The 288,358-nt window shown below is 39.7% G+C and overlaps 1 protein-coding gene across 1 annotated transcript; it reads left to right on the top strand.

Moving 5' to 3' along the window:
- Nucleotides 1-89,877: 89,877 nt before the first annotated feature.
- Nucleotides 89,878-262,224, top strand: LOC134539896 (photoreceptor-specific nuclear receptor-like). Its single transcript, XM_063382245.1, has 9 exons — nucleotides 89,878-89,984; nucleotides 90,777-91,006; nucleotides 95,253-95,529; nucleotides 118,462-118,565; nucleotides 203,564-203,678; nucleotides 210,936-211,033; nucleotides 244,675-244,886; nucleotides 253,614-253,857; nucleotides 261,986-262,224. The coding sequence occupies exons 1-9, from the start codon at nucleotides 89,878-89,880 to the stop codon at nucleotides 262,222-262,224; spliced, it is 1,626 nt and encodes a 541-aa protein (XP_063238315.1).
- The last annotated feature ends 26,134 nt before the right edge of the window (nucleotides 262,225-288,358 follow it).

Below are 288,358 nucleotides of genomic sequence, written 5' to 3'. Positions count from 1 at the left end.
CACATTCGCTCTTCTCGTGTCGTCGAACATTGCTGTTGTTTGAAAAAATTTTGTCGCAGTAACAGCACCGATGTTAGTTAATTGTTGTCAAATCAGCAACAATTGAAGTCTCCATCGAGGACAAAACATCGTTCGTCGAGGTTTCCTGTACAGCCAACACTACAGAAATTAAAGTCTCTTCTGCTGGTGGTATCTCGACTGTTGAAGTCTCCTCCAGTGTTGACATAGTCGTTGCCAACGGAATCTGCTCCACCATCGTCATCGCTGACGTCATAGTTCCCGTAGTCGATGGTACAACGTCCATCAAGTTCGTCGTTAAAGTCGGTAAAGATGCCATCGAGTTCGTACGAACAAGTAATTACGCGACTTATGTGCCAGATGAAACAAACGAGGTGATCCTTACACCGTCGACGACAGTAACAAACTGAGCGACCTGCTGTCTAGGACTCGCTTAAATACATGCACCGGATGGAATAATACGCTAGTCAAATCAAGAACAATTTACTATAATAGTAGAGTCAAAACAACATTAAAAATAGAAGCACTATCAACAAAAAGGAAGTACCGTCAACGAAAAGGCAGCACATTTGGAAGCACCGACAACGAAAAGGCAGCACATTTGGAAGCACCGAAAACGAAAAGGCAGCACATTTGGAAGCACCGTCAACGAAAAGGCAGCACATTTGGAAGCACCGACAACGAAAAGGCAGCACCATCATCGAAAAGGCAGCTCATTTGGAAGCACCGCCAACGAAAAGGTAGCACATTTGGAAGCACCGACAACGAAAAGGCAGTACCATCATCGAAAAGGCAGCACATTTTTCATTGGCTCCAATATTCATTGGTTCCATAGGTCTATTGATAATCAGGTGCACTCGGAGAAAACCATCAAAATATTAACAAGAATAATCGGGAGCACACGGAGAAAACCACCATAATATTGACCAGGTTAATCAGAAGCACTCGGAGAAAACCGCCACACGTTTCCATTGATATCATAAAATAAAATAAAAAATTATAAATAAAAATAAATTAATAAAAAATTTAAAACAAAAAAAATTACAAAAAATACATAAATAGATTCTGGCTTGTACTAGAACTCTATCTTTGCTAAACAATGAGAAGTTCACAAGCCAGAATCTATTTATGTATTTTTTGTAATTTTTTGTTTTAAATTTTTTATTAATTTTTTTTATGTTTAACTTTTTTTTAAATTTTATGATATCAAAGAAAATGTGTGGCGGTGTTCTCCGAGTCCTTCTGATTAACCTGGTTAATATTATGGTGGTTTACTCCGTGTGCTCCCGATTATTCTTGTTAATATTTTGATGGTTTTTTCCGTGTGCTTGCGATCATTCCTGTGGTTTCGTTTAAAAGTCAAGGTCACACCCATCCAAGATGACCGCCGTGATGTCACAATCCAAGATGGCGAACCGTGATAAATATGAGAAGCACTAACAGGAAAGACGAACTTCCTTCTCCTTGGAGACTAGCGAAGTCAACCTTCTTTTGCGATCGATAGTGAGAATCCCGCATCCGGCATAAAATAAATAAATATTATTTACCTGCAAGCAACACGTGGCGTCATTTGTTGTTGAAAAGCGGAACTACTTGCATGAGATAAATTAACTCCCACCACTCAAAGGTGCTATTTTAGTCAGTTAGAGACATGAAGTTTCGTAGCCTCGCGGCCAATTATTCAAGCAGTCTCGTAACCATGCGTTCTGTAAGCTTCATAGACCTATAGCCTCGCAATCACGTAACCTTGAAGATTTGCAATCGCATAGTCTCGTAGTCTCGTAGTCATGATGCATTGGAGCCTCGTAGACTTGAAGCTACGTAAGAAAGTAGCCTTGTAATCTTATAACATAAAGCTGATGGTGCAGTTGGAGCAAAAGAGAAAATTCTGTCGAAGAAAGATACGGTAATTGGAGTCTTGTAGACGAGTAGCTTCGTAGTCAAGAACTCATGCAGACTTGAAGTCCTGTATCCTCGCAGTCACGTAAACTTGTGTACTAGAAGCTTCGTAGCTCTGTAGCCTTGCAGTATCGTAAACTTGAAGATTCGTAGTCGTGTAGTCTCGTAACCTCATGGCTCGTAGTCGCGTAGTCATGATGTCTTGGGACCTTGTAGAATTGTAGCTTTGTAACCAAGTAGCCTCGTAGACTTGTAGCTACGTAAACAAGTAGTCATGCACTATAATAACATAATGCTGCTGGAGTAGTTGGAGCTGAGTAGACTTGTATTCTTGTAGCTTCAAAGCCAAGTAGTTTCGTAGCCACGTGGTCTTTTAGCCATGCAGTCTCGTAGCCATGTATAACTCGTAACCAGCTCGATCCTTTAAGACTCGTAGCCTTGTTACCTCAAAGTCTCTTAGACTCGTAGAATTCTAGCCAAATATATTTGGAGTTGATGAGACAAAAGACAGTTGGAGCCAATGACTGTAGGAGCCAATGACTGATGGAGTCACTAGACTGATGGAATCAATAGACCGATGGAACCAATGAATGTTAGAGCCAATGAATATTGGAGCCAATTATATTGGAGCCAATGAATATTGGAGCCAATGAATATTGGAGCTAATGAATATTGGAGCCAATTAATATTGGAGCCAATGAATATTGGAGCCAATGAATATTGAAGCCAATGAATATTGGAGCCAATGAAAAATGTGCTGCCTTTTCGTTGATGGTGCTGCCATTTCGTTGTCGGTGTTTCCAAATGTGCTGCCTTTTCGTTGGCGGTGCTTCCAAATGAGCTGCCTCTTCGATGATGGTGCTGCCATTTCGTTGACGGTGCTTCCCAATGTGCTGCCTTTTCGTTGACGGTGCTTCCAAATGTGCTGCCTTTTCGTTTTCGGTGCTTCCAAATGTGCTGCCTTTTCGTTGTCGGTGCTTCGAAATGTGCTGCCTTTTCTTTGACGGTACTTCCTTTTTGTTGATAGTGCTTCTATTTTTAATGTTGTTTTGACTCTAGTATTATAGTAAATTGTTCTTGATTTGACTAGCCTATTTTTCCATCCGGTGCATGTATATAAGCGAGTCCTAGAATGCAGGTCGCTCAGTTTGTTACTGTCGTCGACGGTGTAAGGATCACCTCGTTTGTTTCATCTAGCGCATAAGTCGCGTAATTACTTGTTCGTACGAACTCGATGGCATCTTTACCGACTTTAACGACGAACTTGATGGACGTTGTACCATCGACTACGGGAACCATGACGTCAGCGATGACGATGGTGGAGCAGATTCCGTTGGCAACGACGATGTCAACACTGGAGGAGACTTCAACAGTCACGATACCACCAGCAGAAGAGACTTTAATTTCTGTAGTGTTGGCTGTACACGAAACCTCGACGAACGATGTTTTGTCCTCGATGGAGACTTCAATTGTTGCTGATTTGACAACAATTAACGAACATCGGTGCTGTTACTGCGTCAAAATTTTTTCAAACAACAGCAATGTTCGACGACACGAGAAGAGCGAATGTGCCAATAACCTATATCGTAAAATGTTTGTTTGTGAGAAATGTCATAAGCAGTTTGCCAGAAAAGATAATATGAAAACGCACATGAAGACATGCAAAGGACCAGCTGTGCGACAGAAAGTAAAGGTTTCGGTTCATCAACGAATGATTAATGTGCAAAATAGTATGCCTGGAAATGGTAGAATTGCAGTAACATCGACATCTGGTTCGGGTCTGGAAGGTTCGTCTACATCAGCACGGTATCCTTGCAGCTACTGTGATATGTCGTTCACATTTTCCCATGATGCACGAAGACATGAGCGGAGCAAATGCAAGAAGAATCCTTCTCGTATAAAGTTTCGCTGCGATGAGTGTCATGAATGGTTTACTCGAATTGATAGTTTGCGATGACATGCGAAAAATTGCAACGGTAAAGTCCGTGCGCAGACTGCTGAACTACCTGCAGAAATTTCGACTCCTCGGTTTAGGTTGAAGGCTCGTGAGCGTACAGGTAAAAAACGGACGAGCAGCAACCGATTGGTATGGCGTCTGGACATGGAACTAAACCTAAGACTGTTATCGGTGCTCTACAGGTGAATGATAATGGCTTCTACTTGGCACAGTCTGCATTTCGTGGAACATTGAAGGACTACTAATATCTAAATACATTAAGTGAGTCGAAAGACATTTGTAATTTTCTTGACGATATTAGACAGAACATAATCAATCAGCTTACTGATGACGTAGCAACAAACGGACCTTTGAAATATAACTTGTGGTTGGACTGTATATATGGAAAGCCATATCCGTTAGATGACAAAGAGAAGAAGTGTGCATTCAAGACTTCGGCTGCAGTAATTTACAGTTCTGACGATGTGAAGCAAACTGTTAAACACAGTATCCAGAAACTCTGCCAAGAAGAGGAGGACTATGTCAGTAAGGGTTCTGGTTGGTCACTGTCTAGTATAAACCGATTGGAGCTAAGAATTAGTAATTTCACACCGATGCGGAACTAATGATTATAAGATTGCTGGCTTTCGCAACTGATCCTGTAGTAGAATAGAATTTATGTAATAAATATTATGTTTGAGAAAGAACTTACAGTGTTTTATTATCGAACCTGTTATTTTTGAGGTATTTTTACATATATTTTTTTGTATCGCCCAGGGGTCAAACCAAATATCGATTCAATATGTAAAGTAATGTGTGATTTTTTCAATGAATTTTGGAATTTTCCTGTATTTCTAGCTAAATAATTACACGATTCCAAGATGGCGGCCGTAATGGCCTATAGGATGATGGTTGATTTGGAAACTTTGCTTCTTTTAGGACTTTGATCATTATTTACTAAAATTATTATTTTTTACATAAAACTAAATGTTTTTCATCGTCTAGGGATCGAGCGAAGGACAGGAATAGATCGAATCGATCAGTATATTTATTGCCAATTTATTTAATGAATTTTGAACTTTTTCCCGCATCTCTAGCATTAAAATTACAGATTTTTAGGATGGCGTCGAAATGACAAGATGGTGGTTGTCACAGCAATAATAATAAATGATTACTGCACTCTAGCAGGTACGAATTAAACAAACATTTTGTCAGCGCACTCTAGCAGACGACAACATGATGATGGCTTCCAGCAATGAAGACAAGATGGTGGACATGACGTCATGCTAACTGGCGATATATATGCTATTAACAAAGTGGTGGGGGTCAGTCTACCTGCAGCCACCACGGGGGGAAGTATCGTTCGCCATTTTTATTTTTTCGCCCTCGCCGGTTTCGAACCGAGGACTTCGAGCTTCGTATCGTAAATGTTTGTTTTTTAAATATTATTATTAATATTTTATTGATTGAATTTTTTTTATAATTTTGAATTTTTTTTTCATTAAAATCGGATAATAAATAAAGATTTTAAAGATGGCGGGCGTAACGATAATTGCAACGATGACGTTATAATCCAAGATGGCTGGCATGGCATCCTAATTTTCAAGGTCATGACCTCGGTGGCTTAAAGCGGTTATCTCTTAGGACTTTTAAGTCGCTTTTAGGAATTTTCGTGGTTTCTAAGGTAAAACTACTTTTGGGGATTTTCGAAATCCTAATTTTTGAATTGCGGAATTTTTTGAGATTTTTTGGCGGAATTTTTTTCTAAAAAAATTGATATTTTGGCGGATTTTGAGGAATTATGGGCAAATTTTGCCCAAATTTTGGACGATTTTGGCACATTTTGAGGATCAAATTCAAGGTCAAGGGTCAAGGTCACGAGCATCCAAGATGGCCGCCGTGACCTCACAATCCAAGATGGCGGTCGCACCTCAGGAACCTCACCCTTAACCCTGTCCCCGGAGCCCCTATTACATACTACTAATGAGTCTGATTCTCAATGAAATCAGCGCTCATCTGCTGATTTCTAGTCGGATTGCTGATATTTGTAGCAGTTCTAACCGCGCAATGTTGCCGAGGTATGTGAGGTGCCTGCACCGTCACACGGCGAGGCTTACAAGTGCGTCCTGTCAGCGTTCAGCTTGGTGAAGGCCCTGTCAGTCTGTCCAGCTTTTCTCTCCGACCACATACAGGGTTTTCGTGAATTGCAAGGAGTGGCAAACCACACTGTTCAAGGGACATATGTCAGGCAAGTTACAGGCAGCCTGGTGACGGCGGGCTTCAGGAATCCACTCCGCTGCTCAGCGCCGTTTCCTTCTAATGATCCACTTGATTCGGTGTATCATACCACCTGTTGAATTATTTGCCTAGCAGTTTGTGAACATCCAATACATCTGGTGCTTACTGTCGGCCGAAATATGCTCTCCAACTCCTAAAATGTTTTGAAACCATTCATACTACGAAATTTGTTATGGGAGTGAACTAGCTCAATATTATCAAAACTAATCTTATTTTAAATTAATAAATTTTTTTAACTTGTTATGATTTGTTGTGGATTATTAACACTTAAAGTATCTGTACAAAAATTAAAATAAACTTTAATACTGGCTTCATTATAAAATGATCTCTTAACGATATTTAAAATTCATGTGCACATCATTTGCTTTTAAAATATATTTTTTTTACATGAAACATTATTACTAACATTATTTTAGTTATTTTACCTTATGGTTTAGCCTCATTAACAGCCCATGTGTTCTTCGATGTTTTAAAAATTCACTGATGTGGAAACTATTTTCGTATTCGTTTGTCACGATTCTCATTTTCTAACTCCGTCAAACATCCAACATACAAAATACTTGATGGAAACTGAAGCATAAACTTGTCAAACAAAACAATGAACGTTTGGTCGTAATCACTTGCCAACATAATTGGACTAACTTTATTGGTGTTGGAAATGAATGTTAGTATGGCGGTGTCTTAAGGCATGTCTCACTCGTGATGAAGCAGAGGTCGATGGTATGATTTAAACTTACAGCATGAATCACATTCATTTATGACCACTGAATCTGTATTCACGTGTTTTAAAAATCCACTGTTATCTCGCGTTACTGAGTAACACAATACCCTTATTTCAACTTAATTTTTAGTGAGATTTGAAGTCACGGGACCTAATGCTTTTTACCAAAATTTCACAGAAGAATAGGCTATAAAAAGATCACAGCAGTAGTCTAGGTTTCTCATGTGTTTGGACAGTATGCTACTCTGTGGTCTGCAGCAGTCTGAAACACCCGGTACTGGTTAATATGAAACGTTAGCTCCACTTGCAGAACACGTGGGCATTACTATTTATTAAATTTTTTTTCTTCTAACTGACAAATCAGGAACGCTTTGGAGACTTAAAAAATCGTTATTCATAGCCTAGTAGCTTTAATTATGTAATTCATATGCAATTACCCGCGTGCATTGACTGGTTGTTTTCGCCTAGAAATTACAAAATCGCAACTGTTACTGAACGTCAAACTAAAACAACGATAAAAAAAATAACGCAAATCTTTTGGAAATCCCTACTAACATTATAAATGCGAAAAGCGTTTGCCTGGTCCTTCTTTCACGCAGCAACAGATAAAAATGTTTTTTTTTTTTCACATAGATAGTTTATGGGACGAAGAGTGACATAGGCTACATTTAATTATGAAATTTAATTTCTAATGGAGTTAAAAAGGGGTTAATGCAGTTTTATAAAAAAAAATCATAGGAGGTAGGTCATAGACACCCAAACAGTGAGTCTTATGTCCGCACACAGTCATGTGGTATGATCTGGCAACTTCCAATCCTTCTCCTTGTCGAAACCCTTTTAAGTACGTATCATAACAGTTTAGTTCAAAACTTCATCAATAGAGACCGGAAAAATTCGCGAATTCATTTCGCGATAGGCTAAAATACAAATAGTTATACCTCAGTGCTGCCTCCGCTATTGGCTCACAACTCACCTGGATGACTCTGGACCAATGAGAAACACCCAACCAAAGCTTTGACGAATCAGTTACGTTGGGAAATCTCACAAGACAGCAGCCAATGAGTGGGTGACATTTGACCGAGTGTATGTAGAACTATGGAGTTCATCCTACAGGTCATCGAACCCGCGAATTTTTCCGTTCTCTATTCATCAATAGATGGCGTTGCCTTGAAATTGTAAAACGTCCGTCACGTATTGCCTAGGGGTTACTTTCCTTCCCAAAAAATGAAGCTGAAGATTGACGTCCCGGTTTTGCTGATGCGTAGCCTTGATGCACTGACATTGTGCAATCGGTGTGCATTTAAAATCTAAACGTTCGGTTTCCCAAGACTATGTCCTACCGACTTGAAACTCGGTACTGATGTTCCTTATAATTATTATAATGTGTTTAGCCCAACCAACGCCATGTACTTCAGCCAGTACCATTTATACAAAATTGGTTGTTTGTAAAGTCGGATTACGGACGATAGTTTAACGTGACGTCATAACAAAACATTGATGAAATGATTGCATACTTTTATGAATAAAATTGAATCATTTTTATTTTAATAATAAAATAATAAATACTTGAAATTATACTAGTAATCAGATTTTTCAAATACAATAATAATTAACCTTTATTGCCGAAATTGTTGTTGTAATAAGCAATGAAAACCACATTAACTTTTGACTTCACTTTATAAAGAGTCGACGAAACAGTTCATGTGTAGATGTAAGTTGTGTGCTGCCGCTGTTTTTATTCTCCTCGGACGCATAGGCCAATCGAGTGGAAGAGAGATAGATGCGGCGCAAGCGTACAATGAGCGTAACGGGACACAGCGTAACGGAACAATGTGCGTAACGGGAAACTTTTTTCGTGCGTGCAGCCGGCGTTCATAGATTTTTAAACGTTGTCACGTCAAAATATAAATTATAGCAAAAAGTTTATAAATCCGAGGTTTTGACGATCAGACATTTTATAGGAATGGAAATTTGATGTTAACATAATTTTTGACCTTTTAAAAATTTACATCTCTTTTCCCTCAATTAAATGAGCCGTTATGAAGTTTAAGTTCCAGGTAAGTGTCAGGTAAGTGTCAGGTAACTGTCAGGAAAATGTCAGGTAAGAGTCGGAAAGAGGAAGTTTTATTGGTCCACCGGCTTCGCTGCAAACATAAACTGCTTGGCCGAAGTGTATTTGACACTGTTCTTCATGCATTAGACTAAAATGCTCTGTACTTATTTCAATAAACTGTGATTCTTGAAGCCAAGCAAGTAACTTAAGAACTCACTAACGTGTCTAACTTTATAAAACTGATTTAATTCGTCAGACGTTTTAACCTAAATTGTATCGTCGAGGTTGGCTCCCGGTAAGAGTAAACAAACCCAAAAAAGGGGGTTGTCTGTAAATTCGGTTTACGGACGATAATTTTACGAAATAACGTCATAAGAAAACATTGATGAAAAATTGCATACTTCTTAATTTTCAAATATTATTTACAGTTTTTGCAAATTTAATTTAAATAATTTGTTTAGATAAATTCACAAACAATAAGTTAAAAAGCCCGCCTTAACATGTTTGATATTACAGAAGATTTTCTCTCACGGTGGTTGGCCGGTTCTTGCACACTCGGCTCAGGTGGAACAAAACAACTTTTCGTGTGTGCAGCCGGCGTTCATCGATTTATAAGACGTTATCACGTCGAAAAAAAAAGCAACAGAAAAAAAACTCGTACGGGAGAAAGTGGCATGTAGAATAAGATTGACGAAGGGTAACCGCTACGAAGTAACCTTCCGACGTGAAACGCGAGGCGCCATGCTCATTCCCGGGGACTTTCGAATAAAACAAACCCCGCGTCGAAATCCGTTAAGTGGCCGGGATGTTACCGTCGATCTGCAGGAGGGGAGGTGTGAGGGAGACCCTCCCTGGAGGGGTGGAGGGGTGGAGGGGTGACGAATAGCGGCGGTGACAACTCCCGCCCCTCCAGGACCCCGGGCTGCCTGTAGTCATAACGTAATGCTGCGGTAATTGAATTGGAGCGCGCGCAGAAAGGAAGACGTCTGCTGCTGCGTCAAAGGAATGCCTCTTAGGCGCTGCCGTGCCCGCCTCCAGGGCGAGTGGAGGGGATAGGGGTAGGGGGGGCACGTGTCTCCACCCCCTCCCCGCGGCCAGGCGGGATTAATCAATTGAGGTTGTCCGGGCAGAGAGCAGGTTGCCCGCTGCGCACTCGCCCGCCCTCACACGTCACTCATCACTAGGGAACTGGCCTTCAGGATGGACTGCACATTACCCTGTACACTTGGGCAAATAACGCAAGTTCATTGGCTGCCGACTTGCGAGTCGTCTCAGCTGATTTGTCTGTGGTTCGATCCTTCTTTGGTTGAAAGTTTATAATTGGTTCATATCCGTCCAAATGAACAGTAAGCCAATAGCCAAATCATTTTAAAGTTATATGTCTTTGAATTCTAGCCTATCGCCGAATGAATTCGCGAATTTTTCCGGTCTCTACTCATCACGAGTACACACCGGACAAACTAGCGAGTTCACTTCGTGAATCTCTGAAACACAAACAATAATATCTATTTTGCTAAAATTTGCTATTGCTTCGCTCTTAATCCCGAGAGCTGTGGATCAATCGGAGACCCTCAACCAAAGAAGTCACTCAGGTGATGTGACTAGAGGCGTGTTTATTTCGCGAAAAGATTCCGAGACTAGTTGAGAGTTAACACACTGTAGCATCGTCTGTATTTCGTGACTGGGTGAGTTCATTTCAGTTCCACGTCGATAGTTACAACACCAATCACAGTAATTCAGTGCGGATTGGCCAGGTCAAACAAGGCAACGACTTCTTTCGCAGACGCAGACGGCCGACAATCACAAGAAAGAAACCGCTGCAGCGGTTTCTTCCTTGTGATTGCGCTGGTGCGGATATACCTTGTTGCAGTCTAATAGGCGTTCAGATTTATTCGCGAAAAAAATTGCCTGCCCCTAATTATACGTTATGATTAGAGACCTAAAGAATTCGCGGATTCAATGACCTCTAGGATAGCCTCCATTATCCTCTGCATTTCTCAAGCAAACACGCGTGTTCATTGGGTGCTAACTTGTGAGACGTCTCCACTGGGTAGCTTGTGATTCGATGATTCTTGTTCGATGGTCTCTCACTGGCCCACAGAGATCCAGTTAAACTGCGACCCAATAGAAGAACCAGCAGAACTGTACACATATTTGAATTTCAGCCTATCACGAAATGAATCCGCGAATTTTTCAGGTCTCTAGTTATGATGAATACCGACTGGAAATACTTGCACGGATGACATCTCTCTGTGTCTCTCTCCCCAGCTGGCTGTGCGACTCAGGTGAGCACAGGAATGTGGACAGACAGTCTCAACACAGCCTGGTCCGCCTGAATGCTGCGCAGGACGACACAGAAGCAGCTGATGCGGCGAACAGTCAAGCATCGGCCTAGCGCCCCAGAGAGCTCAGCCTCCCACTTCTGTGCTGTCTGCTGTACGCATGGCCCCCATATTCGATTACAGGCCATGGACCCAGGATCGGTGACCACCCCCCCCCCCCTTATTTTACAGTCATGTGCTACATTTACAGTCCAGAACAATTTGCGAATTCATTTCGCGATAGGCTAAAATACAAATAGTTATACCCCAGTGCTGCCTCTGCTATTGGCTCACAACTCACCTGGATGATTCTGGGCCATTGAGAAACACCCAACAAAAGCTTTATCGAATCTCAGGCTGCTACGTTGGGACGTATCACAAGACAGCAGCCAATGAGTGGGTGGCATTTGACCGAGCTTACGTAGAACTATGGAGTTCATCCTGCAGGTCTTTTACACGCGAATTTTTCCGGTCCCTACTTATCACTAATGGTTAGGGACCGGAAAAATTCGCGTTTTCAATGACGTCTAGGATAGACTCCATGATCCTCTATATAGGCCTACTTGTGCAGATTACACCTGCTGATTGGCTACTAACTCGTGACACGTGTTAACTAGGAAGCTTGTGATTCGATACTTCTTCGGTCGAACGTTTTCCATTGGTACAGAGTCCTTCAGATAAACTGTGGTCCAATCACTGAAGCAGCAAGAAAGACAAATGTATTTGGATTCTATCCTATCGCGAAATGAACCCGCGAATTTTTCAGGTCTCTACTAATGGTCAGGGCCATGCATATATCTCGCGAAAAGATTCCTAGACCAGCTGAGAGTTAACATACTGTAACATCGTCTGTGTTTCGTGGTTGGGTGAGTTTATTTCAGTTCCACGTCGATTGTCACAACACCAATCACAGTAATTCAGTGCGGAAGCAAATTCGTCCTGAATGGCCCGGTCAAACATGGTAACTACTTCTCTCGCAGACGGCCGCCAATCACAATGAAGATATAACTGTTGCAGTCTAATGGGTGTTCAGATTTATTTGCGAAAATTGCCTGCCCCTACTTAGGGCCCATCAAACTGCAGTAAGGTATGTCCGCAATAGCTAGTGTTCCCTTGTGATTGGCGGCCGTCTTGCAAGAGAAGCCACTGCCTTGGTTGGCCGGGCCATTCAGGGCGCACTGGATGGCCGTATTGGGCTCAGGGCACAGCCAACTGTCTGGTCAGCTGAGCGAGGTACGGGGCTGAGGCGGTGACTATGCTGGGTTGGTGGTCCCAGCCGCTGGTCATTGCCGAAGCTCTAACACCCTCCCGATCAACAACAGGGAGCGATCCCTAGCAGTTCTGTTTTTAAAAGCTCTAGAATGTTTTAAAAAAGAACTGGAAGATACTCCCACACTACCGTTCAAGGGCGTATATTGGGAGGGGAATGTTGAGAAATACCGACCGCAAGGTCGGAATACATCTGCCGATAATCCGGACCCAGCCAACCGCGAAACACACAGACAGTGCTGCGAAGCACCGACACACAGATCTTCTGGAAACATACCTGGGCCTACTAACTCTAGGGTCGTTCCTTGGAGCAGTTGCGAGAGAACTGTTGTATTCTTTGTAACAGCGTAACGCTGAAGAACTGGCGTGCGCGGCAGAGCGACGCAAATCGCTCCCCGCCTCTTGTCTCCCCCTGTCCGCGCGGCGCTGAGCAGATGAGACAGTGACGAGCTCATGCTGGTTGCTGTTGAGTGAGTATTGTAGAGGGGGGGGGGAGGGTCGCACGCCGAATCAAATTACCAGCGGAGCGCCGCGCCGCGCGGAATTAGCGTGTGCCGCCCCCCCCCCCCTCTCTACTCCTCCCAACAGGCAGAGCAATCCCCGCCACTAATGCGATCCCGGAGCTGGCACTGTATTAACATCTCCGACCCCCTACCCCTCTCACACTTCACCCTGCTGATGGCGGAGGGCACAGAACACCTGGAGCTACAGAGCCACGAGCATCTCCTCAACTTGCCCTTTCATAGACACATCGGTAGAGAGCGGAAAAATGCGCGAATTCATTTCGCGATAGGCTAAAATACAAATAGTAATACCTCAGTGCTGCCTCTACTATTGGCTAACAACTCACCTGGATGACTCAGGGCCAATGAGAAACACCCAACCAAAGCTTTATCGAATCACAGGCTGCTACGTTGGGACGTCTCACAAGACAGCAGCCAATGAGTGGGTGACATTTGACCAAGTGTACGTAGAACTATGGAGTTCATCCTGCAGGCCATTTAACCCACGAATTTTTCCGATCCCTACACATGGGTAGGGACCAGAAAAATTCGAGGTTTCGAAGGCCTTCAGGATAGACTGCACATTCTCCTGTACACTTGGGCAAATAACGCAAGTTCATTGGCTGCAGACTTGTGAGTCGTCTCAGCTGGTTTGTCTGTGATTCGATCCTTTTTCGGTTGAAGGTTTATAATTGGTTCATATTCGTCCAAATAAACAGTTAGCCAATAGCCAAATCATCTAAAAGTTATATGTATTTGAATTCTAGCCTATCTCCAAATGAAATCGCGAATTTTGACGTTCTCTACACATGGGGGGAAAATTCGCGGATTCATTCCGAGATGGGCTAGAATCCAAACTCGTTTACCTACATGCTGACTTGATAATTGGACCACTGTTTTCCTCAAGGACTCTGGACCGATGGTAAACCCTCGACAACATGGTAAACAGGTGTCACGAGTCGGTAGCCAATGAGCAGGTGTAATTTGACCAAGAGGAGTCTATCCTACCCGAACATAAGCAAGTCTATTCGGTCGTTCCTTTTAATGGGCTGCTAGTTTTTGGATAGCTTCTTCTTCTTCATATGTTTAGGGCCAGGCATCTTTCGCGAATAAATCTGAACGCCTATTAGACTGCAACGACGTATACTCGCAACAGCGGTTTCTTCCTTGTGATTGGCGGCCGTCTGCGAGAAGTAGTTACCTTATTTGACCGAACCACTCAGGACGCATTTGCTTCCGCAATGAATTACTGTGATTGGCTCGACATGTACCTGAAATAAACTCGCCCAATCACGAAACACAGACAATGCTACAGTGTTTTAACTTTCAGGTAGTCTCTGAATCTTTTCGCGAAATATGCATGGCTTTACGGATTCATTTCGCAACACGGTAGACTTCAAACTAGTTTACCTTAATGCTGCTTCGGTAGTTGGACCACAATTTACCTGAAGGACTCTGGGCCAATGGGAAACCCCCGACAACATGGTTAACAGGTGTTTCACTAGTCGGTAGCCAATGAGCAGGTGTAATTTGACCGTGTGTCACAGTAACAGTAAAGTTGTAACAGTAACAGTATCAGTAAACATGAACAGTAAAGTTTGGCCGAGTATGCACAGTATGGTGAAGTTTATCCTAGAGGACACTGGAACCTAGAATTTCTCCAATCCCTTCCCAAACTAAGCATGTCTATTTGGTCGCTCCTTTTAATGGGCTGCTCGTTGTTTGTTGCCACTTCGATACTCGATGAAACTCGCCAAATTATCTTGGCTCATCGCTAGAGACAGGAAAAATTCCCGAATTCATTCGGCGATAGGCTAGAATTCAAATACATATAACTTTAACATGATTTGGCTATTGGCTTACTGTTCATTTGGACGAATATGAACCAACTATAAACCTTCAACCAAAGAATGATCGAATCACAGACAAATCAGCTGAGACGACTCACAAGTCGGCAGCCAATGAACTTGCGTTATTTGCCCAAGTGTACAGGGTAATGTGCAGTATATCCTGAAGGCCATCGAAACCGCTAATTTTTCTGGTCCCTACTCATCGCATCTACAAAGACGTGCAATATTCAAGTTATTTTCTCACACCGGCCTGGAGCATGAGCCATACAATGCCATGTGTCCATTGGCTGTCACCAAGTTTCACTTTACTTACAGGTCGCACCTGATTCCATTTCATTATTGTACGGCTGTTGTTATTGACTTCTAGTCCATTTCTTGTCACCGTATGATTAAAAAATGGTTGCTCTTAGTGACTTCTATTTAGTATTCTGGATTATTAGCATCATATTAAAAATATTACAATTGGCAAAGCCCAGTGTGAAATAGCACTGATCACTAGAACCACGATAATTGTGAAAATTCCTTGCACTCCAGGGTGGACTGAACCAACTCTCCTGTGCATAATCATGCCACTTGGAGGTCAAAGGCGCTGGTGCCTCGGTCAGAGATAGCCTCGGTGGCACATGATTTGCTCAACACTTATTATCCTTGTTTATTACTGCCTCAAGCTCTTTCCAGGGATGTCGTACCAAAATCATGGACCAATCATCAAAACAAAAAAAGTAGTTAATGCGCTACAAGTTTATTATGCTATCGAATTAATCCGCTAAAAACTCTCCACTCTCTCTTGATCACCAAACACAACTGATAACAGTTGTCATGATTATTTCGTGGATTCATTGGATAGTAAAGCATACTTAAAGTGATGTTCGCAGACTTTCGCGGCCATTGTCTGAATTAGCTTGGCTTCTGGTTTGTAGCCGTGTCCTTGGCGATGAATTCACCAACCTTTTTGTCGACATTGCAGTCGCCATCATCAGGGAGCAGTTACCTACTAATGGCCACTGCAATGTCGACCGAAACGTTGGTGAATTATTCGCCAAAGACACAGCTACAGCCCAGAAGCAGAGCCACTTCATACTTAAAGTGCTTGAAACGTCCTGAATCACTTTAATCCAGTTGTAAACAAGGAGAAGAAGTGGATACCAAATCAAGTGTAACTTGTGACCTGTTTTAAAGGATATAACTTTTGTTATCGACCAATGAGCACTTTTAAAAAACTGTATTTTGTATAGGCAAATCAAGTCTAGCCTGGAGTGAAATGAATCCGTCTACTAGATTGAGCTCTAGTGAAACAACCTGTGCAGAGCATGTGGAAGTGCAGCAAACAGGCTAACTCAGCCGTGGACTGCAGGCGCCGTGTGCAGCTCCTGCTGGTCGTGAATGATGATGGCCCCCCTCCCTCCAGCACCCTCAGGGCCCGAGCGGCGGTCAAATCAGCCTGATGGAGTTCCCGTGTCGCGACCCTCCCGCCGACTAACTGCGCGCGCCACTGCGGCGGCGTCCCACTGGAGGAGGCAGCCCCGAGCACTTCCCGGGCCCGTGTGCCTCGTGCACAGGAACCTCTCCCCCATTTCGGGTAGTCTCATCCGGGGGTGGGCATACCTGCCAGCCTCAGTCAGTCAACACGGGGATCAAAACCTTGTAGTATGCAAGGAAATAAGCTTTTTGACGTGATAACGTCTTACACATCGATGAACGCCGGCTGCACGCACGAAAAATTTGTCACGTTCCACCCGAGCCGAGCGTGCAAGAACCGGCCAACCACCGTACGAGAAAATCTTCCATAATATCAAACAAGTTAAGGCGGGCTTTTTAACTAATTGTTCGTTATTATATTTAAACATATAATTTAAAATAAATTTGCAAAAATAATGTAATTAATATTTGAAAATTAAAAAAGTATGCAATTTTTCATCAATGTTTTCTTATGACGTTATCACATAAAATTATCGTCCGTAAACCGACTTTACAGACAACCCCCCTTTTTAACATGCATTAATGCCTATATCCTGCAACCAGTGCCAATTACTAGCTAATATGTTCGTGTCAAATATTTAGTATCTTACTTTTAGTCAAAATACAATTTATATCCACGCGCTTGAAAATTTTATTTTTATGGCCATGCAGAGATGCATTTCTTGTCGATATTTGTTTTGTTACATAGGCTAGGCACTTTCTGAAGTCTTTCGTTTTTGAAAATGTTTTTGTTTATTACTCACATCTGGCAACATTTCTGGCCCATTTTATATTTTCGAAAAGAATTCAATTAGAATTACCAAAGTTATCTAGATCCAAAACCACGAAAGTTTACATGTGCGAAGACTATAAATATCTTCCTCAAAACAAAATCAAGTTTAACAGTGTGACCACCCTTTTAAAGAGTTTTATATACGATGTCCACATCACCTCATCATCATCAACAAGTAATTACAGCCTGTGGCCGGGTCGTCCAAGTAAACTGACTTCATTTTCCTCTGCAACTCCACCATTCCCCATTCTTCACTCCTTACAATTAGTCTTTTCTGTCCTAAACTGCTTTAACTATGTGCTCTTCCCATCTCCTCCTTGGTCTTTCTTGTGGTCTTCTTCCTGTGTACTTCAACTTCATCAGTTTCTTAAGCAAACTCTCTTTTTCCATTCTCTGGATATGGCTATACCATCTCAGTATTGGTTTTTCAATGATCTCATTGAAGTGCTGTACATCAGCTCTTGATTGTAATCATTTCTGATCCTGTCTCGTCTCGTAACTGCTAAAATACTCCTCATAAACGTCTTTCTTATTGCTCAAAACCTGCCAGTATATGTCTTGTCTACAGTCCAAGTCTTTGCTCCATAGAAGACGATGGGAACAAAGTGGTTATAGTTCAGCAATTGTTTGCATTTTAATGGTACCTCCCTGTTCCCTACCACATCTCACACACACACCTGCAGAATGCATCTATTTATTGTTCTCTTCTTACAATTTTCTCCTTGTTTTTGTCCCCTCCTTCCTATACACTTCCTATATATCGAAGGTTTCTACCTCTTTTAACTCAACACCATCTAATTCAATGCATCTTCTTACTACATTTTTGTTCCTCGTCATGATCATCACTTCACTCATTTTAGTGCTGAACCTCATACCACATTTATTCACTTCCAAACTTCACCTCCCCTTTCTTTTCTCGCCACACAATCAAATTTTCAGTGAGTAGCATGGCCTTCGTCTTTCCTTCTCCGATATTTTCTTCCACTCTCTATATAATTCACTCTAACACTATGATAAATAGAAATTGGGATAATGCGCTACCCTGCTTCACTCCGTTGGCTTGTATGAATCACTTCGTCTTCCCTCTTCCATTTATCACAATGCTTCTGTTTCCCTAATGCATTGGCTTATTAACTCTTCTTTAATCTCAGCTCATTCCACAACTTGCTAAACACACAATCTAGTCACACTGTCAAACGTCTATATCTGTACCAAATTCTTATTTTCTCTTCACCAGTAGTCGGGTGGCAAATATCAGGTCTATGTCCATAAAAATGCTCATAATTTTGATAAACAAAAATTCATATTACATATTAAATACTTAAAGATAAAAAAGATTTTTAAATTGAGAAAAAATAATTTTTTACTAATATGCAAAGCATATACCTTGTTTACATGTCAGTGGTATGTGTATGACTTGGATAAATATGAACAAGAACATAAAAGTTGGGGAGTTTTCTAAATTTTTTTAAGTTACAAAAATATAACAATGCAAGGTGACCAGATGACCAAAACACTTTTATTAACACCAATAATCAATCCCAAGTAGGAAAAAATCGTTGCATAAATATTCTTTATGGATCTGCTCTGTGAACCTGAAACCATCAATAACCTCCACTGCGGATATCAGGTCGACATATTGGTACACCACAATTTTCACACAAAGACGAATTATCGACTTCATTAAAAGGACAGTGATATATTTCGTGTCGTTGTGCACTTTGAATATTTGCCAATGTTTTGTTACAAAATATACAGCATGATTCCGATGAATGTACAGCCAGTCTATCACAATTCTTGAGGTGCCCTTTTAATCTTCCATATTGTACAAACTTGCTTAAACACCTGTTGCACTGATATTTAATGCGTTCAGAGTTATTACTAAAATTGTGTATTACATAATCCCATAATTTCAAGTTTTTGATCTTCTCACAGTACGTGCAGTCGGGTGATGGAACACCGCTGGTTGCTCCTTCCTTCATCAATGCCACTGGAACTGTTGACAACCATTGTAACACTGCTGACATGTTAACTTCTGAAGCCGTTGAGGTCTGCTCTGCGGCAGAAGTTGCACACGTCGAAATCTCCTGCTGTGCTGAGAGAGCAGGTGTAGCTGTAGACGTCGTTGTCATCGTGCTCTGCACTGATGATGGTAGACCTTCGATCCAGGTTGGTGTAGATAGTGGTAATGATGCCATGAGTTCTCAAGAATAGCTAGATACAGGTCTCTTATGTTATACAAGTCTAACTATCCGATCCGTTCATCACCGCAGCCAGAGACGGACTGAAGTCCATATCACCAGGGTCTCACTTATATAGACTCATCAGCCGGTACAACACAAGAGTCAAAACAATAACCATGTTCATTATACTCGCAATTAACTTTCTCAGAGTATTTTTATAATGAAGATGTAAGCTATCAAGACGTAAAATTAGTTTTTTGCACTTATTGCACTGAAATTGTATTCTTTTAACATTATTAGAACAATTGCTTCTTTCATGTCTGCGAGCATTTGAGGTGATAGTAAATGATGCGTCACAGTATTTGCACTGACGCAATGTACGCTCTTCATTAGTGGAAGTATCCATTGCTGATGATGAAACTTCGGATGATGGTGGTATCACCACTGTTGAAATCTCCTCCAATGTTGACGTCGTTATCGTTGCCAACGGGATCTGCACCTTCTCCGTCGTAGCTGTCGTAAAGGTTCCCGTAGACGATGGTACAACCTCCGAGTTCGACGTTAAAGTCGGTAAAGATGCCATCGAGTTCGCAAGAACAGGTAATTACGCGATTTATGCACCAGATTAAACAAACAGGGTGATCCTTACACCGCCGACGTCAGTAACAAACTGAGCGTTCTGCTGTCTAGGACTCGCTTATATACATGCACCGTATGGAATAATACGCTAGTCAAATCAAGAACCATCTACAATAATACTAGAGTCAAAAAAACATTAAAAATAGAAGGACCATCAACGAAAAGGCAGCACATTTGGAAGCACCGTCAACGAAAAGGCAGCACATTTGGAAGCACCGTCAACGAAAAGGCAGCACATTTGGAAGCACCGTCAACGAAAAGGCAGCACATTTGGAAGCACCGTCAACGAAAAGGCAGCACATTTGGAAGCACCGTCAACGAAAAGGCAGCACATTTGGAAGCACCGACAACGAAAAGGCAGCACATTTGGAAGCACCGACAACGAAAAGGCAGCACATTTGGAAGCACCGTCAACGAAAAGGCAGCACATTTGGAAGCAACGACAACGAAAAGGCAGCACATTTGGAAGCACCGTCAACGAAAAGGCAGCACATTTGGAAGCACCGAAAACGAAAAGGCAGCACATTTGGAAGCACCGTAGAATAAGGAAGCTCCATCAACAAAAAAAAAGGCAAAAAGGAAGCACAAGTCACTAGATCTAAGTCTTCGTTAGAAATCAGAATACAAGAAATAAAAACATTAAATTCTTATAATTTAAATTATTTATTTTATTTCTTTACATTATACAAATGCAAATAAAACAAGCCATTATTGTATGTAGCCAGCTTTCCTCAGTTCCTTGAGTATGAAGGATATTTCTTTGATGCACGAATAGTTTCCTGCACAAACCGAACCATGTAGAAGTCTTAGCCGGTCAACCAATATGTTTCGATCTTTCCATGATGTGTAATCATTCTCTTCTACCACCATCTTCCTTGCACGATTATAATAAATATTATGATCTCTGGTGTCTTCCGTTTTACCACCAACCTCAGGGTAACTTTCATTTTTGAGACGGTGATCATCACAAGCTTGATCAGATTTATTTAATATATCACGTCGTTTCCATCGTTTCGGTCTAAGGACAACGCAACATTCTTCGATCTTGTCAGCTTTAGGTGCTTCATTATAGTCTATGTCTTTGTCAACAGTCTCAGAGTCACTGTAACAATCACCGTAGAAGGAATCGTCTTCACCCAATTTACCGTAATAATTCGATGTTGATGATGTTGAAGTGTCTTCATCGTCTTCATGATTCCTTTTTAGGAGTCCATCATTTTTACAAAGTAGGAAAGATCTACTTGAATTCGGCTGGAATATATTCTCACTTTTCACGTTAAGGATTCTTCCATTGTCTTCAGTCTTCCGTAAATCATCAACCTCCTTCAATTTAAGTTCTTTGTCGAGATCGGAAGAGCCAAGAAAATTATTGTCGTAATGCAGATCACTCTTCCTTAGTCTAGTAGATTCATCGTTGTCCTCTAGCTTGCACGCAGGCTTGGCGTTACATATTCTGCCATGTCTTTTTAGGCTCTCTCTCCGCGTAAACGACTTGCTACATCGAACACAACTTATCATATTGCGCTATGGATTTTTAACACAGTCATTCTTCTCGTGTTGTCTTTTATTCTTTCTCAAGATAAAATCTTTGCTGCAAAACTTACACCTATGTTCTTTCGATACAGCGCCAGATCCCAAATCGGAATTCATATTAGTTACTGAGACTAATGCAAGATACCAATTGACTGTTTTAAATTAGATCCATTACTTAAATATAATTTTTTTTTCATATTTCTTCAGCGAGAATTAATATATCTCATGCAAAAGTACTTTATGCATGTAGTTCTGCTTTTCAACAACATATGTAGCCACATGTTGCTTGCAGGTAAATAATATTTAGTTCTTTTATGCGGGATGCAGGATGCTCACTAACGATCGCAAAAGAAGGATGGCTTCGCTAGACTCCAAGGAGAAGGAAGTTCGTCCTTCCTGTTAGTGCTTCTTAGATTTATCAGAGATTATTATTATTCGACTGAGTAATGATTTTTTTTTAAATTTCCACCTGATAAAAATATTACAAGTGTTGATTAAGTAGCAGAAATTCACTAATTAAATATAGACTTAAATAAATTAACATGACTCATTAAATAAAAAAATCCTTCATGAAGAGATCAATTGCTCATCTGTAACCAGAAGCACTTGCAGAAAACCATCAAAATATTGTCAAGTATAATCAGGAGCACACGAGAAAACAATCAAAATTTTGACAAGAATATTCAGGAGCACACGGAGAAAACCACCATAATATTGTCAAGAATAATCAGGAGCACACGGAGAAAGCCACCATATTTATGACAAGAATAATCGGAAGCACACGGAGAAAACCGCCACAAGTTTTCTTTGTTATCATAAAATTACAGAAAAAAAATTAATAGATTAAAAAAATTAAAAAAACACAACAAATTCAAAAACTGATTCTAGCTTGTGAACTTCTCATTGTTAAGCAAAGATAGAGTTCTAGTCCAAGACACCAGAGATCATAATATTTATTATAACCGTGCAAGGAAGATGGTGGTAGAAGAGAATGATTACACATCATGGAAAGATCCAAACATATTGGTTGACCGGCTAAGACTTCTACATGGTTCGCTTTGTGCAGGAAACTATTTGTGCATCAAAGAAATATCCTTCATACTCAAGGATCTGAGGAAAGCTGGCTACATACAATAATGGCTTGTTTTACTTGCATTTGTATAATGTAAAGAAATAAAATAAATAATTTAAATTATAAGAATTTAATGTTTTTATTTCTTGTATTCTGATTTCTAACGAAGACTTAGATCTAGTGACTTGTGCTTCCTTTTTGCCAATTTTTTTTGTTGATAGATGCTTCCTTATTCTACGGTGGTCCTAAATGTGCTGCCTTTTCGTTGTCGGTACTTCCAAATGTGCTGCCTTTTCGTTGTCGGTTCTTCCAAATGTGCTGCCTTTTCGTTGTCGGTGCTTCCAAATGTGCTGCCTTTTCGTTGTCGGTGCTTCCAAATGTGCTGCCTTTTCGTTGACGGTGCTTCCAAATGTGCTGCCTTTTCGTTGACAGTGCTTCCAAATGTGCTGCCTTTTCGTTGACGGTGCTTCCAAATGTGCTGCCTTTTCGTTGATGGTCCTTCTATTTTTAATGTTGTTTTGACTCTAGTATTATTGTAGATGGTTCTTGATTTGACTAGCGTATTATTCCATACGGTGCATTTAAATAAGCTAGTCCTAGACAGCAGGATGCTCAGTTTGTTACTGACGTCGGCAGTGTAAGAATCACCTAGTTTGTTTAATCTGGTGCATAAATCGCGTAATTACCTGTTCTTGCGAACTCGATGGCATCTTTACCGACTTTAACGTCGAACTCGGAGGTTGTACCATCGTCTACGGGAACCTTTACGACAGCTACGACGGAGAAGGTGCAGATCCCGTTGGCAACGATAACGACGTCAACATTGGAGGAGATTTCAACAGATGTGATACCACCATCATCCGAAGTTTCATCATCAGCAATGGATACTTCCACTAATGAAGAGCGTACATTGCGTCAATGCAAATACTGTGACGCGTCATTTACTATCACCTCAAATGCTCGCAGACACGAAAGAAGCAATTGTTCTAATAATGTTAAAAGAATACAATTTAAGTGCAATAAGTGCAAAAAAACTAATTTTACGTCTTGATAGCTTACATCTTCATTATAAAAATACTCTGAGAAAGTTAATTGCGAGTATAATGAACATGGTTATTGTTTTGACTCTTGTGTTGTACCGGCTGATGAGTCTATATAAGTGAGACCCTGGTGATATGGACTTCAGTCCGTCTCTGGCTACGGTGATGAACGTTTCGGATAGTTAGACTTGTATAACATAATAGACCTGTATCTAGCTATTCTTGAGAACTCATGGCATCATTACCACTATCTACACCAACCTGGATCGAACGTCTACCATCATCAGTGCCGAGCACGATGACAACGACGTCTACAGCTACACCTGCTCTCTCAGCACAGCAGGAGATTTCGACGCGTGCAACATCTTCCGTTGAGCAGACCTCAAAGGCTTCAGAAGTTAACATGTCAGCAGTGTTACAATGGTTGTCAACAGTTCCAGTGGCATTGATGAAGGAAGGAGCAACCAGCGGTGTTCCATCACCCGACTGCACGTACTGTGAGAAGATAAAAAACTTGAAATTACGGGATTATGTAATACATAATTGTAGTAATAACTCTAAACGCATTAAATATCAGTGCAACAGGTGTTTAAGCAAGTTTGTACAATATGGAAGATTAAAAGGGCACCTCAGGAATTGTGATAGACTGGCTGTACATTCATCGGAATCATGCTGTATATTTTGTAACAAAACATTGGCAAATATTCAAAGTGCACAACGACACGAAATATATCACTGTCCTTTTAATGAAGTCGATAATACGTCTTTGTGTGAAAATTGTGGTGTACCAATATGTTGACCTGATAAAATGAATAGTCATTTACGAACATGTATAAGACTTAGTCCGTATAGTAAGAAGACTGTTTGATTCAAGGAATCCACGAAACTTTGGTAATTTCACTGTGTATTTTTTTTGTACTGGTAGTAGTGTAGTACTTATGTAATAATAGTTTTTTTAAAAGAACTTGCGGTGTTTTTTTATTTTATCAAACCTGCCACTTTAGTGGTACTTTTATAAATATTAAGGTTTTTTTGTATCGGCCAGGGATCCAACCAAGGACCTAAGTCGATCTAATCAATCAGTATATAGATTACAAATTTATTTAATGAATTTTTAACTTTTTCCCGAATTTTTTGCATTAAAAATACGTATTTCCAATATGGTGGTCTTGATGTCTGATAGGATGATGGTCGTAGAGGATTTAGATTCTCTTTACGAATGTTGAACATGGTTTATTGAAATTATTATTTTTTACATAAAATTAAACATTATTGCATCGATCGGGTATCGAACCGAGGACAGGAATCCATCGAATCAATATGTAAATTAATGAGTGATTTATTTAATTAATTTTGGATATTTTCCCGCATTTCTAGCTAAATAATTACAGATTTTTAAGATGGCGGCCAAATGTCAAGATGGCGGGTGTCACAGCAATAATAAATGATTACTGCACTCTAGCGGATACGAATTAAACTATCATGGCGTCAGCGCACTCTCGCCGACGGTACAATGATGATGGCTTTCAGCATCGAAGACAAGATGGCGGTCATGACATCATACTAGGTGATGTTATATATGCTTTGAAAAAAGTGGTGGGAGTCAGTATGCCAGCAGCCACCACGGGGGAAGGATCGGTCGCTATTTTTATTTTTTTTTACCCTCACCGGGTTAGAACCGCGGACTCCGAACTCCGTGTCGTAAATCTATGTTTTTTAAAATAATTTATTAAAAATTTTATTAATTAATTTTTTTTTAATTTTAAATTTTTTTATTAAAATCGGATAATAAATAAAAAAGTTAAAGATGGCGACCGTAACGGAAACTGCAACGGTACGTCATCATCCAATATGGCGGAAAACACAACGTCGGAATGTCCGACAACACAAAATGACATCATCCAAAATGGCGTATACAAAATGGCCGCCGTGATCTACTTGTCCCGTTACATTATGTCCCGTTACGCTGTGTCCCGTTACGCTCGTCCAAGATGGCCGCCGTGACGTCAGATATGGACGTTACGTCAGAGATGTGGCTCGGCTCTCGGCTCCACACCCTGAACCCTGTTTCCAGAGGAACATTTACATACTACTCCGAAGAATGCCTGCCAACACTGAACGTGAAGCAGAGTACAGTAGGTCTCAGTACAGTACGTCCTCAGCTGGTAAGCCGAAGAATGCCTGCCAACACTGAATGTGAAGCAGAGTACAGTAGGTACACTAGTCCTCTGGTGGTAAGCGGAAGAATGCCTGCCAATATTGTACGTGAAGCAGATAACTGTAGGTCCACTCGTCCTCAGGTGGTAATCTGAAGAATGCCTGCCCCCACTTTACGTGAAGAAAAGTACAGTAGGTAAACTCTTCCACAGGTGGTAAACTGAATAATGCCTGCCTTTATTCTACGTGAAGCAGAGTACTGTAAGTATACTCGTCTTCAAATGGTAAGCAGAAGAATGCCTGGCATTATTGTACGTGAAGCATAGTACAGTAGGTCCACTCGTCCTCAGCTGGTGAGCTGAAAATGCCTGCCCCCACTTTACATGAAGCAGAGTAGGTCCACTCAGCCTCAGGTGGTAAGCGGAAGAATGCCTACCCCCACTGTACGTGAAGAAAAGTACAGTAGGTAAACTCGTCCACAGGTGGTAAACTAAAGAATGCCTGCCTTTATTGTACGTGAAGCAGAGTACAGTAGGTCCACACGTCCTCAGTTGTTAAGCTGAAGAATGCCTGCATTTATTGTAAGTGAAGAAGAGTAGAGTAGGTCCACTCGTCCTCAGGTGGTAAGCGGAAGAATGCCTACCCCCACTGTACGTGAAGAAAAGTACAGTAGGTAAACTCGTCCACAGGTGGTAAACTAAAGAATGCCTGCCTTTATTGTACGTGAAGCAGAGTACAGTAGGTCCACACGTCCTCAGGTGGTAAGCGGAAGTATACCTGCCCCAAATGTACGTGAAGATAAGCACAGTAGGTAAACACGTCCTCAGGTGGTAAGCGTAAGTATACCTGCCCCCAATGTACGTGAAGATAAGCACAGTAGGTAAACACGTCCTCAGCTGGTTAACTCTAGAATGCCTGCCCCCACTTTACGTGAAGCAGAGTACAGTAGGTACACTCGTCCTCTGGTGGTAAGCGGAAGAATGCCTGCCAATATTGTACGTGAGGCAGATAACAGTAGGTCCACTCGTCCTCAGGTGGTAAGCTGAAGAATGCCTGCCCCCACTGAACGTGAAGCAGAGTACAGTAGGTCTCAGTACATTACGTCCTCAGCTGGTAAACTGAAGAATGCCTACCTTTATTGTACGTGAAAGAGAGAACAGTAGGTCCACACGTCCTCAGGTAGTAAGCTGAAGAATGCCTTCTTTATTATACGAAATATAGAGTTCAGTAGGTCCACTCGTCCCCAGTTGTTAAGCTGAAGAATGTCTGCATTTATTGTAAGTGAAACAGAGTACAGTAGGTCCACTCGGCCTCAGGTGGTAAACGAAAGAATGCCTGCCCCCACTGTACGTGAAGAAAAGTACAGTAGGTAAACTCGTCCACAGGTGGTAAACTAAAGAATGCCTGCCTTTATTGTACGTGAAACAGAGTACAGTAGGTCCACTCGTCCCCAGTTGTTAAGCTGAAGAATGCCTGCATTTATTGTAAGTGAAGAAGAGTAGAGTAGGTCCACTCGTCCTCAGCTGGTGAGCTGAAGAATACCTGCCCCCACTGAACGTGAAGCAGTGTACAGGTTGTAAGCGTGTCTCTTGCGGCGACGCGTTCAGTCCGCTGGTTGGTTATTGATCGATTCTAGGGTCGCGTCGCGTCACTGTCAGGTTTTGTTAGGGCGGAGAGTTATCCATCAATGGCCTGTCCCTGCCCCGGGCAGGGGGGTGGGGGCGTGAGGAGTGTGTTCCCACACGTCACACCCGCGATGGATCCTGTGGCCCGGTTCACATCAGTTCCGTGTAGGTCTCTCCCTTCACGACCAGTCCCTCCTGGTGTGTGCTGCCGTGGCTACGTCATGCTCCGCCGCGACTCTGACACGCGTGGTCGTGGTCACTGTGTGGGTTCAATAAATACGGTGTACAAAGTTAAAATTGAACATAAAATTTTAAATCCATCACTTGGGAACTGGAAAAATTCGCGGGTTCACTGACCTGCAGGATGAACTCCACAGTTCTACGTACACTCGGTCAAATGTCACCCATTCATTGGCTGCTGTCTTGTGAGACATCCCAGCGTATCAGCCTGTGATTCGATAAATCTTTGGTTGGGTGTTTCTCATTGGCCCAGATTCATCCAGGTGAGTTGTGAGCCAATGGTAGAGGCAGGACTGAGGTATAACTAGGCTATTTGTATTTAAGCCTATCGTGAAATGAATTCGCGAATTTTTTCGGTCTCAAGCCATCACTTTACTAACGACGTGCACATGTCCTGGTTTTGACTCCATGATTGGAAGTATTCCCGTAAGGGCTTTCAGTTGTTTTGCGATGTCCTCTTATTTTCGGGAATGCTGTCAATCTTACTGTTAACGCTTTGTTTAAATGTTCGAGTAATAATGCAATGCTTCTCCCTATCTCACTGTATTCGTGATTGGACGGCTTTTATTTGGACACGCCCCTCCATATCCGTGATCCAACGATGACCAGCTAAGAGTAAAGTAAGGAAGTAAGGATATCAATTACTGCCAATCAATGAAAAAATGTTATCGCTTGAAAATAAACTATTGGTAGAGACCGGAAAAATTCGCGGGTTCAATAACCTGCAGAATGAACTCCACAATTCTACGTATACTCAGTCAAATGTCACCCACTCATTGGCTGATGTCTTGTGAGACGTCCCAACGTAGCAGCCTGTGATTCGATAAACCTTTGGTCGGGTGTTTCTCATTGGCCCAGAGTCATCCAGTTGAGTTGTGAGCCAATAGAAGAGGCAGGACTGAGGTATAACTACATATTTGTATTTTAGCCTATCGCGAAATGAATTCGCGAATTTTTCCGGTCTCTACAAATTAGGCTTGAGGTTGGGACTAGAAAAAATTCGCGGTTTAAATGTCCTCTAGGATAGACTCCACAATACTGTATGTACGTGGTCAAATTATACCTGCTCGTTGTCTACGGACTCGTAATTCGATGCTTCTTTGTTTAAGGTTTACCGTTGACTCAGAAACCTTCACATGGTCTAATGACTGAAGTAGCACTAAAATAAAGGAGTTTGGACTCTAGCCTATCTTGGAATGAATCCACGAATTTTCCCGGTCTCTAGGTGTAGGGCTTATTATTTGAAGTAGCCTATATCTAGCGTCAGAAGTTACTTATATAAAATTTATTCTCTGTACTATTTAATAAATCTTAGTACGCTGCTACTGGAGATGAAGTGAAATTGAAAAATGTTTTCGCCCGGGACTATGACTCTGAATCACGAAATTAACTTAGCTTCAAGCCGAGACAGCAAGTTACATTTTGACAGCTTTGCATTTATTGATTTTTTTTGACGTGATAACGTCTTATAAATCGATGAACGCCGGCTGCACGCACGAAAAAGCATGACTCTTTGTCACTTTCCGCCTGAGCCGAGTATGCAAGAACCGGCCAACCACCGTGCGAGAAAATCTTTTATCATATCAAAGAAGTTAAGGCGGACTTTTTAACTAATTGTTCGTGATTATAATTAAACAAATTATTTAAATTAAATTTGCAAAAACTGAAATTAATATTTTAAAATTGTATGAATGCAATGTTTTCTTATGACGTTATCACGTAAAATTATTGTCCGTAAACCGGCTTTACAGACAACTCCCTTTTTTTTTATAAATTATGTAGCTGTGCTTACAACAGATTTAGGGGATTTTTTTTAGTTATGCCATACGTATTGTTGTTTCTAAGCACTGGATTTTGTATGTTACTACTACTTTGTGTATTTATGTGTTGTAACCGTCTTAAATTATGACAGCATCTTGGACTGGGCGAATGTTTTCAAAAATGAGCAATGACTGTAATACGCGTGATTTTAAAATATACGCGCGACTCTTTCGAAGCATTGATATTAGTTTTTCATATGTACCTATGTCTTAATAGCCTACGTTCAAATATATATATAAGTAGTATACGAATGGCGGAGCTGGGACAGGCGCCAGGCGCTGGTGCTTGGTGCCGATCCACATCTCTGACGTCACGTCCATCTCTGACGTCACGACGGCCATCTTGGATGGTTGTGACCTTGACCTTTGACCTTGACCTTGAATTTGATCCTCAAAAATCGCCAAAATCCGCCAAAATTGGGCAAAATTTGCCCAAAATTCCTCAAAAATCGCCAAAATTTCCATTTCTGTGGAAAAAAGTTCCGCCAAAAAATCTCAAAAAATTCCACAAATTAAAAATTTCTCATTTCGAGGGAAAAATTTCCCGTTTCGAGGGAAAAATTCCCGTTTTTAGTCCTTAAAAATCCCAGCGGCTGAAAATTCCTAAAACTGGCTTAAGCATCCTTAACTCAAGCCTCAGTTAAGCCATTTCTAGGAATAAGGATACCATGACCGCCATCTTGAATTATGACGTCATCGTTGCAATTTCCGTTACGGCCGCCATCTTTAAATTTATTATCCGATTTTAATGAAAAAAAATTTAAAATTCATAAAACAAATTAAATAATAAAATTTTTAATAAAATATTTAAAAAACAAACATTTACGACACGGAGCTCGGAGTCCTCGGTTCGAACCCGACGAGTGCAAAAAAAATAAAAATGGCGACCGATCCTTCCCCCGAGGTGGCTGCAGGCATACTGACTCCCACCACTTTTTATCATCATCTAGTATGACGTCATGGCCGCCATATTGTCTTCGATGCTGGAAGCCATCATCATTGTATCGTCGGCTAGAGTGCGCCGATGACATGTTAGTTTAATTCGTATCCGCAAGAGTGCAGTAATCATTTATTACTGTGACATCTGCAATCTTGTCATTTGGCCGCCATCTTGAAAATCCGTAATTATTTAGCTAGAAATTCGGGAAAAGTTCCAAAATTCATTAAATAAATCACTCATTAATTTACATATTGATTCGATCGATTCCCGTCTTTGGTTCGATACCCGATCGTTGCAATAATGTTTAATCTTATGTAAAAAAAATAATTTAAATAAACCATGTTCAACATTCTTAAAGAGACTTTAAATCCTCTACTACCACCATCCTATCAGACATCAAGACCACCATATTGGAAATGTGTAATTTTAATGCTAGAGATCCGGGAAAAAGTTCAGAAATCATTAAATAAATTTCCGATCAATATACTGATTAATTAGATCGACTAAGATCCTTGGTACGATCTAGGATGATGCAAAAAAAATTAAATATATCATCAATTTAACATAATAGTAACAGGTTCGAGGAATTAAACACCGCAAGTTCTTTTACAAACATAATATTTATTACATAATTTCTATTCTACTACAGGATCACTTACGAAAGCCAACAATCTTATAATCATTTAGTTCCGCAGCGGTGTGAAATGACTAATTCTTAGCTCCAATCGGTTTATACTAGACAGAGTCCAGCCAGAACCTTTACAGACATAGTCCACCTCTTCTTGACAGAGTTTCTGGATACCGTTTTTAACAGTTTGCTTCACATCGTTAGAACTGTAAATTACTGCAGCAGATGTCTTGAATGCACACTTCTTCACTTCGTCATCGAACGGATATGGCTTTCCATATATACAGTCCAACCACAAGTTATATTTCAAAGGTCCGTTTGTTGCTACATCATCAGTAAGCTGATTGATTATCTTCTGTCTGATATCGTCAAGAAAATTACAAATGTCCTTCGACTCACCGAACGTATTTAGATAATAGTAGTCTTTCAACGTTCCACGAAATGCAGACTGCGCCAAGTAGAAGCCATTATCGTTCACTTGTAATGCTACGAACACAGTCTTAGGTTTAGTTCCATGTTCAGACATCATAACAATCGGTTGCTGGGCATCTGTTTTTTTGGTTGTACGCTTTCGTGTCTCCAATCTAAAGCGAGGAGTCGAAAAGTCGGCAGGTAGTTCAGCAGTAGGAGCACAGACTCCACCTTTACATTTTTTCGCATGATGTCGCAAACTGTCAATTCGAGTAAACCATTTAAGGCACTCATCACATCGAAACTTCATGCGAGAAGGATTCTTCGCGCATTTGCTCCGCTCATGTCTTCGTGCATCATGGTAAAATGCGAACGACGTATCACAGTAGCTGCAAGGATACCGTGGTGATGAAGACGATCCTTTCAGACCCGATCCAGATACAGGCGTTGCAACAGTAGTACCATTTCCAGGCATTCTCTTATGCACATCGATGCATCGTTGTTGCGCCGAAACCTTTACTTTCTGCCGCACAGCAGGACCTTTGCATGCCTTCATGTGCGTTTTCATATTATCTTTTCTGGCAAACTGCTTATGACATTTCTCACAAACAAACATTTTACGATATAGGTTCTTGGCACATTCGCTCCTCTCGTGTCGCCGAGCATTGCTGTTGTTTGAGAAAATCTTGTCACAGTAACAGCACCGATGTTCGCTAGTTGTCAAATCAGCATCCATTGAAGTCTCCATCGAGGTCGTATCGTCGATCGTCGTGGTTTCCTGCACATCCAGCTCAGTAGTCATTAAGCTATCTTCTGCTGGTGGTATCACATCTGTTGAAATCTCCTCCAATGTTGACATCGTCGTCGTTGCCAACGGGATCTGCTCCACCATTGTCGTCGCTGTCGTCAAGGTTCCCGTAGACGATGATACAACGTCCATCGAGTACGACGTTAAAGTCGGTAAATATGCCATCGAGTTCTCAAGAACAGGTAATTACGCGACTTATTCACCAGATGAAATAATCTAGGTGATCCTTACACCGTCGACGACAGTAACAAACTGAGCGACCTGCTGTCTAGGACTCGCTTATATACATGCACCGGATGGAATAATACGCAAGTCAAATCAAGAACCACTTACTATAATACCAGAGTCAAAACAACATTAAAAATAGAAGGACCATCAACGAAAAGGCAGCACATTTGGAAGCACCGACAACGAAAAGGCAGCACCGACAACGAAAAGGCAGCACCGACAACGAAAAGAGTAGGTATATATAGTTCATATGGGGGCACCGGTGGGTGGTGGGGGATCGGGGATCCGATCCAGCCACCTTAACGCTTCGCTTCATCAGCCATGTTGGATTATGTCACTTCCTTCGACCATACACACACGAAAAAGTGTCCCGTTATGTTCATCAGCCATGTACGCACGAAAAAGTGTCCCGTTACGTTCATCAGCCATGCACGCACGAAAAAGTATCCCGTTACGTTCATCACCCATGTTGGATTACGTCACTTCCGCCGGCCATACACGCACGAAAAAGTGTCCCGTTATGTTCATCAGCCATGTACGCACGAAAAAATGTCCCGTTACGTAACGAACGAACGGAGGAGGACGGACAGACCAGCTCGCCAGGACGTCTCGCTCTGAAAAGTATTAGGCGGAAATAAACAGCCAGGAGGTAACGAATATAAGCCTACTTCTACACGTGTTATGAACGCCGGATACATACGGCCAGGCAACCATGTGTTTTGGCGCGCTCTACTTCCACGACGCGCAACGGCACCGGCAAGTTTTTATTACTACCTCCTCTCAAGTTCTGATCTCCTAATACTTCACAGCAGAGAAGCGCTGTTGGTCGGAGCCTGTAGGTACTTCCTTCGCACACCTAACCTAACCTAACCTAACCTAACCTAACCTAAACTAACCTCACCTAACCTAATCCATATGCTAATCTATGCTAACCTAACCTAACCTAACCTAACCTAAACTAAACTAAACTAACCTCACCTAACCTAATCCATATGCTAATCTATGCTAACCTAGCCTAACCTAACCTAACCTAACCTAAACTAACCTAACCTAACCTAATCCATATGCTAATCTATGCTATGCTAACCTAACCTAACCTAACCTAACCTAACCTAACCTAAACTAAACTAAACCTAACCTAACCTAACCTAACCTAATCCATATGCTAATCTATGCTAACCTAACCTAACCTAACCTAACCTAATCCATATGCTAATCTATGCTAACCTAACCTAACCTAAACTAAACTAAACTAAACTAAACTAACCTAACCTAATCCATATGCTAATCTATGCTAACCTAACCTAAACTAAACTAAACTAAACTAAACTAAACCTAACCTAACCTAACCTACCCAAACCTAACCTAACCTAACCTAACCTAATCCATATGCTAATCTATGCTAACCTAACCTAACCTAACCTAACCTAATCCATATGCTAATCTATGCTAACCTAACCTAACCTAACCTAACCTAATCCATATGCTAATCTATGCTAACCTAACCTAATCCATGCCAATCTATGCTAATCCATGTCAATCTATGCCAATCCGTATGCCAATCTATGCTAATTCGTATACCAATCTATGCTAACCTGTATGCCAATCTATGCTAATCCGTATGCCAATCTATGCTAATTTATATGTTAATCCATGCTAATCCATTTGCCATTTTGTATTTCTAGTAATTTCCACCAACTTCGAATCGTGACGTCACCGTTGCACTTTTCGTCACGGCCGCCATCTTGGATTCGAATTTTTTTTTCGAACTTCAACTTTTCGAAATTTGATGTAAACATCAGCCGCCATCTTTTGCCTTCCTTAATACATACCTAAGACGTCACATTTGAAATTAAAATTATTATACAGCCACCATCTTTAATTCCAGCACAGACTACCAGATGGCGCTAAATTCAAAAATTAGTTGCCATAGGCGAAGCCATCTTGGTCCTCAAGTTGGTTGGTAGATGTCGCTAGTATCGCGCGCAAAATTCAAAAATTAGTTGCCAGAGGCGCCGCCATCTTTAATTCTTAAAGTTACTGCCGGAGCGCGCCACCGTCGCCATCTTTAATTCTTAAATTTACTGCCGGATGTCGCCAAGTCGGTAGCCTGTATTCACCAAGTTCTCTTTTGCCGCCATCTTTAATTCATAAAGTCGCTACCAGATGGCGCCACTGTCGGCCATCTTTAGTTCAAGGCATTGTCGCCGGATGATGACAAGTTTGAATTTAAAAAACCTACAAGTGTTATGCAATGTGTAACCAGTCGAGACAAGTCGAGATAAGTTTGGAACATGAAGCCATATTCTAAACTACGTTTAATATATATATGTATGCATTTATATGTTTAGGTTTGATGATAGAGTAATGCAAGGGAATGGCTTTTCATTTATATTTGCGACAAACAAACCATCCATCCGATTACATTATTCCAAGTAACCATATTGGATGATGACATCACCGTTGCAATTTCCGTTACGGCCGACATCTTTAAATATATTATCCGAGTTTAATGAAAATTTTTTTTTAAATTTATAAAAAAAAAAAACTTTTACGACACTGAGCTCGGAGTCCTCGGTTCGAATCTGGTGAGGGCAAAAAAAATGGCGACCGATCCTTCCCTCGTGGTGGCTGCAGGCAGACTGACTCCCACCACTTTTTTTTTCAAAGTATATATAATGTCATCTAGTATGATGCCATGTCCGCCATCTTGTCTTCGATGCTGGAAGCCATCATCATTGTATCGTCAGCGAGAGTACGCTGGCGCCATGTTAGTTTAGTTCTTATCCACTAGAGTGCAGTAATCATTTATTACTGTGACACCAGACATCTTGAAATTTGGCCGCCATCTAGAAAAACCGTAATTATTTAGTTAGGAATTCAGGAAAAAATCCAAAATTCATCAAAATAATCACTCATTAACTTACATATTGATTCGATCCGCTCCAGTCCTTGGTTCGATACTATATCGATGCAATAAAGTTTAATTTTATGAAAAAAAAAATAATAATTTCAAGAAACCATGTTCAACATTCTTAAAGAGAAATAAATCCTCTACTACCATCATCCTATCAGACATCAAGACCAACATCTTTGGAATATTCGTAATAATTAACCTAGAAATTCAGGAAAAAGTTAAAAATTCATTAAATAAATTTGCAAACAATATACTGATTAATTAGGTCGACTAAGGTCCTTGGCACGATCCTGGACGAAGCTAAAATATAATTTAATTTAAATACCAGAAAAGTGTAAGGTTCGAGAAATAAAACACCACAAAGTCTTTTACAAACATAATATTTATTACACAATTTCTATCCTACTACAGGATTACTTGCGAAAGCCAGCAATCTTATAAACATTTAGCCCTGCATAGACGTGCAACGACTACTTCTTAGCTCCAACAGCTCCAAATGCTCCAACAGCTCCAACAGCTCCAAATGATCCAACTGCCTTTTCTTTCAACAGCTCCAATGATATTGGGCTACAATGGTACGAGTCTAAGAGACTACGATGCTACAAGGCTACGAGTTTAAAAGGATCTAGCTGGTTCCGAGTTAAACATGACTGTGAGACTGCATGACTAAAAGACCGCATTGCTACGAAACTACATGTCTATGAAGCTACATGGATACAAGTCTACTCGGCTCCAACACGCAATCTACACACAGTACACACAGGAAACTGAACGTACACACAGTACACACAGGAAACGGAACGTACACACAGTACACACAGGAAACGGAACGTACACAAAGTACACACAGGAAACAAAACGTACACACAGTACACTCAGGAAACGGAACGTACACAAAGTACACACAGGAAACAGAACGTACACACAGGAAACTGAACGTACACACAGTACAAACAGGAAACGGAACGTACACACAGTACACACAGGAAATGGAACGTATACACAGTACACACAGGAAACGGAACGTACACACAGTACACACAGGAAACGGAACGTACACACAGGAAACGGAACGTACACACAGTACACACAGGAATCGGAACGTACACACAGTACACATAGGAAACGGAACGTACACACAGTACACACAGGAAACGGAACGTACACAAAGTACACACAGGAAACAAAACGTACACACAGTACACACAGGAAACGGAACGTACACAAAGTACACACAGGAAACAGAACGTACACACAGTACACACAGGAAACTGAACGTACACACAGTACAAACAGGAAACGGAACGTACACACAGTACACACAGGAAATGGAACGTATACACAGTACACACAGGAAACAGAACGTACACACAGTACACACAGGAAACGGAACGTACACACAGTACACACAGGAATCGGAACATACACACAGTACACATAGGAAACGGAACGTACACACAGTACACACAGGAAACGGAACGTACATACATTATACACAGGAAACGGAACGTACACACAGTACACACAGGAAACGGAACGTACACACAGTACACACAGGAAACGGAACGTACACACAGTACACACAGGAAACGGAATGATCATACATACAGTAGCGGAAACACACAGGCTTAGTTGGAAATCGGAATACAAGAAATAAAAATATTAAATTTTTACTTTCAATATTTAATTACTTCTCAACATTACCCAAATACAAGTAAAAGAAGCCATTATTGTATGTAGCCAGCTCTCCTCAGTTCTTTGATTATGAAGGATATTTCTTTGATGCACGAATAGTTTCCTGCACAAAGCGAGCCATGTAGAAGTCTTAGCCGGTCAACCAATATGTTTGGATCTATCCATGACGTGTAATCAATCTCTTCTACCACCATCTTACTTGCTTGTTTATTATAAATTATTTTATAATCACAATCGTCCCAGTGATCATAATAAGCATTATCAGATTTATTTATTATAACACGACGTTTCCATCGTTTCGGTCTCAGGACATCGCCACATTCTTCGATCTTGTCAGCTCTAGGTGCTTCATCACAGTCTATGCCTTTGTCAACAGCATCAGAGTCACTGTAACAATCACTGTAGAAGACATCCTCTTCACCCAGATTACCGTATGAATTCGCTATCGATGATGTCGAAGTGTCTTCATCGTCTTCATGCTTCCTTTCTAGGAGTCCATCATTTTTACAAAGAATGGAGGATCTACTGAATATAGGCTTGAATGTATTCTCACTTTTCACGGTGTTGATACTTACATTAGTTTCAGTCTTCCCGAAGCCATTAGCATCCTTCAATTTATGTTCTTCCTCACGATCGGGTGAGCTAATACCATCACGCTCAGGACAAGGAAAATTATTGTCGTAATGCAGATCACTCTTCTTTAGTCTAGTGGATTCATCGGTGTCCTCTATGCCGTAAGTAGTCTTGACTTTACATGTTCTACCATGTCTTTTTAAGCTGTCAATTCGTGTTAACAACCTGCTACAACGATTACAGCTTAACATGTTGCGTAGTGGGTTTCTAGCACAATCATTCTTCTCATGACGTCTAGCATTCCTTCTCATGACAAAATCCTTGCCACAGTATCTACAGTGGCTTCCTTCCGATTCAGCTGCAGATAACAAACCATGATCCATGGTAGCTTCTGTGACTAATGTTAGATACAAACTGTCAGTTTTCTCCAATTGGAACCATTTCTTAAATAGAATTTTTTAAATATTTCATCAGCGAGAGTTAAGTTATCTAATGCAAAGCAAATTGATGCAAGTAGTTCTGGCTGTCATCAAAAGATGTCGCCACGTGTTGCTTGCAGGTAAATAATATCTATTTCATTAATGCGGGATGCGGAATGCTCACTATCGATCGCAAAGGAAGGTTAGTTTCGCTAGACTCCAAGGAGAAGGAAGTTCGACCTTCCTGTTAGTGCTTCTTAGATTTCTCATAGATTATTATTATTCGACTGAGAAATGATTTTTTTAAATATCCACCTGATAAAAATATTACAAGTGATGATTCAGTGGCAGAAGTTCACTAATTAAATGCAACCTTGAATAAAAATTACATGCCTCATTAAGTAAAAAAATCCTTCATGCAGAGATCAATTCCTCATCAGTAACCAGAAGCACTCGGAGAAAACCATCAGATGTCTAGTCAGGAATAATCAAAAGCACCCCGAGAAAACCATCAAAATATTGTCAAGTATAATCAGGAGCACACGGAGAAAACCACAATAATATTGTCAAGAATAATCGGAAGCACACGGAGAAAACTATCAAAATATTGACAATAATAATCAGGAGCACACGAAGAAAACCACCATAATATTGACAAGAACGAACAGGAGCACCCGGAGAAAACTACCATAATATTGACAAGAATAATAAGGAGCACACGGAGAAATCCACCATAATATTGTCAAGAATAAACGGGAGCACACTGAGAAAACCACCATAATATTGACAAGGATAATCGGAAGCACACGGAGAAAACCGCCACAAGTTTTGTTTGATATCATAAAATTACAACGAAAAAAATATTAAAAAATTAAAAATATAAACGAATAAAATTCCAAATCTGATTCTGCTAGCTTGTGAACTTCTCTTTGATGTGCAAAGTTAGAGTTCTAGTACAAGCCAGAATCATATTTTGAATTTTATTCGTTTATATTTTTAATTTTTTAATATTTTTTTCGTTGTAATTTTATGATATCAAACAAAACTTGTGGCGGTTTTCTCCGTGTGCTTCCGATTATCCTTGTCAATATTATGGTGGTTTTCTCAGTGTGCTCCCGTTTATTCTTGACAATATTATGGTGGATTTCTCCGTGTGCTCCTTATTATTCTTGTCAATATTATGGTAGTTTTCTCCGGGTGCTCCTGTTCGTTCTTGTCAATATTATGGTGGTTTTCTTCGTGTGCTCCTGATTATTATTGTCAATATTTTGATAGTTTTCTCCGTGTGCTTCCGATTATTCTTGACAATATTATTGTGGTTTTCTCCGTGTGCTCCTGATTATACTTGACAATATTTTGATGGTTTTCTCGGGGTGCTTTTGATTATTCCTGACTAGACATCTGATGGTTTTCTCCGAGTGCTTCTGGTTACTGATGAGGAATTGATCTCTGCATGAAGGATTTTTTTACTTAATGAGGCATGTAATTTTTATTCAAGGTTGCATTTAATTAGTGAACTTCTGCCACTGAATCATCACTTGTAATATTTTTATCAGGTGGATATTTAAAAAAATCATTTCTCAGTCGAATAATAATAATCTATGAGAAATCTAAGAAGCACTAACAGGAAGGTCGAACTTCCTTCTCCTTGGAGTCTAGCGAAACTAACCTTCCTTTGCGATCGATAGTGAGCATTCCGCATCCCGCATTAATGAAATAGATATTATTTACCTGCAAGCAACACGTGGCGACATCTTTTGATGACAGCCAGAACTACTTGCATCAATTTGCTTTGCATTAGATAACTTAACTCTCGCTGATGAAATATTTAAAAAATTCTATTTAAGAAATGGTTCCAATTGGAGAAAACTGACAGTTTGTATCTAACATTAGTCACAGAAGCTACCATGGATCATGGTTTGTTATCTGCAGCTGAATCGGAAGGAAGCCACTGTAGATACTGTGGCAAGGATTTTGTCATGAGAAGGAATGCTAGACGTCATGAGAAGAATGATTGTGCTAGAAACCCACTACGCAACATGTTAAGCTGTAATCGTTGTAGCAGGTTGTTAACACGAATTGACAGCTTAAAAAGACATGGTAGAACATGTAAAGTCAAGACTACTTACGGCATAGAGGACACCGATGAATCCACTAGACTAAAGAAGAGTGATCTGCATTACGACAATAATTTTCCTTGTCCTGAGCGTGATGGTATTAGCTCACCCGATCGTGAGGAAGAACATAAATTGAAGGATGCTAATGGCTTCGGGAAGACTGAAACTAATGTAAGTATCAACACCGTGAAAAGTGAGAATACATTCAAGCCTATATTCAGTAGATCCTCCATTCTTTGTAAAAATGATGGACTCCTAGAAAGGAAGCATGAAGACGATGAAGACACTTCGACATCATCGATAGCGAATTCATACGGTAATCTGGGTGAAGAGGATGTCTTCTACAGTGATTGTTACAGTGACTCTGATGCTGTTGACAAAGGCATGGACTGTGATGAAGCACCTAGAGCTGACAAGATCGAAGAATGTGGCGATGTCCTGAGACCGAAACGATGGAAACGTCGTGTTATAATAAATAAATCTGATAATGCTTATTATGATCACTGGGACGATTGTGATTATAAAATAATTTATAATAAACAAGCAAGTAAGATGGTGGTAGAAGAGATTGATTACACGTCATGGATAGATCCAAACATATTGGTTGACCGGCTAAGACTTCTACATGGCTCGCTTTGTGCAGGAAACTATTCGTGCATCAAAGAAATATCCTTCATAATCAAAGAACTGAGGAGAGCTGGCTACATACAATAATGGCTTCTTTTACTTGTATTTGGGTAATGTTGAGAAGTAATTAAATATTGAAAGTAAAAATTTAATATTTTTATTTCTTGTATTCCGATTTCCAACTAAGCCTGTGTGTTTCCGCTACTGTATGTATGATCATTCCGTTTCCTGTGTGTACTGTGTGTACGTTCCGTTTCCTGTGTGTACTGTGTGTACGTTCCGTTTCCTGTGTGTACTGTGTGTACGTTCCGTTTCCTGTGTATAATGTATGTACGTTCCGTTTCCTGTGTGTACTGTGTGTACGTTCCGTTTCCTATGTGTACTGTGTGTATGTTCCGATTCCTGTGTGTACTGTGTGTACGTTCCGTTTCCTGTGTGTACTGTGTGTACGTTCTGTTTCCTGTGTGTACTGTGTATACGTTCCATTTCCTGTGTGTACTGTGTGTACGTTCCGTTTCCTGTTTGTACTGTGTGTACGTTCAGTTTCCTGTGTGTACTGTGTGTACGTTCTGTTTCCTGTGTGTACTTTGTGTACGTTCCGTTTCCTGTGTGTACTGTGTGTACGTTTTGTTTCCTGTGTGTACTTTGTGTACGTTCCGTTTCCTGTGTGTACTGTGTGTACGTTCCGTTTCCTATGTGTACTGTGTGTACGTTCCGATTCCTGTGTGTACTGTGTGTACGTTCCGTTTCCTGTGTGTACTGTGTGTACGTTCCGTTTCCTGTGTGTACTGTGTATACGTTCCATTTCCTGTGTGTACTGTGTGTACGTTCCGTTTCCTGTTTGTACTGTGTGTACGTTCAGTTTCCTGTGTGTACGTTCTGTTTCCTGTGTGTACTTTGTGTACGTTCCGTTTCCTGAGTGTACTGTGTGTACGTTTTGTTTCCTGTGTGTACTTTGTGTACGTTCCGTTTCCTGTGTGTACTGTGTGTACGTTCCGTTTCCTGTGTGTACTGTGTGTACGTTCAGTTTCCTGTGTGTACTGTGTGTAGATTGCGTGTTGGAGCCGAGTAGACTTGTATCCATGTAGCTTCATAGACATGTAGTTTCGTAGCAATGCGGTCTTTTAGTCATGCAGTCTCACAGTCATGTTTAACTCGGAACCAGCTAGATCCTTTTAAACTCGTAGCCTTGTAGCATCGTAGTCTCTTAGACTCGTACCATTGTAGCCCAATATCATTGGAGCTGTTGAAAGAAAAGGCAGTTGGATCATTTGGAGCTGTTGGAGCTGTTGGAGCATTTGGAGCTGTTGGAGCTAAGAAGTAGTCGTTGCACGTCTATGCAGGGCTAAATGTTTATAAGATTGCTGGCTTTCGCAAGTAATCCTGTAGTAGGATAGAAATTGTGTAATAAATATTATGTTTGTAAAAGACTTTGTGGTGTTTTATTTCTCGAACCTTACACTTTTCTGGTATTTAAATTAAATTATATTTTAGCTTCGTCCAGGATCGTGCCAAGGACCTTAGTCGACCTAATTAATCAGTATATTGTTTGCAAATTTATTTAATGAATTTTTAACTTTTTCCTGAATTTCTAGGTTAATTATTACGAATATTCCAAAGATGTTGGTCTTGATGTCTGATAGGATGATGGTAGTAGAGGATTTATTTCTCTTTAAGAATGTTGAACATGGTTTCTTGAAATTATTATTTTTTTTTTCATAAAATTAAACTTTATTGCATCGATATAGTATCGAACCAAGGACTGGAGCGGATCGAATCAATATGTAAGTTAATGAGTGATTATTTTGATGAATTTTGGATTTTTTCCTGAATTCCTAACTAAATAATTACGGTTTTTCTAGATGGCGGCCAAATTTCAAGATGTCTGGTGTCACAGTAATAAATGATTACTGCACTCTAGTGGATAAGAACTAAACTAACATGGCGCCAGCGTACTCTCGCTGACGATACAATGATGATGGCTTCCAGCATCGAAGACAAGATGGCGGACATGGCATCATACTAGATGACATTATATATACTTTGAAAAAAAAAGTGGTGGGAGTCAGTCTGCCTGCAGCCACCACGAGGGAAGGATCGGTCGCCATTTTTTTTGCCCTCACCAGATTCGAACCGAGGACTCCGAGCTCAGTGTCGTAAAAGTTTTTTTTTTTTATAAATTTAAAAAAAAATTTTCATTAAACTCGGATAATATATTTAAAGATGTCGGCCGTAACGGAAATTGCAACGGTGATGTCATCATCCAATATGGTTACTTGGAATAATGTAATCGGATGGATGGTTTGTTTGTCGCAAATATAAATGAAAAGCCATTCCCTTGCATTACTCTATCATCAAACCTAAACATATAAATGCATACATATATATATTAAACGTAGTTTAGAATATGGCTTCATGTTCCAAACTTATCTCGACTTGTCTCGACTGGTTACACATTGCATAACACTTGTAGGTTTTTTAAATTCAAACTTGTCATCATCCGGCGACAATGCCTTGAACTAAAGATGGCCGACAGTGGCGCCATCTGGTAGCGACTTTATGAATTAAAGATGGCGGCAAAAGAGAACTTGGTGAATACAGGCTACCGACTTGGCGACATCCGGCAGTAAATTTAAGAATTAAAGATGGCGACGGTGGCGCGCTCCGGCAGTAACTTTAAGAATTAAAGATGGCGGCGCCTCTGGCAACTAATTTTTGAATTTTGCGCGCGATACTAGCGACATCTACCAACCAACTTGAGGACCAAGATGGCTTCGCCTATGGCAACTAATTTTTGAATTTAGCGCCATCTGGTAGTCTGTGCTGGAATTAAAGATGGTGGCTGTATAATAATTTTAATTTCAAATGTGACGTCTTAGGTATGTATTAAGGAAGGCAAAAGATGGCGGCTGATGTTTACATCAAATTTCGAAAAGTTGAAGTTCGAAAAAAAAATTCGAATCCAAGATGGCGGCCGTGACGAAAAGTGCAACGGTGACGTCACGATTCGAAGTTGGTGGAAATTACTAGAAATACAAAATGGCAAATGGATTAGCATGGATTAACATATAAATTAGCATAGATTGGCATACGGATTAGCATAGATTGGCATACAGGTTAGCATAGATTGGTATACGAATTAGCATAGATTGGCATACGGATTGGCATAGATTGACATGGATTAGCATAGATTGGCATGGATTAGGTTAGGTTAGCATAGATTAGCATATGGATTAGGTTAGGTTAGGTTAGGTTAGGTTAGCATAGATTAGCATATGGATTAGGTTAGGTTAGGTTAGGTTAGGTTAGCATAGATTAGCATATGGATTAGGTTAGGTTAGGTTAGGTTAGGTTTGGGTAGGTTAGGTTAGGTTAGGTTTAGTTTAGTTTAGTTTAGTTTAGTTTAGGTTAGGTTAGCATAGATTAGCATATGGATTAGGTTAGGTTAGTTTAGTTTAGTTTAGTTTAGTTTAGGTTAGGTTAGGTTAGCATAGATTAGCATATGGATTAGGTTAGGTTAGGTTAGGTTAGGTTAGCATAGATTAGCATATGGATTAGGTTAGGTTAGGTTAGGTTAGGTTTAGTTTAGTTTAGGTTAGGTTAGGTTAGGTTAGGTTAGGTTAGGTTAGCATAGCATAGATTAGCATATGGATTAGGTTAGGTTAGGTTAGTTTAGGTTAGGTTAGGTTAGGTTAGGCTAGGTTAGCATAGATTAGCATATGGATTAGGTTAGGTGAGGTTAGTTTAGTTTAGTTTAGGTTAGGTTAGGTTAGGTTAGGTTAGCATAGATTAGCATATGGATTAGGTTAGGTGAGGTTAGTTTAGGTTAGGTTAGGTTAGGTTAGGTTAGGTTAGGTGTGCGAAGGAAGTACCTACAGGCTCCGACCAACAGCGCTTCTCTGCTGTGAAGTATTAGGAGATCAGAACTTGAGAGGAGGTAGTAATAAAAACTTGCCGGTGCCGTTGCGCGTCGTGGAAGTAGAGCGCGCCAAAACACATGGTTGCCTGGCCGTATGTATCCGGCGTTCATAACACGTGTAGAAGTAGGCTTATATTCGTTACCTCCTGGCTGTTTATTTCCGCCTAATACTTTTCAGAGCGAGACGTCCTGGCGAGCTGGTCTGTCCGTCCTCCTCCGTTCGTTCGTTACGTAACGGGACATTTTTTCGTGCGTACATGGCTGATGAACATAACGGGACACTTTTTCGTGCGTGTATGGCCGGCGGAAGTGACGTAATCCAACATGGGTGATGAACGTAACGGGATACTTTTTCGTGCGTGCATGGCTGATGAACGTAACGGGACACTTTTTCGTGCGTACATGGCTGATGAACATAACGGGACACTTTTTCGTGTGTGTATGGTCGAAGGAAGTGACATAATCCAACATGGCTGATGAAGCGAAGCGTTAAGGTGGCTGGATCGGATCCCCGATCCCCCACCACCCACCGGTGCCCCCATATGAACTATATATACCTACTGAAAAGGCAGCACATTTGGAAGCACCGACAACGAAAAGGCAGCACCGACAACGAAAATGCAGCACATTTGGAAGCACCGACAACGAAAAGGCAGCCGCGACAACGAAAAGGCAGCACATTTGGAAGCACCGACAACGAAAAGGCAGCACCGACAACGAAAAGGCAGCACATTTGGAAGCACCGACAACGAAAAGGCAGCACCGACAACGAAAAGGCAGCACATTTGGAAGCACCGACAAAGAAAAGGCAGCACCGCCAACGAAAAGGAAGCACATTTGGTAGCACCGACAAAGAAAAGGCAGCACCGCCAACGAAAAGGAAGCACATTTGGAAGCACCGACAACGAAAAGGCAGCACCGCCAAAGAAAAGACAGCACATTTGGAAGCACCGACAACGAAAAGGAAGCACCATCAACGAAAAGGCCGCACCGCCAACGAAAAGGAAGCACATTTGGAAGCACCGGCAAAGAAAAGGCAGCACCGCCCACGAAAAGGAAGCACATTTGGAAGCACCGACAAAGAAAAGGCAGCACCGACAACGAAAAGGCAGCACATTTGGAAGCACCGACAACGAAAAGGCAGCACCGACAACGAAAAGGCAGCACATTTGGAAGCACCGACAACGAAAAGGCAGCACCATCGACGAAAAGGAAGCACATTAATTTGTCATTGACTGCAATATTCATTGGTTCCAATATTCATTGGCTCCAATATTCATTGGCTCCAATATTCAATGGCTCCAATATTCATTGACTCCAATATTCATTGGCTCCATCAGTCATTGACACCTACAGTCTTTTGGGGCCAAAAGACTTTTGGAACCAAAAGACTGTAGGTGTCAATGACTGATTGAGCCAATGAATATTGGAGTCAATGAATATTGGAGCCATTGAATATTGGAGCCAATGAATATTGCAGTCAATGACAAATTAATGTGCTTCCTTTTCGTCGATGGTGCTGCCTTTTCGTTGTCGGTGCTTCCAAATGTGCTGCCTTTTCGTTGTCGGTGCTGCCTTTTCGTTGTCGGTGCTTCCAAATGTGCTGCCTTTTCGTTGTCGGTGCTGCCTTTTCGTTGTCGGTGCTTCCAAATGTGCTTCCTTTTCGTGGGCGGTGCTGCCTTTTCTTTGCCGGTGCTTCCAAATGTGCTTCCTTTTCGTTGGCGGTGCGGCTTTTTCGTTGATGGTGCTTCCTTTTCGTTGTCGGTGCTTCCAAATGTGCTGTCTTTTCTTTGGCGGTGCTGCCTTTTCGTTGTCGGTGCTTCCAAATGTGCTTCCTTTTCGTTGGCGGTGCTGCCTTTTCTTTGTCGGTGCTTCCAAATGTGCTTCCTTTTCGTTGGCGGTGCTGCCTTTTCTTTGTCGGTGCTTCCAAATGTGCTGCCTTTTCGTTGTCGGTGCTGCCTTTTCGTTGTCGGTGCTTCCAAATGTGCTGCCTTTTCGTTGTCGGTGCTGCCTTTTCGTTGTCGGTGCTTCCAAATGTGCTGCCTTTTCGTTGTCGCTGCTGCCTTTTCGTTGTCGGTGCTTCCAAATGTGCTGCCTTTTCGTTATCGGTGCTGCCTTTTCGTTGTCGGTGCTTCCAAATGTGCTGCCTTTTCGTTGTCGGTGCTGCCTTTTCGTTGTCGGTGCTGCCTTTTCGTTGTCGGTGCTTCCAAATGTGCTGCCTTTTCGTTGATGGTCCTTCTATTTTTTTAATGTTGTTTTGACTCTGGTATTATAGTAAGTGGTTCTTGATTTGACTTGCGTATTATTCCATCCGGTGCATGTATATAAGCGAGTCCTAGACAGCAGGTCGCTCAGTTTGTTACTGTCGTCGACGGTGTAAGGATCACCTAGATTATTTCATCTGGTGAATAAGTCGCGTAATTACCTGTTCTTGAGAACTCGATGGCATATTTACCGACTTTAACGTCGTACTCGATGGACGTTGTATCATCGTCTACGGGAACCTTGACGACAGCGACGACAATGGTGGAGCAGATCCCGTTGGCAACGACGACGATGTCAACATTGGAGGAGATTTCAACAGATGTGATACCACCAGCAGAAGATAGCTTAATGACTACTGAGCTGGATGTGCAGGAAACCACGACGATCGACGATACGACCTCGATGGAGACTTCAATGGATGCTGATTTGACAACTAGCGAACATCGGTGCTGTTACTGTGACAAGATTTTCTCAAACAACAGCAATGCTCGGCGACACGAGAGGAGCGAATGTGCCAAGAACCTATATCGTAAAATGTTTGTTTGTGAGAAATGTCATAAGCAGTTTGCCAGAAAAGATAATATGAAAACGCACATGAAGGCATGCAAAGGTCCTGCTGTGCGGCAGAAAGTAAAGGTTTCGGCGCAACAACGATGCATCGATGTGCATAAGAGAATGCCTGGAAATGGTACTACTGTTGCAACGCCTGTATCTGGATCGGGTCTGAAAGGATCGTCTTCATCACCACGGTATCCTTGCAGCTATTGTGATACGTCGTTCGCATTTTACCATGATGCACGAAGACATGAGCGGAGCAAATGCGCGAAGAATCCTTCTCGCATGAAGTTTCGATGTGATGAGTGCCTTAAATGGTTTACTCGAATTGACAGTTTGCGACATCATGCGAAAAAATGTAAAGGTGGAGTCTGTGCTCCTACTGCTGAACTACCTGCCGACTTTTCGACTCCTCGCTTTAGATTGGAGACACGAAAGCGTACAACCAAAAAAACAGATGCCCGGCAACCGATTGTTATGACGTCTGAACATGGAACTAAACCTAAGACTGTGTTCGTAGCATTACAAGTGAACGATAATGGCTTCTACTTGGCGCAGTCTGCATTTCGTGGAACGTTGAAAGACTACTATTATCTAAATACGTTCGGTGAGTCGAAGGACATTTGTAATTTTCTTGACGATATCAGACAGAAGATAATCAATCAGCTTACTGATGATGTAGCAACAAACGGACCTTTGAAATATAACTTGTGGTTGGACTGTATATATGGAAAGCCATATCCGTTCGATGACGAAGTGAAGAAGTGTGCATTCAAGACATCTGCTGCAGTAATTTACAGTTCTAACGATGTGAAGCAAACTGTTAAAAACGGTATCCAGAAACTCTGTCAAGAAGAGGTGGACTATGTCTGTAAAGGTTCTGGCTGGACTCTGTCTAGTATAAACCGATTGGAGCTAAGAATTAGTCATTTCACACCGCTGCGGAACTAAATGATTATAAGATTGTTGGCTTTCGTAAGTGATCCTGTAGTAGAATAGAAATTATGTAATAAATATTATGTTTGTAAAAGAACTTGCGGTGTTTAATTCCTCGAACCTGTTACTATTATGTTAAATTGATGATATATTTAATTTTTTTTGCATCATCCTAGATCGTACCAAGGATCTTAGTCGATCTAATTAATCAGTATATTGATCGGAAATTTATTTAATGATTTCTGAACTTTTTCCCGGATCTCTAGCATTAAAATTACACATTTCCAATATGGTGGTCTTGATGTCTGATTGGATGGTGGTAGTAGAGGATTTAAAGTCTCTTTAAGAATGTTGAACATGGTTTATTTAAATTATTTTTTTTACATAAGATTAAACATTATTGCAACGATCGGGTATCGAACCGAGGACGGGAATCGATCGAATCAATATGTAAATTAATGAGTGATTTATTTAATGAATTTTGGAACTTTTCCCGAATTTCTAGCTAAATAATTACGGATTTTCAAGATGGCGGCCAAATGACAAGATTGCAGATGTCACAGTAATAAATGATTACTGCACTCTTGCGGATACGAATTAAACTAACATGTCATCGGCGCACTCTAGCCGACGATACAATGATGATGGCTTCCAGCATCGAAGACAAGATGGCGGCCATGACGTCATACTAGATGATGATAAAAAGTGGTGGGAGTCAGTATGCCTGCAGCCACCTCGGGGGAAGGATCGGTCGCCATTTTTATTTTTTTTGCACTCGTCGGGTTCGAACCGAGGACTCCGAGCTCCGTGTCGTAAATGTTTGTTTTTTAAATATTTTATTAAAAATTTTATTATTTAATTTGTTTTATGAATTTTAAATTTTTTTTCATTAAAATCGGATAATAAATTTAAAGATGGCGGCCGTAACGGAAATTACAACGATGACGTCATAATTCAAGATGGCGGTCATGGTATCCTTATTCCTAGAAATGGCTTAACTGAGGCTTGAGTTAAGGATGCTTAAGCCAGTTTTAGGAATTTTCAGCCGCTGGGATTTTTAAGGACTAAAAACGGGAATTTTTCCCTCGAAACGGGAAATTTTTCCCTCGAAATGAGAAATTTTTAATTTGTGGAATTTTTTGAGATTTTTTGGCGGAACTTTTTTCCACAGAAATGGAAATTTTGGCGATTTTTGAGGAATTTTGGGCAAATTTTGCCCAATTTTGGCGGATTTTGGCGATTTTTGAGGATCAAATTCAAGGTCAAGGTCAAAGGTCAAGGTCACAACCATCCAAGATGGCCGTCGTGACGTCAGAGATGGACGTGACGTCAGAGATGTGGATCGGCACCAAGCACCAGCGCCTGGCGCCTGTCCCAGCTCCGCCATTCGTATACTACTTATATATATAATTGCTCTGCGAATGCAGACATGTCAATAACGATTTTACTCTCTCCAAAACTTCATACATATAATATTTTTTCAAACTCTGGTAATTTTTATTCAGACAGTTCAATACACAATATAAAAATTTCTTTGAAATAAGATAGATATATAATAATTCATCACCTAGCGTACTTTATAAGATAATACAAGTTACGAACTCACCATGTTGGATTTATGAATATTGTGCATTGCGTGGTATCTCGTTACTTCGCGTAGTTGTGGAAAGTAAGGTTTATTCCGCCTATAGTTTTTACTACGATTGATAAAAAAGTGTTTATCTGATAATGTTTGCAGGCTTTCACAGCCATTGTCTGAAGTATCTTGGCTTCTGGGTTGTAGCCGTGTCCTTGGCAAATAATTCACCAAACGTTTCGGTCGACATTGGAGTCGCTATCATACCTAGGTAACTGATCCCTGATGATGGCGACTACAATGTTGACCGAAACGTTTGGTGAATTATTGCCAAGGACACGGCTACAACCCAGAAGCCAAGCTACTTTAAGTATTTATCTAACTGATTGGTAGGGACCGGAAAAATTCGCGTTTTCAATGACCTCTAGAATAGACTCCATGATCCTATATGTACTTGTGCAGATTACACCTGCTGATTGGCTACTAACTCGTGACACGTGTTAACTGGGAAGCTTGTGGTTCGATACTTCTCCTGCCGAACGTTTTCCATTGGTCCAGAGTCCTTCAGATAAACGGTGGCCCAATCACTGAAGCAGCAAGAAAGGCAAACGTATTTTGATTCTAGCCTATCGCGAAATGAATTCGCGAATTTTTCCGGTCCTTACTGATTGGCCGTGTTAAAGGGACCAAAGTTGATGTCACAGCAGGAAGAAATGCCAGTTGCTCCTGGGAACCTCACTGAGACAAGGTGATGGTCATCATGAGAACAACTGTGTACAACGCCTCGTCGACATCCGGGGACCATGGGAGAACGGAGTAGGGAACGGAAAAATTCGCGGGTTCAGTGACCTGCAGGATGAACTCCACAGTTCTACGTACACTCGGTCAAATGCCACCCACTCATTGGCTAGGGACCAGAAAAATTCGGGTTTCGATGGCCTTCAGGATAGACTGCACATTCCCCTGTACACTTGGGCAAATAACGCAAGTTCATTGGCTGTCGACTTGTGAGTCGTCAGCTTTGTCTGTGATTCGATCCGTCTTTGGTTGAGAGTTTATAACTGGTTGAGATTCGTCCAAATGAACAGTCAGGCAATAGCCAAATCATCTAAAAGTTATATGTATTTGAATTCTAGCCTATCGCTGAATGAATTCGCGATTTTTTCCTGTCTCTATCATTGGCTGCTGTCTTGTGAGACGTCCCAAGCAGCCTGTGATTCGATAAATCTTTGGTTGGGAGTTTCTCGTTGGCCCAGAGTCATCCAGGTGAGTTGTGAGCCAATAGTAGAGGCAGGATTGAGGCATAACTATTTGTATTTTAGCCTATCGTGAAATGAATTTGCGAATTTTCCGGTCTCTAGGACGGAGCAGTGAGGAGTAGGTGGGGGAAACGGGAGCACTCGAAGAAAACCCACCGACTCGCTACAACGTCCGGGACATTTTCCTTCTCGCGAAAAATACTAACTCTATTTTTTTAAGGATTAGAACTTGGATGCTTGGTTCGTTTTGAGATATTTTTCCGACCAACCTTTATTGACTTGTCACAGGCAGCTCCACAGTTTGTTTCGGCAGTTTTTCCTGAACTCGACTTCGTTTCCCAGGAACCTCCAGGCGAATGCAGGGAATTTCTTACTGTGGGCCAAGTGTGATTCCAGCCTCGTATCTCTGGTTGTCAACTATAGACAATGAAGGAAAGTACTTATAAAAATTAGCACAGGAATCTCTAGGTTTTAAGTGAAGAGAATATTTTATTTTTCAAAATACAATAGTTCAAACATTTTTAAAATACTTTCAAACATTGGACAATAATAAAAGAAACGCTTATTGGTTTTTCATAAAGATTTTATTCGCAAAGTATACGTGTGAATTAAGGTTATATTAAGCTATAAACGTAACACTGAAAAACTAAACAATTGTATTTTTTTCATATAGTATGAAAAAAGGGAGGGAGTTGTGTTGTTGCTATCGACTCGGTTGTCTACGCGAGAAACACTCGAATCAACTAACAGTTACATTCAGCAGTCGTCACCTTCACTTTGTTAAGTTTCCATTTTTAATTAACAAATGAGAAACGAACGAAAAAATCTCCTGTCATAAAAAATGTTTATGTTGCATTTGTTTTGTAATAATAACGTTCTTAGGAAGTTGAAAATGGTTTTATGGGTCTACTAAAAGTTAAATAAATCAGACTCTTAAAACATATGTATCGGACGACTTTAATTGGTTCTTCATACACTGTAAGTTATCTTCGTAAATGGAACATAAATATTCAAGTAAAATGATACATATCTGTAAATTTGTATATTTACATGTAAATTAATGTGTAATTACAGAATAGTGTTCGCAGTCATAGTGGGTTTGGATTATTGTCCTAGCATTTATGGTTTGTGTTGTCTAATACCATCAATAGTTAAACTCGTCCCTGAATAGCTTTCAAGTATATTAATTTTGCGTGATACAACAAAATAAAGTCAAATTGTGGAATATCAAAATTTTTTCCTACAGTTGTAAGTTTATGCGTTAATGAAACGCCAATCAAAAAAAAATATGTGCCAATTTTTATAAGAATTACTCAGTATTATTTCAAAAAAGGTTTTTTCATGTATGCATGTGTTGTTATTTACAATATATTTTTTGTAGTTTTACAAACTAATTCTTGGCATCTGGTTTCCAAAGAAATCTTTTGTAAAATTACAGAAATGTTTTTCTATTTAGGGTAGCATATGAAGAAAAACAAATGTTTTGGCCAAGACCAAAGTTTTTGGCAGTAAATAATGTCCAAATTATAATAAACTATATTTAGTCACACACTAGGGCTACACAGATTTAATAGCTGATGTATCTGAAGAGCTTTAATTACAAAGAGGTGATAATGACTTAGAAACACGCCGGGAAGTTTAGATGGACGAATTATAGGCAAGGGGTTTTAAAGGATGACAATTATAATATTACTACGACTATGTGAGTTTATGTACATCCACAGTAGAGAACTGAAAAATTCGCGGGTTCATTACGCGATAGGATAAAATCCAAATACATTTGCCTATCTTGCTGCTTCAGTGATTGGGCCACAGTTTATCTGAAGGACTCTGGCCCAATGAAAAACGTTCGGCAGAAGAAGTATCGAATCACAAGCTTCCCAGTTAACACGTGTCACGAGATAGTAGCCAATCAGCAGGTGTGATCTGCACAAGTACATAGAGGATCATGGAGTATATCCTAGAGGTAATTTCCTGTCCCTAGTTAATGGTCGGATAAGAAAACACACGCAGTGATTGCTGTGCTCAGTGTGTGACGGCAGCAGGAGACAAGCGCCGCCATGCCGCCGGCGCTGACTCCCGGCGCCGCCGCCAGGGGCGCGCGAGTCGCTGCATCGAGCCAAGCGCGGCGGTCGATACCGCGAGGTCTGCCGCTCATTCGCGCGCCTCCGCCACCCCTCCAACCCCTCCATCCCCTCCACTGCCCTACCCTCCCTGCACACCCCGCTTAACCCCGCGCTATCGGTGTCACGTTTACCGCGCCAGCTCTTTGAACGGGACTAAGCCTGTTAGCGCCCTCCCTCCCCGCCGGCCGCGCGGGCCAATGAGATCAGCAGCCAAGCCCCGGCCGGCCGGCCAATGGGGTCGCGGCTGGCGCGGCGCCGGCCAATGGGCGCCGCGCCGCGCGGGAGGGGGCTTAGCGCGAGGTCACACAGCAAAGCGCACGGGCGGGCCAACCACGGCGCGGCGCGGATCAGGAGGGGGGAGGGGGGGGGCGCGGCACTTGACGCCGCCCGCGGAGACGCAAGCCCCGGACTTTTGACGCTGATGGAGAGCGCGGCGGACGGCGCCGACCCGGCCGACGCCGGAGAGCTGTTCCCGCAGCGGCGCCCGCTCGCAGGTAGGAGCGCCCCTGGCGGGCGCGCCCTCAACCACTGCTGCCCCTGGCAGGTAGGCCGGGCTGGTGGGCTGCTGTGCGCGCCGGGCCTGCATGCCACTCAGGCGTCACGTAGCTGCATACTGCTCGCGCGTGTTTATCACAGCGTCTCACGCGCCCTTAACCACTGCTGCCCCTGGCAGGTAGGCCGGGCTGGTGGGCTGCTGTGCGCGCCGGGCCTGCATGCCACTCAGGCGTCACGTAGCTGCATACTGCTCGCGCGTGTTTATCACAGCGTCTCACACGCCCTCAACCACTGCTGCCCCTGGCAGGTAGGCCGGCCCGGTGGGCTGCTGTGCGCGCCGGGCCTGCATGCCACTCAGGCGTCACGTAGCTGCATACTGCTCGCGCGTGTTTATCACAGCGTCTCACGCGCCCTTAACCACTGCTGCCCCTGGCAGGTAGGCCGGCCCGGTGGGCTGCTGTGCGCGCCGGGCTTGCATGCCACTCAGGCGTCAAGCAGCTGCATACTGCTCTCGCGTGTTTATCACAGCGTCTCACGCGCCCTTAACCACTGCTGCCCCTGGCAGGTAGGCCGGCCCGGTGGGCTGCTGTGCGCGCCGGGCCTGCATGCCACTCAGGCGTCACGTAGCTGCATACTGCTCGCGCGTGTTTATCACAGCGTCTCACGCGCCCTTAACCACTGCTGCCCCTGGCAGGTAGGCCGGCCCGGTGGGCTGCTGTGCGCGCCGGGCTTGCATGCCACTCAGGCGTCACGTAGCTGCATACTGCTCTCGCGTGTTTATCACAGCGTCTCACGCGCCCTTAACCACTGCTGCCCCTGGCAGGTAGGCCGGCCCGGTGGGCTGCTGTGCGCGCCGTGCCTGCATGCCACTCAGGCGTCACGTAGCTGCATACTGCTCGCGCGTGTTTATCACAGCGTCTCACGCGCCCTTAACCACTGCTGCCCCTGGCAGGTAGGCCGGCCCGGTGGGCTGCTGTGCGCGCCGGGCTTGCATGCCACTCAGGCGTCACGTAGCTGCATACTGCTCTCGCGTGTTTATCACTGCGTCTCACGCGCCCTTAACCACTGCTGCCCCTGGCAGGTAGGCCGGCCCGGTGGGCTGCTGTGCGCGCCGGGCCTGCATGCCACTCAGGCGTCACGTAGCTGCATACTGCTCTCGCGTGTTTATCACAGCGTCTCACGCGCCCTTAACCACTGCTGCCCCTGGCAGGTAGGCCGGCCCGGTGGGCTGCTGTGCGCGCCGGGCCTGCATGCCACTCAGGCGTCACGTAGCTGCATACTGCTCTCGCGTGTTTATCACAGCGTCTCACGCGCCCTTAACCACTGCTGCCCCTGGCAGGTAGGCCGGCCCGGTGGGCTGCTGTGCGCGCCGGGCCTGAATGCCACTCAGGCGTCACGTAGCTGCATACTGCTCGCGCGTGTTTATCACAGCGTCTCACGCGCCCTTAACCACTGCTGCCCCTGGCAGGTAGGCCGGCCCGGTGGGCTGCTGTGCGCGCCGGGCTTGCATGCCACTCAGGCGTCACGCAGCTGCATACTGCTCTCGCGTGTTTATCACAGCGTCTCACACGCCCTTAACCACTGCTGCCCCTGGCAGGTAGGCCGGCCCGGTGGGCTGCTGTGCGCGCCGGGCCTGCATGCCACTCAGGCGTCACGTAGCTGCATACTGCTCGCGCGTGTTTATCACAGCGTCTCACGCGCCCTTAACCACTGCTGCCCCTGGCAGGTAGGCCGGCCCGGTGGGCTGCTGTGCGCGCCGGGCCTGCATGCCACTCAGGCGTCACGTAGCTGCATACTGCTCTCGCGTGTTTATCACAGCGTCTCACGCGCCCTTAACCACTGCTGCCCCTGGCAGGTAGGCCGGCCCGGTGGGCTGCTGTGCGCGCCGGGCCTGCATGCCACTCAGGCGTCACGTAGCTGCATACTGCTCGCGCGTGTTTATCACAGCGTCTCACGCGCCCTTAACCACTGCTGCCCTTGGCAGGTAGGCCGGCCCGGTGGGCTGCTGTGCGCGCCGGGCTTGCATGCCACTCAGGCGTCACGTAGCTGCATTTGTTAGTGTTGGCCACGGGTTTCATACTGCTCTAGCTTTTTTTATCGTAGCGTTGAAAACTTGAGTAACGACTTTGTACACGTAGAAATAGCGCGACCGTATTTCCTGAAACTAAAAATGACTTAACAACGCGCCCGATGGACGAAACTAGAAGAGCCTCGAGTATGTAAACTAGCAGTCGTCGGTGTGTTCAGTTAATAAGTGAATATAGTTTGTTACTGCCCGTATTTTCCTCTGCTTGCTGTGTTAAATTCCGCGTGCGCATTGACTACCTTCATAATATCTCAACAACCATGAACATTTTGTAGTTCCCTCAGGTACATACTAAGGTATAATTTGTATGATATCTAATAGTTAAGTTTAAAGGAAAATATTCCAGTTTCCTAAAAATCAAGCTAAGTCTGTTAAAAATTTCTACTTGAAATTTAAAAAAGTTTTAAGTTAAGTTATTAAGTAATCTTTCCTGACATGTATTCTTTATATATCCAAAGTATCCAATATCATCTGCCGGTGAGTAGAGCTTATCAATTTAAGTTATAGGTATATTGTAATGTACATTGATGTGTTATTGACTTTGAGGGACAGAAACGCGCAACATTAAAAGTAAGAAAATTGGATAAATTCGCCAATGCGTATAGTAGGAACCCTCCCAGCATTCCTGTGCAGTGATCTCGAGAAACACCAGGACGATAACCCGGGATGGTCAAACGCGGTCCTTCAGAAAAGGTACTTCAGTGTAATGTTTATTTGAAATATTTCTACGAAATCACTCTGATATTGTTTTACAAAGTATCTATGCGTCTGAGCGAATAAACTTTTACTCTTATGAAGTTCCGCGTTTCTTTTACATGTAGGTACGTAACTACATAATTTTGAAAGTATAGTAAACAAATCTGTTATTATTATCCCGTAACAATTGATTAATGACATGGTTTTATGTTTTATACATACATATTTAAACAAAGGTTTATTTTCGCTCTGGTATTTTTGGTATAGATTCCCTGAAAAGGCGAAAAAGATACTGGTTAAACGTTCTCAGTAAATTAGATGATAAAATAAAGTTTTAGTTTAACACGTAAAATCTTCGGGAATTTTTTGCACAAACTAAACGTTTTGCGTAAAATTATCCGTTTTTATTTCAGTTTGTTTTTTATATTATTGGGTCAACCGTGATAAAGCGAATTTTGACAATAAGTATGAAAAAATAGCAGTAAATTACCTCTCTTATGTTTAAACTGGGATTATACAGAATAATTTATGAATGATAATAATATAAGTACCTATAGTCATCAAATTCTTGCTTACTTATTACTATCGCCAAAATTTGTGGTTATATTCTAACCCTGTCACTGAATCCACACGAGTGATTAAAAATTACTTGCATTTGCATTCGCGAATATTCTCACATTTCTTGGCAATCGCGTTGTCAAATTTAATGCTAATATTTTGCGAGTATTATTATAAAAAATCATATTTTTTATAGTTAAAATATTAAATCAGACACATATGTGATTTCCTTAGTATTTTTTTACTAGAAAGAATTTTCGTAATTTTTTTAGGAAAAAAATTAATTTAATCTTGCAGTTATATCTATTCCCAGTCTTTACTTTAAGATTGTATAATAGGTAATAAATCTATAAACTTAGTACTTAAAGTAAGTAATAAACTTTGCATTAATATATATATATAATTTTAACAAAAAAAATCTTCTCTTAAACTGTGTCTTTACTTACATGTTATTTTGAATTTTAGTTTTTTTAAATAGTCAGCTTCTTTTAATTAAGTAATATAAATTTATTTAACAAATTAAACGTAATACGAAGCAAATGGTGATAAATGTGCGGTGGCTTCACCTATACAAGAGTGCTACAGAAAAAATTTAACAGGAATACTTTCATTTTCAATGATAGTTAATGAATAGAAAATATAAAATTGCTATATCTCTATAGCACAGATGCTACGGTTTAGGAAAACGAAAGCATCGTGTGTTATCGTATTTATTATTATTTTGTCATTAAATTAATTTCTGTAGACTCTTATAATTATAGGAATATTTGAAGCCTGACTACACATTGAAAGACAAACGATGTTGCTATGCTAAAATAATCATTTATTTCTTGATAACTAAGATGTTTTAACTATTAACGAATTATAAAAAAACTGTTTCTACCGTAGTTTTTAGAGCCGCTGACAGAGAAATCTCTCAGTGCGTACTTTAAATCTTATTGTCACACATCTCTGTCCCCGAAAACACCTGCGTGTAGGTCACACCAGTCTCAGTACAACATTTTAGAACCAATCAAATTCTCGCTTATAAATTCTCAATTTACGTTTACGAATAACACAGGTTAAAAAATATCCAGATATTCGTGAATTCATAGATATGTTCGTAAATATACGTATGCTTAGTTTACTTACTTGTTCAAAAATACACAAGAATCAAATTCCAGTATAACTAAAATTTTAAGAATTATGTTTAATAATTCAACAAATCACTATTCTTCCTCCCACGCGCCTGTTTACGGCAAACAGAACAGCAATCTCGAGAGTCTTAAAACGGGCCAAAATTCAAAAATTAAAAATGACCAACAATTAATTAAATATTATAGAAAAATAAAGTGGTTGCAATGGAACGTTCACCGTAATTTCGAAAAACCAAAAAGTAATATTTGGGAGTTTTGTAATATGTTTAACATTTCATAAATATTTTAACTGTGAGGATCAAATAAGCATTGATGAAACTATTTTACGTACCATTCGTTTAGCTGCACGAATTCTGTTTGTTTTTTTATTTTTTCATTTCCTTTTAATTATTATCATTAATGAGTTTACAGCTTTATTACTGCAGTTTTTTGCGTCCCTTTTCGTACTAACATGGCCTAAGGTATTTGTAATTGAGCAGGACTTTACAAGAAGCAACAAATATAATATAAACCATAAAATAATTTTACTTGAAACAAAACATGCTTTGGTTCATCATATTAAGTCTCAAGTTTTTTCTCCTTAGGATAGTATAATTGGGGACAACTTATAATAAATACCAATCAAAAGCAAGATATCGTTTTGAATTGAGTGTTGAAAATGAGTTGAAATTTATATTTTGACGTGACAACGTCTAATAAATCGATGAACGCCGGCTGCAAGCACGAAAAAGGATGACTCATTGTCCCGTTACGCACATTGTCCCGTTGCACTGTTTGTACGCTTGTGCCGCATCTATCTCTCTTCCACTCGATTGGAACAAACATCGATTTGACTTTTTCGAGGCACATTAAACTTGAAACACTCCCATTCGTTTACTACTTTTCCTATCATCGTCCTATCCTTAACAGAATAACACAGATTGGAAGAAGTTAAATAGCAAACATGTATAAAATTTATTGTTAAAATAATCTCTTCGTTAAAGTAATAAAGATATTTGAATTAATGAGTGCAAATAAAAGTAAATTTATAAATTAAATTGTAGATTTCATTTCACTCCTTCTTTGTATCCATACAAAATAGTGATAATTCAATAAATATGATTAAATTTTATTCATTAAACTATGCAATCATCTCATCAATGTTTTGTTATGACGTTGTCACGTTAAACTATCGTCCGTAAACCGACTTTACAGACAACCAATTTTTTTAAACGCTTAAGGCGTTGTAACTTGTAAAGTTGAAGTGTGTCATGAAGTACACAACAGTCGACTCTGTGCTCACAAATAACTCGCCTAAGACGTTGACGGGAACTCTCGCTGCCTTATTGCGCACAGCCACCAAGGCTACTGTACGGGATAAAGAAGCCTTCTCGCATGAGTGTTTGCTCCGTTTTAATTTCCATTTATGTGCTTAATTCATCTGTCCAGTACCCAAATGGAAACAAGATTTCAATATTTTTTTCTGAAGATAGTTTTGAAAACAAAGTTGGTCGTGTGTTCAGTTAGCGGACACACGCGGCGCGCAGATCTTCAGAAGAAACCTCGCGGGTTGAAGACCACTCAAGATATCCGGTCGTGGTCTGTTTTCGAAAAGCATTTAAGGTCACGTTTAGATCTGATGTGTAGAACTGTTACCGTATTTCATTTTATAGTTATAATTTATACATTTTTTGTTTATATAGGCTATTATATTGAATTTTAATCACTTGCTCTCTTTTTAACTTTCATCTTTATAAAATAATGTAAGGTTAATTAGGTTATATTTTATATATTTATTTGTCAGTTATTTTACATTTACAAATGTTTACAATCGTCAAAATACCGCACATGTAATTTGAAGCGACCAGATGCACTCACATACAAGCTTGCTTTCGTGAGTGCTAAATATCCTGGTTAATTAAGTGAATATTGTTAATAAAGTGTAAAAAAGGAGAAATAAATAATTATTATATTATTACATCTGTATTTATAGGCGAGTGTGTAGGGCTAATACGTACGCGTGTTCTCAGGTTTATTATTAGACATGAAACGCTTGGTACAGAAGGCCTTACATTTCACCTGTATCTTCATTTCTCCACCAACTAAGGTTATGGTTGCCGGCTCGAATTACTTAGTTGTCTCATGCTCGACGAGATGACTGTGCCAGGCCAGAGCCTTGCGCTTAGAGGCGATCCCACGCTAGAAGCACCAGCGAGCGTCGCCCTTAGCCCGCTTTAATAAATAGATACACCCTTAGCTAGGCGGGTCCCTTAATTTAGCTCAGATGTGTTCGTAGTTTTAAATTGAAAATGCCCACTTTATATTTCTAATTTTCATTTAACATCACAACGAATTTTTAAGTAATTTTATTTGCTTTATTACTAGGTGAAACAGTTTATCAGTTTTTCTTTTTTTCTTTCCAAAGTCAAAATATTAACAAAAAAATATTTTGAAACTTTCCGTTCAGCAAAATCGTGCATGATATTACCATTTTTTATATTTATAAGAATATCCTTATGACCGCCGAATATTAAGAAAAATGACGGTAATCTTCGGGTTTCTGTAGATTTGTTGTTATTTGCTTGGTAACAAATGACCATACGGGCCGCTTTACAACACCTACAAGTGAGTGTAAGTTACACGCACACAATTTCAGTGGACATGTTTTTATTGTTTAGTAAAGTTTGAATTTTGGCTGTTAAAACAATGTATGCTTCAAAGTAAATTGAGATTCTATTTACAGCTTATTCTGTAATGTAAAAACTTTACTTTCTAAGGGTTTTTGATGTAAATGCAAAATTATATTGAACCAACCAATTAGATTTTCGAAATAAAACATATCAATGTAGTGAGATAAAATTACAGAGGAAAATTTTGTTCTAGTGAATTTTTACGAGTTTTTAACTTGTGACCACAAGGATCTTGACTCGTACACACAAGGTGTTAAACCTAATTATCTTTTGTTAGGGGACTAAAAAAATATAAATTATTTTACTGCGAATATTTTTTAAATTCTTTTTCGTTAATTTTCATATCACCTATGATTAATCCACTGTTAACTAGAGGTTTCATTTAATTAATTTAATTATTCCTTACGTTAGTTGACACACAAATTAATTTCTAATGATTTTATTTTGTAAATAATAATCTCTAATGTAATCAATTTTATATTTTGGAGGGCAAAGTGAAAGCTAAAATATAGTGCGTCAGATGAATAGTGTTTGCTCTTTTCTTGCGTAACTTAAATGTGCATCTAAACTGTTTTAATTACTTTAAATTAAAGCATGAAATCAGTGAAAATAAATAATGCTAGTAAAATTGAAATGTTCAAAGGAAAAGTGTATGACTCAGCATCAGTTCATAATGAACTGTATTTAATTATGTATGAAATTTTAATTAAAGTTTTGACTATATGTCTGTCAGCAAAAACTGATATATATTAGAAACATCACCAAACCAATAAGATGATATAATACTTAGTAAGCAAAGTTTATCATATTAGACAAATACAAGACTTAAACCAATAAAAGCAATCCTAAAAAAACCAAGAAAAACCACAAAGACAACTAAAATAATTTATTTCTATATTGGATTCATAGGATCACTGTTACATATATCTGTTTCATTGCGTCCTTTTTCTGTTTAGTGTTGTCCTGAATTGAGTAAACATAATAAAAAGCATTTATCTAATATTACGTAACTATTGTTAGTCACATTTTACTTAAAACCGTGAATTTACGAATGCACTCAATAAATTATAAAATAAATGCCTTTTAATTTGTAACGCATTAAGACAAGCTTTAAGCGATAGGCAAGTAAAACTAATATTTAAAAATAATGACCTAAAAATTTGTTTAACTAATGTCTACTTTGTGGTGAACACTTTATTAAGAATTGTGTATATGTGTATCACCTTTTGGCTGAATTCAATACAGGTCCCATTATATAATTTGAAGCTATCGAATTTGTATTATTTTTAAGTTTTTTGAATTAGTATTCTTAATTTTACTTTTAAACCGTACTTTCAACGCTTGCAGTGACTAGACCGGAACATGTTTTGGGACTATTATATCCGAAATATTTATATTTTGGTTGTTTGCCATCTAAAACTTTTTGCATGAATGTTAATAAAGAATAAATCATTAAATTTTTCAAATTACTTTAATGCTTTAGAAATTATCCACTTGAAGATATTGTCAATAACTTCAATACTTTTGAATTGATAATCAGTAGTGTTTAACTTTTTGTATAAAAGCTAGTCTTAAATCTTGCACATTCATTTAGAAACCGTCTAAACATTTTAGTCTTTCTATATTCGACAGCAGACTTACTTTGTTCACTGACTGCTACTGTGTCAAAATTTGTTGTTTGTTCTGTTCTGTAGGCTTCTAATGTTGCGTTCACACGGTTTCAATCGACATATTACTGTCTCGTACAGTCATAAAGCCTATTTAGCGATAAACCAAAAAAAACTATTAACAATAACCCATAAGCTTCCTACCCTGCTACAATATACGTTCACCAAAGTAATAGGTCTGCAATTTTCCACCTACGATAAAAAAATATGTCTTCTCCGTGCTATCACAATATTAATATACACAGATAAAAATGTTTGTTTGAATCAAACAAAGATTTGTTTATAAATGGCAAAACAAATATTTACTGGCTCTAACAAAATATTGTGTTGGCCTAACCATCTGGTAAGTAACCGAACTAATTTTTTGCACTTAACAAAATACACAGTAAAGTTGACAAAATAATTTTGTTTGGTTATCAAAAAAATTTAATACTTCAAAATATTTGTTTGAATCGGCTAAATAAATAAACTTTGTTTTACGAACAAATATTTTCTTCAATAAAATACACCTTTTTCTTAGAAAAAGCTACAACCAGATACTCTCTTTTTCTTTTTTTCTTTTTCCCTTTCTAGCTATGTACCTACTCCTTTTTGCTAAGAAGTTAATTCAACCTTTTAAGAAAGAGAATTGATATATATGCCTGAATCATATATTAAATCCAGTAATTTTATTTATATCTGAATTCTAAATAATCTGTGAGAATTCTCAACTTTTTTTTTAATTTGAAAGATTTTGATTGTTTTTATTTAAAAAGGTTTTAAATACAAAATACTAAATTTTAAGTAGTATTCTTTGCTATTAAATCCATTATTTGTGCTAAGTTTCAACGCTTGATATTTAAAGAGGTTTATATACAATTTTTAAATTTGTAAAATGATTTGTTTTTTGTTCAGTGAATTGATTGTATGATTGTACTAAGTTTTGTTTTTTCTTCCATTAAAATCATGACTTTCTGTTACTACAAAAAATATTTATAAACTTAAATAATTTTTCCACTTTGCAAAGTAATTTTTTGGAAACAATAGTCAACATATTTTTTGACGTGACAACGTCTAATAAATCGATGAACGCCGGCTGCACGCACGAAAAAGTTTCCCGTTACGCACATTGTTCCGTTACGCTGTGTCCCGTTACGCTCATTGTACGCTTGCGCCGCATCTATATATCTTCCACTCGATTGGCCTATGCGTCCGAGGAGAAGAAAGACAGCGCCAGCACACAACTTACATCTACACGTGAACTGTTTCGTCGACTGGTTATAAAGTGAAGTGAAAAGTTAATGAGGTTTTCATTGCTTATTACAACAACATTTCGGCAATAAAGGTTAATTTTTCTTGAATTTTAAAAATCTGTTTACTAGTATAATTTCAAGTATTTATTCTTTTATTATTAAAATAAAAATTATTCAATTTTATTTATAAAAGTATGCAATCATTTCATCAATGTTTTGTTACGACGTTGTCACGTTAAACTATCGTCCGTAAACAGAATTTACAGACAACCAATTTTTTTATCAACAAACAGAATGGTGTGCGTGATATTAACATAATCTTTCCTGTGAAATAAACCAAACTTAAGGTTTCTGAAATAGAGATTTTAATATGGTTACATCACATATTTTGTTCAGTTACAGTATATTAGTTTTGCCTCTATGTAAAACTTATAAAAATGTTCATCTGTGTGGCTCTGAGATCCCAAACTTTAATCTTAAAATTTAAGTCGATAAAATATGCCGCGATGGTATTGGGAGGTTTAACGTTGGTTTTAAATAATGCAAGTAGTATTTAACGCATGCGTAATCCGTTTCAAGTTCAGGGCATAACCTATCGCACTCTCAAGTATATATAATCCATATTTGCCACGTCACATTTGCTGGGAGTCACTCTCTGAGTGATGTAAAGAGTAACAATAGAGTTCGCCGCTAGTAGCGCTCCACAAGGGATTGTTACACTTGTGTGGTCCTTATATCGTGAGGAGATGCGACCATGACAATAATGTGGGTTGCTTACAGAGGTAGAAGCTAATTTTATTTCAGTTATTACGTTTGTAATGAATTAGTTAGTTCGAGACATCTATAAAGTAAACCCGTGTACAATATTTATATTAAAAAGTAACCTTTTTACAGGAAGAAATTTTAGTAACCGCCATATGATGATTGATAACTCGCCTTTTTGATATTAACAACAGTAAATGAATTTTTAATTGAGACAAACCTTATTGGTAAGATTCTTTATAAATTATAAAAACTTAACTGGTAAAAACGTTTAATTTTTGTAATATCTATTTATAAGTATTGTAATTATATGTAACATACAATTATATATTTTTATTTAATATAAATTAATAATCCTCAACAAAGAAATAATAATATAAAATTATACATTTTCTCGCGGAAAATTTCAGTCTAAGGTTTTTATGTATATTTGAATAGATCATGCAGATGTGATAACATGTTAATAGTAGTGCTGTTAAATTTTAAAGAAAAAAATATATTGTAAATTAAAGAAAATATTAACTGCACTAAGCTTTGAACATGAGTCACTCATTAAAAAACCGGATATTATGCTGCTGACATTCTGCTAAGGCTAAAACAAGACAGAATCACACAACATACAGTTACGAGGATACTAGAGGTGAAGAAACGAGGCAGGCCGATCGACTCGGCGCGCCAGCCAACCAGGGGGGGGGGGAGGGTCAGGTGAGGCCCCCCACCTCCCGTCAGTAGCGCCCCTCCCTCTTCGTGTCTCTCGAGTGTTCGGCGCGTTCCCACCGTCCCGTGAAGTGGCGTAACTAGGACGCCATTGTTCTCGAAGCTTTGAGTTACAAGTCGGGGATTGATACGAAGCGATACTTCGGAGAGGTTCGAGACCTTTCCAGGTTGGAACTCGGCAGATACGCGAGACGGATGCCGGCCTGCGGCGAGGAGTGATGGAGTGAGAGAGTGAGGGAGGCTGGTGGCGGTACTGGCGGATCCTTGGAGCGACCTGCAAGAGCAGTGAAGTGAATAGTGCGAGTGACCCCTTGGTGAGCGATAGTGGACGACGAGAGACGGGCTTCGTGTGCGGAGACTGGAAGCAGCCGGGGTGTGTTGTGTGCGCGGCGGACGAGGGAGTTGTACCAGACAGTGTGTTGGACAGAGGTACGATGTATCAGACGAGCAGTAGTATCAGCCACAGTCGAGCCGAGCTCCAGCGGGGAGAGTGAACTGTGGACTAAATTAAAGCGTGATTAATTTGGGGCTGGAAATTTAAATGGTTGTGGTTTACTGAAAAAAAAGGGGGGGGGGTTTGTCTGTAAAGTCGGTTTACGGACGATAATTTTACGTGATAACGTCACATCAATTTTTTTAAATTGCTGCTTTTAAAAAGCCCGCCTTAACGTGTTTGATATTATAGAAGATTTTCTCGCACGGTGGTTGGCCGGTTCTTGCACAATCGGCTCAGGCGGAACGTGACAATTAGTCATTCTTTTTCGTGCGTGCAGACGGCGTTCATCGATTTATAAGACGTTATCACGTCAAAAAAAAGTGTGCATATAAGATAAAAAATAAAAATTATGAAAAATATTCGGAGTTTCCTAACAATATTTTTTAATATATATTTTAACAACATTTTAAAGCCTTAGCTGCTAAATGTAAAAAATAGTCCTGTCGTTAAGATTCAACACGAGTTAAATTTAAAAAAAAAACTTTGCTCTAAGTTGCTTGTTTTATATCTTACTTAATACAGAGGTAATGTAGTTGGTGAACTTCGTGAAATAGAGTCTGCCACATGGTCTTGTTGGCCTATAAGAAACCAAAATATATACACAAAATTAAGAATAGCACCACTAAAAATAATGAAAATTTCCTGTCCATTTCACAGGTTTTCAAACACTATATGTTGCCTTGCCTCATGTGGTGTGTGCGAGCCAGCGCATCGAGATGCATATGAGCTAGCTCATTAATATAGCTTAGAGTGCGGTGAGTGTCAGTTGGGATATATTTAAGTGGGCAATACATAAAAAAAAAGAAAAAAAACTTTTATAGCTTACAATTGGTCTGCAGAAAATGTCTGTGGTATTAAAAAGTAAATGTTAAAACAAAACAGATAATATTCTGCAGGAATATTAGACAGATGATATTAAAAATAATTAACTTCAACAACTTGTTTTGGAATTCCAGGTAATTCTTACTGCTTTAAAATTAAAGACTAAAACAATGAGTGAAGTGTTTTAAGTGTTTTATTGTGAATAAATCAGTTATTTTAGTTCATCGTAATAAAACAGTGATTTCAAGTGGAATTTTGTTGCTGCAGCCGTTACATTCTAAACGCAGCTGCCACTTTCCATTGATTTGAGAATCAATGCTGAGCGATAAAACCCTTATGTTTTAAATAATGATTCATTCCTTTACACGAAGTTTTATTTCAATTGAAAATTAATTATGTTCGTCTTTATAAAAACAGCTTCCATCCCCATGCTGGGTCCGTGCAGGAATAAAGCTGTCGCACCTCCTAAAGGTTACTCCTCTGTCTCTGCTGTGTGCTAAATGCTACAACTCCGTAGCCATTCATCGCCCGATGCTCCCTGCGTGCAGACACAGTTCATGTCCTTCCTCGTTGTTCTCTTTGCTCCTTCCTCGTTGTTCTCTTTGCTCCCTTCTTCCGCGAGGGCCTTCGCCGTCCAACTTATAAATCCTCTCGAAAACAAAGAAAGAAAATTTCCCTATACAAATTCACGCAAGTAATGATGCATAAATTAATCCCAGTGAATTTATATAATCAATACTACACTAGACCATAACTATTGGTTGCCGTCTTTTTTTTATCTTATTGCTGCAGTTTGCTTGAAATACTTATAAAAAAACCTTTCAATTTATTGTTAGCGTGCATGCGAATTCATATTAGTAGAATTTAGAAAGATGTTTGGATTCATACATAATCGTGAAGTATGGGTACTTGTCAAACTTTGACTACATTGTAATGCGATGAGTAATTAAAATAAAACAAAATGACAATGTAAATACATATTTTAATACTAAGTATATAGTTTCCTGTTATTTATTTGTAAATGATGTATTTGGGTAATGTATTAGATTTCCGTAGTGCTTAAAGCAAAAAAATAAATAAATAAATCGTAAATATTGTCTATATGTCAGTTTAAAACACTAAAGCAATAAAATAAACATAAATGAATTAAAAAGCGCCAAAAATTATGAAGAAATCCGTAAAAATAAGTAGCTGGTATATAAATCAAAGATTTATTACTTCAAAACAAATCTAAAATTACGTATTTTATATTTACAAACAACCACTTTGCCATATGAAGTTTTATCTGCATTATGATTTTTTGTTTGAAAATGCATGTAGTGTCATCCACCAGACAGTTTTAAACTATAAATAAAAGTTATTATGTTTTATGAGTATGAAAAATTCGACATATACAACAATATTGTTGAATTTAAATAAAAAACAGTAAACATTTATTGCGCAACGCTGTAAAAAAACTAACAAATATACATAATTTTCAATATGTTTCAAATATATTATTTTTTAATGTGCAATGAAAATAAATTAACATACTCAGAAGTTACATCTATGTGGAAAAAAACTACAATAAAATACAACCACATTTACAGTTTTATTATAGGTAGTCTACCTGTTTAAAGAACATGAGATAAAATGTACTACTCTATGGTGTTTCTTGTCAAAACAAATTTTTGCTGAAGGTTTTTGAACATATATTATAAGCATGGAATATTATAAAAGCAAAAGGTCTTACATGAAAGTAAATTTGTTAAACATTTAAACAAACAATGGGTAAATATCATGATCTAAATCCGGCCTTATTAGTTTACATTATAGAATTTATTATTATAAAAACAAAATTACCCCAATTTTTAGCTTCTTGGTTATCGAACTTCAAAAACTAAAATAAATAAAAATTACGTGCTTAGTAAATATTTATGTGCATAATTCATGCTACTTTTTCTTATCTTCCCCTCTGGCATCGATTTTAATCCATTGCGTCTAGGTTGACCCTTGTCGTCAAACTCAACCCCTAGAATTTCTCTATAAAAACAAACATACCCCACTTTCACACTTTTATGAAAGAGACTCGAGCATGGTAACGAGATAGAAATAATCTTCATATTATAACTACTTATACCTAATATTTAAACTTCTGCTTGATTAGCTCCGGAGATAATATAGCCTATATTACCATAAAAATATTATTACCTATTTTAATTTTTGTGCGTGTCAAAGTTTGGAAAATTGTAAAACTGAGTTTGTATTCATTGTATGTTAAGTATATTCCTAGCCAAGATATTTTCACCCTTTCTTACACCATATATTTTTATTCAGTGTGTCGCTACTTTTGTCCTGATTGACATCACAATCCATTTAGTATTTTTGCGTGATGATTTAACAATTAACATACCCACACACACAAAATTATGTTCTACCCTCTGAACTATTTATTATCACTTAATATGCTTTTTCTTCAAACATCCAACTTACCGACGCGACTCAGTCACATATTTATTACAAGTAAGGATATGTGCGTGGCTTTACAACTAACGCCAGCGAGGTTCTCAGAAAAAGAAAAATTAAAGAGATCTCAGAGCAAGAATCCATTAATTGAGAAAGAGATAAGTTAAAAGCTTTAGTAAAGAACAACTTGGCCCAAAAGTTTTCTGGAAATGTTGAAGAACGAAAGTCCTGAGATCGGGTGTTCATCCAGAATAGCAGTCGAGATTCCATCACGCAAGATCCCATTTTTACGTAGCATCTTGGTCCAATAACAAACCCTCGACAACTCAAGTGACAAATTGTTTGCAGTTGGTTGAGGTGTGAATATAGTTCCTCGCAGAATCCGCAGACTGTTTTGAAAATAATTTTTTTTTTTGGAATCCTGTCTATGGTTGTTTAAACGCTCTATGTGCCCACCAACACTAAAATTCAGTCTGTAAAACATAAGGCCATCTGATTTAGAAATATATAAAGGATAACGCGTATAGCTCAACTTCTTATTCATGATAATAAAAGTGGATTGGAGCGCAAAGGAGAGACCATTATAAAAATTTAAAGTGGAAGGAACTCAGCAACTACACACTCGGATATTTTCATTTTGATGATTCACAACCATACCACCCATTGCAAGATAATGTTATTAAGTAACTGTTAGCATTATAGAAACAATAAATAGCCTCATGTTTAAATACGTACAGGTTAGAAGTCTTTCATTCGTGTACAACTTAGCACATGTTATTATTTTGTCGCCGCTGCTACATTAAGAAGTTTCACTCACAATATCCCTTCGCATTTTTGGGTTGATCTTTGATTCAAAAGTCTACCTACCGTGCATATCGACTCTATTGCCACCCAATGTTATCAATGCGGATGCAAAATTTTGCACTCTCTTATATTATTATGAGGGAATAAAATAAATTTACATTCCAGGATTAAAGCTGTATTTAATTTATGTTATGGGATTTAAAAAAATTTCATAATTTTTTTTTATTTCGAACGACTGTTAACTGTTGTATATTCAGAAAAAGTATACACGTTTACCAAACAACAGTATGCCCCTTAGGCAAATATTTTCACCTCGTAATCAGTCTTATATTTTCATATATGCAAAGAAAAATGTATTTGTAAAGCCGTAAGGTATGACATTATGACGTTTAGGACATTTATTTTCAAACAATTCAAACATATTGGGTTGACCTCAATGCTAAAGGTGACCTCGATGCTAGGAGTTTAACTTCGACCACAGGGGTCGACCAAGACGCGAATGATTGATATCTATGTTAAGGGTTAACTTATATGATAGGGGTTGACCTAGACGCTAGAGGTTTACCAAGACGCTAAGGGTTTATCTCGATGCTAAGGGGCTTACCTCGATGCTAGGGGTTGAACTCTAAACTAGGGGTTAACCTCGATACTAGGAATTAAATTCGACACAAGGGACTGACATCGATGCTAGTGGTTGACCTTGATGCTAGGGTTATATGTTGACACTGGAGGGTTGACCTCTATGAAAGGGGTAGTAAGGACGATGTCGAGGACGTCTGAGCTCTGGCAAGAACTATTTTGAATCACAAATGAAGCACTATCCGGAGGGATGTGAAAGATAGCGATTACAACGAAGAAAAACAACGCTTGAACTCGGAATGCCACGCTCAAGAGGCATGAAGTTCAAGATCAGACAAGTGCTGAGTGGCCAGGCGAAGGAGTCGCTTTTGGAACAGACCCAGCTCTGGACAATTCGGACGGCAGGTGGACGAACTAGTCTGTCACTGCTAGTACAAAATCAACGTGCCTACACTGAGGAAAAGAAACAGATATGTCAACCATTAATACCTTGCAAGGATTCACCCTGACAAGTATTTTATGGTGTCAACAAAATCCTTTTGAACTGTCCAAAAACTGAATATTTAAAATGACTTAATTTTCTGGTAATTTATAAATATTTTTGAAGATTCTACAGACTTATAAATTCGTAATCACGAAATTTGGCCAGGTGAGTACTTGAAAAATAATATTTGCCGATTAGTAAAATATTAATTTTAGCGCAGTCGTCAGAATGAATTGAGTTGTTAAACGCGGGAATTCGATTCGTCACGTTTCGGATATGTGTGTACTTCCAGAAATTCATTATGTAAGTCACCACGGTCTTTCTCACCTTACTTTCAGACATTAGGCGGAGACCTTAACATGTTCTAAAACGCAACGAGCTTTCAATAGCAGGACCGAGACCAGCAAGAGGCTGAGTTAAGGGCTGATCTACTCAGAGCTGCTTCTGTTCGCTTTCGGCAGACGAATTATCACTCGGTCTCAAAAGCCGAGTCGGTTGTTTCATTTTCAGGTTATTTCTATTCATTAAAGAATTTTCCTGTAAATTCATAACGACAGTAATGACAACTTACGTGACCTTTTACTGATGAGAAAAGTGGGAAAAATTTGGGAAGGGGGGGGGGGGGGGAACAGGAAACCCTTAGTTAATAGAATTGGCAGGAAAATAAAACGGCTAACTCGGTATGTAAGAACGAGGCTTAATTCACCTGCCCGAAGAAAATTAAAGAATCACCTTGAAGATCACCCTTAAATGAACCTGAGGACTATTTAAAAAAATAACTGAATAAGCGTTGCGTTTGTACCCCCACTCTCCCCCCTATCACCCGCTCTCTCCCTCTCTCACTATCTCTCTACCTCTCTCTCTCCCTCTCTCCCTCTCTTTATCTCTCCCTCTCTTTCTCTCTCCCTCTCTCCCTCTCTTTCTCTCTCCCTCTCTTTCTCTCTCCCTCTCTTTCTCTCTCCCTCTCTTTCTCTCTTTCTCTCTCCCTCTCTCCCTCTCTTTATCTCTCCCTCTCTTTCTCTCTCCCTCTCTTTCTCTCTCCCTCTCTTTCTCTCTTTCTCTCTCCCTCTCTCCCTCTCTTTATCTCTCCCTCTCTTTCTCTCTCCCTCTCTTTCTCACTCCCTCTCATCCTCTTTCTCCCGCTATCCCTCTCTTGATAGAAAATCACCACACCCTTCCCTCCTCCACGCTACACCCACGCGGTCCTTCAAGAGCCGAATGGCGTCAAGAGGGGCGGGTGATTGTGTCAAGAGCGGGAGGGTGATTGTGTCCTCTCTTATTCCCGCGTTAGCGTCGCGGGTCAGGCAGGGCTGCGCTGCGCCGAGCGTAATCCGGCCGCGAGGCCACGTAATTACGCGCGCGCCAGCGACGCGGGCCGGGATTACGCGGCGCGCAGTTTTTAGTCTCCCCCGCGGGGGGGGGGCATTACCACAGATTACCGCGTCGGGTCATCAGCCCCGCGCAAATGACTGATTGATTACACCGGAGCTCGCGTCGAGCGAGGCACGTGTGGCGACGCCCGCCCGCCCAGAGCAGGCTGCCTCAAGCCGTGTCTGTGCTCAGTCGAACATGGACATCAGTAGTCGTGAAGCTTCCATCCTCACCACGCCAACCATCAGACATGTCGCAGTGTCCAATAAGAGACTCCAATACTTCTTCTAGCCTCTGGCTTTAAAGCCGGTCCATTATATGAATAGACTTTCAAGGCCATTGTCTGAAGTAGTGTTGTTGGACGTGTAGGATAAAATAATTTTCAGCTTGTGAACAGCATCCCAATCACCATTCCCGGGATAAAAATGACATAATATATCAGCCAACTTGAAATAAATATAAGAAAAAGCGAAACAGAATAACAATTCACTTGTAAACGTTCGAGCGTAGTGGAAAAAAAAAAATAGTTGTGACTTACAAATACTGGTTTCAAAAGTCCCTCCCATATCTTAATTTAAAATTCAAACAAATTAATTTTTGAAAGAAAAAAAATACACATTTTTAAGCTGTCCCAGTAATAATATTGAAACAGTTATAAAACCTTAAATTATTTGAGTGGCTTTACATTTTATTCTATAAAATCTCTACAGTTGTATAAACAAGACTAAGTATGCTTGCAATCACACATCACACACAGTGAAAAAGACCGGTAGGTTGCACAAGAAAACACTTTGGAATATAGTTGCCAGATGAATTTTTTTCTATGCTGTTAAAAAATATTGAGAATATTTTTTTTTTTTTTTGTAATTCACTGCCGGGGACACACTAACTGTGTATGGTGTTAAGGCGCCCGCCTCGTCAGGGGTGTGTGTGTGTCGGCGAGGCGGGATTATAAGCGCGACGCTCACTGGTGCTTCTAGCGCGGTGTCGCCTCTGGACTGGCGCGCAGTCTTCTCGTCGTGCACATGAGCGGTGACCGTGACATTATATGGCTGAGAAATGAAGATAAAGGTGTAATGCAATTCCCTCAAGCGCTTTCAAGAAACTGTACCGGTTGTTTTACGCCTAAAAATTACCTACTCTGAAAACATGTGTTTTGGCAATTTTAACTCTTCTAAAAATACAGTTTAAAAATCTTAATCCGAAATCAAAAGTACTTTTCGGCCCTCAGCGAACTCTTAAATGCATTTCGTAAGGAGAACCCATTCGTATATCTGGAGTGGTTTTGAAATCACGTTTTTCCTGAAGCTCTGCACACCGTGTGTGTGCCCGGGTGCGCGGAGCCCTTAACTACGTTTTTATCATAGTTCGAAGGACTAATAGTTGGGGACCGGAAAAATTCGTGTGTTAATTGACCTGTAGGATAGACTGCATGATCCTATATGTACTTGTGCAGATTACACCTGCTGATTGGCTACTAACTCGTGACACGTGTTAACTGGGAAGCTTGTGATTCGATACTTCTTCTGTCGAACGTTTTCCATTGGTCCAGAGTACTTCAGATAAAACTGTGGCCCAATCACTGAAGCAGCAAGTAAGGCAAATGTATTTGGATTCTAACCTATCGCGAAATGAACCCGCGAATTTTTCAGGTCTCTACTAATAGCTGATTTTCGTATGGAACAATGGTCAGCATGGATCACACGGTGTTGTTTGCAGCTTGAGGTATCATGTCGGCCAACAGCGACCACGGACTTGCTTGTGGAGTTACAAATAGCTCGGACCTAGGGGTCGGTGAGGGGGTGTGTGGAGGGGGGAGAGTGCGTAAATCACTCGGCGAGCGAGTGTGAGCGGATCACAACACCCCCTCACCCCTCACCCCACAGAGCCGGACCCCAGGTGGCCGGCGACACTGCTTAGGGGCAGTTCCTTCGCTGCCGCGGGTGAAATATGACACGTCGCAGCGCTGCCCCACCCCTCGTCTACCCGTGTCTACCCGCGCCCACGGCTCTCGTCCAATCAGACAACACCTCGCGAGTCCCACGGTCAGATAACACATATCTAGAGACCTGAAATATTCGAGGGTTCATTTCGCGATAGGCTAGATTCCAAATACATTTGCCTTTCTTGCTGCTTCAGTGATTGGGCCACAGTTTATCTCAAGGACTCTGGACCAATGGAAAACGTTCGACAAAAGAAGTATCCAATCACAAGCTTCCCAGTTAACATGTGTCACGAGTTAGTAGCCAATCAGCAGGTGTAATCTGCACAAGTACATAGAGGATCATGGAGTCTATCCTAGAGGTCATTGAAAACGCCTTTTTTTCCGGTCCCTACTACCTATAACCACTTTTATATTTTGCCTCAACTACAGTTCATAAAATATATTTTGCGGAAACATGTATAAGTTGAATTCTGTTTTAATGGGGCTAGGTTTTTAAAAAATAATCACTCAAATATATGTACGAATATATACATACAGGGTGGCCATAAAGTCTTTGTACAATTTAAAAAAAAATCATAACACAAAAAAGAATTGCTGTTTGCTGTTTGCGGAAAAATTCCACCTGTAACATGAAAAAAACTTTAGATATTGGTCTTTATTTTGCCGCAAACAGCACAACTCTAACTGCAATTCTTTTTGTGTTATGATTTTTTGACTTTATGGCCATCCTGTAGGTATATATAATTGATACATTATATATCTTGAAGACGAAAAATGTAGTGTTCGTAATTCATTAATTTTTTTAGTTATAACACTGAAATAAGGAATATTAGGCTACAGAATTTGTTAAATTGTTTTTTTATTATTTATTCCATGTTAAAAAGTCATTTCAGTATAAAATAAATTCATCTAGAAGTATTTGACGAAAATTATGATTACATGATCGAAAACCACTCTTCGATAGTCACAAAACATATAAATATGTGTCGAAATATAAACTTATTTTGTTTGTAACCAATCTGCAAATAAAACTATTTGGAAAAAATTTTAATAAAAAGCAGTGAAAAAAAGATGGATAATTATGGGGTGTTTCCAGCCCCGCTGCAGCTATTTAGAATCTCGGTTTTGTATGCCAGTTTACTACCAACCCATCAAATTGATTAATTGATGTATATTATTCAAACAATGTGCATGCTAGATACGACATATTTTTCGACATTCCATCACGCCACATCACAAATCCCATGCCTTAAAAATGTTAAATGTAACATTTTTTTTTTTTTTTTTTTTTTTTTTTTTGCAAATCAAGAAAATTCACCCGAAATTGAAGTTTGGTGCGTGATTTATATTTTGAAATTAAGGCCCATCACTTACAGTTCCATAGTTGCAGCGTATACGGCAGTAGTGGTGCTTAACTTTGCAGTCTTGTGGGTTTCGTTAGGAGATACACCATTGAGTAGCACTTAAAGCCCCATTATGTTTTGTCTCATTCACACTAGCAAATTCTTCGTTTGTCACTGGACCAATTTGGTATGCAAAGCTTTTATATCAAGACTTTCTCTTTAAATGTAATCAAAAATTTTTAATTCATTTTTGTTACGAATAACCTTCTCCAACTATTGATATCAGTTTGCTTGAGAGATTTCTTGCTTGCACCTTAAAGTAAGTATGTTTGGAATCTTCAATTTTATGCGTAAATTTAATTCAAGGAATACTGTCCCATGTACCAAAAATCACACATAAACCATTAAAATACAGTTGTAGTTTAATTTCTACTCGGCCACATATTAGATTATTTTAACCGAAAGTTTACGAAACAGCTAAAAGCTTATGCATTGAAATTTATCCACATGTTTGTTAAACTTGTTCACTGTATTTTTTTTAATGGAACAAAAATATTCATGTAAAATTACAGATAATTGCATATATGTACACTTACAGGAAAACAACAGTATCGTTACAAAATACTTTTAGCAGTAATACTGGATTGTTATTCTTGCCCGAGCATATATACATACTTTGCGTTGGCCAAGAGCTCCAATAGTTAAAGTTATTTGTAAACCGTTCCCTAAATAGCTTTCCAGTATTAAAAATTCAATTTGTTGTAAAGTTGATTATCTTATTCATAGTTTTATTAAAAAAATATGCTTGAATGAAATACCAACTTTATTATAGAATATTATTTTGAAAACGTATTCCATATATGAAAAAAGTAACCCTCATAATGTTTTTGGTGTTTAATATTTCTACTGATTCTCGAATGTATCTTTTCTTGTATTGTCGGATGTTGGATATGGTTTGGAATTGGTCGAAATCAATGCTGTATCTGGTTGCAATATATTTCCTGTGGATTCACAAACTATTTCTTGGCGACTGTGTTCCGAAAGAGTTCCCTGTAAAAGAACAACAGTTCCTTGTGAAGACCTCGAGGCTCATGGACTCTGCTTCCATGGACTGCTCAGCGCTCGGTGACACACTCGCTGCGTTGGCCATTCATGGGGGACGCACCACCACGCCGAAAAATGTCATTGCAGGACTGCCACAAAGGTTATGTTAGCTAAGGTAAGGTTAGGTTAGGTTAGGCTAGGTTAGGCTTGCCTAGGTTAGGTTATGTTGTGGTATTTCTGCTTTAAGATACATTTAAGAAACACACACATTCATTCAGTTGTTTTTCATTTTGTTCCTGTGCCCCCCCCCCCCCCTTCCTCCCCACAGCAACATTTTTCGGCGTTACTGTATTTCGGCGTTGTGGTACACAGCAGTTTTCTAGCTGTCAGCGTTGCGGTCAATTTTGCATTCGGCGTTATGATATTCGGCGTTATTGTATGTTCGGCGTTGTGGTAACGACCCCCATTCATGCCCACAAACTATCGACCACAACAAAGTGTGATTTTTCCGGAAGAATTCATGACGTGATCCCGATTTGGATTTACCGCATTTTAAGACAGTAAGTCAGCCACAGAAGCCACCATAATTTACAAGTTCTTCAGGTGAATATTACAATGGATAGGAACATAGCAGCTATCTCGGACATAAGCAATTACTATAGGTTGTCATAAACAGAAACCTCTGGAGTAGACAGACAAGAATAATTCATAAACGCATGAAGAAAAAGCTAAAATCAGCTGATGGAAGCCATAGTAAACTGTTGAGTGGCGTATGGCTGAGAGATTTTTGATACAATGTCTGCACACGCTTGCCGGGGTATCGAGTGTTTCTGTGGGAAAAAAAGGGGGGGGGGTGACAGTCCCGTTGAGTGTCGAGATTTTTAATATAATATATAGGCAACCCTACAAGTTATACGATACGTGCGGGTCACACTTACAGTTGCGACCACGGAAACATCTAAAAGTATATTAGATTTTTTTTTTAGATGTGATAACGTCTTATAAATCGATGAACGCCGGATGCACTCACGAAAAATTATCACGTTCCACCTGAGCCGAGCGTGCAAGAACCTGCCAACCACCGTGCGAGAAAATCTTCTATAATATCAAACAGGTTATGGCGGGCTTTTTAAAAGCAGCAATTTAAAAAAATTGATTTATTTGTCAAATTTCGTCATTTCAAATTAACAATTTATTTACATTGATTTGATTTCAGTTTATTTCTATAACTAATTGTTCGTGGATTATATTTAAACAAATTATTTAAATTAAATTTGCAAAAACTGTAAATAGTATTTTTGAAAATGAAAAAGTATGCAACTTTTCATCAATGTTTTCTTATGACGTTATCACGTAAAATTATCGTCCGTAACCCGACTTTACAGACAACCAAACTTTTTTTTTTTAAATTTTGGAGTTAAGATAAAGGGAGGAGCCACTACAACAGCGATGCGCCGGGAGTCGGCACGACAGCGGTAGCATCCGGATGGACGTCAGGATCTGCTGCGATACGTCATCGCGTAGAGACCGGAAAAATACGCGAATTCATTTCGCGATAGGCTAAAATACAAATAGTTATACCTTAGTGGTGCTGCATCTGCTATTGGCTCACAGCTCACCTGGATGACTCTGGGCCAATGAATGATAAACACGCGACCAAAGCTTTATCGAATCTCAGGCTGCTACGTTGGGAGACAGCAGCCAATGAGTGGGTGACATTTGACCGAGAGTACGCAGAACTGTGGAATTCATCCTGCAGGTCATTGAACCCGCGAATATTTCCTGTGCCTAGTCGTCGGTGTTTTCCCGTGACGCACGAGGACACAAGGTCTCGGCTGGGGCGGCCCTGGTCGCTTGTTGATGCTGAGGGGTCTCCGAGGGGCGGATGCCGTGGTGGAGGGGCTGTCAGAGGCAATGCCCTGCGGCCGGGCGAAGCGGGCATCGCCCCAGGGCCCTGATGCTCGAAATCGTTCGACTTCATAGACCATTCGAGTCGAGTAGAGTGATGAACTCGCATACGACTTGGTGTGTTCGACATTTGCTATGCTCGAGGTGCTACTTGTCGCATGCGACTTACACAAAAGTCTTCGAGACGGAGAAGTCGAGTGGATTGTGGGAATTCGGAGAGAACTGTGAATTCGTCAGGATGGCTACTCTGCTCGTGTTCCAACTGGCCAATCAACGATCGCCGTTTCGTTTGTTGTCGTGTTCGGTAGGAAGAAGACAAACTCTTTATCAAAACATTTTTTTTTATTTTGCCGTGTGTTCGTGAATGCCTAATTAATTAAAATTGTCTATTAGGTCAGGTCAGTTACATTATAAATACTTTCAAACTAAACTGACATTAAAAATAATATGAATTAATTTTAATGGTTGTTCAGTTTTAAAGTATTTATAATGTAGCTGACCTGACCTAACAAACCAGGACAAAGGATGAACAGTAGGAACTCACGTAATTTTTTTTTTACTTATTACTTGCGCAACAATATCAAAATAACAAATAAAACATTAAAATTTGAAACGTTAAAATCTCGCCTAAGTTAGAGGCGGGTACAATTCCTTTGCCATTAGTAGAAAATTATGTAGTCGTTCACGTACGTCGCGAAAAAAAAATAAATCATACTCGTAAACAAGCAACAAACCTGAACGCCGCATGAAAGCACATGTATTGTGATGAAAATTAAAAATTCTATATCTCCTAAAGTATTTGGAATTTCTTATCTCCGCCGTGTTTAATGAAAAGAGGAAGTTAAAGAGCACAGAATAAAAGTATTTTCGGAATTTAATTTTTTTTAAACAAATATCGCCCAAATATGAATATTAAAAAATTCGATATCTCCTAAAGTATTTGGAATTTCTTATCTCCGCCGGGTTTATTGAAAAGAAGAAGTTAAAGAGCATATAATAAAAGTATTTTCGGATTTTTAGCATTTTTTTTTGCAAATACCGCTACTCTACATATTTACCAAAATTAAGACTAAGTAGCATTAACTAGTGTTGTGTTTACAGTATTGTAATGAACATGTAGGCCTAACCATTAATGTTCAGTTTGGCGTTAGGGAGCAGGCTACATAGACTAATTTTAATGTGGATACACACAAGACATAGACGTTCACTTGGAACTAAATATGCCAGGCTATTACCACTGTCACAGGAACAAACCAAGCATTTTAACATAACTGAAATAGGCCTACCTATTTAAACCTGTATAATGCTTAAACAGGGGGTTTACTTATGTTTATCTTTGATTAGCTATTTATTGTAACTGGTAACTTAATTCAGGTATGCTCCAAGGAGGGATAAACTGCCATTCTGTGTTAATGGTGCTGTAGTGTTTGACTTCAGTCAATAATTATATTAAAAATGTACTACAGGCATAACTGCCTTCTGCATAACATTGCACTCTGACAGCTAACGAACCATTTGTTTTGTCACCGAAACTACACATAAGCAAGCACATAAAGATAACAATAGGGCTTCTTTGGTTTTTATAAGGTGCTAACAATTACTTTAGTTTCAACAGAAAGTGCAGTTGTACGAGAAGGTGCCGGCATAACCTCTTCCAGACTGCTAATCAGGTCTCCGGCATACCGCTTGTTAAGACGAAACAACTTAACAAATTTGTTGTCGTCCAGTTCAAACGCATCCTTCCGTTCTAGGAATCGACGAAGGTTTCTAGCTGCTTCTATTTCAGCTAATTCAAGCTCTTCAATGTCCAACACATCCAACCACTCCGCCATTTTCACTGTTTTCGTGACTTTTCGCATTCGTAATGGTTATCTCATTCGAGTTGGACCCCTCGGTTTCCATTCCGAACACTCGAGTCGCACACGAGTAAACTGGAACAGTTCGTGCATACCAAAGCATCAAACCGATCGGAAAAGACCACTCGGCTGGCAACTCGCATACGACTTAAAACTCCAGCATAGGGCCCCAGGGGCGCGTCAGTGACGGCCCAGCGAGCAGCAACTGTCTCGTCCACCGGCTGCCAGGGATGCTCGGCGCCGCTGCTGCACCGAGCTCCCTTCGCGTCGAGGTCCTGGCAGAACACAGTCCGCGAAACACGCGAAACCACTTCACGCTATTGTTCCAAGGACAAACCACGAGCGTTCTTGTGGTACATACAAACCTGTCTTGAACTGAAATTGGTTGTCGCAAGCACGTTTCCATTTTACTTATCTTTGGCCCAATTTTATTCAGTAAATACTCAAAGTCTGTATGAGACATCCTAGTAAAGTTTTTGTACTTTCCACTAATGTGTTGAAACTTCAAAATCCCGCATTAGTTCCGACCCGGCCCGCTTTTTATACAATTCAGTACGCCCCCATCGTCGAGGCTTGCGTGTTGAACTGGTGTGCACAAATGAGCATAGCCCCACTGCCCAGAATTAATTATAATAATTCTTGGTTATCACTCACAGACATGCCGTGCAGCTGATATGAGAACACTACTTGCTACTGCTGTGCTCGCTGCGTGGTCGCAGTAACCGACGAGCATTACATTACACGTTACATTACAGGCTCGGCTTGCATAGTGTGTACGCGCCTTAATACAACACTGGCCCATTCGCCAGACGGAGCCAGTCAGTAACGATACCCCAACTATGACGTCTTGATATCCTTTAAACGGGACCTAAAATTTATCACGTTTGTTATATATTTTTTTAAAAAAAAGCCTTAATAATGTTACCAACAAAAGAAAATATATATCATTTTTTTTACAGAAATAAATCTGAAGAATGAATAAAAGCCACGTATACCTCAACATAAGTAGTGTAATTTCGTAGGTTCAGGCCTAATCTGTTTCTTAAGTAACAATGACTTAATGGCTTGATATATTTCATCTCTTAAGTCTTAGGCCATGATATCGATATCCTTTAAAAGTAATTATTATGGTTTTATACATTGTTAATATTTTACAAGTACAAATCATATATTCGATATATATATATATTCTACTATTGTTACCAATATTTCAAATATTAAAATTATTTATTTCCTTATTAAACAACTTTTCAAACATTCAAGGCTCTACTAGCACGCAATGCAGGCAAAAGCAAAGGAAGAAATCCTCCAATAATCTTCTTGTAGAGATTATGTAATTTTTGCTTGACTTTTTGCATGCCTGCATGTCTTGCGCTTGGTTTTGCGTGAATTAGTCTTTGACTTGATGGAGCTGGCTCGACGAGCACCCAATCCTAATTTACTCTTTGCATTCAGGATTTTGGATACGCCCCACACCGCGATTTTTCTCCTAGTCCTGTGTCTGTTGATTACTTCTATCTCGTGTTTCCTGTGCCAGCATCTCAGAATCTCGGTGCCTGGATTCCAGATCCTTACTGAGTGAATAGGCAATATCGTGCTGCTTGCACTTTTCGTCGAGAGAATTGATGCCCACGTCACCGCGAGCTAGTCGTTCGGCTAGTTTCGTTCTTGGACCAAATAATCTGTAGCCTGGAATGTATAGCTCGAAAGGCAGATTGTTTATCAGCCAGTTCACGAGTCCTGTACACATGTGTTTGTTTTCCTTACCTCTTCGAGTCATTATGCTCAACTGACCAGAAAGTATAAATGTGTTTGCTTTTATAAAATTTCGCCAGTACAATGCAAGTCATCAAGCAAGAAGTGTTTATACCCGTGCGCATTACGCAAGATGACGAAGACAGTGCAAGTGAATCGCGGCACGGCTTACTGTTGCCTTCTGCCGTACGATGGATTTCGACGGGTCTGTCCAACTGCGGCAAAACGTGCGTTCTACTGAGTTTATTAGAGGAACCAAACGGCTTTAGGATCGAAAATGTGTTCCTCTATTCCAAATCTCTGCAACAGTCAAAGTACCAGCCTATAGCTACAGTTCTACAATCGGTGGACAGTCTGTAGTATTTTCCATTTAAATATAAGGCAGATAGATATGATGTCTCCGAGCGAAGCAAAAGCCAATTCTGACGATGTCATAAGCGAGAGGCAAGGAAAAATACAAGAGTACGTTTCCATGGGCAGACACGTTAAAGTAGAATGCATTTACCTGTATCAGACGTACAGTCGTATTCCAAAACATATCCTACGGGACAATGCGAACCTCATAGTACTTTTTCGCATGGATGAACTTAATTTACGTCTCACTTACAACCATCACGTAAACACAGACATGAATTTCCAGGAATTCAAACTGGTGCTCCTTGTGTTGGAAAAAAAGAGCATGGATTCCTAGTTATAGCCAAGGACTGGCCTCTATATAAGTGCAGGTAAAGACAAGGTTTCGATCAGTTTATCGTCAAACATGAGACATAGCATTTCTAAATTCGGTGGTAGCAGTCACATACTTTTCTCAAGTCTCACGACGTCGATATCCACAAATAGATTTTTCACTATTGGCAAAGTAGAAAGTGTGAAAAACGAACTACTAGATTAGCTGCTAGCCATCGACCCGAACATTGAAGCCTCGGATTCTTGAATTCGCGACATGATCGACGTATCCAACGAACAAAGACGATACGATTTTAGGATTTTCCAAAGTAGACTGAATGCATCACTTACTCACTTTGCTGCAAAATCTGATCTTACCAAACACAATAAAAATGTTTCTGCGAACGAATTAAACAGTATAAAAGGAAGACTTGTAAAATCTTTTCAGCCAGTAGAATGTCGGACTTGGCCAGTGACCTTCATCGAGCAATACAGTCTGTCCGTGAAAAATATCTGCTTGCTAGGAGAGCCAGACTTCCACACTTAGATAAAGAATAAAGAGTTATTTAAACCAATCATTAGTCGTCTCGATGAACTTAAAAATAAGAAAGAACCAACCATCACTGTGATGACAGAAGATGAAGATGAAATGCCAACTGTAAAAAAGAGAAAGTATGAACCAAATCAAGAAGAAGAGGACTTTACGAGTACAAAGTCCATGCACAAGGAAAAAAAAATTGGTTGTCTGTAAAGTCGGTTTACGGACGATAGTTTAACGTGACAACGTCATAACAAAACATTGATGAAATGATTGCATACTTTTATGAATAAAATTGAATCATTTTATTGAATTATCACTATTTTGTATTGATAAAAAGGAGTGAAATGAAATCTACAATTTAATTGATAAATTTACTTTTATTTGCACTCATTAATTCAAATATGTTTATTACTTTAACGAAGAGATTATTTTAACTATAACTTGTATACATGTTTGCTATTTAACTTCTTCCAATCTGTGTTATTCTGTTAAGGATAGGACGATGATAGGAAAAGTAGGAAACGAATGGGAGTGTTTCAAGGATGATGTGAAGTAAAATGGCTTACCCAAAACCAAGATGGAGTCAAAAATAATATATTTGCGCCACGGACTCTGCAGCAATGGTAGGAGGAACGGGTTAGCAAAGAGCAATGAAAATGTTGCATTGAAATGCATGAAAACAGAATTACGCCACGGACTCGGTCGCAATGCTAGGAGGTTCTGGTTAGCAAAGAGCAATATAAAATGAGCGTAATGGGACACAGCGAAACGGGACAATGTGCGTAACGGGACACTTTTTCTTGCGTGCAGCCGGCGTTCATCGATTTATTAGACGTTGTCAAGTCAAAAATACCGAAAAAGGGAACCAAGTTAATGCAATGGTCCGATCATATCTTATATCGTTTACGAGTCGGAATAATGACACTACCAGAAAACATAATAGGTGGTTCCTTGGTGCTAAAGAAATATACTCTTTACCAGGAAATATCATGCGCGTAGAAGAGTTCAAAACACATGGGACTCCGGGTCTGTACGAATTGCTGTTTCGCAGGGAGCCTAAAGGATATTCTCACGAAGATTTACTCTTGTACAAAAAAACTGCTATAGCTAAGAATGCACATTTTCGAGATAATGATCCGGAAAGTGGCATATATATAAAGACGAAGATCATGAAAAAAAAATCGACATTCTCGCCAATCTCTTCAGTGAACTAGCAGTACGTGAGGTGGACTAGCGCAGTAGTAGCTTCCCGAGGCAGACAATTGCTCAGGGCTGTAATTACTGTCGAGCGAACTCCTGGAACGAGTGTTTGACACCCATGTCGTCTAGCTGAGCAGTAGCTACTCAATGAGCCAGACTGGGGCTGAGGGCTCTACAGACGGGCAGGTCAGCTTCAGCATCGTGTGTTGGGCACCTGTGTGCGGTGTTCCAGCATCAGTAGCTTCTCAAAGAACAAGTAATGAGGACCGGCAGGCAAGCACCTGGGATGAGAGATAGCCACCCATGAGGATGGGGACTTTCAACGGTCCATCACAGCAGTAACTTCCCAATGCCAAGCTAGTAACACAGGGCTGTACAGTCCGGTAGGCGAGCACCTGGCATGTATTGCTGGACACCTCTGAGGCTCGGTCAAGAAGTGTTCCAGCACTGTAGCAGCTTCCAGAGGCCAAGCCTGTTGCTCAGGGCTGTACAGTCCGGTAGGCGAGCACCTGGCACGTATTGCTGGACACCTCTGAGGCTCGGTCAAGAAGTGTTCCAGCACTGTAGCAGCTTCCAGAGGCCAAGCCTGTTGCTCAGGGCTGTACAGTCCGGTAGGCGAGCACCTGTCATGTATTGCTGGACACCTCTGAGGCTCGGTCAAGAAGTGTTCCAGCACTGTAGCAGCTTCCAGAGGCCAAGCCTGTTGCTCAGGGCTGTACAGTCCGGTAGGCGAGCACCTGGCATGTATTGCTGGACACCTCTGAGGCTTGGTCAAGAAGTGTTCCAGCACTGTAGCAGCTTCCAGAGGCCAAGCCTGTTGCTCAGGGCTGTACAGTCCGGTAGGCGAGCACCTGTCATGTATTGCTGGACACCTCTGAGGCTCGGTCAAGAAGTGTTCCAGCACTGTAGCAGCTTCCAGAGGCCAAGCCTGTTGCTCAGGGCTGTACAGTCCGGTAGGCGAGCACCTGGCATGTATTGCTGGACACCTCTGAGGCTCGGTCAAGAAGTGTTCCAGCACTGTAGCAGCTTCCAGAGGCCAAGCCTGTTGCTCAGGGCTGTACAGTCCGGTAGGCGAGCACCTGGCATGTATTGCTGGACACCTCTGAGGCTCGGTCAAGAAGTGTTCCAGAACTGTAGCAGCTTCCAGAGGCCAAGCCTGTTGCTCAGGGCTGTACAGTCCGGAAGGCGAGCACCTGGCATGTATTGCTGGACACCTCTGAGGCTCGGTCAAGAAGTGTTCCAGCACTGTAGCAGCTTCCAGAGGCCAAGCCTGTTGCTTAGGGCTGTACAGTCCGGTAGGCGAGCACCTGGCATGTATTGCTGGACACCTCTGAGGCTCGGTCAAGAAGTGTTCCAGCACTGTAGCAGCTTCCAGAGGCCAAGCCTGTTGCTCAGGGCTGTACAGTCCGGTAGGCGAGCACCTGGCATGTATTGCTGGACACCTCTGAGGCTCCGTCAAGAAGTGTTCCAGCACTGTAGCAGCTTCCAGAGGCCAAGCCTGTTGCTCAGGGCTGTACAGTCCGGTAGGCGAGCACCTGGCATGTATTGCTGGACACCTCTGAGGCTCGGTCAAGAAGTGTTCCAGCACTGTAGCAGCTTCCAGAGGCCAAGCCTGTTGCTCAGGGCTGTACAGTCCGGTAGGCGAGCACCTCGCATGTATTGCTGGACACCTCTGAGGCTCGGTCAAGCAGTGTTACAGCACTGTAGCAGCTTCCAGAGGCCAAGCCTGTTGCTCAGGGCTGTACAGTCCGGTAGGCGAGCACCTGGCACGTATTGCTGGACACCTCTGAGGCTCGGTCAAGCAGTGTTCCAGCACTGTAGCAGCTTCCAGAGGCCAAGCCTGTTGCTCAGGGCTGTACAGTCCGGTAGGCGGGCTTAAGTAGCGAGTTTTGTACAACTCTGAGACTGGGGGAGCGCGCAGTGATCCAGCACGCAGTAATTCATCGAGGAAAAATCCAGTAGCCAAGGGCTGTACATACCAGCAGGCAGGCTATTGGCCCGAGTGTTGGAAACCGCTAGGCGGTGTACAGCACAGTAGTAGCTTTTCAAAGAAGAAAGACTGTTGCTCAGGACTGCCTGGCGCGTGTGTTAGGCACCTCTGCGGTTCTGTCGTGCAGTGGTTTCACATAGCAGTGGTATTTCAAGGCCCACACTAATGGCTCAGTCCTGTTCAGGCTGGCAGGCGAACTTCTTGTGCACCCCTGAGGCTGGGAGCGCGCGCGACCAAGTTGTAGCGAGCAGAAAGGAGCAATTTGCAAAATTTCATTAGCATATCTATAACCGCCTAACGCCCTCCCCCGCACCCGCCAAACACCCGCCGCGCCCGTCGGGGGTAGTTTTCGTGACCCCTGCCCCCTGGCCTGATTGAAGTGCGAGGGGAGGTCCCCTCCCTCCATTGGGGATAATTAATTTTCGATTGCCCTCCAATCTTGGCGCGTGCACCGCAAATAAAGTGTCGAAGGGTCGCAGGGCGCGCTCAATTGACACCCCTGGCGGGATGCCGTGACAGGAATGTTGAAGCTCCGAGGGGTGTCCACGAGGGCTCCTGCTCCGAAAATAACCTACACCCTTACACCGTCATTTATTTGCTTGAGAAGTGGTATTTTGTTGAAGAAATTAGTCACATTAAAGTGATTTCATTACGTAAACTTAGACATAGACGTATTCTTTCTTGATTAGTCCCGTCCTCCAGTTTATGCCGTTGATAAAAAAACAGTCTTAAATTCAACATTGGGAAGAGTGGCGTTACCGATAAAAAATACGTAAAAAATAATTAAAATATGCTAATCCAAAAATAACCTTTGGGCAATAATAGCAGAGTATTTGGAAATTATTGCACTTACAACCATCAGTTAGAAAAAATATATACTGTTTAACCTGAACTTAACTTGTCACAAGTGAAGCTTTGGCGTCCCAGGATAATGTTCGTGATAGCTTGTTAGTTTGGTTTTATAGATTGTAGAGTGTGTACATTATCAATCTGTTTGAAGCCAGCGTATTGTAAATGACAGTTATAAACGCTCTTTCATATTTAGTTTATATTTTATGAAAGCTTTGTGTCAATTCTCCGTAAATCATTTTGAAAGTGTTATGGATCTAGTATTCGTTTATGGATTTTTTTAGAGGTGTGAATTCATTTGTAAGATGACTATAGTGGTAAGCTAGTTATATATTTTAAAGTACAGCTAACTGAACCCATGTTAAAGTAGCGCTTATCAGTTTCCTCTAGCTGATTCAGTGGGCACACAGATCACATATGTTGCTGTAGTTTGAATGACGTGCATCCATATGTGCATCGAGTGAATGTTAGTTTTCTTGAATATGTAGGTAATTGCTACTAGTACACCTATTTAGCAATTCTAAGTATACTAAAAATAGATTACTAGGACACTAAGTTTTTTATTTAAAACTTTTATTTCTACCTTATTTTTCGAATAAAAATCGTATCATTATACAGTTTTTCGGCCTGTATGGCTGTGTGAAGTTGTGAGTGTATGTCAAATTATATATGTTCTCGATTGTTGTTGTTTGTTAATACAGTTGAGATAACTTTTTGTCAAAATAACTGAACTAGCTCTGCAATTTTACTTTAATCTTAAAAAAATAAATAATCTAAATTATTGTTTTTTTTTAACTTGCGTCAAATTAAATACATTAATATTACTACCCGCATGTAAAATGCAAAACATTTATGATAAATTTTAACGAAAAACTGCATTCCATTGCATTAATAATTCATTTTAAAAATTTTTACTCAACTCATTTCACAAATACCTGGTGGAATGCCAAATCTCAATAATAGCTAAAAAAAATTATAGAAAAATGTTTGACAAACTGTAACGTTTCAACTTGGCATTGAATTTAATCAAAACTTAAAATAACTATAGAACGCACAAAAAATTATTTAAGGAAACATTACCACATTTTTTTACTTATATAGTCTATGAAAATTAAATTACATGTTACTCAACGTTTAAAAATTAAAATGATATACTCTAATGTTATAAAATTTTAAACATAAAGGCTTTAGAATTACAAAACAAGTCTTTAAATTATGAAGTCTTCCCGACTAGTATTAAAAATTCAAACCAATGTACTGAGCTAAGTTTTTAATAATATTATTTTAATGCGATAAACAAAGGAAATGTGTAAACATATATTTTCTTAAAGTACAATTTTTGATAATAGAGTAATCTGTAATTAAAAAAAAAATTAAAAATAATCCACAAGTGAGTTTTAAACTACGTTCTAATCAACATTTTAACCTCACGCTACATCACTACGCTACGAAGCCTGACATAAGCTTGCATAAAGAATATTGTAATTGTTAATACCACTTTAGGTTTGTAAGACTTGAAATTACTTTTTACTGTGACTAGTTTAGTTTACCATACATATTTCAGTGTAGTTTTATTATCATAAAGTTTTATTTGGCTCACTATTGCGTTTGGTATGTCTCCTAGTTTTCATAAAAGTGACAATAAAAGTGTTTATGTTCAAACACGTGGGTTCCCATCTTCCTGTGAAAATTTAGTTTCATGGTGCGCGCGCATCGAAAAAATTCACTCTCACATGTTTCCAGCGAGTAGGCCAAGGCATACCAACATTTCGAAAACCAAAACTTGTAAATATGACGTAATAAAAATACATTATTTATATTTAAAATTGGATTGATTTAGAAATTTATATCATAAATAAATATTATTTACGAGAAAAAATTTAATCGTCTGCCCTTATGAGAAGAGCAGTTATAAATGAAATTAAACTAAGTTTAATTTCGTCTCTAGATTTATAATATTTTACATTAACGTATAAGTAGAATTTTTGTTCTATTCATCTTATATTAACAAAAGTTTTATCCTAACAATTTATTTTGTGACCTTTATAGGTATTACAGTGAAATTTGTAGACATACATTTATGTAAATTGTTATGACAATAATATTACCTATACATAATGAACTTCAGAGAGAAATAAGTAACCCACAGATATCCACAAAACTAACAATTTTTCATTTGAATTTTAAAAATTCCGAGGACAAACTCTGACGTGGTACGAACTGACTCCCAAAACTGTGCACACAGGTAGGCCAATGCTGTCCAGTCTGGGCCTACGGAAAAAAAAATTACTGCAACTTCAATGCATAAAACGCCTAAGAAGTATAACTTCAAAAATGTGGTGCGTCCACAGGTTTGTTCCTAAAGCAGAACTTTGGCAGAGACAGGTGCGGTGCGTGCCCAGATTTGTTTCTAGAGCAGAACTTAGCCAGAGACAGTCTAGGTGCGTGCCCAGGTTTGTTTCTAGAGCAGCACTTAGCCAGAGACAGTCTAGGTGCGTGCCCAGGTTTGTTTCTAGAGCTGCACTTAGCCAGAGACAGTCTAGGTGCGTGCCCAGATTTGTTTCTAGAGCAGCACTTAGCCAGAGACAGTCTAGGTGCGTGCCCAGGTTTGTTTCTAGAGCTGCACATAGCCACATACAGTCTAGGTGCGTGACCAGGTTTGTTTCTAGAACAGCACTTAGCCAGAGACAGTCTAAATGCGTGCCCAGGTTTGTTTCTAGAGAAGCACCTAGCCAGAGACAGTCTAGGTCCGTGCTCAGGTTTCTTTCTAGAGATGCACTTAGCCAGAGACAGTCTAAATACATGCCCAGGTTTGTTTCTAGAGCTGCACATAACCAAAGACAGTCAAGGTGCATGCACAGGTTTGTTTATAAGCTGCACTTAGCCAGAGATAGTCTAGGTGCGTGTCCAGGATTGTTTCTAGAGCAGCACTTAGCAAAAGACAGTATAATGTGTACCCAGGTTTGTTTATAAAGAAGCAGTTAGCCAGAGACAGTCTAAATGCGTGCCCAGGTTTGTTTCTAGAGCTGCACTTAGCCAGAGACAATCTAGCTGCGTGCTCAGGTTTGTTCCTAAAGCAGTTCTTAGCCAGAGATAGTCTAGGTGCGTGCCCAGGTTTGTTTCTAGAGCAGCACTTAGTCAGAGACAATCTAGGTGCGTGCTCAGGTTTGTTTCTAGAGCAGAACATAGCCACATACAGTCTAGGTGCGTGACCAGGTTTGTTTCTGGAGCAGCACTGGGCCAGAGACAGGCTTGGTGCGGGAGGTCACCCCGTGGGGGATGCAGATGAAGCAATTGTATCTGGCGGCTCACGCTAAGGCCCTGGGGAGCTCGACGCGCCCCTTTGTTAGCGGCGAGTGCTGCCAGATGGTGCTCCCGGAGCACACGCGCCCTCTGCTGGTGCTCCCGGAGCACATGCGCCCTCTGCTGGTGCTCCAGTCGCCGCGCATTCCGTCCGAGGACTGTGCTCCGTGGTCGACACGCCTCTGCTACCTCCCTTCCCCCTGGTTAGCTGGCTCGTCTTGCCACGCTTCCACCTGCTTCTTTCCTCATCACAGCCCCGTACCCCTGTGGTGCTGCATAGCACTTAGCAGATGTGTGTATGCATAAGGTACACTTCTTATTTTTTAAAATTTTTCTTTAAATAAATAAATAATTATCTAATATTAATATAACATGGGTATTAAATTAATTATTTAATTTACTAAAATATTCGAAATTAATTTTAATACTAATGAAAATAATAAAATGTGTAATGTTCCTTCAAATTTATTAATTTAAATTATTTATGAAATAATAATAAAATAATTTTTAATTTTTAATGCAAATAAATATATAAGAAATAAAATTTATCCATATATATATATGCTTAATCCAAAAAAAAATATTTTTCAAGTATTCTGTAACTAAAAGAAAGTAACAACGCACAATAAATACTTTTGATTTTAAAAATGAGTGGCCAACTTACAAGTTTGAGTCACCAGTGAGCCAAACTCCCCCTTTTCATTTTTAATGGTTTATCTTTTTATGTAACCCGGATCCTTTTTAATTGTAAATTTTTGTAATTGTATGTCTATGGGTAAACGCTAAGGAGACGATTAGGACAACTCAACTTACATCCATGTCTAACCCAAGATTCGAACCCAGAGCCCCCGCACCGGAACATGCGTTTCCGACTGCGCTACGTAGGTTATGTATCATAACTGGTGTAATAACAGTATTCATAGCGTTTTAAAACTTGAAATTACTCGTTACTATGTCAACTTTAGTGTACCGAATATATTCCAGGGCAGTTTCCCTATCACGAAGTTTCATTTGGCACAGCAATACGTTTGTTATGTCCCCTTAATTTTTTTAAAATTTACTATACACGGGTTTATGTTCATAAACATTGGGTCCGCCATCTTCCTGTAAAAATTTCGTTGCATGGTGCGCGCGCTTCGTGAAAATTCACTCTCATCGTTTTTAAATTTCGCGCCTATAGAAGTGCCTTGACGCAGCCATTTACGGGGGCCTTCCATTGTTGAACACACATAAATGCCAGGTGTGTGGTCACCAACATGCGTGTTAGAATATGTCCACTCAACAACTTCCTGCTTGTTGTTACTGGCCAATGTTAGGATCATATTTGTAAGAATATTGATTCTCTGAAAGCAGGAAACAAATAAGTTATGATGTGAGCTTTGTGTTATTAATAAAACATTTGAATTACTGAAATAATCACTTATCTAAATGGATCATTTTAAATAAACTCTGCGTGTTTATTTGATCATTCTGAAAAATTAGGCCAGTACCGTATTTTATTTATAAATATCCATTGCAACATGTTTGGATTGCAAAGAAACAATTTTAACTTACCCCTTAAATTGTTGAGTTGCACCCTACCTTTCTCCTAAAAGGATTAATTTCGGAACCTGTTAGGAATGATAGCCTACTGCATGTCGAGTCATTGCGGTGACTTAACACCAAGAAATGCTTACTGAGTTCGAAAACCAAAAATGTATACCCACAACACTTCCAGACTGTTAAGTGACCACGGAAAGCTGGGTCGGAGGTATCAGAGAACTATTGAAGACAATGGTTAAATCTCCCTGTGGCTGACAATGGAATCAAGTAGCTGCGGGTATCAGGTAGAGCTGCAGGTAGCACTTCCCTTCTTCAAGAAGCATCGTGTAGGCGTCTACTTAAGGCAAGACGGCTACTCAGGGTCGACCACTTTGACCCGTATGCTTATGGTGGTTGTGACTGATAGATAAAACGCGTGTGTGAGAATGTGTGGCTATTTCATACAGTGTTACACCCCAACAAGTTACCCAACACCTAACCAGCCACTACTTGGGCTAAATGAAACGTGGTGCATGTTTTGAAGTTTACTGTGGCTTTATGGATTGACAATGTCAATAACATGTTAATCATTATGCTATAAAAGTTTCTTTTTTAAATGTCGTTTGATAGATTTATATTTAATAAATAATATAATTATAGATCTAAGTTTTAAAATGGTTTTGATTAATTTTAATATTAAAAAAATATAATACTACTATAAATCGAGAGCATGTAATCGTGTGCCATACAGTTTTGGACAAACTGTTCCTACGAAACCCTAGTCATTAAATTTTATATTTAGATAAAGGGCATCCTTAAAATAAAGAATTTTATGACAAGTCTGCATAAGAAACTTTAATTCAAATTGTATACCAACTAATATCTTGACATTAGTTCATTCAAGAGTTAAAATATAAGTTAAAACATATGTTCTTCAAACACATTAAAAATATATTAAATTAAAGAGAGCAAATAGTAGTTCCACTGCACTACGTGATCAGAATCACGAAGTGAAAGAAGCAGGCACTCCATGGTGTGTTGCAGTTGAGGGTGACTGCTGTTACACCTCAGTGATAACAAAGTAAACAGTGAACCTAAACTCTGCTATCATTTTGTCACACTTCACATTCTCTCTTGATGACTGGTGTAACTGGTGGATCTTTTAGTTTCAAAAGGCAAAATAATGATTTCGTCTAGATATAAGTACCTCTATGTTTATTTAACTTTTGATTACTTTTACATACAATAATAAACTTGATAAATTGATTGACAAATAAATATATAATTAAATTACATTAACATGGGTTAAAATTACATACATTATCAAAAAAATGGGCCGGCCCTAATTAGAAAATTACCATTAATCATTGGACATAATTTAAATAGAATGAGAAACAATACAATGGGTTAAGTTTGTTGCAATCCCATTAAAGTCCCGAAAGAAACATTTCTGGTGTCACGATCTTTTCAACGTCGTGATGTAATTTTTATACAGAAGACATAAAAAAAGTGCTGGAGGACTGGAGGTTTGACGTTCGCTGGCCGAAGTGAGCTGTTAACGAGGCACAGGTCGCCCTAGTCGTCCCGATTGCTGGAGGAAGGACTCGAGGGTGGTGTTGTTAGGTCCGCATCCGGCCCTTGGACCCTGTCTGAGAACAAGCCTGATTCAAACATGATCATAACTGGTCCACAGACAGTTAGCAAAATAGGCAGATAATGCCTACTAACCAAGATGATTGTGGTCGGGGAAACATGTTTGTCGGAAACTCGCCATACAGGGAGATGGCTTCCAGCGTCAGCCAGGGTGCGGAGCTCGCGAACATGTGGTTGTCGCGGACGTTTCCATGATTCAAAGATAGAAAATATTAATGAAGTATTATAAACCAAGCATGACTACTTCTACGACGTACGCAGACTGACTAATTACTAATTACTAAAGTTGTAGGTATCACATCTTGACGTGCGGCTCACCGGCGATGCGGTGTGATCAGTCTGCTGTCGCGGCGCGAAGTCTCTTTGGGGCGGCAGCGACTCGTAATTAAAAAGACGAAGTCAAACAAAAGAAAAGGGGGAGGCCTCGGCTTCTGGACCGAAAGGTTCCAAAGATTTCCGAGGACGTAGTGGAGAAATACTGACCTCGACATCTCGAAGTTGGTGGTACTGGCCGATGTCAGTGCGACCTACCGAGGGGTGTCCGAAACAATGAGAGATCGACTCACACGAGGCGACTGCTAAAGCATTGGGCTTATGGAGGGGACTAGTGGCTTGGAAATGAACTACAGGGCACTGTTTGTTGCGTGAGATGCCAGAGGGCAGGTGTTTAGCGGATATTCAAACACACAGGGGACTATAGGGCAGAGTTGATACACTCTGAGTCGAGACAGGCCGGGGTTATTGGCCGGCTGGTGAGCAGGCCCTGGTTCCCTGGGAAGACTGTAGGTGGGTGGTGGGGTGGGACTGCGCTGCTGTGGGGAATTAAGCCAGCGACGTGCCGAAACGTAAGTTAAGACGACTCGCGGGTGTGCCTGAAATAGCTCGCATAAGGCTGGCTCTCAGAACCTAGCTGCTCTAATGGCTTGCAGGACATAGCAGTTCTTGTCACGGCTCGGAGAGGAATTACAGGCGACGTACTTGCACCAAGGCGGGGATAAGACGTTAGCACTGGCTAGGTCATTAGATGGTAGGCAATATAATATTTATGCTGGGAAATATTGGGGAGACAGGTCTGACAAAGATTAAACGGGAGTGTACCGGAGGTGATAAAAGTTTAAGTTGTTGCAGCAAAGAATGATTGACACCATTTTTTTTCTTTCAAAAATTCAAATTTATAACTGTGCCAAAAATGCTAATTGACGGGCCACTGCAGGGGACTGGACGTGTTGCAGCCGAGGGCGACTGCTACTCGCCGGCCGCCTCGGCCAGCCCTCGGCCGCTGGCCCTGTGCCTGGGCGCCGGCTGCGCGTCGCGACGCCAGTCGCCCTTCCTGCTGGGCGCCCACGCCTCCTGCCCCAGCCCGCCCCAGCCCGCCAAGGGCAAGGCCTCGCTGGGGCTGACGTGCGTCGTGTGCGGCGACACCAGCTCGGGCAAGCACTACGGCATCCTCGCTTGCAACGGCTGCAGCGGCTTCTTCAAGCGCAGTGTGCGCCGCAAGCTCATCTACAGGTGCGTGCTCTCTCTCATGCACATGTCCCAACCTTATTCCTTTCGTCACTAGACACATTTATTATCAACGAGATGAACTGGATCCTTGTAATGTGGAATGCCACATCAGCAAGATACACAACTAACCAAATCAAAACGTTCAGCATGTAAACACTGGGCAATGCACAATTGCTGTAGGGCCAGCTTTCATAGTTGTGACTTGAGGCAGAGCAGGCATGTCTCCTTTTTATTCGCACACATATTTTCTTCAAAAAATTAAATTGCATGACTTTCGAAGAGGCCTTAAATAAGCGAATTAATTCCACAGCCTTCCTTGCCTTAGTGAGCTGCTTGTAGCCACTGCGCAGCAACACAGTACACAGCTCATCCAGAGCTGCATGACTACTATAGCGTGCAGGTGATGTGCTCACGATTGCAGACATGGAATTACACATAACAAGGATATCACGTATATCATTTTATCTGGTTGCAGTCCCAGCAATAAAAGAAAGAATTTCCAGACCAAGGTTCATTAACAGCTCTGCTTTCTCTACAGTCCCTCTACATTTACCCAAAAGTTTTGGTGTGAAGTTAGAAAAAAACTATATATATTCTTGACAGTGTTAATTATTTTTATGTTTTTATTAAATTCAATAATAACTGTAATGTAATATTAATAAGTTTAAGCATATATTTAATTTATACTTCTTTAGACGCATTGAGAGAAACATTTTTAGAATGTAACGAAAATGCAACGTTCTGCTACTGGGTGCTGAGCGAGGAACGACGAGACCTGTCCACCATCTTGGATTGTAATGGCATGGTGGCCATCTTTAATGACCTTCACCTTTACCCTTGACATTTTATCCTTGAACTTTGACTTCTACCTTGACCTTGAACTTAGACCTTTGCCCTTGACCTGAAACTTGACATTGGCCATAGACCTTTTGACCGTGAAATTGACCTTGGGCACCATGTTATATGATGTAATGTCCACCATATTGAATTTCGCCATCTTTAAATCTGCTATCTTGGATTCCACCAGCTTGTTTTCCAGAACCTTTCACAATTTGGAATCGAGTGCCTCACTCCAAAATGTTGCTTCTTTCGTTATGGTGACATCATCGACTGCCCCACTCCTGTGTATTGAAATTTTCTTTGCGGCAGAATATTCTACCATTTTGGAATAGGCTATTTTTCAAATATGACATCATATCCCTATTTTAAATTACGAAGTCATGTCCGCTATTTTTAATTATGGTGTCGCAGCCACCATCTTGAAAATTCTTAATTATTAGCTGGAATATTGGGAAAAAATTTTAAATTCATAAAAACTATCTAATAGCATATTTAATTAAATTTAAATAAAAACGCACTAACATTATAGAACTAGGAGTCCTCAGTTTAAACCCGGTGAGGGCAAAAATGGTGATGGCTTCTTCTTCCACTAAAACCACCAGCAGACTGATCCTACCCACCAATTTCCGCAACGCAAATATTAAAACAACCATTATATCATGGCGGCCATTTTGGATTTGCTATCTCTTTTTCGTGTGCTAGAGTTTGCGATCATCAAATTAGCTTAATTTTTTCACACTAGAGTGCAGTTGTAGTATTTATTACCGTATCATCAGCCTTCTTGTTGGTATTCTTGGCCGCCATCTTGAAAAATCTGCAAATGTTTTGCTATAAATTCGAAAAAGAAAATATTAAGATTTACCGCGGGTTCGTAAGGATAGCCCAATTAAAGATTTTATTTCACACATAGTTTTATTGATGGCCACTACTTATGTCACAATCTTCTAAAATGGCAAATTATTAATTACACTTAAAGAAAGGTCTATTTCCCAGTCACTCGTTCCACACGTCTCGCTGGGCCGCACCTCTGGCGCAACTCTCGCCGCAGCGCCCCTCGTGGGTCTCCGCCGCGGGACTCCGTCGCCACACTCCGCCGCCGCCGACGCACTTTCCCTTCTCCGAGGATCCGCTCGACTCCTCGCTCGCAACTTCGCTCGGGACTCCGCCGCACCCGCAACTCTATCGCCCGGAAACTCCACCGCGGGAAAACTCCCGACTCCACTGAACTCACTCACTGACTGCCCCGGAACCTTCGTCCAAGGACTTCGCCACTCTGCCGCACCCGCGGCACTATCGCCCCGGAAGCTCCGCCGTGGGAAGGCTCCCGCCTGAACTCTCTCTCTGAACTCCACTGACTCTCCACTAGGGAATATATATAGGCCCCGGCGCAATTCCAGAACTTACGAGAGCGGCCGGGGCCAGTCGCGTCAAACCGCGCCGACACGACGGAAGAAATCTCTCGAAACACGTGTCGGCGGCTTGCATAACTCCCAGCTGTCCGGTGTCAGTTACGTGTCAAAGGCAGGGCGCCGCCAGGGCCGGCGCGTCCATATAGGCGAACTAGGCAACCGCCTAGGGCGCCAAGTAGCTGGGGGCGGCGCAGCACGACACATAACAGCTGTTATGATATGTTTAACGATTATTGAAACTAGATGAAAATGGATTTTTGTAACAGTTTGGAATGTTTGAATTGATATAAGTAATTATTTAAAGTCCACGGTGACCTGTTTATGATTTGTAGGGTCAGGTGAGGTAATTGGGAACAAAATCGGAAGGTTTTACCTTCTCGTTAACACCAGGACCATGCAAACCATGTTAACACTTTTTTTTATGCATACACTTGTTAATACACATCTTATTTAACTTTCCTACATGTCTAATATAGAAATCGGTTTTTCTGATGGCCTTATTTTTCATGTTCACAATTACCCCAAAAAGTACCCATAGGGTAGGGGGTAATTGGGAACGGTTATTTTTTCACCTAGGGCTATTAAATGAATCAAAATCCTCATTAAGAATGATTTTGAAGCCTGTTTTGGCTCTTACATACTTAGAACAATTTAGCTCTTTGTTCACAATTACCCCAAGTAATGTTCACAACTACCCCAACTCATCTACTCATCAAGAGGTTACCACATAAATTTGACTGCGAAAACGGTAAAATTATGCACACTTTGATGGGAACCAATAAGTTACAATAATGTTCAACAGAATATTTATTGGGTAAAAAAAAGTAACATGAAAGTAATGTGCAAAGAAAAAACGAAATGTTTGTAAGACTAGGATATTCTGAGGAAAACATAACCAAGCGAAACAGCTTTTACTTGCTCCATGTTGACGGAGAATTGGTCGTTTTCTATCAACGCGAACTTAGATTTGGATACATCAGTACTTTTTAGACCAGTAACCTCCAACTCTCCTGCTACTACTGCATCCACTCTACAGGCGTAACAGAAATGGGTTTTCTTCCTGAGACCTCCTTTTAAGTCCACAAGCACGTACATTGATGGAACTATTTCTGAAGCAGTTGGTGCCAAGTAGGTAACTTCTTCTAGTATTTCGTTCTCCATATTCTCACGAAATGCATCCAAACCATCATCACTATTGTCACCATAGTTGATTATCTCTTCGCTCTCTTCCTCATCTTCAGATTCGCTGTTATTAATCTTATGTGTTTTGTGTTTCTTGTCTAGTGCATTGCCTTTCTTGACTGGTTCTTTAGTTTTTTGGTAGTTGATCTCTTGGTTGTTTTTTTATGCTCAGCTTCTTTGAGTCTTTTCAACACATCTTCAGAAGTCAATACTTCCCTGTAGGTGTGGTGTTTCAGCCGAGTCACTGCTTTTTTTTTTATGGGGCTTCCAGATGAGGTTGAGACTGCAGTGGTTTTGGTGATGCTTTTAGAAAAGATGTCTATCAAGTCTACATTATGAGTTTTTGTTCTACTGGCCTCATTTGTATCAGCATCTTTTTTCTTCAAACTTAAATCCAAGACACCAAACGACATTTCATCGGTAGGGAAGATTTCCCCACAGAAATAAGGAACGTTGCACGGATTTTCTGGTTCTTCATGTAACCTACAATTGGTAAATAAGGGTTTTCGATCTTCTCTATTGTTTCTTGGGATATTTTAAGTCTTTTCTTGAAGCGCTCAAGATCGTCAGGATCGAAAAGGTATTTGGGAATTTTGTCTTGGTTCAAAGGAAAGAGTCCAGTAGCAGAGGGAAAGCCACTTTCATCAGCATTGAACACTAAACATGCAGTAACTTCTCGTACAGAATGTTCATCAAACAACGACTTTAAAGATGCAAAGAAATTATAGACAACAAAAGGGTCTCTGGCATGCTTTCTAGCCTTTTGTAGATGTTCGGGTTTTTTAGTGAAATCTTGGGGTTGCGATGCATGAATGCTTGATACCAATCCTCACCCGGTTTCCCATCAACGAATCTTGTGATCATTCCAGTCGTTTGAATGTACTGCTGCACAAGCTCTTTCAGATATGCTTTATCACAAGGATAACTCATTTGTGCCCTTGCTATCAAGCACTTTACAAGAGTTTATTCTACCTCTTTGGGCAAGTCAGTAGGTCTTCCTGCCCCAAATTTACTAACATCGGATTTCCTACCTTTGATGCGGTTGAAAAGAACTGTTTTGGGAACCTGGTACATCTCAGCACCTACGAGGTACGTCAATTTGCCGTTGAGAATATCATTTACAGCTTGGGTCACATCTTGGATGGTGTAAGAGGGTGGTGCCTTCTTCCTAACTTACGTTCTTGGCATCCTTTTGGTCTCTGCAACAGTCAATTTATCAAAACACTTTATTATTGTAGCAAAAACAATGTTTTTATTAATTTTGAGATGTGAAAAATGTATGAAATTTTTTTCTAAATCACGCCTAAAATAAAACTCTCAGGGGTAATTGAGAACATCCATGCAGATGGTAGTAAAAAATAAAGCCACAAGCACAACAAATTACTATTAATTGATCTAATAAGCAACAATTAATACAGCGAAGGACACTTACATGTGAAATCTGTAGTCACTAGGCGCTATTCACTGACGGACGTAAAATTCATTTTCAAAACATTGTTGCACTGTTTTTAACCTTACCATAGCACTGTCAGCTGAAGACTGGAAAAAAGCGGGAACTCGTTCTACCACTTCATAGAGATATTGAACTAATAGTTTACACAGCTCTTTGGTTCTCCAAACCGCCACGTCAGCACTAGTGGCGCCTGTTCCCATTTACCCCTGATTCCCAACTACCCCATAAAAACACAGGCCTGCTTACATTTGATTGTTGACAAAATCTTAGGCTTACGTGATGTGTTTTGAGGCAAGGAAAAATTTTTTTGGGGTGTCCGGCCGGGAGGGGGGGGGGATTAAGGTTTTTCGCCTAGGGCACCAATTTACCTTGCACCAGCCATGTGCTTCGCGGGGGAGTGGGGGGAAGGAGGGGGGAAAGCGACAATCCTTGTTATCTTCCAGGCGCGCGGCACATATCATGTTGCGGCAGTCGCCAGCCAGCTCTGCACCTGCACGTGTATCGGCCAATGTCACGTTCGTAACAATATCGTCAAAAAAATCGTGACACGAAGAAATGGCTGATTCTCACCAACAATGTGAAGTTTCTGCTGCGTTCTTTCCGAGAAACAAAACAAATTGTGAGAATTATTAATTTTTGTGTCATGGGTGCGCTAAAGACACACACACAGAGAACTGGCAGAGAAAACACACTTGTCGTTTCCGGGTGACGTCACTTAACAGAGTGACTCAGGACAGGTAGGTAACTGCTTCCTAGTAGCGAAAACTGGTGCTACAAGTACACGATGAGCAACTTTACGATTTCAGCTATTTTTGGTTCCCCCTCGTAGCAATCTGAGATTATAGACAGTTAAATAGTTGAGGAGTAAAGTAATAAGTTGATGTAAGAAATTGAATGTGGCTTCAAATAATGAAATACTCAATATTTTTTGTTTCTTGATAATATAGTCTTTTTATTTATATATTTAAAAGTAAACAAGTATATTATGTCAAAATTATATTTTTTTCACTTCTAAACAGAAAAAAAATAATATTTTTATTTCTTGAATTTGATCCAAAATAATTGGTTTCTAAGAATTTTTTTTGCAACTCCAAATTATATATAATTAAGTATTTTAAATATACAGTTCTAAAACGCATATAACTATTCTGTTTAAAGAGTTCAATGTAATCAACAAATTAGGCAATTTTTCCTATATATTATAAAGTTGATATTCACATAAATAAGTCTGTGTAGTTTCGTAATAAAAGCGAATTCAATATTCAAGTAAATCACTGTAAGTCTGAAAGAGCAAAGTTTTTTAATTTTATTTTTTCAAGTAACAAAAAGTTATCTTGAAATAAACTTTTCTGCACATGAACATGAGAAAATAGTAAATTTGGTTATTTTGCCAAAATTAAAATAAAGATATTTTTGTTTGTTATATTCTATATAGTAAAGGAGTTTCTATGTACAATACGGGAGAAAAAAATTGATTATGCCTCAGATACAATTTTACTTAGAATAGGATAGCATTTACTTTGTAATTATAAAGCCTCTTGAGAATGAATATTTTCAGGTAGGTACAGAAAAAAAGCACAACCGAAAAGAGATAGTGTTAATAACACAGCCTATTCAGCACCTACGTAATGTAATAATATGATTATTAATTCACGCGTGTATTGGTACTTCACAAGTGATCACCGTTTTTTATTTGATTATAAATGTGGAATTTCAAGCTTATCGTTTATTTCCTGTAATTATTTATAGCCTGATACATGTCAGACCTACATTAGTCAGATCAATGATTTCTTCATTAAAGCTTGAAACAGCAAAGCAAAACTCAGTGAATTGTTTTGTAAACTTGAGGACTGAGAACCTTAAGTCAGTGAAACAGCAATACTCGCAGACTTACCAGGAAATATCATTATAGTGGTTGTCTTGTACCAGGCAATACCGTTGTTGTGGTTGACGTGTACCAGGCAATAGCATTGTTGTGGCTGACTTGTACCAGGCAATAGCTGTTGTGGCTGACGTGTACCAGGCAATAGCGTGGTTGTAGCTCAAGGTTAGTAGAAGGGGAGGTTGCCTCAGACAGGCGCGCATCTTTCTGCGCAGGCGGCGAAGTGACGTCACGTGCAGTCCACCGCCTCGACCTTGCTCCCGTCCCGTCCCCCAGACAAGACGCGCGCGCTTTCACAAATTTATTTTTCCGTCCCGACAAAACTGGACACACTGTCATAGAGGCGATCTCATGACACACGTACTTCTAGTTTCATCTTTATGTGCACGACGAATTCAGCTACTTTATGTGTACCTCGCGTGTGTGTTTAGAGTTTTATTTCCTAGCCTGATAAACGTCAACTTGTGCAGTGTTCGGCGTTTGAATGAATATTTTATAACGTTAATGCAGCTTCAATACTAGTTTGCTGTGTGGTAAAATGCCCGAGACTGGGTGTGCTGTAGCTGTTTGTAAAAATCGTCGTGAAAAACAAAAAACGTCATATACCACAGATTTCCAAAAGAAATTGTGTTCAAAAGCCAATGGGTGCAACGCTGCCAACGACAAGATAAATTCAATCCTGATACTTCTTATGTTTGTTCAGATCATCTTATGGTCGAGGACTATGAAAGAGATCTACAGGCTGAACTGTTAAAAACTGAACCAAAGAAAGTTTTGAAGAAATCTGCTGTACCATCTCTAAAATTTTTGTCTAAGGATCATATTCACCGGGAGGATACAAATTCTGTAGAAAGTAATTCTCGGTACAATTAAAGACAAAAAAATTGCAATAAAGCTGATAAAAGAACCGCAAGAAATAAGTGTAATTGAATCTAGCAGCCTCAGCGCTATAAATAAGGTAGAAAATAAACAAGAAAATCTGATAAAAGAAAATGAAATTCTGAAACATAAAATATTACTTTTAGAAAATAAACTTCTCTCAGACGCCAAAAATATTTAAAAAATAAAGAAAGAGAAAGATTCTAAAAGATTCTAAAGAATAAAAAAAATGTTTCCAAGTGCTGTCGTCGTTGTTTACGAAAAATCTAATAGGGTTGCTTCTTGGAATAAGGAAACATGTGAGGTGGACTAATGAAGAAATATATTTGGCGTTCACATTAAGGTACCTAAGCAAACGTTATCTTTTTCTGAAGAAAAAATGAATATCCCTTTGCCAGGTATATCCACGCTTCAGAGGTGGGCATCATCTTTGGAAATGCGTGAGGGCCTACTTCAGCACATGTTTCAGTATCTTGAAGTTGCCGGATCAAAACTGATTGATACAGAACGCATAGCAGTCCTGCAATTTGACGAAGTTAAAGTAAAGAGAACTCTGGAATACGATGTGAAAAAAGATGAAGTTGTCGGACCTTTTTCATACATGCAAGTTGTAATGGCTCGAGGCTTGTTTTCTAAATGGAAGCAGCCACTTTACATAAATTTTGACACAAAAATGACGAAAGATATTCTTCTGTCAATTATTGATAAGCTTCGTGTTGCAGGATACGTGATGAAAGCCATAGTAAGTGATCTTGGGGGAGGAAATGTAGGTCTATGGAAGGAAATGGGAATTAGTACATACAAGACATTTTTTAACCACCCTAGTGCAGAAACCGAGAAAATTTATGTGTTTGCTGATCCGCCACATCTTTTGAAACTCATCAGGAATTGGTTTTCGGATACAGGGTTCAATTTACCTGGTAACATATACATTAATAAAGGACCAGTCGAAGCCCTTATAAATGCAGAAGAATCCTCAGATCTCAAAATATGCCCCAAACTAACAAAGACACATATATTGGTGGAAAAAACGCAGCGGCAGAATGTAAGGAAAGCAAGTGAATTATTGTCACGAACCACTGCTATCGCTTTGAAAACTAAAATGCCCGGAATGGACAAGAATGTTGCACAAGCAAATGCAGACTTTATTCTCCTGTGTGACCAATGGTTTGACACCATGAACTGTTATATACCCCGTAATATTGGCGAACCATCCCGAAAAGCATACGGCCAAGAATTAACTGATCAAGACGAAATTTTAAACAAAATGATTGAAACAATATGTAAATTGCATTGCTACGGGAAAAAACTATGCAAATTTTCCAGAAATGTGTCATTGTGTCTACTAAATCATTACAGCTTCTTTACAGAGATCTAAAACTGACACATCGTATTAGTTACATGTTGACCCATCGTCTTAATCAAGACATTATTGAAAATTTGTTTTCGCAGATTCGCACCCGTGGAGGAGTAAACGATCATCCCACGCCTTTAGACGCACTATACCGCTTGAGAATGATAAATTTAGGAAAAAACCAAGGTGTGCTATGTACGAACACAAATACTACTGCTGCTTCAGATGACACGGAATTTGTGGCAAGCAAAGTGCTTAAACTTAGCGGTCTTTTTGATTCAGTAAGTGAAACTGAAAAATCAAAAACAAATTTTTTTTAAAGAACAAGGCAAGTCTGAAGGAAACGTTACTGCGGATGATATCATTACAACACAAACAGAATTTAAATTTTCTACTGATTGAATGAAAATTCTTCTGAATACCTTTGTGGTTGGGTGGCAAAAAAAAATCAAATCAGAGTTCTCCTACTTAGAAAGTAGCAATGAGGCGAATACTCTAATACCAACTGCATCATCGTGGGTCAAACATCTGTCTTATGGGGGATTGTGTATACCATCTGAACTATGGTTACGTCAAGAAAAGCAGCTTGAGTGTGAATTCCAAAAATATAATGGTAAAGAACTTCTAAAAGGCCCAGGTGTCGTGACAAAATTGGTGGATAAGATTGCTCCTTCCTTAAATAATATTCCAAAGAAAATTATCAGAGCATTTTTTCTTCAAAGAACATCCATACGGATGAAGTGTCTTTCAGAAGAATCCCGAAAATCTACCAAGAGAACTTCTGCTGCCATGTAAGACGACGGGAGGAAAAAAATTAAAAAATACAAAAAAATTGTTACATGAAGTACTTAGGCATTTAAGATCTGAATTTGTATGCTGCATTAAATAGCTGACTTCTAAAGTGACATTCGGAATATTTTATTAGGTCTAGTTTTGATCAAGAAGACCGAATTTTTATTTATATGGTACATTATCAACTAAACAATTTTTTTAAGTTACACGTGTGTTAAAGCAATCTCTCAAAAACTTAATGCTAAATGAATTTTTTTAAATTTTAATTTTTTATTTTCCAAGAGTAAAGAAATAATCCGACATCGGAAACTACGGACGATCAGTGAGCTAACCTAATATGCAACGGTTACAATGTTTGGTGAGTACCGAGATATTTTATTGTTTCCACATATGCTTTTTTTTTTTTTTGTGTATTTCTTGCAAGGTACTCACAATAATCAGTGATGTGAAATGGTTTTGTATGTACATAATAATTTTTGTGCTTATCATATTAATGGAATCTGTTTTTCGCGTGTTAACTTACTTTATTACGTTTTTTTTTTGGGTGGGGGGGGATAATATTTATAATAATGGCAGCCATATCAGTATTAGACAGAGTATAAATATAATGGAACAATTGTGGAAGGGTTGTTGTAATAGTGTTAACAACGTGTTCGATCTATGAGTTTATTTGAAGACGCGACACTTGCTGCTGTGGCCGGACGCGGCAGACAGATAACGGGCAGGCAGGCAGCTGCGGGACTGCTAGTGACGTCACCCACCCTCGGCCGGCTGGCTACACAGCGCTTACGGGACCGAGGCAAACCTCCCTCTACTAACCTTGGTTGTAGCTGACGTGTACTAGGCAATAGCGTTGTTTGGAAAACTTATACCAGGCATTACGTTGTTCTGATTGACATGTACCAGGGATAGCATTGTTGTGTTTGACGTATACCAGGCAATACCGTTGTTGTGGTTGACTTGTACCAGGTAATAGCATTGTTGTGGCTGAATTGTAACAGGCAAAATCATTGTTGTGGTTGATGTGTACCAGGCAATAGCGTTTTTGTGGCTGACTTGTACCAGGCAATAATATTGTTGTGGTTGACGTGTACCAGGCATTAGCGTTGTTGTGGTTGACGTGTACCAAGCAATAGCGTTGTTTTGGCTGACTTCTACCAGGCAATAGTGTTGTGGTTGACGTGTACCAGGCAATAACATTGTTGTGGCTGAATTGTACCATTCAATAGCTTTGTTGTGGCTGACTTATACCAGTCAATAGCGTTGTTGTGGTAGACGTGTACCAGGCAATAGCATTGGTGTGGCTGACTTGTATCAGGCAATAGCGTTGTTGTGGTTGACGTATACCAGGCAATAGCGTTTCTGTTTAAATTGTGCCACATAATAAAAACTGCTATCTAAAGTGTTGGTAAGGGCTGCTCGTGCGTATGCATGCTAAAGTTATCGTTGTCATGCAAGGCTGTCTCCAATGCTTGATGAACATTTTAGAGTCCAGTTTTAAGGTGTTTAAGATCCAGAAAAAAATAGCAAAAGCCCCTAGTTTGATATTTACATTTTTAGCAGCACTAATGAAACTGCATGCTTTTGCTTTTTTTAGCTTTCTGAAAACTAAACATCAGGGATTTAAATTCATCACTCATGGTTTAATCCTGGATTTATGTGCTACTGGGAAACCTGATGGATTTTTCCGTGAGCTGGTGAGAATCATCGGAGTTTTACCTGCCATTTCCAACCATCTTCAATGATCCCGATTATTTGGAGTCGTTAAGAGTTAGTCTACGCATTCATTCATTACTGAGAGTAATAAGGAGATTCAGAAAGAATACCACACAAACTAAAAAAATTATAATTATATTCGTGAATATCTAAAACTTGAAATGTAACGTGGGTTGTCACTCAGTCGTTAACACAAAGTCATCCTATAATAGATTCGCAATGGTTTCCGAATTGGGACATAAGAATTTAAAAAAAAATTCCCCTTTGGCACAGCGCAGGTAGATTTTGAAGTGCATATTTCATCTAGAAAATTCTAGAAACTATTGGAACATTCTAGATCCTTACGGAAAATTTTGAGGACCTAATTTTCACAACAGCTTATAAGTACTTCAATACTCCAAAATAATTAAACTTGCAGCTAATATGTTTGAATGTTTTTAATTAAATGCATCCAGTTATGAATAACATCAAGGAATTTCATAGTTTAGCTACTAAAATAGAAATGAATCTTTTATGACCTTAAAGCACTATATTTAATTCCTTGCACTGAAAGTTTACAAATAAGTTTTAACAAACTTTATAGTCTACGTTATAAACGCTCAGTTCGTTTATAGATAACTAACTTGATATAATTAAGGTAACAAATTATGTACGGGAGTTATAGTTCTGGAAGACGTACGAGTGAAGCCTACATTTTATTAATTTTATGGTTTAATGAGGTAAAACAGTTTTGGAAGTATTGATTAGCCATTCATGTCTTCTATGGAATTTATAAATTTTGATATTTCAAATTTAGCGCTGTTATCTTCTTCTTTTCCTTACTAGTTTTGTTTTATGAAAGTTTTAACGTCGATGGTTGTCAAAATAATTTGGTTGTTTGTTTAAGAATGTTTGAAGGATTCGAGAGCTTTTAGTAAAGATCTCTGAAGGGAATAGACATGTATTCGGGTCGAACCATTATTTTCACCCGCAATACTATAAATTGATCCGGGACAACCGCGGAGTTCGTTATTTAGCTGACAACGACGAGTGGATAGAAACTTCTGCACTTTTAGTGACGGAATTAGGGAAATTTCCGAACTTCTGGAAAACAATACAACCGCGTTGGTCGTTTCGTTCGTTAGGGATTATGTACGAGAAAGACATTTAAAATCTTCGGAAGATCTCCAGAGGAAAACCACCATGCGTACCTGAACATCCGGAGGACGAGTCTTGGCCGTGATGACATCCCGCTGTCTACAGATGGGACTGCAGTTTCTTCAGTGAACAGACTGTTGGTGAGGTCCATCCGTTTCTGATTTTACCACTTTCCAGAGCCAGACGGACGTCCAGTCGCGTAAGAAAGAGACGACGAATTCGCCGTAGCTTTGAACCCTCTTTTCAGTTCGAATCCAGTGTCTACCCAAATCCAGGAATAACCCAGTAGTCCTAGTTTATCACTCATGTTCTCCGAGACACTAGTTTAGTCGGTAAACTGTTGACGTGATTTAGACAATACTAAACACACAAAACAGAGGTGTAAATACTATTATTTAGGAAAGGCTTTACTCTTGCGTACTAAAGGAAGTTATGACTCTCACAGTAATATTAAATTATAATGGAAATATAAATGAATAGTTTAACTATATGGTTGATTACTGTGAGAAGTAAACGAAATTAAATACTAATTGTACGAAGGAATCCTTTTCGTTTGTCTGATTCACAAGTCAGTAGTTTCAAGGCGCCCTTTAACACATAAATTTATATACCAACTAAGTTTTGCTATATATATAGCACTGGCAGTCAATGGCAGTGAAGTATTGTTTAAGGTTATATGGATACTAATATATCAAGCTATTGAAGAAAGAATTAGTTACCAAATGAAAATCATATGCTAATGATAATTTATTAATTTGTATTACGAATTCCCATACTGCCAGCTTATCTGTGGACTCGCCTGATTTGTCTAGCCAGGAGTAGAGTCATCTTAGTATGACTAACAAAATTTGAAGCAGGTGAGCAACCATAACGTAGTCAGGAAGTTTTGAATTATTTTTATATATCAACACTTGTTTTTCCATTTACTTGAAGTGATGTATCGTCTAATCAAAACGTTTTTAGCAAAAAGTTTTATATAATATTCTTACAATTAATTTTAAATGATCAGTATAGGCCAAACTAGTAAAATAAATATGATTTTTCGATGATCTTACAAAAATTTATTTTAGACCAAATGTTTAGAAAATATTTAGATATTTTTAAATAAATAAAAACAGACTGGATTGTCTACATAAACCAAAAATTATAATATGTTCTATTGTAACGTCTGGTTTTTATTATCTTGTAGTAAGTAATGATTTGTCTTATGAAAAAATTATTTTCGACAAAAGGTTTAGATAATATGCGGAAGTATTACAATAAACTGAAACAAATTTAATTTTGTACACTATAAATTAGTTGTGATTTTTTCTCTTCAACCCCTGGTTTTTTATACTTTGCAGCAATGGTTAAATGTATATTGTTTCACACAATAGTTTTAAATAATATTTGTATGAATTTCAAACAATTGGATCGAATTTGATAGAGTACCTACTAAATAAGTTATTACTTTTTCTTTAGCCCCTGGGTTATCACTCCTTACGGTAATAGTTGGTCTTAAAAATATTTTTTGAAAACTTTTCAGATAATATGTAGAAGTTAAAAAAAAATATTGTTATTTTATAGTGCATATCAAACGAAAGTTATGAATTTTTTTCTATTCCAACCCTTTTTTTTCAACCCTTTGCAGAAATAGTAATTTTATGTTTCAGACAATTTTTTTAGGTATTTGTAAGGATTGCGAATAATTCTAACGTATTTGATCATAGGCCTTCTAAGGGAAATTATTATTTTTTGGGGGGTCCTCCAACCTCTATTTCTTCCATCCCTTGCAGGAATGGTTTAAATATTGGCACTACCTACTCTGAGATATAATAGAGATGCGATATTTTTTATATTAAAGAAGTTATAGCTATTTTCATATTGTCAAAAAAAAAACGTTTCTCATTTATAACCTCAAGTAGTATTTCACCCCATTAAAAAAATTTAACTAAATTTTTTGGTACTATATTTTATGTATCAGTTTGGAAGTCATGCGTGCAAAATCAGGACTGTTATCGTGTCCGTAAAAAGTGTTATATACGTATATATTGAACTTTTGAAATGACATTGCTTTTGAGGTCAATGGGTCATGAAATAAAAAATATGTAAAAAAAATTCCGGATGTCTTGCTATGGTAATGACTACAACAGCTAGGCTTTCTCTAAATATACCTAACACTAAATCACTAGTAACCAACCAATTAAATGTGAAATAATATCATTAATGATTCATAAATAAATGAGGCCAAAAAGTAACGGCTGACGATTCATAGCAAACAGTGCTACATTTTATACATAAAACAATACGAAAATTTAGAAATATTCTGCGTAGAGAAACAAAATGTTTCGGCACATTGACGCACTGACTATAATGTTCCGAAATGCATTGATAGTAATAATCTTTCACCTAAAAATTCGGCATATGAGTTTTATAGCATATTCTTACCAAAAACTAACTCATTTATTTTACAGAAATAATATTTCTAAAATAATCTGAAGTTTTCGAATAGTTAAGTTTCTGGACACCCCTGCCTCTCCTTCAACTACAAGGTTTTGACTGGAAAGAAAATAAAGGGAGAAATAAAATGTTTGTTGTTTCTTCATGACTCACTAAATTTTATTAATATGTGTAATATAAAATAATATTATTTACCAGAAAAATGTAAATTCACCATTCAATTTTTTTTAATATTAACAACAAAATAATAATGCAAAACACTAAGGATATGGTAAAAACACACAAAATTTAAAAGTTGAATCCAATTCAAAAGGAAATAAATATGTAGTAGGCCTAAATGTTGTGTTTGAAAGTGTGAGCTGCTCTCTTTCCCTTTAAAAAGATGGGTAGAGACCTGAAAAATTCGCGGGTTCATTTCGCGAAAGGATAGAATCCAAATACATTTGCCTTTATTGCTGCTTCAGTGATTGGGCCACAGTTTATCTGAAGGACTCTGGACCAATTAAAAACGTACGACAGAAGAAGTATCGAATCGCAAGCTTCCCAGTTAACACCTGTTACGAGTTAGTAGCCAATCAGCAGGTGTAATCTGCACAAGTACATGGAGGATCATGGAGTCTATCGTAGAGGTCATTGAAACGCTAATTTTTCCTGTCCCTAAAGATGGGTCTATAGGTTAGCATAACAGTCCCGAATCCAAAAAACACTGTGCGACAAGATAGCGTAACATTCCCGACTCCAGCCAACACTGCGACAAGTAAGTGTGACAGTTTCGTTTCCGGCAAATACTGTGCGACAAGATAGCGTAACAGTCCCGACTCCAGCCAACACTGCGACAAGTAAGTGTGACAGTTTCGTTTCCGGCAAATACTGTGTGACATGATAGCGTGACAGTCCCGACTCCAGCCATCACTCTGCGACAAGTAAGTGTGACAGTCGCGACTCCAGCCAACACCGTGCGACAAGATAGCGTAACAGTCCCGACTCCAGCCAACACTGCGACAAGTAAGTGTGACAGTTTCGTTTCCGGCAAATACTGTGCGACAAAGCCAGCCTTGGTCAATGTTCTTTATTTTTATTCATATATAAATCTATTCCTCGGAAGCTCTCAAGGGTTTTATTTGAGAGAAATTCGTCAAGAATTATTTTATTAAAAAGTTATTGTTCAGTTTCTAGATACAAAACAGTTGTCCATTTAGAAAAACTACGTTGAAAAATGTTCTGTAAAGTTTGTAAACAGTAGTTTAATTAATAACAAGTGTTAAAATTTTGAATTCATTTTTTGTTACCAGATGTACTTGAGAAATTAAACTTAAGCCAATATGAAATAATTTAAATACAGTTTCCTCGGTGTGTCCCGAGTTATGTTAAAGAACTGGAAGTAAACAGTCGCTCGCACGTATATTAGAAACACTCGACACAAGATACTGTCATGTTTTATGTGACACAACATTCGGCACTCTCCAATATTAAAATGTGGACTACCAAATGTAGGTTATGTTACGTGCTATATGAGTCATGTGAGGGTTCGGTGTTCTCGTCTCTCGAGCGCACTCGACACCGACCTAAACAGTGTCGACAACCCACGTATTTGCGAAGGTAGTCTAATTTTAACATTTCCATCTCACTACAATGTCTAGCAGGTAATTTGCCAGACCATAATACAAGTGAGATTGATATATTTACTGTGGTGCCAGGGCGGTTCCTGTGACCGCCAGTGTTTGCTGCAACTGCCGATAGGAAACCTTTTCTCCTTGCCACAGGACCGCCTTGCAATGGCTAGTCCCAGCTATTATGGACTGCCATGGCACCGCACAATAACCAGACACTGTTGGTTTGTAATTGCCTCAATTCTGGATATTTTTTTTGTGATTATCAAAATTACTTCATTTTTGTCTTCTTTTGTACTTGAAGTAGTATTATTTTGGAACATATTTCCAATATTACACAAAAAATATAATTCATTCAAATGAGGGGAGAAAAATTTTTATGTTTCAAACAATTTATGTATTGAAGTGAAAAAAATTTAACTAGCCACAGTACAAACTAGAAACAAACAAAACCCATTTCCACCAAATAATAACAAAAACAAGATACAAACAAATTCCCTACTTACGTGGCATAGATAAGCAAACATGAAGTAATTATTGTCCCCAAATAACTAAACACAAAGAAACGTAAGAAACACAGTACTTATTTTCCCAAATAACTACATAAATAAACAAGATACAAACAAATGCCTTATCTGTACTAAATAATTACACAAATAAAACAAATATATTAATTTTTCACATAGAAAAATGAAATTGAGTCAATGAGCTGCATTGAAGCAAGACAAGCAGTAAAATGGTTTGTCGGGACATTCTGCGCAGTATGTAATCACTTTCTTTATTTTGCTTTTTGTGATGAGTCCATCTTTTTTCTTTTGTTTGCAGCCTTTGCACCCTTTCTGCACCTTCCTATTATCACCTTACATATTTTCTAGTGTTTGCCTTGGTCGTTTCGTCAACATTGGCCTTTCTACGTCTGGTTCAACTTGCAAAAGGAAGTGTTTCACAAGGATTTCTTTGAACTCCGTTATGCTGATCTTACTATTTGTTATCAGTTTATAGACGATGTGGCTGTTCACCATACTTGTACCAAATATTAGCTCCAAGGCAACTTTCTTGTACCAAAACAAACTCTTCCTGAGTGATGTATTGTAGTTGCTCATTTGGTCTGATATATCGATGTGACTCTTCCCCTCATTGTAGGCGATAACAGCTGTTGGCTTGATCACAGTTCCACGTTTTGTTTTACTTTGCCCATTTCGTTTCCATGTTTTGTGGATAGCATTATAACATTTATCTCATTTATGTAAAACAGTAAAGCATAAGTATTTCAAACAGATAGCATGTATTTAGTGAAAGGAAGTTTTAGCGAGATTTCGCACCACTTTCAGTGTCTTACGTGAGCACCTGCAGCTCTACTTCGTATTCAGTTATTGGCTGTTAGGTCTCCCAGCGTCTAGGGGTTCTCCACGCAAATCATACACGTGTTGTAATGAAAGAAAGTGGGGCAAAATTATTTTGGCGAAAACTTGTTGTCTCTACATATATTATAATTAGCATGCCTTACATTTTGATGCATCCGCAATAGAACTTTGCTCTTGGGCTAACTGCACAATACGATTTGTCCTTGACGAAAACATACTGCCACATTAGTGGCTAGACTCACACTGAGCCTTAGGCTCCCGCGAAGGCAGAACGATGCGACAGGAAGCGTATCAGTTACTGTGCAGACGAGTCACACTCCCTCACTCGCCTACCCATCCCTTTTCATTTTGCCAGGGCGGTCTCTAGAACCGCCGGTTTTTTGTCTCATGCCAAGGCGGTCCCTTGGGCCGCTCTCAAAATTCTGATGTTTTAAGACATCTGAACATATCTTTCATTATTTTTTGGCGTAAAATAATATTTTTTTAGTATTAACAATAAGAAAACACTAATAAAAACTGCTGGCAGCAAGCAAAAATTTTAGTATTTCACTCGGCGGTCCCAGGGACCGCCGTGGCAAATTACCTGCTAGGAGCCCAAATGTTACACTTCCCATTAATTCAGAAATTGAGTTATAGTCACAGGCTGGTTTTGTCTTTGTGCAGTTTTAGTTCTTCATAATGCCGCATGACCTTCCTTGAATGTGTAATGCTTCTCGGAAGATTCATTACTTTTGCAAATCTTTTGAACGACTCCCAAATTTACGAGGACATCGGTAGCATTTAACATGTGCTGTATTTTCATTTGTAACCAAAAGAGGTACTGTGCAAAAAGTTAGTTCGTCATATCTGTAATTTTATTGTAAAACATATTTAGTACGTCCAGTAATACTACTTTAGTGCTGAAAAGTGCCTTAATATAAAGGGATATATATATATAAAGGGATATATATATAATGTGGTAGGAATCGATTCTTTTTATTTTTACTGTTGTAAAATTTATGTTTCCAAAAACTTTATGTAAATGGTTAAAAAATAAATTATTACCTCGGGAATTATAAAGAAATGATTGTTTTGTTATTATTACGTGGTACAATTCGCAACTTAAAATAACCAAAGCGTGAAATTCAGCACAATAAACTCTTTTTAACCTACTGAAAGCACTTTGTTCATCACCGAGCCAAATTAAGTGGTCGTTTGAACTCGTGGGGGGGGGGGGGGTGACGCAGCAAATGTTCCGTGACTCGTCAAACACAGCGGGTGTAAGCGATACGCCAGCCCCCTGCGCCTCGTGTCGACAGAAGGGCCGACCATGAACACACACGCAGGGCCAGAGGGGGGTGGGTCTGTATCGACGTGAGAATCAATTAGTTATGGGTCCTCAGACCCCCCTTCTCCCCGGGGGACCATATACGGCTGGTGCGAGTCGCAACATTTAATCGACCTTAATCCTTCCCCCCTCCCCCATCTTCCTCCACTCATAATCCGTTCAGGGAGGTCCCCATAATGCACGGCTCGGCGGTTGTCTGACGGTTGACATGAATCACTGGCCCTGCCTCCCCCACCCCCGCCAGTCGCGTAAACGGTCGCCCCAGAAGGCCTTTGCCCGGGCCCTCGCAATCAAGAAAGAGCAGTGCGAGACGGGAGAGAGAGAGTGGACCAGGGGGGGGTGGGGCGGGAAACTCTTACAAAGGCATCCAATCCCCTGGTCTCGTCTGCACCAGAACCAATCGCTTCCCCCTACTCGCCGCCGCCACCCGACCCCCGCAGATGAATTCCGCCTACTTGGGATTTGTGCCGGAGCCGAGCGGGAACAGGGAGGAAGAAAATAAGGGGCTCAAATCCCCAAACACCCCCTTCCAACCCCTCCCCCTCCCCGCAAAAGAGCGATCCCTCAGGAAACCCCGCCCCCATCTCTCGCGGCTCCAAACCGTATCAAGCACCAAATAAAAGTTGGAGGAAGAAATGAAACTCGCCGGCTCCAATCTACGGAAACGACTGCTGCCGGTGTTGGTTTCTTCAGTCCTTCTCCCTCCTCAGAACAACCCTTCTGAAGGTCTGGTAGGGGGTGAGCGCTTGTTTATCTGCCCCTGGACACCGCTCCTGTGTCCTCCATCTCTGAGGCAACAGCCACTGCGCTTCTGCGCCTCTCTGCCGAGGCACAGCTTCTGTGCTGCGCTATCACTGTCCGGACTGCTCCGCCGTCATCCATAGTGGCACTCTTTGGGCTTTTATTCCCGCCATATGTTACTTTCCTGCTAGTAGTTAAATAACTATAGTGCTGGTTACACAGGTGTAATCTTAACAATACAATAACAATCTTGTAACAATAGTTGTTTTGAGAAATTAAAACATTTCATACTAAAAAAAAGAAGTGGTAAAAGAGTTTGAACATTGAGTGAACGAATTCGTCTCATACTAAGAAACGAGTCAAAGATGTCAATCAGCTCCTAGGTGTCGGAGTGACCACAACTCCTTCCTATTGAGATAAAACTGACCCAAAGGTGGCAGATATGTTTGGTTCGAATAAGCTTCATCGAGTTCATTAGCCCTTCAAGTAAATTTAAATAATAATGTTTGCAGGCTTTCACGGCCATTGTCTGAAGTAGCTTGGCTTCTGGGTTGTAGCCGTGTCCTTGGCGAATAATTACCCGACATTTCGGTCGATATTGCAGTCGCCATCATCAGGGAGCAGTAACCTACTAGTAGGTAACTGCTCCCTGATGAATTATTCGCCAAGGACACGGCTACAACCCAGAAGCCAAGCTACTTTAAATTTGAATAATTTAGAAGGCGACCGAGAGGCACATCTGAAGTTAATGTCAAGTCGTTACATGTTCGTAGCGCTTTATACGACTACTGACGTCCCATTGCAGAAGTGCAACACGACTGCAGCGAGATGCATGCCAAGTATGTAATGTGCTCGTAGTTCGTTTGGACAGTGGGGTCTTCGTCTACTCTCGGTCTTTCTTCAAAACCCTGTGGCACGAACGTAAAATTTCACATTTTCGAAATTTTTCACCCATTCAAGAAAACATGTTGAGTTACTTCGATCTGGTAACCTTAATTTCAGTGTACTGCGGTAAAAACAAGAGTGGTTCCTAATCAGACGACATTGACGACAGCTCTCCTTATCTCCTGTAGATGTTCAGGTGTACATCTGAGGCTCTTAACAATATGCAAAGCCATATGACACTGCATCTCACAGACTTACTAATATACATTACACCTTAAATACTGAACCTATCGAGAATTAAAAAGAAATTTAAGGGATATCATGTCTTCGAAAATGAGGCTTCTATCAATGAAACACGGTTATTTTAAATTTTAATCATTAAATGAATTAAAAATATGTAGTATGTTCAATTTAAAACTTAATTGATAGTTCGTATAAGTATTGTTTGGTCTATGTTATAATATTCATTTTAAATATATCAATCTTCTTAATAAAACCGTTATAGAATTTACCTATAGAATTATTTATAAAATCGAGTTAATGTAGTTGAATATCTAAGAATTTGTTAAAAACATTTTGTTGTATACAGGTGTTATTACGTCGAACGAACTATCATAGAAATCACTGAAATTTCAGCTGAGTGTTCGTAACACTATGCACAGCCGTGTGTGCAGGTACTCAGGTGGTGTGCGTGCAAGTGGCAAAGTGGTGTAAAAGCAGATGGTACGGAGGTGTGCATGAAGAAGCTAAGGTTGTGTGTTCAGGTGTGCGTGATAATGCTTAAAAGGTGTGCATGCAGATGCTAAGGGGTTGTGTGCAGGTGCCAAGGAGATGTGCATGCAGGGGCTAAGTAGATGTACACTCAGTTGCTAAGGTGGCGTATAAGCAGTGGTGATGTATTGTACATGTAGTTACTAAAGAAGTGTGCATGCAGATTCTAAGGAAATGTGCATGAAGGTGATAAGGTTGTGTGTGTGCAGGTGTTAGGACAGTGTGCAAGAAAGAGCTAATATGGTTTACATACAGGTGTTGGAGTGTTATGCATGCAGGTTCTAAGGTGGCGTGCATGCAGCTACTAAAGCATGCAGGTGCTAAGGTTGTTTGTGTACAGATTTTGAGGAGAACATGCGTGTGCTAATGTGGTGTACATGCAAGTGCTAAGGGAGTATGTATGCAATGTTCTAAGGTTGTGTGCATGCAATTGTTCAATTGGTATGCATGCATGTCCTAAATAAGCTGTGCATGCACGTGCTAAGATGGTGTGCATGTAGTTGGTAATGTGGTATGCATACAGGTGCTATGGATGTTGTCATGCAGGTGCTAAATTGGTGTACATGCGTTTGGTAAGGAATTGTGCATTAAGGTGCTAAGGTGGTATTCTTGCAGATACTAAATGTATTTCGGTGCTACTTTGGTGTGTGTGTGTTCAGTTGCGAATGAGGTGTACATGCAGGTGCAAAGGTGGTGTACATGCATGTGATGAGGTGATATGCATGCTAGTACTAATTTGGTATGCATGCAGGTTCCAAGGAGGTGTGCATGAATGTTCTGAGGTGAAGTACAAGCAGGTAGTAAGGTGGTATGCATGCAGGTGATTTGGAGGTTGCCGTGCAGTTGCTAAGATGGTGGTGTGAGTTAAGGTGCTAAGGTGGTGTGCATGCAGGTGCTGAGGTGTGGTTGTGTGCAGGTGCTAGGGAGGTGTGCATGCAGGTGCTAGGGAGGTGTGCATGCAGGTGATAAGGTGGTGTGCATGCAGGTGCTAGGGAGGTGTGCATGCAGGTGCTAGGGAGGTGTGCATGCAGGTGATAAGGTGGTGTGCATGCAGGTGTCAGGGAGGTGTGCATGCAGGTGCTAGGGAGGTGTGGTTGTGTGCAGGTGCCAGGGAGGTGTGCATGCAGGTGCTAGGGAGGTGTGGTTGTGTGCAGGTGCCAGGCCGGCACGGGCCGCTGTGTCGTGGACAAGGCACACCGCAACCAGTGCCAGGCCTGCCGCCTCAAGAAGTGTCTGCAGATGGGCATGAACAAGGACGGTGAGTGGCCAGCCTCGAGCCCTCCGGGTTCCGGCGGCTCTTCCCTCGTTGCTCCAACTGCCCGCCGTTCATTCTCCTTCTTATTCCAGTTATACTTCTAATGCGACTTCCAACAATCTAGCGTTAAACGTTTAACGCTCCTGGGGAGGGGGAATAGAAAGAGAGAGAGCGAGAGTGAATGCTATTGTAAGGAACCAAGTACAGAGTAAGAAAAAAAATAAAGATCCTGACAGTTTGTAGTGTCACCATATTTGTTTCAATTTTCAATACCATTTTTTTATATTACAATTTAAATTGTAGAAAAAAATCATGTATCATAGACACATAAATAGTGAGTGTGTGTCATTTCTCTATGTCCACGAGGTCTCACCGCGTCAATTTTCTCCTTGGGGCGAACCCGTCCGCTTGGTTAAATAAACAGCTTTTACCGTTGAATGATTTCATGATTTATTTCATGAAAATCTGCTCTCATAAAAAAGTTAGTTTTATAGACATTCAATAGGTCTCTCTCTCTCTCTTTCTCTCTCTCTCTCTCTCTCTCTCTCTCTCTCTGAAAATCAATCTATGAATCTTTACAAATTTATTTAATGATGCCAAAGAAGTATAACTTCTCACGCGCGTACCTAAGTACACGCACCCATTTTTTTCTGTCAGTGAAAGCCACTATTTTAAATGCATGTTCTACTGCTATGCAAGATTAATGTCGGACTTTTTGCCACATCTGTGGGAAATAATATAAGTAAATACACGTACTAATATAACTACTAACAACTTATACCTTAGATACAACAACTGCCCTTGTGTGCTTCTATTATGCCAATCTGCCAGGAAGAAAAGAATTTTTTTTTACCCTGGATTTGAGTTTCGTAACGAAGCGTATTTTCTTGAATCAGATTTTATTTTTTCCATTACATTTTCCGTAGGCGTGTGTTGCAATAGTTCTGAAACTCGTCACATTTTATGATAACTATCATGTTTATCTGAGTTTGTCATTCATTAACGAATTGTACAAAAATACTACACGTTCAACTGTTTGCATCATTCAGAAATTCTCAGTTAAATACCAACATGCTTTTATTAAAATTTCATCCAAAGAGTAGAAAAAATAATTGCCATGTGCAATACATTCTACAGACAAGTGTGAGCTATTGTTTAGTAAGAAGTAGTTATTTCTGGCCAAAAGATTGAAGCTCATTTAAGCTAAATAAGAATGACTATTTTAATAGAACTACTTTTAGGGAATTTACGCAAAAGCCTTATTTTTTTTACATAATACGAGCAATGGCTTAATTACAGCAGCTGCTTACAATTTTGCACGTAATTTTGTAGTGTTTATACATGTATTTTTTTTTACGTTTTTCAAACGTTTACTTAATATTTGATTGTAACACGTGATAATTCAACCACCCATCGGTAGTTTCGAGACTATCAGTTACCCCATTGTATTTTAGCATAACTGCGTCTGATCATTAGGCCCCATTTTACAGTTAGGAAAGTAAAAAATACATATTTTTATGTTGTGTTTTAATTGCGAAGGGTTTTTGTTTACGAGCGCTTTTTTCTAATTATTTTGAGATTAAGAAATACTTCTAGAAACATAATATTTTGTACTTATAAATATTTAATATTTTATACTTATTCACTTCAATGCAAACCGAGTTAATAGAATATAATAAATGTAACTTAGAATTATATACGTATATGTAAAATTTTATAAGTTTAAAGAAACACAGAATAAAGACTCCTCAAATATGACATTGTTTTATTTTGCTTCGGTTGTTACTTCACTTTTATAATAGTGTAAACTACTTAATAAATGTCGTGGAAATATAAGTATTTTATATAAATTAACCGACATTTACTTTAAAGTTTGAGCCATTTCCAAGTGGTAGATTGTACCGATGTTTCGCTCTGTATAGCAGCAAGCATCTTCATAGTCAATAAATCAACTTCAATAGCCGAGGTAATTTATAATACTATGGCCGCGAAAGCCGCGATCTATAATAGTAAATGATAATTATTTAGAGACAGATTTTGGGCAATGTGTTAATTAGTTTGCCTCACTGTGCGTTCAAACTGTACTAGGTGTGTATAAACTACTGCCTTCAGATATATAAATATTCTTGAAAGAAATACGTTACAAAAAATAACATGATTTATGTCATGTAGATTCATCAATTTACATACCAACATTTTAAAGTTATATGTTATCTCGTACTGTACAGTAATTTTAATATTTTAATGTTACAAAAATAAATATATTACAAGAAAACACTGGTGCGATTTATGATTTACTTAGCAAAAAAAACTTAATGTCAACACTAAAATTAAAATCTTACACGTAAATTTGCGGAATTGTTTATGTATTATATATACACAATGAAATATCTGTGCTTATTATTTTCTAATTTCTTTTCTCCTTCGAGCTAACTCATGTACTAATAAAAATCGTGTGGTGGTCATAAGGATTGTATGTAAATATCTCTTTTGAATCACTTTTAGTATATTTAAATCGTATTTGCACTTTTAAAAATACTCTCAAAATGTTTCCACAGGAATCAAGTCTGTGTTTAAGATTGAAGATTTATTAAATGTTCGAAATTAGTACAATTCTCAATATTAGGAAAAATTATCTTTCGAGGAATTTCATAGTTATTATATTATCGCTTTTAATTAAATATAAGTGCATTTTGTATTCATTAATAAAAGTCCATGTAATTAAATTTATGATAGAAATCTTGTAATCCCTGCTAAAGATATTTTACCATCGTGCATTTCAATGATACAGTGGTATAACCTTTGACATACATGTGTGCCATGTTGTCAACAAAATATTTTTTCAGAAATGCAAACTTTTAACAGAATTATAAAAGCGAACTCTACAATATACTTGGAAATTATATGATACATATTATAATATGATCTAAAAGAAATTATTTAAAACAAAAAATAGCACATCATAGAGTGTCAATATATATTTTTAATGTAGTCTTACAAAACTGATTTATATGACTTAAGTGGAAGTGTGTATAAAACACAACAATTTTAAAATGAATTTAATTTCTTTTAATAAGTGCATTAATATGTATGTGTGTCTTTCTTAATTATTATAATATGTTAAAAAATTGAAGCACAATTGCAATTTTTTATTTACTATAAAGTGCATATATGAAGTAAAGAGCGATATTAAAGAAGCTTTTAACTCACGCGACATCTACATATTCGGTTACTTACTTACATTTCAACAAGTGAAATACTACCTTTCGTGCAAAGAAATAAAAGTCTATTCAAAAGTGATTGTATGTGGTGCCCTCCACACTTTTGCCGATTTTTTTTTTTTTTCAAAACGTAACAGATAATGAAGTGATAAGATACGAGTTCACAGCTTCTTCAGTGCAGCTCTGAGTCCATGTTTGTAACTCGCGACTTCTCTGAGGGCAGACAAGCAGGCCGCGGCTCGCAAAGGTAGTGTTTCACTGGCCCCATCGCGTGGTCCAGTGTTGCCATCTGCATATACAGTGTTGCAATCTCTAAGGTTTCACTCAGATTTTCAAACATTCAACTAAGTATTGTACAAACAACTAAAAATATTTTCTACAGACCAGTAAATCAAAGAGGTTCTTAGTTTGTGGAGTTACTGTCAGGTTTTACTTATTGAGAAATATTCATTATTTCAGCTTAAAAGTTTACATGCTCTGGAGATCTCGCAAAACAGTAAATAGTTTCAGCAGTACGTACGAACTATTGAAGCCACGGGCATTTATCGTTGCAGATATTTTCATGTTTTTTTTTCTTCTCTGATCTTCACAATATTCTGCTGAGCTCGATGGTCGTCCATCTCCGAGAAACGTCCGCGAGACGCGACAACACCGCGCGATCCGGCAACACTGGCGCGTACGAGCGATCTCATTGGCCGGGAGTAGTGGTCGCCGCGCGGCCCGGCGAGCCAATGGCTGGCGAGGCAGGCTTGTCTGCCCTCGGACGACGCTGCACCGCGTCGTCGCTAACCCTGGCCTTGCCTGCGCGAGCTCATGGCTACTCACCACTCACCGCTCACCACTCACCGCTCACCGCTCACCACTCACCGCTCACCGCTCACCGCTCACCACTCACCGCTCATAACTCACCACTCACCACTCACCGCTCACCGCTCACCACTCACCGCTCATCACTCACCGCTCATAACTCACCACTCACCGCTCACCACTCACCGCTCACCACTCACCACTCACCGCTCACCACTCACCACTCACCACTCACCGCTCACCACTCACCGCTCAACACTCACCACTCACCGCTCACCACTCACCGCTCAACACTCACCACTCACCGCTCACCACTCACCACTCACCGCTCACCACTCACTGCTAACTGCTCACCACTCACCGCTCATAACTCACCACTCACCGCTCATCACTCACCGCTCATAACTCACCGCTCATCACTCACCACTAACCACTCACCGCTCATCACTCACCGCTCACCACTCACCACTCACCGCTCACCGCTCATCACTCACCGCTCATAACTCACCGCTCATCACTCACCGCTCACCACTCACCACTCACCGCTCACCGCTCACCACTCACCGCTCACCACTCACCGCTCACCACTCACCACTCACCGCTCACCACTCACCACTCACCACTCACCACTCACCGCTCACCACTCACCGCTCAACACTCACCACTCACCGCTCACCACTCACCGCTCAACACTCACCACTCACCGCTCACCACTCACCACTCACCGCTCACCACTCACTGCTAACCGCTCACCACTCACCGCTCATAACTCACCACTCACCGCTCATAACTCACCGCTCATCACTCACCACTCACCACTAACCACTCACCGCTCACCACTCACCGCTCATAACTCACCACTCACCGCTCATAACTCACCGCTCATCACTCACCACTCACCACTAACCACTCACCGCTCATCACTCACCGCTCACCACTCACCGCTCACCGCTCACCGCTCATCACTCACCACTCACCGCTCACCGCTCACCACTGGAGAGCACGGTCCCAGCATAGGACACGCTGCCGTCAGGCGAAAGCTATCAAGATGAACCTGCTGTTTCCATTTAACTGGTCAATCAGCAGCTACAGACAGAAAGGTTTATTGGTTTCACTTCCGAAAATCGGCGATCAAATGGAACATTTTTCTTCCAAATTAAACTTGTAAAAATCTGGGTTCACGTGTTTTGCGAGCTCCTGCCAGGACATACGAGTTTTAGTTTTTGGTTCTGGACGCATAAGCCAACTAAAACAATTGATTGCAGTTTTGTGCCAAAGCCATGCGCACCTCAGTAGCCTGAAGTGGTCGCTGGGATATCTCCAACTGCAGATCTTCCCGTTCATGGAATCTGCACTTGGCAGTAGCATTTTTTTTTTTTGCGAAATGTTTTAGAAATCAGTTTTGTTTTCCGAAATCAAAGCGGCAACATGACTGGTTGGAAGGTTTTGAACATCAGGAGTTGTTTCACACGTGGTCCTTGGTCAGTTGTTGGTAAACTCACGGGAATCTAAAAAGGCGTATTCCAAATTCATCTCTCGCGCTTGACGTCCGAGGACATTAATAATGTTTGCAGGCTTCCACGGCCATTGTCTGAAATAGCTTTGTTTCTTGGATTGTAGGCGCGTCCTCGGCGAACAATCATTCACCGACGTTTCGGTCAACATTGCAGTCGCCATCATCAGGGAGCAGTTATTACTAGGAACAGGAAAAATTCGCGGGTTCAATGACCTGTAGGATGAACTCCATAGTTCTGCGTACTCTCGGTCAAATGTCACCCACTCATTGGCTGCTGTCTTGTGAGACGTCCCAACGTAGCAGCCTGAGATTCAATAAAGCTTTGTTCGGGTGTTTCTCCTTGGCCCAGAGTCATCCAGGTGAGTTGTGAGCCAATAGCAGAGGCAGCACTGAGGTATAACTATTTGTTTTTTAGCCTATCGCGAAATGAATTAGCGAATTTTTCCGGTCTCTAGTTATTACCTACTGAAGTTCTTAGGTAACTGCTCCCTGATGATGGCGACTGCAATGCCGACCGAGGACACGGCTGCAACCCTTAAGCCAAGCTACTTCGTCCGAGGACTTGGATGTCGCGCGGGTGTCAGACACTGGTGAGTGGCGAATAGGGAGGGGGGGGGGGTGCCATGAGCTCGTGCGAGCGGTTGTCTGGTCCAGATGTGCGGGACTGCGACCACAGCAGCCTCGTGTTCCCGGGCTTCTCGCTGCTGAGACCGCTCCACCTGGCAGGTAACAACCACACCGACCACGCTCAACCACACACCACACAGAGGAAAAAAAAGGTTTGTTTGAATCAAACAAAATATTTGTTTATATATGGCGAAACAAATATTTACTTGGTGGAACAAAATATTTTGTTAGCTCAACCAAACTCGGTAAGTAACAAAAATAATTTGTTACACCTAACAAAAATATACATTTAAGTTGACAAAATATTATTTTGTTGGGTCGACAGAATCTTTCCTACTACAAAATATTTGTTTGAATTAACAAAATATATTTATTTCGCCATGTATAAACAAATATTTTGTTGAGACAAACAAACCTTTCTCTCAGTGCATGTTTACTCATCATCTACTCAGGCTTCTGCTTCTGACTTTGGCTGACGATTTGCCAATCAAACTGCCTTTACTACATTGTTTTTTACAAGTATTATTTCAACAGACACAAATTTTTATATTGTCACAATCTATTTTTCTAATTTTCAAGTAAATACATATCAATAGTTACTGCATTGTAACTTAGACATGCAAAGTACTGCAGATCTAGTAACCTCAGTAATGCGCCTGCTGAGACCGCCATAACAAGCGCTGCTGTCATGTATATTTGCCAAATAATGTTTCCATGTTATACTCTAATATTTTTCTACTAGATAGCTTGCGTATGTGATATGTGTCCGTACTGAGTCGATGTCATATTTACCAATAGACATCAGTCAGAATAAACGTGTGGCATGGATGATGCCGCTGACTTTCTTGTGAGTTATACAACATCGAAGCACATTATACGTATTAGTTTCAGCTCAATGTGTTTTGATATTTTGCGATTAGTATATTTTAATATGAAAATTAATCAAATTACTGACGTGATAACGTCTTATAAATCGATGAACGCCGGCTGCACGCACAAAAAAAAATTGTCACGTTCCGCTTGAGCCGAGCGTGCAAGAACCGGCCAACCACCGTGCGAGAAAATCTTCTATAATATGAAACAGGTTAAGGAGGGCTTTTTAACTAATTGTTCGTGATTATATCTAAACAAATTATTTAAATTAAATGTGCAAAAACTGTAAATAATGTTTGAAAATTAAAAAGTATGCAATTTTTCATCAATGTGTTCTTATGACGTTATCAAGTAAAGTTATCGTCCATAAACCGACTTTACAGACAACCGCTATTTTTAAAGTAATACCTGTTACCAAAGCACGAGCCCGTTGTTCGCATCAGCAGAGTTTGGACGGCCCCGCTGGCCAATAGCAAGCCAGTGTTAGAGGTGACGTCATGCAGCCCAGGCTAGACCTGCGGCGAGACTCGTACAAGTTCTCTCCGCTTGTTTCGGGAATCCCAAACTCTAAAGTCGTTCACCCTCATTGTTACACTGGATCGATACTCCTTCGCCTCGGGTCCAATCCCGAATTCGTCTACAGCAAGTAAAGAAAAGATAACTGCAAATACCTACATTAAAAAAATTAAGTAAGAATAAAGTTATAATAATTTAATGTTAACCGAGCTAAATTTATGTAAACAGACGATACGAAAACACACACCAAATAATTTACTTTCAGAATAAGGAAAATTGGTCGTAAGAGGTGGGCAATTGTAAGTTCCAAATTTTGGGTCAATATTGAGGAGTTTTGGGGAATGCTACGAGTTCACAATTACAAGAATGCTAAGAAAATCTTTCGCATCTAAGATTATAATAATTTATTTCGTGATAGAAAAATTAAAGTTTTTCCCTGTGTTGCTAAAAATGTCTAAATAGGTGATATATTTTGCACAAATAAAACCCTCTTAAATGATAAATATGAACTTTTTTTTTTCCATATAACTATGTGCCCATATTACCCAGAAATCTTCTTTTACAAACACATTAGTTATGCGTAAGTAACATAGATTTAATCGCTGTATTACCTATTAAAATTAATAACATAGTAATGTATACAATTCTTGCGTGTTTACGAACTGCGATTTTACAAGACTAATTTAATATTCGTGTGAAAACATATATGATTGTAAATTACATAAGTCCAATAGGTTCGAGTCAACTCTGTCACTGGAGTTGACCCAAAGTAATTGGTTGTCGCAGGCGTCTTTTCTCAGCGAAGGGTTGCGCTATATCTGGCCGCCAGGGAACAGGTGCAGGCCACAACCTGAAATCCAACCTCCTTGCAAGAACTCGCAAGATGACCGAGTATCTGGTCCATCACCCTCACGTCACAATTCACGTTGTGTACAGCTTTTGTTTCAATACACACAAAAATACAAAACTTCTGGCTTGTACTAGAACTCTAACTTTGCACAACAATGAGGAGTTCACAAGCTAGCAGAATCTGTTTTTTTTTTTTTAATTTTTTATTAATTTATTTCTAATTTTTTCTGTAATTTTATGATATCATAGAAAACTTGTGGCGGTTTTCTCCGTGTGCTTCCGTTTATTCTTGTCATTATTATGTTGGTTTTCTCCGTGTGCTCCTGATTATTCTTGTCAATATTTTGATGGTTTTCTCCAAGTGCTTCGGATTATTCTTGACAATATTTTGATGGTTTTCTCTTAGTGCTTCTGATTATTCCTGACTATACATCTGATGGTTTTCTCCGAGTGCTCCTGATTAATTGTGAGAAGTTGATCTCTGCATTAAGGATTTTTTACTTAATGCGTTATGACATTTTATCCTGTGATGAAATTAAATTGTGAATTTCTGCTACTAAATCAGAACTGACAATATTTTTATAAGGGGGATTTAAAAAAAAAACATTGCTCAGTCTAAAAATATGTGATAAGACGGATGAGAAACACTATCACGAAGGACGAACTTCCTTCTCCTTGTTGTCTAGCGAAGCCTTTCTTCTTTTGCGATCGTTAGTGAGCATCCCGCATCCCACATAAAATAAATAATATTTACCTGCAAGCAAAATGTGTCGTCATCTGTTTTTGACAAGCAGAACTATTTACAACAAGTTGTTTTGCATAAGATAACTTAAGGGGCCTCCCTAGTAGCTTCAGAAGTTAGCGGAACACTATGTTTTTTAAATAATGATGGGACTTTATTGATCGACACTACGAATCTGAAAAATTTTCACCCACGAGAAGATACTACACGAATTGTCTGTATACGTTTACATTTTTGTTTTTTTCTATCAAAATATGAAATAAAAAATCACCAACTTGTCCAACTTTGGGGCCATTTTATACTGCTTAGGATAATGACAGAAAAAAAGTACAAGTTTAGCCAAAAAGATAATTTTTTTCTGAAGAAATTCATGTATTTAAAACATATAGTCATCGCTTTAAATTCCGAGATTTCGTTTCCGCAATTTCTGCAAATCCTGAAAGTTTTCCACCGTCTCGTGCTGCCGCTCGGCGAAGCCAGCTCGCCGCCCACCGCTCAGGTAGCGTGGTGGTGGACCCTGGCCCGGAGGTGAGGCAGGCTACCTGTGTGTGCGTGCGTGCGTGAGAGGGAGACAACCCACAACCGCAAAGGTAAGATAATCCCCTGACCGAAAGAAATTCTCAGAATTGCTTTTAGTGTACCTCGCCACAGTACTATGTGCTCGACTTACTCTGTGTGTATATTCGTGTATCTCTAAAACATCGCTTTTTTTTAAACTACTAATATCCTAAAGCTTACAATACTAGATCACGTATTACGAAATAAAGTATTGAAACTGATCAATCAACACATTGAAAGTTGTCGTACAAACTATTTATTGGTGACTTTACAGTCTCGCTAGCTAATTCGACAAAATTTATATTTAACTTTTAACATGAACATACACTTCAGTGTTTTCCTTCTATTTTTAATAAATATTCAAAAAACAATTATTATACTACCCAATATTTTTTTAAATTATTTTAGTTTTCCAAAATGATTTTACACTTCTTACAACGCTGAAGAAAAATTTATACTGGTATTAACCAAATGGTTAACTATTTACAATAGTTTTCATACTTAAAAATGCAGGTTTATATAAAATGTATATTAAACTAAATGAAAAATCATATTTTGAAAACTAAATGTCATTTTTCTATGCTTTTTGGTTAGATATATATCTGATGGTCTTCTCTGTTTTAAAAATGTTCATGGAATGATAAATAAAAAATAAAAACTAGGGAAGATCTATATTAAATAAGCTAGTCAGAAGTATAGTCAGAAGTATAATTATGTTCCTCCTGGCGCAGGAGTCACGAGGAGTATTGAAGATGAGGTCAGTGACCGATCGCTCACATATGTAATTATGGATGGTACGTTATTAATTACGAAATTCAAAAACCATTTTGAAGTTAAAAAGTATAAATAGTGGCAATGTTTAATGAAGATTACGTAAATTTTCATATAAACTTATTTCTACAGCTCGATTAATTAATACGGGCAGGAAATAAATTTTTTGCAGCAATTACACAAAATTATTAAAATTTTACTAACCACAATAATTAATTTATCCAAAAACCAAAATTAAGTAAATATTGCCCATACATTACAACATCCACGAAAGAACCTTGCAAATTATTTTTGTTAGATGCATTATTTTGCATTCAAGTTCTTTTTGTTTAATACTTCACCTACTTATAATTATAACATATTTGGCACATGGTACGTCACGCCCAATTAAAGGGCCTGAATAAATAGAACGCGTTTCTGATCAAATTTCACGCCTGTTACTTTACCTGCAACCCGGAGCGGTGTGAAATAAATTATTGTACACTCGTGACGTTGGCAATCAACTTAAATATTTATGAGTTAAAACAAAACATAACTATAAAGATAATCAAAAAAATTGTAAAATTTTGAAAGCTTGTTATGTTTTTATATAGTACACAAAGCAGTTAAACCATAAATTATTTGTTGTTGAAAAAAAAAATTCCGTAATCTTTCATGCTTTTTTCCTTGATTTTTATTTCCAGATATTTTCGTTCTAGAAAAAAAATTAAGGTAACCTTATTCCAAATTTGTTAGGATAGACGTTAGTTAACTAAGAATATAAATTCGCTTTACAACCACAGCTTGTACACAAGTCGTAAAAAAACATGGGTTCTACTTACAGGCCGTATTGAACTTAGTAGGTTTTTGACAAATACAACAGCAATAAACATATGGCAGAGTCTGCTTCCCTGTACACTTTTTTTTAAGTTATCACTTTTAAAGCGGGTAAAGTGTACCTATCAAGTAGCTTAGCATTACCCAAAGTGAATGTCGTGCTCCAGAAAATATTCGAACTATGTAATATTTGTATCACTGTTGCATTACAGACCTGCAACTTTTTTCAGTGCGCGATGTCACTCTTATGTAAAAATATGTCGTGTTTAGCGCAAACGTGTTCGAATGAATCCACATCGAGCTGCCAAATAATACCTATCGATGTCGGCAACATACATAAGTATACAAACCATCGTTTACAAGTATATAACTGGCGGCGGGCCATGATGCAGTTGGTTCTTCGCGTACAGTCCACTGACGGGATAAGAAGCGTCAAAGATCTTATATGGCTATTCTGTAAACTTGTAATGCATTTCACTGCCTGCTTTAGACAAACAACATCCATTACTTTCAGCTTTGGCTTGAAAAGAATTACTCCGGCCGGCTTTCTTATAAGACTTATTTCAGCTCCTCGTGCGACCAGTGTGTATAATTTGTCCGCGGCCTTATCTTTGGGTGAAAGTTATTTGGAAGGGAAGTTGTGTTGGTAATGTTATTGTTCATCATGTATTACATAACAATTCGACTTAGATACGCACATGTGTTTTTAAAATATAGGTATGTTTAATAACTTGCAAGACAAAGTACCTATGTGTTGAATTTCATGTATTGAATGTGTTTATTACATTATGTACGAACATAATAATCACAATATTTCATGAGAAATTTTTAACACTTTTTACAAAGCAATCTCTAATTTCTTTCACACCTCATGGTTAACCTTACTATTTTATTTCATGTTTCAGTTGATTTAAACTGTTTGGGATCATAATATGACGGACAATGAAGAATATTAGTTTCAGTAAATTTTATGAGAGGATTTACTTATTACATTAAATATACCTCAATTTTTACCTCAAAGGAAAAAGTTGCATATCATTAAATGATAAATATTTGTTTCCCTTTAATATAGTTTATGAACATATCTTATTGTGATAATACCTATTAGTTAAATTGTGTTTTTTGCAATGCTCTCCTATTGCAGTAAAATTTTTGGGCAAATTGAATAGCATATAGTCGATTTTTAACATAAGCTTTTAGAATACATAAACGTGATTCTCGTGATTTTAACAATTAAATATTTTTTCGCATGAAAAAATTAATTAACTAAAAAAATATTGTATGTATGTATACTTTTCTGAAAAAAGTAGATTCAAGAAAACAAATTTTCTTATTTTTTATTTTGATCTTGAACTTACTTGACAAGCAATATTGAACTTCAACTTTATACTTTCGGTATAGCACTTTTCGATTTATTCTTCTTCAAACGGGAATTAAAAGTAATGAATAAATAGCATTTACCTCTATAATTATTGCAGCCGTATACTGAAGAGTTTAACTTTCCTTTATTTGCATGACGCGGAACTCCTAACTAGAAAAAACGTTTGTTATTTATTTTGAACGTTATATTTATGTTTCCTTTCGAACTTAAATGAAACTCTTAACATTTAATTTCATCAAAAGTTATACAATATAAGTATCAAGTTAAAATATTTTTAAGTGAAGTTGTGGCTATTTTGTTGTTGAAAATGACACTCTGAAGTTTGAATGAAAGTGAGATATGATAAAATTATATTTGTAGTTAAAAACAGATAATTCATTTCAAATTCTATCTTTTGTACATGCATATTGCCAAATAAATTCGACAATATATGCATTTGAATATATTCGTATATTCTGCAGCATTAGTTCCTATAAGAAAATACTTATTACATACAATGTACTTTTAGTCCTGTCGTATAGTTATACAAAATGTTTTATCAAAAGTATTGTTTCGTCTATGCGGTTATGGTTGAAAAAGAAAAAGAAAGTAATTTATATTATTTTTAAATTCGGTTGTTAGTAAGAACACGTATTTAGTGTAATATGACATACATTATTCTGTTTATTAAAACATTACTATCGATAACTCTATTTTAGATTTATCTGTCTATGTTATAGGTATTTCAACTTGATTCTTTTTCTTCGGCTTATGACAGCAGCAAATTTTGTTTTATCGCATATGTAATGTTTTTATGTTTTGCATATTGTAATTAATGAGTTAGTATTTGTTAGCGGGTGAGGCTTTTTCACAAATGGACGCGTTCTTGGCGGCTAGCAGGTAGGACGCGTGTATTACGCAGGCTGGATAAGGAAGTACGACTGCGGGCGAGCTCCATGATAGAAGCAACGGGAGTAGTAGCACTCGGCTATTTGTATAGGTTGGGATAGCTGTGCGAATGGTAGAACAGACCACGGGTCTATGGTGAGGAAAAAGGTCCCAAGCTCGACATCCCGACGATGAGACCGTTTACGAACTGTCGATGGATCATCAGGAAAGTCAACAACTTGTTCAGAAACTTGAGTCCCTCTTTCAAAATTCAGTTTAATACCTGGAGATGACTATATTCGATGTTCTACCAAGTGAAGCAAAGTCTTAATTCATTACTAGTTGATGTTTAATATTGTGACGCAAAATAAAATTGTGAATTAGCTTACTTTGCTCATGCCAGGCTTTACAAGTTTGGTCAAAGTTAATTTAAATGAATAAAAATTGTGTCCATTTGCTGCTGGCTACCCGCAAGAAATTATCATGGTGAATAATAGATAATAATTTTAAGTCGACATGGAATATTATATGATTTTTATGGGATTGTGTTTTGGTAATGGTGTGTGTATTTTGAAGAAACTGTCTTGTGTATTTTATTACATTCACTTCACGTAACGAATTGTCTGAACGTAATGTTATTGTTTTTTTTGTTTTAATATTTCGTTTTATTGAACAATAATACATAGTTTGCCGCTTTGAGCGACTACAGAAATGACAATACAATTAGTTTACAGTGTTCCAAACATTTTAGTTTCCTCTACTGTACATGGGGCGAATATGTTTTATGTTATGTTTACTGAAACCATATCATTATACATGCTAAGTGAGATGTTGCGATTGAGTAGAAGCGAAAATATGTCTTAAAACCCTGGTAATGCTATGAATTCCATTCATTCGTTTACTCTGTGATCCGGAGGGTCTGTTGTTATGTCTGAATACATGTGCACTTCCTCTATGTAGCGTGGCTTCATTGAGATGAAAGCATAGCTCACGTTGATGAAATACTTATTAAATAAAAAATAAAAATGTTATTTTATGCTTCAATTTCTGTTAGTGTCGTACACAGATTTAAAATGCAATGCAGAGTTCCTTAGTTTTATGTATAATGAAATTTGCTCATGTGTAGAGTAGTTATGAAAAGCATAAAAAACATATATGACGAATTGTGTATTATTTCCATTAGGCATAACCATGAAAATAGATAAGATTTTATCATTATGTGAAACATACATTTGAAATGTTGGCGTTTAAATATTAATAAAAGCGTGTGAACTCTTAAAGCGCTATTTATCTATTTAGGAAGTAGGTAGTTTCTTTGATTTTAGAAGGTTTTTTTTAACAAACAACTAAATTAATTCAAAAATTTGAACTACTGCAAGCAAAAAATACTTTATTCAATTTTTATTTTAAAATTAGTCTTATATTCTACCTTGCTTACACTTTATTATCGAAAAAGATTTCTTTTTGACAGAGATGAATACCGTAAATTAATACACAAAACATACATGTTTTCGTATGATAAAATAACAGCTAGTGACAGTGACGAAACCAAAATTATTTTGATAGTTTGTATAGAAAATCCCCAACAGTAGTGGTGATATATTTAGGGATTTCGTTGTAGATGGGTACTATTTCACAATAAAAAGGAGTTATCGTCAATTATCAAAGCAGCCATATTTCGTATCTTCTTTGACAGCCTAAATACAGCACCAAATGACGTACTTGGCTAAAAATTAATTCCAGCTGCATGTGTACATTCCGGGAGGAGGGGAGAATCTCAGGGTGGCCCGAACCTCCCTGAAATAAAAAAGCCCATCGGAGGGGGCCCGCTTGCATTTGCAAAATATTCACGTTATCGCGCGGGCCTCATGGGAATCCTACAGATTTTCGCCCGTGATTCCAGCTATACATTTCACTGACACCTTGAGCACAACAGTCAGTTCACACTGAGTTCTTACATACCACCCGCACTTGTCTTCGATAAAATCTGAACTCAGGTGGATTCAGCATGACTGACTATAAGCTTGCAGTCTGAATCCACCTGTAGGCCGCTGTTGCAACAGCTAAGTAATTTACACTGCTCGTAAACAGTCTCGGAACGGGATTCCAGTTCATTCGTGTATATTTATTCATCATATTATGCAACGTTAAAGTCATTAAAAAATATTAAAAAAAATAAAATGCTAAACATGTAATAAGTGCCAGAAAATAATAATATGCTGTAATATTTAGTGTAACTAAATACGACGTGAATCCTAGAATACAAAGATGACGATGTGTCGTTGGTGGGAACACTTGTTTGTTCCTGACATTTTTTTCTCTACAGAATTTTAAAGTGAGTTTGACATGCACTTTTTCTTCAGGAAGTAAGTTAAAAATTTGTTTGTCGTTATTGCGATTTCAAAAGTTGATTTGTGTCTAAGAGTAAAAATATTTAATATTATTTTCATCATTTTATTCCCAGTTTTATTACTCAATCTATTAGTAGGACGTGATTTCTCGTCGCGGTGCGGAAGACTTTTATGAATGAAAGCATAATGTTCGTGCAAAACCATTCATCACACAAATGTCAGTTCTAAAGTATAATGTCGTAATTTTTTTTTAATTATAACAATTTTTACAATTTTTTTTCTGTAAACACAAGCTAACGCATCAATTTTTGGTGACAATTTTTTGTAATATATGTAAATCTCTTAATTATGTAGAACATAATTAAAAAATAAAAATAAATGTTTTAAACAGAATTGACGATTGTTTGCATTTCATGGATATGGACTGGATCGCAACACTAATTTAATGTTTCAAGTTAATAAACACTGTCAGAAAGCAAGCAAGGCAATGCGAGAACATTATCATTTTGGTTGAATGTAGCGAAAGGGAAAAACAGTCACCTTTCTTGCCACGATCTTGTTCGCAGATAACGCAGGTATAAGTAGTAAATGGACTCCACACAATGACAACCCTCCCATTATTCCGCCCCCCTCGCTGAAACGCCCTCTCCCCCCCTCCACCACGGCGCAGGCGACAGGCTCAGGTATATCGCCACGCCCAACCACTGGCAGTAGCACGTGGCCAGTGGCCCACCGCGCTAAACATTTTTACTAGGGAGGCCCCTTAACTCTCGCTGATGAAATATTTAAAAAATTCTATTTAAGTAATGATTCCAATTGGAAAACTGTCAGTTTGCATCTAACATTAGTCACAGGAGCTACCATGGATCATGGTTTGTTATCTGCAGCTGAATCGGAAGGAAGCCGCTGTAGCTACTGTAGCAAGGATTTTGTCATGAGAAGGAATGCTAGACGTCATTAGAAGAATGATTGTGTTAAAAATCCACTACGCAAAATGTTAAGCTGTAAACGGTGTAGCAGGTTGTTAACACGAATTGACAGCTTAAAAAACATGGTAGAACATGTAAAGCCAAGCCCACTTACGGCCTAGAGGACATCGATGAATCTACTAGACTAAAGAAGAGTGATCTGCATTGCGACAATAATTTTCCTTGTCTTGGCAGAGATTATGTTCGTGGCTCTTCCGATCTCGACAAAGAACTTAAATTGAAGGACGATGATGATTTATAGAAAAATGAAGATAATGGAATAATTCTTAACGTGAAAAGTGAGAATACATTCAAAGTAGTATACACTAGCCGGACCGGGGACAGGCTTCTGGCTGTGGTGGTGGTGTCGGTGTCCGCCATCTTGGATTGTGACGTCACGGCGGCCATCTTGGATTGTGACGTCACGGCGTCCATCTTGGATAAGCGTAACAGTGTAACGGGACATAACATAACGGGAAAAGTAGATCACGGCGGCCATTTTGGATCCGCCATCTTGGATCCGCCATTTTGGATGACGTTATTGTGTGTGTTCTCGAACATTCCGACGTTGTGTTTTCCGACATATTGGATCCTATTAATTCTGCAATTTTTGTTACGGTCGCCATCTTGAAATTTGGACGTCATCTTGAAAATCTTTAATTATTATCCGATTTTAATGAAAAAAATTCCAAAATTCATCAAAAAATTAACTTATTAGAATTCTGATTGATTATATAGATCATCGTCCTCGGTTCGAAACCGGTGAGTGCAAAAAAAAACTAAAAATGGCGACAGGCTACTTCCTCAATGGTGGATGCAGGCAGACTGACTCCTACCACTTTTTTTTTCAAAGCATATATATCGTCAGCTAGTATGACGACATGTCCGCCATCTTGTCTTTGTCCTCTGGATATCACCATCTTATTTTCGTCTGCTAGAGTGTGCTGATACCATGTTAGTATAATTATCTGGTCACCACACCTTTGACCTTGACCTTGAACTTTGACCTTGACCTTGAACTTTGACATTGACCTTGAACTTTGACCTTGACCTTAAAATTTGACCTTGATATTGAAATTTTACCTTGACCTTGAAATTTGACCTTGAACTTGAACTTTGACCTTGACCTTGAAATATGACCTTCACCTTGAACTTTGACCTTGACCTTGATTTTGACATTGACCTTTAACTTTGACCTTGACCTTGAAATTGGACCTTGACCTTGAAATTTGACCTTGACCTTGAAATTTGACCCTGACCTTGAAATATGACCCTGACCTTGAAATTTGACCTTGACTTTGAAATTTGACCTTGACCTTGAAATTAGACATTGTCCTTGAAATTTGACTTTGTCCTTGTCGACCATCATGGATCCGACATTTTATGTTCAGTAGATGCTACCAGGAGCTACCACCTGCTGGAGTACGCCATCTTGTGTGTACTCGTATTATAGAGTACATTTCCATCTGGATAATTTTATTCTAACCCACTACAGTGCAGTAATCATTTATTACGGAGGTGCCCCCCGCCATCTTGAAATTCGGCCGCCATCTTGAAATCATGTAATAATGTAGCTAGAAAAGCGGGAAAAATTCCAAAATTCATTAAATAAATCACTCATTAACTTACATATAGATTCGATCCGCTACAGTCCTTGGTTCGATCCTCGATCGATGCAATAATGTTTAATTTTATGAAAAAAATAATAATTCCAATAAACCATGTTCAACATTCTTAAAGAGAGTTTAAATCCTCTACTACCATCATCCTATCAGACATCAAGACCACCATATTTGAAATTCGTAATTGTAATGCTAGAGATTCGGGAAAAAGTTCAAAATTCATTAAATAAATTTGTAATCCATATAATGATTGATTGGATCGACTAAGGTCCTTGGTTCGATCCCTGGCCGATACAAAACAACTTTAATATTTTAAAAAAGTACCACTAAAGTGGCAGGTTTGAGAAAATAAAAAACACCACAAGTTCCTTTAAAAAACTTTTATTACATACATACTACACTACTACAAGTACAAAAAAATACACAGACAAATTACTAAAGCCTTTTGGATTCCTCGATTCAAACAGTCTTCTTATTGTACGGACTAAGCCTTTTACATGACATTAAATGTCTATCCGATCCGGTCATCACCGCAGCCAGAGACGGACTGAAGTTCATATCTCTTATATAGTCTCATTAGCCGGTACAACACATGAGTCAAATCAATGACCATGTTCATTATAGGTCTCGGAGCATTTTTTATAATGACGATGTAAGCTATCGAGACGTGAAATTAGTTTATTGCACTTATTGCGCTGAAATTGTATTCTTTGAACATTATTAGAACAACCGCTTCTTTCATGTCTGCGAGCATTTGAGGTGATAGTAAATGAAGCACCACAGTATTTGCACTGATGCGAAGTACGCTCTTCATTAATTGAAGTATTCAATGCTGATGAAACTTCAGCTGATGGTGGAACAGCACATATCGAAGTCTCCACCAGTGTTGTCAGAGGCGTTGCCAACGGGATCTGCTCCAACATCGTCGGCGCCGACGTCATGGTTCCCGTAGTCGATGCTACATCCTCCATCGAGTTCGACGTTAAAGTCGGTAAAGATGCCATCGAAGTCTCAAGAACAGGCAATTACACGACTTATGCACCAGAAGAAACAAACTAGGTGATCCGTACACCGTCGACGGCAGTAACAAACTGAGCGTCCTGCTGTCTAGGACTCGTTTATATACATTAACCGGTTTGAATAATACGCTAGTCAAATCAAGAACAATTTACTAAAATGCAAGAGTCAAAACAACATTAAAAAAATAGAAGCACCATCAACAAAAAAGGAAGCACATTTGGAAGCACCATCAAAAAAGGAAGCACATTTGGAAGCATCATCAAAAAAGGAAAAACAATAAGAAGCACCGCCAACGAAAAGGCAGCACATTTGGAAGCACCGTCATAGAAAAGGCAGCACATTTGGAAGCACCGACTACGAAAAGCAGCACATTTGGAAGCACCGACAACGAAAAGGCAGCACATTTGACAGCACCGACAACGAAAAGGCAGCACATTTGGAAGCACCGACTACGAAAAGGCAGCACATTTTGAAGCACCGTCATCGAAAAGGCAGCACATTTGGAAGCACCGACTACGAAAAGCAGCACATTTGGAAGCACCGACAACGAAAAGGCAGCACATTTGGAAGCACCGACAACGAAATGGCAGCACATTTGGAAGCACCGACTACGAAAAGGCAGCACATTTGGAAGCACCGTCATCGAAAAGGCAGCACATTTGGAAGCACCGACTACGAAAAGGCAGCACATTTGGCAGCACCGACAACGAAAAGGCAGCACATTTGGAAGCACCGACTACGAAAAGGCAGGACATTTGGCAGCACCGACAACGAAAAGGCAGCACATTTGGAAGCACCAACTACGAAAAGGCAGCACATTTGGAAGCACCGACAACGAAAAGGCAGCACATTTGGAACCACCGGTAACGAAAAAGGCAGCACATTTGGAAGCACCGACAACGAAAAGGCAGCACATTTGGAAGCACCATCATCGAAAAGGCAGCACATTTGGAAGCTCCAACAACAAAAAAGGCAAAAAGGAAGCACAAGTTACGAGATCTAAGTCTTAGTTAGAAATCAGAATACAAGAAATAAAAACATTAAATTATTTATTTTATTGCTTTACATTATACAAATGCAAGTAAAACAAGCCATTATTGTATGTAGCCAGCATTTCTTAGTTCCTTGAGTATGAAGGATATTTCTTTGATGCACGAATAGTTTCCTGCACAAAGCGAACCATGTAGAAGTCTTAGCCGGTCAACCAATATGTTTGGATCTTTCCATGATGTGTAATCATACTCTTCTAACACCAACTTCCTTGCACCTTTATAATAAATATTATGATCTCTGGTGTCTTCCGTTTTACCACCAACCTCAGGGTAACTTTCATGTTTGAGACGGCGATCATCACAAGCTTGATCAGATTTATTTAATATATCACGTCGTTTCCACCGTTTCGGTCTCAGGACACCGCTACATTCTTCGATCTTGGCAGCTTTAGGTGCTTCATCATAATCTATGTATTTGTCAACAGCCTCAGAGTCACTGTAACAATAACCGTTGAAGGAATCGTCTTCACCCAATTTACCGTAATAATTCGATGTTGATGATGTTGAAGTGTCTTCATCGTGTTCATGCTTCCTTTTTAGGAGTCCATCATTTTTACAAATAGGGAAAGATCTGCTTGAATTCGGCTGGAATATATTCTCACTTTTCACGTTAAGGATTCTTCCATTGTCTTCATTCGTCCGTAAATCATCAACCTCCTTCAATTTAAGTTCTTTGTCGAGATCGGAAGAGCCAAGAAAGTTATTATTGTAATGCAGATCACTCTTTTCTTAGGCTAGTAGATTCATCGTGGTCCTCTAGCTTGTACGCAGACTTGGCGCTACAAGTTCTGCCATGTCTTTTTAGGCTCTCTCTCCGCGTAAACGACTTGCTACATCGAACACAACTTATCATATTGCGCAGTGGATTTTTAACACAGTCATTCTTCTCGTGTTGTCTTTTATTCTTTCTCAAGATAAACTCTTTACTGCAAAACTTACACCTATGTTCTTTCGATACAGCGTTAGATCCCAAATCGGAATTCATATTAGTTACTGAGACTAATGCCAGATACCAATTGAGGGTTTTAAATTAGATGCAATACTTAAATAGAAATTTTTTCATATTTCATCAGCGAGAATTAATATATCTCATGCAAAAGTACTTTATGCATGTAGTTCTGCTTTTCAACAACAGATGTCACCACATGTTGCTTGCAGGTAAATAATATTTAGTTCTTTTATGCGGGATGCGAGATGCTCACTAACGATAAGGATGGCTTCGCTAGACTCCAAGGAAAAGGAAGTTCGTCTTGCATGTTGGTGCTCCACAGATGTCTCATAGCGTAATATTAATTTGACTGAGTAATGATTTTTTTTCCACCTGATAAAAATATTGCAAGTTTTGATTTAGTAGCAGAAATTATCGAATTAAATGTAACTCCAAATAAAATGACATGTCTCATCAGACAAAAAAAAATCCATGCAGAGAGTGGTTTCTCAGAATAGTCAGAAACACTTGAAGAAACCACAGGAATGATTGCAAGAACACGGGAAAAACCATCAAAATATTGACAAGAATAATCAGGAGCACACGGAGAAAACCACCATAATATTGACAATAATAATCGGAAGCACACGGAGAAAACCGCCACAAGTTTTCTTTGATATCATAAAAATACAAAAAAAAATAATAAAAAATTAAAAATAAAAACGAAAAAAATTCAAACATTCTGCTAGCTTGTGAACTTCTCTTTGATGTGCAAAGTTAGAGTTCTAGTACAAGCCAGAATGTTTGAATTTTTTTTTTTTTTAATTTTTTATTAATTTTTTTTGTATTTTTATGATATCAAAGAAAACTTGTGGCGGTTTTCTCCGTGTGCTTCCGATTATTCTTGTCAATATTTTGATGGTTTTTCCCGTGTTCTTGCAATCATTCCTGTGGTTTCTTCAAGTGTTTCTGACTATTCTGAGAAACCACTCTCTGCATGGATTTTTTTTGTCTGATGAGACATGTCATTTTATTTGGAGTTACATTTAATTCGATAATTTCTGCTACTAAATCAAAACTTGCAATATTTTTATCAGGTGGAAAAAAAATCATTACTCAGTCAAATTAATATTACGCTATGAGACATCTGTGGAGCACCAACATGCAAGACGAACTTCCTTTTCCTTGGAGTCTAGCGAAGCCATCCTTATCGTTAGTGAGCATCCCGCATCCCGCATAAAATAACTATATATTATTTACCTGCAAGCAACATGTGGCGACATCTGTTGTTGAAAAGCAGAACTACATGCATAAAGTACTTTTGCATGAGATATATTAATTCTCGCTGATGGAATATGAAAAAATTTCTATTTAAGTATTGCATCTAATTTAAAACACTCAATTGGTATCTGGCATTAGTCTCAGTAACTAATATGAATTCCGATTTGGGATCTGACGCTGTATCGAAAGAACATAGGTGTAAGTTTTGCATTAAAGAGTCTATCTTGAGAAAGAATAAAAGACAACACGAGAAGAATGACCGTGTTAAAAATCCACTGCGCAATATGATAAGTTGTGTTCGATGTAGCAAGTCGTTTACGCGGAGAGAGAGCCTAAAAAGACATGGCAGAACTTGTAGCGTCAAGCCTGCGTACAAGCTAGAGGACAACGATGAATCTACTAGCCTAAGGAAGAGTGATCTGCATTACGATAATAATTTTCTTGGCTCTTCCGATCTCGACAAAGAACTTAAATTGAAGGAGGTTGATGATTTACGAGAGAATGAAGACAATGGAAGAATCCTTAACGTGAAAAGTGAGAATATATTCCAGCCGAATTCAAGTAGATCTTTCCTAAAAAGGAAGCATGAAGACGATGAAGACACTTCAAAATCATCAACATCGAATTATTACGGTAAATTGGGTGAAGACGATTCCTTCAACGGTGATTGTTAAAGTGACTCTGAGGCTGTTGACAAAGACATAGATTATGATGAAGCACCTAAAGCTGCCAAGATCGAAGAATGTGACGGTGTCCTGAGACCGAAACGGTGGAAACGACGTGATATATTAAATAAATCTGATCAAGCTTGTGATGATCGCCGTCTCAAACATGAAAGTTACCCTGAGGTTGGTGGTAAAACGGAAGACACCAGAGATCATAATATTTATTATAAAGGTGCAAGGAAGATGGTGGTAGAAGAGAATGATTACACATCATGGAAAGATCCAAACACATTAATTGACCGGCTAAGACTTCTACATGGTTCGCTTTGTGCAGGAAACTATTCGTGCATCAAAGAAATATCCTTCATACTCAAGGAACAGAGGAATGCTGGCTACATACAATAATGGCTTGTTTTACTTGCATTTGAATAATGTAAAGCAATAAAATAAATAATTTAAATTATAAGAATTTAATGTTTTTATTTCTTGCATTCTGATTTCTAACTAAGACTTAGATCTCGTAACTTGTGCTTCCTTTTTGCCTTTTTTTTGTTGTTGGAGCTTCCAAATGTGCTGCCTTTTCGATGATGGTGCTTCTAAATGTGCTGCCTTTTCGTTGTCGGTGCTGCCAAATGTGCTGCCTTTTCGTAGTCGGTGCTTCCAAATGTGCTGCCTTTTTGTTGTCGGTGCTTCCAAATGTGCTGCCTTTTTCGTTACCGGTGCTTCCAAATGTGCTGCCTTTTCGTTGTCGGTGCTTCCAAATGTGCTGCCTTTTCGTAGTCGGTGCTTCCCAATGTGCTGCCTTTTCGTTGTCGGTGCTGCCAAATGTGCTGCCTTTTCGTAGTCGGTGCTTCCAAATGTGCTGCCTTTTCGTTGTCGGTGCTGCCAAATGTGCTGCCTTTTCGATGATGGTGCTTCCAAATGTGCTGCCTTTTCAATGACGGTGCTTCCAAATGTGCTGCCTTTTCGTAGTCGGTGCTTCCAAATGTGCTGCTTTTCGTAGTCGGTGCTTCCAAAGGTGCTGCCTTTTCGATGACGGTGCTTCCAAATGTGCTGCCTTTTCGTAGTCGGTGCTTCCAAATGTGCTGCCTTTTCGTTGTCGGTGCTTCCAATTGTGCTGCCTTTTTCGTTACCGGTGCTTCCAAATGTGCTGCCTTTTCGTTGTCGGTGCTTCCAAATGTGCTGCCTTTTCGTAGTCGGTGCTTCCAAATGTGCTGCCTTTTCGTTGTCGGTGCTGTCAAATGTGCTGCCTTTTCGTAGTCGGTGCTTCCAAATGTGCTGCCTTTTCGTTGTCGGTGCTGATAAATGTGCTGCCTTTTCGTAGTCGGTGCTTCCAAATGTGCTGCCTTTTCGATGACGGTGCTTCCAAATGTGCTGCCTTTTCGTAGTCGGTGCTTCCAAATGTGCTGCCATTTCGTTGTCGGTGCTTCCAAATGTGCTGCCTTTTCGTTGTCGGTGCTTCCAAATGTGCTGCTTTTCGTAGTCGGTGCTTCCAAATGTGCTGCCTTTTCGATGACGGTGCTTCCAAATGTGCTGCCTTTTCGTTGGCGGTGCTTCCTGTTGTTTTTCCTTTTTTGATGATGCTTCCAAATGTGCTTCCTTTTTTGATGGTGCTTCCAAATGTGCTTCCTTTTTTGTTGATGGTGCTTCTATTTTTTTAATGTTGTTTTGACTCTAGTATTTTAGTAAATTGTTCTTGATTTGACTAGCGTATTATTCAAACCGTTTAATGTATATAAACGAGTCCTAGACAGCAGGACGCTCAGTTTTTTACTGCCGTCGACGGTGTACGGATCATCTAGTTTGTTTCTTCTGGTGCATAAGTCGTGTAATTGCCTGTTCTTGAGACTTCGATGGCATCTTTACCGACTTTAACGTCGAACTCGATGGAGGATGTAGCATCGACTACGGGAACCATGACGTCAGCGCCCACGATGTTGGAGCAGATCCCGTTGGCAACGCCTCTGACAACACTGGTGGAGACTTCGATATGTGCTGTTCCACCATCAGCTGAAATTTCATCAGCATTGAATACTTCAATTAATGAAGAGCGTACTTCGCATCAGTGCAAATACTGTGGTGCATCATTTACTATCACCTCAAATGCTCGCAGACATGAAAGAAGCGGTTGTTCTAATAATGTTCAAAGAATACAATTTCAGTGCAATATGTGCAGTAAACTAATTTCACGTCTCGATAGCTTACATCGTCATTATAAAAAATGCTCCGAGACCTATAATGAACATGGTCATTGATTTGACTCATGTGTTGTACCGGCTAATGAGACTATATAAGTGATATGAACTTCAGTCCGTCTCTGGCTGCGGTGATGACCGGATCGGATAGACATAATGTCATGTAAAAGACTTAGTCCGTACAATAAGAAGACTGTTTGAATCGAGGAATCCAAAAGGCTTTAGTAATTTGTCTGTGTATTTTTTTGTACTTGTAGTAGTGTAGTATGTATGTAATAAAAGTTTTTTAAAGGAACTTGTGGTGTTTTTTATTTTCTCAAACCTGCCACTTTAGTGGTACTTTTTTAAAATATTAAAGTTGTTTTGTATCGGCCAGGGATCGAACCAAGGACCTTAGTCGATCCAATCAATCATTATATGGATTACAAATTTATTTAATGAATTTTGAACTTTTTCCCGAATCTCTAGCATTACAATTACGAATTTCCAATATGGTGGTCTTGATGTCTGATAGGATGATGGTAGTAGAGGATTTAAACTCTCTTTAAGAATGTTGAACATGGTTTATTGGAATTATTATTTTTTTCATAAAATTAAACATTATTGCATCGATCGAGGATCGAACCAAGGACTGTAGCGGATCGAATCGATATGTAAGTTAATGAGTGATTTATTTAATGAATTTTGGAATTTTTCCCGCTTTTCTAGCTACATTATTACATGATTTCAAGATGGCAGCCGAATTTCAAGATGGCGGGGGGGCACCTCCGTAATAAATGATTACTGCACTGTAGTGGGTTAGAATAAAATTATCCAGATGGAAATGTACTCTATAATACGAGTACACACACAAGATGGCGTACTCCAGCAGGTGGTAGCTCCTGGTAGCATCTAATGAACATAAAATGTCGGATCCATGATGGTCGACAAGGACAAAGTCAAATTTCAAGGACAATGTCTAATTTCAAGGTCAAGGTCAAATTTCAAGGTCAGTGTCAAATTTCAATGTCAAGGTCAAAGTTCAAGGTCAAGGTCAAAGTTAAAGGTCAAGGTCAAAGTTCAAGGTCAAGGTCAAATTTCAAGGTCAAGGTCAAATTTCAAGGTCAAGGTCCAATTTCAAGGTCAAAGTTCAAGGTCAATGCCTAATTTCAAGGTCAAGGTCAAATTTCAAGGTCAAGGTCATATTTTAAGGTCAAGGTCAAAGTTCAAGGTCAAGGTAAAATTTCAAGGTCAAGGTCAAATTTTAAGGTCAAGGTCAAAGTTCAAGGTCAAGGATAAAGTTCAAGGTCAAGGTCAAAGGTGTGGTGACCAGATAATTATACTAACATGGTATCAGCACACTCTAGCAGACGAAAATAAGATGGTGATATCCAGCGGACGAAGACAAGATGGCGGACATGTCGTCATACAAGCTGACGATATATATGCTTTGAAAAAAAAAGTGGTAGAAGTCAGTCTGCCTGCATCCACCATTGAGGAAGGAGCCTGTCGCCATTTTTAGTTTTTTTTTGCACTCACCGGGTTCTAACCGAGGACGATGATCTATATAATCAATCAGAATTCGAAAAGTTAATTTTTTGATGAATTTTGGAATTTTTTTCATTAAAATCGGATAATAATTAAAGATTTTCAAGATGACGTCCAAATTTCAAGATGGCGACCGTAACAAAAATTGCAGAATTAATAGGATCCAATATGTCGGAAAACACAACGTCGGAATGTTCGAGAACACACACAATAACGTCATCCAAAATGGCGGATCCAAGATGGCGGATCCAAAATGGCCGCCGTGATCGACTTGTCCCGTTACGTTATGTCCCGTTACACTGTGTCCCGTTACGCTTATCCAAGATGGCCGCCATGACGTCACAATCCAAGATGGCGGACACCGACACCACCACCACAGCCTGAAGCCTGTCCCCGGTCCGGCTATTGTATACTACTATTCAAGCCGAATTCAAGTAGATCTTTCCTACTTTGTAAAAATGATGGACTTATAAAAAGGAAGCAAGAAGACGATGAAGACACTTCGACATCGTCGATATCGAATTCTTACGGTAATCTGGGTGAAGACGATGTCTTCTACGGTGATTGCTACAGTGGCTCTGAGGCTGCTGACAAAGGCATACACTGTGATGAAGCACCTAAAGCTGACAAGATCGAAGAATGTGGCGGTGTCCTGGGACCGAAACGATGGAAAAGACGTGTGTTAATAAATAAATCTGATAAAGCTTATTATGATCACTGGGACGATTGTGATATTAAAGGTATTTATAATGAGCACGCAAGGAAGATGGTGGTAGAAGAGTTTGATTACACATCATGGAAAGATCCAAACAAATTGATTGACCGGCTAAGACTTCTACATGGCTCGCTTTGTGCAGGAAACTATTCGTGCATCAAAGAAATAACCTTCATACTCGAAGAACTGAGGGAAGCTGGCTACATACATTGTTTTACTTGTATTTGTATAATGTTGAGAAATAAATTAAATATTGAAATGAATAATTTAATGTTTCATTTCTTGTATTCTGATTTCTAACTAAGCCTGTGTGTTTCCGCTACTGTGTGTGTTCATTCTGTTTCCTGTGTGTACCGTGTGTTCATTCCGTTTCCTGTATGTAGGTACTGTGTGTACTGTGTATACATTCCGTTTCCTGTGTGTACTGGGTGTACATGTCGTTTTCCTGTGTGTACTGTGTGTACATGTCGTTTTCCTGTGTGTACTGTGTGTACATTCCGTTTTCCTGTGTGTACTATGTGTACATACCGTTTCCTGTGTGTACTTTGTGCTCATTCCGTTTCCTGTGTGTACTGTGTGCACTGTGTGTTCATGGTCTATATGTCTGACATTGTTCATGACCCGGTCTGCGGTCCGAAGATGCTTGGTGTATATGTATGAATGGCTTTGTACATGAACATTTTAAAGGTTATTCTAAGCATCAAAAACTAATCTTTCATGTTAGGCTTATCGATAACAAATTTAATTCGTTGGTCAGGTATGTATATTGTCTTGATTTTTTTTTGTAGAGTTAATGATTAATAAACTCTGCGAAAGGTAATGTAAACCAAAATATAAAATTTATTTAATATTTAGTTACACTTGTCACTGTTTAAGTATCTAACCAAGGACTGGAACTGATCGAATCAATTTGTAAATTGATTGTAAATTTTTTTTTTGCGAATTTTGGAATTTTTCTCGCATTTATAGCAAAATAATTAGATACACGATTTCAAGATGGCGCCAAAATTTCAAGATGGCAGGCACCTCAGTAATAATAAATGATTACTGCACTCTAGCGGGTTATAATAAAACTAGCATGATGGTAATGTACTTCATAAGACGAGTACACACACAAGATGGTGTCCTCCAGCAGACGAAAACAAGATGGTGGCAGTGTCCTCTTGTAGGTGGTAGCTCCTGGTAGCATGTACTGAACATAAAATGTCAGATCCATGATGGTCGTCAAGATCAAAGTCAAATTTCAAGGTCAAGGTCAAATATCAAGGTTAATGTCAAAGTTCAAGGTCAAATTTCAAGGTCAAGCACAAAGATTAATGTCAACAATCGGGGTCAAAGGTACTGTGAACAAAAAATTATTCTAACATGGTGTCAGCACACTCTAGCAGACGAAAACAGGATGGTGACCTCCAGCAGACGAAGGCAAGGTGGCGGACATGACGTCATACCAGCTGACGATATATACCTTTTTATTGGTGGTGGTAGGTCAGTCTGTAGGTAGCTTCTGTGGAGGAAGGATCTGATGTTTTTTTTATTTTTTGCTCTTACCAGTTTCGAATTAAGGACGGGAATTGATCTAATCAATCAGTATTCTAATAAGTTAATTTTTTGGTGAATTGTGAACTTTTTTCATTAAAATCGGATAATAAATAAAGATTTTCAAGATGGCGTCCGTAACGATAATTTATACAGTGGTGACATAATTCAAAAATACGCGTGTGGTGTAAAACTGTTTTATTGCTTTTTATTGAGAATTTTTCAAATATATTAATAAATTACTGTTACGGTTAAATGCGTGTGTTTTCCAACCTAGAGATCAGAGCTGCGATGGTTTGAATCACATCGCTTCCAATGTATTTAGCACAAAAAATTAAATTAAATATGTCGATAAGGACCATAATAGCTCTGGTAGGTAATGGAATGAAGAGAGAATGAACCACCACACGCCAATCTCATTCATTGCATACCCCAGCGACTGCACCAAGTGATGCATGTTGGGTCGCCACTTGGTGATACGCAGACTGTACAGACACGTTACTTGTGTCACTGCTTTCAGCTTACATTTATGTTTTGTAATTCACGGTGAATTTAACTTATATTAATTTCTTAGCTATTTTGTACACTTAGTTTAAACATGTCCTATATTATTTCACACACATAATAATCAAAATAGATATCAAAATGCATAGCGTTAGTTCTTTTAATGGAACAACGCGTTGTATTGATTGAAAACTATTCTTCGGGAAAGTATCACCGCATTTAAAGGAATATTAGTATGAATTAACTGTTTTCATTTTTCTTTCTGGGTGATATTTTTTTACAGTTAACTTCCCTTTCCTTTATTTAGAAATAACTAGCATGTAAATGCTTTCTAGTATAATCTACTGTCTAGAGACTTGTGGTAGAGCGGAGTATACAAAACCATGTCTGGCAAGTATTTGGGGTGTAAGTTTAGCTATAAGTCCTGCCATTAGTCTTCTTGAATTCAGCCGCCACATTAGTAGTAAACTAGTAAACGTCTACAGATTGAGAATATTGTTTGGCGCGTGTAAAATTAACAATAGTCTTTTGACACTTGGGAGAGAACTGTGCAAAATTTATTTTTCAAATTCACTCTGTTGCCAAAGAAAAAAGTTAAAAACTCCATATTATATGTATTTGTACATGTAAAATAAAATTTTAAACTACGAGCTTCGTGTTGTGTATGCAACCTCAATTCTTGTGCAAAATTCTTGTGCAAAATCATTTAACTGTTAAGAAAATTGTTACATTCCTCACAATAGTTCAAGTCGCAAAAATGGCTGAACCAGTTCTGTAAGGAGAGGACTACCATTAATAAAAGGCAATCTTTGCCATGCAACTTACTTGGAATGCAGATGAAGTTTTACTAGTGTAATTAATTTATATTATTTCCTTTGGGCTAATATACATACGATTAAATTTAATTTAATACTCATTGTTTATATGTCACCGTATGTCTAAGGTCTGTTTATAACTGTAGTACATATTTTTACAACCACAATTCCTCTCGTAATAGGATGATTTCACTATACTGGGTTTTAAGTATCGAATTTAAGTAGTTCACAACCTACTAGTCCACATTTTATAAAACTATTTATGATAGAATGTTTATTCTATGAGAAATAAGTTTATAATTGAGGGAAAAAATAATTTTCATTACTTACTAGCTGACCCGACAGACATTGTCCCGTTCAAATTTCAATAAATTAGTTTGTGATTATTTTGTAAATTGTGAATAGATATTGGAAATGTTTAATCGAAGTAAAAATGAGGGGAAAAACTTATATCTGAGTGATCCTTGTATTTATTAAGATTGTGGTCCTGAATATTCAGTTTGAAGACGAGTATATCCAGAAGTACGGCGATTTGTACATTTTGCATGCGAGATGAGTTCTATCGGCGAACACAGCTGCAATGCTGGAAGTCTGTGATGTTCCTGGAATGTGAGCTTCTTGGAATCATACGGTTTATTTCAAAATACAAGTCAACATTGAAATAAGTCAGAATTTCAAGTAAACAGTCAAAACAAAGAAAGGTTTTGATTAGATTGATGTGCCGTGAATTCATCATTTCGTTCACTGCAGTGACTTATGATTAGGGACCGGAAAAATTCGCGTTTTCAATGACCTCTAGGATAGACTCTATGATCCTCTATGTACTTGTGCAGATTACACCTGCTGATTGGCTACTAACTCGTGACACGTGTTGACTGGGAAGCTTGTGATTCGATACTTCTTCTGTAGAACGTTTTTCATTGGTCCAGAGTCCTTCAGATAAACTGTGGCCCAATCGCTGAAGCAGCAAGAATAGCATATGTATTTGGATTCTAGCCTATCGCGAAATGAACCCGCGTATTTTTCAGGTCTCTACTTATGAAACTTTTTTGTTTTTGTTTTGTGGTCTGACGTGTAAACGAACAAGGCTGATGTATTTCCTACCCGGGAACAAGCAACATACAACTGACCACGTGAGAAGAATGGATTTTCAAGATTAATGACTGCCCTTGTGATTTGTTTACAGTCATTTCGAATGCAAGCCACACAAGAAACTGAAAGAATTTAAAGTAGAATGGCATATCGGTCGGCATATATCGGTGGGGATTTGTGGTTTCAAAACATCTTCTCCTTTGTTGCTTCGATTACGTTGTTCATGAGGTTCTTCACCGCAATCAGGGTACCGATACAAAGACGTGGTTGGTTGATATTTGCGGTATTTGTGAAATCTGATCTGTAGAGACCGGAAAAATTCGCGATTTCATTTCGCGATATGCTAAAATACAAATAGTTATACCTCAGTCCTGCCTCTACTATTGGCTCACAACTCACCTGGATGACTCTGGACCAATGAGAAACATCCAACCAAAGCTTTATAGAATCACAGGCTGCTACGTTGGAACGTCTCACAAGACAGCAGCCAATGAGTGTGTGACATTTGACCGAGTGTACGTAGAACTGTGGAGTTCATCCTGCAGGTCAATCAACCCGCGAATTTTTCCGGTCCCTACTGATCAGTGGCTCTGGTGATGGGGCCAATGGTGCATCCATGTAACAAAAGTTGCAACGGTGTTTTTTTAATAATATTTTATTATAATTTAATTAATAATTTTTTTATATATTTAACTATTTTTCCCGATTTCCTAGCATAAAAATTATATATTTGCAAGATGGCGGCCGTTGGAAAATTGCAAATTTGGAATGTAGGGCTTTCGATTAAAAGACGAAGGAAAGTTTGACTCTGCCACTTACGCAACCAATCCAGGAGGTTCATTTCTGTACCTCAATTCCTGACAATGTGACCCAATAGCAGCGTGTTGTAATCAGTTGTCACGTTGCAATGGAATGCATCTCGATGAGTATGCAATGCAACATTTAATTTTACTTCTTGCGCGATTATTCGAATCCATTGTCGATCGTTTGGTTTCTACTGAACGAAGATGTCTCATTCGATGCACATAATCTTCGTTTGCATTTTATCTTTCTTCTTGTGTAGGTACATACTGAACGTTTTTGGGATAATCGATTAAGTTCAAGTTCATTTCGTTCTTCTCGTTGCTCTACATTTCGATTATATCGAAAATTCGTTTGGTTTGTAACATTGTGAGTTCTGCGATCTAAACTGCCCCGTCTTATTGGCGGCATTGAAATTCGAGTAAAATTTGTCCAAATCTATTCGATTGTTTCAATTGCGACCCATTGAGCGTTACGAAGAGTTACAATTCAACTAAAACTGGATAATTTATTCTCTTTATAAATTCTGTATAACCGTTTGTCACCTCAAAACTCTTAGTATTTCTTAGTAAATTTGTGTGAAATAAAAAGATGAAAATTAATTCATTAAAAGAAACTAATGTGATAAACTAACAGCATAACACGCAATTCAACTGAAACTAAACAACTGAAGATCGCGTAAAAACAAAAGTAAAAACACGTGTATTTTTTATTTTAATTTAAGCTAGAATGCATTTTATTTTTATATTCTTTAATAACTACCAGAATTTTGTTTTAGTAGAAAACATTGAAATAATTTATTGTCAATCTCGGCAGCTAAACGAACTGAAACAAAAAAAAATTACAAAATGTGCCTTTCCTAACGTCAGTTATGCCCGAGAGCGAATGCAAAAAAAAAAAACATTTTTGCATATTGTCCGTATCTTCCGACTTTCCTTTTTTCCAGAAAATCTTTGCAGGACCATAATGAACAAAACGAAAATATAATTACGTATAGAGGATCGTTCGAATCGTGAGTTATGGTCCTAAGTTCCTACAAAAATTTCATAAAAAAAAGAAATTCCAATTTTCCATTAATTAAAAAACTTTTCGGGTATTTGTTTTTAGTTTTTTCATCATAAAAACTTTATTCGGACTATTAAGAAATTTTTAAAAATAATAGACAAATATGTCAAGCAGTTCCCAAGTGATGCGCTTACCAACGAACAGCAATTAATTGTTATTTGAATAGACTATCTGTTATTAGTAGGGGCGTGCATATTTCGCTAAAAGATTCCTAGATAAGCTGAAAGTTAAAACACTGTAGCATCGTCTGTGTTTAGTGACTGGGTGAGTTTCTTTCAGATACATGTCGGTTGTTACAACACTAATCGCAGTAGTTCAGTGCAGAAGCAAGCGCTTCCTAAGTGGTTCGGTCAAACAAGGCAACTACTTCTCTCGCAGAGGCCGCCAATCACAAGGAAGAAACCGCTGGTGCGGATATACCTTGTTGCAGTCTAAAAGGCATTAAGATTTTATCATGAAAAATGCTTATCCCTAGTTATTACTGTAGGTACCAGAAAAATTCGCGGTTTCGATGGCCTTCAGGATAGACTGCACATTCCCCTGTTCACTTAGGCAAATAACACAAGTTCATTGGCTGCCGACTTGTGAGTCGTCTCAGCTGGTTTGTCTGTGATTCGACCCTTCTTTGGTTGGTTTATAATTGGTGAGATTCGTCCAAATGAACAGTAAGCCAATAGCAAAATCATCTAAAAGTTATATGTATTTGAATTCTAGCCTATCGCCAAATAAATTCGCGACTTTTCCGGTCTCAAGTTATTAGTAATCTATGTCCCTAAATTCTTAAATGTTGTTATCTATAGCCTAAATGTGCACAAAGATTTTGTTTGGTTCCTTTGTTTTAATTTTTGTTTATTATTTTACAAAACGTTTTTCAATCAGAATAATTTTAACACACTTTAAACATCCTTGAAAGCGATTACTAGATACCTGGAAAATTCGCGGATTCATTTCGCGATAGGCTAGAATCCAAATACATTTGCCTTTCTTGCTGCTCCAGTTATTGGGCCACAGTTTATCTGAAGGACTCTGAAAAAATGAAAAACGTTCGACAGAAGAAGTATCGAATCACAAGCTTCCCAGTTAACACGTGTCACGAGTTAGTAGCCAATCAGCAGGTGTAATCTGCACAAGTACATAGAGGATCATGGAGTCTATCCTAGAAGTAATTGAAAACGCGAATTTTTCCGGTCCCTAGCGATTACTCATCGCAGCAATTAAAAAACCAGCGTGTGACATTACTTGTGCTCTATTTGGGTTGTAAAAATAATTTGCCTGCACAATAATAAAGTTTGTTAGAAAGCTGTTTTTTTTTTTTTTTTTTGACGTTTTAAAGTCTTATAAATAGATGAACGCCGGTTGCACACACGAAAAATTGTTACGTTCCGCTTGAGCCGAGCGTGCAAGAACCGGCCAACCACCGTGCGAGAAAATCTTCTATAATATCAAACAGGTTAAGGCGGACTTTTTAACTAATGGTTTGTGATTATATTTAAACAAATGAATTTAATTAAATGTTCAAAAACTGTAAATAATATTTGAAAATTAAAAAAGTATGCTATTTTTCAACGATGTTTTCTTATGACGTTATCACGTAAAATTATCGTCCGTAAACCGACTTTACAGACAACCCCCTCTTTTTTATTTGGGCTTTTTGTATTATTTTAGCAACGATTGTTTGAGTGGTTAATTTAGTTGTAATATTTCATCAGACCGTCAGCTATGTGTATCACATGGCGTGTGTTTGTTCGCAGCCGACCCTCAGCCAGTCTGTGCAATCTGCATGGACAAGTGAGTACTGGCTACTCACTGCTTGACTGTTGTCGAGTTCGCGCGCTGCTAACTCGGTTATCTCGCCACCAGAGCGCTCTGCGTGCCAGCATTACGCCGCGTTGCCCTTCTGCGCCCTTTGTCGCGTTGCAACGCAGCAACTGCTCTCAATTGCGTTTGTGTCCGCGTGTAGCATGGCCACTCTGCCAAGCATGTCCGAAACCACCAACTCACAGCAATTATTTTTAAAACCTTTATCCATAAGTATTTATTGTGATAAACCAAGCTATTATATAGTGTTGTTGCTCTTATTTACGATTTTTAAATAATATTAAAGCCCTGTGTTAGCTGCCCGAGGGCATTGGTGTTCTTTATGTAGCGAATTACGTAACTGTGAATGTTAAACACTGTTGATGCTGGATAAATCAATAGGGACCGCAAAACTTCGCGTTTTCAAAGACCTCTAGGATAGACTCCATGATCCTGTATGTACTTGTGCAGATTACACCTGCTGATTGGCTACTAACTCGTGACACGTGTTAACTGGGAAGCTTGTGATTCGATACTTCTTCTGTCGAACGTTTTCCATTGGTCCAGAGTCCTTCAGATAAACTGTGGCCCAATCACTGAAGCAGCAAGAAAGGCAAATGTATTTGGATTCTATCCTATCGTGAAATGAACCCGCGAATTTTTCATGTCTCCTTAAATCAAGCGTATCATCGGACTGATTCATGCATTCTTGCCGCAGTGATTATATAGTTGCGTTGCCTCTTGCACGCGCGCAACACCAGGTCCCCTGTGACTCTCGGTCGGCGGACGTGAGCAGACTGCCGGCCTCTAGTCCCAGGATGTGTCCTGTAGCGCCTGTACAGACGTGGTGAAACAACATGCGTGCCAGCACAACTGTCTCAATAACAAGGAAGTTAACAGAAACTCTCCTTCAACCTACCTTTTAACTTTATTTTTACCCTGAATAATGACTTCATTTTCAGCGTGATTTATCTTGAGACTTGGTTTCACTTTATTTCCTTCGTTATTCTCTCCAGAACTTTTAGGGCGGATGCGATATTTTGGAGATTGTTTCCTTTTGCGCTTTTATAATTTTTCTTCTCCTAATGGAATGATGTCCCCTATTAAAAAATATGTGTAAGATTAATTAATTTTACCTGAGGTAACAGACATCTTATTTTATTAATTCTATCCTTCAAAGTAAAAAATTGGTTGTCTGTAAAGTCGGTTTACGGATGATAGTTTAACGTGACAACGTCATAACAAAACATTGATAAAATGATTGCATACTATTATGAATAAAATTGAATTATTTTTTATTGAATTATCACTATTTTGTATGGATACAAAGAAGGAGTGAAATGAAATCTACAATTTAATTGATAAATTTACTTTTATTTGCACTCATTAATTCAAATATATTTATTACTTTAACGAACAGATTATTTTAACTATAACTTTTATACATGTTTGCTATTTAACTTCTTCCAATCTGTGTTATTCTGTTAAGGATAGGACGAAGATAGGAAAACTAGGAAACGAATGGGAGTGTTTCAAGTTTAATGTGCCTCGAAAAAGTCAAATCGATGGTTGTTCCAATCGAGTGGAAGAGAGATAGATGCGGCGCAAGCTTATAATGAGCGTAACGGAACAATGTGCGTAACGGGATAATGAGTCATTCTTTTTCGTGCGTGCAGTCGGCGTTCATCGATTTATTAGAAGTTGACACGTCAAAAAAGAATGCTGAAGTATGTTGCTGCTTTCCAAAGACTCATTCATTACAATACCACGCGTCTTCTGAGTTGTTATTCCCATGATTTCTACATAGTAATTTCTATTTTTATTTTCCACACACATAACTACGCCAATTCTGAAAAGAAGAAAAAATTAACTTATTTTACCCAAGTGTAAATAGTACTCTGAGTGGAATAGCCCTAGAATATTACCTAAATGTAAACATTTTTATAAAATTAAATTTTCTCGAGAAATCTAATTATTATATGAAAACATTAAATACTGTATTCGTTGAGAGTACAAAAATTAGATATTTTGTTGGAGTTTAGAGTCTGAAAAGTTTCTAAAACACATGTTGAACAAGCTGAACTGCAGTAACTTTCAAGAAACCTTTATTGATTATGCGGGGCACATCATCGTCTTTTGAACTAATCGCGCCGCAAAAGTTATTAAATTTATTGATTTGATAGTTATTATTAAAAATATTGATAAAATTGCACAATAATCTAGCCCCAATAAAAAAATACAAATATTTCATTGTGAATTTATTCCACTAGCCCAAAAACAAATGTTAATGGGTTATTCTTTAAATGTACATGAGCGCCATTTATGCCGATGTGAGAAAAAGTGTAACACTGTTTTCCCAAGAAAAATTATGGCTTCGTTAGTTCTGTTGACTTGCCCAACCGGGAGAGAAAAAATATATATTTTTTCTCCCACCAAAAAAAATGTCTTGGAAATCAGTATTTCACATTTTTCTGACAACTTACTAAATGACGCTCAGGTTTCTTTTTGCAATTACCAATTCAATTATAGTTACGTTGAATGAGCACTAAGCATAACGCTATTTTTATATAGTATTGGTTCTTGTGGTTTATAAATTGATGTAGTATTAATATCAATATTTATTTATAGAAGACTAGAATACTTCGATGATGCCGCTTTAGGAAAAATATCTTTCTTCATCTCAATTTGTAATTGTTGTTTTAAAATTTCAATTTCATAAAAAAGCTTTTAAAATAATAAAAAAGTAATAAACTCAATTTTGTCTCAATACTGACAAAATATGGTTATGAAACTAGTCATCTTTTGAAAACGAAAATACTGCACGCGTTAATTGCACGTTCAGGCGCGCGTGATATTCCACTGTGATTAACAAGAAGTAATTAGTAACTTTGAAAGAATTGTCATGGAAATGAGGCTTGTGACGCCATTGTTCGGCAGGAGTCGCTTCCACAGTCGGCCGTGGCGGGGGGAAGGGGGGGGATGATTCTCTGATATGACGAGGCTATGATGACGTGTTGTGTACCTGTAACTAGACTCGAACATCCACAGAAGATTACACAGTCGAGTCTCTTCAGTTCCTGCACATTCAGGCCGATAATTACTGTCTAGTTTGATGACACTTATGAATAGGTTTCATCTTCGTTTGTTCCGGATTATCGCTGTGGAGTCTTACCTGGTTGTCGGAAATTGGATTTAAACCGTAATTAAAGCCCAGATTCGTATCCTACAGGAACAAAATTCCGTGTGAATCCCCCTAAATAGTGTTACTCTCTACGAGTATTTTCACATAAGTTCTATGAACGGCAGTTGTAGTCTGTTTGAAAACAGAAGATGTCCCCTACACAGCATAAACATCACTGCACTGAATTTTATATGAAATATATTTCACAAATCGATTTTTCAGCAAAATCTGTCGTAACTCTTAAAACTAAAGGTATGTTTTTCCTTCCTAATTAAATGTATTAAACTATTAAGTTTGGTATCGGTCTAAGATTAATATTGTTTTGAAATCATTACTTCTCGTTCAAAATTAAGATTAATATTTCATGTCATGCACTAGTCCAAGAAATAAAACACTAGTGCGCACAGATGACCTAACGGAACGCTCGGTGCAGTAGCGAGGCGGCTAACCCCTGGTAGTCAGGCAACACCTTCATCTCTCGCGCCTGGCCGGTCGCTCTATCGATCACGGCGCAGCCGGGAGGGTTCATCAGGCCGCGCCTGATTAATGCGCCGCTTGTTTTTACACCGAGGGCAAGGAGGCTGGCGGGTAATTGACGAGCCGGCGAGAGGGGGCGGTGCAGAGGAGATGGTTGTGTCCAGAGAGGAGCTACCAGGAGGTGTGCTCATGTCGCCTTGATCCCCGCGCCAGGATCATCAGTGCTCGGAGCTCCTGTCCGGCTGGTGGATAGCAGGATGCTTTTCCACAGTCGCAAGAGAAGGAGGGTTGCTATATGACCTCGAAGGGAAGGGAAATATTCTTGTGTGACAGTGTTTCTCAGTGATTGTATGGCTTAGTAATCGACTGAGTAATGAATCTTTTAGTTAGAATTCCACATGATGAAAATATTATAAAGCTGGTGTGTTGATTTGGTATCGGGAGAACTCACAAATCAAAAGACAACTTCTCTATATAATTAAGTCCTGTATAATAAAATTCCATGGAGGATTTATGTCTCAAGAATAACTAGCAGCACACGGAGAAAAACCAGCAGAATTCTTTATGGGGAAAAAAAAAGGAACACACGGATAAAACCAACAGAGATATTTTGCAATATCATGATTAAATGATTATGCTTATGTCGAATTGTACATAACCTGGTTGAAAGTCATGTCATGTATCGGAAAATGTTTTGTTGTTTACATATACTTGACCTGTATGCCTGACTTTGGAATTGACTTGATAGAAAGGCATGCTAAGTATCGATGAACAAGGCCTCATGGTTCGAAGACGCTTGGCCTTTATGTTTGTGTTTTGCACTCTAGTAGTCATTATGTTCACCAAATACAGCCTCCATTAAAGGCATAATGATACTGTGTAACACATTTATTCATGATCTAATTAGTTGTCTTGTAAAGAGTCCTTCCTTGTGAACCTAAAACCCATTTTTTGTGCATCTGACGAGGATTAAACCATGGACGGATATCGATTGTCAATTAATATTTTAAAATGTAATTTCTTATGAGTTTATATCTATCATTCAGAATTTTTGATTATTAAAACCCAATTTTCAAGATGACGGACATAATTGGATCTGCGGCTTACTGAAAGCTGTTTTATGGGGATTTAGGCCACTTTGATTACATTTCGTCATATTTAATTATATAAGAACGTTTAAGCAAAACTTACCGTTTATCGCCCCCGGCCAATGAGCGAACCAAGGACATGAATAGATCTAATTTAATATTTCATTTATAGACTAATTTTTTTCTTTTTTTAGTCTATGTTTACAGATTTTTAATATGGCTTCCAATATGGCCAACAATATGGTGGATGCAACAATAGTTGACTGTTTGGTCATTGATACTTCTGCAATCTAGCAGGTAAAAAATAAACCAATATGGATGGAACTCATACTCTAGCAGATTATCCAAGATAGCTGCCATAACATCATAAAGTAAAAAACACTATATACCTTGTGGTGGGCGTCAGTCTAATTGAGGACATTAATTGGGAAGCCCTGTCGCCATTTTGTTTACCAGTGAATTTATCTGGAATCCAACTGAGAAACGAAATAGATTAATTAACTAAATAGTGTCAAAATTTTTTTTTAAATTAATTTTTTTGGGTCAAAATATAAAGATTTTCAGGTTTACGTTCAAGTTAAAATTCATGCCCCAAAGACTCGATATTTTTTTGCCATTTTAATGTATCCAAGCCTCAGCGAGGAAAATAAACCCTTTGTGCGGCTACCTGCAGAATGGCAGCGTGCTGCGGGAAGTAGACAACCAGGAGTCTGAGGCTGGATCCCTGAAGGGCGACTTCCCGCCACACGCAGGCATTCTGCAGGTAGCCGCACTTGCTGGCGCTTGCTCCTCGTACTGCTGAGCTCTCGTTTGAAGCTGAGTGCTGCGGTTGCAAAGATAAAAAAAAATGGGTTGTGGCTGTGTCATGGACCCGACCGTGTGTTGTACGTGAATACGTGTACGTAACAGGTAATATTTTTTCTATACAAAATATAAAATATGCTATTTTATGTATGTTATAATCATGTTTCAACACTAAGAAGTCCTTCGGGTTTCCATGTTTTTTTTTATGATAGCAAGTATCTTTGTTTTTATTTTAACACCATATATATTCATTGCAACTATTTTACACTAATCGTTTTATATATGCAATCGATATATTTTGACGAGAGCTGACGATTGAAACCTAAACGAACGTCTTAGCTTCTCCGAGTCAAAATTTATACTAAATGGAAATCTCGAAACGCAGCAAAATGACTTCAAAATGGCGGCGCTTCCCCCTCCATAGCGCGCCACGATGGGTCACAGTCCTCACTTAGCGTAACGAATTATTTGATCCTTTAGCTATCCAGTGTTGAAATTAAATTTTGGATGGAGATGATAGACATGTAGCTGAAACACCAAACTGTATCCTCCGATTTCGTTATCATTCGTTTTTTGAATTTCCTCCCACTATGGAAGCAATTTTAAAGATGTATTCACGTCAAAGCATTGCTACACTTTATTCCAATCTTAAAAAGACATTTAATGTAAATTCCCTGATCCATTTTCTGAACCAAATAATTGAAATATGAAATCGCCGATAGTACCAAAACACATTTAACCTATTTTACAGCTGACAACAAACTAAACATCCAATATGGCTATAATTTACAGATACTTTTCAGACATGTTTATCAATACAACTAAAAACCAATGCGCGAATCGGACTAATACAACCAACGAAATTACAAAATTCCTGTTATTTTTTTAACACATCTTGTATATACACATATATAGTATTTAAAATTATTATAAAACCACATGATAATTACCATGATTTTCGGAAACTTATTTTTGTTGTAGGAGGAATTTTTTTTCCTATTCTGTGTGGTAACGAATTTGTGTAATCCATGTATGTGGAAGTCTCATAAAGTAGAATGTCAGACTTTCACTACTGAAGTGTTAGTTTCCACGTGAACATTGCATATTTTCAAAAGTTGATTCATTAATATGATAGTAAAAATGTATTTCTATAAAATAATCACTTTTATAACACAATATTATTTAGCATAATAAGTTTTATAAGACGACACAGTTGTTCACTTAATACCAAATACTATGTTTAAATTGTACTGTCTAATATCCTAAACATAAACAGTCTTATCAGCCTCTGAAACATTATTGAACAAGTGTCATTTGCACCTTTACACACAACTGCAAGGAAAGTTTGTTATATGGAAGCAGAAATTTACTAAACACAAAAAACTCCTGACTTGCCTGAATCATTGTGAACTCTGTTATTTTACTATATTTTAACATTTAAATTTATTAGCAATGTTGTTTTACATCACAAACACTCGATAAACCTTTTATAATATTATTTTTTAAGTATTACAATCATTTAAGGTGGTATAACTTTTTATATAAACCTTTAAAATAATTATATTGTACTCTAAACTATGATTGTATGTTAGTGATGGCAAACATCACTCTTTTCGCAAGGAAAATATAATCTTTTGTAACTAATCCAAGGGCTAGATTATAAAGAAATATTATTAAATTTCTCACAATATTGGTTTAATGTCTTCTTATTGTGTAGAAATAAAACAATAGATACAATATATTGCATGTGATTAAAACAAAAAAATAATTATTGTAAAATAATTTTACCAAAAATATAAAATATGTAAAAAACTTTAGAATGTGATCAGTGCACTAGTCCGAATAACTAGGGGATCCGACAAATTAGAACACGAAAAAAAATATGGGATCAGACAAGAATTGTATTCAGCAGCAGTAGGAGCTACAAACAGCATCTGTTGACAGCCCATCGCAATATGCTACTGCCTTGCAAGCAACAGCAGGACGTAACTGTCTGCAATCATCTCCATGCAGGCATCACATATGTACGTGGTCACATGGCGTGTGTTCCAGCAACAAGAGATCTCTGTAAAGCAAGTAGAAACTGGGTGGATGATCATCGTCAACAGGGACCGGCCGTTGTTCTCCGATGAATTGCGACTCCGCGTGGAACCTGACAGTTGACATGTTCTCATCCTAAGGAAATATGGAACACAAAACAACCCTGCAAATATCTGATAGTAATCCACTAATTATTATTGCCTGATCACCTAATAATTGTTGTCTTATACCTTCTGTATTTGACCAGCATATTCCCACGAAACCGTAAATGTGCCCATATGTGTATATATTCATTTTAAAAAAAAAATAATATTTTTTTCGAATATGTTGGCAAGGACAGCATGACTGATAATATTTATTTGTTGAATTTATTAGACAAGCCACATGAAACCATGACGCAGGCAGTATGTGGCCTATAAGCTACCAGTTGGTTATCACTGTCATATGTATTTGAGTTTTTCTAATGTATTTTTAATTTTCAAGATAGTTTCATTGTGTATTTTACCGATTTGAGGAATAAATAAACCGAACACTTCAATGCAAAAGTGCGACGGCGTTATTGCTATTTTCGTGAAACTTGACTGTAAATCTCACCGCTACACGAAAGTAACCCAACCTCGGTTTCCTGGCTCGTACCGATAGCAGGTTTTTCCACCTGGAATGAGCCTTTAATGAGAGAACACGCTCTCAATGGCAGGCCACATGGAAAGAGTTCTTTGTAAGGGGGGGGGGGGGGCAGGTGGCCTCCTCCACCGCGGCTCGATCAACCTGTCTCCCAGAGACACATTTCAGAGGATCAAAACATCTTAAGAAGCCCAGCGGTGCGGCGCAGAGCGGCGAAGGGACCGCCCGCAGAGCACTAGTCTCTTTTAAACAATGCCAAGTCAGCGAAGCATTTTACATTCGGGCGGAAAGTAGTTTCAATTTGCCAGCTGGGTGGAGACGCTCGCCCTCCTTCCCCCTTCGCCGAGCGGATCAATCGCAGAACCGGCGCGCTCCCCCTACTCAGTCGCCTCGCTGAGTTTCCCCGCGAGTGCCGCCAGGAGCGCTGCTGCAGCCGCATTCGCTCACTAGCTCCTGTCTGTCTAGCGCGCCGGCTTATAGCGACTCGCACGTCTCGGCGCCTGCCTTCACGTCACTTCGGGAATATTTTAATTTAAAAAAAAAAAGTGTTTATCTGTAAAGTCGGTTTACGGACGATAATTTTATGTGATAACATCATAAGAAAACATTGATGAAAAATTGCATACTTTTATAATTTTCAAATATTATTTACAGTTGTTGCACATTTAATTTAAATAATTTGTTTAAATATAATCACGAACAATTAGTTATAGAAATAAACTGAAATCAAATCAATGTCGATAAATTGTAATTTAAATGACGTAATTGGACAAATATATCAATTTTTTTTAAATTGCTGCTTTTAAAAAGCGCGCCTTAACCTGTTTGATATCATAGCAGATTTTCTCGCACGGTGGTTGGCCGATTCTTGCACGCTCTTCTCAGTCGTAACGTGACAATGAGTCATGCTTTTTTCGTGGATGCAGCCGGCGTTCATCGATTTATAAGACGTTATCACGTCAAAAATAACGCGGGTACTGACTTCGAGGTCCCCATAATTACTGAGGCCAGCTGTTGCAAGCACAGCAGTACTGCTCGGGCGAACGTTGAAACCGCTAATTTAATGTGAAGTTCAATAAATTTATAAGTTACACGAAACAATTTGTAAATCGTAGGTTTACACGTCGGAAACATTTTTTTTAATTGCTAGGTAATATGTTTGTGAGGAATAATAATAATAAAAACATTTTCTACCTACAACACTGCAGGTCATGGTTGAAGAAAGAAAACCTAGGATTTTACCTATTTATTTATTTATTTACTAACCCGAGTACAGTTCGGAAAAAGGCCAATTTCCAAAGAATATTTGTATTTCATTAACCTATAGTTAATATTGCCAAATGCAACAAGTAGTATAGGATAGTATGTTCTGGCACAGGATTCAGGTTGTGGAGCCTGTGGAGCCGACCGCCATCTTGGATTTTGACGTCACGGCGGCCATTTTTGACTAAAAATTCCTCAAAATTCCTCAAAATTGACTCAAAATGACTCAAAAATTCCCGTTTTCGAGGGAAAATTTCCCGTTTTCGAGGGAAAAATTCCCGTTTCGAGGGAAAATTAGGATTTCGAAAAACCACAAAAGTCGTTTTGCATTAAAAACCACGAAATTCCTGATAGAGGCTTAAGCATCCTTAACTCAAGCCTCAGTTAAGCCTCTTTTAGGATTATGACGTCACCGTTGCTATTTTCGTTACGCCCGCCATCTTGAAAATCCGCAATTTTTATGTTAGAAAATCGGGAAAAAATTAAAAAATCATTAAAAAAATTATTTGATCGAATTAATAAAAAATATTAAAAACCACTGTTGCAGTTATCGTTACGGTCGCCATCTTGGATTATATAAATGTTGCATATTTCGTTACACCCGCCATCTTGGTTGAGTACCATGTCATTCTTACACTTTATGTTACGACCACCATATTGGATCCTATTAATGTTGCAATAATCGTTATGGTCGCCATCTTGAAATTTAGTCACCATCTTGAAATTTAGACGCCATCTTGGAAATCCGTAATTTTTATGTTAGAAAATCGGGAGAAAATTCCAAAATTCATCAAAAAATTAACTTAATAGAATTCTGATTGATTATATCGATGTACGTCCTTGGTTCGAAACGGGTGAGGGCAAAAAATCAAAAAAAAATCAGATCCTTCCTCCACAGAAGCCACCTACAGACTGACCTACCACCAATAACTAGGTATTTACCATCAACTGGTATGACATCATGTCCGCCATCTTGTCTTTGTCCGCTGGAGGGAACCATCTTGTTTTCGTCTGCTAGAGTGTGCTGGAGTCATGTTAGTATAATGTTCTGTTCACCATAACTTTGACCTTGTCCTAGAACATTGACTTTAACCTTGGACTTTGAACTTTACCTTGAAATTTGACCTTGACCTTGAACTTTGACCTTTACCTTAAACTTTGACCTTTACCTTAAACTTTGACCTTGACCTTGAACTTTGACATTGACCTTGGCCATTGACCTTGACCTTGAAATTTGACCTTGACCTTGATGTCCATCACGGATCCGTCATTTTATGTTCAGTACATGTTACCAGGAGCTACCACATGCTAGTGGTCATTGCCACCATCATGTTTTCGTCTGCTGGAGGACTCCATATTGTGTGTACTCGTCTTACCATCATGATAATTTTTTTAATAACATGCTACAGTGCAGTAATCATTTATTATTACTGAGGTGCCCGACATCTTGAAATTCGGCCGACATCTTGAAATCATGTAATTATTTAGTTAGAAATGCGGGAAAAATTCCAATAGTCTCCGAAAAAATCAATTATTAATTTACAAATTAAATCGATGGATCCCTGTCCACGGTTCGATTCTTGACCAGAGACAGTTGTAACTAATTATTAAATAAATGTTAGGTTCTGTTTTCCATTACCTTTCGCGGAGTTGATTAATCATTCACTCTACGAAAAAAAAAACCTCAAGTCAATATACTGGTCCAACGAATTAAATCAGTGCCGATTAGCCTATTATGAAAGTCTAATTTTTCAATAATCTGAATAACATATAAACCGTTCATGTACAAAACCACACATATAGATCAATTGTCTTCACTCCATGAGACCGAGTCATGTCATTAGCAGACGTATAGGCTAGTCATTTCAGGATCACATGACATTCGTTATCCATCGTGACATTTTTATTCATTCTAAAGGACCAAGTGACCTTGAAAAATATTTTAGTAACACCAAGAGGTGATAAACTAGTATATATTCAATCACTACATTTTGTACTACGCGCAATCAACAAAAAAGGAAGCACCAACAACGAAAAGACAGCACCACCAACGAAAAGGAAGCACATTTGGAAGCACCAACAAAGAAAAGGCAGCACAGCCAACGAAAAGGAAGCACATTTGGAAGCCCCGACAAAGAAAAGACAGCACCGCCAACGAAAAGGAAGCACATTTGGAAGCACCGTCAACGAAAAGGCAGCACCAACAACGAAAAGGAAGCACATTTGGAAGCACTGACAACGAAAAGGCAGCACCGACAATGAAAAGGAAGCACATTTGGAAGCACTGACAACGAAAAGACAGCACCGACATCGAAAAGAAAGCACATTTGGAAGCACTGACAACGAAAAGGCAGCACCGACAACGAAAAGGAAGCACATTTGGAAGCACCGACAAAGAAAAGGCAGCACCGCCAACGAAAAGGAAGCACATTTGGAAGCACCGACAAAGAAAAGACAACACTGACAACGAAAAGGAAGCACATTTGGAAGCACCGTCAACGAAAAGGCAGCACCGACAACGAAAAGGAAGCACATTTGGAAGCACTGACAACGAAAAGGAAGCACATTTGGAAGCACTGACAACGAAAAGGCAGCACCGACAACGAAAAGGAAGCACATTTGGAAGCACTGACAACGAAAAGGCAGCACCGACAACGAAAAGGAAGCACATTTGGAAGCACCGACAAAGAAAAGGCAGCACCGCCAACGAAAAGGAAGCACATTTGGAAGCACCGACAAAGAAAAGACAGCACTGACAACGAAAAGGAAGCCTATTTGGAAGCACCGTCAACGAAAAGGCAGCACCGACAACGAAAAGGAAGCACATTTGGAAGCACTGACAACGAAAAGGCAGCACCGACAACGAAAAGGAAGCACATTTGGAAGCACTGACAACGAAAAGGCAGCACCGACAACGAAAAGGAAGCACATTTGGAAGCACCGTCAAAGAAAAGACAGCACCGCCATCGAAAAGGAAGCACATTTGGAAGCAATGACAACGAAAAGACAGCACCGACAACGTAAAGGCAGCACATTTGGAAGCACTGACAACGAAAAGCCAGCACAGGCATCGAAAAGGAAGCACATTTGGAAGCACTGACAACGAAAAGGCAGCACCGCCAACGAAAATGCAGCTCATTTGGAAGCACCGACATCGAAAAGGAAGCACCATCAATGAAAAGGCCGCACCATCAACGAAAAGGAAGCACATTTGGAAGCACAAGTTACGAGAACTTAGTCTTAGTTAGAAATCTGAATACAAGAAAAATAAATCATTAAATTTTTATAATTGCAATTATTTATTTCTTTACATTATACAAATACAAGTAAAACAAGCCATTATTATATGTAGCCAGCTTTCCTCAGTTCTTTGAGTATGAATGATATTTCTTTGATGCACGAATAGTTTCCTGCACAAAGCGAGTCATGTAGAAGTCTTAGCCGGTCAACCAATATGTTTGGATCGTTCCATGAAGTGTAATCAGTCTCTTCTACCACCATCTTACTTGTTTGATTATTATAAATATTATTTTCTCTGGTGTCTTCCGTTTTAACACCATCCTCAGGGTAACTTTCTTTATCGAGACAATGATCATCACAAGCTTGATCCGATTTATTTAATATATCACGTTGTTTCCATCGTTTCGGTCTCAGGACACCACCACAGTCTTCGATCTTGCCTGCTTTAGTTGCTTCATCACAGTCTATACCTTTGTCAACAGCCGCAGAGTCGCTGTAGCAATCACCGTAGAAGGCATCATCTTCACCCAGATTACCGTAAGAATTCGATGTCGATGATGTCGAAGCGTCTTCATCGTCTTCATGCTTCCTTTTTAGGAGTCCATAATTTTTACAAAGTAGGAAAGATCTACTTGAATTCGGCTGGAATGTATTCTCACTTTTTACGTTAAAGATTCTTCCATTGTCTTCATTCTTCCATAAATCATAATCGTCATTCAATTTAAGTTCTTTGTCGAGATCGGAAGAACCGCGATCATAATCTCTCCCAAGACAAGGAAAATTATTGTCGTAATGCAGATCATTCTTCCTTAGTCTAGTAGAGCCATCGTTGTCCTCTAGCTTGTACACAGGCTTGACTTTACAAGTTCTGTCATGTCTTTTTAAGCTCTCTCTTCGCGTAAACGACTTGCTACATCGAACACAACTTATCATATTACGTAGTGGATTTTTATCACAGTCATTCTTCTCGTGTTGTCTTCCATTCTTTCTCAAGATAAATTCTTTGCCGCAAAACTTACACCTGTGTCCTTTCGTTACAGCAACAGTCACCGAATCAGGATTCATATTAGTTACTGAGACTATGGTCAGATGCAAACTGAATTAATTAAATTAGATACATTACTTAAATATATTTTTTAATATTTCATCTGCAAGAATTAAGTTACATCATACAAAAGAAATTGTTACATGTGGTCTCGATTATTAGCATGTGATGTCGCCACGTGTTGTGTTGAGTCATAATTTATTTAGTTTTTTTATGTGGTATGCGGGAAGCTCACTAACGATCGCAAAACAAGGATGGCTTCGCTAGACATCAAGGAGAAGGAAGTTCGTCTTACATGTTAGTGCTCCACGGATATCTCATGACATATTATTTGACTGAGTAATGGTTGCTTAATTTTTATTTCCACCTGGTAAAAAAATTACAAGTGCTGATTTAGTAACAGATATTCTCGAATTAAATGTAACTCTAAATAACACGTCATGTCTCATTAGATAAAAAATCAGTCATGCAGAGAGCGGTTTCTCATAATAGACAGAAACACTTGAAGAAACCACAGGAATAATCAGGAGTTCATGGAGAAATCCATCATAATATTGAAAAAATAATAGGGAGCACACGGAGAAAACCATCTCACGTTATTTGTTATCATATAAATACAGAAAAAATATTTAATAATAAAATAAATTAATAAAAAAATTTAAATTGAAAAAAAATATTAAATTGAAAGCAGGTATAATCAGGAGCACACGGAGAAAACCATCATAATATTGACATGGATAATCAGATGCACTCGGAGAAAACCACCACACGTTTTCTTTGATATCATAAAATTACAGGTAAAAAATTTTTTTAAAAATAAATAAAAAAAATTCAAAAAAGGAAAAAATTACCAAAATACATAAATATATTCTGCTAGCTTGTGAACTTCTCATTGTGTAACAAAGATAGAGTTCTAGTACAAGCCAGAATTTTATGTATTTTGGTAATTTTTTCCTTTTTTGAATTTTTTTTATTTATTTTTAAAAAAAAATTTTCCCTGTAATTTTATGATATCAAAGAAAACGTGTGGTGGTTTTCTCCAAATGCATCTGATTATCCATGTCAATATTATGATGGTTTTCTCCGTGTGCTCCTGATTATTCCTGCTTTCAATTTAATTTTTTTTTAATTTAAATTTTTTTATTAAATTATTTTATTACTAAATATTTTTTCTGTATTTATATGATAACAAAGAAACGTGAGATGGTTTTCTCCGTGTGCTCCCTATTAATTTTTCAATATTATGATGGATTTCTCCATGAACTCCTGATTATTCCTGTGGTTTCTTCAAGTGTTTCTGTCTATTATGAGAAACCGCTCTCTGCATGACGGATTTTTTATCTAATGAGACATGACGTGTTATTTAGAGTTACATTTATTCGAGAATATCTGTTACTAAATCAGCACTTGTAATTTTTTTACCAGGTGGAAATAAAAATTAAGCAACCATTACTCAGTCAAATAATATGTCATGAGACATCCGTGGAGCACTAACATGTAAGACGAACTTCCTTCTCCTTGATGTCTAGCGAAGCCATCCTTGTTTTGCGATCGTTAGTGAGCTTCCCGCATACCACATAAAACAACTAAATAAATTATGACTCAACACAACACGTGGCGACATCTCATGCTAATAATCGAGACCACATGTAACAATTTCTTTTGTATGATGTAACTTAATTCTTGCAGATGAAATATTAAAAATTATATTTAAGTAATGTATCTAATTTAATTAATTCAGTTTGCATCTGACCATAGTCTCAGTAACTAATATGAATCCTGATTCGGTGACTGTTGCTGTAACGAAAGGACACAGGTGTAAGTTTTGCGGCAAAGAATTTATCTTGAGAAAGAATGGAAGACAACACGAGAAGAATGACTGTGATAAAAATCCACTACGTAATATGATAAGTTGTGTTCGATGTAGCAAGTCGTTTACGCGGAGAGAGAGCTTAAAAAGACATGACAGAACTTGTAAAGTCAAGCCTGTGTACAAGCTAGAGGACAACGATGGCTCTACTAGACTAAGGAAGAGTGATCTGCATTACGACAATAATTTTCCTTGTCTTGGGAGAGATTATGATCGCGGTTCTTCCGATCTCGACAAAGAACTTAAATTGAATGACGATTATGATTTATGGAAGAATGAAGACAATGGAAGAATCTTTAACGTAAAAAGTGAGAATACATTCCAGCCGAATTCAAGTAGATCTTTCCTACTTTGTAAAAATTATGGACTCCTAAAAAGGAAGCATGAAGACGATGAAGACGCTTCGACATCATCGACATCGAATTCTTACGGTAATCTGGGTGAAGATGATGCCTTCTACGGTGATTGCTACAGCGACTCTGCGGCTGTTGACAAAGGTATAGACTGTGATGAAGCAACTAAAGCAGGCAAGATCGAAGACTGTGGTGGTGTCCTGAGACCGAAACGATGGAAACAACGTGATATATTAAATAAATCGGATCAAGCTTGTGATGATCATTGTCTCGATACTGAAAGTTACCATGAGGATGGTGTTAAAACGGAAGACACCAGAGAAAATAATATTTATAATAATCAAACAAGTAAGATGGTGGTAGAAGAGACTGATAACACTTCATGGAACGATCCAAACATATTGGTTGACCGGCTAAGACTTCTACATGACTCGCTTTGTGCAGGAAACTATTCGTGCATCAAAGAAATATCATTCATACTCAAAGAACTGAGGAAAGCTGGCTACATATAATAATGGCTTGTTTTACTTGTATTTGTATAATGTAAATAAATAAATAATTGCAATTATAAAAATTTAATGTTTTTTTTCTTGTATTCAGATTTCTAACTAAGACTAAGTTCTCGTAACTTATGCTTCCAAATGTGCTTCCTTTTCGTTGATTGTGCTTCCTTTTCGATGTCGGTGCTTCCAAATGAGCTGCATTTTCGTTGGCGGTGCTGCCTTTTCGTTGTCGGTGCTTCCAAATGTGCTTCCTTTTCGATGCCTGTGCTGCCTTTTCGTTGTCAGTGCTTCCAAATGTGCTGCCTTTTCGTTGTCGGTGCTGTCTTTTCGTTGTCATTGCTTCCAAATGTGCTTCCTTTTCGTTGTCGGTGCTGCCTTTTCGTTGTCAGTGCTTCCAAATGTGCTTCCTTTTCGTTGTCGGTGCTGCCTTTTCGTTGTCAGTGCTTCGAAATGGGCTTCCTTTTCGTTGTCAGTGCTGTCTTTTCTTTGTCGGTGCTTCCAAATGTGCTTCCTTTTCGTTGTCGGTGCTGCCTTTTCGTTGTCAGTGCTTCCAAATGTGCTTCCTTTTCGTTGTCGGTGCTGCCTTTTCTTTGACAGTGCTTCCAAATGTGCTTCCTTTTCGTTGTCGGTGCTGCCTTTTCGTTGTCAGTGCTTCCAAATGTGCTTCCTTTTCGTTGTCAGTGCTGTCTTTTCTTTGTCGGTGCTTCCAAATGTGCTTCCTTTTCGATGCCTGTGCTGCCTTTTCGTTGTCAGTGCTTCCAAATGTGCTGCCTTTTCGTTGTCGGTGCTGTCTTTTCGTTGTCAGTGCTTCCAAATGTGCTTCCTTTTCGTTGTCGGTGCTGCCTTTTCGTTGACGGTGCTTCCAAATGTGCTTCCTTTTCGTTGTCAGTGCTGTCTTTTCTTTGTCGGTGCTTCCAAATGTGCTTCCTTTTCGTTGGCGGTGCTGCCTTTTCTTTGTCGGTGCTTCCAAATGTGCTTCCTTTTCGTTGTCGGTGCTGCCTTTTCGTTGTCAGTGCTTCCAAATGTGCTTCCTTTTCGTTGTCGGTGCTGCCTTTTCGTTGTCAGTGCTTCCAAATGTGCTTCCTTTTCGTTGTCGGTGCTGCCTTTTCGTTGTCAGTGCTTCCAAATGTGCTTCCTTTTCGTTGTCGGTGCTGCCTTTTCGTTGACGGTGCTTTCAAATGTGCTTCCTTTTCGTTGTCAGTGTTGTCTTTTCTTTGTCGGTGCTTCCAAATGTGCTTCCTTTTCGTTGGCGGTGCTGCCTTTTCTTTGTCGGTGCTTCCAAATGTGCTTCTTTTTCGTTGTCGGTGCTGCCTTTTCGTTGTCAGTGCTTCCAAATGTGCTTCCATTTCGTTGTCGGTGCTGTCTTTTCGTTGTCAGTGCTTCCAAATGTGCTTCCTTTTCGTTGTCGGTGCTGCCTTTTCGTTGTCGGTGCTGCCTTTTCGTTGTCAGTGCTTCCAAATGTGCTTCATTTTCGTTGTCGGTGCTGCTTTTTCTTTGTCGGTGCTTCCAAATGTGCTTCCTTTTCGTTGGCTGTGCTGCCTTTTCTTTGTTGGTGCTTCCAAATGTGCTTCCTTTTCGTTGGTGGTGCTGTCTTTTCGTTGTTGGTGCTTCCTTTTTTGTTGATTGCGCGTAGTACAAAATGTCGTGATTGAATATATACTAGTTTATCACCTCTTGGTGTTACTAAAATATTTTTCAAGGTCACTTGGTCCTTTAGAATGAATAAAAATGTCACGATGGATTACGAAGGTCATGTGATCCTGAAATGACTAGCCTTTACGTCTGATAATGACATGACTCGGTCTAATGGACTGAAGACAATTGATCTATATGTGTGGTTTTGTACATGAACGGTTTATATGTTATTCAGATTATTGAAAAATTAGACTTTCATAATAGGCTAATCGGCACTGATTTAATTCGTTGGACCAGTATATTGACTTGAGGTTTTTTTTTTCGTAGAGTGAATGATTAATTAACTCCGCGAAAGGTAATGGAAAACAGAACCTAACATTTATTTAATAATTAGTTACAACTGTCTCTGGTCAAGAATCGAACCGTGGACAGGGATCCATCGATTTAATTTGTAAATTAATAATTGATTTTTTCGGAGACTATTGGAATTTTTCCCGCATTTCTAACTAAATAATTACATGATTTCAAGATGTCAGCCGAATTTCAAGATGTCGGGCACCTCAGTAATAATAAATGATTACTGCACTGTAGCATGTTATTAAAAAATTATCATGATGGTAAGACGAGTACACACAATATGGAGTCCTCCAGCAGAAGAAAACATGATGGTGGCAATGACCACTAGCATGTGGTAGCTCCTGGTAACATGTACTGAACATAAAATGACGGATCCGTGATGGACATCAAGGTCAAGGTCAAATTTCAAGTTCAAGGTCAAGGTCAAAGTTTAAGGTAAAGGTCAAAGTTCAAGGTCAAGGTCTAAGTTCAAGGTCAAGGTCAAATTTCAAGGTCAAGTTCAAAGTCCAAGGTCAAGGTCAAAGTTCAAGGACAAGGTCAAAGTTATGGTGAACAGAACATTATACTAACATGACTCCAGCACACTCTAGCAGACGAAAACAAGATGGTTCCCTCCAGCGGACAAAGACAAGATGGCGGACATGATGTCATACCAGTTGATGGTAAATACCTAGTTATTGGTGGTGGTAGGTCAGTCTGTAGGTGGCTTCTGTGGAGGAAGGATCTGCTTTTTTTTTATTTTTTGCCCTCACCGGTTTTGAACCAAGGACGTACATCGATATAATCAATCAGAATTCTATTAAGTTAATTTTTTGATGAATTTTGGAATTTTTCCCGATTTTCTAACATAAAAATTACGGATTTCCAAGATGGCGTCTAAATTTCAAGATGGCGACCATAACGATAATTGCAACATTAATAGGATCCAATATGGTGGTCGTAACGAAAAGTGTAAGAATGACATGGTTCTCAACCAAGATGACGGGTGTAACGAAATATTCAACATTTATATAATCCAAGATGGCGACCGTAACGATAACTGCAACAGTGGTTTTTAAGATTTTTATTTAATTCGATCAAATAATTTTTTTAATGAATTTTAAAATTTTTCCTGAGTTTCTAACATAAAAATTGTGGATTTTCAAGATGGCGGGCGTAACGAAAATTGCAACGGTGACGTCATAATCCTAAAAGAGGCTTAACTGAGGCTCGAGTTAAGGATGCTTAAGCCTCTATCAGGAATTTCGTGGTTTTTAATGCAAAACGACTTTTGTGGTTTTTCGAAATCCTAATTTTCCCTCGAAACGGGAATTTTTCCCTCGAAAACGGGAAACTTTCCCTCGAAAACGGGAATTTTTGAGTCATTTTGAGTCAATTTTGAGGAATTTTGAGGAATTTTGAGTCAAAAATGGCCGCCGTGACGTCAAAATCCAAGATGGCGGTCGGCTCCACAGGCTCCACAACCTGAATCCTGTGCCAGAACATACTATCCTATACTACTGCAACAAAATGTGTAATCAATGATTATTAAAATGGAAAAAAAAACTTGTACCTACTATACTTATATAGTCATGGTTAATTTATATTTTCTTTAAATTCCACTTCCGATATAATACTGTCAGAAAGTATTCTGTTTGGACTTGAGTTCATCGGTAAATACAGAAACAAAGATGAATAAATATATGTTTGCCGTTAGCTACTGGTGTAGTTTTAAAAAGTTCTTGCAGTGCTTGTGATCAAGTAAATGTGTATATACAAAAGGTTTCATTCCGTTCCTTAACCTAGAGTCGTTCAAGAGCACGTTGGAATTATTTCTGTACATATATTTTTTTTGCAAACACCATTATGATAATCGGGTTTATACTAACATATTCCGATTTCTTTTTAACTTGTCAAGTTAAGCTTGGTTACGCTATAATGACCTGGTATTGAAGAATTAACAACATGTAGAAAGTTAGCAAGTACCATGAATTTCAAGACTATTTCTATCATGGTTTTTTTCCTGTCATGGAATGAATAATTAAAGTGATTTCATCCCAAATTTGACAATTACATTTGACTACAAAATGCTGATTAGAGTTATTTACAAATATGTTAATATATTAAGATAGAATGTTCACATACCTTTCTCTTTCACTTCCTTACGATGTATATTCTGGCAATTTAATTTCATCAATAAGTCCTTCATTATACACAATAGAAGAGTATGAATTTATACAGCACTATATGTACCAATATAGTATTTTCTTCCACAGATCAGATTGGGAGCAGTTTGTTTCTCATTTTCGCAGCTACAGATAGGCAATCACAGTGCCTCCGTGGATGAACGGGAGTGCTTCACGCTCAGAGACTTAACGTCACGACTCTGAACTAATCTTTCACGCCGAAAATCAAACCCGTTGTACCCGCCACATGATGGTGTCGCTTCAGATGCACGTACCACTCCTCGGACAGTAGTTTCTGAATAACCGTGCTGTCTGCACAGTGACCCTCCCTTCGGTGCACTAGTCCTGGTTTGCTATCAGGGCCTGATTAACCCTTACGCTGATTAGCTCAATTATTATTGTTATTGCATAGTTTTATTGACTGATAATATTTACAACACTAATACATAATCTTACTTAAAATGCCTACTAATCAATTACTCGCACACAGTATCTCAAGTCCTTACACACCGCACACCTCGCTGGGCCACACCTCTGTTGTAACTCTCGCCGCAGCACTCCTCGTGGACCTCTGTCGCCGAACTCTCGTCGCACTTCCCCTTCGCCCTGTCACTGTCGCGGAGGCCGGCGTCCAGGCTTATATAGACCCTGGCGCCCTTCTAGAAGTGACGAGAGCGGCTGGGGCCAGTCGCGTCATCCCGCGCCGACCCGACGCCCGAAGCGTCGAGAAGGGCATTGACAGCTCGCGCGAGGCAGAGCGCCGCGCGGGGAGCGTAGGGGAGGGGGTAGTGGCGACCCATGTAGTCCGGCCAGGCACGCGTGGGTGGCATGTGTAACGTCAATGGACGGCGCGTGACGTCAGAGGCCGTGCGGGGCCACCAGCCAGCTCCGAACCTGGCATCGCGGTCTGGTCTCTCGTGTTCGTAACAGTATTGTTCATTTAGTGAAAGTCAAATGATTTAGAAAGTCGCCAAGTGTATCTGTAAATAATGTAAACATTAAATTATGATCTGAAATGGGAGGCACCCCCTCACACACGCCATTTTTATTTAGTTAATTATTTTTGTCATTAGCTTTTTTAACAGCAATTTATAGAAATTCATCACGATACCTCCCTTGAATTGATTGTTCTTTTGCAGATCTGTATGACGGGTATTCACTTAGTGCAGTATCATGGGTGTAAAAACACGTGAATTTTGTTATATTTACAAAGACTTGAGCAATGATATTACACTAAGTAAATATATTTTGACACTATTTGTAGCAGAACAACAAGTTAGGATCACTTGGTGGGATTTCTTTAACCTATCCCTTTTGGTTGGATTATTTTGAAATGTAGAAGTCTGAAAGCGCCATTCGTGACAATGTTGAAAGGTTAAAATGACGTATAAATAATATGCATAACGTCTTGAAAGTATTCCTTTTTGACTGAATTTATATATTCGTAGATGAATCAGTTAACAAATGCGTATAGTAGTTTTGCAGCGTATTAAAATTTCGTTTCAATGCAGTTAAAGTAACCAGTAGTAGGATAGATTATGTATTCTATAGTCATTAACAAAAAAATGTCACCTCCCTGTTCTACAATTGCCGCGGATAATGTAATGTTTTCTTTGGTCTACGCACACAAGGCTTTTACCTCATATTATGGACGCTCGTGGACTTCAATGATTTCAATATATAAGTAATACTTAGGGAACGGAAAAATTCGCGGGTTCAATGACCTGCAGGATGAACTCCATAGTTCTACGTACACTCGGTCAAATGTCACCCACTCATTGGCTGCTGTCTTGTGAGACGTCCCAACGTAGCAGCCTGTGATTCGATAAAGCTTTGGTTGGGTGTTTCTCATTGGCCCAGAGTCATCCAGGGGAATTGTGAGCCAATAGTATAGGCAGGACTGAGGTATAACTATTTGTATTTTAGCCTATCGCGAAATGAATTCGCGAATTTTTTTGGTCTCTAGTAATACTTGTAAGACGATTTGTTCATTCTACGATACAGGCTACATTTGCATCTCGCTCAGGGCATTGCTAGGGGCAGGCATTTCTCGCGAATATATCTGAACGCCTATTAGACTGTAACAAGGTATATCCGCACCAGCTGTTTCTTCCTTGTGATTGGCTACCATCTGCGAAAGAAGCTTTTGCTTCCGCACTGAGTTACTGTGACTGTTGTTGGAACTGAAATGAACTCACCCAGTCACGAAACACAGGCGATGCTACAGTGTGTTAACTTTCAGCTAGTCGAGGAATATTTTCGCGAATTATGCATGGCCTTAGTCATTGATACACATTATTTTAACACTTTTCAACTTGAAGATATTTGAGTAACCTAAATTCACATAATTAATATATAAACATGTAGCTAAATAATGTATTTAATATATATTAAACAAACGTTTTACATAAATGGTTGCCTAAGAGAAACGTTTGAAATTCTTGAAAGGTACAAATAATAACAGTTAAATAACGGCAGGGCTGGCTACTTCAAGGAGAGAGTGAGGTGTCTAGTTGATGATACATGTTGTGTGAGCCCTGGAGATGCCATAGCGGTGGTGTGAAGAGGATACACACCCCTACAAGACTCGTCTGGTGTTGGGTGGAGGGTAGACGGAGGGGGAGAAGGTGACAAGTGGCGTAGTTTGCGGGCGGAGCTGGAAGACACAACCCCCCCTCCTCTTTCCCCGCGAGGCACGTGGTAATGCCGCCCGGCGCTAACGACGAGTGCCCCTGAGGCTAGGCAACCCCTGCAGGCATCTGCGCGCACCGTGCAGCGTGGCGCTCGTTTCGTTACCTCCTTCGTGTGCATTGTGCGCCTTATGCGCAGTCCTGCGTCCGAGTGCAATACCCGCTATTTGTGATGAACTAGAGCATCCTCTAGAACAGTGATTCCCGAAACCTTTTCAGCTGGCGACCCACCTTTCCTTATAGGAATACCTCCGCGGTCTATTGGTTCATGGTGAAGTAAAAAAACCTTATTTGTATATTATCCCTTCCTTTTGTATATATAATTTACCACCAAATATTGCATATATAGGTAATATGCTTTTTTTTTAAATACTGATTGTTTATTGATAAACAATTTTAGTTCTGATTTGAAAATGGTTGACAATATATAAGCACTTTGTAGAAAAATAGTTACTTATTTAACAGTAGATATGTGTTTGCACACAATTCGATTTGTTTCGTTTTTTCTTATCTTTCGTGATGGTTTGTTCGATGGTTTCTGATGGTTTCAGGATCGAGTCGCGACCCACCGTTTGGGAACCGCAGCTCTAGGATATCCTTCTGTTTTATTTTTATATAGGCCTATAATACAACGCTGAATGCACATCATTAAATCAGTATCCATTTGCTTTGGTTCAACACTTCTTATCTTACAATTAATATAAATCAAAATAGCGTAAACACAGATTTGGAGCAGTTTTCAATAAAAAGTGATTATGTTCTTAAATGATTACAAAACTTTACAGCGACTTATAATTTATGAAATATTTGACTGTGCAAACGAAAACTAACATTTTTTTACACGTTTGACGGTCGAAATTTAAGAATAAATAGAACAGTATGTTAATCTATATGTATGTGGTTCATGCTTAGTTTCACATAAAACATCATTTGTACATCCTTGCGGATTGGAATTGTACGAAACGGTGAAAAGTGATTGGCATTTTTTGTACGCATCATATTTATATTCAGTTTGGTTGTATAAAATAAATTACTAAATATTGTAAAACAAGTTTTAACTGTTTCCTCGACCTTAGAAGTAAAATTTTGTAAACACCCATAGCCAAGTGTTTAAGCTAGCCAATAATTTTACGAATAAAATCTAAATCTGCTCAGTAGTTTTTACGTGATACCGGAAAATCCATTAAAAATATAATACAATTATATATGCATTTCAGTTAAATAAATAGACGTTTCTTAGAGATTTTTTTAATTATTCTAATCCATATTACAGTTTATTAGGTGAAATAGTTTCATTCTCATTATAGATAAATTTAACCATTGTTGACGTTTAAGTTATATGTAAAGAAATTTCATGTGAAATGGGAAGTTGTGAGCCAATGGTGGCCTTTCGAGCAAAAGCAGTAAGTAGTCTGACTCTACACTGTATTTTTTTTTTTGTAAACGGAACAGAAATATTCATGTAAAATTTTAGATATTTGTGAATTTAACATTTTCTTGAAAACAACAATAGTGTTCACAGTAAACTGGTTTCGGTATCTTACCCGCCCATTTATGCTTCGAGTAGTCCCAGTATCTCCAATAGTTGAATTTATTTGTAAATCGTTCCCTTATTGGCTTCCCACCATTAACTGCTCGCATGATAGGAATAAAAAACAATATAAAGACTAATTATTATTGAATATTCGATTATCTTTTCTGTTTCTGAAGAACATTATGCTTGACTGAAACATCAATTAAATTATAAACATTTTGTGCCATATTCGTAAGAAATAGCCTACTCAGTATTTACCTCGAAAAAAAGTATTTCATTTATATGAAAATAACTAGAGACATGTGTTGTACAAGTTTACAATACATTAATAATGTTCGCAGGCTTTCACGGCCATTGTCTAAAGTAGTTTGGCTTCTGGGGTTGTAGCCGTGTCCTTGGCGAATAATTCAACCGACGTTTCGGTCGACCTTGCAGTCGCCATCATCAGGGAGCAGTTACCTACTGAGGTTCTTACCAGTTTTCCTGCCTTTATATACTCTCGCCTGAGGGGCAGGTACTTCCTGATTGGCTGCTGCTGTGGGCCAATCAGAGCCTTCCTTTATTCTGGTTGGCTGGGTTGTTTTGCCGATTAGGGGCTATCAAGCTATTCGCGGTTTCGATGGCCTTCAGGATAGACTGCAAATTCCCCTGTACACATGGGCAAATAACGCAAGTTCATTGGCTGCCGACTTGTAAGTCGTCTCAGCTGGTTGTCTGTGATTCGATCCTTCTTTGGTTTAAGGTTTATAATTGGTTGAGATTCGTCCAAATGGACAGTAAGCCAATAGCCAAATCATTTAAAAGTTATATGTATTTGAATTCTAGCCTATCGCCGAATGAATTCGCGAATTTTTCCGGTCTCTATTGATGGCGACCGAAACGTCGGTAAATTATTCGCCAAGGACAAGGGCTGAAAGCCAGAAGCCGAGCTGCTCCAGACGAGACCTGTATGTCTTGGAGTATTGCTAACTGTTCCAAAGGAATGGTCTTGCCAAAGCGCGGAATGTGTGCCGTATGCCGAGCCCTGGGTTGGAAGACGCGACCCCAGCGACTCGGGGGGGGGGGGAGGGGGGAGACACTGCGGCCTCTCCGGCAGGACACGCCCACCTTAACGAGCCCAATCAGCGCGCGCCACGCACCGCAATTACCGCGCGCCGACGGCAACCGCGCTTCCAACCCCCTCCCCGCTCCCTCTCTACAACTCCACCCCCCTCTTACCACCAGTCGCCAGCCATTGTTAGAGACCGGAAAAATTCGCGAATTCATTCGGCGATAGGCTAGAATTCAAATACATATAACTTTTAGATGATTTGGCAATTGGCCTACTGTTCATTTGGACGAATCTCAACCAATTATAAACCTTCAACCAAAGAATGATCAAATCACAGACAACCAGCTGAGACGACTCACAAGTGGGCAGCCAATGAACTTGCACTATTGGCCCAAATGTACAGGGGAATGTGTAGTCTATCCTGAAGGCCATCGAAACCGCGAATTTTTCTGGTCCCTAGCCATTGTTCGCCCTGGGCACGGCCATGTCTGCCCGCGCCATTTGCAGACACGCACTTGAGAACAAGCTACGCAAACATAACTTGCTTTTAGAGAGAGACCCTGGGTTAGGACTGGAACAATGCGCTGGTATTTTGACCTCCAGGATAGACTGCACACTTCTCTGCACACTCGGGCGAATGTCGCCTGTTTATTGGCTGCTGACACGTGATACCTCTCGACTGGGGTGTCTGTGATTTGGCACTTTATTTGATAAGGGGTGCTCATTGGCTTAAATTTCTCCAGATAAAATGTTGGTCAATAGCAGAAGAGGTACAACGGTGTACTTCCTGGGGTATTTTAGCATAAAAGAAAAGAAACCGCGAATTTTCCCGGTCTGTAACGGTGATGTAAATACGCACTCCCCGACGAAGCAGTATGTACCTACTATCGCCGCATATTAGTCCCGGAACTCTGCAGTGAACAGTGGGACATTTGGCTTTGTTATTCATCTTCATTGCAAATAAAGTAGGAAATCATCAAGTTTCCACCAATATAAATGATCACCAAAGAATGCCGAATTCACGTACAAATCTAACCACATCGATAAGAAAAAAAAATATCTACGCGCAGTTCGATGAACATCGTTCAAACATCCACGCACAACACCACAAATCTGCTCACATCCACGCAAATCTACACACAAGTATCAAAAAGGTCATTGGCAAATTTCGATACATATCACTAGGAACATGCATATTTTAGCGGTAAGATTTCGAGACTATCTGTGTGGTGAAATATTTTTTAGTTGTCCGTGTTTCGTGATTGGTTGAGACTCGCTCAGGTACATGTCTACTGTAGGCAAAATTGTCACAGCCATTCAGTGAGGAAGTAAATGCGTCCTGAGTGGCTACAGCTAGGGCCATGTATAGTGACTGGAACATTTCAATGTTTCAGTAACCTCCAGGATATGCAACACGATCCTCTGCATATTCGGACCAAACTCGCCTGTTCATTAGCTGTTGACTTGAGAGGCGTCTCAAATGGGTAACCTGTGATTATTGTTAGTCTCGTATGGTTAGAGACCTGTAAAATTCGCGGATTCATTTATGCGATAGGATAGAGTCCAAATACTTTTGACATTATTTTTCTTCAGTGATTGGGCCACAGTTTATCTGGACTCTGGGCCAATGAAAAATCTTTAACAGAAGAATTAGCGAATCACGATCATTCCAGTCAACAGGTGTTACGAGTCGGTAACCAATCAGTAGAGACCGGAAAAATTCGCTTCTTCAATGACCTCTAGGATAGACTCCATGATCCTCTATGTACTTGTGCAGATTACACCTGCTGATTGGCTACTAACTCGTGACACGTGTTGACTGGGAAGCTTGTAATTCGATACTTCTTCTGTCGAACGTTTTTCATTGGTCCAGAGTCCTTCAGATAAACTGTAGCCCAATCACTGAAACAGCAAGAAAGGCAAATTTATTTGGATTCTAGCCTATCGCGAAATGAACCCGCGAATTTTTCAGGTCTCTACCAATCAGCAGATGTAATTTGAACGAGTGCAAATAGGATCATGGAGTCTATCCTTTAGGGATTTGAAATAGCGAATTTTTCCGGTCCCTACGTATGGTTCATGAGTAGGGGCAGGCATTTATAGCGAATAAATATTAACGCATATTAGACTGCAAATGGTAAACCCGCAGCAGCGGTTTCTTCCTTGTGATTGGCGGCCGTCTGCGAGAGAAGTCGTTGCCTTATTTGGCCGAGCCACTCAGGACGCGTTTGCTTCCGCACTGAATTACTGTGATTAATATCGTGATAATCGACGTGGAACTGAAGAAACTCACCCAACCACGAAACACAAACGATGCTACAGTGTGTTAACTCTCTGCTAGTCTAGGAATCTTTTCGCGAAATATGCATGGCCCTATGCATGAGACCTCCAGATTTACAGTAAACCAACAGCAGTATCACCACGAAGTTATAGTTAATTGAATGTTAGCATGTCGCGAAAAGACTCCGCGAATGTTTCCCGTCTCTTACCATGTACTTTTCGCGAAAACACTTCCAGACCTGCCGAGTTTTAAAACTTTGTAGCATTGACTGTGTCACGTGGTTGGCTGGGTTGAATTCAGTGCATGCCTGCTGTCATCACACCAATCACAGCCGTCCAGTGCGGAAGCAAACGCCTCCTGAATGGCCCAGCCGAACAGGGCAATGGCTTCACTTGCAGACGGCTACCAATCACAAAGAAGAAACAGCTGGTAATCCATGGGCATACCATAGCCATGTTGTAGTATAATGGGCGTTCTGGCCGTTTCGCGAAAAATGCGCGCCACTACACATTACCACACTGAAAGAAATGATTTGTTAGTGGCTACAAGAACTATTTAGTTGATGCTTCTTGAAGTGAAATTTATTAGTCGCTAAATAACATTTTGTGGTTCTCACTAACACATAGGTTTACAAGTACTAAAGTCAGTTGGTAGAGTTTAAAGTATTTTTTTGTTGGATATATATTTACTAGCTACAACCAAGCATTTTGCTAACACCAATAGTACGCATTACTTTTCATGTCATCCCCAATAAAACTTTTTGCGGTAACAACAAAACCAAGAACGAGATCATCTGCGCATGCGCGTGACGAGCTGGACAGAAAGATTCAGAGGCCGCAGGAAACCGTGACCCGTGACGACGCCATATTGTTTCGTTTCTGTGGTGTTGCCATCGCCATGAGTTTACGAAAGAGGTTTTACTAAAATGGGGAATGGAGAACATAATCCCATTATTCGAAGGTAAGTGAAATACTTAAGCTAAATTTATAAACAGGCAAGAACTTATAGTTTGTAGACATACATTTCATTAGGTGCTTAGGCCTAAACAAGATATTTGAGGTTCTCTAAACATAGGGCCTAATACATTGTTTAATAGGGGGACGTAGATATGCTGGGATTACGATGTTTCATATTTACGTGTTGCATTATGGCCTTCACTTGTTATATACATGAAACGTATTTTATTTTTGGGCGATATTATGATGCGTCACGTAAGCTACTTAACGCATCTAACCCTAAAAATATTTTTGAGTTAAACAACAATGTTGTTTAGGTCGTGTTTCAATTAAATTCACAATTTATAATCAGTTCTCTAGTTGTGTAATACTTATATTTTAGTTTGCTGGTTATTTCTTACAGCAAACATGCCAAGGCCACAAACGACTAAGTGGTTGTAAGTCCTGTTATCGTCTTTTGATAATAATTTGAGCACTTTGAAAGCCCTGCTTTGAATGCTTTTTGTGTAATATTTTACCGTATGTACTGTCAGACCTGTTTACTTGATTTGTATATCTGCCAAAAAAGATTGTAGAAATTTTTGTTGTAGCCGCAAAACTTATTTTTATCTGTAGTCACAACTTCTGAAGCTGCTACAACTAACTTTTGCAGCACCCACTTATCCACTTTCGTAACGGCTGCAAATCCACTGTATATATGGCTACAAAACAAATTTTTTAGTAGCTGCAAAAGGACTAGTAATGGCTAAAAAATAACTTTTGTAGTCCCTGCAAACCACTTTTGCAATGGCTGCACAAGCTCTTTTGTATCTGCTGCAAACTACTTTTGTAGTAACTGCAAAACAAGTTTTGTATTGGCTGCAAAAAAACTTTTGTAGTGACTGCAAAACGACTAGTAGTGGCTGAAAAATAACGTTTGTAGTGAATGCAAAATAACTTTTGTAAAGACTGCAAACCACTTTTGCAATGGCTGCAAAACCAATTTTGTAATGGCTGCAAACCACTTTCGTAGTAACTGCAAAATAACATTTGTATTGACTGCAACCCATTTTTGTAGTCACTGCAAACCCACTTTGTAGTCACTACAAAATTAGTTAGGCTAACACTACTACATTGGTTATTTCTTCCGGCAAAATACATTTTCTACCTACCAATAACGTCACTTTGTCGTTACCACTAAACACTTAATGACACAAAAAATTTGTTGGCACCACTAAAACTTTTGTGATATCTATATTCACAAAAATATTTAGTGGTCGCCAAAAATTTTTTTTTGATTACCACAAAACTGTTTTTTCAGTGCAGGCATACCTAGACATTGAGTAAACATATTATCCTCCGGCAGAATAAACGCGAAAATAATCTGTGGGCTGATGTTAGATGTAGCACAAAATTAAAATGTATTTATACTTCAGTTTTGTCATGAAATTAAATCGCTTCTTTGTCTTGGCAGAAGTTACAGCTGTTAACGATCCAAGCAATCTAACAAATTTAACTAGTGAGACTCTTTTGACTTTGAAAGTCTACCAAATGAAGTACCCAATAGTATAATTCCTCCTACTTATAACTAGAGACGGGAAATATTCACGGATTCATTTCGCATAGGTTAGACTTCAAACTCGTTCACCTTCAAACTTCTTCAGTGATTGAACCACAGTTTACCTGAATAATTCATAGCCAACGAAAAAACCCTGAGAAAAATATTTATCAAATCACAAGAATCTCAGTCAATAGTTGTCACGAGTAATTAGCCAATAAAAAGGGGTAATTTGCCCGCGTACATGGAGGGTCGTGGAGTTTATCTTAAAGGTCATTGCAACTGCTAATTTTTCCAGTACCTAGTTGTAAATAGTTGGTTCTAGTAGCTGCCCAAACATTTCACGTTTTACATACATCACCATCAAGCTGCCTTGCAAACGTCTAAGCGTGTGATGGACCATCATTATATTCATTATGTACATATATTTTTCGCGAAAAGATTTAGATACTTATGTGTTAAAATACTCAACATCAGCTGTGTTTCGTGATTGGTTGAGCTGCTTTGAGACACGTGGCGACTGTCGATAAATCAATCGTAGTCATCCAGTGAGGAAGAAAATGTGTCCTGAATGATACGACCAATGAGGCAATGCCTTCTCTTACAAATGGCTGCCAATTACATGGAAGAAACCGTTGTAACCTGCATATCATAGTGCATTCTAATGAGCGTTCAGGTTTTGTCTTTTGCGATGAATACCTTCCCCTAGCCATATAAAGTTGCACGCGCCAAGGCAGGCATTTGGCCATCAGGCATGCTAATTTCGATTTGTTGAAGTCAGACAATGAAATTACGTAAAACACAGCGTGTTAGTCTATCTAGGTCTTCAAATGGTCTCTAACTAGGGGCAGAAATTTTTCGCGAATAAATCTGAACGCCTATTAGACTGAAAGAATGTAGGCTACATACGCACCAGCGGTTTCTTCCTTGTGATTGGCGGCCGTCTGCGAGTGAAGTCGTTGACTTATTTGACCTGGTCTTTCAGGGCGTGATTGCTTACGCACTGAATGTTGTTGAAACAAATCGACGTGGAACTGAGATAAACTCACCCAATCACGAAACACAGACGATGCTACAGTGTTTTAACTCTCAACTTGTCTAGGAATCTTTTCACGAGATATGCATGGCCCTAAATATAACATTTGGCAAGTGGTTTCCAAAGAAATATTTTGTAAAATTATATAAAATAGTTTTCTGAGAAGGAACCATATTGTGCCGAAAGGTGGGAACGAACCCCTGGTGAGCCCTCTGCTGGTGTAGCGTCCTCCCTCTTCCAGGCGACCAGTTGTTTCCGAGAGAAAACTTGTTTAATTTTTTTGTTTCTTTCCCCGGCGGTCCGGCGGCGCGTGGAAACTGCGGTCGCGAGCAACTAGCAGCTAACAAGGCGCGCCGGGGCCTAACGAGCCCCCCCCCCCCAGGGTGGCAGGCACGTGCCACGTGCATGCAGATGAGGCGGGCACACACGTGCCGCGGCGCTGCGCAACCCCTTCGCGCCGACCGCGGTAATGACCGGCTTAATAGCCCGCCGTCGGCGTCTTCCGCCCGCCTGCTACACTCCGGAGCATCCGTGCTTGCCCCAGTCGTCCCCGGACACTCCGTGCTTGCCCGGTTCTGGCCCAGCAACTCTCCGACACTGCAGCAATGATTCTCCCTGGAGTAACCACTAGGGACCGGAAATATCCGCGTTTTCAATGACCTGTAGAATAGACTCCATGATCCTCTATGTACTTGTGCAGATTACACCTGCTGATTGGCTAGTAACTCGTGACACGTGTTAGCTGGGAAGCTTGTGATTCGATACTTCTTTTGTCGAACGTTTTCCATTGGTCCAGAGTCCTTCAGATAAACTGTGGCCTTTTCACTGAAGCAGCATGAAAGGCAAATGTATTTGGATTCTAGCCTATCGCGAAATGAACCCGCGAATTTTTCAGGTCTCTAGTAACCACTGATTCAAAATGCAGCGCTTCCGATCATCCGGGTACACAGGAAAAAAATAATTATTTTACAAAAATATTTTAAGGAAAGATATTCTGTCTTTGTCAACTCATGGAAATTGTTATATTTGCATGTACAAAATACGTTTTTCGAGATATTACTGATTATTTCTTACGATAATAATAATATCATATTTTAATTGATATTTCATTCAAGCATAATTTTTAGAACCATTTGACTTAATATTTTGTATAATTTTAATTATGTGTGCACTTAATACTGGAAAGCTATTCATGGAAAGGTTTACAAATAACTTTAACAACTGAAGGTACTGGGACAACACAAGGCATAATTGTCCGGGTAATAATCTGAACGCAACACTTTGTCCTTGTGATACAGTTGTCTTCATGTAAATGTACATATTTACAAGTATCTGTAATTTTATCTTAATATTTTTTGTTTCAATTACAAATTTAAAAAGTTACAATGTAAGAAAATGTTACAGTGAAACATTTCGTGATAAGTAGGGGCGGGCATTTTTCGCTAAAAGCTCTGAACTCTTATTAGACTGCAACAAGGTATACCCGCACCTGTGGTTTCTCCCTTGTGGTTGGCGGCCGTCTGCGAGAGATGTCGTTGCCTTATTTGACCGAGCCACTCAGGACGCGTTTTCTTCCGCACTGAATCACTGTGATCGGTGTTGTAACAATCGATATGAACCTGGGAGAAATTCACCCAATCACGAAACACAGACGGTGCTCAATGTTTTAACTTTCATCTAGTCTCGAAATCTTTTCGCGAAAATATATCGTGTTCAAGGATACTAAAACATCGTGGTTAGATTCCGCGTTAGGGTATACTTCTACAATGTCAAATTTTTGTAAATTTAACCAAAATATCCATTTAAAATTACAGATATTTGTAAAAATTTGTATTTACGTGAAAACAACAAAATAGTGTTCGCAGTACTGGGTTTAGATTCTTACCCGGGGATTTATGATCTGTGTTGTTCCAGTACTGCCAATAGTTGACGTTATTTGTAAACCGTTCCCTGAATAGCTTTCCAGTATTAAATGCGTACATTATTAAAAAAGGAAACAAAATAAAGTCCTGCCATTAAATATTCGATTATCATTCCCATGGGTTCAAAAAGATTATCTTGACTGAAACCTCAATCAAAATACTAAATTTTGCGCAAATTTTCGTAAGAATATTCAGTATAATCTTGATAAACCCTTTTTCATATAGGCCTATGCAAAGATAACCATAGACATATGTTGTAGAAAGTTACGATATCTTACTTGTAGTGTTACAAAATATTTCTTCGCAACAGTTAACCAAAGGAGACTTTTGTTAAAGTACAGAACTTATTTTCTGCGCATCAATTCGACCCCAGACTTGCTTCTGTAGGGGAGACCGGGGATGGTTGTAACATTTCAACTTTGATGACAAATAACTACAAAGTTTTTTGAGTTTTAGTCAAACAAGTCATGGAAATAGAAAGCCGGTAATGTTATTTACGATTGATAGCAGATAAAAAAGTATCTTAAGTGATACAACTGACAAAAATTTGTGAAAACTATGTGGAGGCAGAATGTTACATCCATCCCCACGGCGGGGTTGATTGTAACAGTACTTGGGGTTGGTTGTAACAGCACATTAAGACAATGAATTTTAATCAATAAAGGCTGTAGACTACATGAAAAGTAACATGGATAGTATCTAAACAAAAGGATAATGTTCAAAACACACATCAAGGAAATATTTGCTTAAAATACATTTAAAAAATCCGTATTTAACAAAAACATTTCAAGTTTAGGCCTACCCTATAAAACAGAATTTTAATATTTGCATAATTCGTCAGAAAAACACTTTCTCTGTGTGATGCATATATATTAATAATACACAAAGTATATTTCAATTATAAACTCACGGGATTTCACTTTAAATAAATCAAAGAAAATACAAATATAGCTAAATAAAATATTACAATGAAAACAAAGGAAAAAAATTAAATAATAATGCTTCTGCAAAAATTTTACGAGGCACTTCTTACTCGGATATTCCATCTGACATGCAGTTGAGACATATATACCGCTTGGACTTCTTCGCACATTGAAAATGAGCCCATTGCTTGCAGTCCAAACATTGTACCCACTCCTCCCCAGGTTTGCTTTTTGAAAATGGTTCTATGCAGACTAAACACGAACAAGCTTCGTCATAATCTTCCTCTTCAGATGAAGTTATTTGAATATCCATCGTGATTATTTTTTTCAAGTGTGCTCTTGCAGTAACTTTCTTCTTCTTTTCTATGTGTTCATTCTTGGAAATTTCTCTTTTCTTGTATTAATTTTCGATAGCTTGCTTCTCAGGAGTATCTGTTAACACAGCACTCTTACGCTCAATCCTCTTCCTTGTTGTTTTCCTTGTTCCCGATTTAGGAAATGGTAGCACTATTTCAGGAGAAAATTTACGTTTTGATGGTATCACTTCAGAACCAGATGATGTAGACTGCTTTACTGGTGTTGACGGCAAAGAAGACACAATAACTGAAGTAGACCTAGGTGAAGTGGCCATTGGCCTAGAATACCCGTCAACTGAAGTGTTCATCTCTGGATTAGGCAACAAAGACACATTAGCTTGGGCAGCCTGTGTAAGTTTTTTCAATCGTGGCCTTGCCGCGATCAGTTTTCCTCTTGGGATTTCTCATCTACAAATAAAAATAAAAAAAATCATTCAAACATTTTAAACATAGAATATAACTGATTTATTCCCACACATTTATTTCCAATATGCTGTTTGAAAAAATATATTCACTAAGATGTATTAAAATTAACTTTAAACAACGAAAAAACATCATGTGTGTTGCATTGTTACACCAGAGGGGCCGGGGCAGGTTGTAACAAAGATAATTCATTGTTACAACCTGCCCCACACGACACCATTACCGAAAAAACCCTGTGTGAACAGAACTTTTCAAAACATTTGGAAGATAGAGCCAGGTATTTGTAAAGCACAATTACGTTATCCGACAACGTATTTTAAACATCATCATTGCTGCATTACACAAGAGAGGGGAACGTAAGTTCGATGAAGGATGTAATTCACTTACCTTTAAAAAAATAAAATAATTTGATGTGGCGAACGTATTCTCTGGCGTAGGGCGTTGAAAGTCACGTATAAACTGACTCATGAACAGGCACGTTGGTTGATGTAGAGACAGCTGCGCTCTGTTGAGACCTGAACGAACTATGTCGTCTGTTACAACCTACCTCGTGTAACAACCATCCCCGGTCTCCCCTAATGGGTAGAGACCTGAAAAATTCGCGGGTTCATTTCGCGATAGGCTAGAATCCATTTGCCTTCCTTGCTGCTTCAGTGATTGGGCCACAGTTTATCTGAAGGACTCTGGACCAATGGAAAACGTTTGGAAGAAGAAATATCGAACCACAAGCTTCCCAGTTAACACGTGTCACGAGTTAGTAGCCAATCAGCAGGTGTAATCTGCACAAGTACATAGTGGATCATGGAGTCTATTCTAGAGGTCATTGAAAACGCGAATTTTTCCGGTCTCTAGTAATGGGTCTGCAGTCTGTATGACAACTCTGAGCCAATGAGATCTCCCAAATAAAGAAGTGTGCTCGGTTTCGGGTTGATTTCATCTGTTGGTGGGTTGTCGTGATGGAGTACTTGTTTGTTGAGTGTTGTTCACTGCAGTCAGGGCGTGAATGCTAGGTGCCCCTGGAAATAAAAATCACTTCTGAGGGGCCTGCTTCCACCTGACTGTGAAATGGGAATGATATACATTAATCTGTAATTAATTAATTAATCCAATCCCTGGGAATCAAACAGATTTTTGCTCCTGATTGGTATCACATAAACTTCAAAAGAATTTTTTTTTCCTCCGTACATATAGCAGAATGTGTTAAGTAAAAATAACGGCCTGGTCTAAAGACAATTTGCTGCTTGTAGAACACATTTGTAAAGCATCACTTAAATAACCATTTCTCGTAATCTTACAATGATTGAACACGTTTCCCGTCTGGTACAGACTTAGTTATTTTGGTTGGATTGCACAAAATATATTTCCAGGTCATAAAGTCTTGTAAACTTATCAATATCTTATAATAATTCCTTTCTAAATATGTGTCATTTAACGCCACACCTTAATCGCCGCATGCGTGTAGGTAACAATGCTCTTCGCTGAGTTATCAATACATTCTTCCAACTCATCAAAATGTAACGCTTGTGGAATTTTTCTAAAAACATAGGAATGCTCATTGTTGTTCCAACTGCAATAAGAAGCTCGACGACATGTTCTTTGCTCTGTTCAAGATATATTGGCAATGTTATATTGGCAATGTTATATTGGCAATGTTATATTGGCAAGGCTACATTGGCAATGCTATATATTGGCAGTGATATATTGGCAATGCTATATTGGAATCTAAAAAAATTCCTTTCGGTATATCCTACAGTCGTATGTAGATTTAAAAGTACCTATTTATTATGGAAATATTTAAAAACTTCTATAAACTTCTGGAACATTTTAAGAACTTAATGTACAAAATATATTTATGTTCTCCAATATTAAAAAAATATCGATTAAATATTTGCCCATTTTCCATGCAGCAAAAATATTACGAATATTTTTAACACAGTGTATCCAGCATTCAATAGTTTAAAACCCAGCATTGAATAGCTTAGAACGAATTTCATATCATATGCTAACTAAGGTAATTATTTAATTGTTTTTTACCTTCAAACACTATTTTTCATCCCTTTCACTAAGTAATAACGTAGTAGTATAAATTTTATTTTAACAAGATTGAAGATAATTTTAAGATGGATTAAAATAAATTCAAACGAAATTTATATTAAGAAAGTTTTGAATTTATTTTTTAATTTCAACCCAAGTTTTTACGGTAGTAATTCGTTTTATCAAAAACTGTTTCAGCCTAAGTTTTATATTAAGTTTAGAATTCATACAATAAATTATAACAAATAACGATTAAGGAATATTATAGTAGCCTATATCTATTTGAAAAGTTATGATATATTTTTCTTAAATTTTTAGCCTTGTTATTTCCACCCCTTACCGTAATGGTTGGGTATACCAAAATTATTTTAAGAATAGTTTTAGTCACTATGTAAATAGTAAAAACCAAAATAAGAATGGATTCGATAGTGCACAGGGTAGGGAATTTTTATTTATTTTCTAATTTCAACCCAAGGTTTTTTCAACCCCTTGCACTAATGGTCTGTACTATCAAAAATTGTTTCAGACAAATGTTTTGGATAAAAATTATAAAATTTACAAACAATTTTAACGGATTCGATTGTGTCTTTACTAAGGGAGTTATAATTTATCTTACTTCCAACTCTTGTTTTTTTCCACCCCTTACATTTATTATTGGTAGTATGAAAATATTTTCCAGCAGAATGATTTAGATAATATTTATAGGCCTTACAAACAATTTTTTAGGTTTTACAATAAAATGGAATGGAATAAATAGTGTAAAAGGAAAGTATTTTGGTTTTTTTTTTCATTTCCACACCTTTTTTCAAACCCTTTTAGCAATGGTTTTTCTCATCAAAAATTGTTTGCAACAACATTTTTTGAAAAAATTATAAGATTAATACAAAATTTGTACGTATTCGATGTTGTGCCTACGAAGGGAGTAATGATTTTTTATGTCCTCCAACCCTTGTTTATTCTACCTCTTGCAGTAATGGTTTGTCGTATCAAAAACTTATTTAGAAAAAGATTTTGATACTCGAACGAGTTATAATTAGAGACCGGAAAAATTCGCGAATTCATTTCGCGATAGGCTAAAATACAAATAGTTATACCTCAGTGCTGACTCTGCTATTGGCTCACAACTCACCTGGATGACTCTGGGCCAATGAGAAACACCCAACCAAAGATTTATTGAATCACGGGCTGCTACGTTGGGACGTCTCACAAAACAGCAGCCAATGAGTGCGTGAAATTTGGCCGAGTGTACGTAGAACTGTGGAGTTCATCCTGCAGGTCATTGAATCCGCGAATTGTTCCGGTCCCTAGTTATAATACGTTCAAGCGGTTGTGATATTTTCCATATTATGGGAGTTACGACCATTTTTCTGTTTTTCAAAAAACCTTCCCCATTTCTACAAATTTCTTCGGATATTGCCCATTAATGAATCTGACCGATATTTTCCCCTACTTGGTTTTATGTATCAGTTTCGAAGTGATTTGTGAGAAATTGCGAAAGTTATTGTGTCCAAGTGTCCACAAAAATGTATATATATATATATATATATATTATTATTATTATTAAACTTTTGAGTTGATGGTTTTCGGGTATATGGACCATGAAACGAAAAACTATATAAAACATTTTCCGAAAGTCACGCCATGGTAACGGCTACAATAGGTAGTATTTCTTTGTAATCTAAAATTAAAATATTTTATATTACCAATTATTTACTATATAAATATGGTATTATCCACAAGCACATAAAATATGTTATTCATACAAATTTACATAAGTATTTTGCAGAGGTTTTTCGTAAATATGTTGGATTCAATAGAAACCTTTTTAATACAATATATGACAGTTAATCTAAAAATTAATTTTTGACTATGTTATAAATTTTTTTATAAATATCCCATTCATAAAAAAGGCAACAACTTTAAACTGAGAAAGTAAAATATAACTGCTTTTACAATACAATTTTTCATTATATTTCACATTAAAATCCTAATTTTTATCCTAGCTAGAGGAACTATGACTTAAAATTACTGTATGTCAACCATCCAGCCTTTAAAACAATATTTATTTGAACTAACCTAATGCTGTTTAGTGTGGGCTGGGAAAATTCACACGTTTAAGGATTTCCAGGAAATACTCAACCGTCTTCCCATACACTGGCCAATGAAACCTGTTCATTAGCTGATGGTATAAAAATTATAGTTTCATTACAGACCTATAAGTATGTATTTGAATGTTAGCCTTCCTATTTGGTAAAACTCTAAAACTGACTGACTGACATCGCACAGCTTAAACCGGTGGGTCTAGAAGAATGACATTTTCCATAGGAGTTTCCTATAACTAGGACCATGCATATTTCACGAAAAGATTCCGAGACTAGCTGAAAGTTAAAACACTGTTTCATCGTCTGTGTTTCGTGGTTGGGTGAGTTTCTTTCAGGTACATTATTTTTACAAGTCCAATCACAGTAATTCATTGCGGAAGCAAACCCGTCCTGAATGGCCATGTCAAATAAGGCAATGACTTCTCTCGCAGACGGCCGCCAATCCCAAGGAAGAAACCACTGGTGTGGATATATCTTGTTGAAGTCTAACATGCTTTCAGATTTTTTTTCGCGAAAAAATGCCTGCCCCTACTTATAACACGTAGGTGAGCTCTAAGAAAGGATGAGGTGATAAAAATTGTTTATGGAAGTTTATCATTTTTTTAGTTAGAAATATGGAAGTTGGTGTAAAAGCTTTTGTTTGTGAATAAAAGTATTATGTTCAAGCGTTTTGGGTAATTCATCGAAAATGAGGCTCAAACACTTTCCCACCAGGCACATGGCTAGTAGCGAAAATAATTCGAGAATGTATCCTATCTCTAGTGTGCTAGCTTCCAAGTGTAGTGTCCCAGCTGAAAGTCAGGACGAAGAAGAGGCAGTGAGGATCTTTCACGCACTAGGTTTCAATAGCAGTATCACGTCAGCTTGGCAAGTTTGTTTATAATCAGAGAGGACGGCGTGTGTCGCTATAAGCGCTACCTGGTCCAAGTGCCTACGTAACAAAATAAATCAAGTAGGCGGGAAACTTGGGGTTCCGTCTTAGGCACCGCCTTGATTATCTATTACTAGGGACCGGAAAAATTCGTGGGTTCAATGGCCTGTAGGATGAACTCCATAGTTCTGCGTACTCTCGGTCAAATGCCACCCACTCATTGGCTGCTGTCTTGTGAGACGTCCCAACTTAGCAGCCTGTGATTCGATAAAACCAAGGTCGGGTGTTTCTCATTGGCTCAGAGTCATCCAGGTGAGTTGTGAGCCAATAGTATAGGCAGGACTGAGGTACAACTATTTGTATTTTAGCCTTACGCGAAATGAATTCGCGAATTTTTCCGGTCTCTACATATTGATAGCTAACTAGTGGTTTATTATTATATGTTTTAGTAGCTATGTAACCTATACAAAGAGACAGAAAATATTCGCTATTTAATTTCATGTTAGGCTAAAATTCAATAATTATACCTTTGTTCTGCTTCTGGTATTGGCTCACTGTCAAAATAGGTCAGTTAGAGACCATAAATTAAAAAAAAAATTGCCCACAGTTTATCTGAAGGACTCTGGACCAATGGAAAACGTTCGGCAGAAGAAGTATCGAATCACAAGCTTCCCAGTCAACACGTGTCACGAGTTAGTAGCCAATCAGCAGTTGTAATCTGCACAAGTACATAGAGGATCATGGAGTCTATCCTAGAGGTCATTGAAAACATGAATTTTTCCGGTCTCTGCTTACAAGTAATCTACTAATCAACAGGTGTCGTTGCTTCTGTATGCATAGGACCATGAAATATATCCTGGAGCTGAATGAAAACGTGAATTTTCCCAATCCATATGACATAGATACAGTTTAAATTTTTTTTTGGTCTATATTTACAAGTACTTAAATCATAAAAATTAATCATAATAAATTGTCAATTGGATCATTTTTCTGTTAAATAATTCCTTATTTGATTTTTCAAACTCAATAGTGTAATTTATATCAATCGTATCATGTAGGCCTACTGAAAGCATGAAATCATGTAGTAAACAGTTTTGGACTAACCTTTTTTCTTCGTCATTAAACCAATCTTAGTATATCATTCATAATTCAATAAAAATTTGTTTTCTAAAACCTTGAAAAAATTAGGTTTATTTATGGTTATGAGAAAACCTAATTTTATTGATTTAATTAATGATATACTAGAAATAAGGGCTTTACCACGAAGTCTGTATACAAACGGTTAGTCAAAAAACTGTATACCACATGATTTCATGCGATCGGTGCATGCTAGGACTGATAAAATAATTTTCTCCTAGGTTCATAAACACCATGCTTGTTTAGTAGAAAAATTACAACGTTATAAATAGATCAATGTGGTTATTTAAAATCGTGTGCACAATGTGAGATGAGTAGGTATTAAGGCGCCCGCCTAGTCAGGGGTGTATGTGTGTCAGTGAGGCGGGATGATAAGCGCGACGCTCGCTGGTGCTTCTAGCGCGGTGTCGCCTCTGGACTGGCGCGCAGTCTTCTCGTCGTGCATATGAGCGGTGACCGTAACATTATACGGCCGAGAAATGAAGATAAAGGTGAAATGCAAGTCTCTTAAGTGCTTTCAAGAATCTGTACCGGTTGTTTTACGCCTAAAAATTACTCTGTATACATGCGTTTTAGCCATTTTAAGTCTTCTAAAAATACAGTTAAAAAAACTTAATCCGAAATCAAAATTACTTTTCGGACCTCAGCGAACTCTTGAATGCTTATCGTAAGCAGAGCCCCACACAGATATCTTGAGTAGTTTTGAAATCGCGTTGTTTTTACCGAAGCTCTGCGCACCGTGTGTGTGCCCGGGTAGGCGGAGCCCTTAAAGGGGTGCCTCCCATTTCAGGTCATGATTTTATATTTACAGTCATTACAGATAAACTTGCAGACTTTTTCAATTGTTTAACTTTCACGAAATGAAAAATATATACAGCGCATACTTTCTGCATAAATAGCTGCCAAAGTTACATTTTTAACTTTTTGAGTTGTACAAATAAGGAGAATTTAATTTATTGCAGAACTGAAATTTTTTAGGTTTAACTGCAATGCCTCTGGCTACTTCAAGAAATGGTTTGGATTTATTTCGGAAAGTATTAATTAATCTTACCTGGCATTTTAAAATTCTCAAATTTGTTACGATTTTGACAGCCAAGAAACATGAAATGAGTTTTTGTGATCGAAATGCAAAGCATATCATGAAGTAGCCAGTGGCATAGCAGTTAAACCTAGAACGTTTCAGTTCTGCAATAAATCAAATTCTACTTATTTGTACAACCCAAGAACGTTAAAAAATGCAACTTTGGCAGCTAATTATGCAAAACGTATGCGCTGTATAAATTTTTCATTTCGTGAAAGTTAATCAATTGATAAAGTCTATAAGTAGAAACCTTCAAAATTCGCGGATTCATTGACCTCTAGGATAGACTCCACAGTCCTTTAAATACTCGCGGAAATGACACCTGTTCATTGGCTACTGACGCGTGAGACGTCTCAACTAGGCTGTCCGTAATTTGGCACTTTCTTGGTTTAGTGTTTCCCATTGGCTCACAGTTCCCCGGATAAAATGTGGGCCAATCGCAGAAGCGGTACGAAGGTATAGTTGTTTTGATGCTAGCCTATCGCGAAATGAATCCGCGAATTTTGCATGTCTCTATCTATACGTTGATGAGTGATTAATAGAGACCGGAAAATTTCGCGAATTCATTCGGCGATAGGCTAGAATTCAAATACTTTTAGATGATTTGGCTATTGGCTTACTGTTCATTTGGACTTATCTCAACCAATAATAAATCTCAACCAAAGAAGAATCGAATCACAGACAAACCAGCTGAGACGACTCACAAGTCGGCAGCCACTGAACTTGCATTATTTGCCCAAGTGTACGAGGGAAAGTGCAGTCTATCCTGAAGGCCATCGAACCCACGACTTTTTCTGGTCCCTAGTGATTAATATAAATATAAAATCGTGACTTGAAACGGGAGGCACGTGTTAAGGGGGAGCGCTCGGCGCGGCGGTTGCGCGGCCGGCCAACAGGTAGCAGCACCTGCGCGCGGGAGGTGGTGACGTCAGGGGGCGGGGCTGTCAGCGGCAGGCGACGTTGCCGGCAGTTGTCGCTGACGCGAGGCCCGCCCCAGGTGGCCGGGAGGGGCGGTCCCCCGCGGCGAGCTCATTCCGCGCGGTAATTGCTCCCTCCCCTTCACTACCCATCCCTCCCTCCTCCACGGCTGACAGCGACAGCGACCCCGCCCTCTGCAGGAGGGGAGGGGGGACACCACTGCTGCGCGTCAGTTCCGCAGCTGTGATTCCTCGGGACAGGGGACATGCCGTTATACACTTCACCCCCGCTCCCCCGGTGATGGCGCATTCCCCCCGCACAGCTTTAAACCAAACTATCGCTAGACACCTGAACAATTCGCGGGTTCATTTCGTGGTAGGCTAGAATCCAAATACATTTGCCTTTCTTGCTGCTTCAATGATTGGGACACAGTTTATCTGAAGGACTCTGGACCAATGGGAAACGTTCGACAGAAGAAGTATCGAATCACAAGCTTCTCAGTTAACACGTGTCACGAGTTAGTAGCCAATCAGCAGGTGCAATCTGCACAAGTACATAGAAGATCTTGGAGTCTATCCTAGAAGTCATTGAAAACGCGAATTTTTGGCGGTCCCTAATGATGGCGCATTCCCCTCGCAGAGCTTTAAACCAAACAATTGTCACCCTCTCCAAAAAAAAAAATACTTACCTAGGACTTGGAATTTGATAGTGTCCAATCAGGTAGTCCGTGAGTTTCAAGCCATTTTTTTTATTTAGTTTATTAAAATCGTTTTGAACACAAATATGACACTAAAATATTTTGCATTTTTTTTTTTGGGAAGTTTACATCATCTAATATATTTTTTTTAGATTTTGAGTTTTTTTTTAAAATGTTTGTCATACATAGGGGCCGGAATAATTCGAGGGTTCGTTGGCCTTCAGGATAGACTGCACATTCCCCTGTACACTTGGGCAAATAACTCAAGTTCATTGGCTGCCGACTTGTGTGTCGTCTCGGCTGGTTTGTCTGTGATTCGATCCGTCTTTGGTTGAGAGTTTTTTAATTGTTTTAGATTCGTCCAGATGAACAGTAAGCCAATAGCTAGAGACGGGAAAAATTGGCGGGTTGAATGACCTCCAGGATAGACTCTAATATCCTCTACACACTCGGGTAAATGCCAACTGTTCATTGGCTGCTGACTTGTGAGTTGTCTCGACTGGGTGGCCCGTGATTCGACACTTCTATGAGTGACGGTCTCTAATTGGCCCTCAGTCCTCCAGATTAACAGTGAACCAATGGCAGAAGCAGCACTAAGGTATAATTATTTGAATTTTAGCATAGCACGAAATGAACACGCGAATTTTTCAGGTCTCTACCAATAGCAAAATCATAATAAAGGCATATGTATTTGAATTCTAGTCTATTGCCAAATGAATGTGCGAATTTTTCCGGTCTCTAGTCATACATCCCCTCTGGGTCTCACTGGACAACAGGTAGTTTAGATTCGCCCGCACCACTGGAAACCAATAACGACATTGCAAAACCCAAACGCCTAATCACATTAATTCCGGTCAGAAGTTATACAAATCTGCGAAACTGGCTGTTCTGGAATGGCTGGACGACAGTCTTCCTGACACGACACTCAGCTGTAAACAAACAAGTAGAAGAAATTTTAATGCAATCGTGCGCAAACCAATCCAAAAATTACAATAAATAACTCTGACAATGTTTTCAGTTAATGAACATATCTACTCATGTATAGGGACATGCATATTTCGCGAAAAGATTCCTAGACTAGTTGAAAGTTAAAACACTGTATCATCGTCTGTGTTTCGTGGTTGGGTGAGTTTCTTCAGTTCCACGTCGATTGTCACAACACCAATCACAGTGCTTCAGCGCGGAAGCAATCGCGTCCTGAGTGGCTCGGCCAAATAAGGCAACGACTTCTCTCGCAGACGGCCGCCAATCACAAGGAAGTAACCGCTGGTGTGGATATACCTTGTTGCAGTCTAATAGGCGTTCAGATTTATTCGCGAAAAATTCCTGCCCCTACGTATGTTTCTTAGTTGTGTGAAGCTACAAGAATCCTCTAAGTAACAATAGTAAAGAAATAAAAAAAATTGATATTTTTTTCTTGTGCCAGGTTAGATTCCATAAACGTGCCCTTTTTTCAAGGTCGCACATTATTAGAACCGAATTTATAATTCTGTTTGACAATTACCGGCTTCTATACATTTAGTGCATGTCAAATACCATTTTCCAATGAGGCAGATACGGCCATGTAAAGATCTGAACGTTCAATAGACTGCACCAGCGTTCCTTTTCTTGTGATTGGTAATCTTCTGCAAGAAAACACATCGCTTTATTTGACCGAGCTATTCGGGACGAGTTTTGCTTCCGCACTGAAGGCCTCTGATTCGTGTGTTGGGACGAATTTGATCCTGAAAGGAATCTCATCAAATCACAAAACACAGGCGATTCTAAGATGTTTTAACACACGGCTATTTGCGAAATATTTTCGCGAAAAATTCATGGCCCTTTACATAGGTAGGGACCGGAAAAATTCGCGTTTACAATTACCTCTAGGATAGACTCCATGATCTCTATGTACTTGTGCAGATTACACCTGCTGATTGGCTACTAACTCGTGACACGTGTTAACTGGGAAGCTTGTGATTCAATACTTCTTCTGTCGAACGTTTTTCATTGGTTCAGAGTCATTCAGATAAACTGTGGCACAATCATTGAAGCAGCAAGAAAAGCAAATGTATTTGGATTCTATCCTATCGCGAAATGAACCCGCGAATTTTGCAGGTCTCTATACATAGGACATTTAAAAGTACATAATTTGGCAATATAGGCTGTCACTTGGCAATAACGAGAAGTTTGCAAGTCCCAGTAAATTACAGATTTTTGGCGAACCGAAAAATTAAATGGTTTATTTCCGGACAGGTAGGGCCTGGACAAATTTGCGTGCTGAATAAAATATATGATAAATTTCACCATACCTTAAATCCTTATTGTTTGCTGTCTTAACTGGGTGACTGTGATTCGTCAAACATCTGGTTGAGGTATAACTCAATGGGTTTCTGAGCATGACAGAGAAGTACACAACAGGCAATTATTGGTTATTTGAATTTAAGCTCCCACGAGATTAAATTGCTATGTTTTACAGTTACTGGTGATAGGCCAAAATATCAAACAATTTTATATTTGGCACGTGTCTGGGTTTGGCTTACAGTGTTGTGGAAGACTAGAAGCCAGTGAGAAACACTCAACAAATAACACGATTTGAACCACATGTGGTACTGATAAGATATTTATTAATAGAGACCTTAAAAATTCGCGGGTTCATTTCGCGATAGGCTAGAATCCAAATACATATGCCTTTCTTGCTGCTTCAGTGATTGGGCCACAATTTATCTGAAGGACTCTGGACCAATGAAAAACCTTCGACAGAAGAAGTATCGAATCACAAGCTTCCCAGTTAACACGTGTCACTAGTTAGTAGCCAATCAGCAGGTGTAATCTGCACAAGTACATAGAGGATCATGGAGTCTATCCCAGAGGTCATTGAAAACGCGAATTTTTCCGGTCCCTATTTATTAAGTTATAAGCCAATGAGCAGTGACTATATTTCTGCATATGTGGATACTATCCTAGAGGTTACTGAGCCCACGAATTTGTGTAATTAATGTCCATAGCAACAATCTCTATGGTATACTTGGCTAGAAGGAAAAAGAAATGCTTTGGCGCAATGTGAAAACATTATATTTCCTGGTTTGAATTCCAATATTGCCACCCTTATACGTATTTTTAATGGTTTCCCGGAATCATTCCAGGAATTAGCATAGATGATTCTTTACTATACGCCATGGCCAATTATTTCCATAATTCCCTGATTTTCAGCCTATTTTCCGAGGGACAATAATATCCTTATGAGATTACATTAATGTGTTTGAGCTTGAGCCTGTTTGTATGCGGGTGAGTTACCCACCCCTTATAACATTTCTGTTGCTGAACTGATTTAGATGAAATTTCATACCAGTATATTTACAAGCTTATAGATTGGACCACCCTTAACCAGACACGTTTCTGAGGTAGTCAAAGATAACCTCATTGACAAAGAAAATTTAATGATGTACAAACCTGTTCCTAATTCAGTCAGTCCAAGTCAGTACTCAATATGCAAAAGAAATAGTAGTATACAGTAAGTAGTTCTCCCTGGGACAGGATTCAGGCTGAGGAGCCTAGGAGCCGACCGCCATCTTGGATGACCTTAACCTTGACCGTTGACCTTAAGATTCAAAATTTTATATAATTTACCAAAAATCACTCGAAATTTGCCAAAATTTATCCGAAATACGCCAAAAATATTCCAAAATGTCCAGTTTTTGGAAAAAGAAATTCCGCTTAAGATACCCAAACATTTAAAAATAAATTAAAAATAAAAAGTCATTCATTGACTTTGCCAATTAGGATGGCATGGCCACCATTTTGAATTATGACGTCACCGTTGCATTTTACGTTATGACCGCCTTCTTGAAAATCCGTATTAATTATGCTACGATATCGGGAAAAATATTTTAAAATTAATAAAAATTTTAGTAAAAAACTTCCCGCCATCTTTGATTATGACGTCACGGCAGCCATCTTGAAAATTTGTAATTATTATCAAAAAATTGGGAAAAAATTTAAAATTTATAAAAAATTATTAAAATTTAATATTAATAGAATTTTAAATAAAAACCCCACTTACATCATAAAGTCTTCGGTTCGAACCCGGCAAGAACAAAAACTCCATGGAAGCCAACGACAGACTGACCTCCCACCACTAATACCAAGGTAGATATTTTGCCAGATAGTATGGCGTCTCGCCCGCCATCTTGATTTCGTCTGCTGGAGGCCACCATATTGTGTTCGTCTGCTAGAGATTCTTGCATGTTGTTATTTTAATTTTTACTCACTAGAGAGCAGTAATTATATATTAACATGAAGTCCGCCATCTTGACATTTAATCGTCATCTTGTAAATCTGTATTTATTTAGCTAAAAATTAGGGAACATTCCAAATTCATTTTCAAAATCTGTAATCAATATACTGAATGATTCAATCAGTTCCTGTTCTTGGTTTTATAATTTATCAATAGGTACAAAAAATAATTTCACATGAAATTTTTTATTCAATAAAAGCAGTTTAGGTTCATAGTCTACAGCTTCCAGTAAGCCGATGATGACATATTGGTGGCCTTCTTGGAAATTTGTATTAATTAAGCTATAAATTCGGGAAATTTGTAAAAATCATTTCAACTGCTCGCTTTAGATTGGAGACTCGTATGTGTACAAGCTCAAAAACTGATGTTTTCAACAAATTGCAATAATGTCTGGACATTAATCTAAACCTAAGACTGTGCTTGATGCATTAAACGTAAATGATAATGGATTCCACTTGAAGAAATCTGCATTTCGTGGAACGTTGAAAGACTACTATTATCTACATACTTTATGTGTCTCAAAATACATCTGTACTTTTCTTGTTGATATCAAGCAGAAAATAATCAATGAGCTTACAGACGAAATATGGATCTTTAAATTATAAATGGTTTTTATATGGGAAATCATATCCGTTACTAGCCAGAGAATTTGAGAAATAACCATGGCACTAATGATAAATGATAAATATACAATATTTACGAAATTCTACGCCTGAATTAAAAAAAATTGTAACATTTAATTAAGAATCTTTATTTTTTACGAAATAAGAATAAGTTGACATTAATTTCACTCAGGTAACCATTCGCGTCCAGAGCTAGTTAGTAACTACGTTTTTTTTAGACAAGTCAGCCGTTTATTGGAGAATAGACACCAATGCCAAGATTAAATTTTGCACCAATATAGATCATAAATTTTCGGACTGCAGCCAAAACAGCACTGCTGTATAAATGAGGCCGATATATAGTCTATCTATGTAGTTATGTAATATATGGCGGTGGTCCTACACCCGGGAGCAGGTGGCGAGTGTGTGTACGCCTTGTTGCTGTCGGCAGCGGTGCAGAACGAGCGGCAGCCGCGCAACACGGCGACCATCAGGCCCGAGGCGCTGGTGGAGATGGACCAGGAGCGAGCCCTGCGCGAGGCCGCCGTCGCCGTCGGCGTGTTCGGGTGAGTGCCCCTGCACCTCCCTGCACCCTCCCTGCACCACCCTGCACCACCCTGCACCTCCCTGCACCCTCCATGCACCCCGCTGCACAACCCTGCACCTCCCTGCACCCTCCCTGCACCACCCTGCACCCTCAATGCAAAACCCTGCACCTCCGTGCACCTTCTTGCACCTACCCTGCACCACTTTGCACCATCCTGCACCACCCTGCACCGGCGACCTCGGAGGTACAGATGCCGCCTTCGTGCCGGGTCGTCCAAGGTCAATGTGTATTTTATGAAATTAATACCAAAGGAAAATTAATATACAGAACAATTTAATCTAAAGATGTTTTAACTAACTGCTCCATTGCAAAGAAAAAAATACGAATGAGCATTTGGCATTCTTCCAAAAATTATTGCGGTGCAATACCTGTGAAATGTAACCTGCTACAATACAGGAAACACGGCACTGAAATAAGAACTGAAAGTACTGAAAGTATGCCGGAGCGGCTCGATATGTGCTGAATTACAGAATGTGCCGTGTGATATACTGTATTATACTGTATTACTACATAGTCTGGGTGCCTGTTCTTTAGTTTAATTCCTTCCGGTTAGCAATTATTATCGAAACAAATTGTAGTTACATAAATGTTGATGGTAAAAGTTTGTTTAATAACTTAAAAAAACTTATTTGGAAGAGTAGTAATAATGTCATCACGAAGTGAGTGTATTTTAAACATTGATTTTTTTTTAACCCCAGCAAGCAATTACCATCTTTAAATCGAAAAATTTCTTGTCATCCAGATGGGAAAAGTGAGTAAAGGATGATTCTCTTTTTACTTCAATTGTTGAATTATTGTAAAATGATCACACAACTACTCTACAACTTCTCACTTTCTTGGTTAAAGCATCATTGTGAATAAACTAGTGCAATAATGTTATTGATAGCGAAGAAAGCAAAGGTGGTTCAACATGTGTTGAACACTCTGGTGGGAGAAAGGTGATCTCACCGTAGCCCCTAGAAATAAATAAATAACAATATGCGCTGTTTAACATTATGTGCTGAAAATATTTCTCGCCATTAGAAATGAATAAAACTATAAACTCCTACAATACCACAAGGTAACTCTAACTCTTGATATCAATTCGCTTTGGATGCGTTTTTATCACAGATACAGCAAAATTTGACTAATTTTTTTTCAGAAAAGATTTTTTTTATTTATACATACAATTCCTGTGCAATACATATTGGCCGATAATCTCAGAGACATGCGAAGGGGAATGCTGTATTCATCATGGAGCTGAGAGTAGCGAACTAGACCGATATTCACGAATGGAATCAGTTACATTCTAAAGACTACTATTAAACTATTTCGTTGAAGAAAACAATACCTTAAAGCAGAACTTTTCACTGTTCATAAAATAATATGATTGGTTTCAAGAATAAAATCATTTATAATAATAAACATAAATCAGTACTGTTTTATTTATATAAAATGGCTTATCGTACACCCATTTCCTCCGTGTTCCAAAAAAAGCAATACAAGGGTGTTGATTAAATGTTTATGTAAATAACATAGTTATATATAAAACGGAAATTATAAGATGATATTCATATATGTCCACCTTCTTTAATAATAAATAAATAAATCTAATTAAAATACATTTTGATTTTCAGGTGATGATTCATAATCGGTGAATATGTTTTGATAGCCTATATCTCGGCTATCCTCTCCAAGTATTGGAACATTGTAGAGTCACTCTTAATCATATTTTGAAACGTTAGGTATACTTTCTGCGTACTGTTGATTTTGGTGATAAGCTTAGAGTGAATTTTTGCACGCTACAGTGAGGGGCGAAAGTTACGGCGCTAAATTAAACATGGTTGTTATTTCCTTTTATCAAAATTTACCACATTCAGCGCGAGTAGATACTCTGAGTTTATACTTACCTATTCTATTAATAGAGCAGATGCCAACTTACATTCAGTTGTATTTAGAATATCTTAAATGTTTAGTTTTCTAAATACATGTTTGGACACTTGACATGAAAAACATAGTCTGTGTTGTATTTGGGGCACAGACACAAGATTTACAAAAACTTGCATATCTGTGATTACGACAGTCATTTTGCATTTTCACTTGACTGGAATTGATCCGTTTGTCCAGCAATTGCCTCTTCTCACAATTTCATACGAGTTACTGTCCTCATAACTAATGATCATGGAAATAAATGTATACAAGACATTATAAAATGGTGTATACAACTGATAGGTAATACCAGATAAAATCATTTCTATTACCACACAATTTTAATAAAATCATATTTTTAAAATGTCATTTAAAATATAAATACAAGATAGGCCTAGACTTGAGCTTATTTATAAAATAAAATTAATATATATAACTTATTTTCAAAACAAAGATTGGATTTTGACAAGAAATACCATAAGTCTTGACTACTTTATAAAATTTAAAAGTAACATTTAGTTTTTTTATATCATTAAAACTAATAAATATAATAAAATGTTACAGCAATAAACTGATATAAAATAATGTATATAAAATTCCAATACACACCAATATCTTAATGTGCAAACAAAAAGTTAAATTTTTTGAAAAAACCATTCACGTAACAAAAAAGTTACATCACGTTATAACGTTTTCTCCACAAAAATATGAAAGTCAAACATAAAATAACAAAAAAAAAATTCTTAAAATAATTCTGTCGGAAATAAGCAGTCAAAGTAGTCAAATAGGCCAATCTCTCTACTGATGAGTATGCCTACATAACATTATCACTCACTTATACTAATAACAATAAGTTGATAATATTAAAAATGTGTAATTTTCATAAATACATAAAAAAATAGGACGGATAGTTACATTATATTGGACAGATATATATATATATATATATATATATATATATATATATATATTTGTTTATTTATTTTGTCGTTATGCGTTCCAAGTGTAATGACAAAAAAAGGGGGCTGTCTGTAAATTCGGTTTACAGACGATAATTTTACGTGATAACGTCATAAAACATTGATGAAAAATTGCATACATTTTAATTTTTAAACATTATTTACAGTTTTTGAAAATTTAATATAAAAAAAATTGTTTAAATATAATCACGAACAATTAGTTATAGAAATAAACTGAAATAAAATCAATGTCAATAAATTGTTAATTTGAAATGAAATTAGACAAATAAATCAATTTTTTATAATTGCTGATTTTAAAAAGCCCACCTTAACCTGTTTGATATTATAGAAGGTTTTTCTCGCACGGAGGCTGGCCGGTTCATGCACGCTCGGCTCAGGCGGAACATGACAATGAGTCATGCTTTTCCGTGCGTGCAGTCGGCGTTCAACGATTTATAAGACGTTATCACGTCAAATAAAAAGGAAACCTTGCAGTTACGTGACTTGTTAGCTGGGCGTGTCCTGCCAGAGATAGAGCTGCTGAGTGCCTGGTCGCTTGGCGCGGCGTGGGTGGCTGATGGCGACACGCTAGCGCGCCCTCAGCTCCGGGCTGTTACCTTTGACCGCGGTCAAAGCGGGCGCTTACAGCTGACTCGCCGCAGTCAAAGCAAGGCGCTGACTCCTCCGCGCCGCGCGGCAGGGAGTTAGTTCCGTGTCGCCGGGCCCAGCGCATCTCCTCCCACTCAAACACACAGTGGCTCCGAAACACCTTTATCCTTCTACTCACACACTTTCAGTGGCCTAGAACCACCCTCATATCTCTACTTACACGCGAAACTCCTCCCACTCAGAAATACCTTTTGACGTGATAACGTCTTATTAAATCGATGAACGCCGGCTGCACGCACGAGAAAGCATGACTCATTGTCACGTTACACCTGAGCCGAGCGTGCAAGAACCGGCCAACCACGGTGCGATAAAATCTTCTATAATACCAAACAGGTTAAGGCGGTCTTTTTTAACTAATTGTTTGTGATTATATATAAACAAATAAATAAAATTAAAATTTGCAAAAAACTAAATAATATTTTTAAATTAAAAAGTATGCAATTTTTCATCAATGTTTTGTTATGACGTTATCACGTAAAATTATCGTCCGTAAACCGACTTTACAAACAAGCCCCTTTTTTTCCTTCTAGTCACATACCTTCAGTAGCCTAGAAACACACTCATATTTCTACTTACTCGGGATAGTGGCCTCGAAACGACGTGATCCTCCTACTAAGACCTACAGAGCCCCCTAAGCATCATTGTTTTCCTTCTGAAACACTTTTATTAGCCTCGAAATAACGAGGTACTCCATTACCATACACTTTTATTGTCCTCGAAAAACTGTAGATCTCCTACTACACACTCGATGGTCCACCAACCAACACTCGCAGTGGAGTTGAAAACATCCGTTCTCTTACACACACACGCATATACAATCACACGAAATAAGAATTTGATTTATAGCAGACAACGGTTTACACCAAGCTGGACTGTCGTCCATTTGTTGCTTATTGATACGCCGTTAATCTTTTGGTGTCATTATTTAATTGTTGGAGACTTCGCAGCAATGTTTTATTACACTTTGTAGAACAATTCTGTTATATTTTAAGTGAGACCATCAATATTTCCCAAATCAGCTGTTGTAAACCTTGACTTATTTGTTTTGTTTACGAATGGTGTTTCAACAAATACACACTTTGGCTTGAGAAGTAGTTTACATAAGGAATATGTTGGTGAAGTAAGTACCAAACCCTTGCTGCACTGAAACTCGGACCAGCAGTATCTGCCAGCGATGGAGCACTCGAGGGGTGCCACTGGTGGTCGCTGGGCCACAGCCGGAGGGAAGATGGCTCATGAAGAGGCGCGCAGTTGGTAGCGGGTGTCTGGAGGGCTCCCAGCGGGGGCCACATCTGTTGCTCCCTCCCGACCCAACCACCCCAAGGGGAGGTGTTTAGATTCGATTTAGGACCCCTGCCCTGGGTTGAGGGGCTGAGGGTTGAGGGTTGAGGGTTGTGACTGCGCGAGAGGGGATTAGGGCCGGCATGATACTGCGCCTGCTCGCGGGGGGCAACTGTCCAGGGACCAATTGCGAGTCCTATCTCCCGGCCGTGCGCTCATTACGGGCCGGCGCGTCTTCAGCTGTCACGCCACGGCTCAGGGGCTTTGCCCCCGGGCCTGGGTCCTCCCGGGGTGGACTAGGGCCCACCCGGTGTGGACTAGGGTCCTCCCTGGTGAACTAGGGTCTTCTCGGGGTGGACTAGGGTCCTCTCGGGGTGGACTAACTTAATATAGCAAAATCTCTAAAAACATATACATCATTAGAAATATATAATGCGAAGCAACTATAGATTAATTATAAAATTTAATAAAAATTTCAAACGGAAAAATAATTTTTTTATTTTCTTAGTTAACTTTGAAAATTTTACTATCCGAATAGTTTTTTTCAATAATGAAATGTGTTGCTGTGTTGCATAAATATTGTACGCCATACGCTTGCTGAACTGTGAAATTTGAGAAGTAGTGAATGGCTACTGGAGCCACGACTGGACTACAAGCTCTTGTACGAACCGGAAACACCCTCTGTCCACGACCCAGAGTGTGTTACGGGCGTGTACAGTGTTGTGGTTGCAGGCGTGTGCATAGTTGTTGTTGCGGCAATGAACAGGGTTATGGTGGAGTGCGTGTACATGGTTGTGGTGGCAGACGTGTGCATGGTTGTTGTTGCGGCAATGAACAGGGTTGTGGTGTAGTGCGTGTACATGGTTGTGGTGGCAGGCGTGTGCATGGTTGTTGTTGCGGCAATGAACAGGGTTGTTGTGGAGTGCGTGTACATGGTTGTGGTGGCAGGCGTGTGCATGGTTGTTGTTGCGGCAAAGAACAGGGTTGTGGTGGAGTGCGTGTACATGGTTGTGGTGGCAGGCGTGTGCATGGTTGTTGTTGCGGCAATGAACAGGGTTGTGGTGTAGTGCGTGTACATGGTTGTGGTGGCAGGCGTGTGCATGGTTGTTGTTGCGGCAATGAACAGGGTTGTGGTGGAGTGCGTGTTCATGGTTGTGGTGGCAGGCGTGTGTATGGTTGTTGTTGCGGCAATGAACAGGGTTGTGGTGGAGTGCGTGTACATGGTTGTGGTGGCAGGCGTGTGCATGGTTGTTGTTGCGGCAATGAACAGGGTTGTGGTGGAATGCGTGTACATGGTTGTGGTTGCAGGCGTGTGCATGGTTGTTGTTGCGGCAATGAACAAGGTTGTGGTGGAGTGCGTGTACATGGTTGTGTTTGCGGGCGTGTGCAAGGTTGTTGTTGCGGCAATGAACAGGGTTGTGGTGGAGTGCGTGTTCATGGTTGTGGTGGCAGGCGTGTGCATGGTTGTTGTTGCGGCAATGAACAGGGTTGTGGTGGAGTGCGTGTACATGGTTGTGTTTGCGGGCGTGTGCATGGTTGTTGTTGCGGCAATGAACAGGGTTGTGGTGGAGTGCGTGTACATGGTTGTGGTGGCAGGCGTGTGCATGGTTGTTGTTGCGGCAATGAACAGGGTTGTGGTGGAGTGCGTGTACATGGTTGTGGTGGCAGGCGTGTGCATGGTTGTTGTTGCGGCAATGAACAGGGTTGTGGTGGAGTGCGTGTACATGGTTGTGGTTCCAGGCGTGTGCATGGTTGTTGTTGCGGCAATGAACAGGGTTGTGGTGGAGTGCGTGTACATGGTTGTGGTGGCAGGCGTGTGCATGGTTGTTGTTGTGGCAATGAACAGGGTTGTGGTGGAGTGCGTGTACATGGTTGTGCTGGCAGGCGTGTGCATGGTTGTTGTTGCGGCAATGAACAGGGTTGTGGTGGAGTGCGTGTACATGGTTGTGGTTGCAGGCGTGTGCCTGGTTGTTGTTGCGGCAATGAACAGGGTTGTGGTGGAGTGCGTGTACATGGTTGTGTTGGCAGGCGTGTGCATGGTTGTTGTTGCGGCAATGAACAGGGTTGTTGTGGAGTGCGTGTACATGGTTGTGGTGGCAGGCGTGTGCATGGTTGTTGTTGCGGCAATGAACAGGGTTGTTGTGGAGTGCGTGTAAATGGTTGTGGTGGCAGGCGTGTGCATGGTTGTTGTTGCGGCAATGAACAGGGTTGTGGTGGAGTGCGTGTACATGGTTGTGGTTGCAGGCGTGTGCATGGTTGTTGTTGCGGCAATGAACAGGGTTGTGGTGGAGTGCGTGTACATGGTTGTGTTGGCAGGCGTGTGCATGGTTGTTGTTGCGGCAATGAACAGGGTTGTTGTGGAGTGCGTGTACATGGTTGTGGTGGCGGGCGTGTTGCAGACCGCCCGTGTCGCTGGCGATGGGGCTGAGCCCCAGGTACCACTCTGCCATGATCAGCTCGCCGCTGGAGCTGCCGCCCAAGCAGGAGGCTGACGACGGTGGGTGCCCACTCCGCCACTCCGCCACTCCGCCACTCCGCCACTCCGCCACTCCACCACTCCGCCACTCCAACACCCCACCACCTCACCACTTGTATGTCTGTAGAAGAAAACTACAAAAAACACAAAAGACAAAAACACAAATTAAGCAAAAAATTGCTGTTGTCAACAGGATATAAACACCACATTATATTCCATAACAAAAATATGGTAAACAAACAAAGAAAAACAAAGAAAAGTTGACTAACAGAACGAAAAAAAAAAACAAGAAATGATGACAGCACAAAAATATTGAATTTTTTTATTTATTGGGTTTAAAATTTTTGTGCTGTCATCATTTGTGGGGGTTTTTTCGTCCGGTTAGTCAATTTTCCTTTGTTTTTCTTTGTTTGTTTACCATATTCTTGTTATGGAATATTATGTGGTGTTTATATCCTGTTGACAACAGCAATGTTTTAGGTAATTTGTGTTTTTTGTCTTTTGTGTTTTTTGTTGTTTTCTTCTACAGACATACATGTGCTTAGCAATGGCGTATGTCCAAAAGCTTACATTAAGTCATGCACTCCCATTGAACAAATCTTTCAAATATAATTAGTGAATTAGCATAGTAAGGAATTTATTGTCTCATGTTTATTAGTCAAGTGTGTTAATGCGGTGGTCTGGCTAGGTGGCCCAATGGCGTGCAGAGTTCCGGGTGTCAACCCGCCAATTACTAACTGTATCTGATTATTATTATCATTTAAGAGCCATTGCGTGTATATATACAAGTTTTCTTATACAACGTGTATTTTTTGGACAATGAAAATGGCTAAAACTGGTGTTTTTACGGACATTTAAGGTATCAAAAATTCAACAGAGAGTATTTTAAATGGTATAGGGACGTTCATGGAGAATTTATCTTTTAATTTTCCATTATTATATGTTAGGGTCCTGCTACAATTCTCACAGAGGAGCATTACCGGCACGAACACTGTTCTGTGCGTGGCTCATAGAGGCGTAGAGGCGCTTGTTGCGTGAACCAGTGTCGCCCTTAGTGCCCCCACCCGACCAGGCCGCTGCCCTAACCTTTCGACCACAGTGCATTCGATACCCACTCAGTAACGGGAATACCAAGGCGACCTACAGTCGAACCCAGAGTTCAGCAATTGGTAAGAGACCGGAAAAATTCGCGGGTTCATTTCGCGATAGGATAGAATCCAAATACATTTGCCTTTCTTGCTGCTTCAGTCATTTGGCCACAGTTTATCTGAAGGACTCTGGACCAATGAAATACGTTCGGCAGAAGAAGTATTGAATCACAAGCTTCCCAGTTAACACGTGTCACGAGTTAGTAGCCAATCAGCAGGTTTAATCTGCACAAGTACATAGAGGATCATGGAGTCTAACCTAGAAGTCATTGAAAACGCGAATTTTTCCGGTCCTAGCAATTGGGAAACGTGGCGGACGTTGCCGTGGCCTGTGGGTTTTCTCGGAGTGTTCCCGTTTCCCCCACCAATTCATTCCGTCGCTGCTCCGCACTCCACATTAACTCACCTCACGCACTCTCCAGGCTGGCCGGAACAACAGTTGTGTCCCTCGGGTAGGGCAGCCGGCTGCTGAGAGTGTCCATCCATGCAGACCCTGCCTCAGGCGGGAAACTGCATGTCGCACATTTTATTTTCAGTTTGTTTCGTGAGCACCGGGAGTAGATGTTCTGTTCCCGGCCTCCGCGCTCGGCCTGTATCCGCTTGTGAAATGGTGTACCAGGAGAGTATGTGTAGCTGCGTCTCTGTCCAGTCGTGTTCTATTCTGACTGTCTTTGGGAATCATGCCTGGCTCCTGGAGTGTCTGTGCCGATCACCCTGGTTGAAGAACCATCCTCGTCCTCCGCTCTAAATGGTGTACTCTGAGGGGGGGTGTAGTGTCAATCACATCTGGGGGCTCGGTCCTGGTATTCCTAACCGGATTGACAAGTTAGTCGGTTGAAGCCTGTCTGTTGGCAGACCTCGGTGGTCACCAGTTTCCGAAGTCAGCACGCACTGGTGGGGTCCTGTGAAACACCGCCCACTGACTCGCGCGGGCAGTTGGCGGTCCGCAAGTCGGACAGAGCGGAGGGGACCTGTCTTCCAAGTCTAGCTCAGATGCTGGGCTCTGGACTGTAAGATCTGTAAGACGACTCCTGCTCCACCCTGAAAGGGCGCAGACACGGGAGGGGGGGGTGGCGGGCGAGTATCAGTATCCGCTTGTGATGGAAGTCTTCCTCCCACGAGGCGCGGGGCTTGAAAAATAGATTACAATGACAAATTGCTGGCGCGGCCTCCCGGGAGAGGAACTAATTAAAGAAAGTGAAGTGTGCGGATCAACTGCTGCAAGAATCTGCGGAGGTGCGTGCGGGCGAGGGGAAGGGGACGAGAACCCGCCTTACACTTCCCCCTCCTGCCCTGCTCTGACAGGGATGCAAATACTCGAACCGGCACCAGAGCATTGTGTTTGTTTCGCAGTCAGATGACTGAGGACGTTTACAAGCCCCGATAGCTTCCCCGCCACGAACACTGCTGAACCTTCCACCGCCAGACAGAACAACAGGCCGATGGGAACTGAAATACGTGGCTGCCACAAGTAGTAAGGGGGATAAATATGAAACCGAAAGACGCCATATTTGTTTCAAAAGATTTCTTGTCACTAAAACTATTTATTTTTGACGTGACAACTTCTAATAAATTGATTAACGCCGGCTGCACGCACGAAAAAGTGTCCTTTTACGCACATTGTCCCGTTTCGCTGTGTCTCGTTACGTTTATTTTATATTGCTCTTTGCTAACCTGAACCTCCTAGCATTGCCACCGATTCCGTGGCGTAATTCTGTTTTAATGCATTTCAATGTAACATTTTCATTGCTCTTTGCTTACCCGTTTCTCCTAGCATTGCTGCAGAGTCCGTGGCGCAAATATATTATTGTTGAATGCATCTTGGTGTTGGGTAAGCCATTTTCCTTCACATCTTACTTGAAACACTCCTATTCGTTTCCTACTTTTCCTATCATCGTCCTATCCTTAACAGAATAACACAGATTGGAAGAAGTTAAATAACAAGCATGTATAAAAGTTATAGTTAAAATAATCTGGTTGTTACAGTAATAAACATATTTGAATTAATGATTGCAAATAAAAGTAAATTTATCAATTAAATTATACATTTCATTTCACTCCTTCTTTGTATCCATACAAAATAGTGATAATTCAATAAAAATGATTCAATTTTATTCATAAAAGTATGCAATCATTTTATCAATGTTTGGTTATGACGTTGTCACGTTAAACTATCGTCCGTAAACCGACTTTACAGACAACCAATTTTTCTTATATATTTTAACTTTGCCTTCGTTACGCCAGAGATCACATATTAAGTTATTTACATTGTGTATATTAACAGTAGTACTATAGATTAAGGGATTCCAAAATATTAATTTAATGCTAAACGACGCTGGCACGTATCAGTCATTCACTCTTAACTTCAGGAGCTCCATTTAATAACGTACTGTGCTTAAACGAAGCCAAATTATGAAAATTAAACATCAACTTGAAACGATGTTCGTATAACGTGTTGTGTTGTGAACTGGGTAAACAGGCACCGTGAAGGAAAAGGTGTGTTTTGACTGAGACTTAACAAGATTTGAAGGTTTTGTCAACACGTCAAGATGATTCTTGAAGTGCTCATGTTTAGACCCTTAAAATGCACGATAGTACTAGTTAATAAACGATTTTTTTTTGGTTTATTAATTTATCTATTGATGGTCAAGTTCAGCTCTCGCCTGTGTTACAATTGGGATTTCATAATATATAAAAAGACACAATGAATAAATAACTAAATATTAGTTTAATTACATAATAATACAATAAATTTATTTAAAAAATATTATATAAAAACAGTCTAGATATTTAACATTGCCTTTAATTAAACTGGTATTGCGTTAGGGAGGACATATATTTTTTCTTGAAAGACATAAGTGAAATATCTTGTAGCTCTTAGTAGCTTTTAGTAATGGAGAAGAACATTATGAACTCGTTTCTATTGTAGCTACATACTATAATTATGGTGTGCCGTACAGGAATCATGGTAAACTGCAATAGAAATTGTCATACGAAGACAGTGAAGGGATGAGAAATTATGGTGCACTGCAAATATACAATGAATTAATGATGGTACGCCTTCCTGACCACCCACACCTACCCTGCCCCACCCTCACTAGATTTTGTCTGCAGAGATCGCCTGGTGTTGGTGCTAGGTTGTGTGATGTCATGGCCACCAGTTTGACTCCAATGTTTGTCGCTAGGCAGAGTTAGTTTCCACTACAGACAGTTCTAGGTTATACCACTTCGAGACGCTACAGGAACTATGTTTTGTATTCTGACGTGATAACGTCTTATAAATCGATGAACGCCGGCTGCACGCCCGAAAAAGCATGACTCATTGTCACGTTCCGCTTGAGCCGAGCGTGCAAGAACCGGCCAACCACCGTGCGAGAAAATCCTATATTATCAAACAGGTTAAGGCGGGCTTTTTAACTAATTGTTCGTGATTATATTTAAACAATTTATTTAAATTAAAATTTGCAAAAACTGTAAATAATATTTGAAAATTAAATAGTATGCAATTTTTCATCAATGTTTTTTATGACGTTATCACGTAAAATTATCGTCCGTAAACCGACTTTACAGACAAGCCCCTTTTTTTTAAGTTATCATAAAATACGGAACGTGAAGTCGGTAGGTCTCGAATCATTATCGCATATGTCGAACTCGAGGTCCTAGAGCAAGAGTGCTAACCACAGGACCAAATGCACAAATGTCTAGTAGCAAATGAAATAAGGTAAACTGAATTCCAGTGTTTTATTGTTTCTAAGTATGTTAGACCACTGGGAAGCTATGCGTTCGTCTGCCGGTTTAGGGGTATACCCCAAAAAATATGCCACTCACTAGAGAACAAAAATTCGAAAAATATGGTGTGCTAGAAGTATGGTACCAAAGATGGTATTCTATTCGTGTTCATTCACAATACGCCTCCCAACTCAACGCCGGTGAGGTAACTTCTTATACTTCAGGATACAGATTTAACAGTGTACTATAAAAAGTCTTCCATATGATTAAATTCATTTATAAAAATTTTCACCTTGAATTTACGACGAGAATACATGAACAAACACACTATTCTTCTCTTCTACAAGCATATTATTCCTGTTCACTATATAACACAGAACTCAGAAGTAATCCTGTCTAGTTCCTACAAAGACACAGCTATCTGAAACTACGAAGGATTCATTTATTGCTGCTGCTTTATTCACAAAAACTGTTCCATAATTTATCGAAAATTTTACACCGATATACCACTATTATTAAATAACTTCATTAGATTAACTATAGTAATTAAAAATATGTTTTTCAATTCTAAAAAGTTTCTCTGTTGAGTTTATAATAGTCTTGTATCACAAACATATATTTTAAGAGAATTGTAGCTAACTTAGTCTTAATTATTGTTGAGGTACTACTTTAGTGACAATGCAAAAGAGCGCGTGGGAGATAATATTTTCTCGCGCGCGGTCAGTTGAAGTGGTTCATTTTTTCCTCGTAGGATAGCGCTGCGTTCGGCCACGGGCGTATGGAGCGTATTCAAGTGGTGATCCCGCGAACTAGTAGGAAAACGGAATGTCACCGCGGGGGGAGGGAGGGGGGGAAGTGAGATACAAAGTCGAATGAAGGACGGCTGATAGGGGTGGGATGAGTCAGCTGTAGCAGCCAACGCAACGGCTTTGTGATGTGCTGAGAAGCACAAGACGACACTGGACTATCACGCCCGTTTCATACATAACCAGACAGAGCGGATAGAATTTTTTTTTTTTTTCGTTTAAAGGAACGCCGTTTTTATGCTTAACTGTTTCGGCGTCCGTGGATGTTACTGTGTGATACATCACTTCGTTTAAATAAAAAACGTACAACAGTTCTATTACATAAAATATTACAAAGGCTGTATCCGAATACATAGGGATGCGTCCTTAGCACACACATCCCTACATCCCTTAGCAAATGCAGCCACAATGTAGAGGACGCATTTCTAATGGATGGATAGTATCCGAATACTTTTACTACTAGCACCACCTGTTGACTGTCAGTCGTACTAATGTTCACGCAGCCATTTTGTGTAGGGATATCTACGAATATTCAGCAAAACGTAAATAATAAATACCTACCAATTAAAAAATAATGTACCGTGTATGTCATATATGTTAGCGATACAAATAAAATACATTTTATAAATTGTAAACTTTAAAAATACTTATGAGTTTTGAATTATCCTTTAAGTTTAAATTCGTATTTTTATTATATTTATTAACGTCTTCATTTGTCTCTGTTTAAGTTATCACTTTCGCTTATAATGTTTTAAACAAATATTTTGCAGAAAATCTGAAGTAATATTATACACAAACAAAATAAAACCCAATTCCGAAGCTAATGGATGTAGGGACGCGTTAGTGGATGCGAGTGTCGCATCCCTAGAAATCTCGAATTAGTGGATGCGTGAAGGGATGCATCGGCATCCCTTGTGAGAATTCGAATTCAACACAAAGATGGCCGCGTCCACTACGATGCACTTTTAGTGGATCCCTTAGCTAAGGGATCCATTAGGCCAGTATTCGGATACAGCTAAAGTAAATTTATCACTCATGTTTATTTTACATTTTACTGCAAGCGAAACAAAAAAATAGAACTTTAGATACAAGGTTACACTACATACCTAATAGTTTAGTATTGTCATCTTCCTGACAACTTCAGAACGAAACTTCTTATTTATACCTTTTTTAATACACTTTACGTTTCTGACTCGTGTTTTGTAACAAATGTACCGTTGATTTGTAGAGAATAAAACACAACATAATTTGTTAATAGTTTGAGAAGATAACAGCATATTAATATCTGAAAAATCGCCGATCTCGGCACTTTCCGCATTACAAAATATCGGCTTGACCTCAACTTTTTCTGCTCTTATCGCGCGAGGTTGCGTTAATACCAATGGCGCGTCCTGATAGGCTGGAACAGTTTTCCGCTCTGTCTGGTCAGCGTTGTCTGGCTGACCCGAATTACTAGGCACTGGCTCAGGCAACTGAAGCTGAACTACTCCAGGAAATATTATTCTAATCAGTTTGCTAGTGTACTATTTTCTACATGAACATTTGCTAATTGTTTCTCCAGATTTCGTTTCGAAGTTTAAAAAAAAACATGAAGTCCGTGTAGTCTACGTTTTTGATTGAAAAGTCAAACAAGAATTTGTCTTTTTTCCCCCCGCAATGGACCTAGATACTAGTTTCTATATTTTCTCTAAATCCAAATGTCCATACTTTAATTTTAACTTTAATTTAACTTTTATAAATGTATGTTGTGTATAATTAAGAATACCTCTTTTTATCGATCAACATAATATTTGTTCCGTAACCAATTAAGTGAACTTAAAAGTGAATGTTACTGGCATTACAGTATATTACACATAAATTATTATTATTGCAATCACAACTGGTAAACATAATTTAAACAGAACTACTATAATCTATTTCATTGTCCGAATTTTGACGTTTATCTTGTGAGAAAGGTCTCTGTAAACAGGATTGCAAAGATCTTATTTTACCAGAAAACTATTAGACTGCCAGAAACTTTCTAAAAAAGTGAACGTAAAAATTCGACAACATGGACTTCATCTCAATGGAAGTTATATCGGTTTTTCGAATTTGAATGACAGTTCACTATATAATTATTGTGTTATGTTGAAATTGAGCCAACTTCTCGCTACAGAAAGAAAACTTATGTCTCTTCTCATATAACGTAGTAACGTAGAACATGGTCGTGGTAACTACCCACCTATGTATATACTACCTCTGAAGGTTCAATTACTGAACTCGCATTCGCGTTGGCCTTAGTTTCAATCCTTTTCCAGCGAGTCTTGTTATATTTTAAGTAGTGTATCTATATTGCGGCAAATTTTAGACTAAATTATATGTGTCGTTAAGAGCGTCTATGGTGGAAGGCCGTGGCCTAAGGTGTGGGAGGGCTTGCTGCCTGTCGCTCAGTGGCTATTCTGTAATTGAAGCTACGGTATATCTAAATATGATACAGAGACTATAACAGCTAATGAGCGACAGCCATTAACCCTAGCACACCGCGGCCTTCCAATAAAGATGCCCACGAAAGAGCCCATCGAAAATTAATATTGAAACATGTAATTAATTTGAGTGAAAAATTATGTATTACTTTAGATTTTTTTCGTTCATGTTACGTAGCGTTTTCTTTCCATAGGCTAGTCATAGGTTCAGAAACTTAACCAAAGTAAGTTTACTCTTGATTATTGAGCACTATATATATATATATATATATATATATATATATATATATATATATATACTAGCTGACCCGGCCACGCGTTGCTGTGGCTAAAGTTTTTGTTATATTACATTATAGTAAACAATCTAAGAGGAACAATAAGAGAATGTGTAATATGGTGATCTCCTTATTTGACTTTCTACTACTATAACCCTTTAGTACAATGAAATTATTTACGAACAAAGACGAAAATGTTGATGTTGGTATACAAATTCACTGGATTGAGATTTGAAGGGGAAGTACGTTGAACACAATTAATTAAAATGTTCTTACACTTGATATTAAGCAGAAATCAATAGGTACAAAATAAAAATTTATCAGATTTAATATTTCCATTTAATTTTATAACAAATATAAGTATATTACAGTATAATACAGTAAATAACATGTGACGCTTAAACTCATGAATGAGGTAGGCAAGGCAGACAGTCTTAAACTTTTAAACATTAATATCTATTTTTTTGAATTATAAATACTTTCAATTTCAATTTAATTTAACACCAATCGGTGCACAATGTTTTTGGTTAACCTGTTTTTAGCTAACACAATTAGATTCAACGGTTTCCCAACACGTGAACACGCAACATATAGTTGCCCATGAGAAAAACATGGATTTTCCAAATCTAAACCACAAATGGACATTGTTTGACCTTGAGATTTATTTATAGACATGGCGAAAGCTAAACGAATTGGAAACTGTAGCCTTTTGAAGGGTATGGTAGAATCTGATGGTATCATCGGAATACGTGGCAGCAGGACCACTTTTCCTTTAAACTTCCCAGCCAAAATGGTTGCTTCAAGAATGTTTCCGGTGATCTTTTTGATGACCAAACGCGTACCGTTACATAATTGAGGTGGATTCAAATTACGGAGGAGAATAATAGGGGAACCAATCTTTAATCGAAGATTATGTGGTGGCATTCCAGGGATATCTAATGAATTTAAAAATTCAATCGGAAAATTTACACTTTCATTTTCATCAACAACAGTATCGATTGATTTAAAAGACATCAGATCACCTGGTAACAACTGTTGTATCTGGAAGTTAATTTCGTCAACATCAACGTTTTTGGCTGCCAAAATCGCCTGTTGACTAAGCCATTCATGATTCAAATAATTATTCTGTATATCCGGGAAAATACTCTGAATCAATTCATTTTTATCCTGAACAACAGTGCAAAAATTGTCTGGTAGTTTAATGCATTGCGTATTTGGTTGCAGTTCTATTTTACCGTTCCCAATATCTAGTAGTTGTTCGGAAAATATTTGTGCTGATGGATCATTTTGCAATTGTACTCGTATATTTATGGTCAATCGAAGTGTTTCAACACTTCGCCATAAGAATGATTGTTTCAAACATGCATTAATCTCATCCGCGAAAGTAGAGCGAGGTATAACTGGTAAGGTCTGCCGGAAGTCACCAGACAAAAGTAAGATAGCACCACCGAAAAGTTTATTATTGCTGTTTAAATCTTGCATAGTTCTGTTTAATGCTTCAAGTGAATATTTGTGTGCCATTGTGCACTCATCCCAAATTATTATAGAACTCTTCCGCAACACTGCAGCTATTCCACTATTCTTTTTGATGTTACACATTGCATCTGGTTTATTATGAACGTCCAATGGCAGCTTGAATGTTGAATGTGCTGTTCGCCCACCATCCAGTAAAGTAGCCGCAATGCCTGACGATGCTACTGCTAATGTGATTTTTTGTTGCGACCGTATTTTGGCAAGAATCAACGATATTAAAAATGTCTTACCGGTTCCACCGGGTGCATCCAAGAAAAAAAAACCGCCTTGTTCAGCAGCAACAGCCAGCATAATCCGATCATAAATAATTTTTTGTTCTGCTGTCAGTAATGGTTCACTGTTCATGATAATTGTTGCTAAACTTCCATGGTCATATTGATTTTCTCGTTGTAAATCGGTATTGACTAAGTCGGTGGCTGGACGATTAGGTGATGGCATACCATAATGATTAAGTGGTAAATTTGAAATAAGAACACATAAATCCTCGATCAAGACCAATGCTTCATTGTAAATCTCTGGTGTATAATCTATGTTTTGGCATTGATTTGTTTGTCTAATTCGGTGCAAGATGTCTTCTGTCATACAATTTTTATATTTTTCCCACAAAGTTTGTGCTTGCGAGGGATAACATGTCGTCAAAATAATTGCAAACAACTGACGAATGTTATTCGGTGTTGATGTCAACGCAGCATCAGCAAGCGTTAAGTCCCAATGGTTATCGTCTTCTATCAATTGCAGTTCACGACATGCATCCTGGTATGTATTGAATACTCGACCATTAACTGTTCGTAAAAATTCAAAAGACGTTGGTCCGGGAACATTCACTAATAACAAACGTAAATAGAAGCACTCACGTTGCTTTGGATGTACCGTGTAAAGTCTCCCCAGTGTCTTAGCTTTGAATATGCCTGTAATGGAAGGATGTGGTTTTCCTTGTTTCCGTGGCTCCCATTTTTTACTGGATTTGTTTCATGTGAAATAACGTGGAACATCACCATACACCAATGTCTTCGCGAATTGGCCAAAAACATCAGGTTTTTGACACAATGTAAAAAATTCAGTTAGAGTCGTTTTCGGAGCTTCGAACGCTCTTTGGAGAACATTTTCTTCAGTGAAGTATACACGTTGACCGTTTTCAAGATGTATTGCCAGATGTTGGACAGCAGGATCTCTTTCGTGGATGGGAAAGCTGAGAATATGCCAAATAGCTTCATTGCTGCTAATGTATCTGCCCATTTGGTATCGTGCTATGTCGTCATTTTTATTTATGTTTTGTACTTAAAATATGGCCAAATCACTGCCTTTGTTTACATATTTACAAATATACTTAATTGATTTAACAGAACTGCAAAGCTCAACATTGATATGAGCTTTGTAAGTTTTTGAAAGTAGTGGTGAGTATGGTACCACCCACTGATTATCAAACTCAACTTGATTTGGAAAGTTCGGCAGTCGCATTGTAAATGTGTGGCCACCATTCTCAGTACTTCTGCGGCGATACATTGGATAACCATCAATATCCGTGATCGTGTCATTCGTATGCGGCTTTGGGAAGTTTTTTTTACATTTACCATTTTCCATGCACGGTGACGTCATGTTGAAAGCACCGCATGGCCCATGGATCATGTGTTTGGTGACAATATCAAATAATTCTTGATCAATTAATGGGTCTGGAATTTCGGCTGAAATTATTTAATCGATTTCTTCAGGACGGATTCTATCTTTAAGCCAAACCAAAATGTGGGCATGAGGCAAACCTCGCTTTTGCCACTCTATCGTATACAGCCAACAACGTGTGATACCAAAAATTGAATATTTAACAATAAAATCAATTAAGGATTTCAATTTTTGTTTAAACACACGTGCAGTTAAATCATGACGATGAATGGTTTGTTGTCCTGGCAATAGTAAAGTTTGTATCTCTTCCCAATTCGGATTACATGTGAATGTAATAAATAAATCCGGTCGGCCGTAATGACGTACGTAAGTCATCGCATCTTGTATGTATTCCTGCATGTTCCGTGGACTGCCGATGTAGCTTGAAGGTAAAATGAAAGCATTACCGATGTCATTGGGATTTAAATTTCCATCGATGTTTCCAGCAACAGCATCTCGTAAGTGAATATATTCTTCCGATCGTAGTTTTGCCTGGTTGAATCGAAGGAATCGCAAGCGTTCGCTTTCGACCTTAGCATACATATCAACAATGTATTGATGGAACAGCTGACGATATCGAAGGATATAATTGTCTTGATGTTGTCTAACCATTATTCGGTGTGCGTAGTAGTTCATTGAGCTAACTTTATTATTTCTGTAATCACCTAAAAAAAATAAAAAATAAAATGCAATACGAAATTAAAATCTATACATACAGTAAGAAAGTAAATAGATAATTGTCAAACTTACCGGTATTTGGATCATACTGTTTGATATTAAGGTGATATTCATCTTGTCCTTGCCAAAATATCAATGGATATTGTAGTGCGTCATATGAACGGTGTAGATCCGAAATCGTACTGACAGTGTTGTCTCGCCGTGTAATTTTTATAGATCTTTTGTCAACTGGATCACCAACCATGATAACAGCAACCTCATCAACAGTTGGAGCGTTGAATCTACCAGCATGTTCACATAATGGTACTTTGTCGGCTTTTATGACGATTTGATAATTGTCATTTTGCAGTCGTGGCGAAACTCTTTTGATCAATTGAATTAGTTGATTGTGATCTTCTAAAAATTTTTCCAATAATATCACAATTGCTCTTTCCTCTGCTTGTTCAATAAAATTATACAGGCACTGAGTCGTCACGCGCTCTTCACAATCGCCCATAAAATAAATTTGAAGAAATTTCAGATTGTTATCAGGCATTGGCATCAGTGATCCGATTTTATGGTACACCTGGCCTTGAATTTTGAATGTAGTTTCAAAATTACGTCCATCGGATGCACGATCGCAAATTTTAGCTGCCCCAAATGACGTCATTTGGAAGCAAGAATTAAATTTGCGTATCTTACGCAAAAATAATTTGGAATCATCTGAATTGCCAGTAAGAAGGGATAATAAAGGCTCCGGCGGAGCGGGTAGAGGTGACAGCACAACTTTTCCTGATGCGCAGCACATGCCGGCTGCTTCATTCCGAAATTTCAATGCCTGACAATATTGACATACTTTATCCATTCCACCGATAGCAATTTTTGAATGCGCTGAGTAGTTAATATCTGGTGCATATTCAAAGGCAAGCCGAACGAATGATGCACGTGTTAATGAGCGGCTGATCCGTTGCCTTTGTCGATCTAGTACTCGTACTGTAGCTACTTATGTTTCGTTTTCGTGCCGCTCTTGTTCTCGTAATATTCTGTTGCAGACGTTCGTCACGCTGTTCTTGAGATTCTTGTGCACGACTTTCTGCAGTCCTGATTCTTTGAGCTGCATTTCTTGTTTCGATTTGTTCTGGTAATTGCTGAGCTCTTTCAACACGTTTGCGTCGTGACCCTTTGCTGCTCGCGTTGTTGAGGTTAGATTTTTTCGGTGGCATTTGACTGAAAATAATAATTTAAACGTTTAAATATTAGAAAGAGGAACTGAAAAACATGTTATCATAGCACTTTGAAATAATAAGTGCAAAATAATTTTCAATGGAGGGTAAATAAAAATAATATAAAAATTTTTGTACAATTATTGAAAAAGTGTGGGGAGCTTTGTGCCATGTTCTCATTGATATATTAATTAACTTTTATAAAACTATGTGATATTACTTACATGTATAAATTGAAATTATTGTTCCTGTGCTCCTACTGTGGCTATGTCTCGTTCTCCTGCTGCTCTTGTTCTTATGATATTCTCTTGAAGACGTTCGTTACACTGTTCTTGAGATTCTTGTGCATGACCTTCTGCTGTCCTGATACTTTTAGCTGGATTTCTTGATTCAATTTGTTCTGCCAACTGATGGGCTCTTTTAATACGTTTGCGTCGTGCCTCTCTGGTGCTCGCGTTGTTGAGGTTAGATTTTTTCCATAGCATTTGACTGAAAATAATAAATTAATCGTTTAAATATTTAAAAAAAAAATTGAAAATCATTCTAATTAACTTTTATAATTATGTGATAATAATGACATGTACATATTTAAATTATAGAGTTTAAATAATAATTTCAATAAGAATTGAAATACTAATTTAATCGTTTAAATATAAGAAAAATAATCTGAAAAACTTGTTATCATAGCACATTGAAATAATAAGTGCTAAATATTTTTTAATAGAGGTTAAATAAAAACAATAAAAAAATATTTGTACAACTATTTAAAAAGTGTAGGAAATTGTGTATCATTTTTGCATTGACATTTTAATTAAATTTTATAATTATGTGATAATACTTACATACATATATTCAAATTAAATTATAAAGTTTTGATCAATGAAGCACAAATAAGTAAAAAACAGCATTAATTTCACTGTATTATCTTCATTATAATATGAATTCAATTTACACTTCAGTCTAAGTAACATGCTAACACCGAAAATTTAAAAAAGTAGCTTATAAGACACGTTCGTAGATTTACCATAGCAGCGCCATCTATTTATTACTTACTCAACCCAGTCGAAAGGTATCGACATCTGTTAGAATCATTTGGAGTTAACAGATAATTGTGACTGTCAAATAATAACAGACAAATAAATAGCAATAAATTAAAATTGCGACTATAATTTGAGATTTAAACTATCCTATCTCTCAAGTTGGATCGAACTGCACATGGTGTGCGAATTTTATTATAATCGGTTAAGTGGTTTAGGAGTCCATTGAGGACAAACATTGTGACACGAGATTTATATATATTAAGATATATATATATAGAATACATATAAAGTTGACATATATACACAACGAGTATTTAAAACATACGTACAAACTTCGGCAGGCTGTTTCTGGAAAGAATACAAGACGAAAGCCTAATAACCACTTTACTCATAAATCGAGTTACGAACCTCCAAAAATGGAATTTTCCATATCTTGAAATTAACATCATCAGTAAGTAAACTGTGGCATATGATTTTTTAGGAAGGAAACTTTACACCTTGCAAACGTGCTTTGTAATGCCTGCCCTGGTATATTATTTTATTTTTTATTAGCTTTTCAGGTGATAAAATTTGCTAAAACAGAAATGCCGTTATATTCATTGAAGGATGTCCACGTATCTCGTGGTGAACAATTTGCGTTCTACAAATTCATCAGACGCAGTGCAGGTTATTCAAGAATAGGAAAATTTTATTTTTGGGAGTTCAAAACTCCGAATCCATTTACGAGAAAAGTATGGTACACAGGTTTTCGTCTTGTATTTTCGCCAGGAATATTCTGCCAGAATTTGTCAGTATGTTTTAGATACACGTTGTATATAGAATGCACTTGAAAGTTTACTCACACACACACATATATAAATAGAATACAGGAAAAAAATTGGTTGTCTGTAAAGTCGGTTTACGGACGATAGTTTAACGTGATCACGTCATAACAAAACATTGATGAAATGATTGCATACTTTTATGAATAAAATTGAATCATTTTTATTGAATTATCACTATTTTGTATGGATACAAAGGAGTGAAATGAAATCTACAATTTAATTGATAAATTTACTTATATTTGCAGTCATTAATTCAATTATGTTTATAACTTCAACGAAGAGATTATTTTAACTATAACTTTTATACATGTTTGCTATTTAACTTCTTCCAATCTGTTTTATTCTGTTAAGGATATGACGATGATAGGAAAAGTAGGAAACGAATGGGACTGTTTCAAGGATGATGTGAAGGAAAATGGCTTACCCAACACCAAGATGCAGTCAAAAATAATATATTTGCGCCACGGACTCTGCAGCAATGCTAGGAGGAACGGGTTAGCAAAGAGCAATGAAAATGTTACATTGAAATGCATGAAAACAGAATTACGTTACGGACTCGGTCGCAATGCTAAGAGGTTCAGGTTAGCAAAGAGCAATATAAAATGAGCGTAACGGGACACAGATAAACGGGACAATGTGCGTAACGGGACACTTTTTCGTGCGTGCATCCGGCGTTCATCGATTTATTAGACGTGGTCACGTCAAAAATTTTACACATATAATATATAGAATACATTACTAACTTAAAAAATGTATATAGATTACTTTAGAAAGTTGACATTCCGTGTTCGGCACTTGCAAGAATCGAAGTTTAACAATTCGCATCCACAAAATAATAAGTAATGTGTGCAGAAAAGATAAAAGATTATGGATTATATATTAAGTTAACGATATTAAATGAATTTACAGTAGGATAGGTCTTACAGTAAAGCACACAAAAACACATTTAATATGTACTTCTTGCATCAGAAAATAGCTTTGGCGAAACCTTGTATTAATTCAAACCTTCTTTTGATAGTTAGCCTATCATGTGTACATGCATCGTAGTTAAAACAAATTTTTGTTTCAATTTATACAGTTAAAAATAGTAAGGAACATATTTACATATCATTATAATTTAGGTAACTATTCTATATGTAAATTAATCATGAACATACCTTACAAAATGGCGGGTTTTAAAGAATGCTTACTTATAATAGGCCTACTTATACATTTTTATATTGAACCCTACAATACCGCTTATAACATATATTTTGGGTTAAAGTTACAAGAACAGTGAGATACTTAATTACTAACAATATGTAGGCTACACTGATACAATTATGGTTGCTACAATGAATATTTCAAACAACATTAAAGAAAACATCTGCTGTTTGAGTTAATATGCACACAACTGGCACTTGTCAAATCTCAACTAACCAAAAAATGTTTTCATAAATCGTACGCATCTAGGTACATAAATACATAACGAAGTAGCCGTTTCATTACATTATTCTACTATAACTGGGAAGTTACTCCACCTGGCTCCACTTGCATTCAAACATGCTAAATGTTACTAAGATTACTTTCTTGTGTAACTAGAGAATTTGACTTGAAATAAATTAATGTTGTAGATAAACTCAAACGTATAATGTCATTTTTTAAATAAATTAAATGAAATTATACAGATGCTTTGAATAATAATAGACTATTAGCTTCATTTTGAATACAAATAGTGAACGAACGGTGCGCGATTGTTAAAGTCGCTAGTAGCTAAAGTATTGGCGCCTACGGAGCTGTATTTGATGTTCTGAAACATTTTTAGATAGTGTTATAAAGATAAGTATTAGTAACGGTTGTTATTAAATTTCATTAAGATCTTCGGGGTATCGAATTGCTTCGAAGCTGTAGGTTCCAACAAGTCTTTGAGCGATAAAATACATAAACTTTCAAGTTATTTTCCACCAATAAGTATTATAAGTTTACTATATAAAGTACGTAAAAATTTATTTTGAAATGAAGCATAAACTTAGTAGAAAACCACATATGTTACCACAAATTAACGATTAATTGTTAAAGCAGCTGGAATAGTACTTTAGTAGTCATTGCAATTTGTTTTCTATTCATCTGTTCATGCGTATTTATGAAATTTTTAGACACGTGAGATTTTTTACAATGTTCTCCAGTATCAGTCGCGGTGAAAATTACGATTATTGTAATGTACTCGCACAAAACAGAACAAGGGTACAAAAAGGCTTCACCACCAAAAGTAGTACACATTAAATAATTGAAGCTATAGCATCTCGTAAGATTCGTTTACCGTGCCCAAAAGTTTGAAATACTCCTCACTTACAAATAAGTGTAACTATGTTACACTGCGTACTGATACAAACATTTCGGGACCAATAACATTTTACGATGTAATTATAATATTCTATTAAACTGTACTCCTCCCCCGTGTATCCAGCATCCAGTTATCCGGAACTACAGTTACGAGGAAAAAATCTGCTGGCCCGTACAACCTCACAACACGATGCCCTCCTCCCTTTCCTTTTTCCCCTCTCCAGATGTAGCAATCCCAAATATGTAATGACCAAAAAGAGTCCTGGATAAATGTTTTAAATTCTTTAAACTAATGTTTTTAATAGACGCGATATATAATTGCAATGCTACGCTTATTTGATAAGTTTCCATTCACGTGTGACATTTGAAGAGTAGTATTGCATAAGGCTGTACGAATGTTCGAAATTTCGAACTCGAACTGAACTTTAAAATAGTTTGGTTCAAGTTCGTGTCAACAAATTTGGGTTCAAGTTCGTTTTTTGTGACAACACTAGAACTTGTTAGTTTCCACATTTTAATAATACTAGAACCACGATTTTATGTATGCTCACGGCAAGGGCGCCCATATGGCAGTTTGTAAGGGGGGCCAGACTATAAACTGGTTTGTAACGGGAGGGGGCAGACCTTCAAAAATTGACAAAAAGCTTTGAATATATATACTGTATAGAAGTCGCGAGTGGATAGGAGTTACTCTACGTTTTTCAGAAGTGTATGATGAACAGCTTGGGAACTTCACCGCTGCAGTGCGCTGCCGAACTCCCTGTATCGTCTTAGTTGTTATTTACACGTTAGAGCGCAGCTCTGTCGCCCGCTGTCATTCCCCACACCCCCTACCCATCATTCACTGCAGCTCAAGGACGTTCAACAGGAGGGGGAAGGGGTGTTTGAAGAGTTCGACACTTGTCCGCTAGGGACCACCACAAGTCGATGCCCTAGAGATGGTGGCGATTGCGGCGGTGAATTAACCAACTACCTCAAAACCGTATTAGAAATTTTAACCTGGGCTGGCGACTTCTATACAGTATATATATTCAAAGCAAAAAGTGTCAAAAATTACAATTTGCTAAAAATCCTCAAAAACCCATACATTTTTTCCTCTTCCTGAAAACTGGGGGAGGGGGCCACGGCCCTACCCCGCCCATGGGTATGGGCGCCCTTGGCTCACGGTTCCAAGGATGGCATTCGTAAAATCGCTTCCTTTGAAAAATCGGGGCTGGCCCATTTGCCCCCCCCCCCCCCTTTTTTCACCATTTTATTTCTTTAACTTTTCGAACTAAATATATTTGGTATTACTTGTGTGTATTTTGTCGTTATAAACAACATATCATTAAATATTAACGACTATTACTGCAACGAGGGGGGGGAGGGGTGGGAAACCTCCGGCCGCAGCGTGTGAACGTGGTATGCGCACTGGCCCGCCCTTTCCCGTGCTATCTTCCCACGCTGCGGCCGGTCTCGGATGCTTCAGTCTCTGCGCTGCTGTTATTTGGAATATTCAGATACGTGGAAAGTGTTATACAATCGTTTTAAAAATTTTGGAATAAAAAACAAACTAATATCATCAATTTAAAAATAAGTTACCTAACTTTTATTTTTCCGCCTTGCAGAAAGAAGCAGGTTTCCTTTGTCACTATTATTTTTAAAACGCGTCTTATTGCCACCAATTGCACCGTTTCCCACCTATTTCAATTTTAAAATGTGGCTTCATGGTAGCGCGATACAACAAAACAAGTAGTGACGACCTCCGACATGTGCGACATCTGTTATGTGTTACTGCAATGAACCTCTGCGTGCGGAGTGCCCGACATCTGTGTGTGGACACGTGAACTACGATGTGTAAAATTCGTTCTTCGTCTACCGATTACGAAGGTTACGGCGGAACAGATTTTTCAGCTGGTATTGCTTCTAAATGCATCCTGCTGTTTCTAACTCATGCACACATATGTGTTGTAAAATATTATTATTTTGTTTACCATTTCCAATCAAATTATACTAGCATTCGTCTACTAAACTTCGCCGTTTTTAGGAATAATTAGTCAATAAAATAAGACGCATACCGAAATTTCGAGTAAAAACATTTTTAAGATCCATCCTTACTCTGTAAATAATATTTTACCAGTAGTATGTGAATGACGGACCTGGCCCAGGCGCCAGGCGCGTGGTGGTGGTGTCGGAGTCCGCCATCTTGGATTTGTGACGTCACGGCGGCAAAAATTCCTCAAAATTCCTCAAAATTGACTCAAAATGACTCAAAATTTCCCGTTTTAAGAAAAAAATTCCCGTTTTCGAGGGAAAAATTCCCGTTTTTAGTCCTTAAAAATCCCAGCGGCTGAAAATTCCTAAAACTGGCTTAAGCATCCTTAACTCAAGCCTCAGTTAAGCCATTTCTAGGAATAAGGATACCATGACCGCCATATTGAATTATGACGTCATCGTTGCAATTTCCGTTACGGCCGCCATCTTTAAATTTATTATCCGATTTTAATGAAAACAAATTTAAAATTCATAAAACAAATTAAATAATAAAATTTTTAATAAAATATTTAAAAAACAAACATTTACGACACGGAGCTCGGAGTCCTCGGTTCGAACCCGACGAGTGCAAAAAAAATAAAAATGGCGACCGATCCTTCCCCCGAGGTGGCTGCAGGCATACTGACTCCCACCACTTTTTATCATCATCTAGTATGACGTCATGGCCGCCATCTTGTCTTCGATGCTGGAAGCCATCATCATTGTATCGTCGGCTAGAGTGCGCCGATGACATGTTAGTTTAATTCGTATCCGCAAGAGTGCAGTAATCATTTATTACTGTGACATCCGCCATCTTGTCATTTGGCCGCCATCTTGAAAATCCGTAATTATTTAGCTAGAAATTCGGGAAAAGTTCCAAAATTCATTAAATAAATCACTCATTAATTTACATATTGATTCGATCGATTCCCGTCCTCGGTTCGATACCCGATCGTTGCAATAATGTTTAATCTTATGTAAAAAAAATAATTTAAATAAACCATGTTCAACATTCTTAAAGAGACTTTAAATCCTCTACTACCACCATCCTATCAGACATCAAGACCACCATATTGGAAATGTGTAATTTTAATGCTAGAGATCCGGGAAAAAGTTCAGAAATCATTAAATAAATTTCCGATCAATATACTGATTAATTAGATCGACTAAGATCCTTGGTACGATCTAGGATGATGCAAAAAAAATTAAATATATCATCAATTTAACATAATAGTAACAGGTTCGAGGAATTAAACACCGCAAGTTCTTTTACAAACATAATATTTATTACATAATTTCTATTCTACTACAGGATCACTTACGAAAGCCAACAATCTTATAATCATTTAGTTCTGCAGCGGTGTGAAATGACTAATTCTTAGCTCCAATCGGTTTATACTAGACAGAGTCCAGCCAGAACCTTTACAGACATAGTCCACCTCTTCTTGACAGAGTTTCTGGATACCGTTTTTAACAGTTTGCTTCACATCGTTAGAACTGTAAATTACTGCAGCAGATGTCTTGAATGCACACTTCTTCACTTCGTCATCGAACGGATATGGCTTTCCATATATACAGTCCAACCACAAGTTATATTTCAAAGGTCCGTTTGTTGTTACATCATCAGTAAGCTGATTGATTATCTTCTGTCTGATATCGTCAAGAAAATTACAAATGTCCTTCGACTCACCGAACGTATTTAGATAATAGTAGTCTTTCAACGTTCCACGAAATGCAGACTGCGCCAAGTAGAAGCCATTATCGTTCACTTGTAATGCTACGAACACAGTCTTAGGTTTAGTTCCATGTTCAGACGTCATAACAATCGGTTGCTGGGCATCTGTTTTTTTGGTTGTACGCTTTCGTGTCTCCAATCTAAAGCGAGGAGTCGAAATGTCGGCAGGTAGTTCAGCAGTAGGAGCACAGACTCCACCTTTACATTTTTTCGCATGATGTCGCAAACTGTCAATTCGAGTAAACCATTTAAGGCACTCATCACATCGAAACTTCATGCGAGAAGGATTCTTCGCGCATTTGCTCCGCTCATGTCTTCGTGCATCATGGTAAAATGCGAACGACGTATCACAGTAGCTGCAAGGATACCGTGGTGATGAAGACGATCCTTTCAGACCCGATCCAGATACAGGCGTTGCAACAGTAGTACCATTTCCAGGCATTCTCTTATGCACATCGATGCATCGTTGTTGCGCCGAAACCTTTACTTTCTGCCGCACAGCAGGACCTTTGCATGCCTTCATGTGCGTTTTCATATTATCTTTTCTGGCAAACTGCTTATGACATTTCTCACAAACAAACATTTTACGATATAGGTTCTTGGCACATTCGCTCCTCTCGTGTCGCCGAGCATTGCTGTTGTTTGAGAAAATCTTGTCACAGTAACAGCACCGATGTTCGCTAGTTGTCAAATCAGCATCCATTGAAGTCTCCATCGAGGTCGTATCGTCGATCGTCGTGGTTTCCTGCACATCCAGCTCAGTAGTCATTAAGCTATCTTCTGCTGGTGGTATCACATCTGTTGAAATCTCCTCCAATGTTGACATCGTCGTCGTTGCCAACGGGATCTGCTCCACCATTGTCGTCGCTGTCGTCAAGGTTCCCGTAGACGATGATACAACGTCCATCGAGTTCGGCGTTAAAGTCGGTAAATATGCCATCGAGTTCTCAAGAACAGGTAATTACGCGACTTATTCACCAGATGAAATAATCTAGGTGATCCTTACACCGTCGACGACAGTAAAAAAATGAGCGACCTGCTGTCTAGGACTCGCTTATATACATGCACCGGATGGAATAATACGCAAGTCAAATCAAGAACCACTTACTATAATACCAGAGCCAAACAACATTAAAAATAGAAGGACCATCAACGAAAAGGCAGCACATTTGGAAGCACCGACAACGAAAAGGCAGCACCGACAACGAAAAGGCAGCACATTTGGAAGCACCGACAACGAAAAGGCAGCACCGACAACGAAAAGGTAGCACCGACAACGAAAAGGCAGCACATTTGGAAGCACCGACAACGAAAAGGCAGCACCGACAACGAAAAGGCAGCACATTTGGAAGCACCGACAACGAAAAGGCAGCAGCGACAACGAAAAGGCAGCACATTTGGAAGCACCGACAACGAAAAGGAAGCACCGACAACGAAAAGGCAGCACATTTGGAAGCACCGACAACGAAAAGGCAGCACCGACAACGAAAAGGCAGCACATTTGGAAGCACCGACAAAGAAAAGGCAGCACCGCCAACGAAAAGGAAGCACATTTGGAAGCACCGACAAAGAAAAGGCAGCACCGCCAACGAAAAGGAAGCACATTTGGAAGCACCGACAACGAAAAGGCAGCACCGCCAAAAGAAAAGACAGCACATTTGGAAGCACCGACAACGAAAAGGAAGCACCATCAACGAAAAGGCCGCACCGCCAACGAAAAGGAAGCACTTTTGGAAGCACCGGCAAAGAAAAGGCAGCACCGCCCACGAAAAGGAAGCACATTTGGAAGCACCGACAAAGAAAAGGCAGCACCGCCAACGAAAAGGAAGCACATTTGGAAGCACCGACAACGAAAAGGCAGCACCATCGACGAAAAGGAAGCACATTAATTTGTCATTGACTGCAATATTCATTGGTTCCAATATTCATTGGCTCCAATATTCATTGGCTCCAATATTCAATGGCTCCAATATTCATTGACTCCAATATTCATTGGCTCCATAAGTCATTGACACCTACAGTCTTTTGGTTCCAAAAGTCTTTTGGCCCCAAATATATTAGGCTAGAATTCTTCGAGTCTAAGAGACTATGAGACCACATGGCTACGAGTCTAAAATGATCTAGCTGGTTAAGAGTTATACATGGCTTGCGAGGCTACAGAGCTACGAAGTTTCTAGTACACAGGTTTACATGACTGCGAGGATACAGGACTACAAGTCTGCAAGAGTACTTGACTACGAAGGTACTCGTCTACATGACTCCAGTTACCGCATCTGTCTTCGACAGAATTTTCTCTTTTGCTCCAACTGCTCCATCAGCATTATGTTATAAGATTACAAGGCCTCTTGCTTACGTAGCTTCAAGTCTACGAGCCTCCAATGCATCATGACTACGAGACTACGAGCCATGAGGTTACGAGTCTATGCGATTGCGAGTCTTCTAGGTTACGTGATCGCGAGGCTATAGGACTACGAAGCTTCCAGAACGCATGGTAACGAGACTGCGAGGCTACAATTCTACGAGGTCCCAAGACATCCTGGCTACGCGACTACGAGCCATGAGGTTACGAGACTACGTGACTACGAATCTTCAAGTTTACGAGACTGCGAGGCTACAGAGCTATGAAGCCTCTAGAAAACGAGTTTACGTGACTGCGTGGATACAGGAATACAAGTTTGCATGAGTTCTTGACTACGAAGCTACTCGTCTACAAGGCTCCAATTGACACATCTGTCTTCGATGGAATTTTCTCTTTTGCTACATCTACGCCATCAGCATTATGTTATAAGATTACAAAGCTACTTGCTTACGTAGCTTCAAGTCTACGAGGCTATAATACATCATGACTAAGAGACTACGAGCCATGAGGTTACGAGACTATGCGATTGCAAGTCTTCAAGGTTACGTCATCGCGAGGCTATAGGACTACGAAGCTTCCAGAACGCATGGTTACGAGAATGCATGACTAATTGGCCGCATGGCTACGAAACTTTATGTCTCTAACTGACTACAATAGCACTATTCAGTGGTGAGAGTTAATTTATTTCATGCAAAGGTACTTGCTGCAAGCAGTTCCGCTTTTCAACATCAGATGACGTCACGTTTTGCTTGCAGGTAAAATAATATTTATTTATTTTATGCGGGATGCGGGTTGTTCACTATCGATCGCATAAGAAGAATGGCATCGATAGTCTTCAAGGAGAAGGAAGTTCGTCCTTCCTGCTAGTGCTTCTCAGATTTCTCACGGTCCGCCATATTGGATTGCGACGTCACGGCTGCCATCTTAGATGGGTCTGACTTTGACCTTTGACCGAAACCGCAGGAATGATCGCAAGCACTCGGATTAATCATCAAAATATTGATAAGAATAATCAGGAGCACACGGAGAAAACCATCATAATATTGGCAAGAATAATCAGGAGCACACAGAGAAAAACGACACACGTTTTCTTTGATATCATAAAATTACAGAAAAAAATATTTAAAAATAAAAATAAATTAATAAAAAATTTAAAATAAAAACAAAAAATACATAAAATTCTGGCTTGTACTAGAACTCTATCTTTGCTCAACAATGATAAGTTTACAAGCTAGCAGAATCTGTTTATGTATTTTTTGTTTTTATTTTAAATTTTTTATTAATTTATTTTTATTTTTAAATATTTTTTTCTGTAATTTTATGATATCAAAGAAAACGTGTGTCGTTTTTCTCTGTGTGCTCCTGATTATTCTTGCCAATATTATGATGGTTTTCTCCGTGTGCTCCTGATTATTCTTATCAATATTTTGATGATTAATCCGAGTGCTTGCGATCATTCCTGCGGTTTCGGTCAAAGGTCAAAGTCACACCCATCCAAGATGGCAGCCGTGACGTCGCAATCCAATATGGCGGACCGTGAGAAATCTGAGAAGCACTAGCAGGAAGGACGAACTTCCTTCTCCTTGAAGACTATCGATGCCATTCTTCTTATGCGATCGATAGTGAACAACCCGCATCCCGCATAAAATAAATAAATATTATTTTACCTGCAAGCAAAACGTGACGTCATCTGATGTTGAAAAGCGGAACTGCTTGCAGCAAGTACCTTTGCATGAAATAAATTAACTCTCACCACTGAATAGTGCTATTGTAGTCAGTTAGAGACATAAAGTTTCGTAGCCATGCGGCCAATTAGTCATGCATTCTCGTAACCATGCGTTCTGGAAGCTTCGTAGTCCTATAGCCTCGCGATGACGTAACCTTGAAGACTTGCAATCGCATAGTCTCGTAACCTCATGGCTCGTAGTCTCTTAGTCATGATGTATTGGAGCCTCGTAGACTTGAAGCTACGTAAGCAAGTAGCTTTGTAATCTTATAACATAATGCTGATGGCGTAGATGTAGCAAAAGAGAAAATTCCATCGAAGACAGATGTGTCAATTGGAGCCTTGTAGACGAGTAGCTTCGTAGTCAAGAACTCATGCAAACTTGTATTCCTGTATCCACGCAGTCACGTAAACTCGTTTTCTAGAGGCTTCGTAGCTCTGTAGCCTCGCAGTCTCGTAAACTTGAAGATTCGTAGTCACGTAGTCTCGTAACCTCATGGCTCGTAGTCGCGTAGCCAGGATGTCTTGGGAACCTCGTAGAATTGTAGCCTCGCAGTCTCGTAACCATGCGTTCTGGAAGCTTCGTAGTCCTATAGCCTCGCGATCACGTAACCTAGAAGACTCGCAATCGCATAGACTCGTAACCTCATGGCTCGTAGTCTCGTAGTCATGATGCATTGGAGGCTCGTAGACTTGAAGCTACGTAAGCAAGAGGCCTTGCAATCTTATAACATAATGCTGATGGAGCAGTTGGAGCAAAAGAGAAAATTCTGTCGAAGACAGATGCGGTAACTGGAGTCATGTAGACGAGTACCTTCGTAGTCAAGTACTCTTGCAGACTTGTAGTCCTGTATCCTCGCAGTCATGTAAACCTGTGTACTAGAAACTTCGTAGCTCTGTAGCCTCGCAAGCCATGTATAACTCGTAACCAGCTAGATCATTTTAGACTCGTAGCCATGTGGTCTCATAGTCTCTTAGACTCGAAGAATTCTAGCCTAATATATTTGGGCCCAAAAGACTTTTGGAACCAAAAGACTGTAGGTGTCAATGACTGATGGAGCCAATGAATATTGGAGTCAATGAATATTGGAGCCATTGAATATTGGAGCCAATGAATATTGGAGCCAATGAATATTGGAACCAATGAATATTGCAGTCAATGACAAATTAATGTGCTTCCTTTTCGTCGATGGTGCTGCCTTTTCGTTGTCGGTGCTTCCAAATGTGCTTCCTTTTCGTTGGCGGTGCTGCCTTTTCTTTGTCGGTGCTTCCAAATGTGCTTCCTTTTCGTGGGCGGTGCTGCCTTTTCTTTGCCGGTGCTTCCAAAAGTGCTTCCTTTTCGTTGGCGGTGCGGCCTTTTCGTTGATGGTGCTTCCTTTTCGTTGTCGGTGCTTCCAAATGTGCTGTCTTTTCTTTTGGCGGTGCTGCCTTTTCGTTGTCGGTGCTTCCAAATGTGCTTCCTTTTCGTTGGCGGTGCTGCCTTTTCTTTGTTGGTGCTTCCAAATGTGCTTCCTTTTCGTTGGCGGTGCTGCCTTTTCTTTGTCGGTGCTTCCAAATGTGCTGCCTTTTCGTTGTCGGTGCTGCCTTTTCGTTGTCGGTGCTTCCAAATGTGCTGCCTTTTCGTTGTCGGTGCTGCCTTTTCGTTGTCGGTGCTTCCAAATGTGCTGCCTTTTCGTTGTCGCTGCTGCCTTTTCGTTGTCGGTGCTTCCAAATGTGCTGCCTTTTCGTTGTCGGTGCTGCCTTTTCGTTGTCGGTGCTTCCAAATGTGCTGCCTTTTCGTTGTCGGTGCTGCCTTTTCGTTGTCGGTGCTGCCTTTTCGTTGTCGGTGCTTCCAAATGTGCTGCCTTTTCGTTGTCGGTGCTGCCTTTTCGTTGTCGGTGCTTCCAAATGTGCTGCCTTTTCGTTGATGGTCCTTCTATTTTTAATGTTGTTTTGACTCTGGTATTATAGTAAGTGGTTCTTGATTTGACTTGCGTATTATTCCATCCGGTGCATGTATATAAGCGAGTCCTAGACAGCAGGTCGCTCAGTTTGTTACTGTCGTCGACGGTGTAAGGATCACCTAGATTATTTCATCTGGTGAATAAGTCGCGTAATTACCTGTTCTTGAGAACTCGATGGCATATTTACCGACTTTAACGCCGAACTCGATGGACGTTGTATCATCGTCTACGGGAACCTTGACGACAGCGACGACAATGGTGGAGCAGATCCCGTTGGCAACGACGACGATGTCAACATTGGAGGAGATTTCAACAGATGTGATACCACCAGCAGAAGATAGCTTAATGACTACTGAGCTGGATGTGCAGGAAACCACGACGATCGACGATACGACCTCGATGGAGACTTCAATGGATGCTGATTTGACAACTAGCGAACATCGGTGCTGTTACTGTGACAAGATTTTCTCAAACAACAGCAATGCTCGGCGACACGAGAGGAGCGAATGTGCCAAGAACCTATATCGTAAAATGTTTGTTTGTGAGAAATGTCATAAGCAGTTTGCCAGAAAAGATAATATGAAAACGCACATGAAGGCATGCAAAGGTCCTGCTGTGCGGCAGAAAGTAAAGGTTTCGGCGCAACAACGATGCATCGATGTGCATAAGAGAATGCCTGGAAATGGTACTACTGTTGCAACGCCTGTATCTGGATCGGGTCTGAAAGGATCGTCTTCATCACCACGGTATCCTTGCAGCTACTGTGATACGTCGTTCGCATTTTACCATGATGCACGAAGACATGAGCGGAGCAAATGCGCGAAGAATCCTTCTCGCATGAAGTTTCGATGTGATGAGTGCCTTAAATGGTTTACTCGAATTGACAGTTTGCGACATCATGCGAAAAAATGTAAAGGTGGAGTCTGTGCTCCTACTGCTGAACTACCTGCCGACATTTCGACTCCTCGCTTTAGATTGGAGACACGAAAGCGTACAACCAAAAAAACAGATGCCCAGCAACCGATTGTTATGACGTCTGAACATGGAACTAAACCTAAGACTGTGTTCGTAGCATTACAAGTGAACGATAATGGCTTCTACTTGGCGCAGTCTGCATTTCGTGGAACGTTGAAAGACTACTATTATCTAAATACGTTCGGTGAGTCGAAGGACATTTGTAATTTTCTTGACGATATCAGACAGAAGATAATCAATCAGCTTACTGATGATGTAACAACAAACGGACCTTTGAAATATAACTTGTGGTTGGACTGTATATATGGAAAGCCATATCCGTTCGATGACGAAGTGAAGAAGTGTGCATTCAAGACATCTGCTGCAGTAATTTACAGTTCTAACGATGTGAAGCAAACTGTTAAAAACGGTATCCAGAAACTCTGTCAAGAAGAGGTGGACTATGTCTGTAAAGGTTCTGGCTGGACTCTGTCTAGTATAAACCGATTGGAGCTAAGAATTAGTCATTTCACACCGCTGCGGAACTAAATGATTATAAGATTGTTGGCTTTCGTAAGTGATCCTGTAGTAGAATAGAAATTATGTAATAAATATTATGTTTGTAAAAGAACTTGCGGTGTTTAATTCCTCGAACCTGTTACTATTATGTTAAATTGATGATATATTTAATTTTTTTTGCATCATCCTAGATCGTACCAAGGATCTTAGTCGATCTAATTAATCAGTATATTGATCGGAAATTTATTTAATGATTTCTGAACTTTTTCCCGGATCTCTAGCATTAAAATTACACATTTCCAATATGGTGGTCTTGATGTCTGATAGGATGGTGGTAGTAGAGGATTTAAAGTCTCTTTAAGAATGTTGAACATGGTTTATTTAAATTATTTTTTTTACATAAGATTAAACATTATTGCAACGATCGGGTATCGAACCGAGGACGGGAATCGATCGAATCAATATGTAAATTAATGAGTGATTTATTTAATGAATTTTGGAACTTTTCCCGAATTTCTAGCTAAATAATTACGGATTTTCAAGATGGCGGCCAAATGACAAGATGGCGGATGTCACAGTAATAAATGATTACTGCACTCTTGCGGATACGAATTAAACTAACATGTCATCGGCGCACTCTAGCCGACGATACAATGATGATGGCTTCCAGCATCGAAGACAAGATGGCGGCCATGACGTCATACTAGATGATGATAAAAAGTGGTGGGAGTCAGTATGCCTGCAGCCACCTCGGGGGAAGGATCGGTCGCCATTTTTATTTTTTTTGCACTCGTCGGGTTCGAACCGAGGACTCCGAGCTCCGTGTCGTAAATGTTTGTTTTTTAAATATTTTATTAAAAATTTTATTATTTAATTTGTTTTATGAATTTTAAATTTTTTTTCATTAAAATCGGATAATAAATTTAAAGATGGCGGCCGTAACGGAAATTGCAACGATGACGTCATAATTCAATATGGCGATCATGGTATCCTTATTCCTAGAAATGGCTTAACTGAGGCTTGAGTTAAGGATGCTTAAGGGGCCCGCCTCGTCAGGGGTGTATGTGTGTTAGTGAGGCGGGGTGATAAGCGCGACGCTCGCTGGTGCTTCCAGCGCGGTATAGCCTCTAAGCGCAAGGCTCTGAACTGGCGCGCATTCGTCTCGTCGTCACAGGATAACTGTGAAATTTGAGCGGTGACCATAACATTATATGGCGGAGAAATGAAGATAAAGGTGTTATGCAAGCCCCTTAAGTGCTTTCAAGAATCTGTACTGATTGTTTTATGCCTAAAAATTACTCTGAAAACACGCGTTTTAAGCATTTTAACGCTTCTAAAAATACAGTTTAAAAACTTAATCCGAAATTAAAAGTACTTTTCGGTCTTCAGCGAACTCTTAAATGCTATTCGTAAATAGGCCCCACTCGGATATCTTGAGTAGTTTTGAAATCGCGTTGTTTTTCCTGAAGCTCTGCACACTGTATGTGTGCCCAGGTAGGCGGGCCCCTTAAGCCAGTTTTAGGAATTTTCAGCCGCTGGGATTTTTAAGGACTAAAAACGGGAATTTTTCCCTCGAAAACGGGAATTTTTTTCTTAAAACGGGAAATTTTGAGTCATTTTGAGTCAATTTTGAGGAATTTTGAGGAATTTTTGCCACCGTGACGTCACAAATCAAAGATGGCGGACTCCGACACCACCACCACGCGCCTGGCGCCTGGGCCAGGTCCGTCATTCACATACTACTTTTACCAAAATCCAATTTATGTCATGGCATTTACAGAATATGCTCCGCCGCAAACGTCGATTTTTCTGCTTGGAACCACATGTATCGCGCACACTTAAGGCTAGAATCACAAATCGTGTGTATGGAGAAGCCTTTTTGGCGTTCTCATTGGTCGATGACAAGGCCACATCCTTTGGCGCATACACCTGACTAGGTAACCACAGCCTGTCCTAGTTCATAACTGGCTGAAGGTGCCGTCACGTGCGTGTCAAGGACACCGTAGTCCAATCATCGACGTGAGAAGGATGCATGTAGGGACCGGAAAAATTCGCGGGTTCAATGCCGTGCAGGATGAACTCCATAGTTATACGTACACTCAGTCAAATGTCACCCACTCATTGACTGCTGTCTTGTGAGACGTCCCAACGTAGCAGCCTGTGATTCGATAAAGCTTTGGTTTGGTGTTTCTCATTGGCCCAGAGTCATCCAGGTGAGTTGTGAGCCAATAGCAGAGGCAGCACTTAGGTACAACTATTTGTATTTTAGCCTATCGCGAAATGAATTCGCGAATTTTTCCGGTCTCTAGTTATAGTTAGAGACCGGAAAAATTCTCGAATTCATTTGGCGATAGGCTAAAATTCAAATACATATAACTTTTAGATGATGTAGCTATTGGCTCACTGTTCATTTGGACGAATCTCAACCAATTATAAACCTTCAACCAAAGAAGGATCGAATAACAGACAACCAGCTGAGACGACTCACAAGTCGGCAGCCAATGAACTTGCGTTATTTGCCCAAGTGTACAGGGGAATGTGCAGTCTATCCTGAAGGCCATCGAGACCGCGAATTTTTATGGTCCCTAGTTATATTAAGTGACGGGAAACATTCGCGGTCTCGATGGACTTCAGGATAACCTACACAGTTTTCTGTAAACTCGCGCATAATAAAACAAATTCATTGGCCGCTGCCGTGTGAGTCGTCTCGCTGGTTTACTTCTTTGGTACTCGTTCAAATAAAAAAAGGGAGGGGGTTGTCTGTTAAGTCGGTTTACGGACGATAATTTTACGTGATAACGTCATAACAAAACATTGATGAAAAATTGAACACTTTTTAATTTTCAAATATTATTTACAGTTTTTGCAAATTTAATTTAAATAATTTGTTTAAATTTAATCACGAAAAATTTGTTATAGAAATAAACTGAAATCAAATCAATATCAAAAAAATTTTAATTTGAAGTGACTAAATTTGACAAATAATCCAATTTTTTTTAAAATTGCTGCTATCAAAAAGTCCGCCCTTAAGGGGCCCGCCTACCTGGGCACACATACAGTGTGCAGAGCTTCAGGAAAAACAACGCGATTTCAAAACTACTCAAGGTATCCGAGTGGGGCCTATTTACGAATAGCATTTAAGAGTTCGCTGAAGACCGAAAAGTACTTTTAATTTCGGATTAAGTTTTTAAACTGTATTTTTAGAAGCGTTAAAATGCTTAAAACGCGTGTTTTCAGAGTAATTTTTAGGCATAAAACAATCAGTACAGATTCTTGAAAGCACTTAAGGGGCTTGCATAACACCTTTATCTTCATTTCTCCGCCATATAATGTTATGGTCACCGCTCAAATTTCACAGTTATCCTGTGACGACGAGACGAATGCGCGCCAGTTCAGAGCCTTGCGCTTAGAGGCTATACCGCGCTGGAAGCACCAGCGAGCGTCGCGCTTATCACCCCGCCTCACTAACACACATACACCCCTGACGAGGCGGGCCCCTTAAGGGCTCCGCCTACCCGGACACACATACGGCGCGCAGAGCTTCAGGAAAAACAACGCCATTTCAAAACCGCTCAAGATATCTGTGTGAGGTCTGCTTACGAAAAGCATTTAAGAGTTCCCTGAGGGCCGAAAAGTACTTTTGATTTCGGATTAAGTTTTTAAACCGTATTTTTATAAGAGTTAAAATGGCTAAAACGCATATTTTCAGAGTATTTTTAGGCGTAAAACAACCAGTACAGATTCTTGAAAGCACTTAAGGGACTTGCATTACACCTTTATCTTGATTTCTCCGCAATTTAAAGTTACGGTCACCGCTCAAATTTCACAGTTATCCTGTGACGGCTAGAAGACTGCGCGCCAGTTAACACCCTTGCGCTTAGAGGCTATACCGCGCTAGAAGCACCAGCGCGCGTCTCACTTATCATCCTGCCTCACCTGTTTGATATTATAGAAGATTTACTCGCACGGTGGTTGGCCGGTTATAGAACGCTCGGCTCAGGCGGAACGTGACAATGAGTCATGCTTTTTCGTGCGTGCAGCCAGCGTTCATCGATTTATAACGTAGAGACCTGAAAAATTCGCGGGTTCATTTCGCGATAGGCTAGAATCCAAATACATTTGCCTTTCTTGCTGCTTCAGTGATTGGGCCACAGTTTAATATAAGGACTCTGAACCAATGAAAAACGTTCGACAGAAGAAGTATCGAATCACAATCTTCCCAGTTAACACGTGTCACTAGTCAGTAGCCAACAGCAGGTGTAATCTGCACAAGTACATAGAGGATCATGGAGTCTATCCTAGAGGTCATTGAAAACGCGAATTTTTTCTGTCCCTATTTATAAGACGTTATGACGTGAAAAAGTAGATCGGCCTGCAGACCGACCTGCAGTGTGGTGTGTGGTTGCAGAGGCACGACTGTAGCAGGAGCGTGTGGTTGCAGAGGCACGACTGTAGCAGGAGCGTGTGGTTGCAGAGGCACGACTGTAGCAGGAGCGTGTGGTTGCAGAGGCACGACTGTAGCAGGAGCGTGTGGTTGCAGAGGCACGACTGTAGCAGAAGCGTGTGGTTGCAGAGGCACGACTGTAGCAGGAGCATGTGGTTGCAGAGGCACGACTGTAGCAGGAGCGTGTGGTTGCAGAGGCACGACTGTAGCAGGAGCATGTGGTTGCAGAGGCACGACTGTAGCAGGAGCGTGTGGTTGCAGAGGCACGACTGTAGCTGGAGCGTGTTGTTGCAGAGGACAGCATCGACGTGACGAACGAAGAGGCGCTGCCGCCGACGCCCCGGTCTTTGGCGTGCGGCGCCGGGACGCCCGCCCCCCAGGCGCGGCCGGAGCTGTACCAGCCGGCCCACGAGACCGTGTACGAGACCTCGGCGCGCCTGCTCTTCATGGCCGTCAAGTGGGCCAAGAACCTGCCCTCCTTCGCCAGCCTGCCCTTCCGCGACCAGGTGTGCGTTCCCTCCGCGCTCTGCCCTCCTTCGCCAGCCTGCCCTTCCACGACCAGGTGTGCGTTCCCTCCGAGCTCTGCCCTCCTTCGCCAGCCTGCCCTTCCGCGACCAGGTGCCTGCGTTCCCTCCGCGCTCTGCCCTCCTTCGCCAGCCTGCCCTTCCGCGACCAGGTGCCTGCGTTCCCTCCGCTCCCTGCCCTCCTTCGCCAGCCTGCCCTTCCGCGACCAGGTGCCTGCGTTCCCTCCGCGCTCTGCCCTCTTTCGCCAGCCTGCCCTTCCGCGACCAGGTGCCTGCGTTCCCTCCGAGCTCTGCCCTCCTTCGCCAGCCTGCCCTTCCGCGACCAGGTGCCTGCGTTCCCTCCGCGCTCTGCCCTCCTTCGCCAGCCTGCCCTTCCGCGACCAGGTGCCTGCGTTCCCTCCGCTCCCTGCCCTCCTTCGCCAGCCTGCCCTTCCGCGACCAGGTGCCTGCGTTCCCTCCGCTCCCTGCCCTCCTTCGCCAGCCTGCCCTTCCGCGACCAGGTGCCTGCGTTCCCTCCGCTCCCTGCCCTCCTTCGCCAGCCTGCCTTTCCGCGACCAGGTGCCTGCGTTCCCTCCGCGCTCTGCCCTCCTTCGCCAGCCTGCCCTTCCGCGACCAGGTGCCTGCGTTCCCTCCGCTCCCTGCCCTCCTTTGCCAGCCTGCCTTTCCGCGACCAGGTGCCTGCGTTCCCTCCGCGCTCTGCCCTCCTTCGCCAGCCTGCCCTTCCGCGACTAGGTGCCTGCGTTCCCTCCGCTCCCTGCCCTCCTTCGCCAGCCTGCTCTTCCGCGACCAGGTGCCTGCGTTCCCTCCGCGCTCTGCCCTCCTTCGCCAGCCTGCCCTTCCGCGACCAGGTGCCTGCGTTCCCTCCGCTCCCTGCCCTCCTTCGCCAGCCTGCTTTTCCGCGACCAGGTGCCTGCGTTCCCTCCGCGCTCTGCCCTCTTTCGCCAGCCTGCCCTTCCGCGACCAGGTGCCTGCATTCCCTCCGCTCTCATCCCTCCTTCGCCAGCCTGCCCTTCCGCGACCAGGTGCCTGCGTTCCCTCTGTGCTCTGCACTCCTTCACCAGCCTGCCCTTCCGCGACCAGGTGCCTGCGTTCCCTCCGCGCTCTGCCCTCCTTCGCCAGACTGCCCTTCCGCGACCAGGTGCCTGCGTTCCCTCCGCGCTCTGCCCTCCTTCGCCAGACTGCCCTTCCGCGACCAGGTGCCTGCGTTCCCTCCGCGCTCTGCCCTCTTTCGCCAGCCTGCCCTTCCGCGACCAGGTGCCTGCATTCCCTCCGCTCTCATCCCTCCTTCGCCAGCCTGCCCTTCCGCGACCAGGTGCCTGCGTTCCCTCTGTGCTCTGCACTCCTTCACCAGCCTGCCCTTCCGCGACCAGGTGCCTGTGTTCCCTCCGCGCTCTGCCAACACCACCGAGACACAAGGCCTTACAACCTGTCCGTGACGTCACAGGTAGGAGGCGGTTGGCTCGTGGCGCGCGGACTTTGCTCTCTTCACGTGAACTATTTTCTCCCGCCCTTGCGTTCCACCGCTACTCTTATATTACTTTTAACGAAATTTTATTAAGTACGACTGTTATGATAGTTGCTAATGAAATGTAACTCCATTCACTTAAATCAGCAGAGGATATTATAGATTATTATACACATTGCAGTAGTTGTCAAGGTATATTCCGTACAAAGTTGTATTTATAAACATTTAAAATTTGTTTATATGAATAATTAAATAGTTTTCTTGACACACACACTGGAGCAAAAAATTTAGTGCTTTATTTTTTGATAAAAGCCACATCTGTAAACACTAAACCGATACAAATAATATACATGTATCAAGGGAAGTGAGAACAAACAAATTAAAAGTAACTTAAATGCTTCTCAAAGAATATACGTAAATGAACAAAGTTTATAAATGCTTCAAAATGAACTTGATGCTGAAGGTTATATTTTACTTTCAAAAGAATTTTTTAATTTAGTGTAAATGAGGTGGATCTAATTACTCAAGTTTTCCCGGACTTGTAACAAATATGAATAGTGATCGGTGGTTGTACGCAAGAGCAATATTGGCGCCAAAAAATTTATATCGTTAATAAAATCTACACTTATATTTTAAGAGGTGCAAAGGGAAATAGAGTATTTGTCAATAGATACAATCATGGATACAGAACAAATCACTTCATATCCTTCGGATTTTTTTAATTCACTTGAACTTTCTAGTGTACCCTCACATAAACTTCAAATGAAACTAAATGTAGGCCTACAATATGAAATCTAGATGCTCCTCGACTATGTAATGGAACGAGACTTCGGATCACACAGTTGGGGCAGAATATTAATTAATTAATTTTTTATTCTACGTTAATACTTTGAAATTTTTTAAATGTTAGGATTAAATATTTTTTTTTTTGTAATAGTGAAACATATTTCAATAAAGCATGTTTTCAGTTTTTTCAGCTAAAACGAATGTTAGAATTTTAAAATACTGATGATTCCAGTCACGCAATAAAAAAAAACAATTACCATATTATTTTATTTTATTTGCAATTATCTTTGAAACCTACTTAAGGACATAACGCGAGCGAAGCCGCGGGTAAAAGCTAGTGTAATAATAAACCCTAATTGCGTCTTCAAATAATTTTATTGAAAATTTAATCACATGACGGTTCATACAAAATATGCAGTTTCAGACATGGCGTAATATTATTTATTATTACTTATTAAGTGCGTTTAATGGATAATTTTACTATGCGGAACATAACGGTACAAAATCAAGCTTATTGCTGAATACTATTTTAACGTAATTCCATTTGTCTACGCATTTTGTATGTTTTATAGATTTAAAACTAGATTGATTAAAACACTTCCGGATCAACAAAATGCAAAACCCCTTACTGAATATTAGCACTATTGGCAAACAAATACTGTAAAGAGTTAATGCACAACTTACCCTGGAATATTTTGTGGGTATGAAGTGTTCCCGGGAATTGCGTTCAACCACACATTTTTACTATTTTCACTGTCGGGAAATTTGAAGACGTGAACTGTCGGACCACAGTCATAATTTCCACGACATTGTGGAACACAACACTTGTACACCATGATACATTTATTATGCTCACTCGCGACGAAATTATTTAAAAGTAACGTACAACGCGCCGCGGAAACACCCCTGCTACGGTCAAGGCAAGTAGCTGCACTGACCGTTACACATACCTGAGCCTGCCCAAACAACCCTCCCATGGCCTCTTACCCGTGACGTCACAGGCTTCGGGCAACAGGGTGGGAAGGCCTTGAGTCTCGGTGGTGTTGGCTCTGCCCTCCTTCGCCAGCCTGCCATTCCGCGACCAGGTGCCTGCATTCCCTCCGCTATCTGCCCTCCTACGCCAGCCTGCCCTTCCGCGACCAGGTGCCTGCGTTCCCTCCGCTCTCTGCCCTCCTTCGCCAACCTGCCCTTCCGCGACCAGGTGCCTGCGTTCCCTCCGCGCTCTGCCCTCCTTCGCCAGCCTGCCCTTCCGCGACCAGATGCCTGCGTTCCCTCCGCTCTCTGCCCTCCTTCGCCAGCCTGCCCTTCCGCGACCAGGTGCCTGCGTTCCCTCCGCGCTCTGCCCTCCTTCTCCAGCCTGCCCTTCCGCGACCAGGTGCCTGCGTTCCCTCCGCTCTCTGCCCTCCTTCGCCAGCCTGCCCTTCCGCGACCAGGTGCCTGCGTTCCCTCCGCTCTCTGCCCTCCTTCGCCAGCCTGCCCTTCCACGACCAGGTGCCTGCGTTCCCTCCACGCTCTGCCCTCCTTCGCCAGCGTGCCCTTCCGCGACCAGGTGCCTGCGTTCCCTCCGCTCTCTGCCCTCCTTCGCCAGCCTGCCCTTCCGCGACCAGGTGCCTGCGTTCCCTCCACGCTCTGCCCTCCTTCGCCAGCCTGCCCTTCCGCGACCAGGTGCCTGCGTTCCCTCCGCTCTCTGCCCTCCTTCGCCAGCCTGCCCTTCCGCGACCAGGTGCCTGCGTTCCCTCCACGCTCTGCCCTCCTTCGCCAGCCTGCCCTTCCGCGACCAGGTGCCTGCGTTCCCTCCGCTCTCTGCCCTCCTTCGCCAGCCTGCCCTTCCGCGACCAGGTGCCTGCGTTCCCTCCGCGCTCTGCCCTCCTTCGCCAGCCTGCCCTTCCGCGACCAGATGCCTGCGTTCCCTCCGCTCTCTGCCCTCCTTCGCCAGCCTGCCCTTCCGCGACCAGGTGCCTGCGTTCCCTCCGCTCTCTGCCCTCCTTCGCCAGCCTGCCCTTCCGCGACCAGGTGCCTGCGTTCCCTCCGCGCTCTGCCCTCCTTCGCCAGCGTGCCCTTCCGCGACCAGGTGCCTGCGTTCCCTCCGCTCTCTGCCCTCCTTCGCCAGCCTGCCCTTCCGCGACCAGGTGCCTGCGTTCCCTCCGCTCTCTGCCCTCCTTCGCCAGCCTGCCCTTCCGCGACCAGGTGCCTGCGTTCCCTCCGCTCTCTGCCCTCCTTCGCCAGCCTGCCCTTCCGCGACCAGGTGCCTGCGTTCCCTCCGCTCTCTGCCCTCCTTCGCCAGCCTGCCCTTCCGCGACCAGGTGCCTGCGTTCCCTCCACGCTCTGCCCTCCTTCGCCAGCCTGCCCTTCCGCGACCAGGTGCCTGCTTCCCTCCGCTCTCTGCCCTCCTTCGCCAGCCTGCCCTTCCGCGACCAGGTGCCTGCGTTCCCTCCGCTATCTGCCCTCCTTCGCCAGCCTGCCCTTCCGCGACCAGGTGCCTGCGTTCCCTCCGCTCTCTGCCCTCCTTCGCCAGCCTGCCCTTCCGCGACCAGGTGCCTGCGTTCCCTCCGCTATCTGCCCTCCTTCGCCAGCCTGCCCTTCCGCGACCAGATGCCTGCGTTCCCTCCGCTCTCTGCCCTCCTTCGCCAGCCTGCCCTTCCGCGACCAGATGCCTGCGTTCCCTTCGCGCTTTGCGGTCACTCGACTCTGCTCTTACCTGACTCTGCTCCACTCTCACACTAGGTTCAAGTCCACATCGGCGACACTACAGACCATGATGAGTGATGCACCGTGATTTGTTTTTGTTAATGTAATAGAAATATTCATTGAATATTACAGATATTTGTAAATTTGTACAATTACGTGTAACACAACTGTATTCTTACAAAATAGCTTTCGCAGTAATCCATGGTTCGTGTTATTGTCCGAGCATTCATGCTTTGTGTTGTCCCAGTGACTCCAGTGGATTAATAGCTTTTCAGTATTAACTGCGTTCATAATAAGCATAATAAAACAAAACGAAGGCAATCTGTTAAATATCCAATCGTGTTTTTAAATTTTTTATTAGATTATACTTGTATGAAACATCAATTATATTATTAACTTATGCAAAAACTTTTCATAAATAATAATTAGTATTATCTCGTACTATGTATTTCATATATTCAAAAATAACCACTGCCATGCGCTGTACAAAGTTACAATATATTTATTGTAGTTTCACAAACTATTTCGTGGTAACTGGTTTCCAAAGGAATCTTTTGTAAAAGTACTATTTTTTTTTGAAGTTATACTTCTAATGCGACTTCCAACAAGGTTGCGTTAAACGTTTAACGCTCCTGGGGAGGGGGAATAGAAAGAGAGAGAGCGAGAGTGAATGCTATTGTAAGGAACTAAGTACAGAGTAAGAAAAAAATAAAGATCCGGACAGTTTGTAGTGTCGCCATATTTGTTTCAATAATCAATACTTTTTTTGTATATTTCAATTTAAATTGCAGAAAAAAATCACGTTTCATAGACACATAAATAGTGAGTGTGTGTCATTTCCCTATGTCCACGAGGTCTCGCCGCGTCAATTTTCTCCTTGGGGCGAACCCGTCCGCTTAATTAAATAAACAGTTTTTATCATTGAATGATTTCATGATTTATTTCATGAAAATCTGTTCTCATAAATAAGTTAGTTTTATAGACATTCAATAGGTCTCTCTCTCTCTCTCTCTCTCTCTCTCTCTCTCTCTGAAAATCAATCTATGAATCCTTAGAAATGTATTTCCTTATTTTTTTAGTTTGATTTGATACAATATTATTTCACTAAAAATCAATTTCTACACCTTCCTATTTTCATTTTCACATTATCAAGTTTCACTTCTTCAGCGCGGAGGGACTCCACGCACTATTTTTTGCATGCAATTAAAAACTATTTTTAAATGATGCCAACGAAGTATAACTTCTCAAGCGCATACCTAAGTACACGCACCCATTTTTTTTTTTTTTTTTCATTGTGAGATGAGGACGGAGGTTTGGTAGAACGAACAAAAAGAAGTAATAAGGTGTAGCCCGAAAAATCCCACCGTCAAGACAATGACCGCTACCTTTTCCAATTGCGTTAACTCACCCGTGGGAGGAGAGTGAGTGTATACTGTGAATAAAAAAAAGTGCCGGAAACGAAATAGAAAATTTACTTAAGTGATGACCATGGCGGTAGTAACCAGACTGCAGTGCCAGCAACAAGGTTCGTTCTTTCGAAGCATACTTATAGGTACTAAAAAAAAAGATTGTCTGTAAAGTCGGTTTACGGACGATCATTTTACTTGATAACGTCATAAGAAAACATTGATGAAAAATTGCACACTTTTTTTTAATTTTCAAATATTATTTACAGTTTTAGCAAATTTAATTTAAATAATTTGTTTAAATATAATCACGAACAATTAGTTAAAAAGCCCGCCTTAACCTGTTTGATATTGTAGAAGATTTTCTCGCGCGGTGGTTGGCCGGTTCTTGCACTCTCGGATCAGGCGGAACGTGACAATTTTTCGTGCGTGCAGCCGGCGTTCATCGATTTATAAGACGTTATCACGTCAAAAGTTTCAAAAACTTCAGAAATATAATGTTCCAGCCCTAACCTTTCAAAATATTATTGAAGAGCTCTGAATCATGCTTACAATACGTAAAATCATTCAATTTGAATTAACAAACTATCAATAATAATGATGTCCTTGATTATTAATTGTATTTACAGGGTTAAACCACAGCTACGCTAAAATAAAAAAAATACTGATAATTACTTAGACTGAAAATTACTTGATTTAATATATTATTATTTCATAATGCCACAAATGCAATTTATAATCTTTAATAAACTAAAGAAAAATCACAATAAGCCAAAACTTATTAATGAAATACAGTTAAATAAAAATGGTTAGCAAAGTTCCTAAGATATCAAACCATCATCCCTAGAGTATACGGCTTTAAATAAAGTGTTCGATGATGACTACAGTAGCTAGTATACGAAAGAATAAGTTGACAATAAATGAAACTTTAGAGAACTAATTTTCTTTCCCTAGGTTATAAGAATTTCAGATGAACCTATAATAGAAAAGTATTGAAATAAAGTTACATGTGATTTCTTTTAATTCAGAAAAATATTTAAATAATTGTGGATCACTATGACATGAATTCGTGTTTCTTAACATGAAGTGAGGTTAAAATGCGCTAATTCTTGTTACATACATTTTAAAATGGTAAACTTTAATTTTTGAAAGGGAAAACCTGTACCGATTAACCTCCCAACTTAATACAGGAACAAAAAATAATCTAAGCTGTTGTTACCATATCATGATTCTTCCAACACAAGGAACAGATCAGCACTATGGATCATTGCGTTGTGTATGCTGATCATTCTGTTGCTGATATTGAAATTTGATCATTGCTTACTTGTAAACCTATTACAGATACTCTGTTTATGTTCAGCTTATTTCATTTGTGTGGAAGGAGCGTTAGCTGATCATCTCCCTCTATCGGTGAACCTATTTGAGAAAGCATAGGCGTAGCTTTGGTTTCTGATCGAGGTACAGTGGTACCCATGCTTGGCCTCATACTTAAACGTACACCTGAAGCAGAATAAACTTGTGTTTCAGCTGTTAGGGAAAGCCGAGGTTAAAGATAGGAAAACACAAACTGTCTAACGTTCTTTTAATGGTTCTTGCAATAGGGCACACACCATTGCTGTATTGCCTGTATGTAATGAGAAACCTCAATAACTAACAAAAATGTGTATGCAAACAAACAGAAATCCAGCCAACATAATCCAGTGTCAACAATTAAATAAACAAAAATGGGATGTGGCTGTGTCACGGACACGGTCGTGTGTTGTACGTGAATACGTGTACGTAACAGGTTATATTTTCTATACAAAATATAAAATACGCTATTTTTTAATTTTAGAACCATATATATTCACTGTAACTATTTTACACTAATTATTTTATACAAGCAATCGAAAGATTTTGACGAGAGCTGAGGATTGAATCTCAAATGAACGTCGTAGCTTATCCGAGTCAAAAGTTGTACCAAATGGAAATCTCAAAACGCACCAAAATGATCTCAAAATGGCGGCGCTTCCCCCTCCACCGCACGCGATGCATCACAGTCCTCACTTGGCGTAACGAATTCTTTCATCCTTTAGCTATCCAGTGGTGTAATTAAATGTTGGATGGATATGATAGATATGTAGCTGCAACAGCAAACTGTATCCCCCGATTTTGTTATCAATCGTTTTTTGTTAGCCTTCAACTATGGAAACAATTTTAAAGACATATTCACGTCAAAAGGTGTATGAAAAAACAAAGAAAGCCAGTCAAAATAATCCAATGTGAAAAGTTAAAAAGAAAGCATAGCCCAGGAGGTATGGTGGCAGGTTTGGAACGTGTTCTCGGTGTGATGGTATGTTCAGTTGTTGGTTGGTGGTTGCGCAGGTGATCCTGCTGGAGGAGGCGTGGGCCGAGCTGTTCCTGCTGAACGCCGTGCAGTGGTGCATGCCGCTCGAGTCCAGCCCCTTGTTCTCGGTGTCGGAGCACGCGGCCGCCGTGCCCAACGGCAAGGCCAGCCAGGTGGCGTCCGACGTGCGCGTGCTCAACGACACCTTGCTGCGCTTCAAGCACGTGGCCGTCGACCCCGCCGAGTTCGCCTGCCTCAAGGCCATCGTGCTCTTCCGCTCAGGTGAGCCTGCCTCTACACCATCATTCACGTGAGGCTGCCTCGAGGCCGTTGTGATCTTCCACTCAGGTGAGCCTGCCCCTACACCATCATTCATGTGAGGCTACCTCGAGGCCATTGTGATCTTCCACTCAGATGAGCCTGCCTCTACACCATCATCCATGTGAGGCTGCCTCGAGGCCATTGTGATCTTCCACTCAGGTGAGCCTGCCCCTACACCATCATTCATGTGAGGCTACCTCGAGGCCATTGTGATCTTCCACTCAGGTGAGCCTGACTCTACACCATCATCCATGTGAGGCTGCCTCGAGGCCATTGTGATCTTCCGCTCAGGTGAGCCAGCCTCTACACCATCATTCACGTGAGGCTACCTCGTGGCCATTGTGATCTTCCACTCAGGTGAGCCTGACTCTACACCATCATCCATGTGAGGCTGCCTCGAGGCCATTGTGATCTTCCACTCAGGTGAGCCTGACTCTACACCATCATCCATGTGAGGCTGCCTCGAGGCCATTGTGATCTTCCACTCAGGTGAGCCTGCCCCTACACCATCATTCATGTGAGGCTACCTCGAGGCCATTGTGATCTTCCACTCAGGTGAGCCTGACTCTACACCATCATCCATGTGAGGCTGCCTCGAGGCCATTGTGATCTTCCGCTCAGGTGAGCCTGACTCTACACCATCATTCACGTGAGGCTGCCTCGAGGCCATTGTGATCTTCCACTCAGGTGAGCCTGCCCCCAACACCATCATTCATGTGAGGCTACCTCGAGGCCATTGTGATCTTCCACTCAGGTGAGCCTGACTCTACACCATCATCCATGTGAGGCTGCCTCGAGGCCATTGTGATCTTCCGCTCAGGTGAGCCTGCCTCTACACCATCATTCACGTGAGGCTGCCTCGAGGCCATTGTGATCTTCCACTCAGGTGAGCCTGCCCCCAACACCATCATTCATGTGAGGCTACCTCGAGGCCATTGTGATCTTCCACTCAGGTGAGCCTGACTCTACACCATGATCCATGTGAGGCTGCCTCGAGGCCATTGTGATCTTCCGCTCAGGTGAGCCTGCCTCTACACCATCATTCACGCGAGGCTGCCTCGAGGCCATTGTGATCTTCCACTCAGGTGAGCCTGACTGTACACCATCATCCATGTGAGGCTGCCTCGAGGCCATTGTGATCTTCCACTCAGGTGAGCCTGACTCTACACCATCATCCATGTGAGGCTGCCTCGAGGCCATTGTGATCTTCCGCTCAGGTGAGCCTGCCTCTACACCATCATTCACGTGAGGCTGCCTCGAGGCCATTGTGATCTTCCACTCAGGTGAGCCTGACTCTACACCATCATCCATGTGAGGCTGCCTCGAGGCCATTGTCATCTTCCACTCAGGTGAGCCTGACTCTACACCATTATCCATGTGAGGCTGCCTCGAGGCCATTGTGATCTTCCGCTCAGGTGAGCCTGCCTCTACACCATCATCCATGTGAGGCTGCCTCGAGGCCATTGTGATCTTCCGCTCAGGTGAACCTGCCTCTACACCATCATTCACGTGAGGCTGCCTCGAGGCCATTGTGATCTTCCACTCAGGTGAGCCTGCCCCTACACCATCATTCATGTGAGGCTACCTCGAGGCCATTGTGATCTTCCACTCAGGTGAGCCTGCCCCTACATCATCATTCATGTGAGGCTACCTCGAGGCCATTGTGATCTTCCACTCAGGTGAGCCTGACTCTACACCATCATCCATGTGAGGCTGCCTCGAGGCCATTGTGATCTTCCGCTCAGGTGAGCCTGACTCTACACCATCATTCACGTGAGGCTGCCTCGAGGCCATTGTGATCTTCCGCTCAGGTGAGCCTGCCTCTACACCATCATTCACGTGAGGCTGCCTCGAGGCCATTGTGATCTTCCGCTCAAGTGAGCCTGCCTCTACACCATCATTCACGTGAGGCTGCCTCGAGGCCATTGTGATCTTCCACTCAGGTGAGCCTGCCCCTACACCATCATTCATGTGAGGCTACCTCGAGGCCATTGTGATCTTCCACTCAGGTGAGCCTGCCCCTACACCATCATTCATGTGAGGCTACCTCGAGGCCATTGTGATCTTCCACTCAGGTGAGCCTGACTCTACACCATCATCCATGTGAGGCTACCTCGAGGCCATTGTGATCTTCCACTCAGGTGAGCCTGCCCCTACACCATCATTCATGTGAGGCTACCTCGAGGCCATTGTGATCTTCCACTCAGGTGAGCCTGACTCTACACCATCATCCATGTGAGGCTGCCTCGAGGCCATTGTGATCTTCCGCTCAGGTGAGCCTGCCTCTACACCATCATTCACGTGAGGCTGCCTCGAGGCCATTGTGATCTTCCACTCAGGTGAGCCTGACTCTACACCATCATCCATGTGGGGCTGCTTCGAGGCCATTGTGATCTTCCGCTCAGGTGTGCCAGCCTCTACACCATCATCCATGAGAGGCTGCTCGAGGCCATTGTGATCTTCCACTCAGGTGAGCCTGCCTCTACACCATCATTCCTGTGAGGCTGCCTCGAGGCCATTGTGATCTTCCACTCAGGTGAGCCTGCCTCTACACCATCATCCACGTGAGGCTGCCTCGAGGCCATTGTGATCTTCCACTCAGGTGAGCCTGACTCTACACCATCATCCATGTGAGGCTACCTCGAGGCCGTTGTGATCTTCCACTCAGGTGAGCCTGCCTCTACACCATCATCCATGTGAGGCTGCTTCGAGGCCATTGTGATCTTCCACTCAGGTGAGCCTGCCTTTACACCATCATTCCTGTGAGGCTGCCTCGAGGCCATTGTGATCTTCCGCTCAGGTGAGCCTGCCTCTACACCATAATTCACGTGAGGCTGCTTCGAGGCCATTGTGATCTTCTACTGAGGTGAGCCTGACTCTACACCATCATCCATGTGAGGCTGCCTCGAGGCCATTGTGATCTTCCACTCAGGTGAGCCTGCCCCTACACCATCATTCATGTGAGGCTACCTCGAGGCCATTGTGATCTTCCACTCAGGTGAGCCTGACTCTACACCATCATCCATGTGAGGCTGCCTCGAGGCCATTGTGATCTTCCGCTCAGGTGAGCCTGCCTCTACACCATCATTCACGTGAGGCTGCCTCGAGGCCATTGTGATCTTCCACTCAGGTGAGCCTGCCCCCAACACCATCATTCATGTGAGGCTACCTCGAGGCCATTGTGATCTTCCACTCAGGTGAGCCTGACTCTACACCATCATCCATGTGAGGCTGCCTCGAGGCCATTGTGATCTTCCGCTCAGGTGAGCCTGCCTCTACACCATCATTCACGTGAGGCTGCCTCGAGGCCATTGTGATCTTCCACTCAGGTGAGCCTGCCCCTACACCATCATTCATGTGAGGCTACCTCGAGGCCATTGTGATCTTCCACTCAGGTGAGCCTGACTCTACACCATCATCCATGTGAGGCTACCTCGAGGCCATTGTGATCTTCCACTCAGGTGAGCCTGCCCCTACACCATCATTCATGTGAGGCTACCTCGAGGCCATTGTGATCTTCCATTCAGGTGAGCCTGACTCTACACCATCATCCATGTGAGGCTGCCTCGAGGCCATTGTGATCTTCCGCTCAGGTGAGCCTGCCTCTACACCATCATTCACGTGAGGCTGCCTCGAGGCCATTGTGATCTTCCACTCAGGTGAGCCTGACTCTACACCATCATCCATGTGGGGCTGCTTCGAGGCCATTGTGATCTTCCGCTCAGGTGTGCCAGCCTCTACACCATCATCCATGAGAGGCTGCTCGAGGCCATTGTGATCTTCCACTCAGGTGAGCCTGCCTCTACACCATCATTCCTGTGAGGCTGCCTCGAGGCCATTGTGATCTTCCACTCAGGTGAGCCTGCCTCTACACCATCATCCACGTGAGGCTGCCTCGAGGCCATTGTGATCTTCCACTCAGGTGAGCCTGACTCTACACCATCATCCATGTGAGGCTACCTCGAGGCCGTTGTGATCTTCCACTCAGGTGAGCCTGCCTCTACACCATCATCCATGTGAGGCTGCTTCGAGGCCATTGTGATCTTCCACTCAGGTGAGCCTGCCTTTACACCATCATTCCTGTGAGGCTGCCTCGAGGCCATTGTGATCTTCCGCTCAGGTGAGCCTGCCTCTACACCATAATTCACGTGAGGCTGCTTCGAGGCCATTGTGATCTTCCACTCAGGTGATCCTGCCTCTACACCATCATCCACGTGAGACTGCCTCGAGGCCGTTGTGATCTTCCGCTCAGGTGAGCCATGCTGGATCAAGAAGCACTTCTTAGGACTTAACTTAATTTTGGCACGGCGAAGCTTGTTGAATACATCCTGGAGATTTTGCAAATGTTCCTTCACTGTATTCCCTAATACAATAATGTCGTCCAGATATTTTAGGCATGTATTTTTTTTCAAATCAAGCCATGCAGTACAAGCTCCACCAATCTCTCAAAAGTTGCAGGAGCATTACATAACCCGAATGGTAACACAGTGAACTGGAACAGACCACTACCTGTCGTAAAAGCAGTCTTCTCGTTATCACCTGGGTGTAGCTCCACTTGCCAGTAACCACTTTTCAGGTCAAATGTTGAGAACCATCTGGTGCCAGAGAGTGTATCAAGTGTCATCGATACGTGGGAAGGGGTATCTGTCGTTTTTGGTGATTTCATTCAGCTTCCCTTAGTCCACAGAGAACCTTATATGGCCATCCTTCTTTGCCATTAAAACAACTGGGGAAACCCGAGGACTTGCTGATGGTTCTATTACACCACCCTCCATCATACCCGCGATCAACTTCTCAGCTTCTTCCTGTTTGGCTAGAGGCAGCTGCCATGGTGCCTTTTGGATTAGCTCTTCATCACCTGTGTTAATGCGATGATAGACCAGGCTTGTTCTATCAAGGTCAGTATCCCCTAAGGAAAATACATTCTGGTTGTTTATCAGAAAAGCTGCTACTTCTTCCATTTCCCCATCTGTTAGATTATTTTGGCATCGCCTTAGTAGATGATCTAGATTTGGGTTCAGTGTTTGCACATTATGTATAATAAGTAAGGAAGACTCACATTGGCCTACCCAGGAGACTGGTTCACCGCTAGCTATTGGGACTCCCAGTTAAAGAACCCTTGTTCGAGAGTTGAGGTTGGCCACTATGACTGGTACAACCTCGCCGACCCTTACAATGCTTCGAGTGACCAGGAGTGTCTTCAATATTCTACTTCTAACTTCATATCTGGCTCTATCAGGTAGCTCAAGTTGCCATTAGGGTCTCCCATAATCCTAGCTGCTATTATCTACTCATAGTTTACTAGAATAGAAACAGATTCATTAACTACCACTTGCATTACAGTAACTTCTAATTGGTGGGGTGTAAACAAGGCCACCTCTTTATTTTTAATACGCAGTACCCGTCCTTCCTTGTAAATAACGAATCCCTATCGATTCATGATGTCCACTCCTAATATTACCTCATCAGTGATATCAGCAACAAGAAAGGTTTGTGATAATGTCCAAGTTCCAATCCGTACTTCCAAATCCAGCTGTCCATGCACAGGTAAAGTGTCTCTGGTTGCTGTTTTGAGTCTGTTTGGAATGGGTGTTCTCTTCAGTTTTTCTTTATTTACAATGTCTGTGCGAATAATAGATGTCGATGCCCCTGTGTCAAAGTAAGTAAACACTGTCTGCCATTGATCCATCCATTGAGCAACTAACTGTCATGGCCTCTATGAAATACGGATACAGGAAAAACCCTAGGGGTTACCATTTCCTGTAGAGCTGGCATGCGCCCCTTCATACCACCAATTTGCTCATTTCCATGTTGATCTTCCTGTTTCTCTTCTTGTGTTGTCTTCCTGCATGTCTGACTGTTCCACTGGAAGTGTCCTGGCTCACTGCAAATGAAGAACCGCGGGCGTCCTCCTGCTCTTTTGATCTGGTTACCTGGAGTGTCATTCAGCAGCTTCTTCAATGCCCTGAGGATATCTACTTCATCAGTGGTGTTTCTGGCATTTTCTGCATTGTAGGGCCGCAGTCCAGCTCTCCTTGTCCTGATGCTTGTGTTTCTTGAGGCCCTGCATGCTGTCAAGATTCCCAGGGCATGGACCAAGGCTTTGCAACTCTTCTTGTGGCGGCCCAAACGAAGAGTTTGCTGAACCTCCGCATCTCTGAGCCCATCTATAAAAGCACTAGTGACTAGCGGCTGGCAGAACTCTGTTGGTGCCTCTGGGTATGCGAGGTGCACGAGTCGCTCGATGTCGGATTTCATTCATGGAGGGTTTCTGAAGATCTCTGTTGACGTGTCTTCAGGGCTGTTCTGTACACCTCACCTATGTGTCGGTCACCATACCTCAGCTCAAGAGCCTCTACCAATACTCCATAGTCTTTCTGGTCTATAACTGGTATGGTCTGCAGCAGCTCTAATGGAGATCCTCGCAGGGCCAAGACGAGTGCCGTAGCCTTTTCTTCCTCATCCCAACCATTCACTTCAGCAGCTGTCCCGAACTGTCGCCTGTAGACAGCCTATGACGATTGGCCATCAAAGGTAGGTGGCTTGAATTTGGGGTGACCAGTTGTGCCTTCCACCTTCATGTCTCCAGAATAACTGCTCCTTCTCATAGCTGATGTAGGTTCCTTGATCATCCGATGGCACTCTTCAGTTACAGCTACTACACACTGTTCGGTGGTATGCTTGAGCTGAGCTAGCTGTTGTCATGTTTGGCTAGCTGTTGCTCTTGTTGTGCAAGATGCTACTCCAAACACTGCACTTTCCCTTCCAACTGAATGCTGGTTTCATTCATCATTTTCTTTATTTCTTCTTAACCCCTCTTCATCTGATCTTGGTTCTTCTTCATATCTTCGATCTCGGTCTTCATGGCATTCTTCATCTCTTATTGGCAGTTGTTCATTACACTCTTCATTTCATTCTTCATCTCTTCTTGGCAGTTCATCATTTGGCTAATATCTTCTTGGCTATTGTCAATTATATGTTTAATCTCTTTTTGGCAGTTCTTTATTGCACTCTTCATTTCAATTTTCATCTCTTCTTGGCAGTTCTTCATTTCACTCTTCATTTCGGCCAAGAAAACCATTATGTTTTTAAGTTCGTCGGCGTTCATCTTCCTTGTCAACATACACTACAATTCTAAAACTATATTATGGCTACATTGTAATATCCTGTATGGGCTAATCTAACCCAGAACGAAACACTAACACTGATTTCAAAACTACTATACTCAAAACTACAGTTCCTACACTAGTTTTAATATCGAATTTCTAAATTTTAATTTATTTAATTTTTATAAAATCCCCTTTATTTATTTGTAATTTATTTGATTAGGGCAATCCCACTTCTAACACCAAAATGTTACGAAATTAATAATAATCGTTAAGTGGGCAGAAACTGTGTTCGTATAGGGATAGCCCAATTATTTTTTGCATAGATATTGACTGCTAATATTTACAACACTAATAAATAATCTTACTTAAAATGCCTACTAATCAATTACTCGCACTCAGTATCTCAAGTTCTTACACACCGCACACCTCACTGGCCCACACCCCTCGCGCAACTCTCACCGCAGCACTCCTCGTGGACCTCCGTCGCCGAACTCTCGTCGCACTCTGTCGTCGTCGTCGCACTTCCATTCGCCGAGGCACACCTTCGCGAGGCCGGCATCCAGGCTTATATAGACACTTGTGCCCTTCTAGAATTGACGAGTGCAGCTGGGGCTAGTCTCGTCATTCTTAGCCGACCCAACGCATGAAGCGTCGAGAAGGGCATCGACAGCTCACGCGAGGCAGAGCGCCGCGCGGGGAGCGTAGGAGAGGAGGGAGTAGCGACGACCCGTGTAATCCGGCCAGGCACGCGTGGGTGGCATGTGTAACGTCAATGGATGGCGCATGACGTCAGTGACCGCCAGCCGGCACTTAACCCGGTGTGCGTCGCGGTTCTGCTTGCACTTGTACCAATACATAAATTAAACTTAACCCAAAATATCTGCATTATAACAGCTACAGAATTGTAAATGGACATGTTGTAGGCTCGACATGGCCTTGCTCCTCAGAGCCGACCCTGAACTGTGCCACTCGTGTTCCAGAGACCAGAGGACTGAAGGACCCGCTGCAGGTGGAGAACCTGCAGGACCAGGCGCAGGTGATGCTGGGGCAGCACTCGAGGAGCCAGCAGCCGGGGCAGCCCACCAGGTTCGGCCGGCTCTTGCTCATGCTGCCCCTGCTGAGACTCGTCACCACCAGCCGCATCGAGCAGATCTTCTTCCAGAGGACCATCGGCAACACTCCGATGGAGAAGGTGCTCTGCGACATGTACAAGAACTAGCCATGGTGACATTGTCCTCTAGTCAACTAGGTGCCATCAGCGGAACTTCTTCCAAAGGACCATCTGCAACACTTGTTTGGAGAAGGTGCTCTCCGACAAGAACTGGCCATGGTGACATTTTACAATCTAACAGAGTACTATTAATCAACTAGTTACCATCAGCGGATCTTCTTCCAAATGACCATCTGCAACACTTGTATGGAGAAGATGTGCTGCAAAATGTACAAGAACTAGCCATGGTGACAATGTCCTCGAAGTCAACTAGTTGCCATCAGTGGATCTTCTTCCAAAGGACCATACGCAACACTTGTATGGAGAAGGTGCTCTGTGTCATTTACAAGGACTAGCCCTGGTGACATTGTCCTCGACGTCAACTAGTTACCATCAGCAGATCTTCCAAATGACCATCCGCAACACTTGTATGGAGAAGATGTGCTGCGACATCTGCAAGAACTAGCTGTTGTGACATTGCACAATCTAACAGAGTTCTATGAGTCAACGAGTTACCAACGAACTGATATCCATCTGCAAAGTTTGTATGGAGAAGGTGCTCTGTGTCATGTACAAGGACTAGCCATTGTGGCATTGTACGATCTAACATTGTCCACTAGTCAACTAGTCGTCATCAGCATAACTTCTTCCAAAAGAACAATCCACAGAATGTGCTCTGTGCCATGTACAGGAACTAGCAATGACAGCACTGTTCGAGCCAACAGTGTCCTCAGTGTCAGCTAGTGACCACCACCCGCATTATGCAGATATTAGTTCAGAGAACCATCTGGTGCTTTGCAACATGAACAACAACTATTTGTGGTGCCATTGTTTAAGCTAACAATGTCATCTAAGTGAACAAGTCATCACCAGTCACGTCAAGCTGATGCTCCTCAGGACAATCGGAAACACCCCTACAGAGAAAGTGATCTGTGGCATGAACAACAACATGCTGTTGTGGCATTATTTGAGCTAACAGTTGCTATACCACGACTTTCATTTGAACATACAGCCAACTTTAAGGTCTTATTGCATTTAATAATTGAACTATACGTTTCTAACTAATAATCTTCTAAAGATATATTGATATTATACAGTCATTATTTTCATATCAAGTACCTGATATTTTTCCTTCGATTATTAATTTATATTTCTCTAGACTTCAAATATAAAACATGTTTACATTATCTTATAACAATCTTATAATAAGGGAAAATTTAATACTATGTGTTTAAACAACTTCTAGTAAAGAAAACTTACTTTACTACGAATATCAGGTCTTATCATTTTACTGTGGCAACACAGTTCTTGTATCCTGGAAATAGCATGTTTCTTTAAGTACGGATTTCGGCCAATCAGCATATTTACAAGTGCTTTAAAATAATTTTCACTCTATATCATTATTATTCGTGAAAGATTTATTCTGCACATTTATAAATTTTTTGATAGTGAACTATGAAAGTATTTGGTTTTGATTATTTAAAACCTTACTGAGACGATTGAAAAAAAAATTCTTTTTATAACAAACTACTAACACGTTTTTATGCATTTTTTAGTTTTTACGTTTTAACCAAGTTTGAGCTTGAAATGTTTTCTGTGGAAAAAAAAGTATATTCACTTTGCCACTTGACATTTAAAAAAAAAGTCCCCAGTTTACCTGTGGTACTCTTATTGTGTTTTACACACTAATGTGTGTGTATATTCGAAAGTTTTGTCATGTTTAGGGATAAGTGATTAGCTATGGGAAAAATGGAATACTTTTAGGCTTCATTAAAATTGGTTTATGTTTGAAATTAGCTCGTATATGAACTTTCTATTACATTTCTACCTATTATATCTACTTTCTTAAGGCAATAACAAAAGGCTTTAAGGAAATTATATTTTTTCGCACTGTGGTGATTCTCCTTAAGCAGAACTGAGCACGCTCTTCAACGTATAGAGCTAACCGTTAATCTGGATATAATTTTATTGTTTAATGAAGATACTTTAAGGATGAAACCTTTACTAATGTACATTCAAAATGGCATACTAAACCATTAAAAAATAATTTATGGCATTGTTGTAAGTGTAATCCATTTTCCTCATATGAGATAAAAATGAGAAAATAATTGATTAACATACTTTTAATTACGGTCACAGGTTAACTGAAGAAGACTGTGATTATTTTTTTTAATAACAGGAGCAATATTATGTTAGTGTAAATTTTAAACATATTAAAAGTAAACATAAATTAACCTATTTGGAGTGTATTTTACTGGGTTAGTATAATACAGGTAATTATACATTGGACAATGTTATAATAATTCTGCGGTAAGATAAACATCAAAGACTCATCCTTATGTGTTGTTGTTACAATTAGACTCACGTTTATTTCGACAAGTCCTGAAAGGTCACGAGACAAAAATGAACAATGAAACAAAGTATGACATCACTGTGTACAACGAACTTCAGTCGAGGAGATGCCACAAGGACAGGGTAGAGCAAAATGAGTGTCTGCCTTGATGTTGGGGGAGCTCGATAGTACTGGACTATCCAGACTGCGGAACCAGCACAACCGACGTCTCAGCGAGTCTCTCTGGCAGTCAGAATGGTCCAGAATCGTCATGCTCCCTCTACTTACAGAGTTTGTACAAAACGAATTGTTAGTGTTTCTGGTTTCTGCAGAAAAACAGGTAATATTATACACAAAATGCCGGTGATAGTTACGTGTAAAATTAAAACCACTTTTAAGTCACATCACTGTGACAATTTTTGTACACTTTAAAATAATGTATAAAGTATAATGAAAGACTTCTAGACTTCGAAAATTTTTAATGTTTCGGAAGTTTTCTTTCAACATTTAAATACTTGTTGTCAATGTAAAATTACTTGGAAGGTCATCAGCGTTAATTACTAGGGCCTATTTGCTGACATAAATCATACCAAAGACTAAATAAAATTTATATTTTAATATATGTTTACAATAAGTAGCTTTCATTTGTAGTGTTTACCTGAAAGAAGTAAATGCAGTCATACAAAAAGCCTCAGTGGTAATTTTATTGCTTTCTTTCAAAGTTCAAAGTCACTTGTGCAATATGTTAGTAAATATCACTTTTTTTCATAAATCGAAATTGTTCTGTTGGAGTGTGAGTAAGGCAAAAAAAAATTAATGAAAGCCACCTATTCTGTGTATTTGTATACATGTGATAGATTATTGAAATGTTACTAGCTGAAGCACAAAGTTGTATATAAACACAAAATATTAATTGGTACTTTTAATACTATTATTAAAGTCACAAAATTGTAAATAGCATTGCTCTTTTTGTGAAATGATCAGTCAGGTTCAGCAATATGGCAACATAAAAATTATTTTCTATTAGCACCATAGTAGTAGTATGTATTGGCGGTCCCAGACTTAGCTTCTGGCTGTGGAGCCGGACCCTATGTCCGCCATCTTGTATTGTGACGTCATGGCGACCATCTTGGATGAACTTAACTTTTTACCTTGACTTAGACATACAAAATTTGCCAAAATTTGACAAAAATGACTCCAAATTTGCCAAATTTGCTACAAATTCGTCAAAAATTTTCAAAAATAAAATTCTCTATTTCAAAAGAAAAATTCCCTTTGTAAAAGAAAATTTCCCGTTATAATACTCAAAGATGTCTAAGGTTTAAAAAATTCCTAAAAATGGCTAATCAGTCTTAAAAGAAAACCGCTATAAGCCACTGAAGTCATGACGTTGACACTTAGGATAACATTGCCGATATCTTTAATTATGATGTAACCGTTTCAATTATCGTTACGGCCGCCATCTTAAAATCCGTATTTTATGCTAAAAAATAGGGGGAAAAATAATTTTAAAAAGTCATTAAAGAACATATAAAAAAACATTCCAAATTCTTGGATTATACTGTTAGGGCCGCCATCTTGAAAATTCGTATTTTAAATGCTTGAAAATCGGGACCATTTTAAAATTTATAAAAACATTATGTAATAAAAATTTTAACAATAACATTCCTAAATCTTAAATAAAAACGCCAACTTTTCAATTTTCGTTATGGCGGCCATATTAAAAATCAGTATATATTATACAAAAAATCGGGATAACTTAAAATTTATAAAAAATTACCTAATATAATTTTAATATAATTTTAATTAAAAACGCTCTTATTAATGCAGCCCGGTTCTAACCCGCCGAGGGAAAAATAAAAAAAATTATGACAGATCCTTCCTCCACAGAAGCCACTGACCGACTGACCTCCCACCACTAATGACAAGGTACATATATATCGCCAGCTAGTATGGCGTCATGACCGCCAACTTATTTTCGTCTACTGGAGGCTGCCATCTTGATTTCGTCTGCTAGCGGCCACCATCTTGTTTTCGTCTCCTATAGTGCGCTACCACCATATTAGTTTAGTTTTTACCCACTAGAGTGCAGTGATAATTTATTACTGTGACGCTTGCCATCTTGACATTTGAGCGCCATCTTGGAAATTCGTAATTATTTAGCTAGAAATTCGGGAAAAATTCCCAAAATTCATCCAAAAACCGTCATTAATAATATACTGATTAATTTGATTAATTGTTGTCCTTGTACGATACTCGAAAGATACAAATAATTAATTTTAAGGGGGGGAAATAGTAATTTTATAAATATAAGGAAAAGTCCAAAAAGAGGCTTAAAATACTCTACTACCAGCCTCTAGTAAGCCGATTATGGCATATCGACCGCAATCTTGAAATTCTGTAATAATTAACCTATAAATTCGAGACAGATTACAAACAAATCATCAAAAATTAATTATTAATGTAGATACTGATTGAATGGAAAGATTTCTTTCGTTGCTTCAATCCCTAGTAAATGCAAAAATTTTAATTTTATTAAAACCAAAAAATTACATGTTCAATAAATAAAAACAACATAACTAAAATAAAATTATTAAATAATTTCTACTCTACTAGAGGAACACTTGCTAAAGTTAGCAATCTTATAAACAATTAGTTGTGAATTGGCTTGAACTGAATAATTCTTATCTCCAATCAGTTTACTGAAGACAGAGACCAGCCAGATTCTTTGCCTGCATAGTCTTTTTCTTCCCGACAAAATTTCTGGTAACCGTGTTTAGCAGACTGCTTCACATCGTTGAAATCGGAGTATTCAAACTTCTTAATTTTGTCCTTGAAAGGATATGGTTTTCCATACAACCAAAAGTTATGTTTTAAAGATCTATACGTTGATACGTCGTCTATCATCTGATTCATTAATTCCTGCTTGTTATCATCAAGAAAAGTTCAAATGTATATTGAGTCACTAAAAGTATTTAGATAATAGTAGTCTTTCAACGTTCCACGAAATGCTACTGTGATCAGTCGTTCGCATTTTCCCAAAGTGGAAGAAGACATGAGAGGAGAAAATGTGTAAAGAAACTTTCTCGAACGAAGTTTTGCTTCAATGAGTGCCATGTTTGTTTTACACGTAATGGCAGTTTGCGACGACATGCGAAAAACTGCAAAGGTGAAGTCCGTGTGCATACTGTCTAACTAGCTGCAGACATTTCAACTCCTCGCTTTAGATAGGAGACTCGTTGGCGTACAAGAACAAAAAAAGGTGTTCAGCAACCGAATGCCATGAGGCCTGGACATGAATCTAAGCCTAAGACTGTGGGGAGACCGGGGCAGGTTGTAACAGTTTTTGTATTAATTTTTTTTGTGTTCATGTATAATACCTAAGAAAAATATTTACTGGGCAAATTATGAAAGAGCCCTTCTTCTTCCATCTCAGGTATTTTGGAAACAATCCTTCTGCTATTTTTTGCTGCACAAGGGGAAAACCGCTTAAGAGAAAAGTGTAACAGACCCGGGGGTTGGTTGTAACAGTATTTAAAAGTGTTTAATAATTCAAATCGAGGAATTATTTACAATTTATTGTGAACCATACAGTAAATATTAAACATATACTTGTTTTCGCATATTTGGCAGAACGAAAAAGTCTTACGAATGCATAGTAGGTACCTAATGCTTACTCGAATATTCAATCTGATTGACAGTTATGACAAACATACTTTTTCGATTTTTTCGCACAAGAAAAGTGTGACCACAATTGGTGGTCCAAACAACGAATCCACTCCTCACCAGGCTTGCTTGAAGAAAATGGTTCTAAACACACTAAACAAAAACATTCACTGTCGATCTCCGATGAGCTGCTGTCACTTTGTAATGAATTTCGTTGTTTTGGAGGAAGTTTGGCTTAGCTTTAACACGCCTGCACATTTGTGGTAATTTCTTCTTTCCTTTCAGGAAGACCCGATTTCTTCGTTTCTCATATTCTTCCTCCAGCGCATTATTTTCCGGAGTGTCTGTCAAAATGGCACTTTTCCTTGTTTCTGCCACAACTTCTTTTCCTCGGTGCGGATTTTGGAAGTGGCTGGACTGCTTCCGGGGAAAAAAATTCTGGCTCGAGTGAATTATTAGGACATGCTTGAGTTTGATAATCTGGAGATTCCCTTGCCATATCATGTGAACAACTTGGTGCTACGTCTGGATTTGGTCTGTCCGTCACAAACGAAGGAGCAAAATCTGTATCATTAAATATGTCTCTGTTGTAAGGAAAAATTCCACATTTCTCAAATCATTGTTGGATGTTTATCGGAGTTGTAGCTAGCGGGAAAGCTATTTTTAAGATCGATGGAATATCATAGATTGTCATCGGCTTAACTGTTTTGTTGTTCCTTAACTATGCATCCATTGCTGTGTTTATCTGTCTCTTGAGTGGTGAAAAGACACTTTGATAAAATGGCTGAAGCCGATGAGTGCAATGAGGTGGGAACGATAACATAACTATGTCATTTTGTTTTGCAAAATCTAGACAGACGGGAGATATGTGTGACTGATGATTTTCTAAAAGTAGGAGGACTGGTGTCTCTAAGCTAGGACGAACATAAGCGACAAAATGCTTAAGAAAAATCAAAACCTCGGCTTCGGTTGTCCATCCAGACTTATTTGCAGCAACTATACACCCTGTTGGACCATCTCTGATGAAGTGATCGTAATGCCTGACTCTAGGAAAGATGAACATGGGAGGAATAGAATTGCCTGCAGCATTCACTGCCACAGTTAAGGTAACCAACTGTCCTCGTTCGGCTGATTTCATCGCTCCAAAATTCAGTTTCAGTGGGAAGCAAAATCGACACGTGTAGCTGTCAAGGTGATAACGAGCAAGAGGCAATAAATCCTGCTCGAAATAGTATCTGTAGAGTGTATGGCAACAAGTGCAGTAGGTTTTTTTTTTTTTTGACTGTCAAAAGCTTAAGGGCGGGGAAGGTTGTAACAGTCGACGGGGTTGGTAGTAACAACTTATTTGAGTTGTTACAACCTGCCCTAAATGACACTACTAGAGAATTAATACATTTTGACAAAGAAGTATATATATATAATTTAAATGCCAATAACATATATGCAAAGCCAGTGTTTATAATATGTATGTTCTACAAAGACAGTTTTTAAACAATGTAAACACAAATTACAATAATTATGAATATTAAACGGGAAATATTTAATCAACTTGTCGAAAAACAGTGTTTCTCTTCTTGTTTCTAACGAGCGTGTCTGACTGGCGATATGTTGCCATTCACAGTGAGAGCAACTACAGGCGCTCCCGTGACTGAATGGAGTAGACTCTCTGGTGACTGGTTGTGGAACTAACTGTCGTGTTACAACCTGCCCCTGTTACAACCAGCCCCGGTCTCCCCTACTTGGTGCATTACAGGTAAATGATAACGGATTTCTCTTGGTGAACTCTGCATTTCGGGGAACGTTGACAGACTACTATTATCAAAATAAATTTAGTGAGTCAAAACACATTTTTACTTTTCTTGACGATATCAGGCATAACATTATCAATCAGCTTACTGCATACGGACTTTTGAAATATAACTTGTGGTTGCTCTGTGTGTATGAAAAACCATGTACGTTCGAGGACCAAGTGAAGAAGTATAAATTCAAGACAGTGAATACTCTCATTTATAATTCCAACTATATAAAGTAGTCTGTTGAACACGGTATCAAGAATATTTTTGTTGATCAAAAAGACCATTAGGCAAAGGATCTGACTAGTCTCTGGGCTAAGTGTTAGTCATTTCACGCCAATGCAGAACTAAATGTTTATAGTATTGATAACTTTATAAAGTGTTTCTGTAGTAGAGTAGAAGTTATGTAATAATTTTATTTTAGTTTTGTTGTTTTTATTTCTTGAACATGTACTTTTTTGGTAATTTTAATTAAAATAACATTTTTGCATTTACTAGGGATTGAATCAACGACAGTAATCCATCGATTCAATCAGTACATTAACGAGTGTTTTTTTGATGATTTTTTGTAATGTCTCGAATTTCTAGGTTAATTATTACAGAATTTCAAGATTGTGGTCAATATGTCATCATCGACTTACTAGAGGCCAGTAGTAGAGTATTTTAAGCCTCTTTTTGGACCTTTCCATATATTTATTGAAATTAGTATTTATTTCCATAAAATTAATTTTTTAATCTTTCGAGTATCGTACAATGACAATATAGGATCGAAATAATCAGTATATTATTAATGACTATTGTTGGATGAATGTTTATTTTTTTCCCTATTTCTAGCTAAATAATTAGGGAAGAATTTCCAAGATGGCGCCCAAAAGTCAAGATGGCCAGTGTGACGGTAATAAATTATTACTGCACTCTGGAGAGTAAAAATAAACTTACATGGTGTTAGCGTACCATAGCAGATGAAAACAAGATGGTGGCATCCAGCAGACGATAACAAGATATTGGACATGACTTCATACTAGCTGGCATTAGTGGTGGGAGCTCAGTCTGTCGGTGGCTTCTGTAGAGGAAGAATCTGTCGTAATTTTTTTTTCCTCGGCGGGTTCGAAACAAGTACTCCGAGCTCCATGACGTAAGTGCGTTTTTAATTTAAATTAAATTAATTTTTTTTTCTATTTTTTATAAATTTTAAATATTTAAAATTTTTTATATACACTTTTTTAATATGGCGGCCGTAAAAAATATTCAACGATGACTTCTTAATTCAAGATGGCGGAATGTGTTTATTAAAATTTTTATTAATAAAGATCTATAAATTTTTAAATTTTTCCTAATTTTCTAGCATTAAATATACGATTTTTCAAGATAGCGGCCGTGATGTTACAATCGAAGATTTTGGTTTATTACAATGTTTTTGGTTACTTTTTAATTAATTCTAAAAAAAATCCCGATTTCATAGCTTAAAAAATACGGATTTTCAAGATCTTGGCCTTAACGATAATTGCAACGGTTACTCCATAATTCAAAATGTCGGCCACGGCATTCTAATTGTCAAGGTCATGACCTCAGCTGTTTATGGCAGCTTGCTTTTAGGTCTCTTAAGCCGCTTTCAGTAATTTTCAAATCATTGGCAGTTTTTAGGTTTATAATGGTAAATTTTCTCTCACAATGTGAATTTTTCCCTTGAAATAAAAATTTTTTTTCTAATTTTTAAAATATTTTGGCGGATTTTTTTTCAAAACTAATTTTGTGCAAATTTGGCAAATTTAGTGTATTTTGGTAAATTTTGGCTAATTTTGAATATCAGTGTAAAAGGTCAAGGTCATCCAATATGGATGCCGAGACGTCACAGTCCAAGAGTGCTGTAATCGTCTCCGGCACCACAGCCAGAAGCTTGGGCTTGAACTGGCCAATGTATACTACTCACCATATTTTTAATTAAATTTTTAATATTAAATTATACATTTTACATAATGGTCGTATAAATTTTGCTTCATTTTTATTTTTAATTATTGTATCAATTCTGCTTTTCACAAAATTTCTACCAATATTAAAGGTTTTTACTTGGGTTAAATCTCAATTATTAAATTTGTAGATTACTTTAAGAGTTCTATTAGTTTTCTTTGTGTATGTATGGCATTATATTCCTCAATTCTTGTAACTAAGTATTTGTGTTTAAGTGATACATGAGGAAAAATAAGTAAATAGTTTGCATTATTATCCATTCGGGTGTGAATCTAACAGTTAAAACTTTGCTCGTTTATCTTACCCTCGTCTACATAAACATTTCTGAAAGCAATTTTTCGCCAATAGAATTCAAAGACAATATTCATACATGAAATTGTAAAGTTTACAACATTAACTTGCTCATCTCAGATTTCCCTATATTATAACGTATAACAGAACTATTATGAGTTTTAGAATTCAAAAACAACATTTAAGTGGAAATTTTTACAATGATATGTATCATTAAAGATCAAATACTTCACACCTATATTTAACTACAACAAGAAAGTGTTCAATTTAAAGCACAATAGGTATGTATTTTGTCAAGAAAACATAAAATATCTTACTGCAATGTAAATGTTTTGCAACAAATGACACAAATATACATCAATATTGCAAACCATGGAACAATGTGCACAAATTTTGCAGTTGATCAGCTTAAGAGTTCCACCAATGTTATTTCACACAATAAGGGAATAAGCTTGGGGAAGTTATTGTGAAAAAAAAAACTGATTAATTCTGAAAACGTCACATAACAATAAGTGTCAGAAAGAATTTATTCACTGATATGTTGATCAATCAATCTACATCATCCTAAGTTTGATAACTAAAGCGAACTATTTGCTAAAACTTACTTTAAGCTATCTACAATCTTAATTAAATTTTTAAAAAAATTATTTTAAAAGCATTATATGAAGTTTACTTAATTTCTTACAAGTGTATTCCTCATTTTTCCTTTTTCCAAACAAATTTGGCCTAAATTAGGTACAGGCGAGTAAATCGTAGTGATCTGTAATTTGTGTTGCATTGATGGTTGACTTATGCACTCGTATGTTTTGACACTAATTTCAGTATTTTATGAACCAATCTTAATGTTTTTATCGATTTCATTTTCTTTTTAAAAGTTTTGAACACTCTTGAATGCCCATAGTATCTAACGAATAACATTGTGCTGGTTTATTATTGAACTTTGTATGTTGGCCTACACGTTTTGTGAACCGTGTATATATATGTGAATGATGTTATTTTGAATAAAGAAATAAGTTCTTAAAATAATGTCCTTTAACCTCCACATGTTAATGTGATATCAACATTGTTCTTCCTATTACACGAGAGTGCATTACAACACATAATCTTGTTCCTTGTACAAAAGTGTGCAGTTAACGGCACTTAATTTTAATGTTTATACTTTTTTAAGTTACAAAGGTAATCCCTGATCAACTGATAGAATTTATCGTCTGCCATTTAACTTTTTGTTTGTGATTTACTAAAACTATCGTGCACTGACAAGAGAAATGAGTGAAATTTCAAGCAGCAGTTCAAAGTAGTTAGACATAATCAACACGTGACATCAGGGACAAGGGTGGCCCGCTAAAATAACCGACTTTTAATTATTTGTAGTATTTCAATAAATTGATTTTATGGTATGAAAATATTTGGAGGTATGGCTGATAAATGTGTAGATCCCAGTGTTTATCCTCGAGTTAGATACTGCTGATATTTAATTATATAATGTTTTATCACCTAAAGATTGTAACACTCTCTGAACGCCCCTACACTCGGCTTATGGAACTACAATGAAAGCCTTTGCTATGAAAACATTTAGGCAGTAGATGAAAACATCATTGTGTAACCTGATCAAGTATGTTATTTGCAGCCCTTCAAAATGTTAGAAATAGTCACGCTCAAATATCTGCATCTCGAACACATGCTATTTAATATCTATAAAAAAAAATTGGTGGTCTGTAAAGTCTGTTTACGGACGATAGTTTAACGTGACGTCATAACAAAACATTAATGAAATGATTGCATACTTTTATGAATAAAATTGAATCATTTTATTGAATTATCACTATTTTGTATGGATATAAAGAAGGAGTGAAATGAAATCTACAATTTAATTGATCAATTTACTTTTATTTGCACTCATTAATTCTAATATGTTTATTACTTTAACGAACAGATTATTTTAACTATAACTTTTATACATGTTTGCTATTTAACTTTTTTCAATCTGTGTTATTCTGTTAAGGATAGGACGATGATAGGAAAAATAGGAAACGAATGGGAGTGTTTCAAGGATGATGTGAAGGAAAATGGCTTACCCAACTCCAAAATGCAGTCAAAAATAATATATTTGCGCCACGGACTCTGCAGCAATGCTAGGAGGAATGGGTTAGCAAAAAGAAATGAAAATGTTACATTGAAATGCATGAAAACAGAATTACGCTACGGACTCGGTCGCAATGCTAGTAGGTTCAGGTTAACAAAGAGCAATATAAAATTAGCGTAACGGGACACAGAGAAACGGGACAATGTGCGTAACGGGACACTTTTTCGTGCGTGCAGCCGGCGTTCATCGATTTATTAGACGTTGTCACGTCAAAAAACTGTTACCATTTATAATGTTGGGAGAACTGGGCTCGTAAGAGATAGCCCAGTTTAGTTTTATTATAGTTTTATTGATTACATATATTTACATTATAATAAATATTTGTTCTTAAAAATGTCCGTTCACAAATAACTTGTACTTAAAAATGTTTATTCTCAAGTCACTCAATGTCTGTCAGGTTCCACAGTTCGCACTCCTCACTGGAGCCAGGCTCGACAGTGGTTCGCCCCTCACCTCGCGCCTGTCCACACACAGTCTCTCAACCTCTTCGCCGATGTAGCACTTCCCTTCACTCGCGGAACTCACGGAACTCTCGTAGCAGAACTCACGACACTCACGGCACTCACGACACTCGTGGTACATTCGGCACCCTCGGGAGGTCAGCGTCGCTGCTTAATTACTTGATGCACCCTTCTCGAACCGTCGAGAGCGGCGGTAACGAGTCGCGTCATTGCGGGCCGACCCGACGCCCGAAACATCTAGAATAGCGTCGCTTGTTCACGCAGTGGCCCGCTAAATCCCCAAGACCGCACAGCGATAGATAACAGTGCCGAGGCAGAACGAAGCGCCGGGGGGGAAGGGGGAAGAGGGGTAGCGACTGATTCTTGTAATCCGGCCAGGCATGCGTGACATGCCTTACGTCAGTGGATGGTGCGTGATGTCAATGGCCGTGCAGGGCCGCCAACCAGCTCCGAACACGCATCGCGGTTGGGTTTTCGCGTTCGTAACAATACAAAATAAATACCAAAATAACCGAAAAACCAATAAACAAAGAAATAAAAATAAAAATTATAAATTTAGGCCACTTAAAATACAGATTATTACACATTGCATTCAATATAAAAATAAAATAAATCTATAACTTATCCTCGTCTCCAGAATCGTCCAAGGTATCAGTTATGTGTTAGTATTTTTCATATTATGGTGTCAGTTTTGAACATGGCAGAGCTATAACCAGCTTGAAGGCTCATGAACACAATTTACCCGTCTTGTTTTAGGAACCCCTCGGAGGCTATTGATCAGAAGATGAGATGTTATAATCAACATGGAAAGCAAGTCTCTATTCATAGCAATACGTGAACACTTTCTGGTGTATGCTCCCGGAACATGCGACATTCTTTTTTCTTAGCTTCCTAGACTTCTTCCAATTACAACCACATTTGAACAATCGCAGTATTGATGACGTTTGTACTGTGTACAAGTATTTTATGTTCAGTAATAAGCATAAAATACAATTAATAAACACTGAGATAATATTTTCTTATATCCAGACAAAAAATTTTGAATTCCACTAAATTCATCACAAAACCAGAAGACAGTGTACTCAGTAATACATAAAATTGCTACATCCATCCTGTCATCTGAGCGCTCAATTCAGGATTGCTGAAGAAACAGCAAGTAGTGTTTCCATTAATTGTTAAATGAAATCTACCTACCTACCTTCGCCTTTAGGCTGTGCCGAAATGTTTTTTTATATAATACATTTAGCACAATAAGCGAGTCTTTATAACTATTTGCATACAAACGCAGCTTTACTCGATAATTATGCTGGCAAATCCTTGACAAAGAACACATTAATCGTGTTTATACGACTGGGTTTCCACCCACCCGTCGCGTGTACTTGTGAATATGTGTATTCATCTTCTTTTGTGAATAACCCCTGTTGGAACGGCAACATCCAATCGGTAGAGGCCTGTAAAATTCGCGGATTCATTTAGCGATAGGATAGAGTCCAAATGCTTTTGACATTATTTTGCTTCAGTGATTGGCCACAGTTTATCTGAAGGATTTTGGGCCAATGAAAAATCTTTAACAGAAGAATTAGCGAATCACGATCATTCCAGTCAACAGGTGTTACAAGTCGGTAACCAATCAGCAGATGTAATTTGCACGAGTGCATAGAGGATCATGGAGTCTATCCTTTAGGGATTTGAAATCGAGAATTTTACAGGTCTCTACAAATCAGTATGAAACTTTAAAACAGAGAAAGTAATGAAATGGTTATTAGTAGTATAGTTTGGGGGCTCCTGCGCCTGGCTTCTGGCTGTGGTGCCTGTGGTGCCGAGCCACATCTCTGACGTCACGTCCATCTCTGGCGTCACGGCGGCCATCTTGGATGAGCGTAACGGGACACCGTGTAATGGGACACATCGTAACGGGACAAGTATATTACGGCGGCCATCTTGGATCCGCCATTATGGATGACGTCATTGTGTTCTCGAACATTCCGGCATTTTGTTTTCCGCCATTTTGAATTATGACGTCACCATTGCAGTTTCCCTTACGGCCGCCATCTTTAAAATCTTTATTTATTAACCGATTTTAATGAAATTTTTTTAAAAAATTATAAAAATAAATAAATAATAAAATTTAATAAAGTTATTATAAAAAACAAACATTTACGACACGGAGCTCGGAGTCCTCGGTTCGAACACGGTGAGGGCAAAAAATAAATAAAAATGGCGACCGATCCTTCCCCCGTGGTGGATGCTGACAGACTGACTCCCACTACTTTTTTTCAAAGCATATATAACATCATCTAGTATGACGTCATGACCGCCATCTTGTCTTCGATGCTGGAAGCCATCATCATCATTGTATCGTCGGCTAGAGTATGCTGATGCCATGTTAGTTTAATTCTTACCTGCTAGAGTGCAGTAATAATTTATTATTAATGTGAAACCTGCCATCTTGAAATTTGGCCGCCATTTTGAAATCATGTAATAATGTAGCTAGAAAAGCAGGAAAAAATTTCAAAATTCATTAAATAAATCACTCATTAATTTACATATTGATTCGATCCGCTCCAGTCCTTGGTTCGAAACCCGATCGATGTAATAATGTTTAATTTTATGTAAAAAATAATAATTTCAATAAACCATGTTCAACATTCTTAAAGAGACTTTAAATCCTCTACTACCATCAACCTATCGGACATAAGGACCACCATATTGGAAATCCGTAATTTTAATGCTAGAGATTCGGGAAAAAGCTCAGAATTCATTAAATAAATGTGTTATCTATATAGGCTACTGATTTATTAGATCGACTAAGGTCCTTGGTTCGATCCCTGACCGATACAAAACAACTTTAATATTTTAAAAAAGTACCACTAAAGTGGCAGGTTTGAGAAAATAAAAATCACCACAAGTTCCTTTAAAAAACTTTTATTACATAAGTAATACACTACTAAAAGTACAGAATAATACACAGACAAATTACTAAAGTCTTGTGGATTCCTTGATTCAAACAGTCTTCCTATTATACGGATTAAGTCCTTTACATGTTCTTAAATGCCTATTCAGTTAATCTGGTCGACATATTGGTACACCACAATTTTCACACAAAGACGAATTATCGACTTCATTAAAAGGACAGTGATATATTTAGTGTCGATGTGCACTTTGAATATTTGCCAATTTTTTTTTTACAAAATATACAGCTTGATTCCGATGAATGTACAGCCAGTCTATCACAAATCCTGAGGTGTCGTTTTAATCTTCCATATTGTACAAACTTGCTTAAACATCTGTTGCACTGATATTTAATGCGTTCAGAGTTATTACTACAATTTTTTATTACATAATCATGTAATTACAAGTTTTTGATCTTCTCGCAGTACGTGCAGCCGGGTGATGGAACAATGGTTGGATGCTCCTTCCTTCATCAATGGCACTGGAATTGTTGACAACCATTGTAACACTGCTGACATGTTAACTTCTGAAGCCGTTGAGGTCTGCTCTGCAGAAGATGTTGCACGCTTCGAAATCTCCTGCTGTGCTGAGAGAGCAGGTGTAGCTGTAGACATCGTTGTCATCGTGCTCTGCACTGATGATGGTAGACGTTCGATCCAGGTTGGTGTTGATACTGGTAATGATGCCATCGAGTTCTCAAGAATAGCTAGATACTGGTCTATTATGTTATACAAGTCTAACTATCCGAGCCGTTCATCACCGCAGCCAGAGACGGACTGAAGTCCATATCACCAGGGTCTCACTTATTTAGTCTCATCAGCTGGTACAACACATGAGTCAAAACAATAACTAGGTTCATTATACTCGCACTTTACTTTCTCGGAGCATTTTTTATAATGAAGATGTAAGCTATCAAGACGTGAAATTAGTTTTTTGCACTTATTGCACTAAAATTGTATTCTTTTAACAGTATTAGAACAACTGCTTCTTTCATGTCTGCGAGCATTTGAGGTGATAGTAAATGATGCGTCACAGTATTTGCACTGACGCAATGTACGCTCTTCATTAGTTGAAGAATCCATTGCTGATGATGAAACTTCAGCTGATGGTGGAACAGCACATATCGAAGTCTCCTCCAGTGTTGTCAGAGGCGTTGACAACGGGATCTGCTCCAACATCGTTGGCGCTGACGTCATGGTTCCCATAGTCGATTGTACATCCTCCATTGAGTTCGACGTTAAAGTCGGTAAAGTTGCCATCAAGGTGTCAAGAACAGTTAATTGACACGACTCATGCACCAGAAGAAACAAACTAGGCGATCCTTACACCGCCGACGCCAGTAACAAATTGAGCATCCTGCTGTCTAGGACTCGTTTATATACATGCACCGTATGTAATAATACGCTAGTCAAATCAAGAACCATCTACAATAATACTAGAGTCAAAACAACATTAAAAATAAAAGGACCATCAACGAAAAGGCAGCACATTTGGAAGCACCGTCAACGAAAAGGCAGCTCATTTGGAAGCACCGACAACGAAAAGGCAGCACATTGGGAAGCACCGTCAACGAAAAGGCAGCACATTCGGAAGCACCGACAACGAAAAGGCAGCACATTTGGAAGCAACGACAACGAAAGGGCAGCACATTTGGAAGCACCGACAACGAAAAGGCAGCACATTCGGAAGCACCGACAACGAAAAGGCAGCACATTCGGAAGCACCGACAACGAAAAGGCAGCACATTCGGAAGCACCGACAACGAAAAGGCAGCACATTCGGAAGCACCGACAACGAAAAGGCAGCACATTCGGAAGCACCGACAACGAAAAGGCAGCACATTTGGAAGCAACGACAACGAAAGGGCAGCACATTTGGAAGCACCGACAACGAAAAGGCAGCACATTTGGAAGCACCGCCAACGAAAAGGCAGCACATTTGAAGGCACCGACAACGAAAAAGGCAGCACATTCGGAAGCACCGACAACGAAAAGGCAGCACATTCGGAAGCACCGACAACGAAAAGGCAGCACATATGGAAGCACCGACAACGAAAAGGTAGCATATTCGGAAGCACCGACAAAGAAAAGGCAGCACATTTGGAAGATCCATCAACAAAAAAATAGGCAAAAAGGAAGCACAAGTTACGAGATCTAAGTCTTAGTTAGAAATCCGAATACAAGAAATAAAAACAATTAATTCTTATAATTTAAATTATTTATTTTATTTCTTTACATTATACAAATGCAAGTAAAACAAACCATTATTGTATGTAGCCAGCTTTCCTCAGTTCCATGGATCTACGAAGCTTCTAGAACACAAGTTTACGAGACTGCGAGAATACAGGACTACAAGTCTACACGAGTACTTGACTACTTCTTAGCTCCAACATCTCCAAATGGCTCCAAAAGCTCCAAATGGCTCCAAATGCTTAACACAGCTTCAAATGGCTCCAAATGCACCAAAAGGCCTCCAAATGCTTGACAGCTCCAAATGTCTGCAGCAGCTCCAAATCCTCCAAATGGCTCCAACAGCTCCAACAGCTCCAAATGGCTCCAACAGATCCAAATGGCTCCAAATGCTCCAAACAGCCTCCAAATGGTTACAATAGCTCCAACAGCCTCCAAATGCTTAACACAGCTCCAAATGGCTCCAAATGCTCCAAACGGTCTCCAAATGCTTGACAGCTCCAAATGTCTCCAGCAGCTCCAAATGATCCAAATGGCTCCAACATCTCCAACAGCTCCAACAGCCTCCAAATGCTTAACACAGCTACAAATGGCTCCAAATGCTCCAAACAGCCTCCAAATGGCTCCAACAGCTCCAAATGGCTCCAAATGCTCAAAACGGCCTTGAAATGGCTCCAACAGCTCCAACAGCCTCCAAATGCTAAACACATATACAAATGGCTTCAAATGTTCCAAACGGCCTCCAAATGCTTCAAAAGGCTCCAAATGCTTCAAAAGGCTCCAAATGCTCCAACAGCTCCAAATGGCTCCAAATGATCCAAACGGCCTCCAAATGGCTCCAACAGCTCCAACAGCCTCCAAATGCTTAACACAGTTCCAAATGACTCCAAATGCTCCAAACCGCCTCCAAATACTTGACAGCTCCAAATACTCCAAATGGCTCCAACAGCTCCAAAAGGCTCCAAATGCTTCAAAAGGCTCCAAATGCTTCAAAAAGTTCCAAATGCTCCAACAGCTCCAAAAAAAGGCTTCAAATGCTCCAACAGCCACCAAATGCTTAACACAGCTCCAAATGCTTCAAAAGGCTCCAATTATCGCATGTCTTCGTCGGCATTTTCTCTTTTGCTCCCACTGCTCCAACAGCATTATGTTATATGATTCCATGGATACTTTGTTACGTAGCTACAGGTCTACGAGGTTCCAATGCATCATGTTTACGAAGCTTCCAGAACACAAGGTTACGAGACTGCGAGGCTACATGACTACGAAGCTTCCAGGACACGAGGCTACATGTCTACGAGACTACATGACTCTAACTGATTACAATAGCACCACTCAGTGGTGAGAGTTAGGTTATCTAATGCAAAGCAAATTGATGCAAGTAGTTCTGGCTGTCATCAACAGATGTAGCCACGTGTTGCTTGCAGGTAAATATTAATTAGTTATTTTATGTGGGATGTGGGATGCTCACTAACGATCGCAAAAGAAGGAGGGCTTCGCTAGACACCAAGGAGAAGGAAGTTCGTCTTACATGTTAATGCTTCGCTGATGTCTCATGAGTAGTATAGGAATGTATGTCCGGAAACTGGCGCCGGTGCCTGGAGCCGGAGTCGGTGTCCGCCATATTGGATTGTGACGTCACGGCGGCCATCTTGGATGACCTTGACCTTGACCTTGACTTTGACCCCCGCGTCCATATTGGATCCGCCATCTTGGATCCGCCATCTTGGATGAAGTCATTTTGTCTTCTCGATCATTCAGGCATTTTGTTTTCCGCCATTTTGAATTATGACGTCACCGTTGTATTTTCCGTTACGTCCGCCATCTTTAACTTTTTTATTTATTATCCGATTTTAATGAAAAAAATTTTAAAATTTAAAAAAAAATTCAAATAATAAAATTTTAATGTATATTTTTTAAAAAACTTACTTTTTAGACACGGAGATCAGAGTCCTCGGTTCGAACCCGACGAGTTCAAAAAAATTAAAAATGGCGACAGGCTCCTTCCCCCGTGGTGGCTGCAGGCAGACTGACGTACCCCCACCACTTTTTTTCATAGCACATATATCTTATAACCTCTACCCCCCCCCCTCCCCCGCCTATTTTTTTTTATCGTAAAAAAAACCAGCCACCAAATCAACTGCCACTGTTCACCCACCCCTCCAAGAAACAAAAAAAGTTCACCCCCTCCATCTCTCTCCCACCCCTACCCTCCTCCACCCCTAATTTTTTTATAGTATAAATACACCTGTTGTCGGACCCGGGAAGACTTCAGTTACCTGCAGTTCGTCTCCTCATTGCCAGCATCGTGGTCCCTGTAACAGCTAACATGTCATCGAAAAAATTAATCCGTGACCCATGGATGCTGGAGTCCTCTACGTGCATACGCATGGACGATATGAGCGACGAAGAAGACGAGGAAACATACCTTCACAACTGGTATGCCATCGAGTGCTGCAGACGACAGGGACGTCGCTGGTCGCGAGACGAGCCATGGGGTCGATCCCCCGATCGTGACCACTCACCAGTAGAGTCTGCCCGTCAGGTGTTTGGAGAGGCGGCCTCTCACCAGTTCGTGAACCATGGACCATCACGTGAGGCGACATCGTCCCACACAACCATTGCTGGTGCTGCCCGAGAGCCTGATACATCTCGTGACGGATCTCCATCTTTGTCATCTCCCACACCGTCGAGACCATTAACGCCACTAACGTCAATTACATCACGCCGAATGTCAAGTTCTGCAATGTCTACACCGTCGTCATCGCTACCTCATCATCATCCCGTGTCGAAGTGTACGGATAGCCATCGCTCCATACCAGAGTCCACAGAAGAACAGTGATCTGCGTGACGACAAGTATAGCGTGAAATATTTACAGTGTTCAAGTTTTGTCACTCCTGTTGCGTCAGTTATTGTTCCGTAGCTATATCAAAACTATTATTTGAATCAAGTGTGAACTAACTAACCATAACCATCAGTGACTCAAAATTACATGTTATATTTTTATCGCCCATAAAAAATATATGTGGTGTGTAAGACTATAAAGAAAATATACAATCAGAACTATATGTAATGAACTACACTTCAACATTGTAATGCGTCCTCTGTATTCGACTGGTACCGGACGGGGAATTGTTGGAAATAAAATAAATCCAATTTATGTGTGTATGTTATATTAATCCGCCATCACTATACTAAATTAAAGTTTAAAAAAATATTGAATATTCTTGTTTCACTTTAAATACTATTAGTTATAAAAAAGTAGAAGGAAAAAATTTCCAACTTAAAAGTTATTTAAATTTATAAAAATCTGATACTTGAAATAACAATAATGTGTTGCATTTATAAAAAAGTTGATATTTAAAATAATAATGCGTTACATGTATAAAAAAGTGATATTTAAAATAAAAATTGTCTACATTTATAAATAAAATTTCAATATTAAAAATTTCAATATTCCAAGTTTAATGATAAATCTTTCAGATTAGACACTGAATAATTGTTCAAAAAGCCAGCACAGAGGCGACGAGAGATCGCTCGACCCTGACGAGGTACCAGCACGAGGAGGGAGTGTGGCAGGGGAGGTGGGGAAAAAAATTTGCAAGCGCTCACATCCGCCGCCAGCAATATGCAACATCAGGACGCCAAGCCCCGCCTCCGCCAGGGCCGCATGGAGGGGGAAATCTACCTTCATTCCTCCGTTGGACGCGGCAGAGAGCGCCGCGCAGAGGACACCGCTCCGAGCATGCACGCAATTTACATTTAAAAAACTCAAATTACATTTCCACGTAAATTTAATTTACACACAAATTGTAGTTACAAAAAAAATATTATCAAACTATTACACATAAATTTTATTTACACAAAACAAATTTTTTTTAATGTTTCAATATATCTTTTACATCAATCCACGAGTCAAACTCTGGTCCATGATGCAACCAGCGTATCAAGGCCCTACCTCTTTTGCGTTTTAACACTTTCTCAACGAGAAAAGTATCTGGAAATTTAGTTTTCATAATCTCTTCTCCATAAAACGCCCCTGTTATACGTTTACCCTTCAGATCCTCGAGAAAATAAGTACGTGGATACGTATTTTTTATTCTACATACACGAAAAAGTTCACCAGTCCAATTCCCTTTGTAAGGTCTGTGAAAAATTCCGCGATTCTTCGAAATTCGCACAATGTCGCCGATATTCGCTTTTTTCTTTCGAGAATCTAGTATATTCGTCTTGGAGTACACAGTTCGAAGCAGTCGATTATTCTTGACATCTTTCTGTTATAAATAAGAAGTTCACTGCAGTTTTATCATCTTGAGTCTTTAATTGCACGTCTGTACAATCTTACACGTTTTCATTCTTCCTGCCACACAACATGGCCGCCCGGATATTGGTTAACATGTTGCCAACATAACATCTTACATCTCCTTTACTATATATGGATTGACACTAAAAACATACAAAATTTACACCCAATAAACTACAACCAGTTCACATAGTTACATGGTTTAACAACAGTATCTGTTTACATTTCAAGTTTACATATAAAACACTACAATTAGGTAGCTCACATGCAACTGTGACTGTTTACATTTCCATATGTCTACAACTAATGTACATAATCCTCTAAATAGCGAGGCCTTCTAATAGCCCTTCCTGGCCTAAGGGTTGGCAATGAATCGAGCATTGTTTCTTCACTACCACTGACGGAATCAGAACCCAGTTCAATAATAGAAGTAGCACTTTCACAGTCTCTTGGCAAGTCAGTATCACAACCTGAAGGCACATTATTTACAAAGCCAGGTACTGTCCTTAAGTGTTTTCTGTTTCTCCGGTAGACAGTGCCATCTAACGTCTTAAGCAAATATGAGCGAGGTGTATCATATTTACTAACAATAGTGGCTGGGTTCCACATATTACCTTGTTGAACTCTAACAAACTGATTTGGATGCAATTCAGGGAGGGCTTTCGCACCCCTATCAAAGTACAACTTCTGACTCTCCTGACGTGCCTGTAATCTATCAGGAACATCAGCATGAATGTGTGGTTTAAGCAGATCTGAGTGAGTGGGAATTTTGGACTTCAATCGACGGTGCAACAGCATTTGAGCTGGGGACAGTTGAATACCAGGAATAGGAGTATTTCTGTATTCAAGTAGTGCTAGAGATAAGGGGATTTTACACCCTGATACCTTCCGTAACATACGCTTTGTAATATCCACTGCTTTTTCAGCAAGCCCATTAGACTGAGGGTAGTGTGGACTAGTGGTTTGAACTTTAAAATTCCAACATTCAGCAAACTTCTTAAATTCATAACTGTTGAAAGGCACATTATCAGAGACAATTAAATCTGGACTACCTAAACTAGCAAAAACATGTTCCAACTGTTTGATTACTTCAGTTGATGATTTATCTGTAAGAAGTTTCACTTCTAACCATTTAGAGTAGTAATCGATGACAACTAAGAAATTCTTCCCTGCGAACTGTAAGATATCCATCCCCAAATGAGCCCAAGGCCGGTCAGGTATTGGATGTGGCAACAACGGCTCCTTAGTGTTGCATCTTTGATAGGTTTGACAAACTTCACATCTACCAACAAGTATTTCAATGTCCTGGGACATATTAGGCCAGTAAAGTGCCTCTCTGGCTCTGGCTTTACATTTACTGATCCCAAAGTGAGTTTCATGGATTAAAGATAGCATGGCTGGTCTCAGAGATGCAGGCACAAATATTTTTAACCCAACAAAAATCAAGCCATCTACTACTTCCAACAAATGCTTTAACCTCCAAAACATTTTACAGGAATCAGGTAACAACTGTTTTGAAACAGGCCAGCCATCAGAAATAACCTTCATGAGGGCCGAGAGTTGGGGATCCTGTGCTGTAGCTTCTCTGAACTGCTCTTTTTTTTCTTCAGACATGGGTAGATTGGACACCAATGAATGAACTGAAAACTGCAAGTCGTCATGGGAGTTATCATCACTTCTCAGAAATGCCCGAGACAAAGCATCTGCAACATACATTTCAGACCCTGGTTTGTGGACAACTGTTACTGAATATCGCAGCAATTTAAGCCTAATATTCTGAATGCGAGGTGTCAACACATTTAAGTCCTTATTCATGATGCCTACACGTGGTTTATGATCACTGTGAACTGTTACTGGCCTCCCATACGTTAATTCATGAAACCTTTCACAAGCAAATTTTACAGCCAAAAATTCCATTTCAATTGGTGCCCACTTCTGTTCAGAGCTAGTTAGACTCCTTGATGCAAATGCAATCGGCTTGTCATTCTGTAAGGCACAGCAGCCTATTCCCAGAGAGGATGCATCAGTTTGGATTATGAGTTCCAGGCTTGGGTCATAGACCCCTAAAACAGGTGCAGAAGAAATGAGATTTTTCAGAAATTCAAATGCTGAATCCTGTTCACCTGACCACTGCCAAGGTTCATCGCTGTGAGTAAGGAGTCGCAAAGGAGCAGAGACTTTTGCTAGATTAGGAATGAATCTTCCTACATACTTTACTAAGCCAAGAAAACGTAACAACTCTGTCTTATTACAGGGCACTGGCATGGACACAATAGCTTCAACATGTTTTGTTTCTGGCTCAATACCTTGTGCAGAGATTACATTTCCAACATAGCTTACACGAGATGCTTGATACTGAAACTTAGAGTTATTAAGCTTGACATTACATTCTCTAGCTCTGCACAACACCTTACGAACTATTTACTCTAAATCAGACTGAGTGTTTGCTCTCATAATAATGTCATCAAAGTATATCTCAACTCCATTAATATCACCAAATATCTCAGTTGTTTTCCTCTGAAATATCTCAGGAGCACAACTAATTCCAAAAGGTAGGCGATTCAATTTAAACCTCCCAAACGGTGTTACAAAACAACACAGCTCTGAGCTGGCCTCATCAAGAGTGACCTGTAAAAAACCATTAGACAAATCACATGTTGCATAGTACTTGAACCCTGCCAGTCTTGAGGCGAGGTCTTCTGGAGAGGGAATAGGATGCATTTCCCGCTGAATGGCTTTATTAAGGCTATTGGGATCAAGACATATTCTCAGGTCCCCATTTGGTTTTTCAACTATCACCACATTGTTTACCCATGCCGTCGGACTGGTTACTTTGGTGATGACACCCGCCTTCTCAAGTTCTGTCAAAGCTATCTTCAGTCTATCAAATAAACTACGTGGAACTCTCCGACAAGGGTTAACAACTGGAGATGCATTAGGATCAACATGAATAGTAAGTGGCTTACCAGGAAACTTTCCTAATCCTGTAAATACATCTTGGAACTCATGTAGTAAGTCCTCCTTAGATGATCCAAAATGTTGATTGATAGCACTGACACGCTGGACCAGGTGCAGTTTTTGGCAAGCTTCCAAACCCAGAAGAGGAACAGCTTTAGGAACGTCCACAACTTCAAACTGTAGGTAATGTAGATTATTGCGCACAACACATGGCAGTGTGATAGACCCTAAGTGAGGTATTTCAAACTCTCCATATGCTCGCAAAACTGGGCCGTTCTTCTGAATGTGATTATCACCTACACCAAGTTTATCGAGCAGAACAAGCAGCAATGTGTTGACTTGCGCAGCCGTGTCAAGCTTGAATTGTACAACTGTGGAGACAACAGTGATTGGTTCCCACCATGACTGATTATCACGAGGAGTGGGTACACCAACTTCAGATATATATAGGTACTGATTAGGATTATAGACTGTTTCATCTTGATGTGACAGTGATTCTACATCCACAGAGACAGCATTGGCTTGACGTAGGTTAGGCTGCCTATTGTGTTTACTATGATCTGTAGATTGTTGACGGGCCGATGGATTCTTACACACTGCTGCAAAATGATTTTTCTGGTGACATTTAGCACATGTTTTATTAAAAGCCGGGCACTGCTTCTCACGTCCATGATTGTATCCACAATAACCACAATTACGACTGGGCTGTTGCCTAACATAACCTGATTTTCCCAGACTTTGGGGTGACTGAACTGACAATACATCCTTAGATGAACTTGCATTTGGATTCCCTGTGGTGCCTTGCATGGCTTTGAGCTGAATACGACTTGCTTCAACAGACCGGCACACATCTACAGCTTTGTCAAGAGTCAAGTCGTCTCCACCTTGCAGCAGCTTCTCTTGCATAACAGAGTCGTTAATTCCCGCCACTAATATGTCCCAGCACAAAAAACTTTCTTGCTGGCCGAACTCACACACGCGTGAAAAATTTTTAAGATCAGTAACAAACTGTTCTATTGCCATACCTTCTGGCCTCCTCGAAGTCAAGAACTGGAACCGATGATACAACAAATTCTTCCGTGGCGA

The sequence above is a fragment of the Bacillus rossius genome, chromosome 16 (assembly GCF_032445375.1).
Source record: "Bacillus rossius redtenbacheri isolate Brsri chromosome 16, Brsri_v3, whole genome shotgun sequence".
Taxonomy (NCBI): Eukaryota; Metazoa; Arthropoda; class Insecta; order Phasmatodea; family Bacillidae; genus Bacillus; species Bacillus rossius.
Note: the sequence above shows the minus strand (reverse complement) of the source record. Positions and strands in the feature narration are given on the sequence as shown.

Excerpts from the sequence above, each read along its gene's own strand:
- LOC134539896 (XM_063382245.1), top strand. The coding sequence starts at position 89,878 with ATGTGGTGCGTCCACAGGTTTGTTCCTAAAGCAGAACTTTGGCAGAGA. Across the intron at positions 95,530-118,461 it reads CGCCGCAAGCTCATCTACAG|GTGCCAGGCCGGCACGGGCC; the intron begins GTGCGTGCTCTC and ends GGTTGTGTGCAG. Across the intron at positions 244,887-253,613 it reads GCCTGCCCTTCCGCGACCAG|GTGATCCTGCTGGAGGAGGC; the intron begins GTGTGCGTTCCC and ends GTGGTTGCGCAG.